Source organism: Mustela lutreola, chromosome 4, assembly GCF_030435805.1.
Source record: "Mustela lutreola isolate mMusLut2 chromosome 4, mMusLut2.pri, whole genome shotgun sequence".
NCBI lineage: Eukaryota > Metazoa > Chordata > Mammalia > Carnivora > Mustelidae > Mustela > Mustela lutreola.
The window spans coordinates 150,251,066-150,539,423 of record NC_081293.1 but is presented as its reverse complement, the minus strand read 5'-3'; the positions used below and the strand labels follow the sequence as shown (position 1 = coordinate 150,539,423).

General features: G+C 41.0%; 4 protein-coding genes, 1 long non-coding RNA gene, 1 other non-coding gene and 3 pseudogenes across 7 annotated transcripts; 3 read left to right on the top strand and 6 right to left on the bottom strand.

Annotated features, from left to right (window-relative positions):
- Positions 1-2,944: 2,944 nt before the first annotated feature.
- LOC131829509 (large ribosomal subunit protein eL6-like) lies at positions 2,945-5,992 on the bottom strand (annotated as a pseudogene).
- Positions 5,993-31,554: 25,562 nt separating this feature from the next.
- TRA2A (transformer 2 alpha homolog) lies at positions 31,555-56,028 on the top strand. The gene is made up of 8 exons (XM_059171358.1): positions 31,555-31,774; positions 42,681-42,814; positions 46,152-46,317; positions 47,414-47,602; positions 51,874-51,989; positions 54,334-54,459; positions 54,782-54,849; positions 55,006-56,028. The coding sequence occupies exons 1-8, from the start codon at positions 31,739-31,741 to the stop codon at positions 55,014-55,016; spliced, it is 846 nt and encodes a 281-aa protein (XP_059027341.1). The 5' UTR covers positions 31,555-31,738; the 3' UTR covers positions 55,017-56,028.
- Positions 56,029-58,987: 2,959 nt separating this feature from the next.
- LOC131829506 (small ribosomal subunit protein uS13-like) lies at positions 58,988-65,245 on the top strand (annotated as a pseudogene).
- A 28,266-nt stretch (positions 65,246-93,511) lies between these two features.
- IGF2BP3 (insulin like growth factor 2 mRNA binding protein 3) lies at positions 93,512-240,776 on the top strand. Of its 2 annotated transcripts, XM_059171356.1 has the most exons (15): positions 93,514-94,019; positions 95,407-95,467; positions 139,061-139,109; positions 195,988-196,039; positions 196,133-196,196; positions 206,482-206,763; positions 211,109-211,243; positions 212,514-212,636; positions 214,752-214,887; positions 216,409-216,534; positions 232,715-232,831; positions 235,738-235,812; positions 238,190-238,321; positions 238,980-239,093; positions 239,371-240,776. In XM_059171356.1, exons 1-15 carry the CDS (start codon positions 93,845-93,847, stop codon positions 239,467-239,469), a joined length of 1,740 nt encoding a protein of 579 aa, XP_059027339.1. In that variant the 5' UTR covers positions 93,514-93,844; the 3' UTR covers positions 239,470-240,776. The 2 variants fall into 2 exon arrangements, with proteins under 2 accessions (XP_059027338.1, XP_059027339.1); XM_059171355.1 differs by having other exon boundaries at positions 93,512-94,019; positions 238,980-239,481.
- On the bottom strand, positions 135,886-135,993 carry LOC131830976 (U6 spliceosomal RNA). The gene has a single exon (XR_009353501.1). It is a non-coding gene; the product is annotated as a U6 spliceosomal RNA (small nuclear RNA).
- Positions 197,205-197,522, bottom strand: LOC131829504 (ribosomal biogenesis factor-like; annotated as a pseudogene).
- Positions 240,777-241,912: 1,136 nt separating the features above from the next.
- Positions 241,913-251,028, bottom strand: MALSU1 (mitochondrial assembly of ribosomal large subunit 1). Its single transcript, XM_059171357.1, has 4 exons — positions 250,720-251,028; positions 249,420-249,598; positions 243,025-243,106; positions 241,913-242,450 (listed from the first exon to the last, which is right to left on the bottom strand). The coding sequence occupies exons 1-4, from the start codon at positions 250,973-250,975 to the stop codon at positions 242,269-242,271; spliced, it is 699 nt and encodes a 232-aa protein (XP_059027340.1). The 5' UTR covers positions 250,976-251,028; the 3' UTR covers positions 241,913-242,268.
- A 14,732-nt stretch (positions 251,029-265,760) lies between these two features.
- On the bottom strand, positions 265,761-287,880 carry GPNMB (glycoprotein nmb). The gene is made up of 11 exons (XM_059171354.1): positions 287,689-287,880; positions 281,857-282,009; positions 280,898-281,041; positions 278,477-278,641; positions 276,112-276,270; positions 275,232-275,543; positions 272,605-272,703; positions 271,663-271,765; positions 269,627-269,841; positions 267,271-267,364; positions 265,761-266,817 (listed from the first exon to the last, which is right to left on the bottom strand). The coding sequence occupies exons 1-11, from the start codon at positions 287,756-287,758 to the stop codon at positions 266,664-266,666; spliced, it is 1,668 nt and encodes a 555-aa protein (XP_059027337.1). The 5' UTR covers positions 287,759-287,880; the 3' UTR covers positions 265,761-266,663.
- LOC131829501 (uncharacterized) lies at positions 284,851-287,660 on the bottom strand. The gene is made up of 2 exons (XR_009352876.1): positions 285,729-287,660; positions 284,851-285,205 (listed from the first exon to the last, which is right to left on the bottom strand). It is a non-coding gene; the product is annotated as an uncharacterized LOC131829501 (long non-coding RNA).
- Positions 287,881-288,358: the final 478 nt, after the last annotated feature.

The window sequence follows — 288,358 nt, the reverse complement described above, 5'->3', positions numbered from 1 at the left end:
CAAAGCCTTTAAACTCAAAATATAAAATGCAAATTCTATGGTTTTGTATTCCATTTGAAAGCATTTTGGTGTAAAGGAAATTACTAAATTTTCCTGAATGAAAATAAAAATTAAAATTATAATCATTCAGTTGAAACAGAAGAATGTGATGGTCATCGTCCAGGATTATTGCTCAACAAACCATTGAAAACCTCAGGATTTCTCTTCCTCATTCACCTGCTGATTTCATGTATAATTCTCAATTAATTCTAATTGCTTCAGCCAGTTGCTAAACCTTTTAGTAAAGAATGTGAAATTACAGAGATTTCATTTTACCCAGTCAAGTTATGTATTTGAAGAGAATAATTTTCTTCCTGCTTTCATTGTATTGATCAATTATTAAATCTATATTAAATAAACAATCTGTAATCTACTCAAGAATCTTAAGTGAATCATTCTCAACAGAAGCCTGCTTGCCATCATTGTCTCCAACTTCTAAAAATGTAAGCAGATTGCTTCTTATAAAGACTTCCTATTTTAGTGAACCTGTCTGGCTCTGTGAGCAGAGCATGCTACTCTCAATCTCAGGGGGTCACGGGTTCAAACCCCACAATGGGCATAGAACTTACTTTAAAAAAAAAAAAAAAAGACTTTCTATTTCTTTTTTTTTTCAGCTTTTTTTTCTTTTTGAGCTCCACTTTTGTATTTTCTATATCTGTGATGATGTTGACTTGTATTTATTCTCAACAATCCAAATTAAAAAACAATCTGTAATATATTCAGATTTTACACAACTTAAATATATTTTCATTTTATTTTATTTATTTTTTTTTTAAGATTTTATTTATTTATTTGACAGAGAGAAATCACAAGTAGATGGAGAGGCAGGCAGAGAGAGAGAGAGGAGGAAGCAGGCTCCCTGCCGAGCAGAGAGCCCGATGCGGGACTCGATCCCAGGATCCTGAGATCATGACCTGAGCCGAAGGCAGCGGCTTAACCCACTGAGCCACCCAGGCGCCCCAAATATATTTTCATTTTAAAAGTTAAAATACAGGAGCACTTGGGTGGCTCAGTTAGTTAAATGTCTGACTTCAGCTCAGGTTATGATCTTAGGGTCCTGGGACAGAGCCCCAAACTCTAAGTCGCCCTTGAGCCCAGCCATTGGCTCCTTGTTCAGGGAGGAGTCAGATTCTCCCGTGCCCTCTCCCTTAGCCCCTCCCCCGCAATTTGTGCACTCTCTCTCTCAAAAAAAAATAAATAAAATCTTTTTTTCAAAAAGTTAAAATACATGTACAAGTAAAAATTAAAATGAAATCTCATACACTATTTTCAAAAAATGTTTCTTCTATAGTACCCAAAATTATTTATTACATTAAAATGCAACATAATTTATAATAGATATTAGAGTATTCAGCCAAAATTATTTAAATAAAGCTGAATTTTAAATTCAGTTTTCTGAAAATTTAACTAAATTTTTTACAGATTTTCATGAAAGTAAAACTGTTCATAATTCTATATTTCCATGTCCAATTTAAAGCATCAGCTTCTGTCTTAACCATGTTATGTCTAAACCACACATACACATTTAGTAATATGAATTGTTCGTTATTGCAAAAGTTCCTCAGCTGCTGTATTTATCTGTCATGAACCTCTTACTCAGGTCTAAGCTACCGCGCCTATGTTGCTTCCTGTCCTTTGCTACAAACAAAATTTTAAAAATTAGAATAAACATTCTCATTTCTGTTTCTTAAGGTCCTGTGAAGAGTATCTCTGATATCTACTCAGGAGACAAATTTTTAATTTCAATGAATATTGACTGCTAACTAGAACAGCCATACTAAGTAGACAGACACTCCCTTCTGAAATACATAAAGGTTTTCTCTATTATTCCACACAAATGTATCATTTTCAAAACCAAGTTTGTATTGTGCTTTACCTATCATTTCACACTTTGAACTTCTCTTTTGTCTAGTTTGATACCTATCCATTGGCTGGATCTTTCAGGCAAGATTGCTCTATTGTACCAGCATCTGACCCATATTTCTGTATGCTTTATTCATTTAATATACTTATTTATCTAGCAAACTATTAAGAACTCTTTCAGGCATTGGAGACCCAAAGACAAATGGAGCATAATCCCTTGTGCTCAAGGACCTTGGAGTCTGAAAGATGTAATAAGAAAATTATTCTAGAGGCACCTGGGTGGCTCAGTGGGTTCTGCCTTCGGCTCAGGTCATGATCCCAGGATTCTGGGATCGAGCTCTGCATCAGGCTCTCTGCTCTGTGGGGAGCCTGCTTCCCCTCTCTCTCTGCCTGCCTCTCTACCTACTTGTGATCTCTGTCAGATGAATAAATAAAATCCTTAAAAAAAAAAAGAAAGAAAAGAAAACTATTCTAAAACCTTGTAGAAGCCTGGATTTACTATCATTTTTCACTTTTTCACAAATTCATTAATCCTATCAAAATAAAGAAAGGTGAATCTGAAAATACATGTCCCTAGCAAACTCTCACTTCTAATAATGTGTATACTTGGTGAAAGGCCCTAAATGATACTTCAAATAATCCCCTCCTGAATCTTGCTCAGGAGCAAAATTGGGTTTGAGCACTCCACCTTCTTCTTTTTCTTTTCTTTTATTTTTTATTTTTTTTTAAAGATTTTATTTATTTATTTGTCATAGAGAGAGAAGCAAGAGCAAGCACAGGCATACAGAGTGGCAGGCAGAGGCAGAGAGAGAAGCAGGCTCCCTGCCAAGCAAGGAGCCCCATGTGGGACTCGATCCCAGGATGCTGGGATTATGACCTGAGCCGAAGGCAGCCGCTTAACCAACTGAGCCACCCAGGCGTCCCTTCTTCTTTTCTTTTAATGGATCAGTTATTTAATTAGGTTCTTTGTAAGATATTTTATTTATTTATTTTTAATTTTATTTATTTATTTTAGAGAGAGGGAGAGGGAGAAGCAGACTCCCCCCTGTGTACAGAGCCTGGAAGGGAGCTCCGTCCCAGGACCCCAAGCTCATGACCTGAGCCAAAGTCAGACACTTAATATACTGAGCCATCCAGGCACCCCTCTTTCTAAGAAATTTGGAACATCAGTTTATGAGGGTAAACTCCATTTGTGGGAAAAAGCACAGAGAGGAGGTAGCCCTGAAGCTGAGAACAGCTTTGATTTTTGGCAGAATTTGTGAGTTCACATCTTTCTGATCAACCTCACACTACCCTGTAATCTCACATTTTTCTTTCTCCATGTTGAAGATCTCCCCTTCCTGGTGTCTAGGGTTATACAGCTTCTTCATCCTGAGTAAGCATCAGTGAGGTGTTTGGGGATTTTCACACTACTGATAGCAATTTTGGTGGAGGTAGCAATGACAAATTTCTGTTGTTCTATGCAGAGGAACCTGACTGAAGGCCAGAGGTCTCTTCACAGCTAGCAAGACAGTGCTCAGTTGCTTCTGTAGCGCTGTAGCGTCTGTAGCGCTCAGTAAGAATGATCAAAATGGTGCTAGGAGTGATGCTAGTTCAGTTTTCTCAAATGCTGACTGGAAAGTTTCTGCCGTGGCTCAGTAGCTTTTGAGACACATCTTCAGTAGGATAATACTTAGATACTTTGCAGAGTTTAACCACTCGGGTACTACCATTCTTGTCACCAATAATAGGTTTTGTGACAGTAGCAAGAACCTTCTTTTTCTTTTTTTTAAAGATTTTATTTATTTATTTATTTAATTTTTTTGACGATTTTATTTATTTATTTGACAGAGAAAGCTAGAGAGTACAAGCAGGCAGAGCATCAGTGGGAGAGGGAGAAGCAGGCTCCCCACTGAGCAGGGAGACCGATGCAGGGCTTGATCCCAGGAATCTGAGATCATGACCTGAGCCAAAGACAGACACTTAATGACTGAGCCACCCAGTCACCTCTTTATTTATTTATTTGATAGAGATCACAAGTAGGCAGAGAGGCAGCCAGAGAGAGAGAAGGAAGCAGGCTCCCCGCTGAGCAGAGAGCCCAACGCGGGGCTCAATCCCAGGACTCTGGGACCATGACCCGAGCTGAAGGCAGAGGCTTTAACCCACTGAGCCACCCAGGCACCCCAAGAACCTTCTTTTTCTTGTCAATCCTGGATTTAGCTGCTGAATACTTCCTCTTGTACATGGCCTTCCTGGACTACATAGCCAATCAGGAACATCCACCAATTCCTCTGACAAGGACAGGGTTTCGGCTGCAATGGAGCTTCGCCTGCTTTGGCATTTTAGCCTCGAGGTTACCCTTCTTTTTTTTTTTTTTAAGATTTTATTTATTTATTTGTCAGAGAGAGAGAGAGAGCAAGAGCAAGCACAGGCAGAGTGGCAGGCAGAGTCAGAGGGGGAAGCAGGGTCCCTGTGGAGCAAGGAGCCCGCTGTGGGACTCGATCCCAGGACGCTGGGATCATGACCTGAGTCGAAGGCAGCTGCTTAACCAACTGAGCCACCCAGGCGTCCCTCAAGGTTAACCTTCTTGACCTTGCCACCAGCATCAGCCTTCTTGGCTCCAGGTTACTTCTCCTTAGTATCGGGCTTCTAGGCGTTTTCGCCTGCCATCTTGCAAGACAGGAAAGCAATCCATCTTCTTCTTTTAGAAAGTTGCCACTGTATTTGCTGATATCTGATCTTGGTGTCATTCTCCTTGATTTTCAAAATCACAAATGTTCAACTATTCATTCTGGACTGAGTTTGCAGGACACGGGTCATGCAGTCTAGTTGACTGAAATTATTTGGACCTCTATACTTCATTTCTCATCCATCTTAGGCTCCAGTTCCTTCCAGGCCACTTTTTACCTTTTTAAGTATAAAAACATTCTCCTGGAGGGGCGCCTGGGTGGCTCAGTGGGTTGAGCCGCTGCCTTCGGCTCAGGTCGTGATCTCAGGTTCCTGGGATCGAGTCCCGCATCGAGCTCTCTGCTCGGCAGGGAGCCTGCTTCCCTCTCTCTCTCTCTGCCTGCCTCTCTGTCTACTGGTGATTTCTCTCTGTCAAATAAATAAATAAAATCTTTAAAAAAAAAAAAATTCTCCTTGACATAAAAGAGAGACTCAAAAGAATTCTGTTTACTCTGCTACTTGTTCACATTACAGAGCTAGCCTCAGGCATCAGACCTAATTCTCATGTTATCTTTTTGCTCTAAATATGATTTATAAACTTTTTATTTGTCCTCAGCAGATCTGCAATTCTCAACTCATTTGGGGCCTTAGCGTTTTTACAGATTTATGACATTCTCCCTATTCATACTTGGTTATATTTCCTTACTTCCACCATTTACAAATTTTGTATTAGAATCTGAGCTAATCAGAAAATATCTCATAATAGCATACTGCCTTCTTCAGACAACCCCTTCTTTCCTTCTTCATTGTGGTCATTTAAAATTATGTAATCAGAATTGAATATTTAAGGGCAACCCAATCCTCTTGATCATAATACATCTATCACAGTACACAGAAAATACATACGTAATAAATGATATTAAATGAATGAAAATCTCTTCCATGGATTTATGCTTGTCTCGTTTTGTTTTGTTCTGGGTTTTTTTAAATGATTTTTATTTATTTATTTATTTGCCAGAGAGAGAGAGAGAAAGCACAAGCAGGGGGAGCAGAGAGCAAAGGGAGAAGAAGCAGGGTCCCCATTGAGCAAAGAGCCCAATATAGCACTTGATCCTAGGACCCTGGGATCATAACCTGAGCCAAAGGCAGATGCTTAACTGACTGAGTCACCCAGGTGTCCCCCATGCTTGCCTTTTGTTTGCACTTTATATAATCAGAATTTTTTTGTAGTTTTCAAGATACGGTTGGATTTCCCTATTATAACAATTTATGACTTAGGTGGAGTCACTTTCTCCCTACATTAAAGTCATTTTTACTTCTATTAATTCCAATTTTTAAAGCACACACGTCTTAGATTCTGTGTTTTAACTAGTGAAGATGTTAACTCAACACTCCAGAAGCTGCACAGAAAAACCTTCCTGGGCCTGACACCCCTTCCACCTACTAGTAATGATTTTCTTTTTCATGGTCAACAGAAGAACTAACAGCTAGTTTAAAGAAAGATCTGTGCCCTTCACTAACAGAGAAGGTGATATTCCATTTAGGATAGAATTTGAAGCATCTTTAAGTACCGGGCTTATGTCCCCTGAGGTCAGAAATATAATTTGCTTTTCTTTTTGATATAGTTAGCTATAAAAACACTTCAAGTTGATCCCAGGGTCCTGGGATAGAGTCCCGTATCAGGCTCCTTGCTCAGCAGGGAGTCTGCCTCTCTCTCTGCCTCTGCCTGCCTCTCTGTCTGCTTGTGTGCTTTCTGACAAATAAATAAATAAATAAAATCTTTTAAAACCACTTGAAGAGAATCTATTTTCTATGTATCCCAAATAAGATGAAAAAAGATGGGATTAAGCATTGCTGTTAACTCACAATTTCTACCATTGGGAAGATTATGAAAGGAGGCCAAACCCCTCTCCCTGCTTCCCTCAACTGTTGCTGATAAACGCTCAGCTCTCCCCATAAGTGTCAGTGCTGTGAGCCATGGGCAAAACCTATCAGGGACCAGTTGTCAACAGTCTGGGCTCAACACTGTGAAGACTACAGAAAGAATCCTGCCTTTAACAGGAGCTTGAATAAATGATGGGTCATGTCTGGATACTGCTTTTCTTTTTTCTTTTTTTAAAGATTTTATTTATCTGAGGGGTGCCTCGGTGGCTCAGATGGTTAAACATCTGCCTTCAGCTCAGGTCATGATCACGAGGTCCTGGAATCGAGCCCCATGTCGGGCTCCTGGCTCGGTGGGGAGCCTCCTTTCCCTCTGCCTTTCCCTCTGCTCATTCTCTCTCCCATGTGCATCTCTCTCTCTCAAATGATTTAAATGAGATCATTTTCTTTAAGAAATGATTTTATTTATTTGAAACAGAGATAGAGATAGGGAGCATGAGCTAGGAGAGGGGCAGAGGGAGAGAGAGAAGCAGACTCCCCACTGAGAAGGGAGCCCAACACAGGATTTGATCCCAGGACCCTGAGATCATGACCTTAGATGCTTAATCAACTGAGCCATCCAGGGGCCCCTACTTTGCTTTTTATTTGCTAAGGAATTAAGGGGACATGAACCGCATTCGTCAGTCTTTGTTGCTTCTATCCTTTAGTCTCTATCTCATTGCAATGAAAAGAATTAAGGTGTGTTCCTGTTCGAGAAGTCAGGGAAACCCCATTTGGGTAGTCCCTAAAACTCTGTTATAAAATATTAAGGCAAGTTAGAGTTACTAATTATTTCAAAACTGTACGTTTTTCCCATCCTGTATAAACTCAGATATTTTAGATGGAACATGGCTTTATTTCGGCACCATAGAAAAATCTTGCCATTAAAAACATGTGCTGGAGGGGCGCCTGGGTGGCTCAGTGGGTTAAGCCGCTGCCTTCGGCTCAGGTCATGATCTCAGGGTCCTGGGATGGAGTCCCGCATCGGGCTCTCTGCTCAGCAAGGAGCCTGCTTCCCCCCCCCTCTCTCTCTGCCTGCCTCTATGCCTACTTGTGATCTCTCTCTGTCAAATAATAAATAAATAAAATCTTTAAATAAATAAATAAATAAATAAATAAAAACATGTGCTGGAGTGCCTGGGTGGCTCAGTGGGTTAAAGCCTCTGCCTTCGGCTCAGGTCATGATCCCAGAGTCCTGAGATGGAGCCCCGCATTCCGGCTCTCTGCTCAGCAGGGAGCCTGCTTCCTCCTCTCTCTCTCTGCCTGCCTCTCTGCCTACTTGTGATCTCTGTCTGTCAAATAAATAAATAAATATCTTAAAAAAAAAAAATGTGCTGCAGGGGCACCTGGGTGGCTCAGTTGTTAGGTGTCTGCCTTTAGCTCAGGTCATGATCCCGGGGTTCAGGATCAGTCAGCAGAGCATGCAACCCTTGATCTCAGGTTGTGAGCTCAAGCCCCATGTTGACCATGGAGCCCACTTAATTAAAAAAAAAAAAAATGTTGCATATTGTATAATTCCATTTATATGAAGTGCACGGCATAGGCAAATGCAGAGAGACAAAAAGTAGATTAATGGTTGTTAGAGGATGGAGGGAAGGGAGTATAGGGAGTGACTACATAACTGGTACAGGGTTTCCTTTTGGAGTAATACAAATATCCTGGAAATAACAATAATAATGATTGTAGAACATTGTAAATACACTAAAACTTACTCAACCATGCAGTTTAAAATAGTTTAAATTTTTTTATTTTTAATTTTAATTTAATTTTAATTTTTAGGGTATGTGAATTTTATCTCAATAAAAAAAATTTTAGAGGGGGCACCTGGCTGGTTCAGTCAGACAAGCTGAACTCTTGATCTTGGGGTCATGAGTTCAAGTTCCATGTTGGGTTCAGAGATTACTTAAAAAAATGAATAAATTAATTAAAACTTAAAAATATTTTTTTGAATCTGGTTTCTTCTGCTCCAATATTTTATATTTAGGGTTGTCGAATATAAGGGGCCATATAAAGCAAGAACTTATATAAAGCTGCAAAAGATTAACGTTAATATAAGATGAGTTGGCCAAGGGAGGGAAAAAAAAAAAAAAAAAAAACGATGGAAGTGTATACCTTTGATTCACCTACCTGCATTCAGGTACCCATGTAGCCCGAAGCCCTGACCTTGGCTTTCCAGCATGCTCATACTGCCACCTGGTGGCATTGACTCACCAAAACAGTCTACTGTCCTACCACCCCGAATGCTGCTGATCTCATCTGAATCCCCAAACCAGGCAGGGTCCCCCACAGTTAGGACTGGCCATCTTTATCTATTCTTCCCCTCAAGCTCGTCCTCCTCTGGTTGTAAAGGACATGCAACATGAATTCCTTGATGAGGTTTGAAAACCCAAGGAGGTCAGCATATTAAGATCTACTGAACTCCAGGACACCTGACTGGCCCAGTCCATATATAGCATGAGTAGGAAATGGGGCATCTGGGTGGCTTAGTGGGTTAAGCCTCTGCCTTCGGCTTGGGTCATGATCTCTGGGTCCTGGGATTGAGCCCCACATCAGGCTCTGGGGGAGTCTGCTTCCCCCCTCTCTCTCTGCCTGCTGTTCTGCCTACTTGTGATCTCTCTGTCAAATAAATACAATCTTTTTTTAAAAATGAGTAGGAAAGACTTAGATACACTCTCACCATAAACTTCCTCCCAGGCATGGTGTCATGCAATCAGGAGGGAATCCCCAACTCCATTTCATCAAGATCGGTCCTCATTGAGGAGAGCCAGCTTCTCTCTGAAGATTAGAGGATTTGGATCACACATCTGATAATCAATGGGGTTTGCATTTACAGCAAAGAAGTAGTTTTTAAAATAGGCTCTGAAGAAGTCCACCTGCCCCCACCCCTTGAGCCCTACATCTGGGCTCAGTACAGAGGGAACAGATAAAAATGCTCATCTCCCAGTTTCTCTCCAAAAGGGTTTTAATTCCAAACTTTCATACTACCACCTGAGATTAAAGCTTCTAATAAGCCTGCATCTAGTTGCTAACTGTCATCCTTCCCTTTGGGATACTATCAGGTCTTGGCACACCTTCAGTTACTAGGAGCCACTAAGAACAAAAATGGTAGTTTGGGCAACCACAAAATTTTGAGAGGCAACGAGGAGCTCAGGCCAGGCTGACTGGCAAGGTTTATCTCTTGCACAAGACCAGTCTCTCTGGTGGGAGATGTGTCTGTCTTATGCAATGCATAAAAACCAACACAGAGGGGCGCCTGGGTGGCTCAGTGGTTTGGGCTGCTGCCTTCGGCTCGGGTCATGATCTCAGGGTCCTGGGATCGAGCTCCGCATCGGGCTCCCTGCTCCGCAGGAAGCCTGCCCTCTCTCTCTCTCTCTCTCTCTCTCTGCCTGCCTCTCTGCCTACTTGTGATCTCTGTATGTCAAATAAATAAATAAAAATCTTTAAAAAAAAAAAAAAACACACAGAGAGTCAAGGAAAATGAAGAAAGAGTGAAATATATTCCAAAGGGGAAAAAAAAAAAAATCCTGGATATAAATTGAACTGAAATGGAGATAAGTGATCTACCCAATAAAGAGTTCAAAATAACAGTCGTAGTGGGGTGCCTGGGTGGATCAGTCAATTAAGCGTCCAACTCTTGATTTCAGCTCAGGTCATGATCTCAAGCCCCATGTTGGGCTCTGCACTGAGTGTGGACCCAACTTGAGATTCTCTCTCTCTCCCTCTGCCCCACCCTCACACTCTCTCTCTCTAAAATAAATAAGTAAATCTTTTAAAAAAAATAAGTCATAGGTCAGAACAATGCATAAACAAACTGAGAATTTCAACAAAGAGGTAGAACATATAAAAAAGTACCAAACAGGGGTGCCTGAGTGGCTCAGTCTATTAAGTGTACAACTCCTGGTTTTGGCTAGGGTTATGGTCTCGGTGTTATGAGCTCAACCCTGTGTTGGACTCCACACTCACAGTGGAGTCTCTTGTCCCTCTCCATCCCCCTCTGCTCCCTTCCTCGTGTTCTCTCTCTCAAATGAATAAAATTTTAAAAGCTTTTTTTTAAAGAAAAGTGTCAAATGGAAATCACAGAGCTGAATAATATAATAACTGCACTGAAAAATGTAATGGAAAAATCACCAATCACAGAGGAAGAGAGGAACAAAGTAACTATAAAACAGCTGGAAAATAATTAACAAAATGGCAGTAGTTCAGTTTGCAAGTGCATACTACCAGTAATTACTTTAAATGTAAATGGAATAAATTCTTCAATCAAAAGACATGGAGTGGCTGAATGGACAAAAAAATAAAATTCAGCTATATGCTACCTACAAGATACTCACTTCAGCTTAAAGGACACACATAGACTGAAAGAAAAGCAATGGAAAAATATTCCATGCAAATGGAAAGTAAAAGAAAGCAGCAGTAGTTACAGCGACATTAGACAAAATGGACTGTAAGCCAAAATCTGCAACAAGAACCAAAGATCATTGTATAACATAGGGGTGAATCCTTCAAAAGGATATGTTGGAATGTTAAAATGTTTGGGGCACCTGGGTGGCTCAGATGGTTGAGCATCTGCCTTCAGCTGGAGTCATGATCTCCAGGACCTGGGATCAAGCCCCAGATTCGACTTCCAACTCAGCAGGGAGTCTGCCTCTCCCTCTGCCTCTCCCCCTGCTTGTGCTCTCTCTGTCACTCTCTCAAATGAATAAATAAAATCTTTTTTTAAAAAATGTTTATGGGGTGCCTGGGTGGCTCAGTGGGTTAAAGCCTCTGCCTTCAGCTCAGGTCATGATTCCAGGGTCCTGGGATCGAGTCTCGAATTGGGCTCTCTGCTCAGCAGGGAGCCTGTTTCTCCCCCCACCACCTCTGCCTCCTTCTCTGCCTACTTGTGATTTCTGTCTGTCAAATAAATAAAATCTTTTTTTTTAAATGTTTATGTACCCAACATCAGAACATATAAATAAAGCAAACATCAACAGACCTGAAGAGAGAAATAGACATCAACACAATAATAGCAGGGACTTTCAATACTGCACTTTCAACAAAGGATAGATCATTCAAACACAAAAAACAATAAGGCAACAATGTACATTGGTCGTGGAAAGGAACATCAGCAAAGAATTAACACTTCCCAGATAGAACTGCTCACCTGAGAGAGCCAATCAGTCAACCACTGCAGCTAAAATACATCACCTGTGATCAATTGCAAGCATAGCTCTACCATCCTGTTTGTGATACCAATTGTTATGACTTTGTTAAATCAATATTTGCTAAGAAAATCTCTGGTGAGCCACAGTTCAACAAAAGATCATAAGAAAATTGAGATACAGAAGTTGATTACTCACAGGTCCTAGAGAATGTACAAGATCATCTTGGACCACACATTTTCTGCCACTCTCCACTTCACTGCAGCATATTGCCTATTCAGAATGCTACTGAGGCTTCCCATCCCAAAGTGCAAACTCCAAAAGAAACAACCAGAACCTCAGAGCATTGCTCATTAAAGGTAGTTTGAGGTGCCTCCGATGTTGTTTGTGGCTATTAATTGCCCCACAGAGGATAAATTCCCCCAGTGGGTATTAGACAAGGTGTTTCCTGATCCTAAGCACAGGCCCAGTTACTGACTATTAGGACAATTGGCTGAGATTTTCATAAGTCCATTCATTATTGGTAACTCTCACCTAGTGTGGGCTCCCAAGGTACCAGGCACTGCCTTTAGAAGAAGGAGCCTCTGTTTCTCTGACCCCTGTATTTGTGGATGGGCACCAGAACTCAGAGTCCTAATCAGGATGGTAGGGGCACCTTTACTCAGGAAGTCATGGCTTCCTGCAAAGGCAAGTATGACTGGGACCATGTCCTTCTGTCACTGTATACCTTGCTGCTGTCACACTGCATTCCCTGACCTTATGGGATATCACAAGTCTCATGGCACAAGTTCTAATGGTCTGACATAAATACTCTTGGCTCTATTAGACACAGGAGTCCAAGTTACAGTAATTCCAGGTAACCCTTCTAAACTCCCCAAGGGAAACTCATACAGCCTATAAGGCATAGCAGGTAAAACTGTAAAGAGTACAAACTAAGCTACATGTGTCTGTTAGCACCATATTTCTAAGACAATTACCAATGATGATGGCTCCCTAGCTCTCTTCTCCTAATGTAGATATGGATTTCCTCACTCATCCACAAATCTGGTGGGGTAAACCTAAATTTCTGGGCTTTCTTATGGGAGCTGCCAGATGGGAACCTATTTAAATGCTTCTTCCAGTGAAAATAGTAAATACACCACAATACTGGCTGAAGCAAGATACAGAGGGCTTTTGGCTCAACATTAAAGTTATGCTTACACCAGGGTCATTAGGCTCACCATCTCCCCCCTTTAATAACTCGATCTGGCCAGTTTTAAATCTGGCCATCAATGAATGAAGATTAACAACCAACTATTAAAAATTGATTTGTGCCAGGGGCGCCTGGGTGGCTCAGTGGGCTAAAGCCCCTGCCTTCGGCTCAGGTCATGATTCCAGAGTCCTGGGATCGAGCCCCGCATCGGGCTCTCTGCTGGGCGGAGAGCCTGCTTCCTCCTCTCTGCCTGCCTCTCTGCCTACTTGTGTCTGTCAAATAAATAAATAAAATCTTAAAAAAAAAAAAATTGACTCGTGCCAGACAGCCTCTCTTTTGCTGTTCTGCACACTACTCCCTTGCAGCATATTCAGTAAGCTTCTATCTCCTTAAAAAAATTTTACTATTAACAATTTAGTATTAAAAGCACAGGTTCTAGCCACTGTAGCTCTCATTCCCAATATTTTAAACATGACAGATGACATCCAAAGGACTCAGAGCCCCTACTTTGCTGTCCAAGATTTAGCCAACATGTTTTACCTGATCTCAATAACTGAAGACCCACACCTAGATTTGCTTTCAGTTTTGAGGGCACCCAGTATAATTTTAATGAGCTCCCTAGGGATTATCTAAACAGCCTCTCCATCACATACACCCTAAGCAGACAATTTCGAATTTCACTCAAACTAACACGCTGCTGCCTTTAACATCATATAGATGACATTCTATCGTGGAGGTCCTCTGAGGACATCATCCAGGAAGACTTACACCTCGTACCACAACACTTAACAGCAGAGAGGATGGACAGAGAGGATTGCCCCACATAAGACCCAAGGACTGGCCACTTCTATTAAGTTTCTTGACATGGTGCTCAGCTGAGACTGCAAAATTCCTCTTGCTATAAAACATCAACTCCTTGGGGCACGCGGGTGGCTTGGTTGGTTAAGCGTCTGCCTTTGGCTCAGGTCATGATCCTTGGGTCCTAGGATGGAGTCCTGTATCGCATCAGGCTCCCTGAGGACCCTCTTCTCCCTTTCCCTCTGCTGCTCCCCCATTTGTGCTCACTCACTCTCTGTCAAATAAATTAATAAGTCTTAAAAAAAAAAATCAAATTCTCACAACGAAGCCTCCCATGACACTATGGCAGGCACAGCACATAGGAGGTCTTTTCACCTTTGGACAACATGTTCTACACTCATCCATATTACACAGGCCTCTAACACCATTACGTGCCAATCAGCTTCTTTCTTTTTTTTCTTTCTCTTTCTTTTTTTTGGTTAAAGATTTTATGTATTTGAGAGAGAGAGCCCACACACACAAGCACATGCAGGGGTAGGGTGAGGGATGGGAGAGAACAAGAGCGAGGAGCAGGGGGAAGAGAGAGGGACCAGCAGACTCTCCGCTGAGCACAGAACACAACACAGGGCTCAATCCCAGGACTCCAAGATCTCGATCTGAGGCGAAGGCAGACACTTAACCAACTGAGCCACCCAGCTGCCCCTAAATCAGCGTTCTCTACTGGGGAGTATCTCAACAAACTGCATCATGGCTGGGCCAACAAGACATACGGCAGGCTCTGCCTTAGTCCCTGGAGGCTCACACTTCTGAACTGAATCACTGGTGATGCTTCATTACACCTCACAGGGTCTCTGGACTAAGTGTGGCTCTACCTGGCTGCCCATGGGATTCTGTCCCAAATAGCAGTCAGGTACATGGCACTTAAGCACCAAGTTTTGGTAACCTACTGGATCCTTTTAGAGAAAAAGATATTAACAGGCTCCCAGATTCACACACCAAGTTCCCATCTTGCCTTGGTTTAGGGTTTCAGCTCAAGAGACTTAGCCTGACCACCGACGCCTCGCTGTTAAATGGGAATTCGTAACTTTAGGAAAGTGCTAAACCTGCTATCAAGGGTTTTTCCAAATTACAGGACGATGTGGCTCCTCCCATGCTTAGCCCTTTGTCCACTGACATCGAGGTGCTGCTAGAGGCACCTTCACTGCCGACCCCTCGAATAGTTTGGGGAGCACTTTGGGAGCAACTGCCTAACATGGAAAGGGGATGGGCAGCAACACCATTGTCCACAATGCCACCTGCTGAGAGACTGATGCATATCATCTTGCTAGCTGCATATCCCTAGTGCAGGGGAGCTCTCCTAGTTCAGCCCAACTGGAAGACTGGTGACAGCATGCCTAACTCTAAAACAGGCCATTAAAATGAGACTGTCAGGAGCACGCATTTTTACTGACCCCTGGATGGTAGCCAATAGGCCCACAGGCTGGTCTGGACAATAACAAAAGGGATAATTTCATGATTCAGGGAAAGCCTATCTGGATTATCTCTACTTGGAAATATAGAGCCAACTCTCATATGCCAGTGATGGTCTCTGCACACATGCCAACAAACACCAGGAACACATTATAATAACACTGTAGACTTCTTACCCAAATTACACATGTTCCAAGGCCCTGCATGAGCCACCTCCCAAATTATCAGTTCTGGACACAACTATTCCTCCAGAGATGCCATACCCACTAGCAGAGTGGGCCCATGTTCCAACAAACCATAGGGGAGTTATACTACTCACTGACTGGGCCTATTGTCATTGCATCCCCCTCACAATGACAATAGACCCAATCAGTGAGTGTCCCTCTCTGCTCCCAAAGAAAATTCTGGAAGTTTCTGGAAGACATGTATCTCCTGGGGTAACAGACCCTATTCACAACGGCAAATTGATTTTTTTTCTGGCCACTGTCACCCTCTGCTAAAGCTGGTAAGTACATAACCACCATTACTGATAACTTTACTAGACTCCACTGACTACTTCCCAGCATGTCCTCTCCTTCTTAACCAGGTATATGATCATCTCCTTTGGTTCACCAGATATCATAGATTTAGATCAAGGAGCCCATTTTTTCTCCCAAGTTGTTTTGTCACGGGCTTTAGAACATGAAATCATATGGAATTTCAACCTAGCTTACCAGCCCCAAGAGGCTAGACTTACAAAAGACAGGCATAGTGACCTACTTGTTTCTTAAGCTTTTAAACAATAAGTGGTCCCCAAATGGAGAGAAATTTTATCCCAGGCTATAATACTGCTTAATTCCCAGATCTTGTATCTCCAAATTTCCCATATCAACTATCAGTCTCCTCCAAGGACTCCCCAGATAGCATTTCCAGGCAACCTCCATATCAGAGAGGACACCACTCATCTGCTCACCAGAACAATGCTCTCTTTACCATGTTGACTTTTCTACCATCTCACCATCTTGCACATGTTGGCAACCTGATCAAGGGCAGATTGTGCAATATGACCCTCTTATAATATAGAGCCTGAGGAGACAAACCTCTACCAAATTGCTTAGCAATCACAATTATATAAATATTATTGGCCCAATCTGGTTGGCTCAATCAGTAGAGTGTGCAACTCTCAATCCCAAGATCATGAGTTCAAGCCCCATGTTTGGCATAGAGCCTACTCTATAAACAAACAAACAGGCAAATAAGCAAACAAATGTCATTGGCCCAGACAATGGCCCAGTCCCGCCAGTGTAATTAAGGCCACCAGCTTTGCCTTACTATTTGGGTTATAAAGGTTGCCTAACTAAAGTAAATATATCAAAAATTTTGCAGAAGGGGCACCTGGGTGGCTCAGTGGGTTAAGCCGCTGCCTTCGGCTCAGGTCATGATCTCAGGGTCCTGGGATCGAGTCCCGCATCGGGCTCTCTGCTCAGCGGGGAGCCTGCTTCCCTCTCTCTTTCCCTCTCTCTCTCTCTGCCTGCCTCTCTGCCTACTTGTGATCTTTCTCTGCCAAATAAATAAATAAAATCTTAAAAAAAAAATTTTGCAGAAGATTGAAATTACAGCTCCAGAACCCACTAGCAGATCTGTGTAGATCTCAAAGAAAGGAGAAGAGGCCTGCCTAGTGGATGCCCATCATGTTGGAAAGAAATGCCAAACAGAAATCCTGGGATCTATAGCTGCTCTCAGTAAACTGAGACAAGGCCCCTACCCTACCTTAGAGGAAGACGTAAATGACCTCTTGTTCCAGAGCAAGTACACTCATCCTTTGGTCAGTATCCAGATTGCTCAACAGAAGGAAACCCCACACTAGTCAAAGGCAGTATTCTTTGTCGTGGCTGTGACTGTTCTTGTGCACAGCCTAGATAATAGTGTTACTAGTAGACCCCTGCGCCCTAATCTTGTTTCAGACGTGCTGGAACAAAATCAGTCAAGTGTACAGTTGCATGCCAGATGCTGGTGGATCCTGTTAGAACAGCTTTACTCAGCATGTCATGGAATATGGACCCTGATCCAAAGCTCACCTCCATCCACATTAACTGGTGCCAGTGAAAATGATACTTAAATGAGTTACTCTTTCCTTACACTATGTCTCAAATTATCTCCCAGACAGAACGGCCTTCCCAATGTAGCCAAATCAGACTCATCACAAATCACAGGTTTGTGCCCTGATGAATTTCTTATAATTGTAATGGGCTAATCTCTAGATTATAAAGCTGCTATCCACAAAATGTCCCTACAATTAATGTATCAATATACCCAATATATCTAAATTGTGGATGGATTCTCCAAAAATCTGGGTCATGGACATTGCATGCTCCTTGCAACGTGCCCCCTTAATGATCTAATGGAGTTCACTGAGATCCACTCACTGAACAGAAGAACCAGTACTTGTAGTTCTGTCCTGAGTCAGGCCTCCAGTATATACACTCAGAACTTTTTAAAAACATTTTTAAGCTTATTTATTTAAACGATTTCTATACCCAACATGGGACTTGAATTCAGGATCCAGAGATCAAGGGCTGCATGTTCTACTGAGTGAATTTTAGGTATCCCTAAAATTTTTATTTCTAACTAATCTCTACACCCAACTTAGGTTTGAACTTATAGCCCCAAGATCAAGAGTCACATGCTCTTCTGACTGAGCCAGCCAGGCGCCCCAAAATAAAAGTCCTTTTTAAAAATATATATACGCTTGGGACGCCTGGGATTTAATACCAGCCAGCCATTCCCATCATTCATGGACCTCCACCTGGGAAGGCCATCCTTCCCCAGGGTTGGCCTCCGCCACCCCCAAGCACAACAACACCTCAGACAATATGGTCCAGGACCAAGTGAGAGCTCACTCTTGGAGACAACTGTAGCTCAGATGGCAATGCCACAAACCAAGAGACAGATGAGGAAGATAAAGCGTTCCAGCCTTGCTGGACATGGGGACTTTCCCATCCCAGATTGCCTCCATACCAGGAGAGAAGTGACTGTAATGACTATTAGCTTCAAGACCAAGTTGCAAAAATACCTTGGCTAATCAACCCTGAGAATCCCACAGAGTTCTATTTTTTCAGGAATAGCTAAATACTTATCTCTTGAATTTTGGATCTATCAAAATGCTTGCAAAACAGTAAGTGTCCCTGGCTGCACCAGCCATCGCTTCATCCTTATGGTAGGCCAGACTGTCTAAACAGCACTAGCCAAAATAAGGCACTTGGTTGCAACATCTTTAACTTGATTTGCTTAGATCCTATGGTTTGGGACCTCCTGCTGCTGTGTTCACTGCTCAGTGTACTAGATTACATTATTTCCGCCACAACCACCAGCACCTTCTCAATGCCTGAAATTGCTACCTACACTCCTCTGCACATCTTCTCCATAAGCCCTTCCCCAATGTATGCCACAGCCCTGCCCCAGACCACAACCCAGTGAGCCAGATCTGACATGATTGTATACTAAGTTCCAACATAACAACCCAGGCCTTGCAAGTAAAATGATATTGGTTCTGGGGGTGCCTGGGGGGCTTAGTTGCTTGAGTATCTGACTCCTGGTTTCGGCTCAGATCATCATCTCAGGGTTATGAGATCAAGCCCTGCACTGGGCTCTAAGCTCAGCAGAGTTTGCTGGGGATTCTTTCCCTCTTCCTTCCCCTTGGCCTACTCCCCCACCCCCACCCATGTGCACACATGTGCACACACTCTCCCTTTAAAACAAAATAAGTATATAAAATCTTTTTTAAAAATGATATTGAGGGTGCCTGGGTGGCTCAGTGGGTTAAGCCGCTGCCTTCGGCTCAGGTCATGATCTCAAGGTCCTGGGATCGAGTCCCGCATCGGGCTCTCTGCTCAGCAGGGAGCCTGCTTCCCTCTCTCTCTCTGCCTGCCTCTCTGTTTACTTGTGATCTCTCTCTGTAAAATAAATAAATAAAATCTTTTTTAAAAAATGATATTGAATCTGTTACCGTTCAGGGTCAGACCTACAATCCTATTTCACTAGCTATCCCGCAATTCTTCCTAGTGATCACTTCCTTATCCTAAACCCCACCCTCCCAAACACCACGAACCTCATTTTGGCTAAACCAAACCCCTAATCTGGACTCCAAACAGGGCACCCTGTGGGTAAGTATCTAAATAACTCCCCACAGTGGTACTTTCTAAAGGTTCCCAACTATACTGAAACACAAAAGGGTAGATCTCACCCTGTATCCTCAGAGCCACTTAATAATAAATAATATCCCATTCAAATTCAAATTCTACTGTGTATCTACTTCAAGGGATCAGGAGCAAGTCCACTTGGCCCTTCCCAGGCCACAAGCAGTCCACAGAGATGACCTTTATTACTGCAACATTATTACCTCCAATAGTCCAGCTACCCTTTATTTTTCTGGCACCTCTCCATTATAGATGCCCTGCTGGTTGTACCAAGAAAACCATTCTTGGGGCATCTGGGTGGCTCAGTCATTAAGCGTCTGCCTTCTGCTCAGGTCATGATCTCTGGGTCCTGGGATCAAGCCCCACATCAGGCTCCCTGCTCAGTGGGAAGCCTGCTTCTTCCTCTCCCATTCCCCCTGCTTATGTTCCCTCTCTCACTATGCCTCTCTCTGTCAAACAAATAAAATCTTTAAAAAGAAAAAAAATCCATTCTTATCCCTATCCTGTTGGGACTAGATGACAGACATAGGAACAGCTTGGCCAAACAAGATCAAGTAATAAAAATCACTCGGTAATTGTCAGCTACCCAAACAACTGCACACAGACACTACCTCATAGTCTGAGTCTGATGCAGCAGTAACGCTCACTAGTACAAAGTAATGGATGATCAACTGTCATTAGATTTCCTATGGGCTGAATGGTGTGGAATCTGTTCTTTACAGGGAACTTCTTGCTGCATGAACTTTAACAAGTCAGGATCGGTACAGGCCAACCTCCAGAAGATGTGTCAAGATTTAATATCACTTGTCATGTATCCATAATATTTCAACAAATTCCCACACTCCTTAAGTTCCCTGGTTTGTTCTCATGGCTTTCACCATCCACCTGGGAGAATAACTAAGAACAGGATTTCAAACAGTAACAAATGTATTAATCATAGGTTTCATCATCCTTACCTTTGTTAAATGTGCTTTATGATGGCTTCAGAAAACAATATCTATTCTTTGAATGTATCTGCCACACACATGATTGTTATTCCTGATGTTAAGGTATCACAGGATGGATTACTGAGATTTCAGCTAAGCTACTCCACGGCATTTCTGTCTTGGCACCCATTCTGTTTGGCCAACTGCCCTCTGGGAACTTTAAATTGATGCTACCCATTGTACAGGTGGGTCTCCTGGATAACAAACAACCCTGAAGAACACAAGCAAATGTCAATTCCTGATGTCACTCTTCCAGTAGTCTTTGGAATAAACAGTTCCCCCAACCTCCCAGAGCCTTCTCCTTGTACACACCTTAGAGAAGACCTCCCTCCCCCACAGTTTACAAAAACTACAGTCTTTTTTGTTTGAATTGACCATCCAGCCTCAGCCCAGGAAGCACTCCACCCTCAGACTATAATAAGGGCATGAGCCCCAGGTCCTGTCACTCTGCCTGTACCCTGCCTTGTCCTCCCCATGTGGCCCTGTGAGGCATCATTCAATGTATTCTCTCCAGGATTGTGAGTAATAAGCTTCTGTATCTCAATTTCTCCTGTGGTCTTTTATTGAACCATTGGCACCCCAGGGCTCTCCTTAACAAATGTTGATTTAACAAAAGCATAGCAAAGTTCTCCAGAGCAAAGAAAACCATCAGCAAAATGAAAAGGCACCCTATGGAATTGGAGGAAAATTGCAAACCATGTTGTATCTAGTAAGAGGTTAATATCTCCTATATACATATAGGATTTCATGCAAAAAAAAAAAAAAAAACAAATTTACCAAATTAAAAATGAACAATGATCCAAAGGGGCATGTGCACCCAAATGTTTATAGCAGCAATATTCACAACAGCCAAACTATGGAAAGAGCTTAGATGTCCATCAACAGATGAATGGATAAAGAAGTAGTGTGTGTGTGTGTGTGTGTGTGTGTGTGTGTAATAGAATACTATACAGCCATCAAAAAAAATCTTGCCGGGGCGCCTGGGTGGCTCAGTGGGTTAAAGCCTCTGCCTTCGGCTCAGGTCATGATCCCAGAGTCCTGGGATCGAGCCCCTCATCGGGCTCCCTGCTCAGCAGGGAACCTGCTTCCTCCTCTCTCTCTGCCTGCCTCTCTGCCTACTTGTAAATAAATAAATTAAAAAAAAAAATCTTGCCATTTGCAATGACGTGGATAGAACTAGAGGGAATTATGCTAAGCAAGATAAGTCAGTCAGAGAAAGACAATTATTGTATGATTTCACTGATATGAGGAGTTTGAGAGGCAGGGTAGGAAGTTATGGGGGAAGGGAGGGGAAAAATGAAACAAAATGGGACCAGGGAGGGAGACAAACATTAAGAGACTCTTAATCTTGGGAAACAAACTGAGGGCTGCTGGAGGGGAGGGGGGAGGGAGGGAGAGGTAGGTGGCTGATGGACATTGGGAAGGGTATGTGCTATGGTGAGTGTTGTGAATTGTGTAAGACTGATGAATCACAGAACTGTACCCCTGAAACAAATAATATACTATATATTAATATAAAGCCCAGCAGGAATGAGATTAATCAATTAATTAATTAATTAAAATAATAAATAAAAATGGGCAAAGAACCTGAAAAGACATCTTTGCAAAGAAGAAATACGAATGGCCAACAGGTAATGAAAAGATGCTCAACATTACTAATCATCAAGGATGCATAATTTATGCAAATCAAAACCACAATGAGATGTTACCTCATATATGTTAGGATGTCTATTATTGAAAAGATAAGAGATAACAAATGTTGGCAAGGATGTGGAAAAATAGAAACCCTTGTTGTGGGCGCCTGGGTGGCTCAGTGGGTTAAGCCGCTGCCTTCGGCTCAGGTCATGATCTCAGGGTCCTGGGTTTGAGTCCCGCATCGGGCTCTCTGCTCAGCGGGGAGTCTGCTTCCTCCTCTCTCTCTCTGCCTGCCTCTCTGCCTACTTGTGATCTCTCTCTGTCAAATGAATAAATAAAATCTTTAAAAAAAAAAAAAAAGAAAGAAAGAAACCCTTGTTGTACACTGTTGGTGGGAATATAAACTGGTGGAGCCACTATAGAAAACAGTAGGGTGGTTTCTCAAAAAGTTAAAATTAGAACTACTATATGATCTAGCAACTACACTTTCAGGAATATATTCCATGTTCATTGTAGAACCATTCACAGGAGTTCAGGTAGGGAAACAACCTAAGTCTCCATTGACAGATGAACAGATAAAGAAAATGTGACATATTTACATAATAGAATATTATTTGGCCTTCCAAAAAATGGAAATCTTGCCATTTGTGACAACATGGATGAAATTCGAGAGTATCATGCTAAATGAAATAAGCCAGGCAAAGAAAGACATATACTACACAGTATTACATTTTAGGAAACTTAAAAAAAAAAAAAGTCGAACTCTGAGGAAACAGGGTAGAATGATGGTTGGTAGGGCTGAGGGGTGGGGAAAATAGGGAGAGGCTAGTAAAAGTTACAAATTTCCAGTTATGAGTAAGATCTGAGGATCTAATATACAACATGATAACTATCATTGATAACACTGTATAGTATAATTGAAATTTGCTGGGGCACCTGGGTGGCTCAGTGGTTAAGCCGCTGCCTTCGGCTCAGGTCATGATCTCAGGGTCCTGGGATCGAGTCCCGCATCGGGCTCTCTGCTCGGCAGGGAGCCTGCTTCCTCCTCTCTCTCTCTGCCTGCCTCTCTGCCTACTTGTGATTTCTCTCTGTCAAATAAATAAATAAAATCTTTTTTTAAAAAAATAAATAAATAATTGAAATTTGCTGAGAGAACTTCAGTGCTCTCACCAAAAATCAATCAATCAGACTTCTTAAATTGGACTTCTTTTTTTTTTTTTTAAAGATTTTATTTATTTATTTGACAGAGAGAGATCACAAGCAGGCAGAGAGGCAGGCAGAGAGAGAGAGAAAGAAGCAGGCTCCCCGCTGAGCAGAGAGCACGATGCAGGGCTCGATCCCAGGACCCTGGGATCATGACCTGAGCCGAAGGCAGCGGCTTAACCCACTGAGCCACCCAGGAGCCCCTTAAATTGGACTTTTTTTTTTTTTTTAAGATTTTATTTATTTATTTGACAGAGATCACAAGTAGGCAGAGAGGCAGGCAGAGAGAGAGAGGAGGAAGCAGGCTCCCCGCCAAGCAGAGAGCCCGATGCGGGGCTCGATCCCAGGACCCTGGGATCATGACCTGAGCCAAAGGCAGCGGCTTAACCCACTGAGCCACCCAGGCGCCCCATTAAATTGGACTTCTTAAATTGAGATGATGGAGGGGTTGCAATTAGATACTAAATAGACTTTTTTAGTGTGTTATATATTTTTTAATTATTTATTTATTTGACACAGAGAGAGAGAGAGAGAGAGATCACAAGTAGGCAGAGAGGCAGGCAGAGAGAGAGGTGGGAAGCAGGCTCCCTGCTGAGCAGAGAGCCAGATGCAGGACTCGATCGCAGGACCCCGAGATCATGACCTGAGCTGAAGGCAGAGGCTTAACCCACTGAGCCACCCAGGCACCCTAGTGTGTTATATTCTTAGACAAGACCACACTATTATATTCAATTGTAAGTGATACTCTTACCTATTGCATACGTGAAACTTCTTATACTTTACCCGAAACTAACATCACATATCACTTATACTTAAACAATATAAATTAAAAATCAAAATTACAACCTTACATTTTATATAACTGCATTATCAGTTTGTATAATCAATTAAATATAATTTAATGCATCATACAGCATCATAACTTTTCTATAGGGTCCTTCTATTTCTTGATCATAACATCTGACTCTTTTTTACTGCCACAATAAATTAGAAAGGAAAAAACATCATCATCACCACGGATTTACTGTTGCTTCATTGGGGCAATTTTGTCTGGAATCTTTTGGAATCATTTAAAGCAATTAAGAGACAACATAAAGGTTTTATATTCCAGGTAGATTATTTAGATGCTTTTTTCCTCTTTGCTGATTTTTCCCTTTTTACTTATAGCATTCTAAAATTTGAGATACACTTTATAGAACATAAAATTCACGATTTTAAGGTGTACATTTCAGTGGGTTTGGGAATATTCATTGTGTTATGCAACAACCATGACTGCTATCTGATTTCAGACCATTCCCTTCACCCCTCAAAAGAAATCCTGCACCTATTAGCAGTTAGTCCCTATCCCTCCCCTCCTCCCCTCCTAGATAATCAATAACCTCCTTTCTGTCTCCATTGATTTGCCTAAATGTCACATTTTACATGAATAAAATCATACAATATGTGGCCTTTTGTGTCTGGGTTCTTTCACTCATCACGTTTTCAAGTTTAGTCCACATTGTCGCATTTACTGGTATTTCTTTTCTTTTCTTTTCTTTTTATAAGTAGGCTCCACACCCAGTGTGGAGCGCAACACCGGGCTTGAGCTTGTAATCCTGAGATCAAGACCTGAGCTGAGTATAAGCGTTGGACCCCTGGGGCACCTGGGTGGCTCAGTGGGTTAAGCCTCTGCCTTCAGCTCAGGTCATGATCCCAGGGTCCTGGGACCAAGCTGCATCAGGCTCTACTCAGTAGGGAGCCTGCTTCCCTCCCCCCCCCCCCACCTACCTCTCTGCCTACTTGTGATCTCTATCAAATAAATAAGTAAAATCTTTTAAAAAAAAGAAAGAAAGAGTTGGATCCTTAACCAACTGAGGCACCCAGTACTTCTTTTGTGCGTGTATGTGGATAAGTAATATTCTATTGGAGGTATATACCACATTTTATCTACTTATTAGCTATTTGGGTTGTTAAATATTAGGAACAGTGCTGCTATAAATGTACGTGTACAAGTTTTTATGCAAACATGCTTTCAGTTGTCTTGTGTATACACCTAGAAGTGTAATTGCTGAGTCATATAGAAACTTTAACTTTTTGAACTGCCAAACTGTTTTCCACGTTAGCTGCATTATTTTACATTCCCATTGGCAATGTATGAGAGTTTCAATATCCTATTTTCTACACTCTTGTCAACAATTATTATTGTCTGGGTTCTTTTTTTAAGATTTTATTTATTTATTTTCAGAGAGGAGAGACATAGCAAGAGAGAGAGCACAAGCAGGGGCCACAGCAGGCAGAGGGAGAAGGAGAAGCAGACTCCCTGCTGAACAGGGAGCCCATCCTGGGGCTTAATCCCAGGACCCGAGCAAAAGGCAGATGTTTAACCAACTGAGTCCCCCAGTATCCCCTAATATTGTCTAGTTTCAAAAAATTATTATTATCACCATCCCAATAGGTGTGCAGTGGTATCTCACTGTGGTTTTGATTTGCATTTCCCTTGTGACTCATGATGTTGGACATCTCTTCACGCGCATATCGGTCATTTGTATATTTTCTCTGGAGAAATATCTATTCAAGTCCTTTGCCCATTTTCAAATAGAGTTAGTTGTTTGGGTTTTTCTGTTAAAATATAAGAGTTATTTATATATTATAGACATCAGACTCTTATCAAATATGTAATCTGCGTATATTTTCTCCTATTATGTGTTTTTTCACTGTTGGTAGTGTCCTTTGATGCACAAAAGTTTTAAATTTTGATGAAGTCTAATTTATCTATTTTTTTCTTTGATTGATATCCATCCCTCTTTTAATTGTCAGTGTTGGAAGTTACAGGTTACAAGTGAATTTGGCAGTGACCTGCTATGGGTGCTCTACGTGATACAATGTAGCTAAGGGGAAAAGCACTATTTTTTTAAAGATCTTATTTATTTATTTGACAGAGAGAGCACAAGTGGGCAGAGCAGCAGAGAGAAGGAGAGGGAGCAGCAGGCTCTCCGCTGAGCAGGGAGCCCAGTGCAGAGTTGGATCCCAGGACCCTGAGATCATGACTGGAGTAGAAATCAAGAGTCAAATACCCAAATGACTGAACCACCCAGGCTCCCCAATAAACAAATCTTTAAAAATACACACACACACAATATACAGAAGGGGGATTTGTCCTATCAGACCTTAAAACGGAAAAGCCTTTATAATTAAGACAGGACAGAGGTACCTGGGTGGCACAGTTTGTTACGTGTCTAACTTGATTTAGGCTCAGGTGGTGATCTCAAAATCACCACTTAAGATCACTGGAGCCTGGAGCGCCTCACCCAGATTCTCTCTCTCCCTCTCCTTCTGCCCCTCCCATTTGTGATCTCTTTCCCCCTCTCTCTCTGCCTCTCTGTCTCTCTCTCTCTAAAATAAGTAAATAAACCTTAAAACAAAACAAAACAAAAACAGTACAGTACCGGCATATGAACAAACAGACTAGGAGAATACAATTAAAAGAAAAAAAAAACCAGAAACAGATTCAAGTGGATAAGGAAATTTGGAATATGATAAAGGTGGCATCTTGCCTTACTGGGACAAAGATGGATTTTTTAAATAAATGGTACTGTGACAAATGGGTAGCCACTTAGTAAAAGATAAAATTAGGTCCGTAGTCCACAACATGCATAAAAATAAACTCCAAATGGATTAACAATCTAAATGGAAAATACAAAGCTATACAATGACTGGAAGAAAACATGAATGAATGCCTTGTAACTGCACTATAGAGAAAGGTTATCTAACTATGACTCAAAATCCAAAGGCAATAAAATAATAAATTTGACTACATTTTTATAAATATGCAAAAATAACAGAAATGAAATAAAAAAGACAACTGACAGATCAGGAGAAAATATCTGCAACATACAGCAGAAATAAAATTCTAATATTCCGGGATGCCTGGGTGGCTCAGTAGTAGATCATGTGACTCTTGATCTCAGGGTTGTAAGTTCAAGCCTCACATTGGGTGCACAGATTACTTAAAAATACAATATTAAAGGGGCACTTGGGTGGCTCAGTGGGTTAAAGCCTCTGCCTTCGGCTCAGGTCATGATCTCGGGGTCCTGGGATCGAGCCCCACATCCGGCTCTCTGCTCAGTGGGGAGCCTGCTTCCCCCTCCCTCTGCTTGCCTCTCTGCCTACTTGTGATATCTGTCAAATAAATAAATAAAATATTTTAAAAAATACAATATTAAAAAAAAAAAACAGATTCAAACTGACTCATGAAGAGATCACTAAGAGGCTCTTCACAGCCAAATCTGAGACAATCTGAGCAACAAAATAATAATAGCAATAGATTCTAACCAATAAAATAAAACAAATATCCATGAACCCACACTAATAGAAATAAATAACTGAATAAATAAATGGAATGAATGAAAGAATGGGAGAAGAGAGAGCTTTTCCTTAGAGTAGAATACCAATTAATAAATGCCAAAGGAATGATGGAAATAGAAAACCACTACTTGACAAATACTGTGGTAATAATTGTTGCAAGCAAGAAAGCATTATGAGAAGCAGGATTTTTACATAGTCTCAAAGAATCACCCCACAAAATACTCGTTCACTGCAAAGGCAAAAAAAGTAATTTTACACTGGAGAAATACTGTCGCGCTCTCCCTGCCTGCAGAGATGATGCAACACACACACAGGTCGATGCACAAGCTCTTCTTTATTCACTGGTCGATCTTTGTCCTCCCCTTGCGGGGAAGTTCCCTTGCCTTATATAGGGCATAACAGCCAATCACAGGGGTGTTCACGTGAACAGGGAGTATACAGCCAATCACAGTGGTGTTCACGTGAACAGGAGGTATCTGGGGCTCGTAGGCAGTGGTGGCATATGGTGCTCATGTGACGAGCACGAAGTCACGTGTGGCCAGGGCGGATATTTTTTAGGCTGTCTGTACTGCTCCGGCGCCATCTTAGGGGCGCGACCGGCGCCATCTTGGGGGTGTGACCCCACAAAATACCACTTGATAAATAACGATTGAGGTTAATGTCACCCATAATAAAACATGGAGATCATGCACTTTCAGATATCATGCTTCGAGAAGACTACAACATCACTTCTGTGATACTCTTGCCAAAACACACAACCTGAATTTAATCAGGAGAAACATCAGACAAACCCAAATGGAAGTAGGTCTACAAAAAGCTGGCCAGTACTCTTCAAAAGTTTCAAGGTCATAAAAGACAAAGACTGAAGATGAAAGACAAAGACTAAGCAACTCTTCAGATGAAAGGGAGAGGACAATTAAATGCAGTGTGTAATCCTGGATTATATCCTAGCCCAGAAAGGGGATATTAGTGGAACAATTGATGAAACTGAATAAAGTCCACAGATTAGTCAATACTATGTCAATTTCCTGGTTTTGACAATTGTACTGAGGTTTTGTAAGACATTAACACTTGAGGAAGCTGAATGAAGAGAATTCTTTGAACTACTTTTATAATTTTTTTAAATGAGCTCAAAATTATTTCAAAATGAGAAAAAAAAAATAGAACCTGTACATTCAAATAATTATTGTCCTTCAAAATACTGTCTCTGAGATGTTATTTATTGAAAGTTGTGATAAAGTTTTTGACCTTTTAAAAGTGTTCTCATTAGCCATTTAATACAACACAAGAAAAGTAGTTTCTTGCAATATATATATTTTAAAGATTTTATTTATTTATTTATTTGACAGAGGGAGAGAGATAGATCACAAGTAGGCAGAGAGGCAGGCAGAGAGAGGGGGAAGCGGGCTCCCTGCTGAGCAGAGAGCCTGACTCGGGGCTCTATTCCAGGACCCTAGAATCACGACCTGAGCCAAAGGCAGAGGCTTTAACCCACCGAGCCACCCAGGAGCCCCTCTTGCAATATATTAAAAAAAAAAAAAAAAAAAAAAAAAAACTTCTGGGAGATGCCTGGATGGCTCAGTTGCTTAAGTGTCTGCCTTCCGCACAGGTCATGATCCCAGGGTCCTGCCAGGCATGCCCCCCCATTACCTAATTTTAACAAATAATTTCTTCCCCATAGGTACAGTATTTATTAATTTGGAGGTTTTTTTCTGGAATAATCTAAAGCAAATCCCAGGGGCACCTGGGTGCCTCAGCTGGTTAAGTATCTGACTCTTGATTTCAGTTTGGATCATAATCTCAGGGTCCTGAGATAAGCCCTGAGTCAGGTTCTGCATTGTGTATGGAGCCTGCTTAGGTTCTCTCTCTCTTCCTCTCCCTCTGCCCTTTCCTACCTCCCTTTCTAAAAACAACAACAAAACAGCAAATCCCCAGATGGAGGTGCTTGGGTGTTTTAGTCAGTAGGGTATGTGATTCTTGATCACAGAGTTGTAAATTTGAGCCCCACATTGGGTGTAGAGATTACTAAAAATAAAGTCTTTTAAACCTAAAAATAGGGGCACCTGGGTGGCTAAGTCTGTTGGGCAACAGACTTGGTTTTGGCTCAGGTGTTGATCTTGGGGTCATGGGATCCAGCCCCGTGTTGGCTCCAGGCACAGCATGGAGTTTCCTTGGGTTTCTCTTTCTCCCCCTCCCTCTGCCCACCCCAACTCCCTCTTCAAGGGCACATGCACAGGTGCACACAGGCACTTTCTCTCTCTCAAATAAATCTCAAAAAAATAAAAATAATAAAAATTAAAGCAAATCCCAGATATGTCATTTCATGGTAAAAACTTTTTTCTTTAAATATATCTACCATACCCAGGCCTGGGTGGCTCAGTGTGTTAAAGTCTCTGCCTTCAGCTCAGGTCATGATCCCAGGGTGCTGGGATTGAGCCCCACATCGGGCTTTCTCCTCAGCAGGGAACCTGTTTCCTCCTCTCTCTCTGCCTGCCTCTCTGCCTACTTGTGATCTCTGTCTGTCAAATAAATAAATAAAATCTTTTTAAAAAATATATTCACCATACCATTATCACACCTGATAAAATTAATTCCTCAATATCATCAAATTTCTAGTCCTTATTCAAATCTTGCTGTCTCAAAAGTCTTTTTTTTTTTAACCAAAATCATGAGGTACTTATTTATGTCTCTTAAAACTCTTTTAGTCTTTAATAGTCCACCTCTCCTCATACCCATGTTTTTCAATTTATTTACTCTGCTGGGGAAATTAAGTTATTTGCTCTGTGGAATCAGACTACTTCCTTCCTACTGATTTTTTTTAACTTATTTTTCTATTCCTTGTATTTCCTGTAAATTATTGGTCAGAACTAAGGCTTAATTAGATTTGAGTTCAATTTGAAGGAATCACAGATACTTTATGGAAGGCTCTGTGTACTCACTATTGCATCACATCAAGAGGTACATGATGGGGCACCTGGGTGGCTCAGTGGGTTAAGCCGCTGCCTTCGGCTCAGGTCATGATCCCAGGGTCCTGGGATCGAGTCCCGCATCGGGCTCTCTGCTCAGCAGGGAGCCTGCTTCCCTAAAGGAAAAAAAAAAAAAAAAAAAGAGGTACATGAAAGTCTGGTTCTTTCTTTTAATGATGCTAAGATGGATTGGGAAATTCAATTTGTTATCAGACTGATTCCCTCATTACAAAGTTCAACACCTTAAAAAAAAATTTTTTTTTAAGATTTTTATTTGTCTGTCAGAGAGAGTGCACAAGCAGGGGGAGCAGCAGAGGGAAAGGGAGAAGCAGGCTTCCCACTGAGCAGGGAGCCAGATGTGGGGCTCCATCCTAGGACCCCCAGACCATGACCTGAGCCAAAGGCAGCCACTTAACGGGCTGAGCCACCCCGGCCTCCCATCAACACCTCTTTTAAAGGCAGGTTTTATATATGTTTAGTTTTATCAATAATAGAATTATCCTGAAACCTTGCCCAGGAATATTAATCTCCCTCCATACGTTCAGTTAACTTTCCTAACAGAACTGTGGTTGAAGGAACATGTCAATTCTTTTATCACAAAATATTACGAGGGAAAATTTTTTATGAGGAAACTAATTTTTAAAATTGTGGAATTTTAAAAGTTCAAAATCACCTCACACATTATTACTACGACTGAGAACCAAATGGGTAGATTTGAGAAGTCTTGGCTACAACGCTGTAAGGAAATGTCTCAAAGAGTATTAGGGAGCTAAGTGAACTCTGACTTATTACAAGCCAAACTGTGCGTGTATTATGTTGATAGCGTTACAAAGGGCAAAGGTTGAAGAAAAGTAATAGAGTGCTGAAAATACGCCCAAATAGGAACATTTTATACTGTATATGCCTCCAGTTCTGTTCCATCAGAATCCATTCGGAAAATATTTAAAGGGGCCAACGTCAATAAAAGCTCATCTGGCTAATGAAAAAGAACTGACGTGTTAGAAAGGGGTCCTAAGTTGGGAGGTCACTCTGCTGGGAAGTCTGTTCCAACCCAACAAGACTCCCAACACAGGTTACCCTCCCCTTGCTAGGCCGGGACCGCCACAAATCCTCGCGGGAGGCGGGGCTAGTGACGCCACAGAGACGTCCCGCCCCCTTACGTCGCGCACTGGGAGGCCAGAAGGTTTCTGGCGGGGCCGGCGCCATCTTGCCGGAGCCTGCGACCGAGTGGGAGTGGAGTGGAGCGGCCGTTGTTGCCGACTCTTTCCTCCTCCCCACGGTCCAGTCAGCGGTTGATTAGGCCATCGGCCCTCAAGCCGAGACTTGTCTCTTATTTAGTTCTGGGGAGCACCTGGCCGACATGAGTGATGTAGAGGAGAACAACTTCGAGGGCAGAGTGAGTACAAAGCCGCGGGAGCCGTCTTCGGCGGCGGCCCGATGCTCGGGGTTTCACGGGGGCGAGCGCGGTCGGGCGGGGTTGCGGGGAGTCCTGCGGGGGCCCGCGGGGAGCAGCCTCTGGAGCCATCGCGGTTGTTTCCTTACATACCAAGATGGCTTCTGGGTTCCACTCTTTCCCCAAACACCGCGGATAACCCCTCTCCCCCCTTTTTTGGAGACTGACTGATACCTGGACTCCTGGGTCCGATCCCCACCCCCCACCCCGCAGTGCGCCCTCCCTTCTCCCCACCCCTGAGGTTTCCTTATCTCTGTTCCGAGGAGTGGGTCCCAGTCGCGGTGGGGCGGGAGGAGACGGCAGGGAGTTCCCCTCCGGCCGGATAGTGGTAGGTGCTTCCTGCGGTGTTCTGGCGACCCCGAGCATCGTAGAGGGTCTCGGGGTCGAAACTGCGGCGGGCTGTTGTCCGGGCGGGGAGAAGCTGGCGTGGGACTAGCTGGGGCCTGTGTCTCCTTGGCTCTCTATTGCAGTGAGCGGCCGCGTCTCTGTTGGAACCGGCGGCGTTGCGTCTATAAAGGCGAAAGCCTTGAGGTTGAAGGTGGGACGAGCCTAATGAAGTGGTTAGTCAACGACCGCACCGACCCTTAAGCGTTCTTAAGACGAGAGCTGTGAGGGGAAAACTACGCAAGGAGCCCTTTTCCCTTAATGTCCCTTCTGCTTTCTTTTCACTTCAAAATGAATGTGGAAATGCTATAACGCCTGATTTTTTTCTAATTCCATGATGTTGGGTTTTTTTCTCTCTCCTTTATATCTCAACTTCGAATGCTTTTCTTCCTATGATCTTTCATCTAAAAACCACTTCTTTACAGGTTTTTACGGTAAACAACTCTTAATCTTACATAACTGAACAAATTTTGTGGCCCAGTATTTTAAAAATAGCTAGTCAGTTTTACACTGTTCTGTAATTGAAAATTACAGACCTCCTTCCATTTTTCTTCTCACCCCATCCACCTACAAAGGGAGCTCAAGGATTTCCATTATTCGGGGTCAGTAAATACAAGGATCACAAAGATATGTTCTCCTCAGCCTAGATGTAGTAGAACATTGATAGTTGGAGTTCTACTTCTGAAGTTACCCTCCTGTAGTGGTAATTGGTGGAAGTGGGTTAGTATGAAATCCTGGAAAGAAAATCCCCAGGCAGCATGTTCTTGCTGTTGTGTTGGTATTCTAGTCACTAGGGGAAACGCATAAAAACACTTAAGGTGTGTGCTCGGATGGAATGAATTTTGTCTTTTTTAGAAGCTCATAATATAAATACTTGGAACCAGACAGTTAAATCAGAAGGTGGATTTAGGCTTTTGTTCTTTTTGAGAAAAAAGGTTTAAATGGGTTAGAAACGAAACTACTTTTTGATGCCTTTAAGATTGGATTTTTAAAATAAAATCTAAATCACAGATACAAGTGAGTAGTTGAACCTGCTTTTTTCTTAGAATGAGGTGTTGATTGAGCAAAACTTTTTAAAAATCTTGTAATAAAAGTATTTGGTGATTGCAAGCTGCTTGTTCTTGATCATGTGAGGAAGTTACGGAAAGAAATTTTTCTATCCATTAATATTTCCTTCCATTGACTTTAAAATTTTTTTTTTTTTTTTTAAAGATTTTTTATTTATTTATTTGACAGAGAGAAATCACAAGTAGATGGAGAGGCAGGCAGAGAGAGAGAGAGGGAAGCAGGCTCCCCGCTAAGCAGAGAGCCCGATGCGGGACTCGATCCCAGGACCCTGAGATCATGACCTGAGCCGAAGGCAGCGGCCCAACCCACTGAGCCACCCAGGCGCCCCTCCTTCCATTGACTTTAATACAGAAATTTATTTTTTTTGTAATGTTTGTTTTTATTTCGTTTGTGGGAAAGTGAAGAGTACTGCTATTTGGGACATTGTTTTCCTTTTAAGTTTTTACGTCTTAATTAGTTGTCAAGGAATGGAACAAGTTCTAGATAACTGTCACATTAACCACTTGAGAAAGCAATATATGTAAGATTCCTACCCAGTTTATGCTAAAATGCATGTAGGCATTAATATTCTGTTAGTTTAAAAAGGAGTTCTCAATCCCCCCTCTTGCAGTGTTTATGGTCATGACAATATTTTTTGACAGGTGATACCTAAGTGTATTTTAATGTAAATGAACTCAGCAGATTGAATAGGCCTGTCCTTACCTGTCACATTTTTTTTTTTTTCTTTTGTAGGTTGGGGTAATTGTCTTTATTTGTAATTGGTTAAAGAATTAGAAGAATGCCAGAAGCTTTTTGAAGTGTACTTTTTCTTTTTTTTTTAAATTGTTTCTTAATTTAATACTCACTAGTGCTTTTGGGTTTTTTTTTGTTGTTGTTTTGTTTATTTTTAGTGCTTTTGGTTTTTAAACTACTGTGATTTCTTATCTGCTAACCACAAACCAGTTTTTTAAAAAAAAGTTTTATAGAATACGTTGTGTTATCTTTATATCTAAGTGTAATGACCATTTAGAGAGGCTCAAAACAGGATTCTTCCAATGATGTTCTGGAAGTTTTGTTTTTTTAAGTAGTTACACTTCAAATTTTTTAAACTAAAAGTAGAGGAAACATTGACAGGTTAGATTTCATTTGCTTTATTTATGGAATAAATAGTACATATTAACCCCATCTTACTGAAAAGATACCTAGAATTAGAGGGTAATTTTCTAGAGACTGCAGAACACATTGAAGAAACAAGACTAGGGACGCCTGGGTGGCTCAGTTGGTTAAGCAGCTGCCTTCGGCTCAGGTCATGATCCCAGCGTCCTGGGATCGAGTCCCGCATCGGGCTCCTTGCTCAGCAGGGAGCCTGCTTCTCCCTCTGCCTACCATTCTGTCCGCCTGTACTCGCTCTCTCTCCCTCTCTCTCTCTGACAAATAAATAAATAAAATCTTTAAAAAAAAAAAAAAAAATCATTTTAAAAAAAGAAGAAACAAGACTAATACTAATAGTTCTTATTTTTATAGCAATTTTTAATCTTACTACCCCACCATCAGTTCATTGACATATTTTCAAATGTACTACTTAGAATCATTTTACAAGGGTTGGAGTACTCATACCTTTTTAGAAATTAAAAACTGAGGCCTATAAGAACATGTAGCCAGGAGTCAGGTTTACAGGTCAGAGTCCATTGCTCACTGCATATATACACTTTGCTGTATATGTTTTGACTTCCTTTTTAAAAAGCAGCACACTGTACTTCAGCATCTCAGACACATTAAGAGTGTTTGTTAACTATAGATTATCTCTTCCATTGTAGAGGACTGGAGTAAAAGAACTTTAGGATAGAAAATTATAATTGGTTGAATTTTGTGATAAGTAATCCCAATAGCTAACCAATCAAAATTCCCTTCTGCCTGAAGTAAAACTGTTTGAGCATCTGCCTTTTTAGTAAAAGTCAGGTGTTCTTGAGGGAAAAAACTTAAAGTCCAATTTGAAATGGCTGACAGCTCATATCTGGGTAAAAGTAAGTATATAATCAAGTGATAGAATTAATAGGGAATTTAGGAAATGGAGTTGAGTAGTTTTGTGAGCTAGGAAAAGGGAATGCTTTACTTAATATGTAAAACTCCCGTTGGATTTTATGGTTAGGGAACAGATTGATTGGATGGATAGGACAGTGAAGAATTTGTCGGGGTAGTGAGAGGATAGATTTGCTAGATAGGCAGTCAGATAATGGAGGGTCTTTATTTCTAGATACAGGGATTTGGACTTAATCCGATATGCTGTAAAAAGGCATATATGGATTCTTAATTCTGGGAGTGGCATAATGAAAGGACTTTAGTAAAGAACAGAAGAACTGGTACTAGAGAAGCAGCAAAGCATACTTGAACTATTTAAGGAAAGAAATTATGAAAACTCTAAACAGGACAGCAGTGGGATATGAAGAATGAATGAGACATTTTCAAGGGATCCAGAAGAAGAGGGGTGCCTTTAAAATAAATAGGTTCATTAAAGCAATTTATTGGGGACATGTGTATCAACTTAACAGAAATATTTTAAGTGGAAATGTCTTTTGGAGCTGAAAGTGTGGCTGGCACTTGAGCTATAAATTTGCTTGTCGTCATCATTAAAAAGAGTTGTTTGCTTCACACAACTTCAACTAAAATAGGATTTAGGTCTCAAAAAAATTGTAGTCTCCTTCATAGAAATTAAGGGAAATGGTGTTAAGCTTTCCTTGCCATTTTATTTACCCTCTATCCCTAATTTGTTTTTATAACCAATTTTAGAAAAATGTTAAGCCCAATTTTTTTCTCATACAGTGACCCATTGTTTTTAAGATTTTATTTATTTATTTGACAGAGAGAGATACCACAAGCAGGCAGAGACAGAGAGGGAAGCAGGCTCCCCGCTGAGCAGAGAGCCTCCCAGGACACGAAGGCAGAGGCCCAACCCACTGAACCACCCAGGCGCCCCGTGGCCCACTGTTTTTAATAGAGGTTTATGATTCTCATATAGGGATCCATCTTACAACTCCATAATTGTTATTGAAGAGGAAAAATAATACTTGCCTCCTATTCAGAGTTCTGGCATCCTGTAGCTAGAATATTTTTAAGCAACCCCTAGTGTTCCCCCTTCGTAATACATTAGATGGTTTGACTGGATGACAGAAGTGTAAAGCGAAATACAGATTCCTCTGTACTCATTGGGAATTAAAATGTATGTAAAGATATTTTGTTAAAGAATAGCAGAAATATGGGAAGCTTTTTTTCTTTCTGAAATCTGATTTGTAATAATGGGTGTGATGACTGTGCCATTCAAAACCCATCTTGGTTACTGACAAACAAAAAAAACCTTAAACTAGGCTTTTAATTTTTCTGTTGATGAAATGTTAATAAATGTGAGGGCACAAATGAGGTTTACCTTCTCCCTTCCTTTAAAAAGAAATACAAATAGAATCTCTGTTTTACAGATAAGAATGTCAGGTCAGCAGTTTAGCTTTTAAAAATACTTAGTTTTTTCAGTTTAATTTCATCTATCTCATCAACCTATTACAAAAGGGTAAGACTTCCTTTCTCATGAGACTGACAGTATTAAACCCAAGACAACACGGTCTTGGATTTAATTTATTAAAGTTAAGTCCTATCATTTATGCAATTTTAATGCTTTTTTATTGTCATTTTTTTAAGCAAAGAATTTGTAAACTTAAACATTTTAATGCTCAGACTTTAATATTTGAGACTCTTTCACTGAAGGGTGCTAATTTGCTTAATTTAAGTAGAAGGGATTTTTAAAAGAAGTTGTGTTAACTAAATGTGCCTGCAGTGCACAGATTTGTCATGGATGCTTAATGGTTTGTGCCATTCATAAAATGAAAATAAAAAGTCCTGATAGCTGAAGGAATTTGAAGGGATTTAAATATTTAGGAATGAGAGTTGTAAAAAAATACAGATGGTCTTTGTTTATGGATTTATTTTTGTAAGTGAACTGAAATTATTAACCTATGGCATATGTAGTATAACAAGTGTGAAATGGCCATCAATAATCAACATAATAACTTCCTAGAATCTTCCTAACAGTGAAATGTATCAAACCTTTTCTTTGATACTGTCAGTGGGTACTCAGGCGTCAAATTACTAACCCTGGGACCTTTGTAAAAGGTATACATTTGCATGCTAAATGAGTTAATATCGATTGTTATTTGTTGACCTTTGTAATAAATATAGGACAGAAGTGCTGGTGAGAAAATGGCAATGATCAGATGGGGAAACGAATCAGTAAACATTGTTTTAAAAAAAAAAAATTGAGAGGGGAATAATGAAAGGAAATGTGGTTTTTCCCCCTCTCACCTTTAGGTTAATGTCATTATGTAGTTGTGTATAATCCTTGTTGTCTAATCATTTTTCACCAAAAGTATAAGTGACTACAGCTGCCTGACCAATCTGAGGTAGAAGAAGTTAACTTTCTTTAAATTAAGGCCCTGTAGTCTTTCTTACTCAAGATTCATAAATATTCCCATGATATTAGAAGATGAGAACCCAAGTAGAAAGTTCTGTAATTGGTTCTTAGTAAAGTTTGCTTTTAGTTGTTACTCTTTGGCTTTTAATATAACTAAACTTTTTGGACATTACAGTTGATCATGATGTATAAGATAGCTGGTTTATAAATCATTTAAAATTTGTATGAAAGATGATATAAATTTTACAGGTAATTTCACAGTTGAGAATAATTTGAATTTGGTAATGTATGCATCAGTGCCGATTCCTACGTAATTTCTTTAAGCATTTCCAAAATTATTTTAAACTTTAGAGAATGTAAAGACTGTTAGAATATCTGTGAGTCTTTGCAGAAGAAAAGACTGCTTTAATCTCACTTAGAATGCAGCATATAGATATTTTCTTTTTAAGGAATTGCTTTAATAGCAGTAATGGGTTAAGAAGAGAGTGGAAGTATTTCTTTTATAAGCTTAAGAGTCCGTCATACTCAAGAACTGCTATTTATGCAGACTGAAATTAAAGAATTGGATAAGCAGAAGTTTCCCCTAAACCCCCCAAAATGAAGTTCTTAGTACAGTAAATATTACAAGCTATTGGAGTAATTTAAGTACCTCTCCCCCATTGGGACATAAAATTTACCCAAATGCACTAATGTATTTCTATGGAAATAGATCTCCAATTTCATAAAATAGTGGGAAAAAAATACATTTTGAGAAAGTTTGTTTTAAAAGTTTATGCTATTACAGACGTGAATTTGTATAAACATGGCACTGTGACTTGGCATAGAATTCGCGTTGCCATAATAATAGAGTGGGTTACAATTTAACATTTATGTGTTATGTGTTTATTTTAATGGGGTTTAAGTACTAAGCATATATATTGTTGGAATTTTTTTCTTCCACCTATTATATGATATTAGCTGTATTAAAAGATAAGTCTTCAATTGTTTACTGTAGGAATTGTTCATGTTCTGCAACAATGTGTGCATATATTTAATAACCTTTGCCTTGATTGAAGGAATAGTGCACGGTTGTGGTTATTTACAGTGTGTAAAATGCAGCTGTATTTTAACACAGATTGCTTGAATTGGATACGCTGTGGTACTTAGTATTCATGGTTAACGTTTTGGTTTTGTTTTGTTTATTGTTTTGGGGGGGGTTGGCTGTGTCCTTCAGCTACCACATGAGGTACCTTGATAATAAAGAATAGTTAAGAGAACAAACATAACACCGTTTAAGCAGGGTGTACTGTGGGAACTTTCTGCCTGGCTTCTGGTTTATAATAGGTAAGGTAGACTGGAAGCCTGTTTGTTGTTAAAAATGTGGATATGATTTGATTGAGTCAGTCTGCCCATTTCAACTAGACAGCATATTTTTAAATGGGTGCTGGATCCACTTAAGAATTTGCAGAATTGGGGCGCCTGGGTGGCTCAGTGGATTAAGCCGCTGCCCTCAGCTGGGGTCATGATCTCAGGGTCCTGGGATCGAGTCCCGCATCGGGCTCTCTGCTCAGCAGGGAGCCTGCTTCCTCCTCTCTCTGCCTGCCTCTCTGCCTACTTGTGATCTCTCTCTCTGTCAAATAAAATAAAATCTTAAAAAAAAAAAAAAAAAAAAAAAGAATTTGCAGAATTTCTTGATGGGACAGCTTTAAGAGTAGGTTAAGTAGAGGGTATTGAAACAGGTAACATCCCTTCTTAGTATTTTATTTTTCTGTTTGGAATTTCAATTCAGTTTCCAAATTCTGAATAGTTTAATGCATTTCTTTGGAAAAAGTTGAAGTTATCATTTCATAATGAAGACGAGGCAAAGGTAGAAAAGAATAATCTAGCATTTGTCCATAAAGGACTTGTTGTACCTTGGTTTCTAATGCACAGCACAGTTTGGTGAAAATGGTACTCCCTTGGTACTAGGTTTTAAAAAACAAAGTTACTTAAAAATGGCAAATATTCGTGTGACCATTTTTGTGTGCATGAAGACTTAACTACCAGTTCTTAGAATGATGGGGGGGGGTGTTTGTTTTGTTTTTTGTATTGCAGTAAAAATAATTCTGAAGAATTAGAAGTTTATTTTATGCTTTGTAGTTTATTCTTTGAGTTAAACTTACTGACAGGTATTGATTTATCTTTTTAGATAAGTTTCTAAATTGTTTTTGGAAGTTAGAATGATAGTGACAAATTAGGGGTTACAAGGGAGTTAAGACTGTTTCTTAACCTTGAATGATTTCATGAAGAAATTTATGCAGATTCAGGTTTCCCTGGTATAAAAACTGAAGGATGACCACAAAAGAAGGTATTAGGAATTTGTGACATCTTAATTATAAAAAGCAAGACTTTTTTTTTTTAAGTATCCTAATGTCTTTTGAAAAGATACTCTGTTTTTTTTTTTTTTGAAAAGATACTCTTTGAAAAGATACTCTTAATGTTTTATTAACCAAAAGGAAATTTTCATTTTTTCCAATGAGTTCCTATGCCAGAATTGAAAATTAAACTTTATAATTTAAGATGTTATTAAGTAGCCTTGTTTACATTAATTCCTAAGAAATGGCAATTTTCAACTGTTAAATTTGAGGGAAGACTGGGACATTGAATGTACACACATTTGGACCATAACATTTTTATCATATACTAGAAAGCCTCATGAAAGCATTTAAGAATAAATCTTGAGTTTTAATATAAGACTTTGATTTATATATTTGTAAAATTCAAGGTGTTACAGTGTCATAGAATGCAAAGCATTCTGAAATATATGTATAACATGAGCTGTGGTGATGTTCATAGATACTGTTCTATCAACTGCTGTTCAACAGTATCATAAATGTTATACCACAGGATCAACTTTATAGAAGGGAAAGCTGAGAGAGGGGAAGATACTCTTCTCAGCTTAATGAACTATCCTGTGTGATTCTTCAGTTACAAGCAAATTAGCCATTACTTTATTTTTTAAGTACTGAATATGCTGCTTTTACAGTTTCCAGTTTTACAGTTTCAGTGAATGAAGAAGCCTGAATTGCTGTGCCTGCTCCAGGCATTTGTCGAGAAATTTAGGAGAATATCAGAGATGTGGTGAAAGACTTATTGTAGGTAGCTAAATGGGAAAGGTTGATATTAAACAGAAAGGTAGCTATATATTTCAGTTTTGTCTGCATCTGAAAAATAAGTAGGCCTAACAGCGTTAGTACAGTTCTTGGTAAATAAGTCTTTCGACATTAAACTCAAAGTAGCAGGAAAGTCTTAAGAAAGCTGTGTGATAGGTAGTCTTGTGGCATAAATGAAAAATGGTGTGAAGTTGGGGTGATTGTTTACACTAATAATCAAGGCTCAAATGGACTGTCCTACTTTGGTTATAAATGCCTCATATACCTATCAAATTTATAAAGTCTCTTAATCAGTTTTAAGTCCTTTGATTTTGGAGAGTTTTCATTTATATCCAACTTTTTCAGAAGCCAGTCAATTTTCTGATATAGGATACAGTCATTGAAGGGAGTATGTATATATGCATAACTGCATAAAATACACAAAACTATGAATGGAATTGGTGGGATCAAGAAGTAAAGACCATGATAACTAATTTTGTATTTTTGTATGTTATGATACTTCATGAATAATACAGAATATTAAAATGGCACAGTTGCAAAATTACATGTATTAGTAACTTACAAACCAAAGGGGAAATTTTAAGAATTTCATGCCCTCTTTTCCCCTTAGTTTTTTCTTTATGCTTCTTTTACATCAGAACATAGGTTTCTGATTAGGGTGGAGTATGCAAAGATAGTGGTCAAACATACTTGGAAAAAGATGTTAGTAATTTCACTAATTTAATTTTTTTACTTCTTTGAACCTCAGCATGTGTCCTGTAATGTATGAGTTTAGGTAGGTGTGTTCAAATTTCAGCCTAGAATGCTTCGCTTTAACTGTACCTTGGTATCTTAGCATGGCTTAGTGAAAGCTTATTTTAAGATGACTAAGAATCTTCAAGTTATAAGCTAAAACCTTAAGATATAGGTGGTGGGTGATTACAGTTAATGTTAGATTTATGCTTGAGTTAAGTATTTATATTAAAAATGTTCACATTTTAGAAACTAGGATGAAACATGAAAGGGGAGGAGGAGGGTGAAGAATATGGTAAAAACATTTAGAGAAATTCAGTAAATTCTCTTTAATTGTTAGAAACTAGACTTTGGACAATTTTAAAGATTATAAAATTGTTTTTTAATAAGCTAGTTATTTGCACTTTACCTGCTGGCTTTTCCATTTGATAGATAACATTCTGAACTCCAGCAGAGTTTTATAATCCCCACGTGCTTAAATATACTAAATGTTCTTTTTCCATTAAGGTTAATGTTCGTGAAGAAATTGAAGAGTTTTTTCCAAGAATGTGGAAGATAAATCAAGATAAAAGAAGGCTAATGAAAAGTATTAAAGATCAGAAAATTAAAATTGAATGGGGGAAAAAATTGAACAGAAGATTGGTCAGATAGAAGCACTTGAATATTTTTTTTAAGGCTATTTTGAATTGTTTGAATTGGGGAAGAATACACGAAGTATGAAAAATGAAAAACTCAATGAAGAATGAAGAGAAGTAGAAAGCAAGAGTGAAGTAGAATTAAAAGAATCTGGAAGAATGAATGGGTCCTAGGTTAAGTAAATGTATGGTTTATGTTCCAGTGTCTGTATGATCAAGTTGTAGATGAATTTGCATGATTTCTTAGTTAATAGAGAATTGGTGATCTGGTTCAAGTAGGGAATTACTGAGGACAGTTAGCAGTATTAACAATGGGTTATTAATGAGCTGAAATTTTTTCTGGAGGGTGTTGCCTAACCATTTGTTTTTCAGGAGCAATCAATATAATAATTACGGTACTTAAAATGTTAGGTGTTAGGCATCTACGTGACCAGTGCCATTTGTAATACTGTCTTCTTTGTTAGGAGTCTCGCTCTCAGTCAAAATCTCCAACGGGAACGCCTGCTCGTGTAAAATCGGAGAGCAGGTCAGGATCTCGTAGTCCATCAAGGGTTTCCAAACAATCAGAATCCCATTCTCGATCAAGATCAAAATCCAGGTAAGTGTCCTTAAAATAATACTTAAGATGCTTTCCTTGGATTTTTCAGGGCCATGTAGTTTTTACCAAGTTCCTTATTTTTGCTGTGTTTTACATAGATAATTCACAAAATCATGAAGTAATTTTTCTTAAACCCTAGAGTTTAGAAATGAATGTCCTGGGGGCACCTGGGCAACTGTCAGTTTAGCACCAACTCTTGGTTTCAACATGGGATTATGATCTCAGAGTCTTGAGATTGGGCCCTGGATCAGACTCCACCTCAGCAGGGAGTCTGCTACTCTCTCCCTCTCCCACTCATACACTTTCTCTCTCCCTTCCACCCCCAAATGAATAAATACATTTTTTAAAAAGGTGAACATTCCTGATAAAGATTTTTTTTATTTTTTAAAGATTTTATTTATTTATTTGATGGAGATCACAAGTAGACAGAGAGGCAGGCAGAGAGAGAGGGGGAAGCAGGCTACCTGCTGAGCAGAAAGCCCGATGCAGGGCTTGATCCCAGGACCTCGAGACCATGACCTGAGGTGAAGGAAGTGGCTTAACCCAGTGAGCCATCCAGGCACCCCCAGATAAAGATTTAGATAAGGCAGAGTCCGGTCATCTTTTAGCCTGGTTAACCTATCAGTTACTAGCTATTAACATAAATTAAATGTTTTGATTGATTTAATGTATTGGCACTGAGGATTGGAGTTTGATTTTATTTCAACAATATTTGTGCAACGGAAATGTAATTTTCTCCATCAGAGACTTAGCTTGTAATTCAGTACAGAGAGCATTGATGTATCTATGTTGTATTAATTATCGAAATGATTTGAAAAGATTTCTCAAGATTCATATTCTAGCTATATCCTTTACCTGAAGATTGTGACTAAGTGTGTTCAGGGTGGAGCTGGCCAGATACAGCTGGGTGTATCTGGAGCCCCAATCTCTGGGTGATTCAGGAGCCCCTCCACTATCATTTCCACTGACAATAAAACTCCAGTGAACCACTGCAGAGTTCACTGTATCAGATGTTCCAGGTATACAGGGGTGGGTGAAAGACAGTTTTAAAAACAACCTGGACAGTTATTCAGTAAATCATAATTTCGTGATTAGGGACATAATTTGTCTTTGTATGGAGTTTGCTTGCCAATGGAGCATGAGACCAAAGGATTGAAGGACTGTACTTGAGTCCACAGCTGTCTTTATCATATCCAGGATCCAACTTGATTTACTAACCACTCTAATTAAATCTACATGTGTAGAGTAACGCTGTGTTGTATTTGGGTATGCAAACAGAAATTAGCATATTTTCATTTGAGTACCTTTGCATTGCTGCTCCCAGCCTAGATAGAATTTTCTTCCCTCATATATTCAGTAACTTGATTTATTCTCTGCCGAAGCGTCACCTGAGAACATTAAAGAGCATGCATGCTCTTTTAAGTCTTTTTTTCATAATGCTTACCACTATCTGATTTAGAGGAAAGTTAGCTACTCTTAAATGGTATTTAATGTCTCATTTTTCATTACTAAATTATAATAATTGATGGGGCACTTGGTGGCTCAGTTAAGCATCTACCTTTGGCTCAGGTTATAATCTCAGGGTCCTGGGATCAAGCCCTTTATCAGGGAAGCCTGCTTCTCCATCTGCCTCTGCCCCTCTCCTTGCTTGTGTGCTCTCTCTCTCTCTCAAATAAATAAATCTTGTAAAAAAAATTAAAATAACAATTGATATGTTAAATGAGAGGTTTTCTTATTAATGTTTATCTTTTACATTGAGGCTATAAATTAGTGCTAAGGAAAATGGAAAGTATCTAAAAGTATACTAAATCTGCTAGGAACCAGATCTCCATGTCTTGCCAAGGGACCTTTGCTCTTGCCATTCCTAAAACACTTTGCCCTTATCTATCTAGTAAAATTTGTCTCCCAGCATTATTATTAGCCTTCTTTGTTTTGAATAATCTTCCCTTACTACTTTTATTCCCTTCACCTGTGTGTTGTCTTTTTTAACTTTCTGGCCCTTAGCATGTATAACATTTATTGAACATCTTAAACAAGTTATTTTGTAAGACTGTGAATACCAGTAGGGCTCCTAGATGGCTCAGTTTGGTTAAGCATCCAACTCTTGATCTCAGCTCAGGTCTTAATCTCAGGGTTGTGAGTTCAAGCCCCACATTAAAAACAAAACAAAACAAAAAACTGATCGCTTCTGGTCAAGATGTTTATTAAGGATGGCTTACATGAACAGTAAATAAATTGTTGCAGTAAGGGGTGCATAGGTGGCTCAGTTGGTTAGGCATCTGCCTTCAGCTCAGGTCATGATCTCAGACTACTGGAATTGAGCTCAGCATTGGGTTCCTCGCTCAGAGAGCCCACTTCTCCCTCTGCCTCTCCACTCTCCTTGTGCTCTCTGTCCCTCTCAAATCTTTAAAAACAAAAAAGGAAAGAAATTGTTGCATTAAGAGGCAAAGAAAATTAGTGACTGAAGTAGAGATAGGAGATGAACTAGGGAAGCAGCAGTGGAGGGTGGGTGAGGTCCTCTGGAAAGCTAGAAGAAATGAAAACTATTACATGGGCATTTAGGTTGTTGAATTAACTTAGCAGAAGCTAGATTGCAGTGGGCTAAAGAAAGATTAGAAAGGAAATGGTATTCATTTCCAGTGAAATGAATAGTGAAGGGAAGAAACAGTGAAGGGAATATAGAACTATATTGAGAAGATATGATGGTAAGAATCAAAGGATTTTACTGTGTTAGTAACAGTAGTTGGTGGTTTGTGTTGTCTTTGTTGTGGTAAGATACACATAAAATTTACAATCTCAGTCATTTTTAAGTGTACAGTTCAGTGATAGTAAATACATTCACATTGTGCAGGCATCACCACCATCTGTCCCCAGAGCTGTTTTCAGCTTGTAAAACTGAAATTCTATACCCACTAAACAGTGGCTCCTTGTTTTCCCTCCTCCCAGCCCCTGGCAACCACCATTTTACTCTGTCTGTACGATTTTGCCTACCCTAAGAACTTTATGTATATAGTGTAATCACAGTATTTGTCTTTTGGTGACTTACTTGTCTCACTTAACATAATGTCCTCTGGTTTCATCCATGTCACAGAATACTGCAGGATTTCCTTAGGGCTAGTTTATATTTTACTTTTTAAAGAAGGTAGAGTTACAACATGCTTGTAATGTAAAGTGAAGAAAGTGTAGAAAGAATAGACTAACAACATGATGATTGTAGTGATTAAGATAACAAAAGGAAGAATATTCTTTCCTCTGAAGGGAACTGGGTTACATGTGTAGATCCTTGTCATTAGCCATCTTGTTTCAGTATTTTTACCTAAATGTATTTCTCTCAAAGGTCGAGGTCAAGGAGGCATTCTCATAGACGTTACACTCGATCCAGATCCCATTCTCACTCTCATAGGAGACGATCTCGAAGTAGGTCATACACACCAGAATACCGGCGTCGAAGAAGCCGAAGTCATTCTCCAATGTCTAACCGGAGAAGACATACAGGCAGCAGGGTTTGTGGTTTATGAAAATTACTGAAAACTTTGTGTGTTTAGTCATAGCATAATATCTTACTTTCATGAGATTAGACCATTATTTTAAAGTGCTACTCCAAGGGTACCTGGCTGGCTCAGTCAGTGGAGCATGTGGCTCTTGATCTCAAGGTTATGTGTCTGAGACCCTCACTGGGTATAGAGATTACTTGGGAAATAAAAAATAAATAAAGTGGTACTCCAGAAACATCATTAATTGTATGAATATTGTTTGTATACATTTAAATATATTATCTTAACTTTTGAGTAGTTAAAAGAAATTTGGGGGGAATACATGTTCTGAGAATTAAGATCAAAAGCATAAACTGAGTTGAGAATATTGAGATGAAAAAGTTTTGGTGGGGATTAAGGGAAGCTGACAAGAAATAGATGTAGTAATAACAGCTAACACATACTGAGCACTATGCAGTTGTTCAGTACATTTAATGGATAAGAGTTTAGGAGATGTGACACTGAGGTTTGGTTTTTGGCCAACTGGCAGAGCCCAGGTTTCAGCCAGCCTGCTTGGCTCTTAAAGTTCCTGTGCTTAACTGCTGTAGTGTGCTTTTCCACCATATGATGCTGAATTACTTAACTCTGATGGAGTCTGCTATTTCATGATGTTTTGAAATATGTACATAGATTTTTCAAATCTGTTTAGTGGGAAGTTTGAAGGAATACCCTTGGTAAGAATGAAAATGGAGGAAAGTCTTAATCAGCAATTATAAAGTCCTATTAAGTACAAATCTGTAAGCTAGAAAACATTTGAATAAACCATAAATGTGGCTTTAAACTACGGTAGATTTTTAGGATACATTCTGAAAATTGCTGGGCTAGAAAGGTGGGGATGTTTTTATTCAGGCTCCAATGGCAGTATACTCCAAAGAGGGCCTGAGTGTACTGTGAACTGTAAAAATATAGCTCGTCTGGTTTTTTTCCTCTTAAATTTTTCTTTCCCAAGGGACTTGAAATAGTATAGTCTTTGTGTATTAGAGGGGTGTTCTAAGCAAAGTATTTCATGTTAATTAATTTCTATTTCAATTTGGCGCTTGAAATTAAATCACATCTTTTTCACCAGGCAAATCCAGATCCCAACACTTGTCTTGGAGTGTTTGGCCTCAGTTTATACACAACAGAGAGAGATCTTCGTGAAGTATTTTCTCGATATGGACCATTGAGTGGTGTCAATGTGGTTTATGATCAGCGAACTGGTCGGTCACGAGGATTTGCTTTTGTTTATTTTGAAAGAATAGATGACTCAAAGGAGGTAATTTTGTTTTTAGAATTTTAGAATTTTAGAATTTTTCAATTTGAAATTTTTCTGATGTGCATGATTATATTGTTAAAAGTTGACTAATAGTCTCCCCGTTTTATAACCTGTTCTCTTTCATTCCCTAACCTGAGTTTGGTTCAAACTCTTCCTTTTAGCACCATCTGGGTGGCTTAGTGTAGGTTAAGCATCTGCCTTCAGTTCAGATCATTATCCCAGGTGGGATCGAGCCTCTCCTTAGGCTCCTTGCTCAGTGGGGAGCCTGCTTCTCTCTCTCTCCCTGTCACTCCCCCTGCTTATGCACGTGCGCACACACTCTATCAAATAAATAAAATCTTTAATTTTTTTTTTAAAGATTTTATTTATGTGAAAGAAATAGAGAAAGCAGAAGCAGGGAGGAGAGGGCGCAATCCCAAGACGCTGAGATCACGACCTGAGCTGAGCTGAAGGGAGACACTTAACCAACTGAGCCCCCAAGCATCCCTAAATAAAATCTTAAAAAAAAAATGGGTCCCTGGGTGGCTTAGTGGGTTGAGCCTCTGCATTCGGCTCAGGTCCTGGTCTCAGGGTCCTGGGATTGAGCCCAGAGTCAGGGTCCCTGCTCAGCGGGAAGCCTGCTTCCACCTCTCTGCCTGCCTGAGGGCCTACTTTTGATCTCACTGCCAAATCAGTCGATCAATCTTAAAAAACAAAAACAGAAAAAATTTCCTTTCATTGTTAAATTGGAAATTGCCAGTTTCACTTTCCAACTAATATTTTCTGGTATAGGCATATCCTGATTGAAATCTGGCTTTGTAAACAGAAGTGTATATGTGTTTGAGTTAATGGAAAAAGTAAAGTATATAAATGTCCTCTTTTGGGACGCCTGGGTGGCTCAGTGGTTTGGGCCTCTGCCTTCAGCTCGTCATGATCTCAGGATCCTGGAATCGAGCCCCGCATCAGGCTCTCTGCTCAGTGGGGAGCCTGCTTGCCCGTCCCTCTCTGCCTACTTGTGATCTCTCTCTCTCTCAAATAAGTAAAATCTTAAAAAAAAAAAAAAAAAAAGGTCCTCTTTTGACTAAACATTTCTCCTATTCCAAGCAGATGATTAAGCTAACTTTTTAGAAATTATATGAGATTTTGGAGTGCCTAACTGGCTCGGTGGAGTGTGTGACTTAATCTCAGGATTGTTAGTTCAACCCCTATGCTGGGTGTAGAAATTATTTAAAATATTTTTTAAATTAAAAAAAAATTATTTGTTTGATCTGTTTAATTTTGTATAGAATTAGCTCCCCATGTATAGACAAAGAGCTTTGTTTTTCTGTTTTCATATTCATCTGTCATTTTGTTCTTTAAAATATACATAGAATTGTTTCGGGTTGTTTTAAGATTTGATTTGAGAGAGAGCATAGTGGGTGATAAAGGGAGAAGGAGAGAATCTCGAGAAGACTCTGTGCTGAGCCCCAAGCGGGGTTCCTTATCACAACACTGAGATCATGACCTGAGCCAAAATCAACAGTCAGACACTTAACCAGCCGAGTCACCCAATCGCCCCTGAAGCTGTGCTGCTTTAATGTATAGATACTGGATAAAGAGAGCAGTAAGGCTTGCTTTCGCTATACTAAAGTTCATAGTGATTGGGTTAGAAAATTCCATTTTAAGGAATTTGAAGCTCGTTATTAAAGTTTTATCAAACCCTTTTTGGGGCACTTGGGTGGCTCAGTTGATTAAATATCCCAGTCTTTGATCTCAGCTCATGTGTTGATCTCAGGGTCATGAATTCAGGCCCCATATTGGGCTCCATTACTTTAAAAAAGTAAGTGATTGTTGTTGTTTCAATCAAATTTTAATAAATGGCAGGGCACCTGGCTGGCCCAGTTGATAGAGCATGCAACTTTTGATTTCAGGGTAGTGAATTTGAGCCCCACATTGGGCATAGAGCTTACTTTTAAAAAAACAAACAGACAAAAAACCTAGTAAATGGCAAATGTACTATTTTACATGTGATAGTAGTTGGTAATTGATCTGTGCATCAAGAGCATTTGATTGCAACACAATCAGTCATTATAAAAGCATATCTGGGTTGCCTGGGTGGTTCAGTGTAAAGCTTCTGCTTTTGGCTCAGGTCATTATCCCAGGGTCCTGAGATTGAGCCCCAAGTCAGGCTCCCTGCTCAGCAGGGAGTCTGCTGCTCCCTCTGCGCCTCGTATGCTCTCTTTTTTTTTTATTTTAAAGATTTTATTTATTTATTTGACAGAGAGAGAGATCACAAGTAGGCAGAGAAGCAGGCAGAGAAAGAGGAGGAAGCAAGCTCCCTGCTGAGCAGGGAGCCCAATACAGGCCTCGATCCCAGGACCCTGAAACCATGACCTGAGCCGAAGGCAGAGGCATAACCCACTGAGCCACCCAGGCGCCCTGCTCTCTCTCTCTCTTTTGTTTGCTTTCTCTCTCAAATAAAATCTTAAAAAAAAAAAAAAAAATGAATAGATAGTGAAAGTTATCATATTTTTCAAAAATAGTAGATGCTAATGGATGGAGGCCAGGAATGATGCCAAAAATCAAAATGTACAGGATTGGGACGCCTGGGTGGCTCAGTTGGTTAAGCAGCTGCCTTCGGCTCAGGTCATGATCCCAGCGTCCTGGGATCGAGTCCCACATCGGGCTCCTTGCTCAGCGGGGAGCCTGCTTCTCCCTCTGCCTCTGCCTGCCATTCTGTCTGCCTGTGTTCGCTCTCTCCCCCTCTCTCTCTCTGATAAATAAATAAAATCTTTAAAAAAAAAAAAATAAAAAAAAAAAAATGTACAGGATAGCCACCCAGAATAAAGAATTAGCAGTCCAAAAATATCAATAATGTTGGAGGTTGAAAAACCCCAGATAATTGTGACAAAATAACACTCCAGGTTGTAAGTCATTTATGTAATAGACATTCTAATTAGCATTCTCTAATTTTACTTTTTTATTTGAGAGAGACCATGTATATGCATGAGCTGGGAGCTGGGAGAAAATCCTAAGCAGGCTCCTTGCCCAGTGCAGAGCCCAGTGTGGGGCTTGATCTCACAACCCTGGGATCATAACTTGAGCCAAAATCAAGAGCTGGGACACACCAGCCCACTAAGCTATCCACTTCCCCCATCAAATATTATGACTTACTTTGATTACATATTTGTCATTTATTTCTCTTCTCAATTAAGAGATACAGGTTTCAATTTTTAAAATAGTAAGATATCTGATGTGAAGTATAAAACAATATCACAATTAGATTTTTTTTTTAAAGATTTTATTTATTTATTTGAGAAAGAGAGACACCACAAGCAGGGGGTAGGGGTTGGCAGGGAGGGGAGCAGCCTCCCTGCTCTTGATCCCAGGACCCTGGGATTGTGACCTGAACCAAAGGCAGATGCCTAACCAACTGAACCACTTAGGCACCCCAAGAGGTTTTTTTTTTTGTTTTTTTTTTAAGCTTTTATTTATTTATTTGACAGACACAGCAAGAGAGAGAACACAAGCAGAGGGGGTGGGAGAGGGAGAAGCAGGCTTCCTGCCAAGCAATGGAGCCCAATGCAGGGCTTGATCACAGGACCCTGGGATTATGACCCAAACCAAAGGTAGATGCCTAATGACTGAGCCACCCAGGCACCCCAAGATTTTTTTTAATACAAAATTTGTTAAGAAATTTGTCCTAGCTCTTGAGTCCTCCCGTAACCACCCTGTCAGATTTGTTTCTTTATAAAATAAAATGAAAATGGCAATTTTACCTTAATTCCAAGGAACTTGCAAATGTGGTAGAGCAGTTGGGAGTTACTATCCCATTTATTGGTATTCGTGCTGAAGGACAGAGTGATAGGGGATGTGAGTGCAGATTTAAAGACAGGAGCACTTACTGGTAGGTTTAGAAGTTCTTTTATATTTGGAGTTCACTAGATGGCAGTGTGTTACCTAAGAAATGGTTTTTTGCTAACCTAGACTTGGTCCCCTGAATTGCAGTTTCTGCTTGGAGTTGCCTAGACTTGATTTGCCCAACTTGTATGTTTCTCAGTAGCTGCCCCCAGTCTTTCAGCAGAGGCATGTTTAAATAAGTGTGTGTGTGTGCACATAAGAAAATTCAATGCTGTTGACATGCGTAAGCAAGGATTTCCATGTAAAATCCTGGCCCTTCTTGTTTGGGAAAGAAGTTTAGAGAATTTTAATTTTTAAAATTTCAGGTGGAAAATGTGTTAAATTTGTTGCAGTTTTTGTAGTTTCCCATTAGTGAATTATGCATGACTTTCTGTGCCTATTCTCCTTTAAAGGCTATGGAAAGGGCAAATGGAATGGAGTTGGACGGTAGAAGAATTCGAGTGGATTATTCTATTACCAAGAGAGCGCACACACCTACACCTGGCATCTACATGGGCAGACCAACTCAGTAAGATTTCAGATTTTTTAAGCTAAACTAAAAGCCAGAAATTCACCAGAAATGTATGCAAACTTTTGATTAATCAAAAGATAAAATTATTTTTTTCCTATAATAAGAATCAAAAGTTAAAGTCATTCCTGGCTCTTTCCTTGGTGCTATACAAATAGAAAAATTATTAAATACTAGAAAAATGGTGTATGCTTTTAAGTATTCTCTTTCTGTTCTTAATGTGACTTTGGAAGCCTTGTGGATAGGGAAGAGTTTTACTCTTCAGGGTGTGTGTGTGTGTATGTATGTATGTATTTTTTGACAGATCACAAGTAGGCAGAGGGGCAAGGCGGGGCGGAGCAGGCTCCCTGCAGAGCAGAGAGCCCAATGTGGGCCTCAATCCCAGAACCCTGTGATCTTTTTTTTTTTTTTTTTAAGATTTTATTTATTTATTTGACAGAGATTACAAGTAGGCAGAGAGGCAGTCAGAGAGAGGAGGAAGCAGGCTCCCCGCTGAGCAGAGAGCCCGACCTGGGGCTTGATCCCAGGACCCTGGGATCATGACCTGAGCAGAAGGCAGAGGCTTTAACCCACTGAGCCACCCAGGCGTCGTGTCTTTTTTTTTTTTTTTTTTTTTTTTTTTTTTAAGCCAGTTTACACATCATGCAGAAAATAGAGGCTTTTATAAAATTTTTTCATATATAAAATAACTGAAGAAAGTTGTTTTGTTTTGTTTTTAATTTATTTAACAGAGATCACAAGTAGGCAGAAATGCAGAGAGAGGGGGACGCAGGCTCACCAGTGAGCAGAGAGCCTGATGCGTGGCTCGATCCCGGGATCCTGAGATCATGACCTGAGCTGAAGGCAGAGGCTCAACCTACTGAACCACCCAGGCGCCCCTAAAGAAAGTATTTCTTAAAAGTGAAAGAGGGTGGGCGCCTGGGTGGCTCAGTGGGTTAAGCCGCTGCCTTCGGCTCGGGTCATGATTTCAGTGTCCTGGGATCGAGCCCCGAATCGGGCTCTCTGCTCGGCAGGGAGCCTGCTTCCCTCTCTCTCTCTCTGCCTGCCTCTCCATCTACTTGTGATTTCTCTCTGTCAAATAAATAAATAAAATCTTTAAAAAAAAAAAAAAAAAGTGAAAGAGGGAGAGGGGAACCTGGGTGGCTCAGTTGGTTAAGCCTCTGCCTTTCAGCTCAGGTCATGATCTCAGAAACCCAGGATCGAGCCCCGTTTCAGGCTCTCTGCTCAGCTGGAGCCTGCATCCCCCTATTTCTCTGCCTGCCTCTCTGCCTACTTGTGATCTCTCTCTATCAAATAAAGAAAGAAAATTTTTTTAAAAAGGGCGCTTGGGTGGCTCAGTGGGTTAAAGCCTCTGCCTTCAGCTCAGGTCATGATCCCAGGGTCCTGGGATCAAGCCCCGCATCGGCCTCTCTGCTCAGCAGGGAGCCTGCTTCCCTTCCTCTCTCTCTGCCTGCCTCTCTGCCTATTTGTGTCTACTACTACTGTCTGTCCAATGGATGAATGAAATCTTTTATAAAAAGGGGGGGGGGCGCCTGGGTGGCTTAGTCGTTAAGCGTGTGCCTTCAGCTCGGGACATGATCCCAGGGTCCTGGGATGGAGGCCCACATCCGGCTCCTTGCTCAGCGAGAAGCCTGCTTCTCCCTCTCCCACTCCCTGCTTGTGTTCCCTCTCTCTCTATCTTTCTGTCAAATAAATAAAATCTTTGAAAGAAAGAAAGAAGGAGTATAGGTGTTCAGTTACTTTGAAACCTTCTTGGGGAAAATGTAAGATGTGGTCAGAAGAGCCTACAAAAACTAAAGTGAAAATACTGTCCCTGTGATTAGGAGTTGGGAAAAATTACAGGATAAAGTGCTTAAGGGTTTAAATTTGCTGCGGAAGATTTAAAACCAGAGCTTGAAATTGTTTTAGGGCTGGGCCTCAGTGTAAGGTAGTTAATTCTGCTGTTCAGGGTCGTTAACCTTTTTAAGTGCTTGATGTTTATTGTTTTTGAATTAGTCATCACTCACATCTTAGCATTTTGGTACTATTTCCCAGCACCGTATTTCATTTCTGCTTCTTGAAAAGAAAAGGTCCTCCTGATTTGGGTAGTGCATTAATAAAAGAATAGTTTATAGTTTGAGAGTTTTCTGAAATCATTCCTGGTTTTTTATGTAATGAATAGGAAACCAAAGCAGAGTAATACCCTGGAGTCAGCAAAGCGAGACATGGGGGTCACTGACTTGAAAAGAGTGGTTCTTTCTCCCTTATCTTCCTACCTCCTCAATTTTGGTTAAGTACCAGTTGTTATTAAATGAAACTGGAAAATAATCACATTGATGTAAAAAATTTTTACATTTTTCTGTAGTAGTGGCGGTGGCGGTGGTGGAGGTGGTGGTGGAGGTGGAGGAGGTGGCAGGCGTCGAGATTCTTACTATGATAGAGGATATGATCGTGGATATGACAGATATGAAGACTACGATTACCGGTACAGGTAATGTTTTAATTTGTAGTTTCTGTTCTAAATTAGATAGTAGTTGTATTATTTGGCACTTTTGTGTTTCATACATATTAATAAAAATATTTAAAAATAGATTATGCTTTCTTGAGAAAGTAGAGGAAGATGATTTTCTCAAGATTGAGGAAGGTTAATTGTCTGTATTTGCCCAGTATTTTGCTGTATGATATGCTTGCTGTTATAGTATTAACTGGCACAAAGAGAATGTAATAGTATTTGAATGATGGGGAATCTTTATTTCCACCTGCCTCAATGGAGTGATTTTGTGGTATGCTAAATAATCTTTTATTTCCTGCAGAAGAAGATCACCTTCTCCTTACTATAGTCGGTACAGATCACGATCAAGATCTCGTTCCTACAGCCCAAGTACGTATACTTTTATTTTGTAGCATTAAGAGGCATTTGTAATTAATGGTTTATTTTAGAAAATTAGGGTAAATGGAGATTATTGATAGTTGGACAAAAAATAGACAAGTGAAACTGTAATTGTCATTTTGACTTTTGTTTTTTGCTCTCTTTCAGGACGCTATTGATACACAGAATGGTTGCAGATGAGGACATCTTTTTCTTTCTGTGTGTGTGTGTGTGTATGTGTGTGTGTGTGTGTGTGTGTTGGTTTGGTTTGCTTTTGGGCTTTTGGTTTTGGTTTGGTTTGGTTTTGGGTCTTGAGTTTGTTTTTTGTTTAATTCTGGATTTCCCCAAGCTTCTAATCCTTTTTACTTCTTAAAAAGAACCCTTAAAAAAAAATCTTCGGTTTATTCACCATCTACACTTTGTCAGTTGTATTGCTGTTTCCACCCCTTAAAGATGTAATTGTTGTCATTTTGAGTAGTTACACATCTTAAGTAAAAAAAAGGAACCCCCAGTGTTACGCTTTGTAAACGATTTTTTTCCTTTTTTTCTTTTTCTTTCTTTTTTTCCTTTTCTTCTTTTTTTTTTTGCTTTCCTTTGCTTTTACAGAAAATTAACTCCTGGCTAATCAAATGAGGAAAGAAATGATCTTTTTAAAGCTTCTTTTGTGTTAGGTATTGTATTAGACATTATACTAGAGACCTCCATTTACGACGAACTCCTTTTTTAACTTTCTTTTGGGGAAGGTAGTAACACATAAAGTAGTTCAGTCATGTCAAGTTTGTCTGGGGTGGCATGGAGCAGTCAAATAGTTGAGTGTAGAAAGTTTGAAGCTATATAAGAAAACACTTGTTCATTTCTTTGGAAGAACAAAATTTTTGAACCCTAAAAATTATGTCATTTTTTTAAGAGATGAAAGCTTGTGGACTCCTACAAAACATGTTGTATTTAAAATACATCTGTTAAGACTTAAAGTGTGATGTTTGTGTTGAATTTATTGAAATTTAAGTATTCCCTTAATCAGTGAAGGACAACTATTATTTATTACTTAGAGCAATTGTATACTTTGCTGTTAGAAATTTTTGTATGGGGACAATGGTTAAGCAGGCTATTATTGTATAGTATAGAGTTCTTTAGAGGATACGTGTGAGGAAAAGTAGTCTCCTTTCAAATAAAGGTTAATTTCTTTGAAAATGGGACTGTTTCTTTATCGTGGTAGAATGAGAAAAATATATATATAACTTATATAACTGGATTGATTTGAGAACCAGTCCTTTTCCTGATATTTTTGCTTATACCCAATGTAATTCTTTCTCTTAGTCTTTAAAAATCCTTGTTTTGGGGGCACCTGGGTGGCTCAGTGGGTTAAGCCACTGCCTTTGGCTCGGGTCATGATCTCAGGGTCCTGGGATCGAGTCCCGCATCAGGCTGTCTGCTCAGCAGGGGGCCTGCTTCACTTCCTCTCTGCCTCTCTCTCTGTCAAATAAAATCTTGAAAAAAAAATCCTTGTTTTGGGGCACCAGGGTGGTTCATTTGGTTAAGAATCCACATTTGGCTCAGGTCCTTATCCCAGGGTGCCTGCCTGGATTGAGCCCCACCCGCGTGGGGTTCCCTGCTCATCAGGGAGTCGTCTTCTGCCTCTCCCTCTGCCCTTCTCCCTGCTCAGGTGTGCATGCGCACTCTCAACTAAAATCTTTGGAAAAATATTAAAAATCCTTGTTTTTCTTTCCTCCCCCCCACCTTTTTTTTAAGATTTTATTTATTTGAGGCGCCTGGGTGGCTCAGTGGGTTAAAGCCTCTGCCTTCAGCACAGTTCATGATCCCAGGTCCTGGGATCGAGCCCCACATCAGGCTCTGCTCAGCAGGGAGCCTGCTTCCCTTCTTCGCTCTCTGCCTGCCTCTCTGTGATCTCTGTTAAATAAATAAATAAAATCTTTAAAAAAAAAAAAAGATTTTATTTATTTGAGAGAGAGAGCACAGGCAGGGAGAGGAAGAAGAAGGCTCCCCATGGAGCAGAGAGCCTGTCATAGGGCTTGAACCCAGGGTCCTGGAATCATGACCCGGGTTAAAGACAGACGCTCAGTTGACTAAGCTCCGAGGCACCCCTACCCCTCCCTTCTTCTGTCAGCCTTGTTGTCAATACTGAGAATGTGCAGTACCAGGCATCATGGTGAACTAAAGATAAATACAGTTTATGTCTTTAAGAAGCCCCCACTCTGGGTGACTGGGTGGCTCAGTTGGTAGAGCGTCTGCCTTTGGCTCCGGTCATGATCCCAGGGTCCTAGGATCGGGGACCATGTTGGGCTCCCTGCTTAGTGGGGAGCCTGCTTCTCCCTCCCTTACTCCCCCGTGCTCATGAGTGCTCTCTCTCTGTCAAATGAATAAATCCTTTAAAAGAGCCCACAGTGTAATAGAAAACATACTGTGACAACTCTAATGTAATGTAAAGTGAGGGTGTTTTAGTAAAGAGGTGGGTTGTTTCAGGTGACTTTTATAAAAGAGTGTAGGAGCTCCTTTGTTTTCTCCCTCAACGCAATGGGGAAAGAATTAAATTATTATCTATGTAATAGACTGATGGGATTATTATATTATTATTATTATTGTGAAATTAAAGTGCCTCAGGTGTCTGTCTTTTTATTTATTTACTTATTTTTATTTAGAGAGCAGGGTGAGGGGCAAAGGTTGAGGGAGGGAGAATATCAAACAGACTCCTCACTGAGCTCAGAGCCTGGCACTTGGCTCAATTTCATGACCCAAAGATCATGACTTGAGCCAAAATCAAGAGTCAGATGCTTAACCAACACAGCTATCCAGGCGCACATGTGCCCCCCCACACACTTCTTTTTAAGATTCTCTTTTTAGGGCACTTGGGTGACTCAGCCAGTTAAGTGTCTGCCTTTTCTTTTTTTTCTTTTTTTTTTTTTTTAAGATTTTTATTTATTTATTTGACAGAGAGAAATCACAAGTAGGCAGAGAGGCAGGCAGAGAGAGAGAAGAGGAAGCAGGCTCCCTGCCGAGCAGAGAGCCCGATGCGGAACTCGATCCCAGGACTCTGAGATCATGACCTGAGCCGAAGGCAGCGGCTTAACCACTGAGCCACCCAGGCGCCCAAGTGTCTGCCTTTGACTCAGGTCCTGATCCCCAGGGTTAGGGTCAGGGCTTGGGTTCCTTGTTCAGTGGAACCTCTTCTCCCTCTGCCTGTCACTCCCTGCTTGTGCACTCACTCACTCTGTCAAATAAATCTTTAAAAAAATAAAAATAAAAACCTTAATGATACAAGTAGAAAAATAGGGAACAAATTAAGATCATCTGAATCCTAATTTTAGCAAAGGAGGGGGGAGCCTTACCGATATCTGGAGGAACATGTTAAATATAGGGAACAGCAAATATAATGGCCTTAAAGCACTAGAATACCTGAAATGTTGGAGAGAAGGGAGGCCTGAGAAGACAAAGCTAATAACCAAGGGCTGGATTTTGCTGGGGAAAGAGGAAGAGGTTGGGAAGTGTGGCTTCAGCAGTCAAGAGGTAAATGCCTTTATAGAAAGGGGAGCTGCTATCAGAAGTCGTATATTTGTAATGTTATGTATTAGATACATGTTATGTATTAGATAGATGTTAGGCTTAAGAACTTTAAAGACTAGATGTGTTAAATTGTGTGAATGTCCACACTAGGTGAGCCTATTTTAAAAAAAAGTTGTCTTTCGGCGTATGAATTTTCTATTTCCCACACAAGTAATTCAAAATTAATTGGATTAAATAGTCAAAAACAGTGCATTTTTGTATTATGAAATACACATTGAAAGAAATATACCATAGATGGGAGTCATGAATACAGAAAACAAGGAAACTAACTTCCAAGAAAGCAAACATGGGCAAGTGGAATAACAAGTTTTGCCAATTTAACCTCCCACCAACAGTATAGGAGAGGGAGGTCTTTTCCTGAAACAAAAAGTGTTGCGATCTTAGTAAAGAAAAATAAGATATACTCTTCATTAGTTACAGCACACAATTGTTTCAAGATGAAATTAAGGTAACACAAAAACTGTATGACAAGATAAAAAGAACTAATGGAAGAACTTCTGGCTGACTCAGAATATGTGATTCTAGATCTCAGGGCTGTGAGTTCGACCCCTGCGTTGGGTGTAGAGTTTACTTTTAAAAAGCTAATGGAACTAAGGGGTAAAGTAAGACTATAAGATGTTAGTACAAAGATAGATACTGTGGAATCCTGTATACTTGAGATGATGCCCTAATTCTTGTGTACACTTGTAATTGATCCCTAAAAACTTATCCACTTAAGAAATCCACACATGGTCATAAAAAGCTGTTGCTCAACAGTTATGAGTCCCCATCGTATACTGTGCTGTGGAATCCAACTTAATTCAGGAATAATTTTTCATGGCATAATTTTCAGACGCCTACAAATACTGTTTCTTTGTAAATTTGAGAGGATACTCCCTTGATGCAGGAAGTGTAACTGGCATTTTAATGAGTTGGGAATAAAATTGACAGATTTGGGGAAAATGAGACTATCCAAAAGAGGATCTAGGGGCACCTGATTGCTCAGTTGGTGGCGCCTGTTGACTCTTGATTGGCAGGATTGTGAGTTCAAGCCTCATATTTTGGCATGGAGCCTACTTTTTAGATTTTGAGAGGGTGCAGGCAGGTGGCAGGAGCGGGGGCAGAGAAAGACTCTTGAGCCAGGAACTCCCCACACAGCTCCATCCCAGAACCCCAGAGATGGTGACTAGCCAAAGGCAGATGTTTAACTAATGGAGACATCCACACGCCCCTCTGACCACTCAATTTGAGAAAATTCAAAGTATGTATAGAGGAGAGAATGGGGTGTTTGTTGGGAGATGGATGGTAGTGAAGTTTGCACAGTGTGAATACTTAATGCCACAGATCCGTGCACTGTTAAAATGGTAAATATGTGTAATTCACCACACACAAAGACATAATAAAAAAATCAAACTCCCTAAAATAATATAGATCCACACATCTAATTTGGTATTATTTCTCTCTAGTGTATCCTGTCATTTGATGGTTGCCAAATGATTAGGTAACCAGTGAGGTAACTTGCTTCATGACTTGCTGTACCGTTGGTGCCTAGAACAGTGCCTGACATGGAGTAAATGGCCCAATACATGTTTGTACAAATGAATGAATGGGGATAGTAAAAGGAAAAAGATTGGTAGGGTCCATAACTAAATTCCCAATCAGAAAGTTACATCAAGTTAAACCAAAGAGCTAAAGTATTAAAGTATACAAAAGGTAAGGTATAAGCTGAAGTATGTTCAATCATGATGATCCTATAAAAGAATTAAGCATCACTTTTGTTACAAAACCCTCTAATAAAGGAAGAGAAGTGACTATAACAATTATGAAAGGATTGGGTCTTAACTCACCTTGAAAGTTCATTTATATGGAACACTGAGATCCCTGATGTCAGATAAGTGAAGCATTCTGATATTTACAAAATCAAGTGCAGAGAAGTCACAGTGGAAAATGTTCTTTTTTTGAAAGACATGAATTTTGTTTTCTGAGTACTGTACATTAAAAATTATTTTTGAGGGTGCCTGGGTGGCTCAGTGGGTAAGCCGCTGCCTTCGGCTCAGGTCATGATCTCAGGGTCCTGCGATCGAGGCCCACATCGAGCTCTCTGCTCAGCAGGGAGCCTGCTTCCCTCTCTCTCTGCCTGCCTGCCTCTCTGTCTACTTGTGATCTCTCTCTTTCAAATAAAGAAATAAAATCTTATAAAAAAAAACAAAAATTTTAAAATTATTTTTGAGGGGGCACATGGCTGGCTCAGTTGATAGAACATGCAATTCTTGATCTCTGTGAGTTTGAAACCCAGGTTGTGTGTAGAAATGTGTCTTTGAAAAAATTATTTTCAGGGTCCCCTGGCTGGCCCGGTCGATAGACCATAGGATTCTCTTTTTTTGTTTTTAATTTTATTTACAGGGGCGCCGGGGTGGCTCATTTGGTTAAGCAACTGCATTCTGCTCAGGTCATGATTCTGGAGTCCCGGGATCAAGTCCCACATCAGGCTCCCTGCCCAGCAGGGAGTCTGCTGCTCCCTCTGACCTCTCCCCTCATTCTTCTGCTCAATCTCTCATCTCTCAAATTAAAAAAAAAAAAAAATTTTTTTTAAGATTTTATTTATTTGAGGGAGAGCATGAGCATGGGGCCAAGGGGGCAGGACTGACAGAGGGAGTGGGACATGCAGACTTACTGCTGAGCAGGGCCTGATGAAGCACTGTTCCAGGATCCTGAGATCATGACCAAGCTGAAAGCAGACAAATAAGCCACCCAGCTGCCCCAGTAGAGCATGGGATTCTTGATTGTGGGGTTGTTAGTTTTAATCCCACATTGGGTATAGAGATTACTTACATAAAAATCTTTTGGGGGTAGGGAGGGGGGGGAATCTTCTGGGGGTGCCTGCATGGCTCAGTGCTGAGCGTCTACCTTCAGCTCGGGTCGTGGTCCCAGGGTCCTGGGTTCAAGCCCATCATCGGGCTCTCTGCTTGGCAGGAGTCCTGCTTCTCCCTCTCCCACTCCCCCTGCTTGCATTCCCTCTCTTGTGTGTGTCTCTGTCAAATCTTAAAAAAAAAAAAAAAAAAAAAGAATGGTTAAAACATTTAAAAAATAAATACATCTTTTAAAAGTTATTTTCAGCTCTTCCACAGGAGGCGTACACGCTGCCACTGGGGCCGCTGCCATGTCTCTAGTGATCCCTGAGAAGTTCAGCACATTTTGCGAGTACTCAACACTAGTATCGATGGGTGGTGGGAAATAGCCTCTGCCATCACTGCAATTAAGGGTGTGGGGCAAAGATAAGCTCATGTAGTGTTAAGGAAAGCAGACCTTAATCTCACTAAGAGGGCCGGCGAGCTCACTGAGGATGAGGTGGAAAGTGTGATCACCATTATGCAGAATCCTCGCCAGTATAAGATCCCAGACTGGTTTTTGAACAGAAGGATGTGAAGGATGGAAAGTACAGCCAGGTCCTGGCCAATGGCCTGGACAGCAAACTTCGTGAAGACCTGGAGAGACTGAAGATCAGGGCCCAGAGAGGGCTGCACCACTTTGGGGGACTTCTTGTATGAGGCCAGCACACCATAGGGTTCTGGGGCCACACTGTGGGTGTGTCCAAGAAGAAATAAATCTGTAGACCTTGTCTGTTAATAAAATAGATTATACACCTAAAAAAAAAAAATTATTTTCACTAATCTCTTTGTAAAGGTTCAAGTGTAATTAAATTTTTTTTTTTTTAAGACTACTTATTTGACAGAGAATACATGCAGGGGTAATGGGAGGGAGAAGCAGGCTTCCTGCTGAGCAGGGAGCCCAATGTGGGACTCAATCTAGGACCTGAGATCATGACCTGAGCCAAAGGCAGATGCCTAATGACGGAGGCACCCATACAAATGTAATTAAACTTTTAATATAATTTTTAAATTTTAAATTATTGTTTCTATGTTCTGATTCCTCAAGATTATGGCTGTTTACACTTATTTTTTTTTTTTTAAAGATTTTATTTGACAGATTACACGTAAGCCAAGAGGCAGGCAAAGAGGAAGCAGGCTTCCCACTGAGGAGAGAGCCCAATGTGGGGCTCAACCTCAGGACCCTGGGATCATGACCTGAGGCAAAGGCTTTGGCTCACCCAGGCGCCCCATGTTGTTTGTTTTTAAGTAATCTCCGTGCCCAATGTGGGGCTCAAACTCAGGACCATGAAATCAAGAGTTGAATTCAGAATGAGCCAGCCAGGCATCAATAATTAAGTACAAGACTCGAAGAAAATAAATACTTATCTTGTATACATGGATCCTGAATCCATTTGTACACCTCTGAATGGGAAGCCTAATATAAATATTCCAATCCATACCCTAACTTTGAAACTCAGTGGAGTTTGGGAATGCTCTACTACAACGATTAAGGTGTCTTCTTAAGTTCCAGCAAACAGGAGCACCTGGGTGGCTCAGTCAGTTAAGTGTTAGACTCAATTTTGTCTCAGGTTATGATCTCAGGGTCCTGGGATTGAGCCCCACATTGGGTTCTGTGCCCAGTGGAAAGTCTGCTATTCTCTCTGTTCCACCTATCCCCACTCATCCTCTCTCTCAAATCTTTTTTAAAAATTCCAACAACATTCAGGGATGCCTAGGTGGTGCATTCAGTGAAGCTCAGCTCATGATCTTTTGGGTGGTAGGATCAAGCCCCGCATCAGGCTGCCAGAAGTCGGCTTGAGATTCTCCTCTCCCTAAGGCCCTCCCGTGTGCTCTCTCTCTCAACTCTTTTTCTTTTCTTTTTTTTTTTTTTAATTCTAGCAAACATTCAGACATAGAAAATTATATTAGGGGGTGCCTGGGTGGCTCAGTCAGTTAGGCGTCTGACTTTAGCTCAGGTCGTGATCTCCGAGTCATGGGATCGAGCGCCGTGTGGGGCTCTGTGCTCAGCAGGGAGTTTAGAGATACTCCCTCCCTCTCCCTCTGCTCTTGCCCTGGCTTGTGCTCTCTCTCCAAAATAAAATTTTTTTAAAGATTTTATTTATTTATTTGATAGAGATTACAAGTAGAGAGGCAGGCAAAGAGAGAGGAGGAAGCAGGCTCCCTGCTGAGCAGAGAGCCCGAAGTGGGGGCTCTATCCCAGTACCCTGAGATCATGACCTGAGCCGAAGGCAGAGGCTTTAACCCACTGAGCCACCCAGTTGCCCCATCTCTGAAATAAAATCTTTTTTTTTTTTTTAAGATTTGTATTTATTTGACAGAAATCACAAGTAGGCAGAGAGAAGAGGAAGCAGGCTCCCTGTGAAGCAGAGAGCCCGATGTGGGGCTCGATCCCAGGACTCTGGGATCATGACCTGAGCCGAAGGCAGAGGCTTTAACCCACTGAACCACCCAGGCGTCCCTCTGAAATAAAATCTTAAAAAATAGTTCACATCTAGCATATTCACTTAGGAAAATATAGGGTGGGAAGCAACATGCAGTAGGGCAAGTTCAGGCATTCCACAAGTTTGTGTAGTAGTCCTCACCGCAGTACAACGTGTACAAAAATGATGAAATCTGCAGTGTGCAAGTGCAGGACTCTCCTGGAAGTTTTATGTTTCAGCACCCAGTATCTCTTGTAACAACTCTGTAGTATAGCTTCCAAAGTTCCTGGAAGAGCTACCCAGTTATGTTACTGCATTTGGAAGCTTCCAAGTATAGTGTCCCCACCAGATACAGTTTCTTCTGGTTCAGATGCATTTTACAAATCAGGTCACTTTTACCATATGCAAATGTAACAGAGATGACACCATAGTTATCAGGGTGCCAGAGAAACCAGTGTAATAAAAGGTCAAATTCTCATGCAGAAAGGGGCAGGGTTTTGTTAAAGGAATAGAGTCCAGAATGGAGCACCTGGGTGGCTCAGTGGATAAGCATCGGCTTGGGGCACAATCCCTGGATACCAGGGTCAGGCCCAGTATGGGGCTCCCTGCTCGGCAGGAAGCTTGCTTCTCCCTCTCCCACTCCCCCTGCTTGTGTTCCTTCTCTCGCTGGGTCTCTCTCTGTCAAATAAATAAAATCTTTAAAAAAATTTATTTCAGAGAGAGCACGAGAGGAGAGAGGGTCAGAACGAGAAGTAGACTCCCTGCTGAGCAGGGAGCCCAATAGCTCGCTCTCTCACTGTCTCTCTCCCCAACAAATGAATTAAATCTTTAAAAAATCTCCCCCAAGATATACTGGTAAAGTGAAAAAACATCAAGGTGTATAGTAGTATGTGTTCTATGCTGCCATTCAAATATTTATGTGTGGTGTGTACATGTACTTGCATAAAATGAAGATATGTTTATACTTCTGTAAATACTTCAGAAATACATGTGAGGGGCGCCTGGGTGGCTCAGTCGGTTAAGTAACCCACTCTTGGTTTTGGCTCAGGTCATGATCTTAGGGTTGTGGTATTGAGCCCCATATAGGGCTCCATTCTCTGTGGGAGCCTCTCCCATACTCTGATGGATTTTTTCCCTTTCTCTCTGCCCCTCCACCAACTCATGCTCTCTCTCCCCCTCAAAATAAGTAAATCTTTAAAAAAAAATAAAATACGGGCAACTGGGTTGCTCATTGGGTTAAATCCTCTGCCTTCAGCTCAGGTCATGGTCCCAGGGTCCTGGGATCAAGCCCCTCATCACGCTCTCTACTCAGCAGGGAGCCTGCTTCCCCCTCTCTCTCTGCCTGCCTCTCTGCCAACTTGTGATCTCTGTCTGTCAAATAAATAAAGGTCTTAAATAAATAAATAAAATACATGTGAAGTGGATATGATAGTTTCCTCTGGGGAGGGAAATTAGTTTACTGGAGGTTGTATATTGAAGGGAGACTTAATTTTCACAGTCCATTTTTTTTTAAAAGATTTTATTTATTTGACAGAGATCACAAGCAGGCAGACAGCAGACAGAGGGTGGGGGTGGGGGTGGGGGGGAGCAGGCTACCTGCTGAGCAGAAAGCCTGATGAAGGGCTCCATCCTAGGACCCTGAGATCATGATCTGAGCCGAAGTCAGAGGTTTAACCCACTGAGCCCCTTCACAGTCCATTTTTTTAAACATATAATGTATTATTATTTTTTTTAACATAATGTAGTATTATTTGTTTCAGGGGTACAGGTCTGTGAATCATCAGGCTTACACCTTTCACAGCACTCACTATAGCACATACCCTCCCCAATGTCCATAACCCAGCCACCCTATCCCTCCCCCACCACCTCCCAATAACCTTCAGTTTGTTTCCTGAGATTAAGAGTCTCTTATGGTTTGGGGCACCTGGGTGGCTCAGTGGGTTAAAGCCTCTGCCTTCGGGTCGGGTCATGATCCCAGGGTCCTGGGACGGAGCCCCGCATCGGGCTCTCTGCTCAACAGGGAGCCTGCTTCCTCCTCTCTCTCTCTCCTCCTTTCTCTCTCTCTCTACTTGTGATCTCTGTCAAATAAATAAAATCTTTAAAAAAAAAAAAAAAAGAGTCTCTTATGGTTTGTCTTTCTCCCATCTTGTTTCAATATTTTCCCTACCTCCCCCCGTGATTCCCCTCCCTGCCTCTCAAATTCCTCATATCAAAGAGATCATATAATTGTCTTTATCTGATAGACTAATTTCACTTAGCATAATACCCTCTAGTTCCATCCACTTTGTTGCAAATGGCAAGATTTTACAGTCCATTCTTTAGCACTGTTCAAATTTTTTAAAAATCATATGTGTTTATTGTCTATTTAAAATAATTTAGGGGCGGGGCACCTAAGTGGCTCAGTGGGTTAAAATCTCTGCCTTTGGCTCAGATCATGATCCCAGGGTGCTGGGATTGAGCCCCGCATCGGGCGCTCTGCTCAGCAGGGAGCCCACTTCCTCCTCTCTCTCTCTGCCTGTCTCTCGGCCTACTTGTGATCTGTCAAATAAATAAATAAAAATATTTTTAAAAAAATAATAATTTAGGGGCGCCTGGGTGGCTCAGTGGGTTAAAGTCTCTGTCTTCAGCTCAGGTCGTGATCCCAGAGTTCTGGGATTGAACCCCACATCGGGCTCTCTGCTCGGCGGGGAGCCTGCTTCTCTCTCTCTCTCTGCCTGCCTCTCTGCCTACTTGTGATCTCTGTCAAAATAAATAAATAAATAAATAAATAAATAAAATAATTTAGGAGCACCTGGGTGGCACAGTTGAATGAGCATTCAACTCTTGGTTTCAGTTCAGGTCATGATCTTGGGGTTCTAGGAAAGAGCCCCACATCCGGCTCTTTGCTATGTACAGAGTCTGGGTGAGACTCTGGGTGACCCCCCACCCTCCTCAAATAAATAAATCCTTAAGAAGAGATTTAATAAAATAAAATAGTCAAATTGTGATTTTCTTTTTAATTTCCAAAGATAAAATGTATAATTTTAAAACATGGAGTGATATTTGTCACCTAGTTTATTTTTTTTTTTTTATTTTTTTAAAGATTTTATTTATTTATTTGATAGAGAGAAATCACAAGTAGATGGAGAGGCAGGCAGAGAGAGAGAGAGAGAAGCAGGCTCCCTGCTGAGCAGAGAGCCCGATGCGGGACTCGATCCCAGGACCCTGAGATCATGACCTGAGCCGAAGGCAGCGGCTTAACCCACTGAGCCACCCAGGCGCCCTGTCACCTAGTTTACTGGAAAATTATTCTCAGTGTATGAAAAATTATTCTCAGTGTATGAAAAACCACTGGGGTGCCTGGGTGGCTCAGTGGGTTAAGCCGCTGCCTTCGGCTCGGGTCGTGATCTCAGGGTCCAAGGATCGAGTCCCGAATCGGGCCCTCTGCTCAACAGGGAGCCTGCTTCCTCATCTCTCTCTCTGCCTGCCTCTGCATACTTGAGATCTCTCTCTGTCAAATAAATAAATAAAATCTAAAAAAAAAAAAAAAAAACTGTAATTCTTAGAAATAATAATTTTTAAAAGTACTTTATTTATTTTTTTGGCAGCCAGAGATCACAAGTAGGCAGAGAGGCAGGCAGAGAGAGAGAGGAGGAAGCAGGCTCCCTGCTGAGCAGAGCCTGATGCGGGGCTCAATCCCAGGACCCTGGGATCATGACCGGAGCTGAAGGCAGAGGCTTTAACCCACTGAGCCACCCAGGCGCCCCTAGAAATAATTATTTTAACAAAATAATTAAGTGTCTGCCTTCAGCTCAGTCCCAGGACCTGGGAAGAGAGCCCCACATCAGGCTTCCTGCTCAGCAGGGAACCTGCTTCTCCCTCTCTGTGCCACTCCCCCAGCTTGTGCTCTCCCTCTGTTGAATGAATAAATAAAATCTTTTTTTTTTTTTCTGAAGATTTTATTTATTTATTTGACAGAGAGAGAGATCACAAGTAGGCAGAGAGGCTGACAGAGAGGGGGAAGCAGGCTCCCTGCAGAGCAGAGAGCCTGATGCAATGCGGGGCTGGATCCTCGGACTCTGAGATCCTGACCTGAGTCGAAAGCAGAGGCTTAACCCACTGAGCCACCCAGGTGTCTCAAATCTTTTTTTTTTTTTTTTTATGATTTTATTTATTTACTTATTTGTTGGGGGGGGGGGCACAAGCAGGCAGAGTGGCAGGCAGAGGCAGAGAGAGAAGCAGGCTCCCCACTAAGCAAGGAGCCCAATGGGGGGACTCGATCCCAAGACCCTGGAATCATGACTTGAGCCAAAGGCAGCAACCTAACCAACTAAGCCACCCAAGTGTCCCCAAATACATAAAATCTTAAAAGCAATAACAACGAGAAACTCTTACCTGGAAGAACCTCCTAGTTACCATTCTTGAATTCATCTAGCCCTTTTAAAATGGACTACTTGGATATGTGTACATACATGCTTGGTCAATCTTTTATGCCCATTATTTTTTTTTCTTCTCCTCCTCCTCCTGATTTTTATTCTTTTTGTTTTTTAAATATTTTATTTATTTGACACACAGAGACACAATGAGAGAAGGAACACAAGCAGGGGGAGTGGGAGAGGGAGAAGCAGGCTCCCCATCAAATGGGAAGCCCAATGTGGGACTCGATCCCAAGACCCCAGGATCATGACCTGAGCCAAAGGTGACTGAGCCACCCAGGCGCCCCTGATTCTTATTCTTATTCTTCTCCTTATTCTTCTCCTTTTCCCTCTTCTTCCTCTTCCCCTTCCCCTCCTTCTCCTTCTTCTTCTTCCTCCTCTTCTTCCTCTTCTTCTTCCTATGCTGCTGCTGCTTCCTGCTTTTGCTTCTTCTCCTGCTGCTTCTTCTGCTGCTTCTCCTTCTGCTCTTTCTTCTGCTGCTTCTCCTTCTCCTGCTGCTGCTTCTCCTTCTGCTGCTGCTTCTGCTTCTTCTCCTGCTGCTGCTTCTTCTGCTTCTTCTCCTTCTGCTTCTTCTTTTGCTGCTGCTTCTGCTGCTTCTCCTTTTGCTTCTTCTGCTGCTGCTGCTTCTGCTCCTTCTGCTGCTTCTTCTGCTGCTGCTTCTGCTTCTTCTCCTGCTGCCTCCTCTGCTGCTGCTTCTTCTGCTTCTTCTCCTTCTGCTTCTTCTTTTGCTGCTGCTTCTGCTGCTTCTCCTTTTGCTTCTTCTGCTTCTGCTTCTTCTGCTGCTGCTGCTTCTGCTCCTTCTGCTGCTTCTTCTGCTGCTGCTTCTGCTTCTTCTCCTGCTGCCTCCTCTGCTGCTTCTCCTTCTGCTTCTTCTTCTTCTGATGCTTCTTCTGCTTCTTCTTTTGCTGCTGCTTCTGCTGCTTCTCCTTTTGCTTCTTCTTCTGCTGCTGCTGCTTCTGCTTCTTCTCCTTCTGCTGCTTCTTCTGCTGCTGCTTCTGCTTCTTCTCCTGCTGCTTCCTCTGCTGCTTCTCCTTCTGCTGCTTCTTCTTCTGATGCTTCTTCTGCTTCTGCTTCTTCTGCTTCCGCTTCTTTTGCTTCCCTTCTGCTTCCCTTTCTCCTCCTCCTCCTTCCTTCCTCTACCCCCTCCCCCTTCCCTGCACACCCCCTCCTCCTCTGCTCTTCCTCTTCCCCCTCCTCCCCCTCTTCTTCTTTCTCCCCTCCTCCTCCTCCTTCTTCTATGGTTTTATTTATTTGAGAAAGAGAGAGAAAAAGAAAACATGAGCAGGGAGTGGAACAGAGGGAGAGGGAAAAGCAGGAAGCCCAATGCAGGACTCAATCCCAGGACCCCAGGGTCATGACCTGCTCAAGGCACACACTTAACCAACTGAGCCAACCAGGAGCCCCATTCTTCCTCTTCTTTTTAAGATTGTGTTTATTTATTTGAGAGAGAGAGATCAGGGGGATGAGCAGAAGGAAATGGACAAGCAGACCCCTTGCTGAGTGTTGGAGCCCGACATGGGGCTTGATCCCACAACTCTGAGATCATGACCTAAACCAAAACCAAGAGTTGGATGCTTAACCAACTGAGCCACCTATGTGTCCCTTCTTATTCTTTTTTAACCATTTAGCTAAATATTCTAGTTTGAAATCTCAGAATTAAGTAAAGCTTTAGAATTATTTAATGCAGCTCTCTGTCTAATGATGGAATCCCCTCTAGAACAAGTTACTCCTTAGATTAGGTAGTTTAAGGAAATGAGTCTTTTTTTAAGATTTTTTTCTTTTGAGATTTTTTTTTTTTAATTTGACAAAGAGAGAGATCACAAGTAGGCAGAGAGATAGGCAGAGAGAGAGGGAGAAGCAGGCTCCCCGCCGAGCAGAGAGCTTGATGCGGGGCTTAATCCCAGGACTCTGAGATCATGAACCGAGCTGAAGGCAGAGGCTTAACTCACTGAGCCACTCAGGTGCCCCAGGAAATGAGTCTTAAACTAGGGTCCATGGTTAGGAGTAATGGATGAACTTTAAAGAGACCCTGAACCTTTGAATATATATTCAGAACTAGATGTGTTTGTATTTGTGTTTATTTTCTCTAAATACCTTAATACTCCTATCAGATTCTAAAAAGTGTTCCAAACACTCCCCAAATAAAAAATCTTGGTCTTTTTAGGTTAACAGAATTGAAGCTATGTTTTGATTTGAAAATCATGAGTGGAAATATGAACGTTGGGAACCCACATTTTTCACTATGAGAAAAGAAAATGGACTAAGAGAAGGTGAAGAAGATCTCTGTCAAGTAGGGTTTGAACTGTAGGTATTAGCTTGCACTTACTCATATTAAAATGTTTCCTTTTTGGGGCGTCTCAGTGGCTGAGTTGTTAAGTGTCTCCCTTCAGCTCAGGTCATGATCCCGGGGTCCTGGGGTCGAGCCCCGCATCAGGCTCCCTGCTTGGCAGGGAACCTGCTTCTCCCTCTGCCTCCTCCTCTGCTTCTGTTCCCTCTCGCTGTGTCTTTCTCTGTCAAATAAATAAAAATAAAATAATGAATAAATGTTTCCTTTTATCAGTATTACACTCCCTCCATAGAGACAGAAAGCTTAAACAGACCAATATCTGGAAAAAGTAGATAAATTTACTAAAGAACTATCCCAGGAGAATACATTTATTCCTTTTTATATTCTTTAAAATCATCTGTAAGTAAAAATTTATTTATTTATTTATTTATTTTAAAAGATTTTATTTATTTATTTGACAGAGAGAAATCACAAGTAGATGGAGAGGCAGGCAGAGAGAGAGAGAGGGAAGCAGGCTCCCTGCTGAGCAGAGAGCCCGATGCGGGCCTCGATCCCAGGACCCTGAGATCATGACCTGAGCCGAAGGCAGCGGCCCAACCCACTGAGCCACCCAGGCGCCCAGTAAAAATTTATTTAAACAAAAACTGAAATGGGGGCACCTAGCTGGCTCAGTTGGCAGAGCATATGACTTTTTTTTTTTTAAAGATTTTATTTATTTATTTGAAAGACAGAGATCACAAGCAGGCAGAGAGAGAGGGGGAAGCAGGTTCTCCGCTGAGCAGAGAGCCCGATGCGGAGCTCGATCCCAGGACCTTGAGACCATGACCCGAGCCGAAGGCAGAGGCTTAACCCACTGAGCCATCCAGGTGCCCCAAGATGAAACCATTTTGAATTTAGGGTGGGCCGAAGTCCAGTGAGCCATGTCCTCAAAAGATGAAAGGTGCAAAGACTCGTGGAAAAGCCACGTGACTGACCACAGAGGGGCTGACTGGAGGGATGTGACAGAAGCCCAGGATGTCTGGAGCCACCAGAATTGGAAGAGGCAGGAAGGACCCTGCGCATATCTTGATTTTTGACTAGTGGCTTCTAGAGCTGAGAGAATAAATTTTGTTGTGTCTGAAGTCACTGTTTATGATAATGTTGATGGCCCGAAGAGAGGGACGCGCCTGCATGTACGGATCAGCTCTGTGTTCATGAGTTTGACCCCGGGGTGTGGATCTGTTCTTGATGAGGGCCATGTCCTGTGGGGTCTGCGGTGCTGAGGAGCACCGTCGGCTCGGGTGGGGAAGTCACCTGTCAAACAGAACTCCGGCAGCTGGGCCCGGGCCACCAGCTGCCAGCCACCTGCAGGTCTGTTTTGAAAATGTTTCATCCTGTAATATTCCAGGAGAGCATATGACTCTTGATCTTAGGGTCATGAGTTTTAGTCCCGCGTTGGGGTTGAGTTTACTTGAAGGAAGGAAGGAAAGGAAAGGAAGAAAAGGAGAAGAGAGGGAAGAAAGGAAGGGAAGGGGAAGGAAAGGAAGAAGGGCAAGGAAGACAGACTAAAATGTTTAAATGTTTCAAAACTACCATTTGAAAGAGGAGACAGACCACTGTGGTTAAAGTATATTCAATTATGATAAACAAAAAACTGGAAAAAAAATCTTAACCTTTAAGATAAGAATCATCCTGGGTTTCGACACCAAAAATCTCGTGGAGGCACATGTGTTATTTCCACTATTGGTAATGCTAGATTTGATGACGTTGTTAAAGTGGTGACTACCCCAAGCAGAGAAAAACAACTATCATATGATCTCCCTGATATGAGGAAGTGGAGATGCAACATGGGGGCTTAAGTGGATACAAGAAGAATCAATGAAACAAGATGGGATTGGGAGGGAGACAAACCATAAGTGACTCTTAATCTCACAAAACAAACTGAGGGTTGCCGGGGGGAGGGGGTTTGGGAGAAGGGGGTGGGATTATGGACATTGGGGAGGGTATGTGATTTGGTGAGTGCTGTGAAGTGTGTAAACCTGGTGATTCACAGACCTGTACCCCTGGGGATAAAAATATATGTTTATAAAAAATAAAAAATTAAAAAAAAAAAAGTGGTGACTACCAGACCTCTCCAATGTAAAAGAAAATTTCTGTTTTCTTTTATTTTTTTTTTATTTTATTTTATTTTTTTTTTTTAAAGATTTATTTATTTGTCAGAGAGAGAGCTAGCGAGAGCGAGCACAGGCAGACACAGTGGAAGGCAGAGTCAGAGGGAGAAGCAGGCTCCCTGCGGAGCAAGGAGCCCGATGTGGGACTCGATCCCAGGACGCTGGGATCATGACCTGAGCCGAAGGCAGCTGCTTAACCAACTGAGCCACTCAGGCATCCCTCTGTTTTCTTTTAAAGAAAGAAATGAATGTCCCAATCTCCAAAAACATTTTTTTTTTTTTTAAACTGGGCATGGAGCATAATGCCTATTTGAACTCACAACCCTGAGGTCAAGCCCTGGGCTGAGATCAAGAGTTGGAAGCTTAAACAAACAAACAAAAGTATTGGATGTTTAACGGATTGAGCCCCTAGGTGCCCCTCAGAAACAGTTCTTAAATGGGGTGGGCTGGCTGGCTCAGTCGATAAAGCATTTGACTCTTGATCTTGGGGTTGTGAGTTTAAGCCCCACCTTGGGTGTGGAGCCTACTTAAAACAAACAAACAAAAAGCATTTCTATAAATTACTACTCCTGGGCTTGTTGGCACATGGAATTTCACTTTTCTAACTATAATACAAGTAGGCTTAGAATATTTTTCAGCAGATTAATCCTTTGGAAAACAAATCCTCGCCTCATACTATGAGAAAAATGCAACTAGTAGAATATTGTGTGGTTTATAAACAGAAAAGTTAAAAAGATTTTGAGGGGCACTGGGTGCTGCCGTTGGTTAAGCCTCTGATACTTTTTTTTTTTTTTTTTAGATTTTATTTACTTATTTGATACAGAGAGAGAGACAGCAAGAGAGGGAACACAAGCAGGGGCAGTGGGAGAGGAAGAAGGAGACTCCCCGCCTAGCAGGGAGGCTGATGTAGTGCTCAAACCCAGGACCCTGGGATCATGACCTGAGCAGAAGGCAGAGGCTTAACACCCTGAGCCACCCACGCAACCCTTAAAAAAATTTTTTTTAAAGATTTTATTTATTTATCAGAGTGGGGGGGGAGAGAGCGAGCATAGGCAGACAGAATGGCAGGCAGAGGCAGAGGGAGAAGCAGGCTGAGCAAGGAGCCCGATGTGGGACTCGATCCCAGGATGCTGGGATCATGGCCTGAGCCGAAGGCAGCTGCTTAACCAACTGGTTAAGCCACCCAGGGCATTAAGGGAGTTAAGCCACCCAGGCGTCCCACCCTTAAAATTTTTATTTTTAAATAATTTCTATACCCAGTGTGGGGCTCAAACTCACAACCCTGAGATCAAGAGTTTCATGCTCTACTGGCTAAGCCTGCCAGGTGTCCCTAATATGTACATTTTAGTATCACTAAAATGGTGAATTAAAAAAAAAAAAAAAAAGATTTTATTTATTTATTTGAAAGGAGAGAGAGCATGAGTAGAGGGGCGAGATAGTGGGAGAGGCAGAAGCAGGCTCCCCGCTGAGCAGGAAGTCCAATGATGCGGGGCTCGATCCCAGGACCCTGGGATCATGACCTGAGCCAAAGGCAGACCCTCAACCACCCAGATGCCCCCACCACATGATGAATATTTGAGAAGAAATTCTTCTAAATAATATCTAAAGACTGGTGCCTAGAAACAAAAACCCACTCATTCCTTTTCTCACCCTTATTTGTAAGGGTTTTTTTTTCTTTTAAAGATTTTATTTCAGAGAGAGATCACAAGTAGGCAGAGGCAAGCAGAGGAGGAGGGGGAAGCAGGCTCCCCGCTGAGCAGAGAGCCTGATGTGGGGCTCAATTCCAGGCCCTGAGATCATGACCTGAGTCGAAGACAGAGGCTTAACACCCTAAGCCACCCAGGTGCCCCGGGGATTTTGTTTTGTTTTGTTTTGTTTTTTAAGGAATTCTGCCACATTTATAATTCTTTTTTTTTTTTTTTTAAGATTTTATTTATTTATTTGAGAGAGAGTGAGAGAGAGCATGAGCGAGTCAGAGAGTGAAGCAGACTCCCCATGGAGCTGGGAGCCTGATGTGGGACTCGATCCCGGGACTCCGGGACCATGACCTGAGCAAAGGCAGTCGTCCAACCAACTGAGCCACCCAGGCGTCCCCACATTTATAATTCTAAATGGAAATGCATTACCCTCTTCCATACTCTGCATTTCTTCCTAGCAGAATTACCCAATTATGATCTATATCCCCATGTTAGCTGTAACATATGTTTCTTCAAACAATATTTAAATAGTAGATGACAGGAGTGCCTGGGTGGCTCAGTGGGTTAAAACCTCTGCCTTCGGGGCGCCTGGGTGGCTCAGTGGGTTAGGCCACTGCCTTCGGCTCAGGTCATGATCCCAGGGTCCTGGGATAGAGCCCCACAGCGGGCTCTCTGCTCGGCAAGGAGCCTGCTTCCTCCTCTCTCTCTCTCTGCCTGCCTCTCCGTCTACTTGTGATTTCTCTCTGTCAAATAAATAAATAAAATCTTAAAAAAAAAAAAAAAAAAAAAACCTCTGCCTTCAGTTCTGGTCATGATTCCAGGGTCCTGGGACCGAGCCCTGCAATGGGCTCTCTGCTCAGTAGAGAGCCTGCTCCCCCCGCCCCCACCTGCCTCTCTGCCTACTTGTAAGCTCTGCCTGTCAAATATATAAATAAAATCTTTAATGACAAAAACTAAGTGTAAAGAAAATCATCCTGGGGTAGCAGTTTCCTGTTTCAGGAGAATCAGTAAAATTTCACAGCTGGAAAGGGCTTTAAAGATGTTTTAGTCCAGGGCACCTGGGTGGCTCAGTCAGTGAAGCATCTGCCTTCAGCTCAGGTCGAGATCTCGAGGTCCTGGGACCAAGCCCCACATCAGATTCCCTGCTTAGAAGGGAGTCATCTTCTCTCTCTGCCCCTACCTCTACTCATGCTCTCTTGCTCTCTGTGTCTCAAATAGATAAATACAATATTAAAAAACAAAAAACAAAACAAAACAAAACAAAAAAACAGGGGTGCCTGGGTGGCTCAGTGGGTTAAAGCCTCTGCCTTTGGCTCAGGTCATGATCTCAGGGTCCTGGGATCAAGCCCTGCGTCAGGCTCTCTGCTCAGCAGAGAGCCTGCTTCCCTTCCTCTCTCTCTCTGCCTGCCTCTCTGCCTACTTGGGATCTCTGTCTGTCAAATGAATAAATAAAATCTTTAAAAACAAAAAAACAGATCACTTGGTCCAGCCCGTTCATTTTCAAACTAGGAAACAGCCAGATAAAATGTAAAAGGCTAAAAATGTCATTTAGGTGAATCTAATTTGTTTAATCATTAGTAGGCAGGAGTAGCCTACATCTGGCAATGTGACAGTGGGTTGATGTAACTTCTGCTTATTGTTTGAGCACACTGGTCAACAATTACCTGTTTTTTTTTTTTTTTTCCCTCCATCCATTTGCTTAAGAACATGAAGAGTGCAAAATAAGCTTCAGCCTAGGTAAGAGTGAAGAGGAAAAATTAGGGGCTCTGCTCTGAGCCAAAAACCGATACCCTGGAAAGACATGGAGGAGTCATCATGTATAATTGCACTTAAATGGCAGCCAGAAATGCAGTTTCAAGAAGCCTGAAATTTACCATCCTGGGTGATACTCACAAATTACTGAAAAACTTTTAGAAACAGAGCTTTACGTGCACAAAATTATAGTGAATCCATGCCTGGACGTTGAATATTGCCCCCAAAACAATGAAAGGATAGGAGTCTGGAAGAAGGCAATAAATGATCAATGGCATCTATCAGTGAATATTTTAAGACACAAGACTACGAGAAACAGGATACTGTAATCTAAGAAAGTCAGAATAAAAGGATATATGATTGAGTTTCAAAAATTGGCTGAAAGGGACGCCTGGCTAGCTTGGTTGGTAGAACATGGAACTCAGTCTCAGGGTGGTGAGTTTGAGCCCCACACTGGGTATAGAGAGTACTTAACAAAACTTTGTTTATTTTTTTTTTTTAAAGATTTTATTTATTTATTCGACAGAGAGAAATCACAAGTAGATAGAGAAGCAGGCAGAGAGAGAGAGGGGGAAGCAGGCTCCCTGCTGAGCAGAGAGCCCGATGCGGGACTCGATCCCAGGACCCTGAGATCATGACCCGAGCCGAAGGCAGCGGCTTAACCCACTGAGCCACCCAGGCGCCCCTGTTTAAAAGATTTTATTTCTTTATTTGACAGAGAAAAGTGAGAGAGGGAACACAAACTGGAGGAGTGGGAGAGGGAGAAGCAGGCTTCCCATGGAGCAGGGAGCCTGATGTGGGGCTCAGTCCCAGGACTCTGGGATCTTGACATGAGCTGAAGTCAGACATTTAACAACTGAGTCAGTCAGGTGCCCCTTAAATAAACTAAAAAAAAAAAAAAAAAAAAAAAAAAAAAATTGCTGAAAGGAACTGGTAGGATGAATGTGAACTTGTTAACCAAATCCTGGTATTTAGAATGAGAAAGCATGCTTTCCATCTTGAGAGATGCTTGCAGGGGATGGTTCTTTGAACAACAGATAGTGAGCTTCTTGTGGCCCCTTCCCCCCAATTTCTGTTAGGACAAGAAAAACCAAGAAACCTCTGGGTGACAACAAAAAAATGTTTTATTTGATACAAGTGTTGTTGTACGGGATACCTGCCTGACTCACCTCATGCAGCATGCAACTCTTGATCATGAGTTCTTGGTCATGAGTTCAAGTCCCACATTGGGCATAGAGTTTACTTAAAAAAAAAAAAAAAGTGTTTTATGAGGCACTTTTATTTTATTTTTTTTTTAAAGATTTTATTTATTTGACATATCACGAGTAGGCAGAGAGGCAGGCAGAGGGAGAGGAGGAAGCAGGCTCCCAGCTGAGCAGAGAGCCCGATGTGGGGCTCGATCCCAGGACCCTGGGATCATGACCTGAGCCGAAGGCAGAGGCTTTAACCCACTGAGCCAACCAGGCGCCCCAAGGCACTTTCATTTTTATAAAGGCACTTGAATATTTTCATATCATTTAGATATGTCCAAGAAGGGTTTATACAAATTCCCAAATAAAGGCTTTAAAATGGGCCATAAAGGGGCTACCTGGGTGACTCAGTGGGTTGAGTCCCACATCAGGCTCTCTGCTCAGTGGGGAGCCTTCTTCCCCCTCCCCCTCTGCCTGCTGCTCTGGCTACTTGTGATCTCTCCCTCTCTCTGTCAAATCTATTAATTAATTAAATAAAAATAAACAAATAAATAAATAAAATGGGCCATTAAGGAAAATTAAGGACATTTTGGATAAATCACTGATATTTTTAAGGATCACATGATTGGTGTTTATATGCTGCCTCTTAAAGCGTGGCAGGCAAGGACCATGCTGTATGAATCAATCTCTATCCTCCACAGTGCCCTAAACCTTTTAGAGTCCAAATAGTTATTGAAAAAAATAAGTAAGCACTACTTCACCAAGCTTTTTATTTTTTGAGATTTTGTTGATTTTTTTAAATTATCATTTTTAAAGATTTTATTTATTTATTTGACAGAGAGAGATGACAAGCAGGCAGAAAGGCAGGCAGAGAGAGAGGAGGAAGCAAGCTCCCTGCTGAGCAGAGAGCCTGATGCCGCCTCAATCCCAGGACCCTGAGATCATGACCTGAGCGGAAGGCAGCGGCTTAACCCACTGAGCCACCCAGGCGCCCCCAGAGATTTTTCTTATTTTAGAGAGAGAGAGAGCATGCAGGCGCCAGAGAAGAGGGTCAGAGGGAGAGGGAAGAATCTCAGGTAGATTCCTTGCTGAGCGTGGAGCCTGACTTGCAAGGCTCTATCCCAAGACCCTGAGATCATGACCTGAGCCGAAATCAGGAGTCAGACACTTAACCGACTGAGTCACCCAGACACCCTCTACACCCAACGTGGGGCTCAAATTCAAAACCCCGAAATCAAGACCTGACTGCTCCACTGACTGGGCCAGCCAGGTGCCCTACCCCATGCATTTTAGAGAGTGAGGTAGCATATGCATTTGCACAAACATCCTAGCATTTGTGTGTTCAACAACTTTAATTGAGGACTTGCTTCATAGAAGACTGAAAGTTATATAGTATCATGCATTCACTCACAAATATTTATTGAGTATATATTACATGTCAGACAAAATTTCAAGTATTGGGAAATTAGCAGTAAGCAACATAGACCCTAAAAAAAAAAATCTCTGACCTTGTGGAGTTTACTTACATACAAAGATAAAGCAGACCTTGCCAATTGGTTGACACTCTTAATAGAGGAGATAAGTCAAAATTTTTTCTGATGTCTTATTTTTTTCAAGGATTTTTATTTCTTAATTTATTTAAAAAATTATTTTTATTTTAAGAGAGAGCATGAGCAGGGCAAGGGCAGAGGAGAGGGGGAGAGAGAAACTTTAGAGTCCCCAGTGAATGTGGAGCCTGATGTGGATCTCCATCCCAGGACCCTGAGCTTACGATCTGAGCTGAAACCAAGAATTAGCCACTCAATCAGCTGAGCCACCGAGAAGCTCCAGGTTTTGTTCTGTTTTTGCTTGTTTTGTTTTAAAGTAATCACTACACCCAACCTGGGGCTTGAACTTACATCCCCAAGATCAAGAGTTGCATTCTCCATTGACAGAGCCAGCCAGGTGTCCCTAAAATTTTTTTTAAATGATAAATGTCTCGCAATATATAGACAAAGTGCTATGTCAAATTCAGACTTTATTCTTATTTTTGCTTATGAAGCTATGAATAACTGAATCACAATTATTTTAAGTTCACTATATTACAAAATAAAAAGAACAAAGAAAAAGTTTCAAACATAAAGTGAACAATGGGTCTACTTTTGATTGTGTCATGGACATAAAACATTTTTAACCTGAAAAAAAACTAGCTTAGGAATTGAAAGGAAAAATCAACCCAAATTTGATTGTCTTGTTTTTCAAAGAACTATTAGTTCTGATTTAGACCATGGTGACTTTTCTCATTAAAAATATATTAAAATTTTGCAGTGGAATAAAAGTTTTACCAAATAAAAATCTCTTATCTCATATTGTATTATTAATAACTCCAAAGGAGCAGAACCAGATTAAAAGCTCTTATTTATTTTTTTAAAGGCTTTTATTTTTATAAGACGTGGGAGCTATAAACTAAATAAATAATCTTTTCTACTAAGTTATCATTGGAAGTCTTCATTTATTTTCACATTATAAAATTTGTGTTAACGAAATATCCTTTCAATTTGCCTAGATTATGAAAATTTTAGTCTCTGCAAAAATTTGCAATATCATAGGTGAAAGCACCACTCAAATCTGTTTCAATAAATTCCAATGAACTGCTTTTTTTTGGCATTAAATTTTATTATTTTAAGTAAGTGAGAAATAAGAAATGTCTTCTGAATCACTAAGTTTGCTTCATCAAACTTCTCTCGCCTTCATTTTACAAGAACAAATTAAACACATAAAATGCACAGGGATATTGACATCACAGAGTATTAAAGTCTGAGTCCTATAACTGTGCTTATTTTTAATATTTAAAATAAAGATTCATTGGCAGGATTTTTTTTTTCTTAGAGCGCTGCTATTGCCATTATTTTTGCTAGTTTTTCAAGTGCATCACTGCTAAAGCTATTTTGCAAGGAACAACTATGCTGAAGTTCTTTAATTCTATTTCTATGGAAAAGTTCCTTCTGAATGTTGCTCAAATGAATGTTTCAACTCTAGAGGGGAAAACCTCAAGTCAGAGATAGTCACTGCAGCTGAAAAGAGAGTTTTATGCCTTTTTAAAATAATCCTTACAGATTTTTCCAGAAACCACCTAGAATCGAAGTAGAATAGAAGTAAATATAAATATTTACCTAGAAGTAAATATAAATATTTAAACTGAGCCCTTTAAATTCTTTAAATTCAGTACATATGTTTTAAATCTAACGATATTTTGTTTCCCTTTAGTTTGAGCTAGAGTAACTTCCAATTGGTCTCAAGAAGCTCCAGGTTTTGTTTTTTTTTTTAAGTTTTAATTTTTTTTTCTTTTTTGTAATCTCTACATACAACATGGAGCTTGAACTCATGGTCCTGAGATCAAGAGTCACATGAAGAGGCTTCAGTTTTTGTTCTAATTATCCTTAATTTGTTTTTATAAAATTAAGGTATCTAAATTGATATATTCTTCAGAAATCTAAGGGAAACAGTTAGAAAATTAATTTAGAGACAATTATTAATAAACATTCATATTGATTGATCATCTAATTTGACATTTAACTCATCAGTTTTTAAATTCTTGACATTTTTGTTTTCCTTTTATATGTTCTTTACCCCATAAATTCTGTATAATGGTAATAATTTCTTACCTAATTTCATACGAAGCATGAGGATCCAATTCTAAAAGAAGGAAACCCTTTGATGAAAACAAATTGTGGGAGCACCTGGCTAGCTCAGCTAGCTGAGTCATCCAATGTGGGGCTCGAATTCACAACCCTAAAATCAAGAGTCACAGGCTCCACTGAGGCAGCTGGCTACCACAAATCAAAATTTTAAAAAAAATGATGTATATATTACATGCCGGACAAAATTTTAGGTATTGGGAAATTAGCTGTAAGGTTTTTTTTTTTTTTAATTTGTATATCTTTTGGTCAGGACATTGGCTCATGTTAAGTGGTTGGACTCAATAAAGGATTCCTTTATAGGGAAGATTTTTGTTTTTATTCTATAAAACAAAGATATTTGTTTTATTCTCCTCTCACTGTTACTGATCTGTGGTATTTAAATAAGCTTTCTTATTTAAAGAATATCCTTCCTTGGGGCACCTGGGTGGCTCAGTGGGTTAAAGCCTCTGCCTTCAGCTCAGGTCATGATCCCAGAGCCCTGCATTGGGCTCTCTGCTCGGGGAGCCTACTTCCTTCTCTCTCTCTCTGCCTGCCTCTCTGCCTACTTGTGATCTCTGTCTGTCAAATAAATAAAATCTTTAGGAAAAAATAAAAGAATATCTTTCTTTGCATCATTTTCCAGTTCCAAGCAGTAATCTCTTCCCCTCGTGCATTTTTTTTTTTTAAGATTTTATTTATCTATTTGACAGACAGAGATCACAGTAGGCAGAGAGGCAGGCAGAGAGAGAGAGAGAGAGAGAGAGAGAGAGGAGGAGGAAGCAGGCTCCCTGCAGAGCAGAGAGCCAGATGTGGGGCTCGATCCCAGGACCCTGGATCATGACCCGAGCCGAAGGCAGAGGCTTTAACCCACTGAGCCACCCAGGTGCCCCCCCGCCCCATGCATTTTATAGAACTTTCTGAAGTTGTCCAATCATTTCAATGATATTCCTAGTCCTCCTCCTTTTTCTGAAACGAAATTCCACTAATATTTGTAGAAAGTCTACTCAGTACTCTGTTGTGAAAAAGGTAAAGAATGGTGTAAGTAGTTTAAACTCTCTTTACAGTTGTGGAAACAAAGGCCAAGGAGGTTAAAAACAACAACAACCGACTGACTCAGGGTCACAGGAGGGTCAGCGGCATACATAGGAAACAGGTGTCTGCCGTTGTAGCATCCACAGTTTATGAAGACCAAAAGATCTCCAGGTAAACAAAATGATGTAAGGGCAGCTTTTAATTCAAAGGTGCAGCCAAGGACTTTGAGCTCTTAGGTTCATGTATCTAGTTAGGGGTGGGAAGCCAGGATTTATGGCCAGTGACCACCACTCCACACTGGCATGAGCAAACAAACGCTGGTGGCATGTGAGCCTCTGCCAAATGTTTAACAATCCAATAGGTGGGAGAGGAGGGAAAGAGTCTGAATTACTCCACTGGGAGATATGTGTGTGTGTTTGTGTGTGTGTGTGTGGTAATACACAGCTCTTCCCACCCCTAAAATCTCATTAAAGCATAAAGAAAAGAAAACCCAAGCCCACTGTTAAACTGCTGTTATATGGAGTAAATTTGAACATCCCATTTTTGAAATTTGATACAAGGAGGAATTTCTTAGGGGACCACTAAGAGTGTGTCAGGTGCTTATTAATGCAGATTTCATGGCCTCTAGAGGTCCTGATGTAGCTGGGCCTTGACTCTTCAAGATTTTGAGAGACAAAAACCAGAAATCCTGGGTGAAAGAAATAATGGGCTCTTCTTCCATACCAGCCTTTTACATTGAATTGCTTTTATCATTTTGGGATAGTTTAAATGAGATTCTGAGCAGAGTTAATGAAATGAACCCCTTCTTTCCTCCCCAAGGTCTCTTCTACCTCAAGGCTTTTGCCTTTAGCTTTCAAGGACTCACAGAACCATGCATTAGCATAATTGTAGGTGTGTGTGTGTGTGTGTGTTTTTTTTTTTAAATAATGGTATTAAGTCTAGGCAAACATCACCTTGGGTCTGTTTCCTTATTACCAAAAATAGGGAAAAAAGTATTTGTTGTATCTCCCGCTGAAGACGGGCACATGGTTTCCTTCAGTGATAAGCAATTCTCAGCCTTCCCACTGAACCTGCACTGTACCTTCCCTGACCTCAATTTCCTCAACTGTAAAATGGGAAACTACCAGATCCCTAATAATCCTTCCAGTCTGCAAATTATAGAACTGTTTCATTATGAAACAGGTTCTTCTGCAAATCATATGAAAGAGAAGATACTCTGTACAATTCCCTGAACATATTTATAAAGGTATCCAAGAATTTAGAATATATATACAAAGGGGGAGATGTTTTCCCACATGGAGTCTTTTAGACCGCGTCTCTAACATACTTTGCCTCAATCTATTTCTCTTTCCATTAAACAAAAAGTGCTAACAGTATATGCTTCCAAACACAAAATATTCACTACCAAAACCACATTTTAGAGAAATTTTAACTATTTACTGTAGTGAATCTAGATATCTTCCGGTTCACACAGCCTTTTCCTGTCACAAGTGCTTTAAACACTTTGACTTCCCTTTACACCAGACTCTGCTTTCTTGACTTTATCCACTCAAGTCTGGATTTTTGAAAATAATAATTTATTTGCATATTTATATTGGTATATCCACGCTGAATTCAAAATTCAGAGCCCTATAACTTCGTATTACATTGCATAATCACTTGGATAATGCCACTCTGAGGCAATCTGCCTGAATTGTATTGCTTTCAAAATGAATTTATTTGAATATTCAACCTAATCAGTTTTATACACATAAAATCAAATTCTCTGATATACCTAATTTACTTGTAAGATTATTTTTAAAAAATTAGCAAAACCTGTTTCATGGACTTATAAATGCCATTAAGTCTGTTGGCTTTTAATAGGTTATGTTTCAAGCTTTCATGCAAAAATTAAAAGGAAAAGAACAATATTTTAGTCCATAGATAACAGATATTTAACTAAATAATAGTCTTTAGCTTAACTTTTGGGCTTTTTAATTTTCTGCAAGGAAACATGAAAAAAACCTTTAAAAAACAAAGTAATTGTTTTTATATCACATATAAAGTTACATTAAACCAAACTACAAACTGTTCAAGAGATTCTTCCCAAGTTCTTTAGTAAGTAATGTCTGCATACTATCCATACATTCAAATTTTAACTATTAATAATAAAAACTAGAAACCTGATCACTAGATTTGGTTGTGGGAAGATACTTTCAGTTTTGGCTTAATCAAGAGTTCCACAAGAAACAAAAACAAAAACAAAAACAAGTTCCACATGATTTTAATATTTTTTCCTTGCTTAACCATCTTCTCTGTGCTTGGCTATATGTTGCCATTAGCTGCCACATCTGAGAGTAATTCAGCTTATTATTAGCAAAACAATGGTATAGATAAGAAAATATATGCAATACTTATTGTAGACTAAATCATAATAAACTGATTTATTTATCTGTTTAAAAGCTCAGGATCTTAAAACATATGGATATTCTAATACAACATGACCCCATCCCACCTCCTTGGTAATGAAATAATTTAGGGATATTTAAAATTCAAGGAAAAAGAATATTTTGCACAAATAGTAATAGGAGGGGCTATCATTGGTTGAAACAACATTCTTCATTTATAGCGCCTAAAAGCTTTACTTGTGATCAGTTCTGAAACAGCATTGCAGTTTAATCCATTTCTCCATCCCTCAATAAATATGAAAAAGGCAGTAAATAACATGACCCAGCTTTCACTTAAAATCTGTTTCCTTTCCACATTTAGGTTTCAAAACAGCAACAGACCATATCTTTGGCTCTTTTTATTGTAGAGACATTTTCTCAAACAATGCTACTTACTTTGACTAAAACAAATTATCAACGTACAGATCATGTGCACAAACAAGTGGTAGAACAATCCAACAGAAAGGATTTGTGATAATTTCGTATTTTGTAAATAAATTCAACACTATTTTAAAAAAAATAGGTGATCATGTTATTGTGACTTTTTACATTGATCCCATGTATGTTTTAATAATGCTACTGGAGGGCGCCTGGGTGGCTCAGTGGGTTAAGCCGCTGCCTTCGGCTCAGGTCATGATCTCAGGGTCCTGGGATCGAGTCCCGCATCGGGCTCTCTGCTCCGCAGGGAGCCTGCTTCCCTCTCTCTCTCTCTGTCTGCCTCTCCATCTACTTGTGATTTCTCTGTCAAATAAATAAATAAAATCTTTAAAAAAAAAAAAAAATTTAACAAAAAAAAAAAATAATGCTACTGGATATTTTATGGGTATAATAAGTCTTTTACAAACAGAACACAAGGCACAGAAAGAGAAAAATTAAAACATTTTGAATTACTTAAATTTTAATGTTGATGTACTAATAGCATCCTAATTCCAGTTCAGTCTGTATTGTTTGTTTGGTGAAGAAACAAACTTTAAAAATTGTGCTTACATTACCTGTTTTACCCTGCAACCTCAGAATTTGAATACAAGTTCTGTCTTGCTTTATTCCTTTGCAAATCTCCACAAGACTTCTCAACAGGAATATGTGTATATATTCTCCTGTCCAATTGCACACATTGACTGCATTCCATACCCAACAAAACTGCCCTCAACCGGATCTGTTGCTCTTGAGGGGAAAGACTAATGTTACCTATAATTCTGTTACCTCTTTCACTAGATGAACACACTCAATATTTTGTTGTTTATTAATATTTCAAACAAAATTCAATGTAATGTTTTGTAAAGTTTACAATACTGGCTCCAAATTAAAATAAAATTTGAATAGAACTATGGTTGCCAGGGGGAAGCACCAATAATGCATTACACCAAAATTTCAGATTTCTTAGTTTTTCTATTTGGCTTTGTAGAGATGGCCATTCACTTAAATCAAAACTAAAAATGTCATTTTGTTCTTGGTAGTAAAGAAATATAAGATGAAAGAAATAACCGTTAAGAGATACGGTAATAAAATTAAGGAGCAAAATCCCAGCAGTTTTCAACAAACGAAAACAAAACATGGAGACATCATTATGTATTTAATTGTCCCAGAATGAAATGTCATCAACATAACAGAGACTATACCTATTTCTGATGCAACAGAATTGGTATTTTTTCTTTTTTTTATGTCCTTTGTTAGTGTCATTTTATGAATTAGATTTTTAGTAGCTAGATTAGAATTAGGAAGAAGGAAAATAGAGTTATGTTAGCTTAATGGAAAATATTCAATATGTTTCCTACTTGTTTGTAGGAAACTATACACATTTTAAAAAGTCTTTACTAGTATTTTGGGCGGTAGATATAGTTACGTCAAAATTATTCCCCAAGTCTTGGAAAGTGCAAGGAAAAAACATTTTCAGATTACAACAAATACAATATAAATAGTTAACAAAGAAAAATAACTTAAAAAAAGAAAACTTACTTTAATGATTGGCACAGGACACCCTCCCTGCCAAAATTAAATAAGGGGAAACTACCAAATAGGTTTAATTGATATTAAACCAGTTCAAATAAAACTTTGCCTTAGAGAAGGCACTAGCACTGTCATTTTAAAAATAATTGATCAGTAAATTTGTCACTTGAGAAAAGCAACAAAAATACCACCAACTTTTACATTTTTGAGCAATCTACCACAAAAAAAGAGGTAAATGTTTCAAAAGAACCATTAGGCACAAATTCTAAGACAGTACTTTATAGTGTCAATTTTGATAAAGATTTCAGATTAGTTTTGTTTTCTTTCCTGCTATGTCTTATGTTCTCGGATTCTTATGAACTTCAGCTGAGATGTTTTGAAATAATAATGCTCACCTAGCCTGCTGCTCCCGTCTTTAACATTGGTATCATCATACTAAGAGAAGTTCAGGACCCAAATGTAAACTGAACTTAAGGAGAAATGAATCTTAATGAGCCAAAGTGGAAATGGTAATGGTCTACTATTACTCCTGCAAGTAAGGAATTTACAAATATATTCTGCCTTATTAAAATCAAAAAATATATTACTTACAGACAGCATGTGAAATTCCTCAGTTTATCACTAAAATCACCTAGGAGCTGATTTGTATCTACATGTCACAGAATCTATTTCATGAAGGGGACTTATTTCCTGAGTGTTTTGGAATGGGATTCTGGAAGAGAAATGGTCAGGAAAAGAAAGGATCCCAACAAGAAAATAGGACCTTAAAACGTGTCTTTTAAATGTACTTGTTAGCAAATGCTAAAAACTAGCTATGACCTCAGCCTGTGCTTTACTTTCCGATCATTTGAGTGAGGACAGTATGTTCTTATTGCTCTTTCCAGTGGGATTTCATGCCTGGATTACTGTCCCATTTTACTCCATTAGGTAATACATTCTCTCTACCACCTTCCCTCCACCTTTAGCAAGGAAACCTGAAGGATAAAAGAGTTACAACCAAGAAACAAGTTCAAATGCCCACCTCTTCTCAGCCTCTCCACACCCCTCCCCCCACAGACAAATGCCTATCTTCTTTGATTTCTGTGGTCCCTCAGCAAATAGTTATGTACACACACCAATTACCAAAGACTCTTTCCACTAAAGGTCTCATTCCTCCCTCCTCCCAGAAGAATGGTAAAAATAAAGGAATATTTTTAGTTTCACTCAAGTGAAGCAATAATATAAAGGATATAACTGCAATAAGAGGAATCATGTTTATCTACTACTTTAACAATCATGTATAAAGTTTACCAGATAGATTAAGATTCTTAATCCTGACTTACTTGAAAATTTAATGAATCAATTTCTCCCAAACAGAACAAAGTTTTTTTTTTTTTTAAGAAAAATATTGGTTCTATAAATCTCAGATTTTCAGAAAACATTTGAAAATATCTCAGGTTTTAGAGTTTTTGCTCATTCAGATTAATTTTGGAACTTTTTTATTCAATTGAAATCTACTCTAAAAATTCTTTATTTTTTCTACTATATCATTTTCAAAAAATACAAGTTAAAGATCATGTAAATCCCAACCTAGAATCACTCTACAAATATCATCTTTGCATTTTAAATTTTTTAAGGTGTTTAAGGGTTAGCTAAATTATTAACTCTATAATCTTCAGCATTACACTATAAATTTAGTTTCTAAGATTTAATTTGTTCAACTCAAATCATTTGTAAGTTACTCTGATGTTTCTGAGAAATAATTTTACACGAAAATTTCAAAAACACCTATTAACCACATTACTAAAATATACTTGAAATATATATACAAAACCAAAATCTGTCTGTATTTAAAAATTTTTTCCTTACTAATGTAGTCAGTTTTAAAAATTTGTTTTAAAGAGCTGCTCAAATAGCTTGTAGTATTATGATAGGTGGTAATTTATCTTACTTCAATTAGTTGGCTTTTGTAGATTAAAACGAAAAAACTAAATAGCTTTTTCAAAAGGCTTAGGAGGGTGATGTAACATCATTACTACCTAAGAGTTAACAATATAGAAAAAAATTTGAACTCACAGATTTAAGCCGACTTTCTTAAAGTTTTTAATACGTACTAGGCAATTTTTGTTTTACTGTTTTTTAACTAAACGAGGTATTTTGTCAAGACTTAAGAGAATGAACAATTATATTATCTGGGAACAATTTATTAAGTTGTATTTCTAACTGGCACATTTCATTTTCTTCAGATAATGAAAAAAATTTGAGTCTGTTATGAAATTAGATATACCAAACAAATTTACACTTCCCTCTTTTCTGTTATGGCTATAGTTCTGATCTTTATTTTTGAGAAGAACAATAGCAACGTATGTATATAAATACAAACCCACCAAAGACACCACTGCTTAGAATACAGCACTATAGCTGTTAGCTTTTTCAGTTAACCAAATTAAATATGATTATTCGTTTGTTTTGTTCTTTTCTAAGCCAAACTCTTATTTATTTTTTCTCACCGTCTCCACCAAACGTCAGTAAAATTTGAACATTTCTGTTAACAGAAATCGCTAATCCTTCAAGGTCGGTCTCGGCTTCTTTTGGTCTTAGGGCAGCTTCAACGAAAACGTGGTCTCGGCATAGTTGATTTTACCCGGAATTTTTCGTTTGCTTTTTTTGAAGGGGTTGTTTAGTTTTGCTTAAAACAACCCTGTGGACCACAAAAGGGGGTTAGAAAGGGAGGGGGCAGAATGAGTCGCTTTCTCTAGAAGCCCAGGAAAAATCAGGCATCTGAAAACCTCTTCTGTGGTTTTAACTAAAAAAGAAGTATAAATTCTAAGATGTTGGAAACGAGCAGGGAAAGATGTGACTCCGGCTGCTGAGCATGGCGCAAACCGAGGACCTCCGGGTGCTGGACGTTGGGGGAAGGGAGGGGACTCTGCGGGCACCACGCGGTCAGCCCAAGGGGCGGGCTCCACACGCACTCCAACTATTTTTTACTCTTCCTCTCTCTTTCCTCCTTGGGGGTTGGGGCTGGGGGCTCGCAGTTAAAGGGCAGGAAAAATGAGAAGACGAGAACTCAATCCCACCCTCAACAACAAAACCAATGAGAGGGAGCAAAGGGTTATTTTCGCGCCACAAAAGATGGAAATCCAGGGGCGGCTCAGGGTCCAATGAATGGAAACCAGCAAACGGCTCTGGCGGCGGCAGCCGACGGTGATAGGCTCCCTCCGTCCACCAATCGGGTGAGAGAAGAAGCCCCCCCCGCCCCCTCCCCAGCCAGGGGCGGTGTCTCACTCCACGCCTCAACTTGGTCTCGGCGAGTCGGCCCCGCGGAGCGCGAAACCCCGCCCCGAGGCCGCGTTTGCGCGCCGTGTGCGCCCGTCTCGCGGCCCCGCCCCGCCCCGGACCCGCGCTCCTTGCGGTCTTTCTCCGTGGGTACCAAACATCCCCCAGCGCCATGTAGCCCCTTGCACCGTCGACAAAGGCCTGAAGTGCGGGAGGGTCGCCAAACACACGCTGCCCGGTTCGTCTCCGCCGCCCGCGGGCGGACGCGCGCTGGAGAAGAACCTCAGGTGGTGTCGTGTGGCGAGGGGAACCGTAGAGGGTCTCCCGACCCCTACATCTAACTCGTGCACAGCTCCGCGCGGAGGGACAGAATCCGCGGCGGAGCCAGAAAGCGCCTGTCCAGCGGCAGGGCCAGGACGGTTCAGTGGTCGAGAGCCTCCGAGGCGAGGAACGAAGGATCTTCCCCAGTGGGAGCTGCAAGAATCCCGCCCTCTTTTTCCGGGCAGAGCCAGGGGAAAAAGGAAACAACCCCATCTTCTCGTCTCCTAGGGTACTATTTTTGATTTTAAACAAAAATTACTGAAGGCAGATTCCAGAGTGGGCAGAGTCAAGTTACCACTTATCACGCATCGGGTTTAAACACAGGAGTCCGGGAGAGCTGTTTGAAGGAGCAAGAGTATGATAAAAAATACCTCCTATGGGGCCCAGACGACGCGGCGGGCATTGCGTGCCCACCCGCGGTAAGGACTTCGGCTCTCCGGTGCTCTCAGGAGTGGCCGGGGGTTAGGGGTAGCATCAAGAACGCCCTTTCCTTCGCTTCTACCTGCTCAGCCTTCGCTCAGAACCTGTGGATACAGCAACGGTAACCGACCTTCCAAACATAGTTTTTCCTCTTTAAATAGTACACTGAACCATAAGAAACATTTTTATTTTCCTCAGGAGATACGGAGTAGGTGCAGCTGTCCAAAGCGTAAACAGACTGCAGTTGGGTGACACTCAGCCGCATCAGAGCACACACAATGGGTGGGATTCTTTCGTGGGGTTAACATTAATTAGGAGCTGCAACTGCTTCGGGAAGAACTCGGAAGTAGCCCATATGCAGGGTTAATTTCTGTGAGACTCCCTGAAAGGCTGGAAGTTAGGGTGACCTTATATTCATTTTTTGAAAATCCACCAAAGATGTTTTTGCATTTGAAATGCCAGTAAAAAGACAATTACCCGTGCTCTTTTTACTCAGCCAGTGAGTATAAACTTATCCCTCAAGTGGTTGGATGACTGGAAGTGGAGTGGACTCTACCTACCACCCTTCTATGTCTCAGTTTATTTAACTCCTGTATGTTTTTAAGGTCCTAGACGGAGTATCCAGTTTGTTACAATAATACACAGATTAAGTTCTCAAGTCCCAGAAACATATTTCATCAAAACAGCACACACTTGTCTTAAATTCCAGGTGTTAGATGTGTTTGATAGTGGCAGACAAGCATGGTCTAGTATTTATGGAAAATAAACAATTTATCCCATGCTTTAGAAAGAGATACTAACTTAGGTCTCAGTTTTAATACGAGCAAATACACTGAACAATCCAGAAGGTACCATTAAGTGACTCTGGAAGCAAGCTGAATATATATAAATTGTTCTTAATGAAAAATTACTAAAAGTTAAATGATGAAAAGACTAGTTTTTATAAAGACATACTTAGAAAAGCAAATACTGCTAAATGAATGAAAAGCACATTTCTCCAAGTAGCTTTTGATCATATGCAACAGGTACATGGAAAATAGTTCATAATTTTTGATATTTACATTTTAAATACCACAGAAGTTAAAGAATACATATTTTTTTAGAACCATGATTTCATTTTTAAAAACATGAAAAGTAAAAATAAGTAAGCTCTCTTAAAAAGTTAAACCTAACTATAAACTTAAAACCTCACCCCGAAATGTTCTTTAAAGATAGAGCTCCTAATATGGTTCTGAACATTATTACACAAGAGTACATTTGTGTCCTCGACCTCATAAAGTACAACATTTCACTAAGTAAAATGTCAATGAAAATATTGTGAAAGTGAGTTTACATTTAAAAAGTTGGATTTGCTTAGCAGAAAAAGAAAAACCTGTTAGAACAGTTGCATTTAAAATGGATGATCTGACACCTTCCGGTTCAACACAAAACTATAAAATAAGTTCCTTTTAAAAGAAAAAAATGCAAATACTCTATATCGTGCAATAGTTCCTACATGTAGAAAAAGTAATTTGTCATTCATCTTTTAATTGTAAAATATACACTTTTAAATGCCATATATGGATTTGACAAAGAGAAACGAACTCTATCAATTTTAATTACTAAATGTTTCAATGTAAATCACAATATTTTCTCTGTCGCACAATACATTTTCTACTACTAGCAGTACCAGATCATTAAAGATTCCTGTTTATATTTCCATGCTACATAGAATTTCATTGACTTTAAAAATAAACATTTTTCATCTTTTCCACGGAATACCTGTTAAAAAATGTCACAAGTAACTGGTGCAAATGAAGCTTTCGAGTGGAGTACACAATCAATAAACACTTGCAGACTTCCACAAGAAACTCAGCACTATGTTCATTTCCGTATTCCTCTTCTCCAGTTTACATTTTGTTGGCCCAGTAAAGGCTTCACCGGGCCCAGACCCTCCCCCACACACCCACCATTGTACTTCTTACATACAGGGGAAATTATGAATGGCTCTCATGGCCAAATGCGGGCAGAAAAGAGGCAGAAAGGGACTCGGACAATTTTCAAGTGCGAATATCACCTTGGGGTAACGCAGAACGGTCTTCCTGTTTTAAGAGTCCCAAGTTCTCCAACTAAAATTCTTTAAATAAAAGTACCAGCCTACCCCACTCCTTCTCCTCTGGAAACTACAGGAAGAAATGGTTTCTGTTTAGATACCGACTTTTCCCACTCTGACTTCTCTTCTCCAGCCTCCGAGGTTGCGGACGCCCCCATCCCCACGCCAAATACCTCTGCCTCGACGCTCCCCTCCCCCACCGGTGGCCAAGCCCGCCCCCGGCCTCATTTATCTCTGAGCCTTTTCTGAATCGCTCAACCAATCGCAAACGCGAAGCCGAGAGCCTACGCGAGCGCAGGCGGAGGAGGTGTCGCCCAGACACCCGCCCAGGACGCCGCGGGCTCCCATCCCCCACCGCCCCCGGCTCCGGCCGCCCCACTTCCCCCGTGCCCAGGCCCGTGGAGGGTGCACCGGGTGGGGTGCGTCTGCCCGCCTCTCCCGCTCCCTCCCACCCCACCCGCTCGCTGCGTTTCCGCCCCTGCCAGTTCTGGAAACGTGCTTGCGGCTTTGCCGGGGTTACACTTCAAATGTCATCAAAGCCACAAGGCGGGTTCGAAATTGGGACTCTTTGGTTTTGTTAATTACCTATTTTAAAAAATCGAATATTTGAAACTCCGGTAACTAAAGCTGAGAAATTGCCTAGTTAGCACCTCCACCCATATCTCATTTAAAAAAAAAAAAAAAAACCTCCCTTTTTTCCTCCCCTCCCCCTCAGGATCCGCCCCGACCAGATAACCCTTTCTAAACTCTGTTGTGACAATCAGGGCCGCCAGCCGCGCTCCCCTCCGCACCCCGGCTGAGGCTCCTTTAGCATTTTTCGCCTTCTGCCTCCTCCCCCTCTCAGGGTCCCTCGCTCAGGCTCATTTCCCCTCCCCCTCTTCCTCCTCTCGCTTTTTTTCCCCCGAAACCCACTCTAATTGAGGCGCTGGGATTCCTCACGTGAGACGTTGATTTGTAGTTTGAACACGTGGCTCATTCAAAAAGCCGGACACTCGGAGCGGATTTTTTCCGCCTCCTGCGCCTTCCTCCCTCCACCCCTTCCCCCCTCCCTCCTGCCAGTCACCCTTCTGGGTTTTTTTTATGGGGAGGCGGCGCCTGTCTTCACGTAGTGTGATATTTTCACAGTCCGCTGGCCGATGCCAAAGGGGTTGGGGAGGAAGAGACAAAAAGTAGTTCTTCCCCCCTCCTCCTCCTCTCCTTTTTCTCGCTAATCCCGCCTCCTCCTCAGAGTTAGGAAGACTCGTTGATACGTTTGGGTTGCTGCAAGGCTTTTCTTTTCTTTCTTTCTTTTTTTTAATACCCAGAAAAGGAAAAACAAGAACCTTCGGATTTGATTTTTCGCTCCTCGTTCTTGTCCTTGGTTCTGACTGTGTTTGTGTGTTTTCACGGCGAGAAGACGAGGGGAACAAAACCCGCCGAAGCCCTCCATCACTGTGGGTGGTTTTAATTTTTCGTTTTTCTCCGAATTTTTAAAAAACAACCACTCTTCACAATGAACAAACTGTATATCGGAAACCTAAGCGAGAATGCCGTCCCTACGGACCTGGAAAGTATCTTCAAGGACGCCAAGATCCCAGTGTCGGGACCCTTCCTAGTGAAGACGGGCTACGCGTTCGTGGACTGTCCGGACGAGAGCTGGGCCCTCAAGGCCATCGAGGCGCTTTCAGGTGGGCCCGCCCCAGCCCCGCCGGCGCGCCTGCCCCAGCCCTGCGCCGCCGGCCCGGGCCTGCCGGGGTTGGGGACCCGGAGCCAGGCCCGCGGCTGCCGCCGGGGGCGTCCACGCAGGGCCCCAGGCCCGGGGGAGGGCGGCGGGGAGGTGGGGCGAGGCCCGGGCGCCCACACCCGTGAGGTCTGGGGTGCTCTCTTCAGCTTGGGCTCCAACCCGGCCCCCCGCGGCTCCCCTCCTCCCGCCGGAGCTTTGCAGGCGGACGGCGGACGCGCTGTCAGAAAGCCGCCGCCGCGCGGGCTCCGAGGGGAGCGGGGCAGGGGGAGGCGCGACCGCGAGCGCCGGACCTTCCCCGCTCGCCCCGCCCGGGCCGGGCCCAGGCGCGGGCTCCAGTCCCTGGCACGCCGGGCCTTGGGGGCCGAGCGGGTTCTCCCGCTTCTCTCCCCGCCTCCTTTCTCTTTCTGCACATTATTATTTATAGTGTTGGTTTCTCAGTCTCCCCCGGTTCGCTTTAGACCCCAGGCGTGGGAGAATGCAAAGTGGCCTCGACCCTGCTGCGGAGTGAGGACGCGGGCTGGTTGGTGCCTAGCACCGGCGGCCCGGCGCTTCCTCTGGATCCTGAGGGACGCAGGCCAGTGCGACCCGGGTTCCACGCTCACCGTCCCCGCGTCCTACAAGCCAGGGGGCAGGTGGGCGAGAGCGGCCAGTGGTCGCCGGCAAGGGAGCCCCAGCCGCCGCGCCCGGTCCCCCGTTGCTCTCTTCGTCCTGGCCGTGGCTCCGAGGTTGGCGGGGCAAGCTCGGCGCGGCGGGGAACCGTGAGTGGCGAGGCATGCTCGAGTCCCCCTAACCCCCCGCACCCCCGGCAGCCCGTGTGGCAGGCGTCGCGCACTCCTTCGCGCCTTGTTCGTTCTGTGCTGAGATGCGTCTGGCCGTGCACTCTTGTCTGCGCCAACCCTGCGGTCCTCCAGCCTCTCCACCCTGTTCCTGGAGGGCCTGGGCTAGAAGCCGGGAGAAGGGTTCGGGGTCCCCTCCCGAAAAAAAAGCCAGTGTAGCCCCCTCCCCAGAGTTTGTCTTACGGGAGTGCGGGGGGGAGGTGGGCGGAAGGGCCGCGTCAGTCCTGCGGCTGTCGTAGAGTTGGGTGAACCCTGAGCTGGGCCTGGGGCTAGAATGTTACCCAAGTGGTAGGCCAGCCAATGGACCCTACTCCTCACCCACCTGTAAGCTATACACAGCTCTGAGGGGTCAGCTTCCCTCCCGCGCGTGGCCGGGCTGCCCTCCCTGCCTGAGACGCGGGCGGGGGCGGGGGGCGGTATCAGGAAATCACTTGGGTCCTTCGGGAAGAGCCGCTACACCCGGCCAACTGTCTTGCACCTCTTGTGTATCTGCAGGTAAAGTGGAACTGCACGGGAAATTAATGGAAGTTGAGCACTCTGTCCCAAAAAGACAAAGGTGAGCTTATTTATCGCATTTTCATTAATTCTGTTCTCCCTTATTGGGAAGAGAGATTTCAACACAGCTGAAAACAACTTCTTTTCCTCTGACGCTTTTTGGATTACTGTATGTTGAACGGCTTGGCTTTTCTGTCGTTTATTCCTTGCATTGAAGTTTATGGCAGGTGTGTGTGCGTGCGCTGGTAGGGAATAAAGGTCTCATCCGTGGCTCCTGCCACCGGGTTATTGGTATAGAAGCTCTCACATCTATACGTTCTCTAAGTGGCTACAATAGGAAATCAAAGTCTTGAAGAGCAGTTTTGGGAATCTGTAGGAATTAGGAAGTAGTGGGTGACCCTAGCCCACTCCCCACCTGTAAGTTCATGGTAGAGGAAAGCAGCTGCAGACACGCGTGGGTGTGGAGTGTCTTTTCTTCGCTGTCCTGAGTTGGCGGCGATGAGTCTGAGAAGCCTGGGAGGCCGTCTGTATATCTGAGAAGAGGAATTTGCTGATTGGAACACGTGAGTAAACGACTGGGCTTCTCCTGCCCAGAAGCGCCTTTCAGTCACTCCAGAGTTACACAGGTTGCTGCAAACCAGCCTTTGTCTTACATCCCCTTCAGCTTCTGCTTCCAGCCCCCCATATACTTGCTTACAAATAACCACCAAGATATCGTCAGGACTAAAGACTTGTACTACTTAAGCAAGGGAATTGCACTTTTTGGAGTGCAAGTGTAGTGTGTCACTTTACAGAATGTTTGCAGACTGTTTTAACCGCTGGTGTATTTTGAAGAAATGGCTCCTCTTCTCTTCAAGAGCAGGCCGGATCCCTTCTCTGTAACTAACTGGAGAGGCACGGTTTCCTTACAGTTGGGCTGGGTTTAGTTTGTGCTTTTCTGAGTTGTGCAAGGTGGGGTTAGGGTTTCTGCCTTTCTCTCCCTTCTCCCTCCTCCTAACTCGGGCTAAGTAGTAAGCTGAAAGTTAATCTTAAGTAGGGCTGCCTGTGTCTGTATCTGGTTAGGTGTTTGGTGAGTGGTGTGCTAGAGGGCGGGAGAGGTGTGCTGTGCATTTCCCTGGTGCTCTGCAGAGAGGTGGCTACACAAAATGTCATCCTGGGCCTATTTCTATATTGAGCTCTGTTTCAGGTAAAGCGTTTTCACAAACCTTGTTTTTGTGAAGAGAGATGGATTTTTGAGGATTTCTCTTGTTCATGTGCTTAGTTTTTATTAGGATAGTTGAGAAAGGATTTGTGTGATGAGACAGATTTAGTTCTAGTTGGGAATTTTGGTAGGTCAAGTTATTTCACATAGTAGAAGGGAATTATTTTTTAAGAGCTTTTAAAATAATAGAACATGTCCTAAAAAGTATCTAAACTGGTCTCCATTTAATAGGAAGTGGAAGATTGAGGAAAAAGGCACATCTCCTTAAAAATTTAAAGGCATAGTCTGAGTTGTATATCTAGGGTGGGAAAAATGTAGGTACATTCTGCAAATTCTAATTGGTTTCATGTTTAGCCCCTGTGTCCTAATTTTCTTCAAATGTTGAATAAAAAAGAGGCACATGGTTGCGTCGAAGGACTGGCATTTTAACATTTGAGAGTTTCTTCTAAATTTAAACATTTTTTTTTTTTTTTTAAGATTTTATTTATTTATTTGACAGAGAGAGATTACAAGCAGGCAGAGAGGAAGGTAGAGAGAGAGAGAGGAGGAAGCAGGCTCCCCGCTGAGAAGAGAGCCCGATGCGGGACTCGATCCCAGGACCCTGAGATCATGACCTGAGCCGAAGGCAGCGGCTTAACCCACTGAGCCACCCAGGCGCCCTAAATTTAAACATTTAATGTCTGGCATTTTTCAAATACAGTTTATGGACCTGCATGAAAATGTAGATTGCTTTGCTTTGCTCTCCTGATTTTCTTTTCCAGCCTGGTGTGAATTTCCCCCCACCTGGAGGGAATGAAATTAAAAACATCTGGTAACCTCTTGTTTTACTCTTAATGTCTTTTGCCCAACCTAAAAACATACTTACTTGTTACTTTATAATGAATAGGAGTTTGTTTTAGGAAAGCATATAAGGTACCATGCCACCAGGGGCAGCAAGTATTTATCAATGGGAGTTTTTTTGTTTTAACAATGTAAATTAAAATTTCAGGCTGATTTTGCTTACATTGAAACACTTAGGATTTTAAATGAGATGTTACTAACAAATAGAAATGAGGACATAGGAGACAACTTTCTACTGATAGGGAGAACAAGTAAGTCCTTTTCTAGGATTGAATTGGCAAAAAAGGAAAGTAGAGGTTTCTTTTCCCTGCCCAGGGAAATCTAATTATATTACAACTTTGTTTTAACTGAAACTTGAAACTGGGATGCAGTTCCCTTATCTGGACTGTTGAACTGTGTGAATAGGCTTTGGGAGCGGGCTGAGAAGATCACTTTGGTGAGCCATGCCTAGCTCCTATAGAAAGGTCAAGAAGTGATATATTGGTGACAGTGAAGCTGAATGCTGTAGACCAATCTTTGCCAAGTGAGCCTGCTGGACTTCTGGGTGGAGTTCTTTTGTGCTTAACAGTCACTGCATTCCATCCCATCATCATATGGGCATCTGAGACAGTCACACCCACATGTGCAGCAGTGACCTTTATACCTGCTGTGCAAGGCATGTTGGGAGCCTGGTGCTGAAGAATGCTTATGGCAGCACTCTGAGATGGATGAATGGGCTTGCAGCAACTAAATAGGGGAGCAGGCCCACGAGGCGATTTGATGCTTGGTATGCTGGCCCAACTGTGACTGGGAGCTGAGCTGGGCTCAGAACCTTTCAGGAAGGGGCACTGTGGAGCTTGGTTCTGACCAAGCTTAGCTCCTGAATACTGAAGTCTCACGGGAATGTGGAAGGAATGTTGCTTTTCTGCATTCAGATACCCCTCAGTTGGGGGAAGATTATAGCATTATTTTACCCAGCTTGAGATCCCCTGTGTCCAGAATGAAGAGAAGATTGAGGTGAATATCTGTGATAGTCTTGCACTCTGTTGCTAAGGTAAAGAATACAGCACATGAGTACTTGGCGTCACTCTGAAGTATAACTTTTTTTTTTTTTTTTTTTTTCCGAAGGCAGACATTTAATGACCGAGCCATCCAGGCACCCCATGAAGTATAATCTTAAATACTCACCCCACTCCCCACCCTGCCTTGGGGGCAAGGGTGACTGTGAAAATTGTGATTTTTGAAGAATACAGCGCAGTTTGGTTGGAAGAGCCACTGGTATCTTGTGGGACTGCATATGTGCCCCTATGCGATTATGTAAATAGCACCGATTTCCTTTTTTGTTATGTTGTGGGCTGTTGGGCATGGGAGAGAGAATGGGAAAGTCGCTGACACTGGGGAACTGACAGGATGGTGGTTTTAGTTTGTTTTCCATTACTTTTTTAAGTTATGAAAAATTTTCACATTTTTTGTTTTTTATGGTTTAAACTTGCTCATGATTTAGCTTTCAGCATTGAGTAAGATTATATGAATCCAAAACATATTTCAATGAAGGATAAACAAAAAGGTAGGATATCGTTGTTAATATTTTTCCAAGAAGGCTCCATTAAAAACAGACTGGTTTCTAAGCTCACATGATTTTGTTCTTTGTTTCCTCAAAAAAGAAAATAAAGCCAACAACTTATTTCAGTATTAGAATAATGTTGTGTTTTTTTTTTTTTTTTTTAAAAGATTCTATTTATTTATTTGACAGAGATCACAAGTAGGCAGAGAGGCAGGCAGAGAGAGAGAGAGAGAGGAGGAAGCAGGCTCCCTGCTGAGCAGAGAGCCCGACGCGGGGCTCGATCCCAGGACCCTGGGATCATGACCTGAGCTGAAGGCAGAGGCTTTAACCCACTGAGCCACCCAGGCGCCCCAGTATTAGAATAATGTTTTAACAGTTAAATTAGATAGACATAGCATGTATAAAAGTTACTAGGATTTTAAATGTATCTTAATTTAAATGTCTATTTAAAAGTGCTGCCCTTTTTTTTTTTTTTTAATTTATTTATTTGACAGAGCGAGAGAGGGAACACAAGCAGGGGGAGTGGGAGAGGGAGAACAGGCTTCCCACGGAGCAGGGAGACAGGATCATGAGCTGAGCAGAGGGCAGATGCCTAACTACCAGGCGCCCTAAAAGGGCTACATTTTAACAGCTGCTGTATATGGAGTAGGAAGATGGTGCCACAATCAGCAATGTGTCCATTAGCCAGGCACATGATCCTGTTGGCTCAGTCCAATAAAAGCTGTTTTTTGTTTTGTTTTGTTTTTTAAGATTTTATTTATTTATTTGACAGAGATCACAAGTAGGCAGAGAGAGAGGAGGAAGCAGGCTCCCTGCTGAGCAGAGAGCCCGATGCTGGACTCCATCCCAGGACCCTGAGATCATGACCCGAGCCAAAGGCAGCGGCTTAACCCACTGAGCCTCCCAGTCGCCCATAAAAGCTGTTTTTAATGCTGAACATTTAAACATAGGCACGAATAGCTGTGCTGCTTCTTGCTTATCAGTTTGGGACTGGTGAATCTTGTGAATTAGAGCAGTTTCTCACACATACAGAGAATTGAGGTTCTGACTGTTAGGATTCTTTACCAGCCATGAAAGTTTCCTAAGCAGTGTCGTTGGAACGCTCAGTTTAAGGTCAGTAATGCATGACTGCTTAAGTAATAGTAGCCAACAAGATTTTTCTTGATTTCATGTTCTTTTAGTACAGCTTGAGAGAGAGTAGATTTCTTAACTTTGGCATTATTTGAATTAAGAAAATATATATGTATAAATGAATGTTGATAAGTCGCTTCTGTGGGACTGTCCACAGTAACAAGGAAGACATTATGGAAACATGACATGTGCCTGGAGCCAGTGGGAATTGAGAATCTTGGCTTCTGTTTCTGGCTTCTCTTGATTTGTGTGATCACTTGCATTCTCTGTTCATGCCAAATGCCACTATAATAAACTAACAGGGGGCATATTTTGTTCTGAGTTTTGCCATTCTGCTTGAAATGAGTTACCAGCTGGGGCTTAAAAATACCTTTTGGAATTAGAGAGATGTGGGGTCTTCCCTGTATGGAACTTGTATTTTCTGTAGCATGGCAGTTCAGTTGCTTGTGCACATGTACTTCTTTCTGGCAGTCAACAAGAGCGAAATGATCTTTGTCATACTTTGAAATCCTTTAATGAGCCATACCATTGCAGTTAATGTATTGTTATATAGGTCTTGGATTTTCTATTAAAGTGAAGCTGTTGAGCTTCCTGGATATTTATTTAAATAAACAGTTCTATTGTAATTGTCTTTAGCAGTCACTTTCCCTAGAAATAACTAATTTTTGAATTGTATGATTTATCCATTTATTATGGTATGATTTATTTATCCACCAGCTTTGGTGGTGGGTTTGTTCTGGGAGGATGGAGAACGGCTGTGCTATTCTTAGCCAAGTTTCCTTTATTGACTCTTTCCTCTGATTCAAGCTTCTAGAGTCACAAGACAGGAGGTGGCAGTGTGGTAGCGGTGACCAAGGGATGGGATTGGCGTTTTTAGTTAGGAACTCTGCCCCATAAATCTGATGTTTTAAAAACTGGCTTGGTCTTGCAGGGTTTTGCTTGAAAGCTGGTGGCAAATATAGTTTCCAGTGCTCCATTAAAACTGAGGGTGTAATTTATCATGGTCTGAAATTGCTGTTTGGCAAGTATTGGTAAATAAACAGTTATAAATATTAATATAGTATGTGGACTTTGTTGCCCTGAAAGGGAATACATAGTACATAAATTATGCATTTTAGAGAATTATCATGAGACCATTTAACCTGACTAGGAAGTAGTTTGATATTATTATAGATGTATTCTTTGAGGAATCTAATGAAACAATGGTTTGTTTTGTGTTGTTTTTATTTTTAAGTGACCTCAGGGCAGGGCTCAAACTCACAACCTTGAGATCGGTAGTTTCATGCTCCACTAGCTGAGCTTACCAGGCACTCCAAGTGGAGCTATAAATTGAGAGTGGTCTTAAGTCTTTAGCTGGCATTATCAGTTAGTTGTTTAGAAGTTGAGTCCATTGCTATCATGGTGTTTCAGTAATTTCTTGCTTCATAGTAAACTACCCCAAAACCTAGTGACTCAAAACAACTTATTCTTCCTCATGATTCTGTGGGTCTGCTTGGTGGTTCTGTTCTACATGGTGTCATGTTCGGTCCTTGGCAGAGCTGGTCTAAAAGGTCCAAGAAGGCTTCATTCACATGGCTGGCCTCTTCGTGCTGATGCACATGACTTCTCCCACATGGTATCTCAGTGCTCTGTAGTAGCCCTTGGCTACCAAGTGAGAGTAGGTAGAAGCTGTTAGACTTCTTAAAGGCTAGGCCCAGAATTGGCACATTATCCTATCCATTTTGTCAATCAGGGCAAGTCACAAGGCCAGCATGGATTCAAGGAAGTATGGAGATAGTCTCCATCTCTTGATGGTAGAGTGGCATGAATGTACGGAGAGGAAGGAATTGATGGTGACCATCTTTGTAAATTCTCTTACATAAATGGAAGGAGAGCAGGACTAGTTTCCTCAAAGTGATTGGAACCTAAAATATCTGCAAAATACATTTAGCACTAGAAATGGGGAGGCAGTTCTCATTGTAATATCCTGGCAGGAGATCATATTAATTAGCTTTGGAGGTGATGAATAGTGGTCAGTGTCTGTATATTTCTAAGAAAGAACTAAGAGGATTTGCTGATGGATTAGATGAGAATTAGGAGAAGAGTAAAGCAGGACAAGAAGATTTTTTTTGGTGAGAAAAACTAGATGGAATGGAAGGTGGTGCCATTTACCAGAATGGAGAGTATTGGGGAAGAAACAAATTCTTGGGTAGAAATCAGGAGCTTCACTTTTGGCATATTATGTCTCTAATTCTTGTTGGGTTTTTTTCTTTTTGTTTTTCTGTTTAAGATTTTACTTATTTTACAGAGAGAGAGAGGGAACACAAGCAGGGGGAGTGGGAAAGGGAGAAGCAGGCTTCCCACTGAGCAGATAGCCTGATGTGGGGCTCGATCCCAGAACCCTGGGATCATGACCTGAGCCAAAGGCAGATGCTTAACCGACTGAACCACCTAGGCACCCCCACTTGTTAGAAAGTTGAGTGAAGAAATCAATAGGTAGTTGGAAATACCAATTTGGAGGGTAGGAATTGGAGGTGAAAATTGGAGATGTCACTAGTTTGTGATGTTTAAAATCATGGGATCAGACAAGATTACAAAGGGACTGAGTATGGGGCTTTAGGAGGAAGGAAAGGCCAGCAAAAGAGAGTGAGAGAGGCCATTAAGGTAAAGGAAAGCAAGCAGAGTGAACGGTTTCTGGGAGATTCGTGGGAAAAAAAAAGAAAGAAAAAGCCTGTGGATAAGGAAGGTGTCATCAGCTATATAGAATACCACTGAAAGTGTGTGATTTAGATGGGTTCATGTGAATGGGGTTGGTAAGTTGCAGCCTTCGGGTTTGGCATTAGATAGATGGAGAGTGATTTATGAATTTTGGAGCAACCTGGAATATAGCCTTTCTTTCAGGATTCATTTATTAGTATCTCATTTTTTTTTTTTTTAACTTTCTAGAAATATCTGTGAGCATGTTCTATTTATAACCTGCTAGAGATGGAAGAGTCCTAAGTTTAGTAGATCCTCTTGCCAGTGGACAAGACTTGTTTCAGTTGACCTGCTTTCTGGCATCTGTTTCAACATTTCTGGTGACTGAGCTTACTTTCTAGGTTACCTATTCTACTTTTTATTAAATATACATTTGGAAACTCTTTTGAGGCTGTCTTAGGTTTCAAGGCAGTGTAGATCAGGTGCAGTGCTTTTCTGTGGTTATCTAAAGACTTGTTTTTAGGGGTGCCTGGTTGGCTCAGTTGGTTAAACGTCTGCCTTTGGCTCTGGTCATGATCCAGGGTCCTGGGATCCAGTCCTGAGTCAGGCTTTCTGCTCAGTGGAGAACATGCTTCTCCCTCTTTCTCTGCTGCTTCCTCTACTTGAGCACACTCTCTCTCTCTGTCAGAAAAAAAAAAAAAAAGGTGGGGGGTGCCTGGGTGGCTCAGTGGGTTGAGTCTCTGCCTTTGGCTCGGGTCATGATGCCAGGGTCCTGGGATTGAGCCCCATTGGGCTCTCTGCTCAGTGGGGAACCTGCTTCCCCCTCTCTGCCTGCCTCTCTGCCTACTTGTGATCACTCTCTCTGTCAGATAAATAAATAAAATCTTAAAAAAAAAAAAAAGACCTGATTTGAGTATTTTAACTAACTGAAATTAAAAAGTTAAAGACTTGATTTGACAAACAAGGTTGAATCTATTGGCCAGTACATTTATGGATATCCTGGGCTAAGTTTAAAATACTTCAATCACTTTGTTATTTTAGGATGCTGGAATAAGTAAAGCATTCCTTCCATTTTATTCATAAAAATTTAGCTATAAGAAATGCAAGAAACCTTTTGTAAGTACCCTAAATTCCCTCATTTTTGCATATTGAAAAACCTGGTCTTTGGTAAAGCAGCTTTCTCCTCAAATTATGAATCCTGGTTTTGGCCTCAGTGGTCACCAAAACTAGGTGATCTGTTATAATCAGTTGATTTGAAACCAGTGACTGGATCTCAGTAACTCTTTTTAGGATTTGGTTTATGCAAGTCCTTTGATTAGTCAAATACTACTTTCAAAATGTGTTAAATATTTGCTATTTTAAGAAAGGAATACCAATAAAAATGAGACACTGTAACATTTTTTTAGTGCTGTTAGTTCTACCAAAGGATTCTCCATAAAGGCCTGAGAGAAGTGACTTGCCCAGGGCACTGCAGGTAATTAGTGGAACCCATTTTCCCCTTCCTTTGACTCTGCCCTGCCTTCATTCCTCTCATTTAAGTTGTCAAATCCTGAAAGTAGCTTACACAGCAGCCTGATCATGTTTGCAGTGTGGCAAGTTGGAGCAGAGATGTCCTGTTTCTTGCTTTCTCTGAAGAAAAAAAGAAGTCTTGTTTGACTTCTTTGAAGGTTGATTTATTGTCTTCCTGTAGGAAAGAGACAAGTTCAGGTAGTCTGGAATCTGGGGCTTACTATAGAACAAAAGTATCTGGACATCCTATCGTAAGATGGAAAGGCAAACCACTTCTTCCTTGAAGGTATATATATATTTAGCAGCATAATCTTAATACAAATGAATTGCAGAGAAGCTGGAGGGGGCCTTAAGGAGGTATGAGAGTAGAACAGAGGGCACGAGGAAGTAGATGCCAGGGCTTTATCTCAGGCATGTGATTGTGACTCACGGGGTATGTTTAAGATTGCAAAAGAGGTGGAAGTGTCTGGAGTGGAGTCCACTGTGCCTGGTTGTCCCCACCTCCTTAACAATTTTAGTAAGATCCTGGCTTGCAGAAGTCTTTTAAATTTGGAATATTGTTAAGGATTGAGAGAGAAGAAGAGGGAGAAATTGGTGCTGGAACTTTTTGATGAGGAGCTCTGGTGCTTGTGCCATGGGCCTTTGTTGAACTGAAAGGTATTGCCAGAGAATGTGGGATGTGAGGTCTGAGATCTGGGTTGAATCCCAACTCCATTTTCTAAATACATGATGTTGATTAATGCTGAGGAAATTGAGGTCTGGGGAGGTTTGAATGGTGAATACTGCCTGATAGCATCCTGGGGACAACGTGTATAAAGCATCAATGCGGTATTATTCCATAGTAACTTCAGTGACAGCTGTTGTATTTTTGCCCTTGGGATTTAAGTATGAAGGCTGGATGTAGATGATATTTGGTGATAACAGAAATACAGAAAACTTTTGTTCTGGTTTTGGTTATGGACTCATGTAAGTAGAAATCTGTGGTGGTGTGTTTGTTTTTATTTCACTGGGTGTGTAATACCTTTTTTTTTTTTTTTTTTAATTTATTTGACAGAGATCACAAGTAGGCAGAGAGAGAGAGGAGGATCAGGCTCCCCGCTGAGGAGAGATCCCTATGTGGGGCTCTATCCCGGAAGCCTGGATCGTGACCTGAGCTGAAGGCAGAGGCTTTAACCCACTGAGCCACCCAGGTGCCCCTGTAATACCTTTTTTGAAATTACTGTATAACCTAGCTACAGTAATATATATCTTAAGTAAACAACTTGAATTTTTATATATATATTCCATTCAAATGAATTCAAAACACAAGAAAATCATCTCCATGTATTTCCTTGGTCTTAGAGCTGGTAGTTTCATATATTCCAGAAATTCTTTTATGCATGTATCAACAAACTTTTTTTTTTTTTTTAAGATTTTATTCATTTGACAGCACAGGCAGGGGGAGCGGCAGACAGAGGTGAGGGAGAAGCAGGCTCCGTACTGAGCAGGGAGCCCGATGTGGGGCCTGTATCCCAGGACCCTGAGATTGTGACCTGAGCTGAAGGCAGAGGCTTTAACCCATTGAGCCACCCAGGCGCCCCGGTATGCAACAGTTTAACTGTTCTTTTCATAGTAGTCTCAGTTGAGTGTTTTTATGTCATAGGACTCTTGGTTAGATATATATTTTTTTAATTTTTTAAAAATTTGACAGACAGAGATCACAAGTAGGCAGATAGGCAGGCAGAGAGAGAGGAGGAAGCAGGCTCCCCGCTGAGCAGAGAGCCCGATGCGGGGTTACATCCCAGGACTCTGGGATCATGCTGCATCGGGCTCTCTGCTCGGCAGGGAGCCTGCTTCCTCCTCTCTCTCTGCCTGTCTCTCTGCCTACTTGTGATTTCTGTCAAATAAATGAATAAAATCTTTAAAAAAAAAAAAAAAAAAAAAAGAACCTGTGTGGCGTCCAGTTAGGGAATAAGTCATGGGGATGCAAGGAGGCCATAGGGAATGTAGTCCATGGTACTATAGTAGCCTTGTGTGGTGGGAGATGATGGCTAGACTTGTGGTGAGCAGAGCACAGCCTACAGACTAGTTGAATTACGGGAAGCTAATGTAACGTTGCACATCAACGTTTAAAACATCGTTTAAAACAAAAGGAATCTATGATGGTAAAGCTGTTTGAAAAGTGATTGTGTTCTCCCCCGTGACTCCCAAATGTCTGTTTTAAGGGCACCTGGATGGCTCAGTCAGTTAAACATCGGGCTCTTCATTTCAGCTCCAGTCTGGATCTCAGGGTGGCGAGTTCAAGCGCAGCATTGGGTTCCATGCTGGATGTGGAGCCTGCTTTAAAAAAAAAAAAGTGATTACCAAATGTTTGTTTTAAAAGTTAGCTGCTCTTGGAAGAATGTTGAAGCTCTTGTATTTTGTTTTTTGAGAGAGAAAAGTGTGGTTGAAATTTTTAATTTAATTTTTTATAGATTTTATTTATTTATTTGGCAGAGAGAGGTCACAAGTTGGCAGAGAGGCAGGCAGAGAGAGGGGGGGAAGCAGGCTCCCCCCTGAGCAAAGAGCAGATGTGGGGCTTGATCCCAGGACCCCGAGATCATGACCTGAGCTGAAGGCAGAGGGTAACATACTGAGCCACCCAGGTGCCCTGAAAATTTTAATTTTAAAATAATCTTAGAATTTTGGGGGTGCTAATTTACCAACTTCTGCATTTTTGGGTTTCAGAAATGAATTTATTTCCCATGGCAGATGTAAATTTTTAGTTTAACAAGCATAATTTGAGCACTTATACTCTAGGTCAGTTGAATGCTAGATTTCAGAAGCTAGAAAGAAGAACAAGATACTTGTTCTGAAAAAAAGTACATGGAGTATAGTGGCTCTCACTTTGTTCTCCTTCAATGCCTGGGTGATATTTTTATCTTGAACACCAGCAGTGGCTCACTGTGGCATTGATCTAGATGGTGGATGAATATCTCTGCAGGGAAAGAGAAGGTGTAAATATGTCATGAGTATGTATGGTATGCCCCAGAAACACAGGTTGGGGGGCACTAGGCTTAGGTGGGTATTGGTACAGTCAGCCATGCATAGGTTCAGAAGAGGGATGTGAAGGTAGATGGAGGCTCTGTGCAGTGGGAATGGAAAAGGCAGGAGGGACAGCAGGAGCCAAGGCTTGTGAGTGTGAAATATCCTGGTGTGTGCGGGGGAACTACAAGCTGTTTGGGATTAGAGACACTCAATGGTGAGGCTAGATAGTGGTTGAGGCTGAGCCTAGAAGGGGGGTGAGAACAGCCTGGGTGCTTGAGGAGTGACTATTACTTTAATTCTTGATGTGTTTAACTTTCAGAGGTCAGTCAGTTTAGTTAATGCCATTTAGCAGATGGTTATTTGGGATCATCATGCAAGACTTGATACCTACATTACTTTGGGGTTCTGCTCCCCAGAGATCATCTTGAAATGTTTTTACCTTTGAAGTACTCCATGAGAATTACTGTGCCCCAATAAACTGTGGGATTTAAGGCTGTTCTTAGGACACCCTCTGACAGGGTAATTAACGGTAAATCGTGATATAAGGAACCCTGTAGTAAGACTGACTGAGCCTTTGTTATATTACCTTTTTTAGGTTGTGTATGACAAGACAGTCATCAGTAGTGATGATTAAAACACCTGGCATTCTGATATTTATTTGTTAAGGCATTTCAAATGATAGAATGAACCGTTGGAGAAAAATGAGACACTTCTGTGTGCACACACGATTAACTGAGCAAAATTAGGGGCCGCAGGAAAGCACAGCAGGAGGGAGGGCCAGTGACATTTTGCTTCGAATTACCTAGACCTCAGTTAGAATCCTTGTTCAGCTCTGTGATCCTGGGCACACGGATTAAACTTGCCACACCTCTCAGTTTATCTAGAAATGGGGGCAATAAAACTTAATACACAAGGTTGCCAGGAATTAAATTATGTTTGTAAAGGATTCCTTGGAGTATCTGACACCTAAGTGGTATTGTCTCCTATTAATAAGCTTGTGTATTTACATGTGGCAATTGAAAATAAAATATAATTATACCGGCGTTGCTGGGTGGCTCAGTCAGTTAAGTGGCTGCCTTTGGCTCAGGTCATGATCTCAGGGTCCGGGGATTGAGCTCTGCATCGGGCTCCTTGCTCAGCTGGGAGCCTACTTCTCCCTCTGCTGCTCCCCCTGCTTGTGCATGTTCTCTCTCTCTCTCTCTGTCAAATAAATAAATCTTTTTTTTTTTTTTTTTTTTTTTTTTTAATTTATCAGAGAGAGAGAGGGGGAGAGAGTGAGCACAGGCAGACAGAATGGCAGGCAGAGGCAGAGGGAGAAGCAGGCTCCCTGCTGAACAAGGAGCCCGATGTGGGACTCGATCCCAGGACGCTGGGATCATGACCTGAGCCGAAGGCAGCTGCTTAACCAACTGAGCTACCCAGGCGTCCCTAAATAAATCTTTTTTAAAAAGGTAATTATTCCTGCATAAACCTGTGGTTTGTGTCTCATATGCACATAAAAAGTTTCACATTTCTTCTTAGAATATGAGTGTGTTGTGAATACTTTGTATTTTGGGTCTAGATAGGTAGCTTTTAGGATCCCTAAAATCTATCTAGTTGTGAAATTGACTTGGGCTTCTGTTTTTAAAAAAAATAGATTAGGGAGGGCCACCTGGGTCAGTCAGTTAAGCATCTGCCTTCAGCTCAGGTCATGATCCCAGGGTCCTGGGATCAAGCTCCGCATCACATGGTGCTCCCTACTGTGGGGAGCCTGCTTCTCCCTCTGACCGCCCCTCCCACCTCATGTGCGTATGCGCTCCCACTCACAAAAATAAGTAAAATCTTAAGAAAAATAGGAGATAAATAACTATTAATTTCAAAGAGGGAGAAAACACAATACAAAAAGGTACAGAAAATAAATGTAAAATATTCAAAAAAAGTGGGAGTTCAGAAGGAAATATCTGAAAGGCCAATGTACTTAGGAAAAGATGCTTAGTTTTATTAGTTAATAGATAAATGACAATTGTAATGGCAGTTTTTGCCAATTATGTTGGGAAAAATGAGTAAGATTGATAATATCTGGCGTTGGCAAGAGTGTGAAGGAATGGGCACTCATAAGCTAGAGAGTAAATTGGCAGACTTCTGACCTTGGTAGGTCAGTATCTGGTAGAACTTAACATGTAACTGACTACCACTCAAACAAGTGTATGAAGTGTAAAGAAAATCCAGCCTCCCACAGATGTATAGATGGAAAAGGAAAGGGATATTTTAAACATCTTTTTAGATAATTGTGGGTATTCTTTGCTCCCACATCAAGACTCAACAAGTGGTAGTTTTTTAAAGGCTAGTTGAAATGTGGGATATGGTATCAGTGTGAAATCCTATCAGTGAATTCTATACTAATAGGTTAGAGTCCACTCTACTCTCTTGCACTCTGTATGGCTCCTTTATCCTTAAATATTGGGAAACTGTCAAAGCTTACAGTTGGCCAAAATTTTGATTTTTTTACTTAAAATCCCCATCTTAGTCACTGGCAACAAATACTGTCAGTTTTTCTTGAAGTGACTGTTTGACCTTACTCTCTTTTGAGAAAAGGTCCGCCGGATATGCAAGCTTAAATAAACATAGTTTGTCTGTAGCTCTTTCAAGCAAAAATGGTGCTCCATGAAGAAAAGAGGCCAATTCAGTCTTGCATCTCAAACCACACTGCAAGGTGCTTTTTCTCCAGGAAACGCTGTGAGAGATAGCAGGAGCACTTTATGCATACTGTCCTTTTCTTCACATAGTTGTTGACAAGATGTGTACCTAAGGGTTACTGAAGAAAATCAATAGTTTTTACTGCTTCATCAAGGACATTTAAAAATGAAACTTGGATGGTATTTTACTGTGAATGCTTGTGAAGAATGTAATGATGACTACAGCTGAGTGCCGCTGCCTTGATTCTTGCCAAGCCGCCAGCAGTTTACCAACCGTTGTTTTTGCCCCGTTTGCTTCAGTGCAAATGTCAACAGTGAAAAGGGCAAATAACATCTTAGTGTTATAAAAATAGTTTTGACGGGATGCCTGGGTGGCTCAGTCAGTTAAGCATCTGCCTTCAGCTCAGGTCATGGTCCCAGGGTCCTGGGATGGAGCCCTGCATCTGGCTTCTTGCTCAGAGGGGCGTCTACTTCTTCCTCTGCCTGCTGCCCCCACTGCTTGTGCTCTCTCTCTCTCTCTCTGACAAATAAAATCTTGGAAAAAAAAATGCTTTTGATTCCTTCCCTCTTGACAGTCTCAGGGGCCCCCAGGAGTCCACATAATATATAATGAGAATTGCTGCTCTACACTAATGTGATATTTGAAATTATTTGGATTAGGTTCTCCTGTGGATATGTATTTACATCATCACACAACAGATGGCAAGAACAAGTGAGGATTTTCTGCAATTCCATGGCATATTAGTCTCCATAGGGAGTTTTATACAAGTCGGTTTGTGAAAAACAGGTGGGGGGAGAGAAAACAAAACAAAAAAAAAGAAAATAAGCACAAAGGAAAAATCTAGGTGTTTGTAGGATAAAATAATTAGAATAAATAGTTGGGGAGTACTTAAAACAAATGCACATGAGTGAAATGAAATGAGTTTGGAGATTTAGGGACCCACAGTCATGCTTGAAGTTGCTTAAACCAAAGCGAACCTCACATGCTGTTGGCTACATGTCTTGCCTCAGGAAATGAAAAGTCTTCAGTACCTTTGTTATTCATAGGACTTTGAAATCTAATCAGAATCCCCATGCATCATCAGTTTCTTTTGACAGTTGAGGTGTTTTGAGGCTGGTAGTTGGTGACTCACTGTGTTTATAATGATGACCAAGTGAAGAGTCCTACCTCTGACCTATGTCAGCCAGCCTTCCTTGCCCTAAGTAACTGTTGGTTAAATATAGAAAATAACTGGGGCTCCTGGGTGGTTCAGTGGGTTAAGCCTCTGCCTTCGGCTGAGGTCATGATCCCAGGGTCCTGAGATTGAGTCCCGCATCGGGCTCTCTGCTCAGCAGGGAGCCTGCTCCCTCGCCCCCCAGCCTCTGCCTGTCTCTCTGCCTGCTTGTGATCTCTCTGTCAAATAAATAAATAAAATCTTAAAAAAAGAAAAAAGAAAAGAAAAGAACTACCTTTGTTCATATCACAGGAGGGATACTTTTCTTGTCTTAGATAATTTTTTTTCTTTAAGGATTATAATACAATGAATGACCTTTCATGTTATTTCACCAAGTCTTTTCCGTTCTGTATATTTTTCTGGTTTGAGAAAGCTTGGTAACTTGCCATTATGTTATCTTTTTTGCAAATGGTTCTGTTTTGCTGATCTTAGATCTTAGCAGTTTTTATTTTTTATTTTTTTAAGATTTATTTTGAGAGAGAGCCTAGCCTGTGTGTGTGTGTTTGAGTGTGCCTGACTTAGGGGAAGGGCAGAAGGAGAGATTCTCAAGCAGACTCCCTGCTGAGTGTGGGCCTGTGGTGAGCCTCCATCTCACAACTAGATCATGACTTGAACCAAAAATCAGGAGCTGAACACTTAATCAAATGGGCCACCAGCTACCCCTGATCTTGGCAGTTTTTAAATGACTGATTTAACAGATTTTTAAATGTTTACTACTAAGGAGTGCTTTAGGTTCTTAGAGAATTAAATGGAAGGTAGGAACTTAGTCCTGAAGCATAGGCTGTAGAGTGACACTGCCCATTAGAGCAGCCACTGTCCACAAAGTGCCTCTCTGAGCAATTGAAATGTGGCTAGTCCAAGGTCAGTTGTTGGGTATGTATAAAATATACACTGGATCTTGAAGACTCTTGAAAAAGAATATAAAATAGCTCATGGATAATTTTTATGTTGATTTCACCTATTTCTTTTTACTTTAAGTTGCTACAGGAAAATATTATATATGTAGCTTGTATTTGTATCTTGTGTTATTTCTGTTGGACAACACAGATACAGAGAGGAGATATGGACAATTGAGGCATATTGAAGACTACGGAGAAAGATAGGGTGAGGAAGAATGAGACAACTGGCAGAGGGTTGGTTTTGATTTTTTTCACATTGGATGATTGGGAAAGTCCTCACTTATATGGTGCTGCATGAGCAGAGGCTTACAGGAGGTAAGGGAATGAGATGACCAGGCAAGTAGGTGCCAAGTGGGGATGAGTGACCCAAGCAGAGGGGGACAGCCAAAGTCCATGCATGCTCACTGCCTTTCTAGTCAATAGGGAGGCCATCATGGCTGGAATAGAGCAGGAGGAGAGCCACAAAAGTTGTAGGTTGGAACAGAATGAGAGAAAGCCATGGATAGTTTTTTTTGTTTTGTTTTGTTTTTTAAGATTTTATTTTATTTATTTGACAGATCACAAGCAGGCAGAGAGGGGGGGGGGAACCCAGGCTCCCCGCTGAGCAGATCGGGACCTGAGCCAAGGCAGAGGCTTTAAATCACTGAGCCACCCAGGCACCCCCACGGATAGGCTTTTCTTTCCTTCTTCCTTTCTTTCTTTCTTCCTTCCTTAAAGATTTTACTTACTTATTTGGGAGCGAGCACGTACACACGCAGTAGCCAGGGAGGAGCAGAAGGAGAGGGACAACCAGACTCTGCTGAGAGCAGAGAACCATGCAGAGCTCATACTCATGACCCTGAGATCATGACCTAAGCTGTAATCAAGAGTTGGACCCTCAACCAACTGATCCACCCAGGTCTCCTGGAAGGGTTTTTAGAAGGGACAGTTGTGATGAGATTTATCTTTGAAAGGGAAATCTCTCAGATTAGACCATGGTGAGCTGGTGAGATGGGATCAGGGAGACTAGTTAGGAGAAGATTATAACTGTAGGTAGAGATGGCAATAGGGGACCAGAGCTATTGTGGTGTTTGTGGTAGTGGTGATGAATGGTTAGAATCTATTTCTTTTTCTTTCTTTTCTTTTCTTTTTTTTTTTTTTTAAAGATTTACTTATTTATTAATCTGAGAGAGGGGCAGCGATAGCATGAGTGGGGAGGAGCAGAGGGAGAGAATCTTTCAAGCAGACTTCACGTTGAATGTGGAGCCCAGTATGGGGCCAGAGCCCAGTGTGGGGCTCGATCCCATGACCCATGAAATCGTGATCTGAACTGAAACCAAGAGTCAGAGGGTTAACTGAACCACCCAGCCAGCCCTAGACTCTTCTATTTTGAGCAAAGATGGAAGAACTGGGTGTAGGAAGTGATGAAGGAACCAAGGATACCTTCACAGTTTATACATCTGTAGCAACTGGAAAAATGAAGTTTCCACTGATTGTGATGAACAAGATTATGGAGTGCTATGACGAGGGATAGGGGAGACCATGAGTTCAGTTTGGCCAGGTTAAGTTTGAGATCCCTATTAGACGTGTAGAGATAGTGGACAGTGAATGGATAGTAAATGGAGGAGGGGGAACCAGTGATGGATGGAGCCCAAGGACAGGTCCAAGAGGTAGGAGGAGAATCTTGAAAAAGTACCTGGAGGTCAGATACTTGTTGACTATGTTTAGTAGAAAGAGTCATCAGCTGTGACAATTAATGTAGAATAGGGTGAGAATGGAGTTGGCAACATTATCTTATTGGTGTTTTGATAGGTGAGCAGTAGGACTGAAACCCTGAATTGTGTGGGTTGGTGAGCAGACAGAAGGAGAAGAGGTAGAGACTGTGAGCCTGGATAGGCTTTCAAGTAGATTGCTGTAAAGACATGAGAGAAATGGGATGGTAGTTGGAGGGGTTGTGGTCTAAAGGGAGAGCTTTAAAAGCTTTTTACTTTAATGTATAGTACAGTTGTAAATACAGTACAGATGATCCATACTCCCTCTATCTACCTGTCCCACCTTAGTTTGGGCTACTGGGTTTTTTCTGGAAATTTTGAGGGTGAGTTGCAGAACTGCCATTCACCTCTAAATACTTCAATACGTTTCCTAAAAACAAGAACATTCTATTACATGACTATAGTAAAATTACCAAAACTAAAAGGTTAACACTGATAGGATAGATTTTAATCTACAGATGTTTAGATTTTGCCTATTGTCCCACTGTCTTTTTTTTTTTTTTAATCCAAGATTATATATTGCATTTAGTTGTGATGTTTCTTTGGTTTTATTTATTTGACAGAGAGTAAGAGGGAACACAAGCAAGGAGGAGTAGGAAAGGGAGAAGCAGGGTTCTGGCTGAGCAGGGAGCCCGATGCAGAGTTTGATCCCAAGACCCTATAGTCATGACTTGACCGTTAACTGACTGAGCCACCCAGACACACCTCAAATAAAATCTTATATTAAAAAAAAAAAGTGTCTTGGACGTTGGGAGGGAGGAAATTGTGGTAATATAGTATGTTCAATATTATTAAGAATAGTGGAGTCTTTCTTTTTTTTTGTAAGTAAACTGTGTCCAGTGTGGGGCTTGAACTGATAACCCGGGATCCAAGAGTCACATGATTCAAGGACTGAGCCCCCAGGTGCCTCCAAAATAGTGAAGTCTTGATTGAGGAGTAAAGTATGTTTTCCCATATCTGGGCTGATAATACATTAAAACTTGTTTATTTTAAATTTTAATTAATGTATTTATTATTATTATTTTTTAAAGATTTATTTGAGCAAGAATGTACATGGCAGACGGCATGAGCAGAGGACGGGCAAAGGGAGAGGGAGAAGCAGGCTCCCTGGTGAGCAGGGAGCCTGACCCTGGGGTTTGATCTCAGGACCCCAGGATCACAAATGTCTTTGTTATTAATAAGATATTAACACTGTTTCATTTCCTTATTAGTGCTTGTTACAGATTAACATAATTTTCTGCAAATTCCAGCATGTGCTTTATTCCCATCATTAATTATGGGAACAAGAAATGTGTTGTGCAGTATTGACCCAAAATAAAAAAACTAAACCCCCAAACCTGGGGTGCCTGGGTTGCTCAGTTGGCTAAGCATCTATCTTTGTCTCTAGTCATGATCCCAGGGTCCTGGGATTGAGCCCTGCTCAATGGTGCTCCTGGCTCGGCAGGGAGCCTGCTTCTCCCTCTTCCTTTCCCCCTGCTCATGGCGTCCCTCTCTTTCTCAAATAAATCTTAAAAAAAAAACAAAAAAACAAAAAAACAACCCAATCCTATGAAAATTTTAGATCAATCCATTTAAAGGGCATGCACATAATTACATTAACTGGAATTAGTTCAGTGCTCTAAATTTAATTCTTAGTGTTCTTTTTCCCCCAGCTTCTTTGTTTTTAAGATACTACTTTTTTTTTTTTTTTAAGATTTTTTTTTTTTTTTAATTTATTAATTTGACAGAGAGAAATCACAAGTAGACGGAGAGGCAGCCAGAGAGAGAGAGGGAAGCAGGCTCTCTGCTGAGCAGAGAGCCCGATGCGGGACTCGATCCCAGAACTCTGAGATCATGACCTGAGCCGAAGGCAGCGGCTTAACCCACTGAGCCACCCAGGCGCCCAAGATACTACTTTTTAAAAAAAATAATTTATTTATTTGACAGACAGAGACCACAAGCAGGCAGAGAGGCAGGCAGAGAGAGAGAGGGAAGCAGGCTCCTTGTTGAGCAGAGAGCCCAATGTGGAACTTGATCCCAGGACCCTGAGATCATGACCTGAGCCGAAGGCAGTGGTTTAACCCACTGAGCCCCCCAGGTGCCCCTAAGATATTACTTTTAAGCAAATCTGTACACCCAATTTGGGACTTGAACTCAGAACCCCAAGATCAAGAGATGCATGCTGTAATGACTGAGCCAGCTGGGTGCCCCTCAACTTTTTTTTTTTAAGATTTATTTTTTTATTTATTTGAGAGAGAGAGAGAGACCCCAAGTAGGCAGAGAGGCAGGCAGAGAGAGAGAGGTGGGAAGCAGGCTCCCCGCTGAGCAGAGAACCCGATGTGGGGCTCCATCCCAGGACCCTGAGTGAGATCATGACCTGAGCTGAAGGCAGAGGCTTACCCAACTGAGCCACCCAGGCGCCCCTCAATTTGTTTAAAAAAAAAAAAAAATTAAGTTAAGTACACTCTATACCCAACATGCAGCCCAACACAGGGATTGAATTCATGATCCTGAGATTAAGACTTCAGCTCAGATTATGATCTGGGTGCCCAACTGACTGAGCCATCCAGACACCCCTTTAAAAAAAATTTCTTTGAAAATGGGGTGCCTGGGTGGCTCAGTCAGTTAAGCAGCTGCCATTAGCTCACATTCCTGGGATTGAGCCCCGTGTGGAGCTCCCTCCCTGCTCAGCAGAGAGCCTGCTTCTCTCTCTCTCATGCCTGCGCCCTCTTTCTCTTTTTCTGTCAAATAAAGAAATAAAATATTAAAAAAAATAGGGACACCAGGATGGCTTAGCGGTTGAGCGTCAGCCTGCAGCTCAGGTCATGATCTCAGGGCCCTAGGATGGAGCCCCACATCTGCCTCCCTGCTCAACAGGGAGCCTGCTTCTCCCTTCCCTTCCCCAGCCTTGAGCTCCCATGCATGCTCTCTCAAATGAATAGATAAAAATCTTAAAAAATAATAATAAAAATTTCTTTAAAAATATATATACTTTTGGGGCACCTGGGTGGCACAGTGGGTTAAGCCTCTGCCTTCAGCTTGGGTCATGATCTCAGGGTCCTGGGATCGAGCCCCGCATGGGGCTCTCTGCTCAGCAGGGAGCCTGCTTCCCCCCTCTTTCTGCCTGCCTCTCTGCTACTTGTGATCTCTCTCTCTCTCTGTCTGTCAAATGAATAAATAAAATATTAATACACACACACACACACACATACACACACACACTTTTCTTGGGTACCTGGGTGACTTGGTTGAGCTCTGCCTTCAGCTCAGGTCATGATTCCAGGATCCTGGGCTTGAGCCCTGGTCGTGTTCCCTGCTCAGAAACTGCTGCTTCCAATCCCACTCCCCCTGCTTGTGTTCCCTCTCTTCCTGTCTCTCTGTCAAATAAATAAATAAAATTAATATTTTAGAAAATTTTAAAAAGAGTTGTTTTAGAAAATTTTAGAAAGAGTTGGAGGCTTAGCCAGCTAAGCCATGCAGATACCCCTAACAGTATTTAAAATATCTTATTTTAATGTTTATTTTTCTAATGGTGTTCTTAAAATTGCTTTTTTGGGTTCCCAACCTGCTGTTCTGTTTTTAAAATTAGAATTTTTGTTGAAAAATCTTTCTAAAATAGTCGAGAAAAGACTGAAATTTGATTTGTAAACTTTAAAGAAATAGTTCAGGATTTTAAAGAAAAAAATTTTTTTAAAGGTTTTATTTATTTATTTGACAGACAGAGATCATAAGTAGGCAGAGAAGCAGGCAGAGAGAAGGAAGCAGACTCCCCGCTGAGCAGAGAACCCTACACGGGGCTCGATCCCAGGACCCTGAGATCATAACCTGAGCTGAAGGCAGAGGCTTTAACCCACCGAGCCACCAAGTCACCCTAGAAATTTTTTTTAATAGATTTTATTTAATTGAGAGTGCTTGAGCATGAGCGGGGTAGAGGGGAAGAGGGAGAAGCAGACTTCCCACTGAGCAGGGAGCCTAAGGTGGGGATCATCCCAGAACCTGGAGATCATGACCCAAGCCAAAGGCAGATGCTTAACCAACTGAGCCACCCAGGTGCCACTTTTTTCTTTCTTTCTTTCTTTTTTTTTTTTTTTAAAGATTTTAAGTGATCTCTACACTTAACATGGAACTTGAACTCAGCCCCGAGAGATCAAGGGTCAACGCTGAGCCAGCTAGGCACCTCTATTTTTAGCTTTTAAGCTGTTAACAGAAATGATATAAAGTGAAATTTACATTAATTAATTTTTAAGAAATGAAATCTAGTGTGTTTTCGTTCCAGGTGGAAATTTAAAACATTTAGTTTACATCGGTCTGGCTGATTCTGAATTTATAGACTTGTTTCAAGTGGTAACTTTTATATAAACTACATAATTAAATGTTATTAAATGTAATGAAATTACAGCTAGTAATTTGATGCTGTGTAATATATCTGATTAGTTATGTGTCTTCAACTTAAACAAGTTTATTTTATTTATTTATTATTTTTTAAAGATTTTATTTATTTATTTGTCAGAGAGACAGCGAGCGAGAGCAAGCACAGGCAGACAGGGAGGCAGGCAGAGTCAGAGGGAGAAGCAGGCTCCCTGCGGAGCAAGGAGCCCCATGTGGGACTCCATCCCAGGACGCTGGGATCATGACCTGAGCCGAAGGCAGCCGCTTAACCAACTGAGCCACCCAGGCGTCCCAAACAAGTTTATTTTAAAAATAACACTGTTTATACTGTTAAAATACATAGATCTGACATTTGAGGTTCGGTTGTGTTTGATTTATTTGTGTGAATGTTTAACTTTTTCAGAGTAAGTTCTAAATTTTATAATAGTGCAGGGCTCCTGGCTGGGTCATTGAGTAGAGTGTGCAACTCTTGATCCTCAGGGTCATGAGTTGGAGCCCCACAGGGGTAGAGATTATATTTAAAAAAATTTTTTTGGTGGCTCAGACCTCTGGCTCCTTATTGCCTCTCATGATCTCAGAGTTGAGGAATCCAGCCCTGCACTGGCCTTGGACTCAATGGGGAGTCTACTTTGGGATTCTTTCTCTTCCACTCCCTCTACTGCCCCTCAATAATAAATTAATCTTAAAAAAATTTTTTTATAACAGTGCAATCTTAAAAATGTTAAATTTTACTAAAATGTTAAAATTTTACTAAAATGCTTTCTAATGGCTTGGTTCATCATAAAATTTTGGTAACTAGTTTTAATTTGATTTAAATAGTGCTATCCTTCATCTAAATTTCTCAGTAGGCTAAGGTGGATGTTTTTATAAAATAACCTCAAAATACCTAAAACCTAAAATAGATACTTAAATTTTTAAAGAAGATTTTGTTCTTTTATAGTAATCTCTATACCAAACATGGAGCTCAAACTTAGAATCCCAAGATTGAGAGTCCCATGCTCTTCTGACTGAACCAGCCAGATACTGCAGGACTGAAACTTTTTTTTTTTTTAAAGATTTTATTTATTTATTTGACAGAGAGAGAGATCACAAGTCGGCGGAAAGTCAGGCAGAGAGAGAGAGAGAGAAGCAGGCTCCTGCTGAGCAAAGAGCCCCATGCGGGGCTCGATCCCAGGACACTGAGATCATGACCTGAGCCGAAGGCAGCGGCTTAATCCACTGAGCCACCCAGGCACCCCAGGACTGAAACTTTTGATTGACTTTGAAACCTTATATAACTTCTTGAAATCTGGGGTTGGTCTCAGCAAAGTTTGAGTATATATTAATTTTTGTTACTCCAGTAATGAAGCAAACACAAAAATGGCGAATTAATAATTTCAAAAATAATAGTTCTTCATTATTAGAACAAAACTTTAAAATTCCCAAGATGCCATGAATCTATAGCCAACTGATAATAAATCTGTTTCAAGAGACTGTTTTAAAGCTATTGGTATTTGCAGTTTGACCTCTTGGCTTATTTGCAGTTCGATTTTTCTTTCATCTTAACTATTGAGCCAGTGATAACCCATATGCCCAGGTGGTAGGAAGACAGAAAAGCATTATTTTCTCTTTTGAAGGACAAAGACTAACATTTTATGGTAATTTTATTCAGTTAAAACAGATTTATACAAAACGTGCATTAGCTTCTTTTTAGCGGTTGTCTTAATTGGTAGTAACTTTAAATGCAGTGCTGCACTTAATCTTTCAGACTGATCATTTACAGTTTCTGGAGGAGGTGGGAGCTGTTAAGATTCTGTAGTCTTTTCTGTCCGTAGAATTTTAAAATGCCTGTGTGTTATAAGTAAATTAGATTTGGTTGTTTGGTTGTTTTGATCCTATTTGTTTGGTCTCCTAACTGCCAAGACTCTGAATTTACAGGCTTTTAAAGAGATAAACCAAATTACAAGATAGCATTTTTTTCTGTTGCTTTCTCTTCTTGTATCAAAGTGAAAATAGAATTGTGATAGTTTCTAGTTTCCCACTTTCTATATTTAAAGCCTTCCCAGGTCCTGAAATACTTAAGTTCTAAACATAGGAGTAAATAAATACTTAAAGGCTGTCCCAACAGATAAATCTGTATGGAAAGGAATCTGAGTCCTATATATTTATAAATGACATCGTAGTCTCAAATTTAAGATGAGTTCTGGTTTTAATCATTAATATAGTATGCTAAATGTAAGTGTATGTAAGACCTCTTTGAAACTCTTTTTAACTCCGAAAAAAAAGTTAAAACTTTGACTTAGGTCCTTTCCCAGCCCTTCAGAAGCCTGGGTGAGAATTAAAATGACCTGGTAAAGTAGACAAATGGTGATTAAGGGTGTGTTTGTGTGCTGCCCCCTGGTGGACGGCCTGTTCTGATTTACATTTTGCATTTGTCTCTACCAGTCTGTCTTAAGGCAATTAATTAAAGTGCTTTACCACTTAACACGTTCTTAAGTGTTTTGAAAATGCATAAGCTTTTTTTCCCCCCTAAGATTTTATTCATTTATTTGACAGAGACCGAGAGAGAGGGAACACAAGCAGGGGGAGTGGGAGAGGGAGAAGCAGGCTTCCTGCTGAGCAGGGAGCCCGATACCCAGCTTAGGGCTCCATCCCAGGACCCTGGGATCATGACCTGACCCAAAGGCAGACGCTTGATTACTGAACCACCCAGGTGCCCCGAAAATGTATAAGCTTTTATTCCAACATCTTTATAAGGTGTTAAAGTTTAAAGCCCAGCCCACTAAAATTTTAATGCCCTGTACAGATTGTTAATGACAGATTTAGTTTGTGATAGTTTTTCTAACAGTAAAGCTAAGGATTAGAACAAATATTTAGGAAAGGGCTGGACGGCAGGATAGAAAGGACCATTTTAAACTCTTGGTGTCATTATTATAGAGAATGCCTGAGGGCAGGGAGATGTGCTGTGGGTACACTTGAGGCTATGTACTGTATGTACTGTGCAAAGGTGAGAGCCTTGTATAGTTGTATACCTTTGGTGCTCAGTGCCCCACCTCATTTTGGCTTATGCTAAACTTTTTGGCTAGTTACATTAACATGGTAAAGAAGACTGAGAGTTTCTTCCTTTGAGAGCCTGTCTTTGAGAGCCTGTCGTTCATGGTTTTAGAGATGTAAGTCATAGATAGTGTGTGTTTGGGTATAATTTTACTGATTATTATTATTATTATTTTTTAGATTTTATTTATTTATTTGACAGAGAGATCACAAATAGGCAGAGAGGCAGGCAGAGAGAGAGAGGAGGAAGCAGGCTCTCTGCTGATCAGAGAGCCTGATGCGGGACTCGATCCCAGCACCCTGAGATCATGACCTGAGCCGAAGGCAGTGGCTTAACCCACTGAGCCACCCAGGCGCCCCTGATCATTTTTTAAATTATTATTATTTTAAGTAATCTCTGTGCCTGACTTGAGGCTTGAACTCAGGACCTCGGGATCAAGAATTGTGTGCTCCACCAACTGAGCCAACCCAGGTGCCCCAATCAAACGGATTATAAGCATGATACTATCTTTTTTTTTTTTTTTTTGTAAAGATTTTATTTATTTATTTGACAGACAGAGATCACAAGTAGGCAGAGAGGCAGGCAGAGAGAGAGGAGGAAGCAGGCTCCTTGCCGAGCAGAGAGCCCACCGTGGGGCTCTATCCCAGGACCCTGGGATCATGACCTGAGCTGAAGGCAGAGGCTTTAACCCACTGAGCCACCCAGGTGCCCCATGATACTACCTTTTAGATTGTGTTGACTGAGCCAGCCAGGCACCCATGATAGGCAGTTTTTTTTTTTTAAAGATTTTATTTATTTATTTGCCAGAGAGAGAGAGAGAGAAAGGGAGAGAGAGAGCACGAGCAGGCGAGCACACAGGCAGAGAGAGTGGCAGCAGAGGCAGAGAGAGAAGCAGGCTCCCTGCTGAGCAAGGAGCCCGATGTGGGACTCGATCCCAGGACGCTGAGATCATGACCTGAGCCGAAGGCAGCTGCTTAACCCACTGAGCCACCCAGGTGTCCCTGATAGGCAGTTTTAACATGTCCCCTTCTAAACACTGCAGAAAGTGGAGCTGTTGCATTTTCTAGCATCTGGATTCTTTAAGTTTATTTAGATTTTACCATCGCTGCTTGGAAATTTGTCACCTTCCCCCCCCCCACCCCCAGATTGTAATTGGATGTAAGAGTATAATTTGGAAATGTGAAATATAGTTACTGAAGTCCTAAAGAAAAAACACAGATTATCATAAAGCTTTTTTTTTTTAAAGTTTTATTTAAGTAATCTCTGCACCTAAAGTGGGGTTCAAAGAGTTGTGTGCTCTTCCAACTGAGCCAGCCAGTGCCCCTTTTATAAAGCTTTCTTAATTAAAAGGCTAATGCCTAATACTTCTGAGATTATTTTACTAAACAGCTGTTACATCTAAGCATATTTGGCTCTTGAAAGGACTTCCTAGTAGAAGAGAACTTCATGAAATATATGCATTGGGTATTTTATTGTCAGAGTTATTTGTCTTATTCATGTCTCATAAGCTCCTGGGTGAAGCTGGATATTTTGGTTACTTTGAAATGATCCACTCTGTTTTGATGTGACTTCTTTGATGATCCTTTATGAGATATGGATATAAACTAGCTAATTTCAGGGGTGCCTGGGTGGCTCAGTGGGTTAAGCCTCTGCCTTCGGCTCAGGTCATGATCTCGGGGTCCTGGGATGGAGACCCCTGTTAGGCTCTTTGCTCAGCAGGGAGCCTGCTTCCCCCCTCTCTCTGCCTGCCTTTCTGTCTTCTTGTGATCTCTCTCTGTGTCAAATAAATAAATAAATAAATAAATAACAATATTAAAAAAACAAAACTAAATAATTTCTAGAATTTTCTCCAGGAGATTGGGATTGATACTATAATTATATTGGACTGTTTTCTTGAACATCTGAGTAAATGGGGTTTTTTTCTTACATAAAAGTCAAATAATAGGCACCTACAATTAAGATAGAAATAGCGTGGAAATTGGAATGAGAAGTTTGAATTTGGCTTTTCATTTACCTGCTTTTGACTTTGGTTAAAAGAATCTCATGAGGGCGCCTGGGTGGCTCAGTGGGTTAAGCCGATGCCTTCGGCTCAGGTCATGATCTCAGGGTCCTGGGATCGAGGCCCGCATTGGGCTCTCTGCTCAGCGGGGAGCCTGCTTCCCTCTCTCTCTCTCTCTTTGCCTGCCTCTCTGTCTACTTGTGATCTCTCTCTGTCAAATAAATAAATAAAAAATCTTTAAAAAAAAAAGAATCTCATGAGACTGTTTCCTTAATCTATGTAGTGGGAATATTAATGCCTACTTGGCCTGGTTGTTGGTGAAAGGCCACAGCGAAAATACATTTCAAGTGCCTGGCATGATCTTTTGCCCTTTAGAAGTCACTGAATAAATGATAACTCTTATTTTAATTCTCAGGATCACTGAAATTTAAAAACTGATTAAATTGTAATTGTGGCAGAAATAATCTGAAAATGATTACTCTCCCTGGATGTTGCTGACTTTAATATTAATACCAGTAGAAAATGCAACTTTTCATCTGCAGCATCTTTTGTTGTATAAATGCAAGTTGTATAGAATTGTTGGACCATGTAACAAAGAATTCTTTTTGTTTATTTTTTAAAAATTTTATTTGAGAGAGCATGTACACTGTGTACATGAACAGGGGAAGGGGCAGAGGGAGAAGCAGGCTCCTAGGCACCCCCAAAGAATTCTTTTTAAATAAATGATACAAATAATTTCATTAATATACATTGTTACAAGAAAGTTTTTTGTGAATATTCCATATTTGAAGTTACATTGTAGTTATTATAGCAAAAGGAATCTTGTGCTATCTACCCCAGGCAAGAGACTGTTGTCTAAAGCAATCTGAAGGGGCGCCTGGGTGGCTCAGTCAGGTAAGCATCTGCCTTTGACTCAGGTCATGATCCTGGAGTTCTGGGATATGAGATCCACATCAGGGAGTCTGCCTCTCCCTCTGCCCTTCACCCTGCTCTTCACCCTGCTCCTGCTCACTCTCTTTCTCTCAAATAAATGGGTAGAATCTTTAAAAATAAATAAAGCAATCTTAGGACCTTTTAGTGTTTCTGCAGTAGAGGAAATGCGGATGTGATTGAAGGTTATGTGAGTGAAAAGTACTTAGGCTTCTTCACTATCAGACAATTTAGATAAACTTAAATCATATTTTTCTTCTGAAACTTCCTTTCTCATGTGATAAGTCCTAACAACCCCAGGGCTGGATTTTGATGGAATTTGTCATTTGTGAAGATGGTGACCTCTAAATACTAGAGAGCAAAAAAATGGGGAAATTTCAAAAGTACTAGAGTACAGATGATAATGTAATTAATCCAATTTTAACGTTTTATATAAACAAGCAAATAAAATAAGCAAACAACTGTTAATTGCTCACAAGACAATCAGTATGAAAATTCTCAGTTTCACATAAGTCAAGAATTCCTGGGGTGCCTGGGTTGACTGAGTCAATTAACTGTCTGACTTGACTTCAGTTCAAATCATGATCAGCCAGGAATCTGCTTCTATTCCTCTCCCTCTCCCACTGACTCTCCTCCAAGTCACACCCTCTGTCTCTCTCCCTCTCAAATAAATTTTAAAAAGTAGTAATTATGTCTTTAAGAATTCTTATGTATCAAGAAAACAAAGAAGGTAGATAAGTTTGGTCCAAACATCTTGGTCTAACATACCTTGTACCTAGGCAACCCAACTCTTGCTTTTCCCTAAGATAGAACCATAAATCATATACAACCCACGTGGATTGTATAACTCTACTTCTTAGAAACAAGGCATCTATACTTTTCTTTCTTCAGACTTTCAGTGGGATAATTGTAGTTTCTAGAGTTCATGAGTAGTGATAGAACTTAATGGTAAATATCAACCTTTCCACTTAAAAAATAAAAATAAAACAACCCCCTCCCCCCAACAACAAAACCAAACTCCATGAATTTTGGATTGTCTTTAGGTAAGAACCACATCCAGTTAGTAGTAGCTTAAAAAGCATTAATGTGGGGCACCTGGGTGGCTCAGTGGGTTAAGCTCCTGCCTTTGGCTCGGGTCCTGATCCCAGGATTGAGCCCCGAATCGGGTTCTCTGCTCAGTGGGGAGCCTACTTCCCTTCATCTCTCTCTGCCTGCTTCTCTGCCTACTTGTGATCTTTGTCTGTCAAATAAATAAAAATCTTAAAAAAAAAAAAAGCATTAATGTAGGGGCGCCTGGGTGGCTCAGTGGGTTAAGCCTCTGCCTTTGGCTCAGGTCATGATCCCAGGGTCCTGGGATTGAGCCCCGCATCGGACTCTCTGCTCAGCAGGGAGCCTGCTTCCCTTCCTCTCTCTGCCTGCCTCTCTGCCTACTTGTGGTCTCTCTCTCTGTCAAATAAATCTTTAAAAAAAAATTAATGTAGAGATACCCCTATATTCAAAACAGAGCACTTCTAAAAATTTAGTCACCTTGGCTTAGTCAGTGGATCCATGTGGCTTCTTTATCTGGGGTCTTGATTTTGTGTCCCACATTGAGGATACAGTGTACTTAAAAAAGTAGTTTAGTCACCTTAAAATACTTCTTCTTGGAGGTACAATTATAATTTTCTTAGTGATGGTGAATTTTAAGGGAGAATAATTATTTCCTACGAAGCTTTTTTCCTTGATTTTAAAATTCCATTGAAAGCAAATAAAATTTGATTAGTTAGTTTTGTCTTTGAATGTCAGGTTTTAAACAGCTCTCTCTGACCAGCTGGAAGATGTGACCTGTATATGTATGCAATGTTAACTTTTCTAGTAGCCACAGTAGGAAATAAAAAGTAACAGATAAAAGTAATAGTATTACTTTATACAATTCAATATATCTAAAATTTTAATCTTTTAACTTGTGATCAGTATTAAAAGTTGTTGAGAAATCTTTTTTTTTAAGATTGTGTTTATTTTAGAGTGAACACAAGAAGGGGGAGGAGCAGAGGGAAAGTGACAGACTCCGCCCTGAGCACAGACCCTGATATAGGGCTTGATCCCATGACTCCAGGATCATGACCTGAGCTGAAATCAAGTGGACATTTAACTAACTGAGCCATCCCGGCACCCCATTTGAGAGATTTTATACTTTTTTGGCATGAAGTCTTCAAAATCTGTTAAATTTTATACTCACAGAACAAATCAATTCAGACTGGACTGGCCACATTTCCAGCCTCATGCAGCTAGTGGTTATTCCATTGGACAGAATTGTTTTAATTCAGACAGCTTTTAAAATCACTTTTTAGGGGCGCCTGGGTGGCTCAGTGGGTTAAGCCGCTGCCTTCGGCTCAGGTCATGATCTCAGCGTCCTGGGATCGAGCCCCGCATCGGGCTCTCTGCTCCGCAGGGAGCCTGCTTCCCTTTCTCTCTCTCTCTGCCTGCCTCTCTGCCTACTTGTGATCTCTGTCTGTCGAATAAATAAATAAAATCTTTAAAAAAAAAAAAAAAAAAAAAAAAAAATAAAATCACTTTTTAAAAATGAGTCTTGCTGGAAAAAATGTATCGGTATTTATAAAATTAACTGGAAAAGTATGGGAATGAGTAATTTGCTTTTTGTTGGGGGGAATGTTTAATTTTCAGTGTGACTCAAACATATTAGACATTTTGTATCTGAGTATTTCCTTATGATCTCCTTAATTTTCAAGGAAGATATGTGTAATTTGGTATATTGTGTTAATGCTGTACTTTTGAGTTTTCCAGGTAGTGAGCTTTTTATTTAAATAGTAACTCCCTAATGTTCAACTGCGTGTGTTTCTGTGGCTGGTTGAAATACTGGCGGTGACTTTTTTGTTTAAAGTTAAGTTTCAGATTCAGATTGAAGACTACAGAAATCTTTACTCAGGAATTTGTGCCCTATTAAGTCAACCATTTTAGAACACTGTTCTGGGGGCTCCATCGTTAAGCATCTGCCTTCAGCACAAGTCATGATCTCAGGGTCCTGGGATCGAGTTCTGCATCTGGCCCCCTGTTTGGCGGGAAGCCTCCTTCTCCCTCTCCCTCTTCTCCTGCTTGTGTTGTCTCTCTCTGTGTGTCTCTCTGTCCAGGAAATAAATAAAATCTTAAGAAAACAACAACAGCAAACACTGTTCTGTTGTATTGCCTTGCACTTTATCCTAAGGAAGTGTAAGGATTTTGACTATATTCCTTCATTGATGGGACATTGTCTCCTACAAGAGAGGTAGGAGTGTGTCTAGCAAACATTAGTAATAGGAACAGCACACAGAAAAACATTTAGCCTTTCTTGGACTCTACCAGCCTATACCCTTGGCTTTTGGTCAAGTTTTAATCCATACAGTTATGGCTGTGAGACTATAATACATAGATGAAGATAGGGTGTGCAACTTTAAAACATAAGTACACTTGTTTTATTTAAGGGGACTGCAACACGATGTGGTTCCCATGGGAATCTGGGAGTTAGGAGATGACGAAAGAAAACGCTTAAGATTTTCACTTGTGACTTTTATTCATTTATTCCTTATTTAAACAATATAGCTTAAATTGCTCATTATGAGCCAAGCAATTTGCTAAGCACTTGTTTATGCAATAGTGAATAAGATAGAAATAATTTAGCCCTCACCGGACTTGACCTGTAAAATAGACATTAGTGGTCCCCAGACTTAAGTGTGTGTGAAACCATATTTCTCCAGCCCACCTCAGAGAGATTCTGATTTAGGAGGTCTGCACTGGGACTCCGAAATTCTCATTTTATTTTATTTTTATTTATTTATTTATTTATTTTTAAAAGTTTTTATTTATTTATTTGACAGACAGAGATCACAAGTAGGCAGAGAGGCAGGCAGAGAGAGAGGGGGAAGCAGGCTCCCTGCTGAGCAGAGAGCCCGATGTGGGGCTCGAGCTCAGGACCCTGAGACCATGACCTGAGCCTAAGTTCCATCTCAGGACCCTGAGACCATGACCTGAGCCTAAAGCAGAGGCATAACTCACTGAGCCACCCAGGCGCCCGTTGTTTTTGTTTTGTTTTGTTTTGTTTTTAAAAGATTTTATTTATTTATTTGACAGAGATCACAAGTAGGCAGAGAGAGAGGAGGAAGCAGGCTCCCTGCAGAGCAGAGAGCCCGATGGGGGACTCGATCCCAGGACCCTGAGATCATGACCTGAGCCGAAGGCAGCGGCTTAACCCACTGAGCTACCCAGGCGCCCTGTTTTTTTTTTTTTTTTCTTTTTAAACAGTACTTGTGGGGCGCCTGGGTGGCTCAGTGGGTTAGAGCCTCTGCCTTCGGCTCAGGTCATGATCTCAGGGTCCTGGGATCGAGCCCCACATCGGGCTCTCTGCTCTGCAGGGAGCCTGCTTCCTCCTCTCTCTCTCTCTCTGCCTGCCTCTCTGCCTACTTGTGATCTCTGTCAAATAAATAAAACCTTTAAAAAAAAACAAAAACAAAAACAGTACTTGTGACCCTTGTTAATCCAAAAAATGGGATTCAGTTTTTAAGTTGTTTTTAAAGATTTCATTAATTAAAAAAAATTTTTGTTTTCATTAAATTTTTTTTTTTTAAAGATACTTATTTATTTATTTGACAGAGAGAGACATAGCAAGAGAGAGGGAACACAAGCAGTGGGAGTGGGAGAGGGAGAAGCAGGTTTCCTGCTGAGCAGAGGGCCCGATGCGGGGCTCCATCCCAGGATCCTGGGATCATGACCTGAACTGAAGGCAGATGTTTAATGACTCAGCCACCCAGGTGCCCCATTAAGATTTCATCAATTTATCTGACAGAGCAAATGAGAGTACAATTAGGGGGAAGCAAAATAGGGAGATGCAGACTCCCTGCTAAGCAGAGAGCCCTGTGCAGGACTTGATCCCAGGATCAAAGTCAGACTTTTTTAACTGAGTCATGCAGGCACCCCTTTAACGGATTCTTAGTTCTACTTGATTTACTCCTAAATTTTCATGTTGCTCCCTCCTTTCTGTTTTTACTGACACTTCTTTTTTTTTTTTTTTTTTTTTTAAAGATTTTATTTATTTATTCGACAGAGAGAGATCACAAGTAGGCAGAGAGGCAGGCAGAGAGAGAGAGGAGGAAGCAGGCTCTCTGCTCAGCAGGGAGCCCGATGCGGGACTCGATCCCAGGACCCTGAGATCATGACCTGAGCCGAAGGCAGCAGCTTAACCCACTGAGCCACCCAGGCGCCCTTACTGACACTTCTTTAAGACTGCCCTAAAATGTCTGTTTCTTCTGCTAGACTGTAAAATCTGGCGGAGAGAGCACTGATGTTACAGAGTTAGTTAGAACTGTTGAAATTTAGAACTGGTTTCTCTTGCTTTATCTTGGGTTCTATACTTCAGGTTGGAAATAAGGCTGATTTCCCCCTCAACAATAAGGAAGTTTTATTTTATTTGTAAAACAAAACCAACAAATCAAAAGCCACCTGTGATTCTTCCAGCCAGAGTGTGTAATGGTCCCTTTTACTTGGGTTTCTGGGTGCTTCGTAGTTTTCTCTATTTACAAATTTAAGGCTAGGTCTTTGAGCATGCTACAGCTTTATATGAGGAAACATAAGAGAATCCTTCATAGACCTGTATCTCTGGGGCATATAATACATTATATGTTAATAAAAACAAATAAAAAGAATCCTTGAGTTAGAGGCTTTGGTAAGAGACTGTCAAGTCAGTGATGAGGCAAGGTTAATGCTGGTTGCTACTTTTAACCTGCGATGTGTATTAAACTCTTTAAAACTTGAGATAGACCTTTAAAAAGTCTACTTCTTTAAAAAAAAATCTTAATTCATAACTGTATAAAATCAAATTATATATATATATATCACATTGAATGCTATTATTATTTTTTTAAAGATTTTATTTATTTATTTGACAGACAGAGATCACAAGTAGGCAGAGAAGCAGGCAGAGGGAGAGGAGGAAGCAGGCTCCCTGCTGAGCAGAGAGCCTGATGCGGGCTGGATCCCCGCCAGGATCCTGGGATCATGACCTGAGCCGAAGGCAGAGGCCCTAACCCACTGAGCCACCCAGGCGCCCCTGAATGCTATTATTAATATAAGTAATTAGCAATATTAAATTTGGCCAGGTTGAACAAATTCCTTTTAGGGTATAGGTTGAATTGGTTGGCCCAGCTGGAGTGATAGTCTGCCGTTGGTACAGAGTGCCTCCAAGTGGTGGGTCAAAGAGGCCACACTGTACTGCTCTAAACCTACAGGCTTGGCTTCTTTTTGGAAAATGACTGGTCCAAACGTGGACCGTGTAACCCACTTCCTTGCCTAAAGAAACAAGGTGGAGGGAAACCTGTTACAAGGTACACTTGGTTTTTCTCTTCCCGCCTTCTGCTGGTGTTAGCCTGTTAGATTGTCATAGTCTTACTATGAAGTGAGAAATCAGTGAATTCCTTAATTTGTATAAGTGTTGGTAGAAAGAAGGGAGTGCAACAGAGCCTTTTGGGGGAAGTAAGATGAACAAAATGTACATTCAGGATTTGTAGGTCATTTGGACAGAATGTTGCAAGTTTAATACATTTTTATTTCTTGCATTAGGACTTACCTGTGAAATGTCTGGCTTCCTAAATGCCTGGGTGCCTGTGTATGCAGTTGTCCTGCTATCTTGAGGCAGTTGAGTTAGTTATGTTTTTAGCACTGCTATCTTCCTTGTTATAATATGTAACTTTGTCCATTTAATGTCAGTATTGAGTCTTGATATGTAATGATCATTGTTTGGTTAAAGCAGTGGGATAAAGTGAAGATTTTGCATAGGGTTAGCCTATATTTGACCTTGAGAATGTAATAAAAATTACATCCTTTTAATCTTTCTGAAATCATTCGATATGGTTACATTGTTGGTTGGATTATAAGTGAAATCAGTGATTGAATATAGTGTAGTTAAGAGAGTAGTCTCCGGAGCCAGAAAGTGTGGGGATTGGTACTGATCCTGCTACACTTGAGCGGTTAGTATTTGGGCAGGTTAAACTTAGGCTTTGTTTCCTAATCGATAAAGTGCTGACTGTGAAGATTGAGTGAGATAGACACTGTCTTAGGCAGTGTGGCTGCTATCGCAAAGTACCACAGACAGGGTGGTTTAAACAGCAGACATTTATTTCTTAAGCACCTTTCTGGAGGCTGCGAAGTCCAAGATCAAAGTGCAGTCAGATGCTTCGGTTCTTGGTGTAAGAGCCCTTTCTTCGTGGCCTGTGGAGAAATGCCTTCTTGCCTTGGTGCCGTGGCTCACATGGCTTCACCTCAGCATGTACCAGTGAAAGAGCCGTGGTCTGTCTTCTCACAAAGATAGTGATCCTGGGGTGCCTGGCTGGCTTAGTAGAGTATGCACCTCTTGATCTTGGGGCTGTGAGTTGGAGTCCCATGTTCAGCGTAGAGATTGCTCTAAAAAAACTCTTCAAGAAAAAAAAAAAAAGATAGTAATCCTCTGGGGACTTCATCCTCATGACATCATCTAACTAAGCCTGAGTATTTTCCCAAAGGCCCAGCTTTGTAATACTGTCATGTTGGAGGTTAGGGCTGTAATGTAGGAATTTGGGGAGGCTTGGGGGACACAAGCATTCCATCTGTAACAGCATTTCCTTGTTTATATTCTTAGCTGCTATCAAACTTTACAGTGAAGTAAAGACGCAAATAAGAAAGACACTTGGCAACAACCTAGTAATCTGAAATTTGAATTGGAAATAATCTGCGAGAATACATGGTTTATTTCTCTTGGAAACAAAATGTCTGTTTTCCAGCTGTGGCCTAAGAGCAATGAGCAACTTAATGAGCACTCTAGTGACTAGATTGTGTCTCTGTGTATTATTTCTGACTAATAATAAGGACTAGCCGTTTATGTAGAAAAAGCTGATTGTAGAGGGACTAGGAGATGTACCAGTTGAACCCGGATTATCATGCCATAACAGAAAGCAGAGGCGCAGTCAGAGATGACTGGAGTCTTGTCACAAGGTGCCGGAGTGAGTATGACTAGCCAAAGATGGGGCAGTTTGAGCATCAGGAGGAATTAATGCAATGGATTGATACACTCCAAATACCCAGGACTCTGTGAAATTATGATGATACAGAAAAGAAATAAACATTTGGTTATCTTAGGACAATGCCAGAGCACCAACTCATTATTCTGAAAAGTTTGAAATAGCCATGTCTTTGAACTCCTGGGAGAAGAGATGGAGATGAAGATTTGCATGAAACTGATTTATTTTGGACAGGATTCCAGGAAGCAAGAGTGAGGGAATGGGGAGAGTGTAATGGAAAGTCAAGAAAAACCAACGAAAGGTGCTTTACTGAGATTGTCATAAGGAAGGCAGACCTTAGAGGAATGTATAGAATCCCTCCTAGCTGAAGATGGGCATTTATCTGCTGCTTAGTTCCCTTCCCTTGTAAACTGGATTGTCTTGAGGGTTTCCAGACTCCTCCTGTACTCTTCTGAGGCTTTGGAGAAAGCCCTGAGGTAAAACAGAGATGTATAAGATGTGTGCCTCGGGGTGGAGGGAGGCAGGGCAGCCTCATGGTACATGGGTCTGTCCACTACAGCTGTGGATGCAATCAGAGGTGAGTGAGGGGATGTGATAAAGAGCGCAAAACCATCTGCAGAAGGGCAAGAATCGAGGATTTATCCTGTCTTCACTGTACTGACTCTGTTCAGAGTATCCAGGTATTCAACAAGGGAAAGTTGTTCTTCATGGAAGAACTCAAGCTGAATAAAGTCACAGAAGACATAAATGAGAAAACCACTTTCAATCCTGAATGAAATAATGGATTTTGGCAGTGATCGTTGGTGATTGCAACATCACAGGAGGATAGCTAGAGACAGATATCTCTTCCTAGAAGTACAAGTCACTTTCTCTTTCTTTCCTTTTTTTTTTTTTTTAAATTTTATTTATTTATTTGACAGAGAGTGAGAGAGAGCACAAGCAGGCAGAGGGAGAGGGAGAAGCAGGCACCTTGCCAAGCAAGGAGCCCGACATGGGGTTTGATCCTAGGACCCTGGGATCATGACCTGAGCCGAAGGCAGTTGCCTAACCAACTGAGCCACCCAGGCACCCCCCCTTTTTTTTTTTTTAAAGTTTCATTTATTTAATCTTTACTCCCAACATGGGGCTTGAACTCAGGACCCCAAGTTCAAGAGTTGGATGTTCCTCTGACTGAGCCAGCCACGTACCCCCAGTATAAGACACCTCTTGTGGTATATTATTGTCTCTCCCCCAAACAAGCAGCAATAAAAAAAACAAATGGAGGGGTGCCTGGGTGGCTCAGTGGATTAAGCCTTCGGCTCAGGTCATGATCTCAGGGTCCTGGGATCGAGTCCCGCATTGGGCTCTCTGCTCAGCAGGGAGTCTGCTTCTCTCTCTCTCTCTCTCTGCCTGTCTCTCTGTCTACTTGCGATCTCTCTCTCTGTCAAATAAATAAATAAAATCTTAAAGAAAAAACCACACACACAAATGGAATCTTCAGCTCTAATTACAGAGGGGATGGAGGAGAATATGAAACACCATCATAGGGCTATAATTAGCAAAATCCAGGCAGTGAGGAACTATAGGACAAATGACAGGTTTGCACCCCCCACCCCGTAAGTTGCAAGGGGGAAAAAAAAAAAGGAAACCATGTGGATTATGAGACTAGAATCATAATCAACCAAATGCAGTATATGGCTGTCTTGGGTTACTGATGGACTTCCCTACTGAGCAGGGAGCCCAGCGTGGGGCCTGATCCCAGGACCCTGGTACCATGACCTGAAAGCAGCCGCTTAACTCAACCAACTGAGCCACCCAGAGTCTCTTTAAAATTCATTTTGAAAGAGCTACGAATATTGATGTACATTCCAGGAGGCAGGCATTTGGGGTGGGAGAGAAGCATGGGTAGCTTTGATTGTCTTGCTCTAATTATTTGGGTAGGTAGATTCGTAGATGTGTAATATTTTTATATTACAAAAGATAAAATGTATATCAAATTCAATATAGTACATAGTTTATTGAAAATGACACAAAAAGGATACTATGGATAAAATCCACAATGAGTAATGATGCAGGATTTGTGACCTTTCCACCAAATAAATGGCAAAAAGAGTGAAGACCTAAGAGAGATCAAGTCCACACATGTCTATCTTTTGGGGGTGTTTTTTGGTTATTTTTAATTTTATTTTTAAAAAAGTTTATTGGACAGAGAAAGACACAGCTAGAGAGGGAACACAAGCAGGGGGAATGGGAGAGGGAGAAGCAGGGAGCCTGATCTGTGGCTCTATCCTAGGACTTTGGGATCCTGACCTCAGCTGAAGGCAGATGCTTAAGGACTGAGCCACCCAGGTCCTCCTTGTTTTGTTTTTAAATGTAAGCTCTATGTCCAGGGTGGGGCCTGAACTCCCAAAGCCAAGATCACAAGAAGGAAGCTCTACTGACTGAGCCACCCAGGCTCTCCTTCTTAGTACCTTGATGGGAATAAACCAGTTGTACAAGGATATTTATTGAGAAGTTGGAAATAGAATAGATATCTGATACCAAGGAATTTCTGTAAATCTCTCTGAGGAGCAATGATGGTTTTATACTTTCTTTTCCTGTTTAGAGAGAACATGTGCTGGTGCTGTTCTCAGTCTTAAGAGCCGTAGGAAAATCATTGGAAATGCTAGTAGTTTCTGATTGGCAGATCTGTGAGTCTTGTGTTTTTCTCCCCCAAGTATAGATTGTAACAAATTTTAATGTAACTCTCAGTGGCGTGCTTCTTAGGTGCCAAGCACTGTTCAGGTTCTGAGCACAACAGAGAATGAGGTGGCCTAATTAATTAGTTTCTGTGCTACGGTGTGTAATCCTGATGTTACTTAGGTGTACTTTAGGTGGAATAGAACACCAGCTCACTTTGCTGAGAGTTAAACTGAATTTGAGTAATTATTATAATCATGCAGTAGAAATATGTTTGTATTGATTTTCTCGATTCTTAACTATTTAGAATCAAAGCTAAATATAACCTAATTTTAAAAGCTGGGATGGGAGATCAGTAAAGCAGGTAATAGTCTTTTTTTCTTTTTTTAAATATGAATGAACTTGATTTACTTCTATCATTTTTTTTTAATAGAATTTAAACTTGTTTTATTTATTTGTTTAAAGTAATCTCTAGGGACCTCTGGGTGGCTGAGTGGGTTAAGCCTCTGCTTTCAGCTCAGGTCATGATCTCAGGGTCCTGGCATCTTGCTTTCAGCTAGGAAGGGGCCTGCCCCCCCATTTGTGATCTCTCTGTCAAATAAATAAATAAAATCTTTAAAAAAAAAAAGATTAAAGTAATCTCTACACAATGTGGGGCTCAAACTCATGACCTTGGGATGCAGAGTCACACAGTCTGTCACCTGAGCCAGCCAGGCACCCCTGGATTTAATTGTATTATTAGGGAAAATCTAAAAACATAATACTGAGCACGAAAAACAAAAAAACCAAGGAAAATTTATATACAATAAACTTATAAAAGTATGGAATACAGGGTGCCTGGGTTCTTGATTTCTGCTCAGGTCATGAATTCAGGGTGGTGAGGCTGAGCCCCACATCATCCTCGCTCTCAGTGGGGAGTCTGCTGGAGGTGCTTGTGCACTCTCTCTCTTCCTCTGCCCCCCTTCCCACTCCTAGGCACACGTGAGCACACAAGCTCTCTCTCTCTCTCTCTCTCTCTCAAATTCTTAAAAATATGGAATGCTTCGTGAATTTTGTGTGTCATCCTTGCTCAGGATCTAGGCTGATCTTTTCTGTACTGCTTCAATTTCAGTGGATATACTGTGGAAGGGAGCATGCAGGTAATATAGTGCTTTAGTTGTGCATGGCTAACTCGGTGAGTGCAGCAGAGGGATGGATATTCTCAAGGACTTCCCAGGTCAAAAGTTTGTGTTTATGTGCTGGATGGTCAGAATTCATGCCTTTGCTTGGTTTCTTTTAATGTTGAGCCTTTTGGCTTTTGGACTGTTGAGGAAGGAGCATGGGGTTAGGAGCAGGGGAGAAACTGCAGAGGTTAAGATAACTTTACTGTACGTGGGAAAGAACAACTCTAGATGTGAAAACACTATATGAAAATAATCCCAATGTTTGTCTAAAATGAAACTTGAGAGAATCAGATAATGGAAATTGGATAGCCATTCAAGGGAAATAATTATTTTGGAGTAACTTCCAATAAGTAAATGGGCATTGGATGTACATTTTGAAGAATGTGTTGGGAGAACATGGGTAATGGATTACTTCCAATGTACAAAAGATGGTATTGTATTTAAAGAATTTCTTGGGAGCCCTGTAAAGTGGTATTTATTTTTGTGATATGAATAATCACCTGCTAGTTGACCTAAACTCTGTATATTCTCTTAAATGTCTAGTTTTGGGGGAAATTTCTATAATAGATATATATGCCCAGGAAAGAGTCAGTGGGCATGAATACTTAGTTTCTTAATACTGTGCTGCTGATTCTTACTGACGGGTGTTTGAATAAAACTTAGTACTTGCAGGGATGCCTGAGTGGTTCAGTCAGTTAATGGTCTGCCTTTGGCTCAGGTCCTGGGATCTTGTCCTTGATTTCAGGGTCCTGGGATTGAGCCCCGCATGAGCTTCCCGCTCATTGGGGAGCCTGCTTCTCCCTCTCCCTTTGCGGGGCAGGGGGTGCCCCCCCCGCCCCACTTCTGCTCTCTTTCTTGCTCTGCTCTTTGGCTCTGCCTTTTGGACTTGCGCTCTCGCTCTCACTCTGCCCTCTCGCTGTCGCTCTGCTCTCTCTTGGTCTCTCAAATAAAATCTTAAAAAAAAAAAAAAGACTTAGTACTTGCGTATGTGTATTTTACATGTATGTAGTAAATCTTACTTCCTTGGTTACGCAGGGTAAATATTACACAATGTTGAGCAACTTTTCTGCTAGCTAAAGCAATATACAGCAATTGTGTAACTTGTGTATTAGACCTCTTAGAGGAGAGAGAGAGTGTTTAAATTTGGGTGTGGAGCTCAACTCCTGGCCCAAATTCATGACCCCAATATCAAGACCTGAGCTGATGTCTAGAGTCTGATGCCTTACTGAGCCACCCAGGTGCCCCAGTAGAGTATATTTTTAAAGGCTTTTATGGGAAATTGAGCATTATATAATGACTGTAGAAACTATCAGTTTAGGTGTACTCAGTAAGTAATACCGAGCTAAATACATTCATTAAAGATCTTTCATATAACTACTAATTAGAAAATTCAAACTATCTGTTTTAAATTTTTATCTTAATTTGAGTTAGTTAAGATACAATGTTAGTAAGGTTAGTCAGGGATTTTTAATGTTTTCTGTACTTGGTATCCTGAAACTTACGGACCTCATAGGATGTTTTTCAATGCATAACGTCAAGTACATAGGATTATGAAGGAAATCACTTATTTTGAAATACAGTTAACAAAATGTTAAAACTTGTAGTAAATATGTACTGCTTTACATAATAAGTTCTGGCAACACATCTGAACTTCAGCGATGGGTGTAGATGATAAACATCTGCAGCAAGTTAATGTGATATGAAACTATCTGATGTATATTAATGTCAAAATTACAAGTAGTATGATTCTACTGTGGTTTAATGCAACATTCACAATTAAAGGAGGTACTAAATTTCAGTTAAGGGGTGCCTGGGTGGCTCAGTCATTGGGCTTCTGCCTTGGGCACAGGTCATTGTCCCAGGGTCCTGGGATTGAGCACCACATGGGGCTCCCCACTCAGTGTGAAGCCTTCTTCTCTCTCTCTCTCTGTCTTTCTCTCTCCCCCTGCTTGTGTTCTCTCTCTGGCTGTCTCTCTCTGTCAAATAAATAAAATCTTGGAAAAAAAAATTTTTTTTTCAGTTAGGGGATAGTGGAAAATAAATAGGTGATCTTTATTGCCCCATCTAGGTTCCCTGTATCTATCTATGGACTCATTGGCTGTGATCTCAGATTAAGAACAAGTATTGTATGGATTTGTTTGTGTCCTGGTATGCTTAATTTGAGGCTTGAGGGTTTGAATTTAGAATATAGTCACCAGGTGAAGTGTTTATCAAATATTATAATTTTTGAAAAGATTTTATTTATTTATTTGACAGACAGAGATTACAAATAGGCAGAGAGGCAGTCAGAGAGAGGAGGAAGCAGGCTCCCTGCTGAGTAGAGAGCCTGATGTGGGCCTCGATCTCAAGACTCTGGGATCATGACCTGAGCTGAAGGCAGAGGCTTTAACCCAGTGAGCCATCCAGGCGCCCCTCAAATATTATAATTTTAAAAAGCCAATTTTAGGGACACTGGCTGGCTCAGTAGAGCATGCAGCTCTTGAGCTTGGGGTTTTAAGTTTGAGCCCCACATTGGTTGTGGAGATTACTTTAAAAAAAAATAACCTTAAAAACTAATCTTAGTGGCTTTTAATTATTCTTTTTTAAAGATTTTATTTAGTTATTTATTTATTTATTTATTTATTTATTTATTTGAGTGAGAGAGGGAGAGCACAAGTAGGGGGAAAGGCAGAGTGAGAGAAGCAGGCTCCCTGCTGAGCAAGGGAGACTGATATGGGACTTGAGCCCAGGACCCTGGGATCATGACCTGAGCCAAAGGCAGATGTTTAACTCACTGAGCCACCCAGGTGTCCCTTAATAGCTTTTAAAATAAACTGTAATAATCCAATGATGCTGGATCTCCAAATAGTCTTAATGTGATCCTGTGACCAGCTTGGTCTCCTTTTTCCTCCTTGGGCTGCGTTTTCTTATTATACATTGGTTTGTATGTAGTTAATAAAAAGATTATATGTTAAGTAACTTCAAAAAATCTTTGTTGGCTATTAATGTCTTTTGCTTTCATATTTTTTTCTTTTACAAAACATTTTAATTCTTCTGCAGGATCCGGAAACTTCAGATACGGAATATCCCACCTCATTTACAGTGGGAGGTAAGAATTTACATATTTAAAGTTAAGATTTCTGTATTTAAGCTTACTGTTGTTAGTTTTTCCAAGCATTTCTCTCCTTTCCCCAACTCTGAGTTGTGCTGGAACACAAAATTCTTATGTATTGTCTGTCTTTCTATGGTCTTTTTTTGCAGGGTCATATAGTATCTTTGTTAAAAAATCTGCTCTTTGATGTACTTTAGGTAATTTCCCTCATTTGGTTCCATCCTAACAAAATCTTGTTTGAGATTCTTCTGATAAGTTCACCAGTTATATTTAAATATAAAGTTTCCTCCTTAGCAGCATTTTGAAAGACACATACTTGCTACTTATGCTTTATTTTACAGTGTGAACTCTGCTTTCTTTTGCTCAGATGGTGGCACTGTAGCAACTGTGTATAAACAAACCGTTTAGCACAATTGAATAGCCATTGTCAGTAACTTCCAAAGCATAATAATGATGTCATGGTGAGAATTTGAGACACCAGTGGTTGAGAGATTTAAAAAAAAAAAAAAAAGTTGAATCTTCCTGATGATGGAAACTGAAAATTCTTTTTTTTTTTTTTTTTTTTAAAGATTTTATTTATTTATTTGACAGAGAGAAATCACAAGTAGGCAGAGAGGCAGGCAGAGAGAGAGAGAGGAGGAAGCAGGTTCCCTGCTGAGCAGAGAGCCCGATGCGGGACTCGATCCCAGGACCCTGAGATCATGACCTGAGCCGAAGGCAGCGGCTTAACCACTGAGCCACCCAGGCGCCCCGGAAACTGAAAATTCTTAAAACCTACCCTGGAGAGGTGGTACAGGGAAAACTGCTCAGCTTTTATATATTTTCTAATATAAAAATCAAGAGTAGCTAGCTTGGTGTGTTTCACATTAGTCTTCCGAAATGACATTTGATGAGACAGTCACTAAGCCCAAAACCTTCACCAAAATGCGAAGTATGGTTGAAGGTTTCTTTGGTGGTAAATTAAGGTAGGTTGGTCTGAGGTGTGATTCTCCCAAGGTCCCAGTTGGTAACAAATCATTTATGCTCATAATATTCTAGAGAACATTTATTTTCAGAACAATGTAAGAGTTTAATCTTTGCTGGAGTAGTTGTTTCTTTGGTTTATGCTAAATATTTTCCAAGTTATAGGATGTATAAAAAGTATATTTTTGGGGCGCCTGGGTGGCTCAGTGGGTTAAGCCGCTGCCTTCGGCTCAGGTCATGATCTCAGAGTCCTGGGATCGAGTCCCGCATCGGGCTCTCTGCTCGGCAGAGAGCCTGCTTCCCTCTCTCTCTCTCTGGCTGCCTCTCTGTCTACTTGTGATTTCTCTCTGTCAAATTAATAAATAAAATCTTTAAAAAAAAAAAAAAAAAAAAAAAAGTATATTTTTGTAGATGAAAGACAGTGACTTTTTTTTTTTTTTTAAGATTTTATTTATTTATTTGACAGAGAGAGATCACAAGTAGGCAGAGAGGCAGGCAGAGAGAGAGAGAGAGAGGAGGAAGCAGGCTCCCTGCTGAGCAGAGAGCCCGATGCGGGACTCGATCCCAGGACCCTGAGATCATGACCTGAGCCGAAAGCAGTGGCTTAACCCACTGAGCCACCCAGGCGCCCCAAGACAGTGACTTTTAAGATTAAATGTAAGGCATTTTCCTGTTTCAGTTTAGGAAATTCACCAGCTTGGAGGATGGGTGCTGAAATCAAGTTCTGTGCTAGTCAAGGTTACTGATTTGGTTCCCCTATTGTATTTTTATTGATTGATTTATTTCTTTGATCCCCCTATTTTAACATGGGCCATGTTAAACATGATTTTTGTTTGAGAATTAAATCTTGTGTAATGTAACTTTCAGTAAAATAGTTAAATGGTAGCAGCCAGTTTTCAGTAAGTGAATTACGGGAGTGCTAGCATTGATATGCTGATGCTTCAGGAAGCTGCGGTTCTCTAGTAATTCATAGCATCTTTTCAAGTTTGGATTGCACTAGCTTCTGAAGCATTTACTTTATTGTTTTTCAGTGGCTTCACAAGCTTTTTTAAGTTTTTTTTTTTTTTTTTTTTTTTTTTTTTTTTTTTTTTTTTTTTTGTCAGAGAGAGGGGTAGAGAGAGTGAGCACAGGCAGACAGAATGGCAGGCAGAGGGAGAAGCAGGCTCCCTGCTGAGCAAGGAGCCAGATGCGGGACTCAATCCCAGGATGCTGGGATCATGACCTGAGCCGAAGGCAGCCACTTAACCAACTGAGCTACCCAGGCGTCCCGGCTTCACAAGCTTTTAATTTACTTTATTCTTTCTCATTCTGGATAAAATTTAATTCATGAGAATAAATATTTGCTGTGTCCAACTTTTTCTTAACTTTCGTATTTCATTTTACCCTCCTCCCAAATCGTTTGAAGTGGAATTGGGGACGTTATCTCTGTTTTCAGATGGGCAGGTATGCGCAGGATTCAAAAAAATAACTAATACTGAACTATAAGATGCTTAAGATTGGACTCTGAAACTCTTGACCTTTGATCTTAAATTTCTTCATTTTTTTAGTCTTTTTTTTTTTTTTTTTAAGATTTTATTTATTTATTTGACAGAGATCACAAGTAGGCAGAGAGGCAGGCAGAGAGAGGGGGGAAGCCGACTCCCCGCTGAGCAGAGAGCCCGATGTGTGGGGCTCTATCCCAGGACCCTGGGACCGTGACCTGAGCCGAAGGCAATGGTTTTAACCCACTGAGCACCCAGGCGCCCCTTACATTTCTTTAAATGTTTGAAATACTGAATAAAAAATGACTGAGGGCTTGTCAGGAGCAGAATGAGCTATTGAGATGTTTTCTTTTACTTGAAGACTTGAATAAACTCCATCTGTCATTTTCTATTTGAGATGAGTCAGTTTGTATAACATTGTATTTGTACACACTGAGTATGTTGGCGGTGTTGTGCCAAAGCCTTATAGACAGTGATGATTTTGGATTTAAAGGTCCAAATTCCCTGTGTAATGGAGGAATTAAACTTTGAATCCACTCGTTAATCTTAGATTCACTGACAGTGGAGTGGCCAAGCATTTGTGCCTCTGTTTGGATGCAGTAAGGAAATAAACAGAAACACGGATGAAATATTCTTACCTTAAAATAAAATTAAAAAATGACAGAGATTTGGCTGCTTTCAATTTCAGTATAACTTTGAATCACCGAAAGTATAGACAGTGGAGGCACAACTTTAAATGATGCCATGAAGAAACCGCTAGTCAAATCCAGAATATGAGACATTCTCCAGGACATGTGATACTGTTCTAGTCAAACAAGGGCATGTTAAAAGGGAAAATAACTGTCAGGAACTAAGACCTAAAAGGGTAACAAACAAGCATATGCTTACAGTAAGTTATTTGTGAATCATGTCAATAATCCTTCAAAGCAGCATGAAGTATTTTAAAAAGCCTTAATTTTTTGCAGGTGGGCTTTTGGGGTTGGACCTGGAATGGTTTCCCAGCTCCACTACTTTCTAGTTGTGTGGTCTCTGAGCAGGTTTTAAAGCTTTTCTGAGCCTCATTGTCTTTATTTCTAACATGCAGATGATGATCGCAGCTACCTCATTGGGTTTCTGTGAACATTAATATGATGATGTATGCTAAAGCCTGTGAAAATGCGTACATGTAAGGTCACACTACATTTTAGCTGGGACATGAGCAACAACTCACCTCCTCTTTTTTTTTTTTTAATCAAAAAAATTTTGGGGGACCCCTGGGTGGCTCAGTCCGTTAAGCCACTGCCTTCGGCTCAAGTCATGATCCCAGGGTCCTGGAATTGAGTCCCACATTGGGCTCCTTGCTTGGTGAGGAGCCTGCTTCTCTCTCCACCTCTGCCTGCTTGTGTGCTTGCTTTCTCTCTTCCCCCCCGACCCCGACAAATACATAAAGAAATAAAATTTAAAAGATTTTATTTGACAAAGAGAAAGAGAGATAGCACAAGCAGGGGGAGAGGGAGAAACAGGCTCACCACTGAGCAGGAAGCCTGATGTGGGCCTCAATCCCAGAACCATGGGTTGTGACGTGAGCTGAAGACAGTCGCTTAACTGACTGAGCCACCCAGGTGCCCTCAAATTCATGTCCTCTTAACCCTATGTTCTGGGGTTTTTCTTAGTCAGGTCCCTCCTGGAGCTCAGAAAACACTAGGGTTTTCACCAGGGGAAATTGAGTATAAAGGATTACCTAGGTGCTAGGGCACTGAAAGGGCAAAAAGGGAATCCACAGGTGGTGACTGCAGGGAGTGTGGCTACTACTCTGAAGGCTAAGGGGTCAAATGGAAAGGCTGAGATTCCGATCTTCGAAACTTGGAGGGAGAGTCCTGAGTAGTTGAGACTCTGAGCAAGGGTTATGGCTGGTGCCTTCAATGGGGGAGAAGGGAGGTGATAAAGCTGGTTCTAGGAGTGCCCTTGGTAGCTGGAGACTGAAATGCACTGCTGATAGGAACAGCTAGTAAATGGGAAGGAGCCGGTCCTGTCTTCTCATTCCTGTTTTCCAGTCTCTGAAAGTAAAAGGGAACTGTGGCTAAAGGAGTGATAGAGGGTGTAGAGTTCTAGCACTGAAAAAGTTGAAAGGTAGATCTGGAACCAAGAGCTTAATATTCACTCACAGTTGTTTATTTTTGGAGTGTGTGTGTGTGTGTGTGTGTGTGTATGTTTTAATTCATTTGAGAGAGAGGAAGAGAGAAAGCATGAGCTTGGGGGGGGGCGGCGGCAAGGGAGAAGGAAAAGCAGACTCCCTGTTCAGTAGTGAGCTTGGCTTGGGGCTTGATCCCAGAACCCCAAGGTTATGACCTGAGCTGAAGGCAGATGCTTAACTGACTGAGCCACCCAGGTACCCTTCAGTGAGAGTTCTAACCCAGAAGTGAAAATTCCTCCCCTGTTCTGCCAGTCAAGCCATTTTCTGTGAGGTCACTGAAGGGGTGACAAAATCTGGGACCAGGACAGAAACACGGAATGTGATGCTCTGTGGCATTTTATCAGATTTGTATCTGGATTGTTAATTATTCATTCCACTATGATATTTTTATTTTTTCCTTGTATTCATGTATTGTTTATATTTTCATTATGCCACCATATTTTGAACGATCAGAAGGGGATTCCATTCCGGTTCTCTGTAGTGTATCTTCCATGCTGCTTGTGCCAAGCAGGGATTGAAACGGTTTCTAGGGCGCCTGGGTGGCTCAGTGGGTTAAGCCGCTGCCTTCGGCTCAGGTCATGATCTCAGGGTCCTGGGATTGAGTCCCACATCGGGCTCTCTGCTCAGCAGGGTGCCTGCTTCCTCCTCTCTCTCTGCCTGCCTCTCTGCCTACTTGTGATCTCTCTCTGTCAAATAAATAAAATCTTAAAAAAAAAAAAAAAAGAAAAAGAAACGGTTTCTAACCATGTTGTTTTGGACGGTGATAAAGCATGTAGGGGTACTGGATTGGCCAACTGTTTCACCGAGGTGTTTGTTTTTGGCCAATAAAAATACAAGGACACTAACTTTTTGAAGGACCTGCTGCTGGAGAATCAGGTAGTTTTTTCTCCAAGTATGTGGAATGTAGAAGGGAAATAGGAGAAATTGTTGCTTTTTTACCTTTCATTCCCTTGCCTGAGATACTTGGAGAGCAGACTTTTGGTGTGACCAGAAAGATAGAATGGCTACATCTGTACTCCTGATGTCTAGCAGACCTGTGTCCTCAGATGCCCTGAAGGAGGTGAACATGGGTGCTAAGGATTTGCAGAGGCACCTTCTTAGACAGATAACACAGGAGTGAGGGAGTAACAGAGTCCCAGCAGTATACTTCACTTTCAGCACCTTTAAGAACATGGTTTCTTCTTACTTAGTAGCTCAGATGGGCCACATTTCCTAAATTTAAGGACTGTCTTTCTGCATTTAACAAATAAATTGCCAACCCTTTAGGAAGGACTTGTTGAAGAGAGTTTTTCCTAATCTCATTGTCTACTACTCTCCAGTCTAAATAATCAGAATTCCTAAAAAGTATTTACAGACACTGAAAGGAGTACCTTCTCTGAAAGAAACAGAAGACTCATTAGTTATGTAAATGAAATGTTGCAAAGGACATGTTAGGTTCTCATTTTGGGGTTGGGCAATAAAAGTAGAGTGATGTTTCCCCAGAGTTCACTGTCTGGGAGAATAATCTGAGCTAGTTATCTTCATCTGAGGGGTTGTACATGATGAGGCCCTGACATTGCCCAAGACTGAAGCCACCATTCCTTCCTTCCACCCACCCACCCACCCACCCATCCATCCATCCATCCAGATTTTATTTATTTGAGAGTGAGAGAGCGTGAGAAAGAGCATGAGCTGGGGGGAGGGACAAAGGGAGAGCAAAAGCAGGTTTCTTCTGAGCACGCGGCCTGTCCTGGAGTTCTGTTTCAGCACTCTGAGATCATGACCTGAGCCGAAGACAGATGCTTAACTAACTGAGCCACTCAGATGCCCTACTACTATGTTTTCAAAGGCAAAGATTTGAATATACTTAGGAGGATTGCATACTTAGATATCACAGTCTCGGTGGAAAGTCCAGAATATATTTTGGCTTTACCTCAAGGATTGAATATCCAGTTTTTCCTGGACTTAACTGAGCTAGGAAGACAGGTATCTGGGAAGAAACTCTGAAGAGATTTCCACAGTGTAAGATCTGTTTCTGCCATGTGTGTAGTCTGGTGTGATAGAGTAGAGGAAGCAGAAGTGCTGTCATGGGCTAAATATAAGGGAGGGGTAAAGGGAGGGTTTTGTTTGTTTGTTTGTTTTTAAGATTTTGTTTATTTGACACAGAGAGAGATCACAAGTAGGCAGAGAGGCAGGCAGAGAGAGATGAGGAAGCAGGCTCCCTGCTGAGCAGAGAGCCCTATGTGGGGCTCAATCCCAGGACCCTGAGATCATGACCTGAGCCGGAAGGCAGAGGCTTAACCCACTGAGCCACCCAGGCGCCCTAAATAAAATCTTTAAAAAAAAAAAAAAGAATTTGGGGTGCCTGGGTAGCTCAGTGGGTTAAAGCCTTTGCTTTCAGCTCCGATTATGATCCCAGGACAGCATCGGGCTCTCTCTGCTCAACCTCTCTCTCTCTGCCTGCCTCTCTGCCTACTTGTGATCTCTGTCAAATAAATAAACAAATAAATAAATAAAATCTTAAAAAAGAATTAAAAATTTATCCATTTTAGAGAGAGAATGAGAGTGCAAGTAAGCGCATGAGTTGGGGGAGGGGCAGAGGGTGAGACTCTTCAAGCAGACTCTTTGCTGAGCTTGAAGCCTGACCTGTAGCTCTGTCCCGTAACCTGTGAGATCACAGCCTGATCCAAAACCAGGAGTCAGACACTCAACAGACTGAGCCACCCAGGTGCCTCTTACTAGTCTTTTGGTGTTTTTGGTGCTTCCGTATGTGTTTGAAGGAATTTTTGGAAGTATGTCTTGTAGAAAGTTTTAGGAGACTCTTTAGAAAGAAACAGGGAAGTAAGCAAGAGAGTAGTGATTACCTAGTCTGGAAGGAGGAGAACAAAACTATAGCATAGTCACCTAAAGTAGTTCATAGAGAGCCTTCCTACTAAGCCTTGCATGAATGTGTGCTGAGAATTACGAGGCTGTGTTGGAGACTGGCGAAGTGGCAGGACTTCCCAGTAGAAAGATAGGCCAGGGCCATGGGGTCAGTTAGGTGAAGTCCCTGGTGGATGTGCAAAGTGGCAGAAACTCCTTTGTCTGTCCAAGTGCTGATTACTGTTTGGTGCTCTGGTCAGATGCTGTCTGGCCTATAGTGAATACATGAATTAATGATGAACAGAAGTTGGGCGTGACCAAACCATTTAAGTACAATTGGCAATGAAAAGCTATCAAGATGAGGTACTTAATAAAACAGAGGAAGACCTCTTTAGACGCAGTGGGGTTGACATTAACTGTGAACTGAATGAGAAATCACAGGAGGCGTTGATGTTGAGTATTAAAAATAACCCATTTAAAGGTTGGCTTTTGGAGGAGGTATCTTCGAGTTGTAAATAAAGTAGTAGCAGATAAACAGTGTTCTTGGTAGGTGATTTTCTGACTTTTCAAGGGACATGGTATGGCAGAAGCCTGGTAGGTGAATATAAATGCAGAGCTGTTTGACATAGGACCTTGTCTGCTGGTGCCCTCTTTGGCCCCTGGGGAAGTTTTGTGGGAGTCTTTGAAAATCACTATAACATCAGTTGTTAGAGCTACTTGATCTCTGACAGATCAATCTGAAGGACCATAACAGGCAAGTTGAGGAGACCATTGACACAGATGGGTGATCTTTCTTCACCATGACCTGACTCTGAGCACTGGCCCATAAATTGCTGACACTTAATGAGCAGTTGTATGGTAGGCCCCGAATGAACTCCTTTTATTTTCACAACAGTCCCATGTCCTCACTTTACAGATGAGGCAGCTGGGTTACAGAGAGGTGAAGTAACTTGCCCAGGGTCACACAACTGGAAAGTGGTAGTTTCTGCTCTTAATCAGGTAACTCAAACAAAACTTCCCCCAAAGGTACGTTTCTCTTTCTTAAAATTGTCATTTATTTGCTTTCAACATACCCCTAAAGTTTTGACGGTGAACCCAGTAGAAAAAGGATTCTACCCAGGTTTGGAGGAAATACATGCTTATGAGTGATGAATGGGGTTGAACAGATTATTTGGCTAAGTCAAGTCACTGGTAGACCCTTCCTTTTAGAGAACGGGACAGTAGTGTTCTTTGTGCACCATTGCTCTGGGATGGGTTACATGTGGTCTCATTAGAAATGGTTTGGTGAAAGATATGCAGGGGAATGAATACCAGAGTTATTCTTTGACCTGTATGGAAACAGTATATGTGAAGTATTTTTGGTCCCAAGCTGCTACCTCCATGTGTTTAAAATGCCCTTGCATGGCGCCTGGGTGGCTCAGTGGGTTAAAGCCTCTGCCTTTGGCGCAGGTAATGATCCCAGGGTCCTGGGATCGAGCCCCACGTTGGACTCTCTGCTCAGTGGGGAGCCTGCTTCTCCCTCTCTCCGTCTGCCTGCCTCTCTGCCTACTTGTGTTCTCTGTCTGTCAAATAAATAAATAAATAAAATCTTAAAAAAAAAAATAAAATAAAATGGCCTTGCACCATTATCCTGGACTTACATCCTGTGTTTCTGTCGTTCTTCTGAGATGGTTATCTCCAAGGTCTCCAGGCCCTTCATTTAAACCTTTTATTACAAAAAATATCAAACATAGAAATAGGTTAATATAATGTTAATATAATATCCACTTCCAACTGTTTTAAATACATGGTGAGCCAGTCTTGTTTTGTTTATAGTTCACCCTCTTACCCTTTTCCACATTATTTTGAAGCAGATCCTAGACATCCTATTCATTTTGTTTAGTAAATAACGACAATATATATCTCTAAAAAATGGTATCTCTGAATTACTTTGCCAGGGCTGCTGTAACAAAATACTGCAAGGTGGGTGGCTTAAACAACAGGAACTTTTTAATCTCCTAGCTTTGGAGGCTAGTATGATAACAAGCTGTTACTACATTTGTATTCTCCTGAAGGCTATGAGGGAAGCATCTGTTCTAGACTTCTCTCTTCTGGTAGTTCCCTGGCTTGTGGCAGTGAAACTCCAATCTTTGTGTGCTGTTCTTGCCGTGTGTATGTGTGTGTCCAAATTTCTCCTTTTTATATGGACATCCGTTCTATTGCATCAGGATCCACCCTAATGCCTTTCACCCTAATTGTCTTTTCCTTCTTTTTCTCTTTTTTGAGGGTGGTGGTGGTGGTAAGCTCTACATGCAACATGGGGCTGGAACTCCTAACCCGGGAGATCAAGAGTCACATGCTCTATTGACTGAGCCAGCCAGGCGCCCCCTAGTGAACTCATTTTAACTATTTCTGTAAAAACCTGATCACCAAATACGGTTGCAGTCTTAGGTACTGGGAGTTAACACTTCATCATACAAATTTTGAGGATACACGTTTCAATCCATAACTGTCTCTTTTAAAAATTCACCACTGGGTGGCTCAGTTGGTTAAGCGTCTGACTCTTGAACTCAGCTCTGGCCTCCATCTCAGGGACATGAGTTCAAGCCCTGCACTGGGCTCCATGCTGGTTGTGGAACCTACTTAAAAAAATTCACATTATTAAATTGATAGTAACTCAGATACCTAATCATTTGTATTTCCTTGATTATCTCAACATATGAATTTTGTTTGAATCAGGATCTAATTTTTCTTTTTCTTTTTCTTTTTCTTTTTTTTTTTTTTTTTTAAGATTTTATCTACCTATCTGACAGAGATCACAAGTAGGCAGAGAGGCAGATAGACAGAGAGAGAGGAGGAAGCAGGCTCCCCGCTGAGCAGAGAGCCTGACATGGGGCTCGATCCCAGGACCCTGGGATCATGACCTGAGCCGAGGCAGAGTCTTTAACCCACTGAGCCACCCAGGCGCCCCTTGAATCAGGATCTAAACGAGATCTTTTTTAAGACATTTAATCAGTAGGGAACCCCCCTGCCCCCCACCAGCATGCCCATCTACTGTTTTGGTGCTGTGTGTTTGAAGTTGGTTTATTCTGTAGAATGTTCTGCATTATTATTTTGCTGAACTACATTCATGTATGATCCCTTAACATGTTCCTCTGACCCTTGTGGACTTGGATGATATGTAAATTCAGTTTTTGTTTGGACAAAACAAAGTAATACATTGTTCTAGGAGGAGGTTTATAATGTCTGTATGAGGTGAAGTGCCATTGATTGTTGCTTAGATTCTTGTGCAGTTATAGGATGGTAATTTGGGGGGGTAATATTTTAATTCTACAGTTTTTCATTCAGTAATTGGGATGCATTTGTAGACTTGTTCTCATCACTCATTTGATAACCCTGAGGTAAAGTCTGTGTAAGAGAGAAAGGAAAATTGCTGAATCGCTCATTTTCTATCTTTTATAAATAGGGGAGTCTTGGCATCCTACCAATGAGTTTTTGTGTATGTAATTATAAGCTCATGGATTTAAACAACTTTGGGTTTCAAAGTTATTGGAATCATTCATATTTTTTTTTTAAGATTTTATTTATTTATTTGATAGAGATGACAAGTAGGCAGAGAGGCAGGCAGAGAGACAGGCAGAGAGACAGGAGGAAGCAGGCTCTCCAATGAGCAGAGAGCCCGATGCGGGGCTCGATCCCAGGACCCTGGGATCATGACCTGAGCCGAAGGCAGAGGCTTTAACCCACTGAGCCACCCAGGCGCCCCTGGAATCATTCATATTAATGCTCAAATAATTCTAATCCTGAGAGACTTGTGAAAACTTAAAAGACCATGCCCGTGTCCTTTTCATGCTATCTCAGTAGTTGAGATCTTCCTTGGTTTGGGATTCAAGAAGTCCCAGGTTCATCTTGTATGTTTTTTGCTCCAAGGATCAGGATCAGCCCTTTCTCTCAGGAGCCTAGCCCCTTGTGAAATGGGGTAGAGAGATCACAGAGTGATCATGCCTCTCTTGGGACCAAATCCATCGGCCTTCTCTTGGTTGTTCATTTTGCTTGCAACAGTTTCGTCCTCAGTTTCTCTGCCTAATGGTTTTAGTCTTGGCCACTCTTCTGTGCCCTTACATGTGCTTTGCCATTCCTAAATGTGAACGTTTCTGTTACTCACTCCTTTGTTTTTTCTCTTAGAAATTCCACTTTTGCTATCTGTTTTTTGCTTCTTGCTTGGGAACAAATGTTCTGTGAACTATTCTTTGAATTTAAGGTGTCCAAAACAGAGTTTCTTTCCCTCTCAAATCATTTCTTTGCTTTCCCTGTGAATTTAAATAATGCTTACATCATATGGGCTTGGCCTTGAGGTCACCCTTCACTCTCTCTCCTATTTGCTTTTTGGCCACAGGATACTAGGTGTCCTGTCCACCCACACCCCACTGCCTCCCACCATGCTTCCTTTGGTGTGTTTTTCTATACCTGTGGCCACCACCCTGTAGAAGATTCAGTCGTAAGTCAGCTATTATAAACATCTTATCATGTGTAAATGGAGAAAACAGAATGTGAGCACAGTCATCATCTGAGGGCTGACCATGAGAGCTCTTGCTTTGTGGTCTCAAGCTTTAAAACTAACTTTAGAAAGGCCTGAGCACTAATTTTAGGATTCTGTGTTAGTGCCAAGTTGTGAAATAGCTCTTTGAGTTTTATAATCTGCAAACGAATCGTATAACTCTTCAGATGAAAACAATTGGTCTTTTCTGTTCAAGTTATATGAAACTACCAACAACCACAAACAGATCGCTCACGGTTGTAAACAGGAATGTTGTAAAGAGAGTCTTTGGTTTCAGGTCTGTTCACTCGCAGTCCTGGCAGATCCATGAAGAAATAATTACTAAATAAATCTCTTTCATTTGTATTTCAGGCAGAGCTTTCTGGAGGATTCCCATACTGCTTCCCAGTTCAGATTGGTGGTTTAGGAATAAGTGTGATCCTATGAATAAAGACTGAGAGGAAAGGAAGTTAACTAACTACTTGGGGTGGGAAACAAGGCAATAGTGACTTTAATGCTTCATGACCAAACAGCCAAATAAGCAAAGTAACTTTTACAAAGCCTATTTAAAAACTGTAATCTTTTTTTCTGCAGTGGGGTTGATAGATCTTCATGTTCTAAAGTCTCAGGAGCCCTCAAAACACCCTTATCCTTGCTGGTTTTTTGTGCCAGATGGTACCCTAAGCATGAGGGAAGAGTTTTGTCAGCTTGATTGAGAATGTTGAGAGGGGGTGATCTGTGTCGTTATTACTTAGAACACTTCTTACACCAAGTACATGGTATCTCTTCCAGCACCATTCTCCCAGCTCTTTCACACAGAGTGTCTTAGAACTTAATTCAGTTTGGACACTAACTGTTGGATTTAGTATCAGACTCCAGGTTAAGGGCTCCATCTCACAAGACTGTCTGGACCTCAGATGCCACGTGCAGTGGGATGCCCAGGTTACTCATTTGGAGGGTCGCCCAGTGGCATGTTCCTCCCTTCTCCCCTTGGACCAGTAAATCACTAAAATGGCTCACAGTTACCAATTTATGATAAAGGACATAACTCGGGAACAGCCAGATGGAGGAAGTGCACAGGGCAAGGTGAGGGGAGAGGGCTGCAGAGCTCCCACATCCTCTCCAGGGGCAGTAGTGCTCTGGAGAAGATGTTAGTCTTACTGACTTTCTTTATGACTCTGTTGTTCTTGATGTCTTCATGCCCATTCACTTGTTAATAATAAAATATAGGACTAAATTTGTTTGAAATTAACATACATTAAAACTAACCCTTTTGTGGCATTACAGTTCTTTAAATTGTAACATGTATGTATGTGTGTGATATAGTTGCCATCAGGATTTAGGATCTCTCATGCCAAAAAGACAGCCTAATGATACTCTTGTGTAGTCTTGTTCCCCTCACCTACATCTAACAACTAGTGATTTTTGTGTCATATGGTAAATATGTTTGTAAGAAACCGACAAACCGATCTCCAAAGTGTCTATGTCATTTTGACTTTCCCGCCCGTAATTTTTTTTTTTTTAAGATATTACTTACTTATTTGACAGAGATCACAAGTAGGCAGAGAGACAGGCTGAGAGAGGGGGGAAGCAGGCTCCCTGCTCAGCAAAACGCCCGATGTGGGGCTCGATCCCAGGGATCATGACCTGAGCTGAAGGCAGAGGCTTTAACCCACTGAGCCACCCAGGTGCCCCTCCTACCCGTAATTTTTGAGTGATCCAGTTGGTCACCGTCCTCACTAGCATTTGGTTTTGTCAATAGTTTTTATTTTAGCTACTCTAATATATATGTAGTGGTATCTCATTTGTGCTTTATTTACATTTCTCTGTTGGGTAATGATGTTGAGCATCTTTTCGTGTACCTAATTACCTTCTGCATATTCTCTTTGAAGTGTCTGGTTAGTCTTCTGCTATTTAATTGGGTGGTTTTCTTACCATTGGGTTTTCCGAGTTCTTCATGTATTATGGATACAAATCCTTAGTCAAATATGTGATGTGCAGATATTTTCTCCTAGTGAGTAACCGTCTTTCCATTCTTTCACAATTGTTTTACCAATAAAAGTTTAAAATTTTAGCGAAGTCTAATTTATTTCACTCCCCCTTTTATGGATAGTACTTTTGGTGTCTTATCTAAAGACTCATCATCTAAATCCAGGTTATGAAAGTTTTCTCCTGTGGTAAAGTGTTATAGTCTTTTAAGTTTTACATTTAGATCTGTGATGCATTTTGAGTTAACTTTTTAAAAAAAGATTTTATTTATTTATTTGAGGGAGAGAGAGTGAGAGATAGCATGAGAGGGGAGACGGTCAGAGGAAGAAGCAGACTCACCGCCAAGCAGGGACCCTAATAGGGGACTCGATCCTGGGACTCTAGGATCATGACCTGAACCAAAGGCAGTGGCTTAACCAATTGAATCATCCAAGCACTCTTGAGTTAACTTTTGTATAATGTGTAAGGCTTAGGCAAAGGCTTATTTTTTTTTAACTTTGTAACAAATTAAGGTTTTTACTTATTTTTATTTTTTTTTAAGATTTTATTTATTTATTTGACAGAGAAACAGTGAGAGAGTGAACACAAGCAGGGGAGTAGGAGAGGGAGAAGCAGGCTTCCTTCTGAGCAGGGAGCTGGATGTGGGACCGATCCCAGGGATCATGACCTGAGCCAAAGGCAGTCGCTTAACCAACTGAGCCACCCAGGCGCCCAAGCTAAGCTTTTTAAATTTTGAGAATATGTGCACATGCACAGGTGGCAGGGCAGAAGGAAAAGGAGAAGCAGGCTCTCCGCTGAGCACAAAGCCCCACTCCTGTTGATCCCAGGACCCTGAGATCATGACGTAAACCAAAGGCAGACCTTTAACCTACTGAGGCTTAATTTTTTTGGTGTATAGATGTCCAGTTAATCCAACATGATGTGTTGAAAAGACTGTTATTTCTCCATTAAATTGCCTTTTCATTTTGTCACAAATTGGCCATATTTGTGTGGGTCAGTTTCTGGATTATATTCTATTCCATTGATATGTCTATCGCTTTGCCAATACTGTACTTTCTTGGCAACTGTGACTTATATAGTAAGTCTTAAAATTGGGTAGTGTGGTTTCTTTGATGTAATTCTTTTTCAGAGGAGTTGTAGCTGTGCTAGTTACTTTGCCTTTAGATATGTATTTTTATTTTTTAATTTAGATTTTATTTATTTGAATGAGAGAGTGGGGGCATGTAGGGAGAGGAACAGAGAGTGAGGGACAGGCAGATGCTGCTTGAAGAGTGGAGCCTAGTGAGCCCAGTGCAGGGTTTGATCTCACGACCCAGAGATCATGACCCCAGCCAAAACCAAGAGTCGGACCCTTAACCACTAAGCCTACAGGCACCCTTACATAAATATTTTAGAACCAGAATGGATGTTTATCTATACAACATCCTGCTGGGAGCAAATAGGTCCTATGTATTTTGTGAGAGTCCTAAATATTTCAACTTTGAGGGGAGGGGTTATGCTATTGTAAATGGATTTAATTTTTAATTGTAGTAGAATACACAAATTTATATTAACCATTTTTAAGTAGATAGTTAAGTAGATAGTTGTATATTTACATTGTGGTGCAACCAAGCTCCAGAGCTTTTTCATCTTGGGAAACTGGAACTCATACCCATTAAACAACAACTCCCAGTTTTCCCCCTTCCTTATTAGCCCCTGGCGATCACCTTTCTTTCTCTTTCTGTGAATTTGACTATTTTAGATATGTGAGTGGAACCATACAGTATTTATCCTCTTGTGACTGGCTTCATTTTACTTAGCATACTTTCAGGTTTCATGCAGGTTGTAGAATGTGTCAGACTTTCCTTTTGAAGTCCAAGAGAAAGACAAAGACCATGTGATTTCACTCATATGTGGAATTTAAGAAATAAAGCAGATGAACACAGGAGAAGGGAAGGAAAAATAAAATAAAAACAGGGAGGCAAACCATAGACAGTTAATCGTAGGAAACAAACTGAAGGTTACTAGAGGGGAGTTGGGGGGGTGGAGTAACTGGGTGATGGGCATTAAGGATGGCACTTGATGTAATGAGCACTGGGTGTTATATGCAAGTGGGGAATCCCTAAATGCTACCCCCAAAACTAATAATACCCTGTATGTTAACTAACTAGAATTTAACTTAAAAATTTTTTAAAGATTTTATGTATTTATTTGACAGAGGATGAGCAGGGAGGGGCGGAGGAAGAAACAGACTCCCTGTTGAGTAGGGAGCCCATCCTGGGTCTTAATCCCAGGACCCCGGGATCATGATCTGAGCTGTAAGACAGACACTTAACTGACTGAGCCGTGCAGGCGCCCCTTAAATAAAATTTTGAAAGAAAAAAAAAAAAAGAATTCCCTTTTGAAGTCTAAATAACATTCTGTTTTATAGTATATACCACATTTTATTTATTCCTTCATCTGTTGATGGATACTTGGGTTGCTTCCACTTTTTGTCTATTTTGAATCCTGCTATGAACATGGGTGTACAAATAATCTCTTTGAGACTGTGCTTTCGTGTGTGTGTGTGTGCGCGCGCGCGCGCGCCCTTAAGTAGACTTGCTGGATGATAAAGCAATTCTATTTTTAATTTTTTGAGGAGCTGCCATACTGTATTCCGTAGCAGCTGTACCATTTTACATTTCTACCAGCATTGCTCAAGTGTTGTACATCCTTGCCAACACTTGTTATTTATTGATTTATTTAAAAAAAAAAAAAAAGGTTCCCTCTACAGTGGGATTTCTATTTTATTTATGCAATCTCCACATCCAGTGCAGGGCTTGAACTCACAACCCCAAGATCAAGAGTTGCATGCTCGGGACGCCTGGGTGGCTCAGTTGGTTAAGCAGCTGCCTTCGGCTCAGGTCATGATCCCAGCGTCCTGGGGTCGAGTCCCATATCGGGCTCCTTGCTCCGCAGGGAGCCTGCTTCTCCGTCTGACTCTGCCTTCCACTCTGTCTGCCTGTGCTCGCTCTCTCGCTCGCTCTCTCTGACAAATAAATAAAAATCTTTAAAAAAAAAAAAAAAAAAAAAAGAGTTGCATGCTCTACCAACTGAGCCAGCCAGACGTGCCTAAATTTTACTGTTTTTGCTTTTTTTTAAAAGCATTGGTTTCTATTTAGTTGTTTTTATTTTTTTATTTATTTATTTTTTTTTTTTTAAGATTTTATTTATTCGACAGACAGAGATCACAAGCAGACAGAGAGGCAGGCAGAGAAAGAGGAGGAAGCAGGCTCCCTGAGAAGCAGAGAGACCAATGCGGGGCTCGATCCCAGAACCCTGGGATCATGACCTGAGCCGAAGGCAGAGGCTTTAACCCACTGAGCCACCCAGGCGCCCCTATTTAGTTGTTTTTAATATGTAAAAATGTGTTTAAATATTGGGTGTTGACCTTATATCTTGTAACACTGCTAAATGACGAGTTCTAAAAGTTTGGTTTTTTAAATTTTTTTAATAGATTGCTTGGGATTTACTACCTAACCAATCATGTCATTGCAAAATGCAGAGTTATACTTATTTTCCAATTTATGCCTATTACTTCCTTTTCATGCCTGTTCCATTGCTTAGGACTTTGAATGAAAGTAGATATACTTTGCTTTTTCTCAGTGTTTGTGAGAAAATACTAACATTTTGACCATTAAGTTAAATGTTAGCTGTAGGTGTTTTGTAGATGGTCTTTGTCAGGTTGAGGACTTTTTTTTTTTCTTTCAAAGTTAGTTATTTAGGTAATTTCTACAACCAACATGGGGCTTGAGCTTGTGACCCCAAGATCACAATTTGCTTGCTCTTCTGATGGACCCAGCCAGGTGTCTTGAATATGTTTTCTTCTATTCCTAATTTGTTAACAGTCTCTTCACTTGTATGAATGTTGGATTGTGTCAGATGCTTTTTCTGTATAAATAAGATCATTTTTTTTAAGGTTTTATTTATTTGACAGAGAGAGATCACAAGTAGGTAGAGAGGCAGGCAGAGGGGGAGGGGGAAGCAGGCTCCCCACCAAGCAGAGAGCCCGAAGCGGGGCTTGATTCCAGGTCCCTGAGATCATGACCTGAGCTGAAGGCAGAGGCTTAACCCACTGAGCCACCCAGGTACCCCAGTTTATCCATTTTGTTGTCCCCTCTCCCCAGAGAATCAGCATTTGGTTTCATTGACGGCTTTTTCAGTTTTACTGATTTTGCTTTTTGTTATTTCTTTAATTCTGCTTGTTGTGGGTTTATTTTGTGCTTCCTTTTCTAGTTTTTGAAAGGTGGAAGTATGGATCATTAATCTGAGAGCCTTCTCCTTTTCTTTCTTTCTTTCCCCCCTGCCCAAAGATGTTATTTATTTGACAGAGAGAGACAGTGAGAGAGGGAACACAAGCAGGGAAAGTGGGGGAGGGAGAGAAGCAGGCTTCCTGCTGAGCAGGAATCCTGATGCGGGGGTTGATCCTAGGACCCTGGGATTATGACCTGAGCCAAAGGCAGCACTTAACTGACTGAGCCACCCAGGGCCCTCCTTTTTTTTTTTTTTTAAGTTTTTTTTAATTTTAGAAAGAAATAAAAAAGGGATGGCTGGTCAGGGAGGGGCTGAAGGAGGGAGAGAATCTCAAGCAGACTTCCTGCTGATTGTGAAGCCTGGTGCCAGACTTGATCCCAGGTTCCTGAGGTCATGATCGGAGCTGAAATCAAGAGTTGGATGCTAAGCTGACTGAGCCATCCAGTTGCCTCCTTTATCCTTTTCTTTTAAAAAAAATTTTTATTTAAAAATGAACTATTGGGATTTCATCAAGATCAAAAGCTTTTGCACAGCAAAGGAAACAGTTAAGAAAATCAAAAGACAACTGACAGAATGGGAGAAGATATTTGCAAACGACATACCAGATAAAGGACTAGTGTCCAAAATCTATAAAGAACTTAGCAAACTCAACACCCAAAGAACAAATAATCCAATCAAGAAATAGGCAGAGGACATGAACAGACATTTCTGCAAAGAAGACATCCAGATGGCGAACAGACACATGAAAAAGTGCTCCATATCACTCGGCATCAGGGAAATACAAATCAAAACCACAATGAGATATCACCTCACACCAGTCAGAATGGCTAAAATCAACAAGTCAGGAAAAGACAGATGCTGGCGAGGATGCGGAGAAAGGGGAACCCTCCTACACTGTTGGTGGGAATGCAAGCTGGTGCAGCCACTCTGGAAAACAGCATGGAGGTTCCTCAAAATGTTGAAAATAGAACTGCCCTATGACCCAGCAATTGCAGTACTGGGTATTTACCCTAAAGATACAAACGTAGTGATCCAAAGGGGCACGTGCACCCGAATATTTATAGCAGCAATGTCCACAATAGCCAAACTATGGAAAGAACCTAGATGTCCATCAACAGATGAATGGATCAAGAAGATGTGGTATATATACACAATGGAATACTATGCAGCCATCAAAAGAAATGAAATCTTGCCATTTGCGACAACATGGATGGAACTAGAGCGTATCATGCTTAGCGAAATAAGTCAAGCAGAGAAAGACAACTATCATATGATCTCCCTGATATGAGGAAGTGGTGATGCAGCATGGGGGCTTAAGTGGGTAGGAGAAGAATCAATGAAACAAGATGGGATTGGGAGGGAGGCAAACCATAAGTGACTTTTTTTTTTTTTTTTAAGATTTTTATTTATTTATTTGTCAGAGAGTGAGCGAGTGAGAGCGAGCACAGGCAGACAGAGTGGAAGGCAGAGTCAGAGGGAGAAGCAGGCTCCCTGCGGAGCAAGGAGCCTGATGTGGGACTCGATCCCAGGACGCCGGGATCATGACCTGAGCCGAAGGCAGCTGCTTAACCAACTGAGCCACCCAGGCGTCCCCATAAGTGACTCTTAATCTTACAAAACAAACTGAGGGTTGCTGGGGGGAGGGGGGTTGGGAGAAGTGGGGGTGGGGTTATGGACATTGGGGAGGGTATGTTCTTTGGTGAGTGCTGTGAAGTGTGTAAACCTGGCGATTCACAGGCCTGTACCCCTGGGGATAAAAATACATGTTTATAAAAAAAAGAAAAAAGAAAAAATTTTTTATTTAAATTCAGTTAATTAATATATAATTTATTATTGGTTTCAGAGTTAGAGGTCAGTGATTCATGAGTTTTATATAATACCCAGTACTCATTACATCACATGCCCTCCTTCATATATATCACTCAGTTACCCTATCCTACTTGCCTCCCCTCTGCAACCCTCAGTTTGTTTTCTATGATTAAGCGTCTCTTATAATAAGTGCCTGGGTGGCTGAGTTGGTTAAGTGTCTGCCTTGAGCTCAGGTTATGATCCCAAGGTCCTCGGATCCAAGCCTGTGTCCAGCTCCCTGTTCAGTGGGGAGACTGCTTCTCCCTCTCCCTCTGCCTGCTGCTCGCCCTGCTTGTGCTCTTTCTCTAAGAAATGAATAAAATTTTAAAGCCTCTTATGGTTTGTCTCCCTCTCTGGTTTTTGTCTTAATTGTCCTCCCTTCCCTTATGATTCTCTGTTTTGTTTCTTCAGTTCTACATATGAGTGAAGTCATGTAGTATTTGTCTTTCTCTGACTGACCTATTTCACTTAGCATAATACCCTCTAGTTCCATATACGTTATTTGCAAATGGTAAGGTTTTTTGTTATTGTTTGTGGCTGAGTAATATTCCATTGTGTATATATACCACATCATCTTTATCCATTCATCTGGCGATGGACATCTGGGCTCTTTTCATATTTTGGTTATTATGGGCATTGCTGCTATAAACACTGAGTTGCTTGTGCTCCTTTGGACCACATTTGTATCTTTGGCCTTAATCTCTAGTAGTACAATTGCTGGGTCGTGGGGTAGCTCTGTTTTCAACTTTTTGAGGACCCTCCGTACTGTTTTCCAGAGTGGCTGGAAAAGTTGGGAGTTGCATTCCCATCAACAGTGGAGGAGGGTTCCCCTTTCTCCACATCCTCATCAACATTTGTTGTTCCCTGACTTGTTCATTTTAGCCATTCTGACTGGTGTGTGATGGTATCTCATTATGATTGTGGTTTGTATTTCCCTGATGCCAAGTGATGTTGAGCGTTTTTTCATGTGTCTGTTGGACATTTGTATGTGTGTCATCTTTGCCTTTTCTCCTTTTCTAATACAAGCATGTGATGCTGTGAATTTCCTTATAAACACTGAATCCCCTAAATCTTGGTATGTTTAAAATTTTTCATTCAGTTCAAAATATTTTCTTATTTCTCTCGAGACTTTTCCTCTTTGACCCATGGTTTTTGTTGTTGTTATTTTTGTTGTTTTTATTTAGTTATGGTATGTAGTTTAAATTTCCAAATGATTGGAGGTTTACCTGTTACCTTTTCGTTACAGACTTCTAGTTTCATTCCGTTATGGCTAGTGAATATACCTTGTATGTGTATACTTCTTTAAAATCTGTTCCTTTTTATTTTATGTCTGAGTTTCAGGACAGATACAGTGTATCTTGGCAAGTGTTTCATGCTGTTGTTGGGTGGAATGTTTTATAAATGTCATATAGTTCTGGTTGGTTAATGCAAAGCAGTTTTGTATATGAAGTTATTTTTGTGTGTCTTTATTCCATCCATTCCTAAGAGTGAAGTATTGAAATCTCTCAGTATAATGATGGATTTTTCTATTTCTCTTACAGTTGTGTCACCTTTTCATGTGTTTTGATGCTCTGTTGTTAGGACTTTATATATTTAGGATTGCTTTGTCTTCAAAGTGAATTGACTCTTATCCTGATGTTATGTTTTTTTTTTTTAATCCCTGATGGCTTTCTTTGCTCTGAAGTCAGCTTCAAGATTAAATACCACCCCAGCTTTCTTTCAAGTACCTTTGCGTGATAGATGTTATTGTATCCTTTTGTGGCTACCTGTAACATTAGAGTTTTGAATTTCTTACAGATGGGTTTTGTAGGCTCATTAGTAGCACCCCATCTCTGTTAGATGTCAGCAGCCTCCCTGCCTTCCTACGTTGCGATCATCAGAAATGTCAACAGAGGATTAAATAGGTTGTTAAGGAGGGCATTTGTGATGAGCACTGGGTGTTGTATGGAGTGTTGAATCACTATATTGTACACCTGAAACTCATATTACACTGTATGTTAACTGGGAGTTAAAACTGAAACCAATAATACATATTATTTAACTGAATTCAAATAAAATTTTTAAAAAAAGATAAGGATAGGGGCGCCTGGGTGGCTCAGTGGGTTAAAGCCTCTGCCTTCCGGCTCAGGTCATGATCCCGGGTCCTGGGATCGAGCCCCACATCAGGCTCTCTGCTCAGCGGGGAGCCTGCTTCCTCCTCTCTCTCTGCCTGCCTCTCTGCCTACGTGTGATCTCTCTGTGTCAAATAAATAAAATTCTTAAAAAAAAAAAAAAGGATAAGGGAGGCAACTGGGTGGCTCAGTCAGTTAAGCATCCAACTCTTGATTTCAGCTCAGATCATGACCTCAGGATCCTGGGATCAAGCCAGTAGACATCGGCAGATCCCCCCTTAGGGACAGCATAATCCCCGGCTGAGAACCACTACTCTAGAAGTAATGTATTTTTCTCTGGCTGCTTTCAGGGTTTTTCTTTGTCTTTCATTGTCAATAATTAGTTTATGATGTATCTGGAGATAAATTTCTTTGGGTTCACTGTTTGAGGTTGTGGAAGGAAAACAGCCCAATTTTCTCCCTGTGTAGTGAAAAACCCAATTCTTCCCTCCTGTGTGTTTTTCTTTTCTGTATGTTCATTTTATTACATAGACTTCACTTCTGACATTACTCATCACCAGATGTGTAGCGTTTTGTCCCCACACACAGCTAGCAGTTCTCTGTGACACCAGCTGGGTATCCTATAATTTTAACTTAGTTCTAACACTGTCTACCTGGAGGTAGTATCAGATCTCACAGGTTAAGGCTACCTCTCTTAAAGGTAAGGCTAAGACTGCTCTCCTGATCCTATCAGATGCCAGTTAGAAGCCCAGGTTATCACTGTGTTGTTTCTTCTTATTCTCTCTCTCTCTTTTTAAAGACTTATTTATTAATTTGGGGGGAGAGAGAATCTCAGGCCGACTCCCCACTGAGTGTGGAGCCTGATGCAGCTTGATCCCATGACCCTGAGATCATGACCTGAGCTGAAATCAAGAGTGCAATGCTTAGCTGACCAAGTCACCCAGGTGCCCTATCACCTGTGCTTCTGAGCAACTGTCTATAGGTAGGAGATTGAAGAGTCCCTCTTTGGATTCAATTAATTTGCTAGAGTGGCTCACAGGCCTCAGGGAAAGAAGCACTTAAGTGTTTACTAATTTCTTAAAGCATATGGTAAAGATTATGGATGAGCAGCCAGATAAAGAGATCCATATAGGGTGAAGTCTGGGAGGGTCCAAAGTACGGGATCTTCTGTCCCTGTGGAGTTGGGGTGTGTCACCCTCTTAGTGTGGGTTTGTTTACCAACTTGGAGGTTCTCTGAATCCCTAACACTTGGGATTTTATAGAGGATTCCTCATGTAGGTATGATCAATTATTAACCCCATTTTCAGGTTTACTCTCTGTGGAGGATGGGAGGTGGGGCTAAAAATTCCAAACTTCCAATCTTAGCATAGTCTGTCATGATCAGCCCCCATCTAGGAGCTCATCCACAGATGCCTTAGTAGAACAAAAGGTACTCCTAGTCCTCTAATCACTTAGAAATTTACAAGGGCTTTAGAAGCTTGCGTCAAGGATCGCATCAAAGAACAAATATTAAAATAAGAGCTGCTCCTAGTGTTTTTATCACTGAGGAAACGGTAAGGGTTTTAGGGCTCCGTACCAGGGAGTAGAAGGCAGAGACCAATATATATTTTCCACTGTCTCACAGGGGTTCACTGCACTTTTCAGATAGGTTTATATCTTTTGCCAAATTTGGAAAATCTTCAGCCATCATTTATTCAAATATATTGTCAGCAAACACTTTTCTTGTCTTTCTAGGATACCAATAATGTGAAAGTGGGGCCTTTTGGTATTTTCCCACAGGTCTTTGAGCCTCTTGATTGTATTGAAGCTTTTTTCTCTCATTTTTTTCTGATTGACTAATTACTATTCACTGGTCTTCATGAGCAGCGACAGTTTCCTGTTTCCAATTGTCTGTTGAATATATCCAGTGAGTTGATTTTGGTGATTGTATTTAGGTTCTAAATTCTTATTTGTATTTCCTAGTTTTTGGACATTCTCTCTCTCTGTCTCTCTCTTAAAGTATTTATTTGAGACAGAGAGTGTGCAAGTGTAGAAGCAGGGGGAGCAGGGAGGGAGGAGAAGCAGGCTCCCCACTGAGCAGAGAGCCCGATGCGGGGCTCCATCCCAGGACCCTGGGATCATGACCTGAGCTGAAGACAGATCCTTAACCGACTGAGCCACCCAGGTGCCCCTTTTGGCCATTTTCTGTCCTTCTTTTACAAGAGTGCTCACACTTTGTGGAACACTTTTATAAATGTTTCTTTAAAGTCGGATAATTTCTGTGCCTGTGGATTTTTGGCATTTACATTTAATTGTCCTTTCCCATATGAGTTAAGGTTTTTGTATTTTCATATGCTAAGCAGTTCTGGATTATATTTTGGACATTTTGATTATAGCATTTATGAGACTCTGGGTCTCGTTCAGATCCTATGGAGAATGTTAATAATTTCATTTTAGGATGTAGTTGACCCAGTTGGCTTCAGGCTGAAAGTTGCAGCCAGCCTTTTGTGGATTATGGATCCAATTTCACTTCTATTTGTGAAGTCTTTAAAGTCCTCTTTGGATCAGTCTCATGTGTGCACCACCCAGTGGTAGCTAGTTTGGGACCTGCGTGGTGATCTTTTCTGGGTCTCCGCTCTCAAAGTCTGTTGAGGTTCAGAGGCAAGCATGCATGTATTGAGACTAAACCCAGGACTTCCTGAACAGCTTCATGCTGTTGCTTTCCTGAGCTCTTCCCTTTCCATGGTCTAATTAGTACTTTCTTACTTCCAAGGGCTTCTTCCCTTTTTGGTTCTTCAGCCAGAAAAGCTGGGGCCTTTGTTGTGCACTTGTCTCTGCACCCATGTCTGGGGCTAAGTGGCTGGCAGATAGAAGAAAGAAGCAGTGGGATTCAGCCCATCCCCTTGGAACCCTAGCTCCTTCTCTCCAGAGTTTTGGGCACTGCCTTCCTGTTCCTTGAGCCAGAGCTACGGGGCTTCTCTTAGAGTTCTGTCTTTGCGTTCGGAAACAGTGTCCAGGTTTTGAACTGTCCTGAGTCCAGGCTGTAGCCCACCGAGGGAAGCAGGAGGAGTGATAAATTACCTCAGGTGCACTGTTATTTCACATCGCCTTATCCATCTGCTGTCATTTACTTTTCAGTTTTAGGCAGTTGCTTCATACATTCTGTCCAGCTGTTTCACTGCATTTCATGAGAGAAGCAGGGTAGGATATGCCCACTCAATTTTTTCCGGATCTACTCAAGTTTGAATCGTTCCTTTGACTATAGTGTTTTGTTCCTTTTGAATTTCAAAAGCGGTGAGTTGAATCACTTATTTCTCAAGAGTAGAATAACTACTCACATACTTAGGACCAGGGTTGCCCTTGAATTGAATTAAAGCTGAACAAAACCTTTGCTGTCATTTAAAAAAAGAAATGTATTTAAACTGTCCATGCAGTTCAGCATTAAAGATGGGCTTGTAATGCTCAAAGAGAAAATTTCAGAATTATGTGTGTAAAAACCTCCTGTTGTTGCTCTTTTCCTGTTGCTTCCTACCTCTGATGTGAATGAACAAAACATTCAGGGTTAACACGGGGGAGGGAGAGGGGCCCAGGCACGGGTTTAGAACAGTAAACCAATTGGGAATGGCAGGGCACTCTTTTTTTTTTTTTTAAAGATTTTATTTATTTATTTAACAGAGAGCGATCACAAGTAGGCAGAGAAGCAGGCAGAGAGGGGGAAGCAGACTCCCCACCGAGCAGAGAGCCTGATGCAGGGCTCCATCCCAGGACCCCTGCTCAGCGGGGAGCCTGGTTTCCGCCCCCAACCCCTGCCTGCCTCTCTGCCTACTTGTGATCTCTGTCAAATAAGTAAATAAAATCTTTAAAAAAAGAATATAAAAACTGAGCAGTAAATACTTAATTAGGTTATACGCTCAGGTAAATAGGCTTTTTTCATATGTGAATGTCAAGAATTCTTCCAAAGCAGGGCTTGGGGTATATCTGCAGGTGTGAGACTGTCCTGCACACTTCAGAATGTTTGACATCTCTGGTCTCTGACATTCAAGAGTCCATGAAACTCCCTTCCCCACCCCAGTGGACTCAAAGATTTCTAAAACCACTCCCTAAGTAGTGAAGTTTTCTCCAGTGAGAATTACTGCTCTAGATCATTGCTTCCACAGTTGTGTGGAAGGACTGTTTTTCTCCCCCCAGTCAGTCACTGACTTTGTAAAATATGACAGTTATTGGAGAAACAAAATTTTAAAGTCCATCAAAAAGACAAGCCCTGATTTTTATTAATAGAGCAGTCTGGCAGTCTCTAAAAATTTCTAAATGCTTAATCTCCATTTCTGAACTTACCTTGTCACTGTGTGGTCTCTTCATTTTCCTCTCTATCTCCTCAGAAGAATTCTTCCTCTTGGAAGATTTTAGTCTCATTCTCCTAGCCAAATGCTCTATTCCCAACACCTCCTTTGTTGTCCATAAATATTACTTTAAAAAAATGTTTATTTTTTAAACAGATTTTTATTTTGCTATTTCAGAGAGAAAAAAAATGAAGTTTTTCTTTTTTAAGATCTTAAAAATTTATTTATTTGGGGCACCTGGGTGGCTCAGTGGGTTAAGGCCTCTGCTTTAGGCTCAGGTCATGATCCCAGGATCCTGGGATCGAGCCTGGCATCGGGCTCTCTGCTCAGCAGGAAGCCTGCTTCCCTTCCTCTCTCTCTGCCTGCCTCTCTGCCTACTTGTGATCTCTGTCAAATAAATAAATAAATAAATCTTTTAAAAAATTCATTTATTTGACAGACACAGTGAGAGACGGAACACAGGAAAGGGGAGTGGCAGAGGGGGAAGCAGGCTCCCCTCTGAGCAGGGAGCCCAGTGCAGGGCATGATCCCAGGACCCTGGGATCATGACCTGAGCTGAAGGCAGACGCTTAATGAATGAGCCACCCAGGTGCCCCGGGTTTTGTTTTTGTTTTTTAGGATTTTTTTTATTTATTTTAGAGCACGTGAGCATGAGTGAAGAGGGGAGGGGCAGAGGGAGAGAGTCCTTCAAACAGACTCATCGCTTTGCAGGGGTGGATCCCACTACCCATGAGATCAAGATTTGAGCCGAAACAAGAGTTAGATGCCCAACTGACTGAGCCATCGAGGCACCCCCATAAATACTACATTTTACCAAACTGTTGTAGTGTGAAATCATGGAAATGAGTTTAACTGCCTTTGCTACTATGCTTTTTTTTATTCTGTGATACGAATTTGCGGTGTAGTTTAGCAGGCATAACTCAAACTGTTTTTGATTTCACTTTAGTTTTATATACTGAAAATCCACTGTTTTCTCCGTGCAAACCCAGAGGGGAGCAGTGACTTTTCTAACCTTAATTTCAGAAGACTTCCTGCTCTGTTTGTTCACACTGTGAGTGTCATAGTGATTGAAGATCATTCCCATTACAAGTCAGGAATGGTCCAGGATCATAAAGTGCTTCAGCAGCTCATGTTGGTGGCACCGATGGCAGAACCCCTCAACGGCGGCCCGCAGCTGCTCCTCCTGCAGGGAGAAGGCGAGCACTGCTGGGGAGGTGAGCCAGTTTTGCCAAAGTGACTCCGTATTCTCCATGACCATCTTTGTTTTCTTAACCTTCTGGGTTCCTCTTGAATAGCAGAGCAATGATCTGGTTTTCATAGGGACCTTTCTTTCAAAGGTGGGTTACAAATCTGAGTTTGGTTTTAGTGTTTTGAATACCTCCCCTCTTCCAGCCGACTCCGTTCTGTGCCATCCTTCTGTGATGCATCGGGTTGGCTCTGGCGTGTTCATGGAAGTATTTTTGCAGTGAATCTAGGCAGAGTCCCAAGGTGGCTTTTACAGTTGTTCTTTTTTTTTTTTTTAAAGATTTTATTTATCTATTTGACAGAGAGAGATCACAAGCAGGCAGAGAGGCAGGCAGAGAGAGAGAGAGAGGAGGAAGCAGGCTCCCCGCTGAGCAGAGAGCCCGACGCGGGACTCGATCCCAGGACCCTGAGATCACGACCCGAGCCGAAGGCAGCGGCTTAACCCACTGAGCCACCCAGGCGCCCCTACAGTTGTTCTTAAGTGAAATGGAGATGCTGGTGCATTTAGGTGGTGCATAGAACAAACACAAAAACACAATTCAGTTGAAGGATGTGATTTTATTACCTGCCCCCCCGCCTTGCTGGAATGGCTTCCTTTGGTTGTGCTATGTGTGTGACAGAGGTGATGGTGGTCTTTGAAGAAGCCCTGTTGCTCTCAGGATGTGGGCCCGGGAGGAGCAGGACAAAGCCAGTGATGGTTCTGAGGCCAAAACTTGGTTCAGATAGAGTGCAGAGGCTGTTTTGTTGTTCAGCTTCTATGGAGTTGAGCTGTGTTAGAAATGTGTTCATTTTAGTTGGATTTATGTATATGTGATGAGCAAAAAAAAAAAAAATTTGGGTGGAGAATTCTTGTACATCGTTTTGTTCCATGATTCTCCATCCTAGAGAAATGCGTTATGGGAAGGAGGACTGTTTCTTCAGTTACTCAGCCTCTCTGTGCCTCTCATACATGTTTAAGGGTGTGTGCTTTTTAAATCGCGTGTATCCAGTGTGTGTTAAATACAGAAATAACCTCTTGATCCAGTGTTGGATGAACAGTTGGCTCATCTGGCCTTCGTGGGTGCTATGGACCGAATGTTTGGGTCTCCCCAGAATTCCTGTTGAATCCCCAATCCCTGTGAGGGTATTTGGAGGTGGAACCTTTGGGAGATGATGAGGTCATGAGAGTAGAGCCCTGGGAAGGGAATTAGTGCCCTTATGAGAAGAGACATAGCGGTGGTTGCTCTCTGCCACGTGAGGATGGAGCAAGAAGGGGACTGTCTGTAAACCAGGAGCAGGGTCCTCACCAAGGCCCCCACCATGCCGGGGTCTAGTCTTGGACTTCCAGCCTGTAGAACTGTGAAAAATAAATTTCGGTTGTTTAAGTCATGCAGGCTGTGGTCTTGATTAGAGCACCCCAGGATGTTGGGGAAGTTGTAAAATGTGGTACCTTCCTTAGGAATTTAAAAATGGCTTCTAAAATTCTGTATTTGGGGAGTTTTGAAATATACACACCTAGAGAAAATAACATAATGAACCTTCATGTATCTAGCTTTAAAGATGATCAGCGTCCTCATTCTAGTTTTATCTGTATTCCTTAACTTTGTTGTTATTATATTTTCTGGATTATTTTTAAGCAATTTGAGGTGACTGATGGCACAGAAAATTTCGTTTGACCTGCTACACATGAACATAGGTGTATTAGTTTCCTCTTGCTACTGTAATAAGTTACCACAAACTTGGTGGCTTAAAACAGCAGTCATTTATTTACTTACAGCTTTAGAAGCCAGGAGTCTGGAGTGAGCCTCACTGGGCTAAAGTCACGGTGTTGGCAGGGCTGATTCCTTCCGGAGACTCCAGAGGAGAATACATCTCCTTGCCTTTTGTAGCTTCTAGAGGCCACCTGTGCTCCCTGGCTTGCGGCCTCTTGCTCCGTCTTCAGACGGCATCGCTCCGGTCTCTGCATCCTTTGTTACCTGACCTTCTCTCTGACTTTGGACTCCTCTTGTGCCCCTTTGATAATGATCCATGTGATCACTTGGATGTTCTCCTTGTCTCAAGACTTGTTAATTACGTCTGCGAAGTCTCCTCTGCTATACGAGATAACATTCACAGGTTTCAGGGACTAGGAGGGATACACATTTCGGACCATTAATTCAGACTGCCACAGTAGGGCCTCCATGTGGTCAGCACTTGAGGTCAGGTAAGGGGTTGGGCTGCGATCCCAAGCATGGGGACTCTAATCACAGGGAAACACATCAAGACTAAGTTCTTCAAAACTAGAGGGACCTCTGATCAGAGCATAGCTTGTCATTTTGTGTAGAGGATGTGGCATTCCCTCAGATAACAAGGGAGAAGGAGACACATGTTTGTATCAGGCCAGTTAATAACTTGGTGCCTTTTGACGTCTAAGAGAAAAGACTACAGCAGTCCAATGTGAGGTTCAAGGTGATGCTTACATGTGCCTCATCTCTGGTTTTGCCTTGGCCAGTTGACCAAACGGTGCTCTCCTGGGCCTAGTGCCATTTTGATCTCACTTCCCAGAGCTGCTGAGCCTTGCCTCTCCCATTCCTGGCTCCTCTGTGTTTTGTTTGTTTGTTTAAGATTTTATTTATTTATTTGATAAAGAGAGACACAGTAAGAGAGGGAACACAAGCAGGGGGAGTAGGAGAGGGAGAAGCAGGCTCCCCATTGAGCAAGGAGCCCAATGAGGGTCTCCATCCAAAGATCCTGGGGTTATGACCTGAGTTGAAGGCAGATGCTTAAGGACTGAGCCACTCAGGCACCCCATGTTTTTTTGTTTTTTAAAGATTTTATTTATTTGAGAGCACAAGTGGAAGGAGAGGCAGAGGGATAGGGAGAGGGTAGAGCTGGAAGCCTGACATGGGACCGATCCCAGAACCCTGAGATCATGACCTAAGCCGAAATCAGACACTTAAATGACTGAGCCACCCAAGTTCCCCAAGTCTGTAATAGATTTTAAAAAAATGATAATAATCCCACTGGATTTGGGGAAGCGGTAGAGAAGGTAGATATAAAAAAAAATGTTATAAGGTAGGGGTGCCTGACAAGCTCATTCAGAGGAGAGTGTGGTCATAAGTTCAAGCCCCACATTGGGTGTAGACTTCAATAAACTTAAGAAAAAAAAGAAGAATGTGAATTTTTTGTCCCAGGTCATTGAGTTTTATTGAAGTACAGATCAGCTCACTGAAGTTTTGTTTTTGTTTCTTCTTTTTAATGATGTATTTGTGTATTTTGTGGGAATAAATTGAAATCTTGTTTCAATTTATTGAAGCTATGTTGGGCTCTTCACAAGCAGGTTGTGTTTGAGAGAGAAACCTTGCAGGTATTTTATCTTGCTTTGGCTACTTGTTTTCAGTAGTTGATGTTTTTGGCTAAACTTTCTGATAGAATTTACTTAAAATTTAACTTAATGTTTTGGAGGAAGCTTGTTTTTTTTTTTTTTCCTCTCTTTTAAAGAAAAGCTTCAAACTTTAGTGTTGAAGAAATGAGTCACAATGAACTGAGAAGCATCACCCAGTGATGCTCACTATGACTGTTACCGATTGGGCTGTGCCCCCAGATGCCGGCCTCATTAGGGTAGATTAATGCTAAGCCCTCCTGAATTAACACCCGTCATTACCTCTGTGCTCTCCTTTCTCAGCAAATCTGGTGCCCGTCAGCCCTGAACATGTTCTGCACACTTCCAGTATTCCAGTGTTGTTGAACAGGGCCTGAAGTTGCCCAGCTGAACAAGTATTTCTGATTTCAAGTAATCTTCATGATTTCTTTTCCATGAAAGACATGACTTAATCGTGTTGGTTTCTTGCCTAACTAAACACGGGCGAGTATTTCATCAGACACAGCTTTGTTTCTGTATGCTAGGAATTTTACTCTGACTTGCTGTTAGATTAATGTTTGTTTAATAAGAGGACCTATGCTCATATTCTTCCCTCTGCTGCAAGAGACAAAGCTTGGTAGTACATGATAGAGGCTTTCTGCTTGCAAGAGCTATTTTCTGCTGAGTGCGTTCTCAGCTTGCTGTGTTGTTTCTTCCTGCGTCTAAGGGTCACCTCTACCTTACAGTATAGAATTTTAACTTTACCACTGACTTCATACTAATCCTTTTTAACCCTGAATTTCCCCTGGCTTTATTTTTCCTTCACTGAAATTTAAAAAAAAAAAAAAAAATCTTGTGTTAATTGTCTTTTGTAAATTGCTTTATCCTTTTGGTAAGTAGTTGTTAGTTGGGGCGCCTGGGTGGCGCAGTCATTAAGCATCCTCCTTCGGCTCAGGTCCTGATCCCAGATCAAGTCCCACATTGGGCTCCCTGCTCTGCGGCAAGCCTGCTTCTCCTTTTCCCACTCCCCCGCTTGTGGTCCCTCTCTCACTGTCTCTCATTCTGTTAAATAAATAAATAAAATTTTGGGGGGGGAAAAACGTAGTTGTTAGTCATGCAAGTTTTGGTATCTAAAAGATCTTGGTGTGTGAACTGGATTGACGGTTTCCTCCTTTCAGAAAATGAGACTCTCAGTAAGCCTAATTAGTTCCTAAAATCAGATACACCCCCAAAATTGTGGTATACACATGTGTAAGATTCATTGTTGTTCCGTTTATACCAAAAATTTATAAAAGTGTGTGTAGGTTTGTGTACCTGTTGCATGCAGTTACTGTGTGGCCTCTCTAGGATCCAGTCCACTGATAAGGATCAATGGTGGGAAGTCCAAGGTTGCCATGCCTCCTTCCTTCCATAGCGGGGGGACTCTAGCAGAAACTCTTTTCCCACTGAGCCTCGTTTAAGCCTCAGAATCCTCATTGTATGTTTTAATCTGAGAGCGCTATGTTTTTTTCTTTTTCTTTCTTTCTTTCTTTTTTTTTTTTTTTTAAATATTTATTTGTTTGAGAGAGGGTGTGTGGTGGGGAGGGCCGAGGAAGAGGCACAGAGAGAATCCAAAGCACACTCCCTGCTGAGGGCTTAGCCCTATTTGGGGATTAATCCCAAAACTCCAAGATCATGACCTGAGCTGAAACCAAGAATCAGAGGCTCAGTCGACTGAACCATCCAGGTGCCCCGGAGAGTATTGTATTTTATGCTGTAAAATCCTAGGATGCCTATTTTTAATTTTTTTTTGATTTATTTATTTATTTATTTATTTGACAGAGAACACAAGTAGGCAGAGAGGCAGGCAGAGAGAGAGAGAGAGAGAGAAGCAGGCTCTGCACTGAGCAGAGAGCCCGATGCGGGGCTCGATCCCAGGACCCTGAGATCATGACCTGAGCCGAAGGCAGCGGCTTAACCCACTGAGCCACCCAGGCGCCCCCCTAGGATGCCTATTAATGAGACTTACTGGGTTGTTCAATTTTTAGCTTTGTTTTCAGATGCTTAGCAATGAATGTACTTGCTTCTTGAACTAAATGCATTTACGAGTAAGGGCTAGAAGTGGTGGTCAGTGAACAGTCACATAAAAATAGTAATGTTGGGGCGCCTGGGTGGCTCAGCGGATTAAAGCCTCTGCCTTCGGCCCAGGTCATGATCCCAGGGTCCTGGGATCGAGCCCCGCATCGGGCTCTCTGCTCAGTGCAGAGCCTGCTTCTCTCTCTCTCTCTCTGCCTGCCTCTCTGCCTACTTGTGTTCTCTGTCAAATAAATAAATAAATAAATAAAAATCTTAAAAAAAAAAAAAGTAAAAAAGTAACGTTACTTTGTTCCTTCGTCCTTTACAGGTCCTTACTCCTCTTGATTTTATTCTACCTTGTGTGTGTTACAGTTTATCCAACAAGAGTATGTACTGGGCTTGTCTACAGACAACTGTTAGCTTTTATTTTATTTCTATGCACAGTGTGTATGTTGAAAATCATTTGGATGAAATATTCCTGTTATTTTGCCTTGGTTTGATGATACTTGATACTTCATTTCCTGAGTGTGTGTGTGTTGGGGGGAGGGGTGGGAGCTGGACAGAGGTAGAGAGAGAATCATAAGGGGCTTGATCTTACAACCCTGAGATTGTGACCTGAGCTGAAATCAAGAGTTGGAAGCTTAACCAACTGAGCCACCCAGGTGTCCCTCATGGTATCAGCTTCTAAGGAAGTAGTTCCTTGGTCACTGTTAACACAGTTCTCAGTTTTGTTTTTTGTTTGGGGCTCTACGAAGAAGGTAAAAAACAGATCCGCATGGGCTCCCAGTTATCCATCAGAATGTCTGAGTATCTTTAAAAGCCCATCACAGCCTTTGCATGCCCTGACAAGCTGAGAGTGTTATGAAGGGAGTAAAGCTATTTCAGTAGCCACAAAATTGAGATTAAAGAAAGGCAAAGACCAAACCAAGGTGATTAGTTTTCTTTACAGAAGTGTGAGTGTTGTGTGCTATATTATTGTGACTCTGGGATCTGTGTGCCCACAAGGGAGGGAAAGGGATAAGGATGGTAGTGTACTTAAAGACTCTGTGTTTAGTTCTAGCTGACATATGAGAGATTTCATTTGTGTGCAAGAATGGGGATGTCATGGAGGGGTTGCCTGCCACCCAGATCTTCCAAGCAGCTCTGCCTGGTAGAGGTGTAGTAATTTACCGCAACCTAGTCGTATTCTTTGCTTGCCTTCGGCTCAGTTGCTTCATCTGTATCCTTTATGTGTTGGTCAGTCGAAGGGCAGGTCAGCTCTTAATCAGTTGGTATATTGGTTTTGAACAGCTTTCAGCTTTTTTCCAGAGCTCTGATAAAAGGAATGACCTAAAATGTCCTCCCCCTCTTGTAAGGAATATAGATTCATTGGATAAAATTTGAGAAGTCAGTGATAAAAAAGGCTTGGTATATTCTCATTTTTATGCAGGTATACCATAATTGAAATAACATATTGGAGTGTGAACTTTTAGAATGTTTGCAGTTACAAAACTTTTGTATAAGTTGTATACTTTCTTAAAAAAGATTTTTAAAATTTGTTTATTAGAGAGAGTGTGAGAGAGAGCATAAGCAGGGGGAACAGCAGAGGGAGAGGGAGAAGCAGGCTCCCTGCTGAGCATGGAACCTGACTCTGACTTGTCTCAGGGCTCAATCCCAGGACCCTGGACCGTGACCTGAACTAAGGCAGACACTCAACTAGCTGAGCCACCAAGGCATCCCTAAATTCTGTACTTTTTTATACTTAAAGTCTTAGCCAATTTTATCTGCAAAAATCGGTAGTAGTATTTCATTTGACATGTTTACCTAACTTTGACCAGTAGTGAAACTTTCTAAATGCATACTGACCGTTTGTCTTGGGCTGTAATTTCTCTTTCTGGCCTCTACTCCAACAGTGTATGTCTGACAATACTTTCATACTAACTGGATAAACCGTATTTATAATGCAGATAGTAAAGATAGATCATCTAATTTCTTTTTCCACCTGTGTGAATTAACAATTTCATGAAACAGCACTGATCCAATTGCATGTGATTTCCTACATTTATTTTTCTCTCTTAAACCTTAGAGCCTTTTCTCATGTCAAACATTGGTAGCAATTCTCATTTTCTTAATGATTTGTAACAACTTAAACTATACTAGATCTTTTCTTAATAGTTTTATTGAGGTATGTTTGACAGACTAAATTACCCATTTTTAAAGCATACGACTTAAGTTTTGTTTTTGTTTTTTTGTTGTTGTTTTTTTAAAGATTTTATTTATTTGGAAGAGAGAAGGGATCATGAGCACAGGGCAAGGGAGAAGCAGGCTCTCTGCTGAGCAGGGAGTCGATTTGGTGCTGGATCCTAGGACTCTGGGATCACGACTAAGGCAGACACTTAACCAACTGAGCCACCCAGGTGTGCTCCTTAAAACATACAATTTAAATTTTGGTGTATTTACCTGTGAAACCACCATCATAAATGATAATGAACATAGTTATTGCCCAAAGCTTCCTTGTGCCCTTTTGTATAGCATCCTTCCTCTCAAGCACCTACTATTCTACTTTCTATCGCTATAAGTTAGTTTGCTGGTTGTCTAGAGTTTTAGTAAGAGTCTTATGTACTCTTTAGGTCTGGCTTCTTTCAGTCAGCATAATTGGAAATCTGCCCATACTGTATGAATCAGTAGCGGATTCTTCTTCTTCTTCTTTTTTAATTTAAAGATTTTATTTATTTGACAGAGATCACAAGTAGGCAGAGAGGCAGGCAGAGAGAGAGGGGGGAAGCAGGCTCCCCACTGAGCAGAGCCCAATGCAGGACTCAATCTCAGAATCCTGGGATCATGACCCAAGCCGAAGACAGAGGTCTTAACCCACTGAGCCACCCAGGCGCCCCGGAGCGCATTCCTTTTTATAGCTAAGTTAGGATTCCATTGTGTGGATATACTATAATTTGTCCATCTGTCCATTGATGGACATTTGGGTTGTTTTCTACTATTACAAATGTGGTGTGACAATTTATGTATAGGTCTGTGTATGGATGTTTACTTTTCTGGGGACATAGTTGCACTTTGAAAGTTGGTATGAAGATTATTTTAAGCTTTAAGACATTTGAGATTCAGCAGATTTCAAAAGAAGCCTATTGAAAGCCTTATCTGACTAAGGGCAGAGACTTCTGGAGACTAACATAAATCCGTTTCCAGGGGAGTCTTACTGGCATGAAAAAAGATGGAAAAGACCATTTGCCTCTTTAAAAATGGACATTGTCACAAACCTTAGCTCCCATTGGTTCTAATATGAAGCCTTTTCTCTTCCCCCTCGCTTACTCTTCATCACATTGGGCGTACCAGTGCCAATTTTTTAGCTAGTTAGAGAAACACTCCTTTTGTTTCATATACCACATGGGTATATGAATAAACTTTGTAATTTTTTTTCTTGTTAAATCTGTCTGTTGTCAGTTAAATTCACAGGCTCCCCAATCATGGCACTTAAATTGGTAGAGGAAAAATGTTTTTTCTCCCAACACTTGTTATTTCTCTTGGGTGAATTTTGGGCTGGAGTTACTAGGTCATAAGACAGGTATATGTTAATATTTAAGAAACTGCCAAACTATTTTCTGAAGTTACTATTCCATTTTATGTTCCCATCATTAAGTTCTGAGAGCTTTAGTCCTGAAGTGTAGAGCGTAGAGGGTTTTAATGTATTCTTTGAGTTATGGAACATCACCACTATGTAATTTTAGGCATTTTCATCACCCCCAAATCAACCCTGTACCCTTAAGATTCAGTTCCCTTTCACACCTCTCGCCAGTCCCTGGCAACCGCTAATCTATTTTGTGTCTTTGGATTTGCTTATTCTTGACATTTCAAATACACAGAATCATACAGTATGCAGCCTTTTGTGACTGTCTTCTTCCACCTAATAAAATTATTCAATGTTCATGTTATTGTGGGATGTATCAGTGCCGTGTGTGTGTGTGTGTGTGTGTTTAGGCTCCATGTGGGTCCAATGTGGGGTTAAACTCATGACCCTGAGTTGTGTGCTCTATCGAATGAGCCAGCCAGATGCCTACTTCTTCTTCTTCTTTTTTTTTTTTTTTTTAAAGCAAACTTGTAATTTTAGAATAGTTGGTAGGTTTATAGAAAAATTACAAAGGTAGTACAGAAAGTTCCCATATATATGTCCCACAGCCAGTCCTCCCCTGTTACTAACATCTTTCATTAGCATGGTACATTTGTCACAATTAATGAACCAACCTTTTTGGGGCCTAGTTTATAATAAACTGAAGTTCATACTTCATTCAGATGTTACTCATCTGTTCCTGGGTCCTGTCCAGGATACCACATTACATTTAGTTGTCATGTCTTCTTAGTCTCCTCTTGGCTGTGATAGTTTCTGGGTTTTTCTTATTTTTGATGACCTTGACAATTTTGAGGAGTACTGGTGGGTATTCTGCAAAATGTCTCTAGGGGACTTACCTGAAGCTTTTCTCATGATTAGACTAGATTGGTTCTGGGAGGGGGGGAGGCCACAGAGGTAAAATGCCACATATACTTGATAGTATATGTCAAGAGTATATACTATCAACATGACTTATCACTGTTGATGCTAAGCTTGATCACCTGGATAAAATAGTGTATGTCAGATTGTTTTACCGTAAAGCTGCTCCTCCACCTGTCCCCAGTCCCAGTCCCCTTTCCATACTATACTCAATGGAAGGAAGCCACTGTGTATAACCCACACTCCAGGAATGGGGAGTTATGCTTTACCTCCTTGAGGGCAGAATACCTAACATAAATTATTTGGAATTTTTCTCAATGGACATTTGTTTATTCTCCCTCATTGATTTATTCCATCATTTAGATTTATGGATATTTATTTTGTATCTTGAGTTATAACCCAATATTTATTTTGTTGATACTGTTCCAGCTTTGGCTGCCAGGAGCTTTCAGTTGGTACCTGTCTCCCTTTGGTACTCTAACCGGTGTGTGTGTGTGTGTGTGTGTGTGTGTGTGTGTGTGTTTGAGAACTTTTTTTTTTTTTTTTACTGTCTGATAGCACACAGTATTCACAATCACCTTGTATAATTCTTGCTCTAGTCCTAGAATCTGCCATTTCTTTAGGGAGCTGTGGCTCTTTATATTGGAGAATGGAATTAGAAACCAAGAAACCTGGGCAGTGGGAATGACCATTACCACTGGGGTGTCATGGATTCTGGGTTCTCCCAGCTGACAGCAAGGAAATATATTTGTATATACTACCCGGTGTATATACACATCTATAAATATATTTCTGTGTAATTATATCAAATTAAATATTACTGGTACTTCATTCTTTCTTATTGCTGAATAGTATTCCATTACATAGCTACAGCATTTTGTTCATTCATCAGTTGATGGACATTTGGATGGTTTCCACTTTTCAAATATTGTGAATAATGCTACTGTGAACATTTGTATATGGGTTTTTATGTGGGCATATGCTGTTTCTTTGATAAAGACCTGTGGTTACCCTATGCTTAATGTTTTGAGCCTGCCAAACTGTTTTCCAAAGTGATTGCATCATTTTATATTCCCACTGGCTATTAATAATGATTCCAACTTCTTTACATTTTTACCATCCTTATTTTAGCCACCTTAAAGGGTATGAAGTGTTATCTCATTGTGGGTTTTTAAAAACTTTTACTTTTTAAAAATTCTAAACTTATTAGAGAGTGCTTGTGTGAGGGGGGAGGGGCAGAGGGATAGGGAGAAGCAGACTCCCTGCTGAGCAAGTCCCAGGACCTTGGGATCACTACCGGAGCCCAAGGGAGATACTTAACTGACTGAGCCACCCAGGTGTCCTTCTCATTGTGGTTTTAATTTGCATTTCCCTCATTACTAAAAAACCCATTTTTTTTCATGTAGCTGCTATTCATAGATTTTTTTGGAGTGTTCTATTTCAGTCTTTTGAACATTTGGGACACCTGAGTATGTCAGTCGGTTGAGCTCCAACTCTTGATTTTGGCTCAGGTCATGTTCTCAGGGTGATGGGTTCGAGCCTTGCATTGGGCTCTGCACTCAGTGGGGAGTCTACTTGAGATTCTCTCCCTCTCCTGCCCCTCCCCCCACGTGCATGCACACCTACACGCACTCTCTCTCGCTCTCTCTGAAATAAATATTTAAATCTTTTGGACATTTAAAAATTAGTTTTCTTACTGAGTTTTGAGATTTGTGAGATTCGCACACACACACCGAGATACAAGCTTTTTAGCAGAGGTGTGCTTTGCAATTAATTGCTTCCAGTCATCTCATTTGTTGGTTTTCTCATTTTCTTAAAAGTGTCTTTTAAAAAATATTGGAAGCAATTTTCATTTTCTTACTGATTTGTATGAACTATATGCTTATTCTTCAGCCATATTAGATCTTCAAAAAATGTTTCAGATTCTTAAAGCTTTCTAAAGTGGATAGTTTCAAGCAGATACAAATATACAGAGTATGTGATGTGATAGGCCCACGAGCCTATCACCGCACTTCAACAATGATCAGTTTATGGCCAATCTCATTTCCTCTGTATATCACCCCTCCAACATTATATCCAAGTAAGGTCCATATTTCACAGTTGGTTGATTTCTCTTAAGCCTTTTTTTTTTTTTTTTTCCTTTTTTAAAAAGTAATCTCTACACTCACTGTGGGGGTCAGACTCACATTACCAAAGTCAAGAGTTGCATTTTCTACAGACTGAGCCAGGTACCCCCCCCCCCTTTTTTAAAGATTTACTTTTTTTTTAATTTTACAAAGCACAGACTGGGAACGTGGCAGACAGACGGAAAGGGAGAGGTGGACTCCCTGCTCGGGTCACTTGATCCAAGGATCCTGGGATCGTGACCTGAGCCAAGGGCAGATGCTTAACTGAGCCACCAGGGGTCCCCAAGTGCCCCTGCCCCACTCTTAAATCTCTCTCTCTCTCTCTTTTTTTTTTTTTTTAAGATTTTATTTATTTATTTGATAGAGAGAGATCACAAGTAGAGAGGCAGACAGAGAGAGAGAGAAGGAAGCAGGCTCCCTGCTGAGCAGAGAGCCCGATGCGGGGCTCGATCCCAGGACCCTGAGATCATGACCTGAGCCGAAGGCAGTGGCTTAACCCACTGAGCCACCCAGGCGCCCCACTCTTAAATCTCTTAATCTTTGGGTTCTAACTCCATTTTCTTAACTTAGTTATATGTTGAATAAACTGGTTTCTTTAGGGCGCCTGGGTGGCTCAGTGGGTTAAGCCGCTGCCTTCGGCTCGGGTCATGATCTCAGGGTCCTGGGATTGAGTCCCGCATCGGGCTCTCTGCTCAGCAGGGAGCCCGCTTCCCTCTCTCTCTCTCTCTGCCTGCCTCTCCATCTACTTGTGATTTCTCTCTGTCAAATAAATAAATAAAATCTTTAAAAAAAAAAACTGGATTCTTTATTGTTCTGTCATAATAGATTAGTTGATTCTACCCTCATAGTTTGTAGTTTTGTTTCTTAGTTCTTTATATACCAGTGAATTGGTGGTTAAGTCTAGAGCAGGGATCTTCGCCATTGCTGCTTCTTAGAACCACCTGGGGAGTTTCATAAAAAATTTTAATGTCCAGGCTGTATTTTTGACTAATTAAATCATAACTCTAGGGTTAGGGCCCAGGCTTTCGTATTATAAGCTCTTCATGTGATGCAGCTGTGTTGCCAAGGTTGAGACCACAAAAGGCTTGGCCGTATTCAGATTTTCTACCCATCCCCCACCTCTCCAACTTCTCTTTAAGCGAGAATACTTCATAGGTACAGACGTCTGTCAGGAGGCATGCATTTGATTTCCTTTTGTAGTTTAACATCCATAGTTTTTAAGAAATCTGTTTTATGAAGGGAAGCAAAAAGGGTGACTTTTCAGTTCTTTTCTTCTCATTTATTAATTGCAACACTTTTATAAAGAAAAACTTCTGCAGATATACTATTTGGTTACTCTGAGATTAATTATCTATAAGAAAAGTAGCGTTTGATTTTTCTTATTTACCAGACTTGGTTTTCCAGCAGTAACAGATAGTTTTAAATATTTGAGTTTATATACTCGATACTTGAGTTTATAATACTAATTTGTGTCTCAAGTCTATTTTTGTTTTACTCATAGTCAGTTTGTCCCATTTTTAGCTGGTAGGAACTCTTTCTTGTTGGCTTCTGAGTCCTTCTGCCGGTACAGCTGTGTGAAGAAAGCAAAGAAGCTAGCTAGCATGTAAAAGTGTGAACTGAAAGTTCTCATTTCTGTAAACCAAAACACATGCTGCTTATGTAAAAAGCCAGACAAAGTCAAAGTGAAAATTTCCATTGACGAGGACATTTAAAATGTTAAAAACTTTCCATCAGTTAAAAACTTTCTGAACATGCTTTATTTTTTGGCTTTATACATGTGGTTATTGACATACGTGGAATGATACCATGAGTGCTGTTTTGCAGGCCTAGGTTTTAGTATTTAGCAGCTGTGTTGTACGGATCTGTTCATGGCCTTTTTTTTTTTTTTTTTTTTTTAAAGATTTTATTTATTTATTTGAGAGAGAGAATGAGAGAGAGCACAAGTAGGGTCAGAGGGAGAAGCAGACTTCTCACAGAGCAGAGAGCTTGTTGCGGGACTTTTTTTTTTTTCTTTTTTTGAAGATTTTATTTATTTATTTGACAGAAATCACAAGTAGGCAGAGAGAGAGAGAAAGAGAGGAGGAAGCAGGCTCCCTGCTGAGCAGAGAACCTGATGTGGGGCTTGATCCTAGGACCCTGGGATCATGACCCGAGCTGAAGGTAGGCTTTAACCCACTGAGCCACCCAGGCGCCCCTCAGCTAACCCTTCTTATCCCCCACCTTCCCCTTAGCCCTAACCAACCACTAATCTTTTAGTCTGTATAGATTTGCCTATTCTGGGCATTTCATAGAAATACAAATCATTATGGTCTTTGTGTCTGGCTTTTTTTCGCTTAGCAAAATGTTTTCTCTGTGTTGTTGCATGTATCAGTATGTTTTCCCGTCTGTGGCCAAATTACAGTCCGTTATATGGATATGTCACCTTTTGTTTCCCTCTTATTCTGTTGAAGGACATGTTGGTTGTTTCCACTGGTTTTGGCTGTTGTGAATAACGCTGCTGTGAGCATTCATGTACAGTTTTTTGGTGTGAATATGTTTTTATTGTTTTGGGGAGTGTACGTAAATTGTTGAGTCCTAAAGTAGCTATTTAAGGTTTTGAGGAACTGCCATGGTTTTCTAGAGTGGCTGTACCACTCTGAAATTGATGCTCTTTTTTTTTTTTTAAAGATTTTATTTATTTATTTGACAGAGAGAAATCACAAGTAGACGGAGAGGCAGGCAGAGAGAGAGAGAGGGAAGCAGGCTCCCTGCTGAGCAGAGAGCCCAATGCAGGACTCGATCCCAGGACCCTGAGATCATGACCCGAGCCAAAGGCAGCAGCTTAACCCACTGAGCCACTCCGGTGCCCCTGAAATTGATGCTCTTAGCAGTAGTATATGAGAGCTCTGCTTCCTCCACATGCTTTGTCCATTATCTTTGTGATTATCTAACCTTAGATTTTTTTTTTAAAGATTTTATTTATTTTATTATTTTACAGAGAGAAATCACAAGTAGGCAGAGAGCCAGGCAGAGAGAGAAAGAGGAGGAAGCAGGCTCCCTGCTGAGCAGAGAGCCGGATGTGGGACTCGATCCCAGGACCCTGAGATCATGACCTGAGCCGAAGGCAGCGGCTTAACCCACTGAGCCACCCAGGGGCCCCATAACCTTAGATTTTTTAAAAAAGATTTTATTATTTATTTGACAGACAGAGATCACAAGTAGGCAGAGCAGCAGGCAGAGAGAGAGGGGGATGCAGGCTCCCTGCTGAACAGAGAGCTGGATGCGGGGCTCGATCCGAGGACCCTGGGGTCAGGACCTGAGCGGAAGGCAAAGACAACCCACTGAGCCACCCAGGTGCCCCCGACCTTGTGATTATCTGACCTGGTAGTTATAGCCATTCTAGTAGATTTATTTTTTTTATTATTTTTTTTAAGACTTTATTTATTTATTTGCAGAGAGAGATCACAAGTAGGCAGAGAGGCAGTCAGAGAGAGAGAGGGAAGCAGGCTCCCCACTGAGCAGAGAGCCCGATGCGGGGCTCGATCCCAGGACCCTAAGATCATGACCTGTGCCGAATGCAGAGGCTTAACCCACGGAGCCACCCAGGCGCCCCTATTCTAGTGGATTTAAAGTGACAGATCATCATGGTTTTCGTTTGCACTTTACCTGATGAGTAATGTGGATGCCAAGCATCCTTTCATGTGCTTTTGGTAATTTGTATATCTTCTTTGGGGGACATGTCTTTTCAAGTCCTCTGCCCAGTTTTATTTTTTAAGTTTTTATTCTCGTTAATATATAATGTAATGTTAATTTCAGGTGCACAATATAGTGGTTCCACAGCTCTATACGTCCAGTGCTCATTGCAACAAGCACACTTCTTAATCCCCATCACCTCTGTCACCTACCCCACCACCCTCTAACCCATTTTCTTTTTTAAAGATTTATTTATTTTAAATAAATACACATACAAACACGAGGCGCAGGGGGCGGAAGGAGGAGAGAGAAACTTAAGCAGACTATGTGCTGAGCAGGTAGTCTGACTTGGGGTTCAGTCTCGCCACCCTGAGATCATGACCTTCGCCGAAACCAAGCGTCGCATGCTTAACTGACTGCACTATTACCCAGGTGCTCTTCTACCTGCTTTTAAATCGGGTTGTCTTTATTATTGATTTGTAAATGTTCTTTATATATTCTAGATATAAGGCACCAGATATGATTTGCACATTACCCTGAATGTAAGCATATAAATCTTTCCACTTACCTTTCCTGATTTTCGTCTTATACCTCCATCAGTGTTCGTTGTATGTGTGAATAATTAGTGCTAAAGATCTGTTGATCAGAACGACCTGTGTACCTAATGTTTCCACACATGGCTTTGGTCAGGGAAAATGAGTCCGTTTATTATGCGGTTCTGAATTTTGATTTTTATACTTGTTTGAGGTGTCATTAATGAGCAGGGCCATTAATGAGCAGAGATAATAATACAACAAGGACATAAACGGCGGTGGGAGGATAATTACTGGGGTGGCAGATGATGCACTCGTGAAATAAGTGAGTTTGTGTTTAGCTTAACTTTTGATTATAAATGAAATTCTGACAGATACATTGCTTGAGTTTAATTTCAGAGAAACTGCTAAAAAATAAAAACTTGGTTTTTGTTTCTAAAATATAAGAACATTTTTAGGGCGCCTGGGTGGCTCAGTGGGTTAAGCCGCTGCCTTTGGCTCAGGTCATGATCTCAGGGTCCTGGGATCGAGTCCTGCGTCGGGCTCTCTGCTCAGCGGGGAGCCTGCTTCCTCCTCTCTCTCTGCCTGCCTCTCTGCCTACTTGTGATCTCTCTCTGTCAAATAAATAAATAAAATCTTAAAAAAAAAATAAATAAAATATAAGAACATTTTTAAAGAAAGATTTGAGAGAGTGTGTGTGAGCACACACAAGAGCACAGGCGGGAGGGGTAGGAGGGACAGATGGAGAAGGAGAGAAGCAAGCTCTCTGCTGAGCATGGAGCCCTGTGCAGGGCTCCATCCCAGGACCCCAGGATTGTGACCCGAGCTAAAGGCAGAAGTTTAACCAACTGAGCCACCCAGGCACCCTAAAAGCTTTAAAATTACTTGAGCATTCCCACTTCTGGTCCCAATTCTTCAGTAATAGGTGCTATACAAGTTGGAAATCAAATATTTTCTAAATGGCACATAGCAGGATTATGTTACAGTCTGAGGGGTGAAAAGCTTGTGCAATAGAATTTTGGAGCAAAAGCAGTGCTCTGGAGCTAATGGGTGGCTTTTAAGTATAGCACATACATGGCTGGGCTCCAGGTTAGGCCTTGATCTTGAATAATACACTGCCGGTGACAGAACGGTGGGTGGGTGTGAGGGAAACCCTGGTTTGCCCTGTGGACACTCCTGCCCCACTGGACCCGAGAATTGCAGAATGAGGAAATTCCAGGAGCATTTGTAGGGGCACCTTGTATCATCAGTAGCTTGGCAGTATTGCCATGATTTGTCCACCCCACTGTTGAGAAGTGCTAAGGAAATGCAGGTCTGTCACAGGAAACAAATAGCAATGGAGAGAAGTATTCCACTTGACTTTTCTCCCGCCTTCTTGTCCCTTCCAGCACTGTGTCTTAGCAGGGTTCAGGTCTGTTATAGTGGGTTGGTATGGTGAGCATCTTTCCTCTGCCCCCAAAATTCATGCATTTGGCTCTGCCCTTTGTTCGTTTCTTTCTCTAGAACTTTCTCCAAGTGAGAGCCCTAAGAATAGGAAAGGGAGACACACTATTTTCTTGGCATCTTTTTTTTTTTTTTTTTTTTTTAACAATTTAAAGGTTAGTATAATCCAGTTTGATGTTCTCATTTTTTTCTTTCTTTCTTTTCTTTTTTTTTTTTTAAAGATTTTATTTATTTATTAGACAGAGATCACAAGTAGGCAGAGAGGCAGGCAGAGAGAGAGGGAGAAGCAGGCTCCCTGCTGAGCAAAGAGCCCAGTGCGGGGCTCGATCCCAGGACCCTGAGATCATGACCTGAGCCAAAGGCAGAGGCTTAACCCACTGAGCCATCAGGCGCCCCTCATTTTTTTCTTGATTGTAAAATTACATATTCATTGTACAAAATTTGGAAGGAGAAAAGAAAGAAGAAAAAGTCTTTCTCCCCAGTGGCAATGTGGTTGAATTACTCATAGTTCACTTTGGTATGATACTCATTTTTCAACATGGTTGGATTGTGGGGTGTGTGTGTAAGCTGATATCCTGTTATGTTTTAAATGTGCTTTTTAAGAAAATTGAGCTGTAATTCATGTACCATAAAATTCATATTTTAAGCGTATAATTCAGCATTCTTTTTTTTTTTTTTTTTAAAGATTTTATTTATTTATTTGTCAGAAAGAGAGCGAGCGAGAGCGAGTACAGGCAGACAGAGTGGAAGGCAGAGTCAGAGGGAGAAGCAGGCTCCCTGCGGAGCAAGGACCCCGATGTGGGACTCGATCCCAGGACGCCGGGATCATGACCTGTGCCGAAGGCAGCTGCTTAACCAACTGAGCCACCCAGGCGTCCCTAATTCAGCATTCTTTAGCATATTCACAAGGTGTAAGGAACAATCACTGCTATTTAATTCTTGAACATTTTTCATTATCTCAAAAAGTAACCCCATAGCCAGTAATAGTCCCCGCCTTTCCTCCGTGGTGGCCTCTTGCAGCTCCTGGCAACCAGGTCCTGCTTTGTCTCTATAGATATGCTTGTTCCGGACACTTCATATAAACGGTACTATACAATATATGGTCTCTTCCTCTTAACATTTTGAAGGTACATCCATATTGTACTATGTACTTCATTCCTTTTCGTGCCCAGACAATACTCCAGGGTATGATTATATACCATCCATTGTTACCCACTCATCACTTTCAGTATTTTATTATGAAGGCCCCATAAAGCCCAGGAGAATAACTAATGCACATCTGAAGGTCTAATTCTTAAGGGAGATACTCTCATCAATACTGACTTTGGAATCAAACTCTCTTCTGCAGCTGTTTTTATTTTTTCATTTTTAAATAAACTTCAGATAGGGGTAATGGATAAAATGTCAGCCTCTGGGATTGTCTGTTAACACTTTGGGAGGCCACTGTGATCTTGGGTATTTTTCACTTCAGTAGATGAGTCACTTTCTGGTTCGTGCCTTCATCCATAATAGTGTTGGAATTGTAATTAGGCTTTTGAACTGCTCTCTTTTCCTTTAGTCATTTGTAGCTCTTTGGCTAGATAATCCCTACCTTTCTGCTAAAGGAGTAAGTAAGTGAGTAACCGAGCCTTGTGTTTAGTTCTAGGATTCCCTAGCTTTCCATGTTTGGTTGGGGAGTGGGGGGCCGAGGCCTGGGAGGAAGGCTGGGCAGTCACTGCTCTCAGTTTTCTGCTGGGCTCTCCCCAGACCCTGTGACATGTTGGGGTAGGTCACAGACAGCTTACGGTTCGAGGTTTGGAGGATGCTGTGATTGCAACTGAAGAAAAGACAGCAGCTTCATAGTTCGTACTGTGGAAATCCATCTTTAAAAAGAATAATGTAATTTTGTGTTTACCCGCATAGACTGGTCACCAAGATGACAGATTGGAGGGGGGAAAGGCAAGACAAGTAATATCCTACTTTAAATTACTTAGTCTGCCTCAGTTTATTCATCTTCAAAATGGGGAAAGTAGCCACATTGAGGAATAATTGAGAAAGTATATATGAGCTGTTTTAGAACTGTAATCAACAGTCTTTTTTTTTTTTTTTAAGATTTTTATTTATTTATTTGATAAAGAGAGATCACAAGTAGGTAGAGAGGCAGGCAGAGAGAGAGAGAGGGAAGCAGGCTCCCTGCTGAGCAGAGAGCCCAATATGGGATTCGATCCCAGGACCCTGGGATCATGACCTGAGCTGAAGGCAGCAGCTTAACCCACTGAGCTACCCAGGCGCCCTGTAATTGATAGTCTTTATGAAAATTAACTCAACAAAATCATCCTCTCTATGGGTGGATATGTGAATACATAAACATCTACACATACTTAAAAAAAAAACCAACTTGAGCCAAAATTCATATAATTGTGAAAGTAACTATGTTGGAATGTACAGCTCAATGGGTTTCAGTATATTGACAAGATATACAACCCTCACTACAAATTCCAGAACATTTTTATCACTCCATAAAGAGTACCTCTGTCAGTAAGCTGTCACTCCCTATTTCTCCATCCTCCAGTCCCCGGCAACCACTAGTCTACTTTCTGTCTGTACAGATTGACCAATTCTGATAAATGGAGTTGTGTAATATGTGACTTTGTACGTCTGGCTTATTTTCCACTTCACGTAATGTTTCAAGGGTTTATCCACATTATAGCACATATCAGTACTCCAATTCCCTCTTTGGCTGAGTAGTAAATAGTCCATTTGTATGTATACAACACATTACCTTTCAGCAATGGTGAATGATGCTGTTAGGAACATAGGTGTACAAATATCTCTTTGGGTACCTGCTATCCGTTCTTTTGGGTATATATCCAGAAGTGCAATTGTTGGACCGTGTGGCAATTCTACTTTTAATTTTTTTGAGGAACTGCCATATTACTTTCCATAGAGACTGCTCTGTTTTACCTTTCTCCCAGCCAAGTATGAGAGTTTTAATTTTTTCACATCCTTGCCAAGACTTCTATTATTTTCTTTAAAAAAAAAAAAAATTATAGCCCTCTAGTGGGTGTGAAGCTATCTCAGTGTGGCTGTCATTTACGTTTCCTCAAATACTGATGATAATGAACATCTCTTCATGGGACACATACTTCAAAAAACATTTCGGGGCACCATCACACTGACAGTGGCTTCTTTGAGAGTTTGGGGTCTGAAAGCAGGAAGTCAGAGGGCTCCTAACTGTATATTGTTTGGTGTGTTTTACAAGTGTTGCAGTTAGTAAAATGTAGAGTAAGTTAATCTGTTTGAGGTAATGGAAATACACAGTATTTAGTGCTTGGGACAAGGGCTAGGGAAGCTTGTTGACCTTAGAGTTGATACCAAGTTCTTCACCTACCAAAGGCTGCTTTTGGTCTTCCAGCAAAGAAAGGACTGACTGACTTCAGTCTGTATCATTATATTTTATTTTAATTGTGTGGGAAAATGAGGCAGCTTAGTTAGTTGACCAAGTGGTTAAAAGTGTGGGCACTGGAATCTGATAGCTGTGGTTTTAAATAATTTGTCATTTAACTATCCAAGTTAAAACAGTGTTAACTTCCCCATGCCATAATTTATGCATCTATAAAATGGGATATTCCTTTATGGGATTGTGTGGAATTAAATAAGTTAAAAACAGGTAAAATATTTAAGACAGCGCTTCTACTGGAAAGCACCCAAATGTTATCACCCATAATTCATGGGTAATGTAGTTGGAGAGGAGAGCTTGGCTTTAGATGATGAGCAGGTCACATGGGGCCTTTGGGGCACTTGTTAGGGATCTTGGATCCTTTCCCAAATACAAAGGGAAGCTCTTAGAGTTTGTCATAGGGTGTAAGTTGATTAGCTCAGCTTTTAAAAATCAGTCTAGGTTAGCATGGTCCAGTTGAAAGAAAACGCAGGCCACTTATACAATTAAGAATTTTCTAGTAGCTATGTTAAAGTGAAAAAGAAAACATGTGGGACACCTGGGTGGCTCAGTTGCTTAAGTGGCTGCCTTCAGCTCAGGTCATGATCCCAGGGTCCTGGGATCGAGTCCCACATCAGACTCCTTGCTCAGCGGGGAGCCTGCTTCTCCTTCTGCCTGCGCTCGCTCATTCTCTCTCTGTCTCTGACAAATAAATAAATAAAATCTTTAAAAAAGAAAAAGAAAATACGTGAAAATGAATTTTAATAGTACCCCTTTGCTTAACCTAATATATCCAAAATATTATAATTTTAACATGTAATCAGTATTTTAAAAATAGAATTTTATATATTTTGTACTAAGCCTTGAAAATCTGGTGTTTATTAACTGTTAAAGTAGGTTCCACACCCTCTGTGGAGCCCAGTGCAGGGCTTGACCTCACCACCCTGAGATCAAGACCTGAGCTAAGATCAAGAGTCACACACTTAACTCCTTGAGCCACCCAGGCACCCCTGGTGTTTGTTTTACACTGAAGGACATTGCACATGTGGATTGGCCACATTTCGGGTGCCCAGTAGCCACATGTAGCCTGTGGCCAGCACACTGACAGCGTGAGTCTCGCTGTTTGAGAGTGAATAATTGGAAGCAGAAATGAATACGGGGAGACAGTTTAGGAGTATGTTGTGGTAGTGCGGAGCGAGATGTTGGAGGCTGGTTCTACCATGGCAGATGAGAGAGCAGGGGGTAAGCCCAGAGCAATGTGGAGGTGGACTTTCATTAATGAGCTTCAGGGGGCTGAAGGTAAAATTTTCCAGGCTTGAATGAGCAAGGCTTCTTGCATTTGTGACTCTAGAAAGTATCACCACTGACTATAAAAAGCCATAAAGGGAGAAAAGAACACAGCGTTGGGTCTGGGCATGGATGTTGATCATAAGGTTTCTCCCAACAGGAGCTCCTGAGGCTTAGCTTCTGTGCCTTTTTTTTTTTTTTTTAACCCCCCAAACATTTTATTTATTTATTCGACAGAGATCACAAGTAGGCAGAGAAGCAGGCTCCCGCCGAGCAGAGAGCCTGATGCGGGGCTCAATCCCAAGACTCTGGGATCATGACCTGAGCCTAAGGCAGAGGCCTTAACCTGCTGAGCCACCCAGGCGCCCTGCCTTCTGTGACTTTTTGAGGTCTGTTTGTACTTGGTAACCTGGACCATTACGTATAGTTGCTCGATCACGTGATGTTGTAGAATCCTAAGTTATTCTCCTTCCCATGTTAGAGGATCTAATTTGTGGAAGTTGAGGGTGGCAAGAAAGTTGTGAGGCTTTGCTCTCTGTACCTCTGATGCTGAAACATTCATGGGGGGTGATGAAGGCTGAGATGCCCTCTGGGTGTTATCAGTGATAAAGACATGGGCCCTGTCTGTGCCTTATCAAAGATCTGATATGTGTATGTTGGCTTTCTTGAGTTGAAATTGTTTACAGAGTTTGATGTGAGAAAATGGTTTGTTACTCAAATAATTATGGTAGTAACACTTTAAGGAAATCCTCGTTAAGGTGAATATTTCTTTAAATTTTTTTCTGAGTTTTTTTAACCAGTATTACAAATGCTTATTGGGGCCTGCAATGTAGAGTTGTTCTTGGTTAATGTAGCTAGTCCTCTCATAGATGATGTAAAAGAATTGAAACTTCTGGGGCGCCTGGGTGGCTCAGTGGGTAAAGCCCCTGCCTTCGGCTCAGGTCATGATCTCAGAGTCCTGGGATCGAGTCCCGCATCGGGCTCTCTGCTCAGCGGAGAGCCTGCTTCCCCCTCTCTCTCTCTCTGCCTGCCTCTATGCCTACTTGTGATCTCTGTCTGTCAAATAAATAAATAAAATCTTTAAAAAAAAAAAAAAGAATTGAAAGTTCTGGAATGATTTTTATCCATAAATATCAACAAGTGGGTTCTGTTTCTATGAAATGTGTTGAGCTGTATTTGAAGGATGTTTCTCACATACCTGACTCTCCAAAGTTGATTCTGTGGAGGTTTTTCTCCATGTTCTTGTTGACATGGGGATTAGTAAAAAATAGCTTCTTTCTTGGAGGGGTGCGGAGACGGGGTAATTGGGTGATGGACATTAGGAGGGAAAGTGATGTAATGAGCGCTGGATGTTATATACAACTGATGGATCTCTGAACTCTACTTCTGAAACCAATTACACATTATATGTTAATTAATTGGATTTAAATTAACACCCTCCCCCTCAAAAAAGAGAAAGGAAATTAGGTCTTTTTAGATGTAATCAAGTTAAGAGGTGTCCTATGGGATTAGGGTGGGCTCTGGGTCCAATGGCTGATGTCTTTATGTGAGAAAGGAGAGGCAGATTCAGCTGCAGAGACACAGAGGCCCAGACTTGGGGGAGAAGGGCCCTGTGCTGATAGGGGCAGAGAGTGGGAGAGTGGGGCTGTGCAGCTGCAGGCTCGCAAACAGCAGGGATTGCCAGCAGCGACCAGAAGCTGTTAGAGGCAGGGAAGGATTCTTCTTGGGACCTAGAGAGGGAGCAGGGCCCTGCTGACGCCTTGATTTTGGACTTCCGGCCTCCAGAACTATGAGAGGAACACATTTCTGTTGTTAAACCTCCCGGTTTGTGGTATTTTGTAATGGCATTCCTGGGAAAGTCGTGAGTGCTCTTGACAGATACCGGAATAAAAGCGCTGAGAGAGTCAGTAACTTGCTTCCAAAGAAAAACCAGCTTCTTTCTGGGAATCTCTCTCCAGGGTCTGCGTGTGGTTTTGGTGTTTGGAATATTTATTATTGTGTGGGTGTGTTTGCATGTGTGTGTATTTTGGTGAAGTGTGTATGGGGCAAGAGAGCATTAAATATCCTGATTTGAATTTTAATTTAACTGGTTTTTATATAATGCTTGTGACTGTAAACTTACATATCTTTTTGAATGAATTCATGATTAATACCTGTTCACTTATAACACTTTGGACTTGTAAAGGAGCCTGAAATTAGTTTCCTTTGCTTGTAGGACAAAAACTATTTGGTGGCTTCCTTTTAGCCCTTTTATTTTTGTTGTTGTTCCTCATTGAGCTAAGTGTATGGTTCTCAGGTAACAAAGCTATGGTCTCTTTCCTTACAAGTTTAGAGACAAGCGGAGCTCTGTGGGGTGGAGGCTGATAAAGGTGGTGGGGCATTTCCAGAGGCATTTTAAGAAAAGAGTAACACACAAGATAGTAATATCCAGCATTGCCCTGTCATCTTCTGAAACACATGCATGTAAGAAGGACTTGGATTCTATTATTGTAGATGTACTATGAGTTTTCTTAAGTGTGGAAGCCAGTATAACCATTAGGAATAGATTATTTGTGGCACACCTGACAATTACATTGCTGTGATTAATAATGGCTAGTCTAGTGGGAGAATAAAGATCAGTGAAGAGAGGATAAAATAACTTTGCTTTCATTTCTAGGATTAGGTGAGCTCAGGTGCTATGGAAACGAGGGTGCTTTACCAAGTCTTGAGGGTGTGACTGGATGGGGCACTAGGTATGTGGGAAGTATATTGAAGAGGATGGAAGAGGAAGGCAGTACCAAATCATTGATGATCTCTTCCACCATGCTGAACTTGTGACAATTTCTGTCATAAATTTGAAGCCACCGAGGAGTAGTAACTTTAAGCAGAAGAGTGACAGGATATGGTGGTGGACTGGAGGCAAGATGTCAGTCGGACCCTCAGTTCAGCTAGTTCAGAGGTGATGGGACCTCATGAGCTATGGGTGTAAAGAATCAGCAGTTAGCAGAAGGTTTATCTGCAGGGCATGCATTGCCCGTGAATGCCCACAGGGGAGCTGCTGAACTCCAGCTCGTCTGTTCAGGGGCAGGGGTGGTGGTGTTGAGGTGGTCTGCTGTGGCAGAGGAAGTCTGCTCTTGTCTGAGGCACAAAGATAGTTTTCCAGTTGTCTTTATCTCCGTGTTCTGTGTATGAATAAACCAGCCTACTGGGTTGAAGAGGGGCATGAAGAAACTTAGCTTGATAAGGGTGGGGGTCTCAGGAGAGTGTACATAATGGCAGAACTGATAAAATTTTGTGCAGTTCATTGCATTTCAGTAGCTCTTCAAGGCTAAAACATCCTAGACCATATATATATATATTTTTTTTATATATAAAAAAGCAGGAGGAGGGAGAGGGAGAAGCAGGCTCCCTGCTGAGCAAAGAGCCCCATGTGGGACTCAATCCCAGGACTCTGGGATCATGACCTGAGCTGAAGGCTGATGCTTCATCGACTGAGCCACCCAGGCGCCATGATTTTAGTTACTCTTGACAGCTTTATTGACATTCAATTCACATAAAATTCACCCATTTACAGTTATGATTCATTGTTTTTTGGTGCAACAGATGCATGTACCCATCACAGCCAATGCTTATCAGCTTTCTTATCATCTCAGAAAGAAGCCTCTTCAGCTTCTACAGGTGAAGCCTCTTCACCCTCTACATTCCCACTCACCAGCCCTATGCAACCACTAATTTATTGTCAGTTTTTATAGATTTCCATTCTCTGGACATTGCCTACTAGCAGAATCACTTAACATGTTGTTTTTGGTTTTTGGTGATTGGCTTCTTTGACCTAACATTTTCAACATTGATTCATGTGGCGTATGTTAGTAGTGAATTCTTTTTAATGGCCAAATAATATTCAGTTGTATGGTTGTACCACATTTGTCTCTCCATTCCTCACCTTATATTGTTTGCACCCTGTACAGTTATGAATGACCTTAGTTCTCCACAGCTATGTGAAGGACACCGATAATCTTTGCATTTATTGTGAGATGCTATTTGTATATGTGGATGAACTTTTTTGAAAGGCCAAATATTTGAGATTTTTAAGTCCTGAATATATAAAAAAGGGACATTCCACAAAGACATTTCCTCGGAGGCTTTAATTTGCTTCGATGCCTTCTTTCCCCTCCGGTTGGAATTTAAAACTTAGTGACGCATAGAGACATGTTTCCTTTGTGGCTCGAGTAAAATAAATTCATTTAGGATTGAGAATTGAAGAGATTTATGGAAATGTTAGAAATGTGCAATGGAAGTTTTTATTTTACTTTTTACCTTCAAACAAAGCTGTTAAATTTAAAGCATGGGTGGTGGAAATAGATGGGATAGGTAGAAACTACAAGATGTTCTAGCAGCTGAAAAGAAACAAGAACCTAGGGCATGGTGGTTAAGTGACAGGTAACAGTAATGTTTGTCTTCCTAGTGAATGCAGGATGAATCAAAATGTCCAGACTTTCTTAGGGTTAAGTTATTTTTAGTCTTTGGAGGGTTGAAGGTTTGGAGTGGTGTGAAACAGTCTGGTAGTCCTGTTTGACATAGCATATTGAGACAAATGCTTGCCTGGTGCACTTAAAAGGAAAATTGGTTAGTATAGCACCATTTAATCATTTGGGGGTTGGAAGCTCTTCCAGGATTTGGGAATCAGATTGGGCTATTAGAAGTCCTTCTTCTGTCTCTCAGTTGTGATGACCCCCAAAATTTGTGCATAAAATTTTGAATTAAGACATCAAAGACCCATTGAAATTCATCTTTGGAGTCTAGATAAAACCCCTCTGGTTTTGGTGTTAACTTGTTTCTTAACTAGGTACCAAGACTGATGCTGGACCTGTTTTTTGTTTGTTTTTAGGATTATAGTGTTCTGTTGTTTTGTTTAGAATCAGGTTTATTTAAATACAATTTACATACAGTAAAATTCACCTTTTTAGTGTATAGAATTGTAGTTTCTAATTACCTTTCTAGAGATTTTACACACAGGATCATTGACAACTAATAGCATTTATTATTAGCGATAAATGATAAAACTATCAGCAGTTTTTTTTGTTGTGTGTGTTTCTTTCGTGAACTCTGTAGCCAACATGGGGCTCCAACTTAGGACCCTGAGATCAAGAGTTGCATTCTACCAGCTGAGCCATCCAGGTACCCCCAAGCAATTTTGTTACAAAAACACTAAGCTTTCTATAATATATGCAGTGCAAATTACATTTCCTTGATTTTTTAAGTTAAAAAATTATATCATTTATTTAATGCCTGTGTGTATGTATATATTATATATTTCCATATAAATGTGTGCATGTATATATATGTATAGTAGTACAAGTTAAGGTAGTGTAAGCTAAACTGTATGGAGACTAATGTACTACTGAACAAATTGCTTTTAGGAAAAATTAAGAATGATGTTTATTTAACATTAAATTGGCATTTATCCCAACTCCTTAAACCCCTTCTCTACCATTACTACATCAAAACTGCGGTCTAAAAATAGGTAACTAGGGGCGTCTGAGTGACTCAGTGGGTTAAGTCTCTGTCTTCGGCACAGGTCATGATATCAGGGTCCTGGGATCGAGCCTCCGCATCGGGCTCTCTGCTCAGGAAGGACCCTGCTTCTTCCTCTCTTTGCCTGCTGCTCTGCCTACTTGTGATTTCTCTCTGTCAAATAAAATCTTAAAAAAAAAGAAAATAGGCAACTATTCCGTTCACAAATAGGTATTAGCCCTATTTAAAATGGGGGAGAATATTAAAGTGCATCCCCAGACAAACCTTACTATAAATTTCAAACTTAAATCAGTAAACAAAATAAACCCCTGAAAGATACCACATGAGAGAAGTGTTTGTTATGAAGAAATTACGTAAAAGTTTAGTAGGGAATTAACAACAAAAAAAAGTTAGTGTTTCTTAATGGTTTACTGTGTTCTTGGGGGTAGAAAACATTCTCGAGGCATTGTCCTTTAATTTTGCAATTAAATTGTTGAGTAAGTGGTTCACTATAAATTAATAAAAACTTGTTTTACTTTTCAAGAAAAGCTTTACAATTCTTGGAAGCTAAGGACAGTTGAATTTGGTTTATACTGATGAGACCATGAGATGTACATCTGCAGTTTATACTATAAAAGAATTTAGTTACTGTTACTGTTTTAACAGCTTCTCTTTAGAAAAAACATGCACAGTGTAATAATAATGCAGCTGCAGGAAAGATGGTAAAAACAGTTTCAAGCTATACATTTTCCAACAGTTTTAAATTAATTTCAGTTCTGTTAGGTTAATCTTTAACTTAAGACTCTGGTAGAAAATCAACTATTCTTTTTATTTTGCCAGTCTGCCTTGAGAGTAGTCTGTTCTGATTTGCTCGTAATAGCTGTGAAAGGAAGTTCTTTGAAAAGGAACATCTCAAAGATAAAACTTGACTTGGGACCTTATCTCCTAGGACGATGTGTTGATATATATGTATGAGAAATACGTAGCTCTTTCTCCTCCAGCTTTAGGAATCAGGCGGCTATGGTTTTGAATCCTTGGCTGAGCCACTTAACTTCTTGGTTAGCCGTAGGAAGTGAGTTAAAAACCAGGCATTTGGGAATAGGCAGGGGAGAGAAGCCCACTCTACCCCTCTATGGTACCCTTCCCTGCTTCTGTAGTCCCAGAACCCCAGTTAATTTTTTATTTTTCTGCTCATTTCCATCACAATTACTTTGTGATTTTAAAAGGTATTTCTGCCCTTGTTAGTAACTTTGGGAAATTGAAAATCTGTAATTTTTTCTCGCCCTCCTGATAGGTGTTGGATAGTTTACTAGTCCAGTATGGAGTGGTGGAAAGCTGTGAGCAAGGTACATGTCTTCTCAATTGCTTTCAAATTTGTAAAAGGAAGAAAATAGAAAGAAAACTAACATTTTTTTCTCTTCACTTTTCTCTTCCTCTAGTGAACACTGACTCGGAAACTGCAGTCGTAAATGTAACCTATTCCAGTAAGGACCAAGCTAGACAGTAAGCAGTTTGGAACTTTTAATCTATATATAATAACTAGGTTAAGTACAGTGCTTGTATTTTGGGCTGTTGGGTAGCGGAAATAAGTTTTATTTTGCGAAGTTTGACCCTGCATTTTTTTTTTTAAGTTTGAATGTCTAATAAGAATCAGCATTGGTAAAGATTTATTACATTTTTAATATGTCTTTAATGCCAGTAACAGAGTGACATAGTGTGAAGCTGAACTACATCCTGTTTGCAAAAAGCTCAGGGCCTGGGTATCCTTGCCAAATTATATAAAGACTTTTTTTTTCTTATCGGTATGTTACACACAGTATTGCTATTTTATGTAAAGCTGGTAAGTTGAGCACATGTTAAACTAACACCCTGTTAAATACTAAGTTTTCTTGGTAACTGATTTTTCTAATGATTACTATTAAATTTAGGAGTGTGCAGACATTGCATCAGTGTAATTTGTCTTTAGATTCAAAAAATAGATTCTAGTGCAACTGACAGGCAGAACTTCACAGATGAAAAAAACTCCTCTAGGAAAAGAGAATTCTGTAGGCTTTGGAGTGATCTAATGAACTGACTGAGCACTAGACTAGATGAGGATGTCACAAAGACTGGCTTGAACAGAGCTACTCAGAACACAAACACAGAGGAATGGCTTGCTAGGTGCCTATAGCCCAGTGCTGAGGGTCTGGAGACCATGGAAGTCTTACCCACCTCTAGATACACTACAGGCAGGAGCAGACTGCCTGTCCTCTGCGTGGGAAAAGGTGAGAGGAAAGACCATACCATGCTCCCTGACCCTGAGCCCTGAAAGAGAGAAGGTTTGCCGCAGGGGTGGGAATAGAGCTAGGTTAACCAAAGGCAGTACCCACTCAAGGAGGGACTATGAAAGGAAGATAGGACTGGGAAAGAGATGGAAATTCACATAACACAAATGGAGCTGCTGCTGCTGCTGCTTCTTCTTCTTCTTTTGGTATTAAACATGTAATTTATTGGTCTTTTGGGGGCATTTGATGTATCTCCAGTGTATTACAACCGAACCATTAATCTTGTCGCTTCATCAAAATTAAGTGGTTTGTTTTCGTGACACTGCTGAGGAATCAGTTGTTTCTGCAGAGGTTCAAGAGAAGGGCCTTTTGAGAAATGTGCAAGTTCCTTTGTGTATCTACAAAAGCTTTATTCACTTTGTTAACGTTTTCATTATTCACAGTGTTTATCTCCTTAAGGTTAGTGGTAACTGGTTTTGCTTTGTTTTTAGACTTAAAAGTTTTTTTGTCTGGCTATATGAAATACATTCCTGGACTTCTACCATGTTAGTTTGTTCTTAGCCATTGTCTTCAGTATCCTCATGCTGCAACTCACGCTCCAGGTGACGCCATCTACACACAGGAACTTATTTTTTTTAATTGATAGTACTAACATGGTTCAAAATTTTAAAGGTGCAGACGTAAATCTTCCTCCCAGTACTGTCCCCAGTTACTTTGTTCCCTTTCTTGGAGGTAACTACACAGAAGACAAACAAGTATATATTTCCCCCTCTTCATGCACACGATACTCTAACATTTGACTGTTTCGTACATGTAAATATATTTCTTAGAGTTGCATAGAATTTAACTGTTGGGATATGGAATGACTTAGTGCCAGGTTGGGTATTAAGTTGTTTTAAGATTCTAACAGTTATGAACAATGCTATAGTGAATTCCTTTTTGCGTGTCATTTTGTATGTGTATGAGCACAGCTATAGGTTAAATTCCTGGAATTAAATTTGCTAAGTCTAGATGTATTTGCTTTCTTTTTTTGTTGTTGCATACTGACAAATTATCCTTCATAGAGTTTGAAATATTTCAAATTCCCATCAGCACTGTGAGAATCTGTTTCTCTTCATTCTCCCTGTCATGGGGCTTCATCAAACTTTGCTGATCTAGTGGATAAAAAGTAGTAAATAATTATATTAATTTCATATTTTTTCTCCTAAATGAGAATTTTTTCTCCTAAAAGTGAATGGGATTCACTTTTAATGTTTTAACATGAAACTTTGAATATGTTTAAAAGCACACATTTGAAAAAAGTTATTAAGAGGTGTTTGGATATTACAGAAATTATAGTGTAAGTTGTAAAACTGGCTTTAAATAAAAAAACAGGAAAAACAGGAAAGTAGATTGGGGCATCCAAGTGAGGGCAGTAAGACTACAGGGTTCCATTTTGTATTCTGTATTTCAGTTTTTACAAAGATCTGTATTGAAGACTCTGTAGAGTCAACTCTGTGTTAGATGGAAAATATGAGATAACATGTTAAACCGAAGGATATTTGGAGGTAGAGGTCTGTCCTAGTTGTCTCTTTGAAAACTTATGTGAGGCCAGGTAAAGGAGGAAGTACTTAATTTAACAGTTACTTAGTTGTAAGGAGATGTAACTTACATAGCTTTGAAGACCCCTAGAAGGAACTTAAGTAGGAACAGGTTGACATTTAGCACTTCCCTCCCTCTTCAAAAAAATACTCAACTTGTTAAGAAGAGTACGAATACAGGAAGTATAGACTGGCTAGTCAAGGCACAGTTACTGTGGACTAACATGACAGAAATGCGAATGCAGGGACAGTTTAATCTAAAGGTACTTGGTTAGTGGTTGTTGGAAATTGGCAGGGTCCTTTGGTACCAAAGAGGGAGTAAAAGACTAGGAATTTGTAATTTAATGAATTAGGTAACCTGAGCAAATAAATTGGGCATTTCAGTGAGGGAAATTGTCATCATATCCCTTATTCTAATCGTTAATCAATTAACAATTACTGATTACAACTTTGACCAAAAGATCCCAGCAAATAAAGGCAAAGTCACTGTCCTCCAGGATGAGCCTCCCTATGGTGAAAGAGATTAACCAAGGGGGAGGGGCATCACTTGATTTCAATTCCTCTCCAAGTTGTTTCCTTATAAACGTATTGGGGCTTCTCCCCCTCAAGAATTCCTGAGATCTAAAAGAGTTAGAAAATAATGGCATCTTCAGAGAAAGTTAATAGATTAAAAAAACGGAAAAAAGTTTTTTGAAACAATGTTGTGAAAATTGTCCATTAAAAATCTCTAGAAAGTTTTTTTTAAAGATGTGGAGTATATTCTTACTCTGTGAGGAGAAATGATTTTGAGAGGCTTTGCATGTAATGAAGAAAGTATGGACTCAGTTTGGCTATCTCGGACATTGCTGCTGTGAACACTGAGGTGCATATGGCCCTTAAAAAAAAAAAAAAGCAAGCAAGCAAGCAAACAAGCATGGACTCTGGAGTCACACAGCTCTGAGTGTAACCTTGACCTCTCTGATTCTCCATTTTTTTCATGAGAGTTGACAAGAAACAAGTAGATTCATGCATATACACATATACTTAGAAAAAGCAGTCTTATCAAATGGCCTGGCACAGAGATACCCAGTAAAGAGGGCCTCACCTTCAACCTTCTGTTTCTGGATTGTTTCTAGAGCAGCTTCCAGTAGACTGAGCTGGGGAAGGTTGGTCCCTTTGGTACTTGCTCCCCTCAACCCTGGTTGCCTGCTCTCTGGGCTCCAGAATGACTGCTGCCTACAGTGGCCTGATAGGATTTCACCAAACCCTTTCCTTGGCAGCCATCCAAAGCTCATGCCTTCAGGTAATGAGAGCTAAATTGATAATCTCATTTGACTTCTTTTTTAGCATCTGTTTCCAGAGAGTGCATGTAACTGAGATGTGCTTACCCAGGTGGGAGGAGAGGGTGGGGACTATATTCCAGAGTCCAGTTCCATGGAATGGACTCTGCACCACCACTTTTCTCTCTGTGACTCTGGCCACATTAATCTATTTTAGTTCACTCCCATCTTGTAAAGCGGGAGTCATTATAGTCCTTAGCTCATGAGAATGTTCAGAGAAACTAAAATAATGCCTCTAAAACACTTGTGATCATACCCAGAAGGTAGTAAGAGCTCTAAAGGTAGCCACTATTATGCATTTTCCTAACATTTTCATTGCTATTGGTAATACCCTATTATTTATTGTATAGTATACTTCATTTTGGATAATGACTGGCCACCGATACTCAGGAGATTGGGCCCTAATTTAGAAACATTTGTGGCTTCTCTTTGTTACTTAAAGCTCTATGAATGCCACTTTTAAGAGGATTCTTGAGTAAGACTGTGTCTCTAGAATTTAACATAGAACTTCCTGCCATCTTCTGGCTAAGAAAAATCAAAGGTTAATAATACATACATTAGGGATGCCTGGGTGGCTCAGTTGGTTGAGCTGCTGCCTTCAGCTCAGGTCATGATCCTAGGGTTCTGGGATCGAGTCTACATTGGGCTCCTTGCTAGTGGGGAGCCTGCTTCTCTCTCTGCCTCTGCCTGCTTGTGCACTCTCTCTCTCTTCTCTCTCTTTCTCTCTGACAAATAAAAGAAAAGTGCATACATTGCTAGGAAATACATACATTATTTTTATTTTTATTTTTTTTTAAAGATTTTATTTATTTGACAGAGAGAAATCACAAGTGGCAGGCAGAGAGAGACAGAGGAGGAAGCAGGCTCCCCGAGGAGCAGAGAGCCCGACGTGGGGCTCGATCCCAGGACCCTGGGATCTGACCCGAGCCGAAGGCAGAGGCTTTAACCCACTGAGCCACCCAGGCGCCCCCATACATTAGTTTTAATCTTAAGTCTTGAATTACTAATTTATTAAAATAATAAAATGGGTAGCAAAAATGAAAACTTAAAAAGAAAGTCATTAGAAATAGAAGCACATAGCACATATTTAAGTATTTCTTGCGTCTCGGAGCAAGAGAGGCATGGTTCTCTGGATCCCATTTCCTCTATCCAGACGTTACTCGTTGGAAGGTTTGTAATGTGTGACAGAAATGACCCATCAGAATTTGTAGGCATTTATTTAGTTCTTCTACTTCCTTTTCTGCAGGGTTCTTATTGTGATGTTGATGTTTTTGTTAGGGTATAGGAATATGGTCTGTTCATGGTTTGAAGCTTAGCATTGTAGATTCTCTTCTACCTGTTTGAAGAAGTGTTTGAAGCAATGTGGCTGATGGCTAAGGAAGAGGAGAGTTACCCTTCAAGTTTGAAAATGATATAAATAGAAGATTTATTCTGGAAAAAGAAATGAGTGAAAAAGCAGGAAAACAATGGGAATTCTTGCCATTTTGGCATCCAAGAGAATATTTGCCATGAAGTTTAGTAGACACTGTCCCATGTCATAACTTACAAAGTGATGAAAGGTGATTTTGTGGAGCTTTACAGATTATGTTGCCATTAACTACTTTATACCATTTGTAATCCTGTAATATTTTGCTTCTACCACAGTCTGTTCGCAGCCCTCTGCTGCATAGCCAGGTTGTTGGAGGTTTCCTTTTTTGTTTTTAGAACCAGTTTAGTAATAAATCCTTCGTAGGTAAATATTTGGGCTTTGTCCGTAATATCTGCCTTAAGCTGCATCTCTGCAGTGGTATATTACCAGATGTTTACTAATCATGGCAGAATTGTGTGTCTCAACCTCTTATTTATTTTTTCGACCTCTTATTCTTCCTACAAAGGAGAAAACAGAATGGTTTGACTTTCCAATAATGGCTTAACATCCTTTTGTTCAGAGTTATGTGATACACACTAGGGAGGTCTAGAGTTTTAGAGTCTGAAGGGACTATGAGTCTGATCTTTTAGTTTTGTCCATGAGGAGGCTAATGCCAAACAAGAAAATGACATTTCCAAGGTTACTTGGCTACTTATTGTTCAAGTTAGATTAGAATTCTGATCCCTGGTCCATCATCTTTTGTACTACTCAGAGCTGTATGTGTTTACTCTTGGATAAGTTTAACTTCTCTGGGCCTCAATTCTTCTTTATCTCCCTCTTCTTCATCCTTGAGTTAAACTACTAATTCTCTATGTCAAGGCCCTTTCACCTCTACACTGTGACTTACCCTGAAAAACTTCTTATCTATATAATTAAGTGCTACCAGCTAGCAAAACTACTTACTACCTTCTGATGACTCTTAAAATCGCATCAGAGCAGAGTCTTGTAATGATGGGAAACAGGATCCTGAGATTGCCCTTGCTTGATAAACATCCTTGAGTTCTCTTGAACTGAAACACGTGTTTTGAGTAATTATGATAATTGTTTTTCATACATCTTGCATGAACAGTAGGTCTGGTGAAAATATTATAATGTTAGCAGACCCCCTGATGACATAGCTGAATTTTAAACTTTGGACATAAAAAGGCTACAGTTAATTGACCTTAAATTTTAAAAACTTACCATCTCTAATCATGATGAAGCCGTTGTTTGCAGTTAGGTTGCTCTTGTACCTTCTGAGCTATATCCAAGTTTGGAGCACTGTGGTTGGAGGGGTCTAGACTCTTGTTTGGCAGTTAGATAGGGGGATACACAGAGTATGTGCTGAGTGCCCTCTGATAGGAGCAGTCTGAGTTTGGAGCATTGGGGACCCAGCTATGGACTGGCTTCTGGAGCACCATGCTGTCTGACCTTCTGAGGGAGTTTTTTCTTTTCCCCCTAAACATCTTTTTTTAAAGCAAAGCAATGAAGTTTGGAAGTGAGTTTATGCCAGGTTGAGAGAGCTGTTTCTTGGGGACACGTCTGACTTTATTTAGATAATCACCAGGCGCTTCTAAGTGTTCTGGGGTTAACGTGTATGTCTGTTTATCCCTACAGAGGAGGAGGTCCGTGTCTGTCTATGGATGGTCCTCTCTCTCTCAAGAAAGAAGTTATTTACCTTTTTTGGGTAACATTACTGACTTATCTCCACCAATTTTACTTGTTTCCTTCTGAAGTTAACAATACTCAATTGTATAGTGGGAAGGAATATTATTGCAAACTATACTGCCTTTATGCCCACAGATACAGTTGATCCCCTCATTACTGCATTCAGCTTTCCTTTTTTTTTTTTTTTAAAGATGTATTTGTTAGAGAGCATGGTGCATATGTGCGCAGGAGTTTTCTGAGAAAGGGCAGAGGGAGAGAGGCAGACTCCCCACTGAGCACAGAGCCTGACACGGGAATGCAGGGCTTGACCTCACCACCCTGAGATCATGGCCTGAGCCGAAATCAAGAGTTGGATGCTTAACTCACTGAGCCACCCAGCTGCCCCTTTCCTTATGGTTTTGAAAGAACTGTCAGTGATCTGTTTAACCATGGCCTTTGAAATAGTTAAAACTTGCTTTGAATGAATATCTAATTGGTTGAAACTCGTGTGCAATTCTAGCCTTTTTTTTTTTAAGATTTTTAAATTTTTATTCATTTGATAGAGATCACAAGTAGGCAGAGAGAGAGAGAGGGGAGGAAGCAGGCTCCCTGCTGAGCAGAGAGCCCAATGCAGGGCTTGATCCCAGGACCCTGGGATCATGACCTGAGCCAAAGGCAGAGGCTTTAACCCACTGAGCCACCCAGGTGCCCCCAATCCCAGTTTTCTATAATAAGTATACCTCATAAATGTTAATAAAATTTCTCAGCTGTTGTTATCTTTTAGAATAACCAAAATATTTTTTTGGTCCTTAATCCACATTTTCCTCTGAGTAAAAAGAGGAGAGGGAGAAAGGAACAATGTGTTAACCTAAGGTTCTGTTATCAGAGCATTGGTGAAAGTTGTGCTATATGTGCTGGTATTGCCCTATGAAACTTAGGATAAGAATGTCCTCTGGGGGCCCTGGGTGGCTCATTCAGTTAAGTGTCTGCCTTTGGCTCTGGGTGCTGCTCAGCGGGGAGTCTGCATCCCCCCCTCTGCCTCTCCCTGCGGCTGGTGTGCACCCCCCAGTCTTTCCCTCTCTCAAATAAAAAAATAAAATAAAATCATTTAAAAAAAAAAAAAAAAAAGGAAAACAATGTTCTCTGAAAAAGAGATCATTGAGAAATATCCCAAGATGTATTTGGTGGGGAGGGAGCAAAACCAAAAACTATATTAAGATCTCAATTATGCTTTTATGTTTTTAGGTATCTTTTTTTTTTTTTTTTTTAAGAATTTATTTATTTATTTGAAAGAGAGAGCATGAGGTGGGTGGAGGGTCAGAGGGAGAAGCCGACTGTCCGCTGAGCAGGGAGCCCAATGTAGGACTCCATCCTGGAACTCCCAAGATCAAAACCTAAGCTGAAGGCAGTCGCTTAACCAACTGAGCCACCCAAATGCCCTTTTTTTAAGGTATCTTAAAGCAATTTTTAATTAAAAAATTACTGAAATATTGTTAATTTAGAAGCCACACACTGTTTTTACTATATTTGTGTTCAAATTATGTATGTGTGCATTTGTCGGTATAATTTATAATTTTTCTTACCAGTTTTACTGAGAAGTAATTAACATAGGACTATATAAGTTTAAGATGTACATCGTGACTTAACATATATGATGAAATGATTATCTACTAGGCAAACTAGTTAACATCTGCCATCTCAGATAGAAAAAAAAAAAACCATTTTTCCTCCTGATGAGAATGTTCAGAATCTTCTAACAACTTTCAGATACACCACACAGCAGAATTAACTGTTATTATGTTGTACATTATATCCACAGTACAGAAAGCTAAAATTTGTACCTCTTAAATTTTCTTTTTTTTAAATTTGAGTATAGTTGACCCACAATGTTACGTTAGTTTCATGTTCAATTACGCTTTTAAAGGGGGTACTGAAAATATACACACGTGTGTACATGTGTGGAAAGTACTGGTCCGTTTGCAGACATTTTCACAGTTAACATTGATTGTGGGAAGGGTCTTGGGGGAGTTGATGCAGACAGAGAAATTTCTTGTTATTTGTATATTTCTGTTTGATACCAGCTTCATAATCTGGGTTCATTCTGTGCTCTAGGCACTGTGGGACAGTGATGCAGCAGAGGATTCAAGGAAGAAGAGAGGGCAGAATTAGGGGTCCTGAGAACATCTGCATGCCCTGGCTGCCAATTGCATGCTTACGGTGCCCTTTTTGATGTTAGAACTACTGCTTTTTTCCATCTTTGCATCCGAGTCAGAAACTGAATCTGCAAATAAGGAAAACAGTGTGTGAACTAGAAATGACCACTCTGAGCAACTAGAGAGAAACAGCTTCATACCTGTTTTTCTTTCCCTGCCTGGGCTAAAGTCAGTGCCCGTTGGAACACAGTCTGAGCAAAGACTGTGTAACCCTACAGAAAAAGTGTGGGATCTTTACATGTTTTTAATTTTGTTATGCACTGGGGAGTGTATGTTCTTAGAAGTGTGCTTTTGAAATCTTGGCTATATCTTGTCTATCAATTTTTTGTTGAGTTGTCCACTTATAAAACATGTAGGTAAGTTAAAACACAATAATGTAGATGAATCTTGTAAGTAAAAGATGCCAGGCACGATAGTACTCATATATGTATACTCATATATACTTCTTAATATGAAGTTTGAAATAGGCAAAGTTAATCTGTTGGGTTAGAAATCTGGGGGAGGACTAATTACTGAAAAGAGGTCTTAGTGGGGCTTCTGGGGCATTGGTATCTCCTAGTTCTGGATCTGGGTATGCACGTTCAACTTAAGAAAATTCATTGTGCTGTATGCTAAAGATTGGGTACTTTTCCATGATAAGGTTTAAAAATGAAGAAAAAAGTGGAACTCCTCTGAAAATATAGAGATGGGTGGATGCATGGATGCATGGATAGATAAAGAAGAAAATAGCTTCATTTGCTCTTTTTGGTTCACCAGCACCCCTGCCTCTCTGCCCCAAATCAGATCATAAACTCCACAAGGTCAGGCAATGCTGTTTTCTGAGGGACTTGCTCATGATGGGCGCTTAGAATTTATTGACTAATTGATTATCCTGAGAAATAATTTCTGTGACTCTCCTGTAAATGGTCTAGAGAGATTTGTCCTTAAATTCTTACAGTGTTTTAATACTGGCGTTTTTTTAGGAGGGTGAGGTGAGAGAAAGTACATATTTGTAACGTCTTTTCTGTTCTGATTTGGAAAAACAGGACAAGACAAAGACTGCCCACTCACTTCTCTTGCTATTTGGGTACTCATAAGCTGTTACTAACCTTACGGTAGTAACATTTTGTTAAACTCTTTCGATTAAGCTTTTTTATTTTCTGCTTTTCATTGTAGATGGTAAATATGTTCTCCTTGGAAGCTTGGTCTTTTGCGCGTTGCGAGTGTGTGTGTATTTGGGGGTTGGATTACGTGTGTTAAGGGGTTGCTGCTTATTCAGTGGCTTTATACAGAAGTTTTAGAACTAGTAACCCCGAGTGGAAGAGATGGGTATTGCTTTGCTGAAAGTTTTATAGAGCTCGATTTCTCTTCCCATACTCCGCTCTTTGTCACCTTCCAGAGCATTAGACAAGCTAAATGGATTCCAGTTGGAGAGCTTCACATTGAAAGTGGCCTACATCCCTGATGAAATTGCTGCCCAGCAGAACCCCTCGCAGCAGCCCCGAGGTCGCCGTGGGTTTGGGCAGAGGGGCTCATCGAGACAGGGGTCTCCAGGATCAGTCTCCAAGCAGAAACCATGTGACTTGCCACTACGCCTGCTCGTCCCCACCCAGTTTGTTGGAGCCATAATAGGAAAAGAAGGCGCCACTATTCGGAACATTACCAAACAGACTCAGTCTAAGTGAGTACTGGTGAGGCCGCAGCAGGTGTTGATGTTCTCCCCTTTGAATCTTAATAACAGAGTAAGTTCTTGTACTTGGTGTCCTTCTCCGTGTGGCTATGATCCTTCCTTGCACAGTAGTTGGGAATCCGGAAAAAACCTGTGATTTAATACCTTAGTGTTCACTTTATATAAATCTGAGGCTTAATCTCAAAGAAAAGTTCAAATTTGCACACATGAATGGAAAACAAATGATCCCTAATCCACTTCTGATGGGGGAGGCACTGATGAATAAAAGGGCCACTTCTTGGTTGTTTTCTGCTCCCCTATCCACACCCCCATCCCCAGGAATACCTGCCTGCAGTGTTTTTGGAAATAATTTTCTGGGTCCAGTACAGAGATGTTTTTTCAGTCTGGCTTTACTTAGTAAAAAAATCATCCAGCTTATGTTCCAAACTTATTCCATGTTTAAGCCTTGCAGTTAGATTGACTTTCTTTTTTTTTTTTTTTTTTAAAGGATGTTTGATAGCTTTAATAGGCCGATTTTAAGGGATTGGAAGATTCTCCATTAAACATTAGTGTTCACTTTGCAGGAGTAGAAAGCCATATAAACAGACAGTAGCCCCAGTGCTGGCACATGGTTTGGTATGTCATATTTGTCTGAATGAAATGACTGGTTGTAAATTATGTTCAGTGCCCTTAAAATATGGCTAAGATACTCTATCAATTTAAAAGCTTCAATGAATTATATATTAGTTGTTCTGCTTTATTAACCATCCTGTTCGGCTGTGTGTGGAGATTTTGACACAAAGAAGCTTAGGATGAACTGTCTTCAACCCTATTCTGTAAAGTGCACTAGGCACATCTCTGGGCAGCAGCTGCCGTATTTCCTGAAGAACACTGAGTGCACTGGGGAGAAGTGGCCATGTTACTCTATGCAAAAGAGTATGGAAATGGCCTTGGCCCAGCTACAGAGAGCTTTTTAAATTTAAAGTAAGGAAAATTATTTCATGTGGTCCAAGCAATTAAGCAGTCTTTTCCTGAAAGTACGGCTATGGTGCTGTGAGTATCTTGCTTATGTATGTTTGTTCCAATAGGCTTACGAGGATATCCATGTTTATCATAGGCACCATGACTTTGTTGAGCTAGCTGGCTCATTTCTCATGCAGAACCCAAACGAACTGTGCTTACTGGTGTTGTTGCACACCCACTCTACCTGCAGACTGATGTCTGACCCTGCTTTCCCCAACCTTCCCCCGCTTTGAAGCCGGAGATGTTAGATATGGATTACCTTTGTGCTAAATCAGTGGTCTTTGACTTCATAATATTGGGAGTGGGGAAGACAGGTGAACCAGAGTTGGGATCAGTTTTAATCTTATTTGCCTGGTTTTAATATTAAAATTCGAGGGATCCTTGCTTTCTTGATCCACTGTTAACTGCAGAAACTAATTATTAAATGGTTTCCCTTCCTTGTCGTGTGGCAGATTAGAGTTTTCCTTTTAAAGCTACTCATTTCCTTGTCAGAGGAAAGGGCTTCTGTTATTTAAATTGAACTGTTTGTTTTATTTAAAGCAGGAAGATGGAGGATGGAGAGGGAAGGGAAGCAATTTTAGTTATATCCGATGATTCATTTGCAGAGTTCTGCTGGTGGATTTAATTAACTCTTGCCATTGAACCTGGTCATTATTAGATCCTCTGTTTCTGGAATGGTCTCAGAGGGCTACCCTGATCTATAAAGCGGTATTTCTTCTCTCAGAGGATCAGAGTTTTGTAATCCTTAACACAGTGAATGGGTGGAAATAAACTAGAAGGAGGGAGATTAATATGTTACCTACTAGAAGATAAGCAGTACTTACAGTGGCGGGGGATTGAAACAGTGGTTGGAAAGATGATTCCTGAGATTGGGACTGTTCCCTGAAGCACTTTTTAATTATTTCTAAATGTCCCTATTTGTTTCATTTTTATATTGCCTTTTTCTTTTTTTCTAAGGGTTTGGAAATTTTTAAAAATTGAAGCATAATTACCATACAGCATTACATTGTTTTCATTACATTGTACAATATAATGATTCAACAACTGCATACATACTCAGTGCTTACCATGTTAAGTATCCTCTTAATCCCATTTATCCTACCCATCCCCTCACCTACTTGTTGCCCTTATTTTTTAGTCTAGGTTTTTTTTTTTTTTTTTTTTTTTTTTTTAAGATTTTATTTATGACAGAGAGATACAACGAAAGAGGGACCGCAAGCACAGGGGAGCTGGAGAGGGAGAAGCAGGCGCCTCGCCGAGCAGGGAGCCCGATGAGGGGCTTGATCCCAGGACCCCACAATCATGACCTGAGCCAAAGACAGAGGCTTTAACCCATTGAGCCACCCAGGCGCCCCTTCGTCTAGGTTTTAATTCTGAGATAAATCACCAGATTTCAAACATTTAAGATCGTGAAATCCAAACTTAACTTTATTGGTGTGATGAAGTGGTCATTCTTCTTATCTTTTAAACTAGAGTACATTTCATTTCATTTTTAAAAATTTCTTTTGGGGGTGAGTGAAAAGAGAATCGCAAGCAAAGACCTTGCTGAGCAAGCTTGGAACCTTGAGCCAAAATTAAAGAGTCGGAAGTTTAATCCACTGAGCCAGCCAGGCACCCTTGAAGTGGTCATTCTTAACGGCCAGGAGTTCTATAGGTTTTCTAATGTTCAAGTGGTTTAGAGGGACTTACCAGTACTTGATTTTCCCCAGACACACTTTTCCAGATAGCTGATTTTCTTTCTTGTACGTTGTAAATAACAGAAGACTTATTTTTTTATTTAATTCAACATTTACAAGCATGAAAAATTTTTTAAAAAGGAGGGTTACCTTTTATCTTATTCCTGGAGGTAGTCATTGTTAAGGTGAGAATGTAACTTTGTAGGCCGTGTTCCTTATACCCACTAACATGTATAGCTTTAAAAGAGAAATTCTATCATGTTAAGTTTTGTGTTGTTTCTCATGGAAGATGAAGGACCTCTTTGTTAGTTCCTGTAATTTGACAACATGTTTTTACACTGCTAGATGACATGTTACTTAACAACCTCTTCCTGATGGGCATTTAATTTTTTTTTAATTTTTAAATTATTTTTTATTAACATATAATGTATTATTTGTTTCAGGGGTACAGGTCTGTGATTCATCAGTCTTACACAATTCACAGCACTCACCATAGTACCCTGATGAGCATTTTAAAGATAATTCCAATTTTCTTTCTGTGTAAATAGTGCCACAGTGAATATTCTTAGGCCAGCGGTGTTCAGGCAGTGGTGATCTAGCAGACATCATTAGGTCATGTCTGGAGACAGTGTGGTTGTCCCAACTGGATGAGGAGGTGCTACCAGCATCTAGTGGGCTGAGGCCAGGGATACTGCTGAGCCTTCTTCAGTGCACAGAACGACTCCCCCAACAAGGAATAATTGGGCCCAAAATGTCAGTAATGCTGAGGATGAGAAATACTACTTACAGGCCCACATATGAGAATGTATCTGTAGGAGATGTTACAAAAAGTAGTGTATTCTTAGGTCAAGAGATAATAACTTCTGCTTTGGCAGGTCCTGCTTGTTTGGTCTACACTCCCACCAAAGTGTGAGTGCGCCCATTTCCATCCTCTTGCCAACACTTAATTTTATCTAAACTATTCGAAGCTCTGGAACCCTGTGACATCTTGTTTTGATGGATACGTATGTAATTATTAGGAAGGTTGAACATCATTTCGTTTTGATTAGCCATTTGGTTTTCTCGGAAGTAGAATTGCCATCTTCTGGAGTTCCATTGCTATCACTTCTTCTTCTTCTTCTTCTTCTTCTTCTTCTTCTTCTTTTTTTTTTTTTTTTTTTTTTTTTTTTGTGGACTTTCCTCTATCAAGGAGGCAAAATGTGGAAAGAACCTTGCAAGAAGAAACAGATGAGCAAAGTCTCTTAGGATGGATAGTGGATATTCTGTGTGGCATAATGAGTTCAGCCTGGCTTGTGGGATTCCAACTCTGGCCCTCTTGGTTAGAGCAGAAGAAGCCCTTTTGTCTGAACCAAGGTTCCCTGACATGTCCCTGTCTGTGACACCAAGATGAAAAATTAGGCACATACAGCTTGGGAGGATGAAAAGATGTGCCTACTTGAGGAAAGGGGATGGGGGGGTGGATATTCCTGGAATTCAAATTTTGTCTTTAAGACATCAAAAGTTGACAGCTTATCAAGAGTTTATACTCTTGAGGGAAGTGAGTCATCCACTCTTTCCCCGGAAGTCCTATGACTTTGAAGTTGGTACTTAATAGACTCTGCAATTGTGAATATGTGCTTACAGCTCTCCTTTCCTTCTTCCATTGCGCTCACCGTAAGAATTGATGTCCATCGTAAAGAGAATGCAGGCGCTGCTGAGAAGTCCATTACTATCCTCTCTACCCCTGAAGGTACCTCTGCGGCTTGTAAGTCTATTCTGGAGATTATGCATAAGGAAGCTCAAGATATAAAATTGTGAGTAAAGAGGATTAACCTGTGAAGATTTGATGTTCATGCTGTTTGATTTGGAATTCTAGGACACAGTTCTTAGGAACTGCCAACAAACACAAGGAAATGCTGTCCTGAAGAATTACGGTGGTTGGCACTATTGATTTGGTTGGAAAGCATGTCTTTTAAATGTTTCATTTTCTGTCATGTTTGGATATGGAGTGACTGCTGTGAGTGTTGGAAAGTCTAGCTGGAGAAGAAGGCACTTATGGGATAGGAAGCCCACCTAAGGACCAAGAAGTGTCCTTGGGATTTACCCAAAATATACCTCAAATCCTGACTCCTTTACTCTGAACCCATTGGAGCTCTGTTCTTCTTGTGTGCCCAGCCATACTCTGCAGCAGCAGGGAGGCTAGAAGCAGAGAAATACGTCATCCTGTGCTAAGGCAAACTGAAGATTTTTTTGGTTGTTCTGGGTTGAAACTCTAAATGCCTGTCCCATAGGAACTTGGAGTGAGCGGAGTTTGGATTCTTTGCCACTTGAGCTTATAGCACAGTGTTACCCTAAAAGGAGGGTCCAAAATTAGGTACTGGCATTAGCCTGGGAACCTAATCAACAGCACTCAAGTTGTAGGGACCTTTAATATGTAGTAAATATATTTTAGTTATAAGATGTGATATGTTGCTATAAGATTATAATTCTTTTCAAAATAGAGAAAAAATTTAAAGAGCTCACCATCCAGATAATACCTGTGACATTTTAAAGTGATAGGTATCAATTAGAAATTCAAAAAGGTACTCATTGAAAAGTGAAAGCCCCCCTTCTTGTTCTTACACTCTTCTCCTAAAGAGTAATCACTGTTGAGTTTCTTCTGTTTCCTTCTATACATTTTGCATGTATTTCTAGGAATGCATTTAAAAATTTATGGCAAAATCATACTGTTTTGTGTTTATACATTGTGTTCTGGTATTGGGGATTTAGGGATATGGATTTGAGTAGATGGTGTTTTCAGTGAGCTAAGAGAATCTATCCTTCGAAGATATTCCCTAAGATGCATAAAAGAAAATGGTTTTAAAAATTAACTTCACATGCTTGTTAATGGTTTTGTGTGTGTGTGTGCTCCCTCTAATCACGCATTGCTAGAATGTAGGTCAGCAGACTTTAAACTACCTGGCATTATGTTTCCTGTATGGTAGGTAGAAAGTAAATGTTTAATGAATGGATATTATCTTTTTATCTAGGAGAAGGTTTACTTACTTACCCTGATTCTATGACCTTTTTCTTTTTTATTTACAGCACAGAAGAGATTCCCTTGAAGATATTAGCCCATAATAACTTTGTAGGCCGTCTTATTGGTAAGGAGGGAAGAAACCTTAAAAAAATTGAGCAAGACACTGACACTAAAATCACAATATCTCCGTAAGTGCCTCCTTGCTTTCTTTGAATTAGGAAATTCTCAAGCACTGCTGTTAAGCTAGAGGTTATAGATCCAGCAGAGCTTCTCCCATCTTGGAGGTGTGTGGGCCAGCCTGGACCACCATACTTACATTTTGTTTCTCAAACTTAATCTGTTTTCGGCGTCTAACCCACATTGAAAGCATTATCTATTCCTACTAAAGACGCAGAAATCGCTAAATACTTTATATTCGTATTTTCTAGCTGAAGTCTTAGGTTTTTGACATATAATCCCAAAGTTGAAATATATAACCCAGATTATTATCCGTCACTGTGTGACAAATTATCCCAATATTTGGCAGCTTGAGACCATAGTAAATATGTATTGCTCACCTGAATTCTGTGAGGAATTCGGGAGCAGCCTAACTGGATGGTTCTGGCTCGGGGTCTCTTGATGTTGCTGACGAGTCCATGCTGGCTGCCGGTGTGAGGCTACATCACAGGGTGCTTGGGTGTCTTTAAGAATTGGTGGTTGTCTTCCCCCACAGAGTGATTTATCCAAGAAAGAGCAAGATGGAAGTGGCAATGTCTTTTATGACACAGCCTCAAAATCACATGCTGTTATTTTTCTAATATGATTTACACAAGTCAGCTCTACTCAGCAAGGGAGGGGATTACACTCTGGAGAACAGGTCATCTTAGAAGCTGGAAGCTGTTGTAAAGAAAAAAACACGTATAATAAACAATCCTACCCTTCTTGAATTTTACACCTAGAAAGGGGAGGGCTTTAAGAGAAAAAAAAAATTTAAAGCTCTTCTAAACAACTATTTTAAGAAAACCAATATGAAATCCTTAAGGGAGAGGTGAGTTGAGACCAGAGATGAAAAATACGCCTTTTTAGATCTATGAAATAGTCTTCCCTGTGTAGATGTTTACCTTTTTAGCAGATTAGAGAAAAACTTAAGGAGCACTAACCCATTCATCTGGCTCAAGTTTAACTTAAGACATTCTGCTGCTAAGTAGTGAAAGTGAGAATTTAATTTTATTTATTTACTTTTTAAAAAATTATAAAATTATAAAAAAAATTTTATATATTTATTTGACAGAGAGACCGTGAGAGAGGGAATACAAGCAGGAGCATTGGAGAGAGAGAAGCAGGCTTCCCATTGAGCAAGGAGCCCAGTGGGGCTCAATCCCAGGACTCTGGGATCATGACCTGAGCTAAAGGCAGATGCTTAATGATGGAGCCACACAGGCACCCCAAACATGAGATTTTTAACTATAGTTATGGAGAGCTACACCGGTTTTCTGTATCGTTTCAATCTATTTAGTCTTTTTTCCATGGCTAAGAGTCTCCCATTGCTTCCTCTCAAGGCTGTTAACTAGCTCCTGCTCAGGCAGCCTCAGATGTCATCTGAATGGATTTTGAAGCTTCAGAGGGACCTAGGTCAAGGAGAGAGTTGCTGCATATTGCTAATGCCTTCTAACTTTTTAGTGGTCTTAATTGTCATCAAAGGATCATATTTTTTAGTCAAGACAGATTGATTTATGTTATTTTCTCCAGCTTACTTTGATCCAAACTCTAAAATTATTGGCAAAAAGTAAGTTTGGACACGTGAATTCTAGTTTGCTTTTTGGGAATATTACCATGATTATTTCTTGCTTGGTGACCCAGAAGATGCAATTGCATGAGAATGCCAGTGATGTGTAGAATTGGTCAGTGCAGACTAGGAACATCTTTTTTAAAGGTTATGTACATCTGGTTCTTGGTTTCCACTAAAACTGTACATCACTCTGATCATTTTCTTTATTTCACTGTTGAAGTGTGAAAAAGGTTCACCTTGAAAGTGGACAAGAAATAAGTACACTGTGTTGCAAGCATGGACTTCATTGAGCTGTTTACACTTAGTATTTTTTACTGAGAAGGTAGGAGGGGAGAAGGATTCTGTCTGCAGCTTTGTGGTTCTTGGACTCATGTCTTCTGGGGCTTACTCAGTGTGCCTTGTGTCTGACCATCCGCTCTTACATAGCGCCAGCCACCATGGTTGGGTTTAGTTGCCATCTGTGGCTGAACTGTTATGAGCTGTCCTCCTCCCGTAATTTCCATTCTTTTTCTTTCTCCTCTTTTTCATTCCACAGATTGCAGGAATTGACGCTGTATAATCCAGAGCGCACCATTACAGTTAAAGGCAACGTTGAAACATGTGCCAAAGCTGAGGAAGAGATAATGAAGAAAATCAGGGAGTCTTATGAAAATGATATTGCTTCTATGAATGTTAGTTTTGATATTGGAAGACATGCCTTTATTTTGATGAACAGTTAAAAGATGTTTCAGTTGCATTAATATTGATGTCCTAAATGGTGCAAGCATTAGATGTAGCCTCTTGTTGATTTTTAATACCATAGTCCGTGTCCCCTGGGGTAGTTGGGAGGAAGGCTTTGTTTGACATCAGGCTTGGCTATCTGTGATTTTAGCAAATTTTTTAGTCTTTGAGCTTTACCTTCCTTATCTATTACGTAAGGCTAATACCTACCTAAAATGGCTAATATGTTAATTTGAAGAAGATTAGTATAGTAGGAATGTAGGCTTAAGGAGTAGGTATGTGAACTGGGTTTGAATCCCAGCTCTGTCACTTATTAGCTGCAAGTCTGTTCTCTTGGTTTGTCTCCAAGCATTGGTTTCCTCTTCTGTAAAATGGGGCTACTGTGCCTACGTTGATGCCATGATTAGGACTGGGATTACAATGGATAACATGCATAGAAAAGCAACTATAAAGAATTCAAATTTAAAACTCACTTGGTTAGTCACAAACCCTGGAGACAAAAGAATTAAAAATGACAAAATCATTTGTCTAGCACAATGAAGGCAATTAAAGTGAATGGCTGACATTTCTTAATGGATGGAATGGTGCAGAAAATATGACATTTCAAAAGTCGTTTTGATTTTTCAAGTAAATGATTGAAAAAGAAAAAAAACACTCCTCAATTGGGTCTATACATAAAGAAGGAAAATAGAGAAATGATACTACCTTTTGTGAGAGGAGCCTAGAAGAATGCTGATTGTTTTAGCCCACATGACTGGCTTCATGGCCTACCTTACCATCATCGCTGCTCATCTGATGTTTCAGAGTCCCTTGCAAGCAAATCCAACTCCATAAACCTTTTAAAGAGCTTCTCAAGTATGCTCACATTTCAACTCTCTAATCTCCACCTTACTTCCACAACCTTTATAAAATTGAACCAAAACAAAATTCCCTTTTTGGCTCCTGGATCTACTCCAAAGATAGGTTTAGTTGCCATAGTTACATGGAATGGGACCTGATTTCCAAAGATTTTGACTTTGTGGCATTTAGACCCACGGCCGCCAAATTTTATCTCCGCTTGTTCTATATATCTAATTTGCTTTTTAATGCATAAATCTTGTTTGATTACTTCTTCACCTAATGCATGTTTTTTAGTCTGTATTTACCGTGTGCCCATAGCATACAAAGTACATATTTGTTTAAGCACTCTTGAGCTGATCATTAAGGAAAGGAAGGGTGTTTCCTGCTTTAAGAAAGGTGGTGTAGCTTCACATCAAGGAGGGGGCAAATGAGCACCCGGATTTTAAAATACTAAGAAATATAAACAGATATCTATACTCAAGTATAATTACATGGAACATCTGCTTTGTTCTAAAGTTTGAGTCATAAAATGATTTTTTTCTTTACTAGACAAGAGATTACAATCTGAATATTATCACTTATAAATACTCGATTTTTTAATTGTAAAATGAGAGACATTTTTACTATTGCAGCTTCAAGCACATTTAATTCCTGGATTAAATCTGAATGCCTTGGGTCTGTTCCCACCCACTTCAGGGATGCCACCTCCCACCTCAGGGCCCCCTTCAACTATGACTCCTCCTTACCCACAGTTTGAGGTAAGATAATGTACCTTGGCTTTCTGTATGGTTGAGTGGGATGCAGTCAGAGGGACACAATCAGACTTTGTTGCCCTCAAGCAGTGTGACATTAAATGCTAATCATGACAAATTCTAATGTAAAACCTGGTCCCCATATGGTAGGTTCAGAGTCAGCACTTGCTTTCCATTTCCTATCAATAGAGCCTTTTTACCTCCCTCTTTGTAGAGTGGACTTGTAAATTATCCTTTTGAGCTTTTGGGGTGGTAGGGTTGTCAACATTGGTTTTTAAATATCGAAAGAAAAGTTTGAGACTTTGGGTGGGGGGAGGAAGTTATTTCTAAAAGGTGAAGGAAAGAACTTTTAAAAGGCTTCCTTCATCTTTAACTTCACTTGGAAGTTAACTGCTTTGAAAGGTCAATAAAGGAGCGCTTGGGTGGCTCAGTCTTTGAAGCATCCGCCTTTGGACCAGGTCTTGATCTCAGGGTCCTGGATTTGAGCCCCATGTTGGGCTCCCCGCTCACCGGGAGAGTCTGCATCCCGCCCCCGCTGCCGTCTTCCCCACGCCTCCCTCGCCCGCCCTCTCTACATAAGTGCTCTTTCTCTCAAATTTAAAAAAAAAAAAAAAAGTCACTAATAAAGACGTTTTCCATTTTGAGTGTGCTTTTTAAACAGTGAACTCAAGCTAGTTTTGTTCACAGGTTTGTTGTGTATATGTGTGTGCAACCATTAAACAGTTTTCATTCATTTGTAAAGGTGTAGACTGTTAAGAAAGAAACCTTACTTTTATATTTGCTTTTTAAGAAGAACATTTTTCTGAGGTTTCAAAAATGGGAGACCAGTGATAGTATAAAAATAATTGCAGCATAACAGATACTTTACCTAGTAATTTTTTTTTGGAAAGTAGTCAAAAGTTCTGTTGTATAATTGGTGATAATTGGACGTAGACAGTCATGTGAAATAAATTTAGCAACATTCTAGGATCTTCTGTCATAGATTGTGTTTACATCTCTTCCTTCCTGTTTGACTCTTCCTTAATAGATGCTTTGAGTAGTACCTCCTCTACCAATTTACGAAAATGTCCAGCTGGAAATCATTCAGCGTTCCATCATAACATTGCCTAGACTACATGTAGAGTGAAATGCTTCTAGAATTGTATAGAGAACACAGATTGCTAAGATTGTTCACATTTTATAAAAAGATTTTATTTATTTATTGGACAGAGAGATCACAAGCAGAGGCAGAAGAGAGAGGTGAGGAAGAAGGCTCCCCTCTGAGTAGAGAGCCTGATGCGGGGCTCGATCCTAGGACCCTGAGATCATGACCAGAGCCAAAGGCAGAGGCTTAACCCACAGAGCCACCCAGGTGCCCCAGATTGTTCATATTTTATCAAGGAAGAATTTCCTTGGCCTGTCCTTAACCACCAGACTGTGTTAAGTGTTTTTCACATTTGACCTCTTGCAATATTTCTGCCTTTATGATCAGCAACTTCTGCATCTTCCCCTGCAACTCATCTGCCACTCTGAACATGTTTCGTCCTGGAAGCCATATGACCAGCCCATTAATCTATGGATAGGCATCAAAATTTCAGCCCCACACCAGTGTGAATAGATCCACCAGGCAGTGTCTGAAGCTTTCCAGCACAGCTGAAGGTGCTGTGAAGTAGCTGACTTGTGTGTACCTTGATGCTTAAAGGGGCTGGGGGGAAGGATCCCTGGGGTGAGAGTGCAGGTCCAGCCCAGCTCTGCCTGCGCTTTGTATCGCCATAGGTCACTCTCCTCTTCCCTCTGTGTTTGTTTTCAAACCTGCACAATGAAGAAACTGAACTAGATGAATTATCTTTTAAGGACTCTTCTCTCGAGTCAGACTTTTCTAGTTTTTACAGAATTCAAATATAAAACATTTAATAGGAGAGTCAAAGTGAGCCTAAAATAGGAATTGGAGAGAATATGGACTTAACATCTAATATGGCTGCTAGTTTTCTTTATTATAAATAGATGGTATTTGTCATGTTACTGAGTTTAGGGCACATGTATCCATGACACTTTTGTGTAAAATAGCATTGATTACAAGTGACAAGGAACTGATTATTTAAAGTTACTCTGTGCTGAAAAAGTTCTGTAAGCTGCATCTCTGCTAGGTGCCTTAAACTAGCTTTCTCTTTGGGCACGCCCCTTAATCTGTCTGTTCCTCATTTTGCCAATTTGTAAATTGAGGTGTCATTTAAATTCATCTCTCTACTGGTTACATACCATGGTCAGTAAAGCTTCTCACATTGCAAGTGGTAGGATTATAGAACATTCTGTCCTTTACACTTAAGTGGCTGTTTCAGTGCGGAAATTCCTAAAGTGATTGTTAGGTAGCTATTTTTAAGATTCATAAGTAATAGGAATGTTATGTAGATTTGCTCAGTTTTGTAATTTAGTGATACAGTTCTGTGTAATGGGTTCTTGTGTTCTAAGAAAAAATTAAGATTGTTTTAAGACAAGTGAGAGTATATTAAAAACATTATTTCCAAAGGACTTTTATGATTTTAAATGTCTGAGTGACTTAAAGCAAGTAGAGATTTTGTTTCATTTTAAGAATGGGGAAGAGAGTCAGTGACCTTTAATAAAAGCGAATCAAAAGTAAATGTAAGGAAGATCCCACCTGGAATAGGTGGTCTTTGCTTTTCCTGAGATTTTAAAAATAAATTAGCTAGGTGTAGAAGCAGTCAGTGAGATCAGAAGATGGAGAAGCTGCCAGTAGTAATGGTAGAAATAGTGCCAAGGGGAAGGAGTTCAGAACCCCTGAGGGCCTGGTGGTTTCATGGGCAGGAAAAGGAAATTCTCTACTTAAATAGAATGTGGATAATCTTAGCAATCCAAGTTCTTTGCGGAATTCAAGTGGACATTTTATTCTACATGTATGTAGGCAGTGAAATAACAGAATCCCCAACTTTACACATGGACATTTATCTAAATGGGTTTAGGAGGTAGCACTCAAAACACTAAGTGCTGGGGCGCCTGGGTGGCTCTGTGGGTTGATACCTCTGCCTTCGGCTCGGGTCATGGTCCCAGGGTCCTGGGATCGAGCCCCACGTTGGGCTCTCTCTTCAGCAGGGAGCCTGCTTCCCTTCCTCTCTCTCTGCCTGCCCCTCTGCCTACTTGTGATCTCTGTCTGTCAAATAAATAAATAAAATCTTTAAAACACACACACACAAAGTGCTAAGAAAGACAAATCTATCTATCTAGTTGGAGTCGTTGAAATTATGGTTATATTGCATGGGTTTGTGCAGATGAATGTGTTCTTACAATTTTTTGTAGATTTCAACTTAGCTTTATCTCTGCTTGCTAGTCTTAAACCTCAAAGAATGTGTCAGAAATTATGGGGAGAACTATTCCTGTAATCTATCTACCCTTTTCTCCGGAATGGAAAAAAATCTTTGTTTTTGTGGATTTCAGAAATACGGGCTCACTATTATCTTTCTCTTTAGAAATACATAGGTATATAATCCTATCTTGGAAATTTGGTAATATTTTTACAGACGTTGTAATTAAAAGTAATTAATGGGAGCATTGTACTATTTTTAACTTAGTCTCCTCAAGGAATTCACCTTGATGTTCACCACAATATCATGATCACTCTTAAGAAACTTGGCAGAAGGGCTCCTGGGTGCCTCAGGCTTTAATCATCTGCCTTTGCCTCAGGCCATGATCCCAGAGTCCTGGGATCCAGCCCCGCATTGGGCTCCCTGCTGGCCTGGAAGCCTACTTCTCCCTTTCCCACTCCCCCTGCTGTGTTCCCTCTCTCGCGGTCTCTCTAAATAAGTAAAATCTTTAAAAAACAGAGATAGGGCTGTGCCTGGGTGGCTCAGTGGGTTAAAGCCTCTGTCTTCAGCTAAGGTCATGATCCCAGGGTCCTGAGATGGAGCCTGCCATCAGGCTCTCTGCTCAGCAGGGAGACTGCTTCCCTTCCTCTCTCTCTGCCTACTTGTGATCTCTGTCAAATAAATAAATAAAATCTTTATAAATAAATAAATAAATGAATGAGAGATAAAGAACAAACTTGGTGCACGGGCCCCTGGTGGCTCAGTCAGGTTAAGTGCTTTTGGCTCTGATCCCAGATGGGATGGAGCTCCCTGCTCAGCAGGGAGCCTGCTTAGCCCTGTGCCTCTGCTTGCCGCTCCCCCTGCTGTGTGCGCTTGCTCGAGCTTTCTCCGTCAAATAAAATCTTAAAAACAAAGCCAAAAATTTGGGACAATACTATTATTTGATATGCAGTCTGTACTTAAATTTCATACTTACCCCATAATGTTCTATTATATACCTGTGTTTTCATTAAAGAATCCAACTAAGGATTCTACATTGCAGTTGTCATGTCTCTCTAGTCCCTGCTTTTTGTTTCTAGCAGGAGTCCATTCCACGTGGTATCACCTACTGCCTACCCACCCTTGTTTTTTAATTCATGGAATGAAAAATTCAGCCTAATGGTTGGAATGCCACCTCATTTGGGTTTGACTGACTGCTTGGACATGATTAGACTCAGGGTTGTACCTTTTTTGAAGGCAGGAATACCTTCTCTGTGTCCCATTGGGAAGCAGATGATGTCATGTTGTTTCATTGTTCGTCATGTTGTTTGATCATAAAATAAAGGTAGTGTCTGAGTTCTGCATTGTAATGGTACCTTTCCCATCTATGATGAAGATGTAATCAGTAGTACTTTGAGAATATGTGTCTTGCTCCCCAACATTCTTTCCCCCCGTGGGTTTTGTATCCATTACAGACATTTGCCTAATCATATATTACTCTTTTTATGTCTGTCATCTTCTACATTTCTTAGTTTGCAATGTTCTGTAAAGAGTAGGTTTCTCTACTATCTGCTTTACAAGGAAGAATTTTTGTTGTTATTGTTCTTTATGTTAGAATTACCCCAGACCTTTTGTGTTAGAGTCCATCCCCCAGGGCAGGAACTGGGGGTAATACTTTGTATTCCAAAGTAATACTTTGGAAAGCACTCTGGCTGACTCCAGTGTGGAGGTAGCCAAGGTTAACAACTGCTGCTCTGTTTGTTAACTGGTTAAGAACCTGTGTTTCTCCTTGGACTCACATGAATCAGAATCTCTGTGGGAGCAGATGGAAGCTCAGAAATTGGTGACTTTTGTAAAGGTCAGCAGGAGTCCCTTGTTACCCATTCATTGTCAAATTACTGTTCTGCAAGGAGTGCTTACTATTCTGTGGAAGGTGGACTTAAATGTTGGGAAAATATCAAGGGTAATGCACAGTAGACAATACTTGGGATAAGCATAAATATATACCACTCAGGTATGTCACTCTTTCTAGCTTGTTTGTGCTTTATTTTAAAGTGTGGGCAGGGGTTGCCTGAGTGGATTGGTCAGTTAAATGTCCAACTCTTGACTTGGGCTCAGATCATCATCATAGGGTCAGGAGATCAAGCCCCGCCTCGGGCTCCAGGCTGGTTGTAGAGCCCACTTAAGATTCTCTCCCTAGGCTCGCCCACCCCACCCCACCCCACCCCACCCCACCCCACTTGCAGGCTTTCTCTGATTCTTTAAAAACAACAACAACAACAAAAACCAGACAAACAAAAACCTGGTCAAAAACTTCCCTCCTTTCCTCTGGATCACCTATGATTACAATCCACAAATACCAGGCCAGAAACGTCTGTGGGATGCTGCCATATGTCTGTTTTCATGCCTTTAAATATACGTTGGCATGCTGTGTCTATCAGGATTAGCTTTGGCTGGGTGTTACAGGGAAAAAAAATTGGTTTAAATGAGTTTTCCTTCTTCATCAAGAGAGGTGAAGGGTAGACAATCCAAGGCTGGGGGTGGTGGTGCTGCATTATCTAGGACAGGTGCTCCTGTTGGCTTAGTTAGCATGCTGCCTCCCAGACCAGGATGACTGCTCAAGCTCCAGCCATTGAGTCTGATTCCAGCCAGCAAGGATGAAGGATAAAAAATCAGCACCCACCTCCTATATGGACACTACCTGACCATAGCTTTTTACACTTCCACGGGTTAGTCATGTTTGCCAGAACATAACATCAGGTACATCTGCTACAAGAGAAGCTGGGAAGCAGTGTCTGTAACCGTAGAGATGAGTAACCCTGCCCCACTGGATTTTGTGATATTACCTGCAAATACAGCCTGCGAGGGTGCAGGTGAGCTTTTAAGTCCTCTCAAAAACGAAACAAACAAAAAAAAACCCCGTCTCTCCTGCCCCCCACCTCACCCCCCGCGCTGCCCAAAAAAACAGCCCAGAATAATCTAAGTCGATTCTGGAGGAGAAAATGGGATCTTTCAGATTCTATCCTGCAGATTATTTTCATATCGAAACAAAGGGGAAAACACCATTTTCACAGAATGTATTATGTTTCTGGATACTAGTTAGAATGAATTCTACTTCCAAATAGCTATGAGGTAATTTCCTGATTTATTGTTTTAGGGGAACAATTCTATGACAAGTTTTGTTTTAGTATAGAACTCTTTGGGGAAATACTAGGTTGGAATGGCTTTGCCTTCACTCTGTATTATTAGACTTGGTTCTTTGTCTAAACTCAGATCACTAATACTAGTAAGTCTATCTACTGGTCACCACTTTTTGAAACACAAACTTGTTTTTAAAGGCAATAATTAAATTTGTCAAAGCTTGATCCATTTTCTTTCTTACCATTTCTTTTTATGTTGCTTTTTCCCCCCCCTGGCTTCACTTTTCTTCTTGCTGAAGAACCTAGTATTGTAGGTCTTTGAGGGTCTGTGATGCCATTTATTGAAAAACTGGGTTAGAGGAGTAAAGGTTGGCTGGTACCTGCCCTCAGCACGCGAGGTCGCTCCTCCGCCACGGCCTGGCGTCTACAGCTGCTGAGGAGAAGCTTGCTGGTCCTTAGAAGCTCTCACAGGGAAGTCGGTTACTCATTAAGGTTGACTCTTTAATCTTTGATGCCCTGTGGGTTAGCAGTGGATCTCTTTTACTTTAAGTGTATATTGCCTGGTAAGAAGTAGGTTTTGATGACTCAATGTTTCAAAGACTCGACTCTCTTTTTATGTATTGCTTCCTCTTTCTTTTAGAGTTGTTTCATTTTTTTACTCCTGTTTTCTCACTGCTGTTTTGTAACATGAAAGGGGAATTGATGCACCTTGACTTTGGATAAATCCTTTGCTTCTGTTCTATTCCAGAACTTGCTCACCCTCCCACCACACCCCCTCAATGTATTCTAACTGGAACCTGCCAGGTGGATTTTTTTTCTGATAGAGCCAGAGTCGGTTCTTCTAGCAGACAAAAAGTCTCTAGTTCCTTCCTAGCAGCTGGCTCATGCAGTACTTAATTGGCAAACTTTGAGTTTAGAAATGACAAGAAACGCTCCTTTCAAAAATGCTCGAACAGTAGGGAAGAGGCCATTGGCAGTTCCTGAACAGAGCAAGAGCTGAAGTTGGCATGGCCCAGGACAGCATCCATAGCTGAATGTTATTTCCTGGCGTTGGGGTTGGCAGGAGTTAGCTCAAGTGCTGTTGTCTTCATAATTTTGATAGCATCTTTGGAATCTTCCCAGAAGTCTCCAGAACAATAGTGTGGTCTGAAAATTGCAAAGTTTCTGTTTATCGAAGAGGCAAGAAAGATGAACGTTTTCTTTGGTTTTTAGCTAGTTGAGGGTGCTCTTTAAGAAACAATATTTTATGAGTTGAAAGGGATTTTTGAATCTATTCTCTTAGCCTTACTACTTAGGATTTCTTATTATAGGTACAGCTCTTTTGTCAGAAAAAAAAATCAAAGTAAATAACTTACTGTATACACTAGTACCTCTAGGAGGCCTTGGTTACTTAGCTATGGGGAGAAATTTTCAGTGCCGCCTTTTTTTTTTTTTTTTTTTTTTTTGAAGACTTCAGTATTCTGTTCAGGTCATGAAGTTGAGTAAACTTAATTTCAGTTCCAGACCAAAATCCAAAATCCATTAAAACAAAACAAACAAAACAAAGCAAAAATCCCCAATGCTATCTGTTGTACAAACCAAAGGGAAACACTGGCGTCCTTCCAGGTTCCTGAAGGCTGGTCTTACTAGCTGGCAGGCTTGCCTCCATGCCTTTGTGATGTCTTAGGTTCTGTTCCCCACAAAGGAAATACACTTAACCTTACTGTTTGCTCATTCTTGTATCTCCTCATGATAGATGATTAGGAATTACTCGTTGGCAGACTTCACCAGTTATGCAAACTTTCAGTTGAGCAGCTTTGTTCTTATGTTATTTCAAGCTATAACATAGAGTCTGCCAAGAAGTCCAAAGGGGGTTTTGCCAATAGGCATCTGGCAGAAATCCACTGGGAAGCTGCTTGGGTCATGTGACTATCCTTCACCTGAAGGTTTAGGAAGAAAGGTTCAGGATAATGAAGCTGAACATTAACTTAAACGCAGAGAATGTGTAACAAGGAAGGGTAATGCTGATGAGTTTTTTTTTTCAAGCTTGATCTCTGAGACTTGAAGTCACAGGTGCAAGAGGCTTATCATAACCCATTGTTCTGGCTTCTTAGTTTTATAAGTAAGAATTATCTACATATCCACATCCTGGAAACAGGGCTTACTATGCAGAACTCTATACAACAGTAATTTGTACCACAGCGCCAGTTTAATGACTGTCAAATAGGCAGGATAATAATGTGAGGTGCCTTATATTCCCAGAGGAAAGGTTCCTTTAAAAGGAACTTACAGTCAGGGGGCACCTGGGTGGCTCAGTGGGTTAAGCCTCTGCCTTTGGCTCAGGTCATGATCCCAGGGTCCTGGGATCAAGCCCCACATGGGGCTCTCTGCTCAGCAGGGAGCCTGCTTACCCCCATCTCTCTGCCTACTTGTGATCTCTGTCAAAAAAAAAAAAGTAACGGTCAGGGAGGTGCTCGGTAGATGTGGAATTGGCGTGAAGGGAATTGGGTGGTGTTCAGAAATATCTTCATCAAGCCTCAGACATCTGATGAGTCAACTTTTTATTAAGGTGCTGTTGCCAGGGGCACGCCTCACTGCCCATCAGCGCGGTACCTCCTCTTGGTACGTTTAGTTTGCTTCTTTCTGACACTGCTTTTTCTGTCGGATGGGCTCGGTTGGTCCTGTTTTTATCCCAGCACAGAAGAGTTTTCTGTCTGTATACGGATTTTTTATGTCTTCACCCCTTTTTTCTGTTAAAACTTGGTCCTTTTGGTCCTCTTCTACTGACCACCCCTACTTTTTCAAAACCTCACACAACTTTTAAGTTTGTTTTTAGTCTTCGTATTGGATGTGTTGACTCCGGCTTGAGTCCCACCCTCAAAACGCAACAAAAAAAAGCACTGATGGGGGACGCCTGGGTGGCTCAGTTGGTTAAGCAGCTGCCTTCGGCTCAGGTCATGATCCCAGCGTCCTGGGATCGAGTCCCACATCGGGCTACTTGCTCCGCAGGGAGCCTGCTTCTCCCTCTGACTCTGCCTTCCACTCTGTCTGCCTGTGCTCGCTCTCACTCTCTCTCTCTCTTACAAATAAATAAATAAAATCTTAAAAAAAAAAAAGCACTGATGGCCTTTCGTCACTGTGTCAGAAAGATTATTTGGCTTTTGATCAGCTTTTGTGGCAGGAGCCTAGGTTTGAGCTTTTCTCCTGGGAGAGTTGTCTTCAGCATCTTCTAGGCCAGGACACATGCCCACACTGTGCCTGCGAGTCTCTGCAGCTTTTGCTCCAAGGATGCCTGTTAACATTACTCCTCTGAAGACAGAAGTTGCTCTCTGGGATCAGTCCCGGGAAAAGTGTTTTTTACTAAGCAAATGGATAGTTTTTCTCTTCCAGGCATACTCAATTATGCGGCTGATTTTCTTTTTTTAAATCAGCTGCTAGGAAGCTTAGAGCCAAGTGTGTACAAGAACAGCATTCCTGGCTTCATCTTTTATATTCAGGTCCCTATGCTCTTATTTCTTCACCTCCTTTGTTTTACTTCTAGATTATGTGTATTTTCTAAGCAGCCTAAAATTTTTCTGGTGCAGGGCCCAGAAAACAAATAATTACACAATCGTGGCAAAATACAACGGGCACATCTGAGCGAATTATACACTGGGTTTCGTCTGATCATTAAAAAGGTCTTTATCATGTCAGGCCAAAAACAAAAGTATATTACTCAGAAGAACATGGTATAGATGTTCTCAGTGAGATAAAATACTTAGATCCTATCTTTACTTTTAAAAAGTTAATATTAATGTATCAATTTTACCATAAGGACCAGAATGACAAATTTTTATTGAGCACAATTTATGGTCAATGTCTGAATTAATTCAGTTATTAAAATAGGAAAGGTCCCCTGGAATAAGTGGTACATGGTCATTGCAGAACACACTGGCAGGCTGTGAGATATGGTGCTTTGCATACAGAGGCACTATTCTTAGCACTGGGAAATACTAAAGAACGAGTAACTAATGTTACTCGTTTAGTGTTTTAGTGAATAGCAGCAGAAGTGACTTGGCCAAGTGGTGCAGGGCAGGGCCCTATCACAGCTCTCATAGCAGAGAGTTCAGTGGCAAGTCAAACCCTCTTTTGGAGTATTTGTTCTCAGAGGGCTGGTATAGAGAGGCAGGGGGGCTTCATGTATTTGACGGCTGTATTGAGACCTGTGGTGTCGTACTATGTCCTGGGAAACGTCAGAAATACCAAGTTGTCAAGAAAGTAGTACAGCTCTGTGTACATATGTTGAAGAAACAATCCAATGATTTTCCTCGGTAATATTTCCTGGAGTTGAATTTGAGGTTCACTCTTAACAGGAAATAGGATGTACCTCCTGGGGGTTACAGGTTAGTGAAGAGACTTGGAAAGAAGAGCACAGTTCAGATGATTTTCATTTGTAGAAAACTTGGCATGGGGGTCTCGAATCCTCTGTTGCTTTCTGTTTTGTAAGTGTGAAAGGCGTGGTTCAAAATAGGATTTCCCCCTTTAATATATTCGTTGGCCATAAAACACATGTATTAGTGTGAGAATTTGGAAATAACTGTCAACGGTAAATGTTAATTCTCTGATCTGGCATTTGTGTTACATAAGATCTTGGAAATATTTATATAGGAGCCTAAGATTTATGTTTAGAGATTTGACTGCAGTGTTACAGAAATCAGTAAAAAAATAGGGAAACCAAACTTTCTGCAGATCTTGAAAATAGTTCCTTCAGATACAACAAAATAATTGTCAGGTAAAGATGAAGGACTTGTGTGAAGGTTTTTTTTGACAACTTTTGCATGACATGGTTATTTTATTCTCACAGCAGAAACAAACATTGAGAATCTAAGTTATAAAGTACCTTAAATATGCCTAAGACAGGTGTGTGCAAATGAGACAACAAACCTGTTGCTGTCGGATCCCTGTTCTGTTGGAGCATCATCTTGGTTTTGGTGTCATTCAATTGAACTGTTCTTTTTTTTTTTTTTTTTTTTTTTTAATTTACTTATTTGACAGAGATCCACAAGTAGGCAGAGAGGGGCGCCTGGGTGGCTCAGTGGGTTGGGGCCTCTGCCTTCGGCTCGGGTCATGGTCCCAGGGTCCTGGAATCCAGCCCCACGTTGGGCTCTCTCTTCAGCAGGGAGCCTGCTTCCCTTCCTCTCTCTCTGCTTGCCCCTCTGCCTACTTGTGATCTCCGTCTGTCAAATAAATAAATAAAATCTTTAAAACACACACACACACACACACACACACACACACACACACTAAGTGCTAAGAAAGACAAATCTATCTATCTAGTTGGAGTTGTTGAAATTATGGTTATATTGCATGGGTTTGTGCAGATGAATGTGTTCTTACATTTTGGCTCTCTGCTCAGCGGGGAGCCTGATTCCTCCTCTCTCTCTGCCTGCTTGTGATCTCTGTCAAGTAAATAAATAAAAAAATCTAAAAAAAAAAAAAATTCTTTAAAAAACAAGTAGGCAGAGAGGCAGGCAGAGAGAGAGGAAGGGAAGCAGCCTGCTGAACAGAGAGCACAATGCAGGGCTCGAACCCAGGACCCTGAGATCATGACCGAGCCAAAGGCAGAGGCTTAACCCACTGAGCCACCCAGGCGCCCCAATTAAACTATTCTTAAAGTTTCTTTAAGGTTTTTTGAGGCATAATTGACATACAACATTGGTTTCAGGAGTACAACGTAATCATTTGGTATTTGTTGCGATTGCAAAATGATCACCCCAAGAAGTCAACATCCATTACCATAGTGATTTTTTTCCTTGTGATAAGAGCTTGTAAGATATTAAAAAAAAAAAAAAAAAAGCTTGTAAGATCTCTCCTAAACTTCAGATATGCAGTATAGTATTAACTATAGTCATCAAGCTATATATTATATTCCTGTGACTTATTATATAGCTGGAAGTTTGTGCCATTTGACCCCCATTACATCATTCTTAATCTTTAGTTATCCCTTTTCTTCAAAATAAGGCATTTTTCTTTTAAAGATTATTTATTTATTTATTTGACAGGCAGGGATCACAAGTAGGCAGAGAGGCAGGCAGAGAGAGAGGGGGAAGCAGGCTCCCCGCTGAGCAGAGAAGCCCCATGTGGGGCTCAATTCCAGGACCCTGGGATCATGACCTGAGCCGAAGGTATAGTCTTTAACCCACTGAACCACCAGGTGCCCCAAGGCATTTTTTTTTTTTTAAGTTGGCTCTACACCTAATGTGGGACTTGCACTCACACCTGAGATCAAGACCTGAGATTGAGTTGGATGCTGTGCCACCTGAGCCCTCCGGTGCCCCCAAATAAATAAATTTTAATGGACTACCTCTGATGCCATTTTTTGCACATTGATGATCAAAGGCTTAAGCTTTTGCCAACAATATGTGGGGAATTTCTTTTGCCTGAGGAAGTCCTACCAAGGTAGATAGAAGACTGATAGCGCCAGGGAAGGCAGCACTCCTCATGTGGGAGTTCTGTTGGGCTGTTACGTGGGTTCTGTTTTTGGTTTTGTTTTGGGATTTTTTGGTTTTTGTGGTTTTTTGATCTGTTTGTTTTGAGAGCCAGCAAGCTCCAGGGGGTAAGGGGAGAGGAAGAAAGACAAGCAGACTGCCTGCTGAGCAGAGAACCCTATGTGGGCCTGGATCCCAAGACCCTGAGTTTATATCCTGAGCTGAAGTCACTTGCTTAACTGATTGAGCCATCCAGGTGCCCCTGGGCTGTTCTTAGGAATCACTTCTGCATCTCTGTATTATAAAGCACATACATACCTATTGGAAGCAGGGTATGTCCTTTTTTTTTTTTGTTTTAAGTAAACATGGTTTAAGAGAGAGAGATGTCCAGTTCTGAATGCTCGCTGCACCACTAGTCAGTATATGACCATGTACAAGTCCCTTACTCTGTTTCTTCCAGTTTTCTCTTTATAAGATGGAAATGTTGTTTCTCTTGTTTGTATGGACTGTGAGATCTAGATGAGGTGATGCACCTCACAGAGAAAACACAAACTCTCACCACACAGGACTCCTGTATACCACTGCTCCCCGATCATAGGTACCTCCTCCTTAAACCTGAATTTTGACCTCAGCATGCTTTTTACCCATCTCCCACTATGCTAAACACAAAGGTAACACCCACACATTCCATGAATGTCTCAACTGGGATTCCACCATTCTGTGTGAACAGAGTGGGAAACTTTTTGTATAACTTGATGATTATTAATTTTAAACGTCCAGAATCTTTGACTCAAGCAGTTTTACTAAGAATTTATATAGTAGAGGTACTTGTACAAGGGCACAATTTTTTGTATAAAGATTTGATGGCAGCATTACATGAATTGGTTGAAAACTGTTAAACACACATGCTCCTGCATGGAGAGGAGACAGCACTGGTGAGTCTAGCTGGAGGAATGCCCTGTTTGATGGGATGAGGCAGGGCCATATGAATGACATTGGGAAGAGATCTAAGCTGTATCCTTACAGTAAAAAAAGAAAAAATGTTATTTGTAACATGTTACCATTAATTTACTATTTTGGTTTATTAAATCCATTTCCCCCCATGAAATAGGTCTGCCTGTCCTTACCTAGTTTCTTTTCTACTGGGTTTGGTAATTCTTCTTGAGCATTTTGCCTGGAAGAATTTATACTTATTTGGGCCTGGTGCTTTATTTAGGTGATTAGTTGATTATAGAGGTAACAGTTGCTTAGGTCAACGTAAATTTCTCTGATTGATTTTTGGTAACTCCTACTAGACAGATTTTTGACACTTTCAGATTTATTGACGTATGTTTTTACATTTCCCTTTTCTCATTTCAATTTCTTATCTGTTACATAGACAAAAAGGTTTTCCTTTAAAGAACCAGCCCAGCGCTCTTGTTACTTCTTTTTGTTACTTCTAGAATATTTACTAATTCATTCTTTAAAAAAAATCTTTGCTTCAGAGGAAAGAAACTATAGACCATTAAGAAAAATTCCTACCAGATAGTGTGAGTAAACAGTGTTCTGTGGTGCAACGGCCTTCTGGTGTGTGTTGAGGGGCAAGTGGAATGGCTGATTCATCCAGACGTGAGTTTCTGCTGTTGAGCAGCATGTTCCCCATAGATCCGTGGTACCGAGTCCTCTGTGCTCTCTGCTTGTACTCTGGGCTTAATGGGGAGAAGATGGAGCTGCTAATGCCCCTGGAAATTGGTGTGTTGTGAGAGTGGTGGTCATTTGGTGGACCAACATTAGGTAGCACATAGTTTGTTTTCATATCCAGTAAAAATGAATGGGCCCAGTGCTGCTGTTTCTTTTTATTAAGGTTTTCAGAAACTGCTTAAAATGATCATTTTCTCAAGATTTTCCTAGTTCCTGGGATGCTTGAAAGCAAAATTGTTGACATGTTTGAGACTTTACAAATTTGTAGATTGGTAAATGAGAAATTAGACTGAAGCTGTTTCATGGCTCTGTGTGAACAGACTACTTGAGGGACCAACTTGAGTACTTGGAATTTACAGTATCCTCCGTAACAGGAATGTAAGAAGTAATGTAATGTAAGAAGGCTCGAGAGTGTTTCTTACCAAGTAGTTAATGTGTACATTTCTGACTGCAATAGATTTTCTATCTCTATAAATCTTAATTGGTAGGTGTACTTTAAAAAAAAACAACAAAACAAACTACTGCATATTAAGTTAGTGTATTCAATGTAGTTCACCTTAAAATAGCTCTTTAAAAAAGTCTTAGAAAATAAAAAATATTTCTTGGAATAAATTTCTTAGAATTGACTTCTCCTTGGATACATGTTTAAATGTTGTTAGAAATTAAGCAAGTATTGGAGTGCCTAGGTAGCTCAGTCAGTTAAGCATCTGATTTCAGCTTGGGTTTGATCTCAGGGTTGTAAGTATGGGCCCCACATGGGGCTCCACAGTAGACAAGGAGCCTACTTAAAAAGTAAGCAAGTATTAATGTATGAACATGTGAACTGCTTCTGCATTTTAGAAACTATAGCTCACCAGTAAGATCACTAAATCTTGGTTTAGCCTTTTTCTTTTTTTTTTTTTTTTTAAGCCCAGTGTTCTTTGGTGTGTGTTTGTTCACTCTACAGGAGTGACCACTTAAAGGGAGATGACTCAGGAAGGACATAGTTGGCTTGAAGTGGGAAGTTGAGAAGTATACAGATAAAATCCATTTTTGAAAAATCTTTGAGTTAGTCTTCAAAATGTTTTCCAATTTTTCCATGTGTTAAGTGGCAAAGGAAGGGCAGAGATGGGAGGAATAATAACTATATGGGAAAGAATCCTAGGGCTTTTTGCCACTAAAGTGATATATCAACCTGTCCTTTGCTTGGGTGTGGTTGTGTACTTAACAGTGACAGTAAGGTTTTACACGATTCAGTCCTATATAATGAGAGACTCGGGAATTCTTCCTTTTGAGAAGAGTTCATCAGGTGTTTACAAAGCAAAACCTACATGGCTATGGTGTAGACTTGGGTCCTTGGATACATTGTTGATGTGTGGCCCACAACTTCATTTGTTTGTCAGGAATCTAAACTTTGTGACTTTGACTTACCTTTTAAATCTGTAGATCAGGGACATCCTAAGGTCGAAGAAAATTGGTGTAAAGTAACCTTTTAAATAAAGTCAGATGTCTTCAGAAGGAACAGATGTTCTCAACTTCAGGTTAACTCTTACAAACGAACTCTTGTCAGCTTCCTAATATTTCTACTGTATGAGTGCCCCCATCCCTCTGCCAATGGTAACAGCCTACTTTTACCAAATACACGTATGTCCTGTCTTTCCAACAGCAATCAGAAACGGAGACTGTCCATCTGTTTATCCCAGCCCTATCTGTTGGCGCCATTATCGGCAAGCAGGGACAGCACATCAAGCAGCTCTCTCGCTTTGCAGGAGCTTCTATTAAGGTACTGTTCTGCCGACTGTGGCTCTTAGTGCTTTACTGACAGTAAGTTATAGGAACATGAGTCATCCTGCCACTTCATAATCGAACTGAATATGGCACTCTATCCTGGGGCTACATAGGGTGTGGCTATGATGGAAAGCCCCCAACTACAGCTTCAACAAAGTTGACTTTCAGAAAAACGTATTCTGGAGGTAAGCAGTCCAGTGCTGGTGTGGTAGTTTTGGTCGACTAAGTCCCTGGACCTATGTTCTAGCTCATTTTCCCCAGGCTTTGGTCCCTCCTGGTCCCACGTGACAGTGTTCTGTGCTCTCACGAGTCTGTGGTCCAGCCAGCTGGAGGACACTAAGAATCTTCCTCTTAGAGAGTTTTCTTATTAGCTGCCATAGAATATTTTTATCTCTATTTCACTGCTCAGAAACCACATCACAATGCCAGACATAGTTGAAAGAGCCAAGAGGGGAATGTTAGAGCTAAATACTTTATTATTATGGAAAGTGGGATAACAAATATCAGAGGCCACGAACTGGATAACTGTACTCTGAAGATTCTGTATTTTCATACGCTGAAAAGCAATTTAGTAAGAGTGCATTGTGTTTTAAGCTATGTACAAATTGATAATGGCTTAATACAGTGACAGTTTTCTTTAGGAAAGCATCAGTCCAGTGGGGTGGTTTTTTGGTTGTTGTTAATATTTTATAAAATTTTTTATTTAAAGGAATACAGTATGGGGCCCCTGTGTGGCTCAGTCCATTGAGCTTCTGACTCTTGATTTCAGCTCAGGTCATGTTCTCAGGATCCTGGGATGGAGCCCCGTGTAGGGCTCCATGTTCAGTGGGGAGTCTGGTTCTCTCCTCTGCATGTGCACTTTAATAAATAAATGAATCTCTAAATAAAATCTTTTAAAAAATAGTACATAAAAAAGTTGCACGCAAATCTTTATAGTATCTTTATTTCCAGCTGTCCCCCAATGGGAAGCAGCACATATGGGCAATGGGCAAGTTGATAAAACTGTGGTCCCTCTATACAGAAGATATTAAGAACAAACTATTGATAGGTACAGGTTGGTCGGATCTCGTGTTGCATGCTAAGGGAAAGAAATAAGACCCAAAGGCTATATACTCTCTGATCCATTTATATTTAAAATATGAAGGCAGAAATACAGGGATAGAAAAAACATTCAGTAATTGCTAGGAATTGGAAGTGGAGAGGCTTGAATACAGAGACATAGCAGGAAGAATTGTGGACAGTGACTGAGCTACTGTTATTTTGATTGTGGTAGTGGTTATCTGCCAATGCATTTGTTACCAAAGAGTGAATGCTACTGTATGTAAATTAGTTAATAAAGATGCAAAACACAGAAATAGGTTTCATATGGTCTCTTGTAGCAAAAGATAACAAAACACATGAACAGGAAATACAGCCAAGATAAATAGGTAACGGAAAAAGAGATAGTATAAGATAGAAGCATGAACCAACTTTACGGTCCTGCAAGTTTCCTGATTGGGTTAAAAATAAAGTCTTTGACACATGCATAAAGAACCTAGTAGTCTGGCTTTGGAAAAACTGCAATGAACATTTCATGAATGAGAACTATTTGGGTATTCAGTTCTCTTGTTTTCAGGCTTCACGGAGGTTTTATAATGAGGGTAAAACGTTTTGTTTCCAAGAGAGTCTGAAACACGCATAATCTGAGAGATGCACCACCACTCTTGAAACTTGACTGGATTTACATATCCATAAATTTCCTATATGTACTTAATGGGCATATATTTGGTATTCGCTAATTATTTGTGTTCACTTATTGGACATTTAGACTGGTCCTAACTTATTCTGCACAAACAATGCAGTGATGGACAGAGTTCTTCTAGCCAAATTTTTATATACAGCCTTATTCTTTAAGGTAAGTCCATCAACGTAGATTTGGTGAGTTGTGTGTTTTCAGGCTTTTCAGAGACTAGAGCAATTTTTACTCTTAAACTCCATATATGAGTGCCCTTAGCCCCAGCCCTCCCTCACCAGTATTGACAAATCTAGTCAGAAAGATAAAAAAGTAGACTATATTAGTAACTGACAGGGATTATAATGAATGGTAGAATTTGGGGAAGTTTTTATATTTTTTGCTTCCCATTCTTACATAATAAATTTGGTAAATAATAAGAATTTGCTTCTTACACAGCATCTGTCTTAGCAGATTTTTTTCTTTTAAAACAACTACCAGCTGGGTCCCCAAGTCCTGTGACTATGGAAGACTGCTGGGTTCTTCTCCCTTCAATAGCCTCTGGAACATTTCCCCCGGCCCAGGCTTTTTGTGTGATTTCATATACTCTGCAAAAATAGGAAAGCCGTTTACTTTCCTTCTGCCACGTTGTTAGTTTACTTCACGTTACTCTACTGAGCATACTTCAGTGGAATTTACCAGTAGTCTTAGATCTGTGAACATAGCAGTTTCTTGCACATACAGACCTGGGGGTTCTGATGCATATGGGCCAAAGACCACACTTTGAGCACCACTGGTGTAGTGATGAGGAACATGGGTAGTGGAGACAGACCCAGTTCTCCCTCCCGTTGGATTAGCTGTGTGATCATGGACGGGCCACATAACTCAGCTTCTTCAGCCTTCGGTTTGCCCCCTGTAAAGAACACGCACCACTTCATTGGAACCCAGCGAGGATTCGCTGAGATCACATGTGGACCTTCACATCAGGGCCTGGCACAGTGTAAGCACACAGTTCATGGCAGGAGCCAGGACTGATGAACCCATGCTAGTCACTGCTGCTCTGTAACTTCCTTCCAAAGGCTTCCACTCTACATTTCCTTAAGTCGTGCACAAATGTCAGGCTGGTGTGTGGAAGGTTTCTATCAGTGGCACCTGAAAGTGTCATCCCCCCCTTGATGTGCCTGTTACAGATTGCTCCAGCTGAAGCCCCAGATGCTAAAGTGAGGATGGTGATTATCACTGGGCCACCAGAGGCTCAGTTCAAGGTATGTGTTCTGGAGTGTGAGCACAGGTAACCGATGAATGGACTCAAAGATTATGTTAATGCCTTCTCTTCAGGAACTCCGTAACCTGGCTTCTCCCTTAAATACATCTAAAACCCGGTAAAAAAGATCTCCAACAGAAAATCATAAAACTAAAAACAGAGTAGAAACATAACCAAAGTTACATTTCCAAAAATAAAGCTAACTTTGTTTTCAACTTTGAGAGTTTTGTAGTGGTTGTTGGGTTTACCTATTCCCAAAGAAGAATCTGCTCAGTGCCTTGTTACTATGCGAAGGGGAGACCTTTAAGACAAATTTACAATGGAAAACTTGTTCCCTAATTTTTCCTCTTGTCCTTGAGAGGCCTTAACCTTGAATTAAAATGTCCCCCTTTCCTCTTACCCTTGTAATTAACTAACTCTGAGCCCTTGTCCATAGACTGACAACAAATCACTCTAATCCTTCCAATTTTAGAAGTAGAAATGGTAGGAACTCTTCTGGCATTTGTCCTGGTGTGAACCATTGTTAGGGACCTTTGCAGCTGAAATACCCTTCCCAGTATACTGAGAGTTGATGAAGAGTAGAGACTGAGCATCTGTGTTGCTGGTTTAAATCCTAGTTCTGTCATTTATCTTCTTAACCTTTTTCTGGCTACTCAGCTATGAAATGCTGAGAATATTGCTTGCCACATAGGAAGCACAATATAAATAAGCTGGTGGTGGTTTTCAGCAGACTTGGGGTGAATCAGCAGGGCTCTGCCAAATTCTCAAACACATACTTTCAAGTACCTGATTTCTCCCATAAAATGTAGTACAAGTGATGTAAAACTAACTACTGCATTAGAATGTAACTAATTCATCCCAAACCCATCTAATTCTTGCCACCTGTGTAAATGGACAACTCTTGAACCTTAAGTTCCTTAGCCTTAAAATGTAGCTAGTAACGGTGCTTACTTCTCCCCAATTCCCTCCCTTTAAAATACCACTTAGATCTCTCTTTTCTGTGGCACATTTTTCAGTAAAAATCCAAAGCTTTTTTCACTTCATTTACAGGAAGAACAGGAAACAAAAGGAGATGCTTTGAGAGGTGGGTGCAGTTTGGCTAGGCTGACTCAGGTGAATAATTTAGTCTCTCACACCAGCCTTCTGGGCCAGGCAGTTGAAGTCCTAACTCAGAAATGTTGTGAATTGATTCCTATCCCAAACCTCTGGGGTCAGTCCCTTTTAGTTTGAAACCTTAATAGATGAACATGGACATCAATTATTTTATGTTTCTTCTTGGTGCTGAGCTACATTTTTATGAATGGAACTACTATCTTATAATTCCTATAATTGTATGTTGGGAAATTCAGTTTGTTTCCCTGTGTTCTTCAGTGCCCCTGTGGGATGGTATGGTCCTCTTAAATGGAATTAGTTAAGAAAAGCTATAATGCTTAAATATTTATGTGATCAGTAACAGTTACAAGTGAATTATTTTAGAGATCCAAGGAGTGGCAAACCTCCTAACCCATATTTTTTCTGATGAATCTGAAAGCTTTTTTTTTTTTTTTCTGAAGAGAGATGTATATCTCTATGTCCTTTGTGTTAATACCTAGATCTGCGGCTTTAGACTTTGAGAATGAATGGAATATAGGGTACCAAGATGGATTTTGTTTTTCCTGTAACCCCTATAATGAACTTACCATTTCTGCACCAGTGAAAATTTAAAATGTTTTGGGTACTTTTGTTTTTAGGATTCACCCTCATAGTTTGTCAGATTAAACCAACTCTGACTTCTTTATCCTTTGGTATATACTAGAGTAAATTAATGGTTGTATATAATAAGAGAAGTTTCTTAAGTATAATCTCTAGTTGTATGCAGTAGGTATCAAGATGTGTTGACTGTTAATATCTTAAGTATGTGTTAACCTGATTTTGTCACCTCTTTATTCAGAGTAGAAGCCACTTGGCTAAGATGAAGAAACCTGTTTGAACCCAAAATGTCCTTTCAGGTGTGAGCCTGCCATCTCTTATCCTCCAGAAAAAACACAATTACTTTCTTACTGAAAGCAGGAAAGGTTTTACCTTTTAGGATCAGGGAGCAAATGGCTATTTGCTCACAACAATGGTTTATTTTTAGTTAAGCTGAGTACTGATTGCCTTTAGCTCTTTTTGTTCAAAGAATAAATCGTATTCTTCATTCATTCAGCTGCCACCTCTGTGGTGCCTGGTTGTTACTGTGAACCTTCCTAACTTTGCCTCTTAGGCCATCTGCACCAGTCTATCAACCTGCAGATGTGTCCCTGCCAAGGGCCATTCCAGTGGACTGGGGCCATCTCTGAAGTTAATGGACCGTCTTTCCCTTCATTAATGACACTGATAGGATATGTTCTCATCTGTAGGCTCAGGGAAGAATTTATGGAAAAATTAAAGAAGAAAACTTTGTTAGTCCTAAAGAAGAGGTGAAACTTGAAGCTCATATCAGAGTGCCATCCTTTGCTGCTGGCAGAGTTATTGGAAAAGGAGGCAAAACGGCAAGTACATCAGCAAAACCTGTGCAGTGGTATGAAAGGGAAAGCGTTGAAAGGTACTTAGGAGTTCCAAGTCCCTGAATTTGGGCTAATTTATAAAAAGCAGGATCATCTGGGCCAAGGTTTGGAGATCACTGCCTTTTGTCCTTCCTGAGTGTTGGTGTCAGCCACCAGTGAAAGTAATGTCTCGCTTTCAGACCACTTTATGTGAGAGGAGCGTCTCATGTACAAGGGGTATTTAGCATTTTTGGTTGCTGTAACTTCAGCTTTTTACTTTGACACAGCTGATGGAAAGAAAACTTTTAAATGTCCTCTACCTTTATAACCTACCTCTTTAACAAAAAAGCAAGTGGTTTCCAGTTTCTCTTTAGCACATGTAACTTCTTTCAAAGCTATTTACAATTTTGAATTGAGAACATCTACTTTGGAATCAGACTTTCAGGGATTCAGTCTGGTTCTGCCATTCACTTCTGTAATTGGTCAAATCGGTTTTTTGGGGTAAGTCTTAATTTACTATCATCTTGTAATGGGCACAGAACTGATAACCTGATACAATTATCAGTGGATTAGATGAAATTTATAAAGCCACAAAGTAAGTGCTCAGCAAACAGTAATTTTTTTAAAACCTCAATTTAACATGATCTCTGCTTATCTTGTTCAGGTGAATGAGCTCCAGAATTTGTCAAGTGCAGAAGTAGTTGTCCCTCGTGATCAGACACCTGATGAGAATGACCAAGTGGTTGTGAAAATAACTGGTCACTTCTATGCTTGCCAGGCAAGTGGGATCTCATGTCCTAAGCAAGCTCTTTTGCTTCTTTCCCAAATGGAAGCAATTCTCCTATGGGTGTGCTCCCACCCCACACAGAGATTGATTGTTGTTTGGTGCTTAACAGGATAAATCCCTTTTTAGCAGATAATTTCAGACTCTACTAGCAAACTTAAACTAGCATGTATCTTTAACCTTCAAATCTGAAGTTGCTGAAATGGAAGAGTAAAATAACTTTTAGTAACCTCTGATTAGATAGAAATTTTAAATCTCTCTCCTTTTGCAGGTTGCCCAGAGAAAAATTCAGGAAATTTTGACTCAGGTAAAACAGCACCAACAGCAGAAAGCTCTGCAAAGTGGACCACCTCAGTCAAGACGGAAGTAAAGGCTCAGGAACCAGCCCACCACAGAGGCAGATGCCAAACCAAAGACAGATTGCTTAACCAACAGACGGGCACTGAACCCCTAATATCCAGAGTTACGTGCACAAGTTTTTACCTAGCCAGTTGTTTCTGAGGACCAGGCAACTTTTGAACTCCTGTCTCTGTGAGAATGTATACTTTATGCTCTCTAAAATGTATGACACCCAGCTTTAAAAAAAAAAAAAAAAAAAAAAAAGGAGGGGGGAGGGAGGGAAAAAGAGGAACTCTGCACTTCCCTTTTGTTGTATTCTCAGTGTAACAAATATTCTAATTTTTCTTACTATACCCTCCTAATGCCAGAAATTGGTGTAATGATGCAGTACTAAATTAATAAAATGTAGACTGCTCCCAAATCCAATTGTTAAAATTGGATCAGAATAGAATGATTATAGGAACTTAAATGTTAAGCTATTAGCATAGAAAAACTGTTGTCAGTTTTATTTTTAATGTAACACTAACATGAATAACCTAAGGGAAGTGCTGAATGGTGTTGGCAGGGGTATTAAACGTGCATTTTTACTCAACTACCTCAGGTATTCAGTAATGCAATGAAAGCAAAATTGTTTTTGTTTTTGTTCTGAAATTTTATATACTTTATAAAGATAAAAGTCCAACAGTTTTTAAAAAAACTTTAATTAGCTAACAGGAGAATAACAGAAAATTTTTACTTCTGGTTAGTGACCGTAAAGCTGGAAAATTAATTTCAGGTTTTTTGAGGCTTTTGACACCATTAGTTGGAAAATCTAATAAATGTTCAGTGATATGGAGCAGTGCCTATATTTGGAGAGCAGCAATACCATTTAATTTTTTGTTTATGGTAGGGAACTTTTTTGATGGTACTAACAGAGCAAAGTGGTTGCAGGAGGTTTTGGAACGGCTAGTTGAAATGGCTTCAGAAGACTTCAGTTTTTTTGTTCGGCTGTGTGATTAAATGCATTAAAATGCTTTGTGCTTTAGACTATCACTACCTAATGAAGAGATGCAGCCCCTGTGGACTTGAAACTGGCCAAAAAGCAAGCTTTCAGCTTGTCTTATAGGATGCTTAGTTTGCCAACACGCTTCAGACCAGTTGGTCTACATGTTGAGCAGACCCAACAGAACTGCTTTGTGAAGACCAGTGGGGTACTCAGAGGGTGGGGCAGTGTTCAAAGGCAATATCAAGGCTACATCTCCATGTGCCAGGCACTGTCATGAGCCTCGCTAAGCTATTTTGAAGATTTTTAAATAATGATAAATCAAGAAAAATGTAAAGCCACCTAAAATATTACATAAAATACAGCAGGATTTCTCTGTTCTCTGCAACCAATTATTTGAAAATAAGTCAAAAAGCAGAGGATACCAGAAAATAATTTCGGGGATATAATATGAATGACTATGAGAAACATTTGACCTTTGATACAGGATACTGAATTCATATGCCCATTCCTTAACTTGATGGCAAAGCCCGGTATGTACAATTATGTGGGTGTGGGTGGTCTCCAAGGCCACACTGCTCTCAGAATTGTTTTTTGCTTTTGTTCATTGAATGATCAGTCATCTTACTACACTGATCTGAAGGGCGTATATAATAAGCCTTTGAAAAATATGGCCTCCTTTGTATTTCAGGATGAATTTCTACAGACTAGATAAGTTTTTCTGAAGATCACTGTTATCAATTAGACATTTTGAAATGACTTGAAATGTTTTCCTAAATGTTTTCAGAAAACCAGTTTATTTTGTAGTTTTAGCCAAAAAGTGCCCTTTGTCATACAATTAATTCACTTGGCATTCATAATTTTTTCATATGATGAATTGCAAAAATAAAATCATAGACTGGCTTTCTGGTTGGATTTCAGGTGAGATGTGCTTAGGCCAGAGCTCTTCCTCAGTGTTTGATTTTTCCCATATTTGTTGTTGTTGTTTGTGTATATACACATATATACACACACACACAGATAGGTGCTGCATTTATATATGCTGGTTTAAAATTCTGTCATATTTCACTTCTAGCCTTTTAGTGTGTCGAATCATGTTTTACTTTTAATTAAGCAATGGTAATGGAGTATCTAATTCTGTAATTGAGTTTTGTACTCACCGCACATGGATCATTCCTCATCTGTAATGTGCCCCAAATGCAGCTTCATTTTCCAGATACCTTGATGCAGAATAAAGTTTTTCATCATTAGGTGCAGCCTAGCATATGGCATGTTTTATTTCTGGTTTTTCAAATAAATGTGAATGTTTAAATTTAATTGAACTATAAACTTAAATATATTTTTAGTAATACTATGTCAATCTTAACTTACCACTTGATATTGGTGCTTACCTTATTTTCTCCATTCTGTAGCACTTACTGTGGATCCTGCTACTATTGGTGCCGCTTTTGAAGTAGGAACTGTATGTTTTAAGTAATAAGGACCAGTGGGGTAGTGATGTGCTGTTTGCTTTATTTTTTAAAAAATGGCTATTCCATCTAAAGAATAAGATTTACACTGAGGCAAAATTAAACTGAGCAGAGCACAGGGGCCACTACTAACTCTGTGAAATCCTGCTGAGATATCAGGAATAAAAACAATGTACTAAAATTTTAGTTTAAATATACTGACTTTTGGTGTTAGAATCAGCTCACTTACCCACAATTTCCACACTCATTTAGCATGCATGCCCACAGATAAGGCTTTGGATAACAACCTGACCAATGAAGTGGGGTTTCAGAGCTGTATTTTTAAGAAGTAACTCAACCCAAATCTGATAATGACAAAATAGTTCATATTATTTTATTCTTATTTGAACTCCACTGGAGTCAGGGATGAAGTATCATCTTCTATTCCAAGAATGAAGTCTTCAGGTAATGTCTCAGGTGCTATCTGTGCTAACTGGTCATCATAAGAACGTAGGGTCCATAATTTCTCTAATTCATAGGTTTCTCTGGTTTCTGGAAGCATCAAATGAATCACCATGCTGCCTATCAATCAAGGACAGATAAGAGTTAAAGAAGCAGTTCATTAGCTTTTATTCTTGTGCTCTCACAAATCTCTGTGATAGAACAGTGATTGCCAAAGAATGGATCCATATCCAAATTAGGATTACCTGGCGATTTACTAGAAATGCAAATTATGGATACCTTTCCTACAGAAATGTCATAGAATTTGTTAGGTCTTTTCAAAATTCCAGTCCTCTGCTCTTGTCCTTCTCAGTACCTGAAACGCCCTTGACCTTCACCTCATCTGAGTCATTCTGGGCCAACGTTATGTATACCCAAGCCTTCTACCACCACTAAGACATCTCTCCCACCTCTACTACGTTATCCACTCTGTTCTCCACCATCTTTCTGACCTGCGTGGCTAGTTATATACTTACACATTAGGTGAGGTTTTCTCATGTTAATAAGACCTCCTGGGTTATAATTAAAACTTTAAACAAGTATCAAAAATATCACATAAAAAAAGCAATCTGATCTCAATCCTTTTACAACTGAAAATAGTTCAAGATTAGGACAAAATATATACTTACCTGTAAAATATGTCAAAATAACTTACCAAAGTCCACACAGAGCCAGTCATCAGTGTCCTTCCCTTCAATCTTCACATGAGGCTCACTTTTACATTTCAGGTATTTATACTGAAAAAAACCAAATTATATATTAGGAGAGAGGTGGAGGAAGTCTCTTCTCACTGAGGATGGTCTGTGGGGCTATTTTTCTTGATCACAAGAGGAATGAGTAGGCTCGTTCCTAAGTTAACTATACTCCATAGTAAGTTGAGGAAACTATTCCTCCCCCACCACCCAAATCCTACCTACCCTCCTATACCTCCTCTCTACTGAATACCTACTGCCCAAACCCTTCTGAAAGGGCCATTCTACTCATATCCACCAAGGTGTGTCTGAGGCAAAGAGGACCAAGCTCACTCAACATCTGGTTCTCACCTACATCATCTTCAGGACAATATTCATGGGATTTTACCATCCCATGGCTCTATTCTCAATAGGTCTTATGAATGGTCCAAAACAACTGATACACTAGTATCAGGCAAACAGACTTTAAATCAAAAACTATTACAAGAGAAAAGGATACTAATACAGTGATAAAAGGGTTCAGTACTCCAGATGATTTAACAATTATAAACATGCACCAAAAATCAAAACTCCTGAACATACGGAAACAAACATTGACAGAACTGAAGAGAAACTGAGAAACAATAATATGGAAGACTTAATGCTCCACTTTAAAAAAAAAGATTTTACTCATTTATTTGACAGAGACAGAGAGGGAACACAAGAAAGGGGAGTGGGAGAGGGAGAAGCAGGCTTCCCACTGAGCAGGGAGCCGAATGTGGGGTTTGATCCCAGGACCCTGGGATCATGACCTGAGCTGAAGGCAGATGCTTAACGATTCAGCCACCCAGGTGCCCCAATACTCCATTTTCAATAATGGATTTAAAAAAAAAAAGGACAAGATCAGTAAGGAAATAGATGACTTGGACAACACTACAGCTAATGGGACCTAACAGACATTAACAGAACATTCCATCCAAAATAGAACACACATTTTTCTAAACTGCACATATAACATTCTCCAGGATAGATATGTTAAGCTACAAAACAACTCAATGAATTTAAAAAGCCTGAAATCACAAAGTATATTTTCTCATCACAATGAAATGAAACCAGAAAGCAACAAAAGGAAAAACAGAAAAGCCATAAAAACAGTAAGTCAAAGAAGGTATCACAAGGGAAATTAGAAAATATCTTGAGACAAATGAGATTAAAATACAACATACCAAAACTTAATGGGATACAGTAAAAGTAATGTGAAGAGGGAAATTTATTTATAGTTATAAATGCTTCTATGAAAAAAAAAGAAAGTTCCCAACTCAACAACCTAAATTTACACCTTAAAGAACTAGGGAGTAAAGAAATTAAACTTAAAGCTAGCAGAAGGAAGGAAAAATGATTAGAGAAAACCAAAACTGACAAATACCATGAAACCAAAATTTGGGCCTTGAAAAAGAGAAAACTGACAAATCTTTAATTAGACTTACTAAGAGAAAACAGAAGATCCAAATAACTAAAACCCAAGGGGACATTACTTCTTTAAAAAGGCATGATGAGGGGCGCCTGGGTGGCTCAGTGGGTTAAGCCGCTGCCTTCGGCTCAGGTCATGATCTCAGGGTCCTGGGATCGAGTCCCGCATCGGGCTCTCTGCTCAGCAGGGAGCCTGCTTCCCTTCCTCTCTCTCTGCCTGCCTCTCCATCTACTTGTGATTTCTCTCTGTCAAATAAATAAATAAAATCTTAAAAAAAAAATAGTTAAGAGCCCCATCCTTATTAGCATTCGGTTTATGTCTTAAAAAAAAAAAAAAAAAAAAAAAAAAAAAAAAAAGGCATGATGAATAATATGAACAACTATATATCAGCAAATTGGACAATTTAGACAAAAATAATACATTATATGTTAATTCAAAAAAAAAAGAAAGAAAGAAAACCTCCAAACACTATTATACCTCAGGAAACAAACAGGGTTTCTGGGGGTGAGGTGTAGGGATGGGGTGGCTGAGTTATAGACATTGGGGAGGGTATGTGCTATGGTTAGTGCTATGAATTGTGTAAGCCTGATGATTCAGAGACCTGTACCCCTGGGGCAAATAATACATTATATGTTAATTCAAAAAAAAAAAAAAGAAAGAAAACCTCCAAACACTATTATATCTCAGTTAAAAGAATGAAAGAACAAACCAACCAACAAGACAAGACCGAACAGCCAACCTCCCAACAAAGTAAAGCCCTGACCAAATGATTTCACAGATGAATTCTACCATTTAAACAAAAGCTGAAAACAAATAAATGAATGAATGAAAGAATGAATAAACAAAAGCTAACACAAATTCTTCTCAAACTCTTCTAAAAAACTGAAAAAGGAATCCTTTGTAACTCATTCTATGCAACTACCATAATTACCCTGAAACCAAGGCCAAAGACACTACAAAAAAACAAAACTACAGACCAGTATTCTTGATGAACACTGATGCAAAAATCCTCAATAAATTATGTGCAAGCCCAATTCAACAGTATATTAAAAGGATATACAACAGGACTGAGTGAAATTTATTCTCAGAATGGAAGGATAGTTCCATAATCAATCAATATAATAAACCACATTAACAAAATGAAAAACAAAAACGACAGGATCATCTCAAATTTATGCAGAAAGCATTTCACAAAATTCAACACCCTTTCATGACAAAATTGCTCAAAGACAAAAATACTAAAAGATAATAAAGATCATACATGAAAAGCCCACAGCTATTGTCCTACTCAATGGTGAAACACTAAGTTTTTCTTCAAAGGTCAGGAACAAGACAAGAATGCCCATTTTTGCCACTTACATTCAACATAGTGCTAGAAGTTCTGGCCAGAGAAACTACAGCAAGGGAGGAAAAAAAAAAGGTAATCCAATTGGAAATGAAATAATGAAATTATCATGGTTTACAGACAACATGACTTAAATACATAAAACCCTAAAGATTCCACAAAATCACATGTTAAAATAAATGACTGCAGCAAAGTTGTAGGATACAAAATTAACATACCCAATCAGCTGTGTTTCTATACGTTACCTAATCAATAACCTGAAAAGGAAACTAAGAATTCCATTCACAATGGAATCATAAATAAAATACTTACCAATAAATTTAACCATGGAGACAAAAGACTTGTACACTGAAAACTGTAAGATGTTACTAAGGAAATTAAATAAGACATCAATAAACAGACACTGTGTCCATGAACTAGAAAACTTAAATTGTTTAGATGTCAGTACCAGGCAAAGCTATCTACAAATTCAATGCAATCCCTGCCAAAATCCCAGTGAATTTTTTTTTTGGGCAGAAATAGAAAATTCCATCCTAAAATTTATATGTAATTTAAAAGGACCCCAAATAGCCAAAAACAGTCTTGTGAAGGAAGAACACAGTTGGAGCTCTCAACTTACTGTTATCAGAACTAACTACAAAGCTACAGTAATCAAAATAGTGAGCAAGCAGGGCATCTGGGTGACTCAAGCCAGTTAAGCATCTAACTCTTAGTTTCAGCTCAGGTCATGATCACAGAGTTTTGAGATTGTGCCGTGGGACAGGCTATGCACTTAGCGCAGTCAGCTTGAGATTCCCTCTGCCCACCCACCCGTGTACTGTCTAATAAATAAAAATCTTTAAAAAGGGTGGGGCACCTAGGTGGCTCAGTCGCTTAAGCACCTGCTTTAGGCTCAAATCATGATCCTGGGGTCCTGGTATCAAGCCCCACCTTAGGCTCCCTATTCAGTGAGGAGCCTATTTCTTCCTCTGCCCCACCCCCAACCCTGCTTGTGCTCTAATAAATAGATAAAATCTTGAAAACAGTGAGCAAGGGAGACCAATGCAATAAAAGAAAGAGCCCACACAATCAAGCGATTTTCAACAGGGGTACCAAGTTCATTCAGTGGGAAATGGGCAGTCTTTAACAAACAGAGCAGGGAAAACTACACATCCACGTGCAGGAGAACAAAGCTGGACCCTTACTTTACCCCATCTACAAAAACTAAAAACCGATCAAAGACCTAAACATAGTACCTAATACTTTTAGAAGAAAACACAGTGGAAAGGCTTCCTGATACATGACACTGAATTTGGCAATGACTGCTTGGATAGGACACCAAAGGCACAGGCACAACAAAAGATAAACTGGACTTTATAAAAATTAAAAGCTTTTGTGCATCAAAGGACACGATCAACAGTAAGACAACCTAAAGAACAAAAAAAATATTTACAAATCACATATTCGTTTTAGGATTAATATCCAGAATATATACAGAACTACAACTTAACAACAATGACAACAAAAAAACCAACCTGATTAAAACACAAACAAAAGACTTCATTAGGCCTTTTCCCAAAGCCATACAAATGGCCAGTAACATGTAGGTGGATGCTTGACATCACTAATCATTAAGGAAGTGCAAATGAAAACCACAATGAGCTGCCACTTCACACCCATTAGGATTACTATGATCCAAAACCCAGAAAATAGGAAGTGTTGGCAAAGATATAAAGAAACTGGAACTGCTGGTGGGAATGTAAAGTGATGTAGCCACTAAAGAAAAGAACATGGTGGCTCCTCAAAAAACTGAAAGCAGAATTACCATGATCCAGCAATTCCGCTCCTGAAATTAAAATCAGGGACATGAATAGACATTTCTACACTCACGTTTATGGCAGCAATATTCATAATCTCCATAAGGTGGAAGCAAACCAAATGAAAATTAACAGATGAATAGATAAAATGTGATCTATACATACAGTAACATAACAGTCTTAAAAAGATGAAATTCCAACACAAGCCACCACATGGATGAACCCTGAAAACATTTTGCTAAGTGAACTAAGCCAGTCATAAGTGGACAAACAGGGTATGATTTCACTCACATGAAGTACTTCGTTGAATTCAGAAAGAAAGAATGGTGGTTGCCAGGGTCCAGAGGGAGAATGGGAAATTACTACTTAATGTAGAGAGTTTGTTTTGCAAGATGAAAAACATTCTGGGGATGGATGGTGGTAAATGACTGCACACTGATGTGAATGTAACCACTGCCACTTAACTGCACATCTTAAAAAATGGTAAAATGCTTAAAACGTAAAACCTCTCATTCCTTTTATATCTCCAAGTACAGTGGTCACTTCTAAGTCTTCATCTTCCTCTGTCCCACCAGAACATCTAACAGATCTCTAACAGAGATCCTGGGACCCTGTCTTGTAACTCTTCTCTATGCCCTCTTGGTTCTCTTTCTTATCTCTCCAACTACTTCTTTGGCATCTCCCTTTGCTTTGCCATATTGCAGCAAGGTTCTGTTTTCAGTCCCCTTTTTATTTTACCACCCTTCTAGGCAAACCTAACTTTTGTTTTGGTCTTAACCATCCCTTTTATGACCAATTTTCAACAAGCTGAGAGAGGTTATGTTCCCCTGTGGAGTATTATGAGAATCAACTAAAGGTCTCCAAGTATATTCCTCACTCTGATTCCTGTTCAGTCTAATTAGAAAATGAACTGCCTTCCCTTTCCTCAATTAGAGGAATGAATTCAGAGGGTGAGGACTAGATTTTTTCATCTTTCCAATACCCACCACAGTGCTTGGAAACACTGGACACATTCAAACATTTGAATTAAACCACAGGCCAACATGGTCCAAAGAACTTTTTGCAACTATGGAAACATTTTATAGTTGTGCTGTACAATATGGTAGCCATTAGCCACATGTGGCTATCAAGTACCTGAAATATGGCTAGTACAGCTGAAGAACTGAAATTTTGATTTATAATTAGTTACATGTGGCTAGTGGCTACCATAATGAACAGTGCTACTCTAGAAATTCCTCTGGGTCTTCTAGCCTGCCTCAAATTGTTTTATACTTTTTATATTTTTTTATTCATTCATTCACCCATTCATTCAATGACCACAAGAGACAAGAATTGAAGGGCATCTGGGTGGCTCAGTGGGTTAAAGCCTCTGCCTTCGGCTCAGGTCATGATCCCGGGGTCCTGGGATCAAGCCCTATATCAGTCTCTTTGCTCAGCAGGGAGCCCGATTCCCTTCCTCTTTCTGCCTGCCTCTCTGCCTCCTTGTGATCTCTCTCTCTCTCTCTCTGTCAAATAAATAAATAAATAATCTTAAAAAAAAAAAAGAGAGAGAGAGAGACAAGAATTAGAAATATCCTGACTCATTTGTCCCCTTGTCAATATCCTTGTCATTATCAAGGAATATCAAACACTCAGGCAAATACTGAGAATCTGGACTTCTTATATCATTTCATGATGGATGTACTTTGTAAGTGTTGCTCATCAGCATGATGCCCTGACACTCTTCCATTAAGTTAATGATTCCAAAGAGAAAAGAAAGCATCGTACCATTTTGACAATGTAGTAGGCCATCGCATGCAAGTGTCGGGTGGAAGTTCCACTACCAATCACAAAGTAATCTGTGTATTTCAATTCTGGAGGAACCTTGATCACACAAATGTCTCTTGCATTTTCTTGCCTCAGAAGCGAAACCAGCATATCGATGTCAAACTTGGGACCAGTATGATCTGAAATGCACAAAGATTCACTTGTGTCAGGTGGCCAAACAGAAGATTCTGTATGCATCCAGATGCAGCAGCTAACAATGAAACTGTTCCTCCATGACGGTGTTGAGATCTAAAATGTTTTGTAAGACAGAAACGTCCAGGCCTCCTGGAAGCTAAACCTGGGCAGTGGTTTCATACAGCATTGCTCAACTTTTATGGTAAGAGTGAATGTTCAGGTTACACAGAGCCACCACACATTCTTCGATATTACCACATGCTAAGTAAACCTGAACATCCACAACAAATGGCTTTCTGTTCACTAATACTTGAGGAAACGAGGAACACACCTCAAACATACACAGCTGAGCTGAAAAGCCTCTTAGGTAGTAGCATCTGGTCCACAATCTTAACACATGAGAGATGAAGAAAATGAGGCCCAGAAGAATAAGCGAACGCGCCCCACGCCAACCAATGAGAGCTAAAAATTTAACACTGATCTTCATTTTGAAGCCTCAACTGTTAGCTGTGAAAACTTAACTTTCTCTTTTCTGTAGAGATTTGCATATTCTGTTCTTTACCTCGGAGTATCAGAACCTGTACATTTAAAGCTCTCACGTTCTAAAGCTGACTCCCAAGAACCTGGTGGCTGAGTCCACCAAGACCTCTCCCTCTCACCCACCCCAACCTCTCACAGATAAGATCTGTTTACAGTCTCTCAAATTTCTAAAAACTTGAAATAATTAGAGGAACTTCAATTGGCGCCGTCCCCTGTTAGCGCTTCTTATGCACCTCTCAGGCCCCAGACCCAGCCCTTCCTCAGAATCCTCACGCCCCAACACTTTCGGCAAGTCCGCTCCTCGGGACTCTAGGAAGAGTGAAGGCAGCTGAGGACAGTGAGGTTGTGATGCAAAGGTCCGGTGCGGCCACTCGGACGTCTGGGGGTTTGGAGACGTCAGTTTCTCTCTCGCCGCGTTAAACGCAAAGCTGGTGCCAACATCTCTGGACATCTTTCCAGCTCTGGAAAAAAAATCTTTCCCTTCTCCAAGGGAAAGGCATAAACAGGAGAACTCAGAGGCTCCTGGGCCGAGACCCAGCTCCCGGCTGCCGGCAGGGGCCCCCGCCGCCCTCCTCCAGGCCAGTACCTGCTGTGCCTGTCTCCGGGCGCTTCTGGCCAGCTGCCCCCTCCGCCCGCTCCTCTAAGCCCGGTCCGCCGTGCAGGCCGCGCGCGCGGTCGGGGCTCAGGCAGGTCAGGCCCAACGCCGGCCCCGCCTTAAGCCGCCCCGCGGCCAGCAGACGAAGCCGTGGCCCCCAGCCCGCCGAGAGCCCGGCTCCCGGGGATAGGGCCCTGCGCCACAGCAGCGACCCGAATCGCCGCGCCACACAGCTTACGGAGCCCATCCGCTTTCCCCAGCTACGACTCACCCGGCGGGCCTTAATGGAGCCCGAGCAGGTCGGCTTTTCATTGGCTAGGCCAACGCGTCAAGGCCTCGAAAATTGACGTAAGGGGCGTGGGCGGGGCCACATCCCGGAAGTGGGCGGAGTCCGAATGCCAGTGGGCCCGGCGGTGACCCGGAAGGGCTGATATGGGGGTTAGGTTTTGCGGGAGTGGAAGGGCTAGTTGTTTGACTGCCTACCCTTGCTTTCCCTACGTTGTAGTGCAGTGCGGTATGGTGTCCGCTGTCTCTTTTTTTAAAATGTGTTCCTCCACAGGAATGTAAGCCGCACGAAAGCAGAAATGTTTGTTTTGACGTGGTCTCCGCCAAACCTAAAACAGCTGGTACTGAATGTGGGGAAGTTGCTGCTGTTGACTATGGTGAGGGAGAGAAGCAAAGAATGTTTCCCTTTAGCCCAAAAGGCTGGCCTATATATAGCCTTCATAGTTCCGATAAGGATCAAATACTACTAGTTGCTACTTTCTTCAAGTGTCTCATCACTGCCTATACTTCTCACCAGTAGTTAGTGTCTAGTTGAATGATAAGCAACAAAGAAATCTTATGAAAGTAGTGTTTATAAGCAAAAGTTTGAAGAAGACATTTATGATCAATGAGTCCTTGCACATCCCCTTCCGCACCGCACCTCCCCCTTGAGCATGATGCATAGAAGGACCAGCTTCATACAGCAAAAGTGCGGCTCTTTCTGCCCACCAGTCCTGTCCCCATGCTACTTAAATAAATTTAGTAAGTTGCACTGTAAAATGTCTCGAGAATTCTTTCTTGACCATTATGCTTATAAATCCTGCAATAATTACTGGCATTAAGACATAAAATTTCCTACTCATTGCCCATTACCAAGAAAATTATCAAGGTTCCCTTGCAAATTTGAAATCCCATGAAGAAAATCTGTTATTCTGGGCTGGGGTGAGGTGGGAGGCAGAAGTGTAAAGGACCATTTGGAAAACTTCCTTATCAGATCAGTCCTTCCTGTACATTCTCTGTGGTGCTGTTTAGGCCAAGAGCAAATACAGTTTTCCAGATAGAAGTTAAGTCGTATCCTCTTCACCACCACTTCCCAGAACATATGCTTGGATTTGGTGATCCCCCTAGCTTTTGCCATCAGCTCTATGTTACTACCCTTTTCTCTGAACATCCCAAACCTGATTTGCCATCTTATTTAATGGATTATCATTCCTATATCCTAAACTCTGGGTTACATTCACTCAGCCTTTTCTAGTTTAACCCCTGGACTCTGCTCTGTCCCAGCCTGCTCTGTTCTTCACCCCTGCGCCCCCCTCGCCCACCGCCCATGTATTTTCTTTGAAGCAGATTCCTGAGGCCCCTCTGGTATTATCTCCCCCAGTAACACCATTATCCTTTTCCCAGTCACTGGAGCTAGCTGCCGAGGACATCTCTATGACTGCAGCTTCCTACCTGCTTAGCTTCCCATGAAGCCCGGGGAAACAAGTGTGGGAGCCTTCTGACTGCTACAAACAGGAGGCTCCTGAATGAACACACCAGGGATGTTATTAGGGTTCATAATCTTAGGAAGTCTTTTTAGTCATGGACCCTGGTTAACTCGTAATTCCCAAAGCCTTCAGTAAGTTGCTTCAAACCCTCCGTTCTCAGCACCCAAAGGTAGAGATTATCAAACAGTCATCCCCTTCTGATTCTACCTTTTAAAAAGCAACCATGGGGACGCCTGGGTGACTCAGTGGGTTAAGGCCTCTGCCTTCAGCTTGTGTTGTGATCTCAGGGTCCTGGGATGGAGCCCCACATCAGGCTCTCTGCTCAGTGGGGAGCCTGCTTCCTCCTCTCTCTCTGCCTGCCTCTCTGCCTATTTGTGATCTTTGTCTGTCAAAAAAATAAATAAAAATCTTAAAAAATAAAAAAATAAAAAAAATAAAATGCAACCACGGACAGAAAACAAAATCCAAGCCTAAGAGCAGATGGCTCCATTCTCAAATGGGGGACATTTTGGTTTTCTGTGGACCCTGATAATGGGTAACATCCCCACCACCACCAAGTCTTTACCTCAGGCAGGAGGGAAAATCTGTAAAAACAAAAACAAACAAAACCGAAGAACTTCTGTTAATTACCATGAAGGACACAGTGCTGATAAACCTTGTCTCTGAAATCATGGATTATGAGAAACTGCTGCTGGGAATTATTTTGATGAGAATGGAACATCTCACTCTTGCCTGAAGTGTCAGAGGCACACAGTCATTTCACCCTGAGAAGCAGTTTGGATAATGCTCCCCCCTACCCGCAAGCCCCGTACACTTCAGAGAAAGGGGCTTCAGATACAACTCTCCACATTTATCTCAACTTTGTCTTTCTGAGGCACAAGGCCCCTGAGTCTGCATTTTAGCTCGACCTTGTCAGACGCGCATCCCTAATGGCACCTACAACAATGGTACTAACGGGACATGTTTCTCCCCAGGCCCACACCCCTTCTGACTAGTTGGAAGCACAGCTCCATGAGCTTTCTCCTGTGGCATTACAAAATGACTGTGAAGCTCCATGGCCCTCCTGACCCAAAAGGCAAACCAGAGCTCCACTCCCCAACGATACCGTGGGCCGTTTTCTTTCCATCACAGCCTGATTTCTGACTAGCCTCCGATTTCTTCTGTTCTGATCTGTTGATGATAAAGGTTCTGTTTGCTTTTTCTTTTTTATAAGCCCAGGTTTATGAATTTCCTCTATTTCCAAATTACGATGAGCCGAGTAATTCTGAAGAGCCCACGGGTGTAAGCCCTGATGGCCGAACTCCAGCAGGCTGCTTCAGGGCAAACCCAGGGCCTCCTCAGCAGCAGGTCCGACCCCTTTTAGGTCCCACTGTGGCTCATTTCCAGCCCGGTGTCAGGTCACCACCTCAGGAGGGTGCCCTGAGGTGGTGAGTGGCCAAGTTTGAACCTGGGATCTCCTCTTTACAATGGCACAGTTTGGGGCCACCCTTAAGGAAAGCAAGTAGACAACAGACATTCAGGCCCACAGTGGTGGCACATCCATTCTCCTGTTTTCCTGGGGGTGTCCCAAATCCACGCCAAATAGAAATTCTGAGAAATATTATATATAAAACTATTAGGAGCAACACAGGCTGGTCTGTTCAAGCTTCTTAAAGTAGAGAGAGGCTTTCTTAGCTCCCTGGGGAAAGATCCGAGGCCCAGGCTAGCCATGATTATGAGCGGCTTCTGGGGACATGGCGTTTCCTCCAGGCTCTCTTGGCTATTTCCTGCTTCTGATTCACGAAGCTGCTGTCTGGAAAAAGGTGATAACATCAAAGGCACAGCTACTTTCAGCATCAATAACGTTGGTAGCATTTGGTGCCTTTATTATAAAGGCAAACCTCATGGTATTGTGCTTCTCTTGGCTTCACTTCACAGGTCCTGCCTTTTTTACAGATTCAGGGTTTGTGGCAACCCTGAGTTGAGTAAGTCTGTCAGCACCATTTTCCCAATGGTGTTTGTTCGCTTCACATCTCTGGGTCACATTTTGGTATCCTCAAGATGTGTCAGACTTTTTCATTATTATTATACTTGTTATGGTGATCTGGATCAGCAATCTTTGATGCTACTATTGTACTGTTTTTTCGGTGCCACAGGAAGCACCCATACACGACGGCAAATTTACTAAATGTGTGTTCTGAGGGCTCCACTGACTGGGGGTGCCCCACCCCCACTCCCCACCCCGCATCTCTCTCCCTCTCCTTGGGCCTCCCTACACCCTGACAAACAGCAACATGGAAATTAGGCCAGTTAGTAAGCCTACAATGGCCTCCAAGTGTTCAAGTGAAAGGAAGAGTTACACGTCTCTCACTGTAAATGAGAGACTAGAAATGATTATGCTGAGGCATGCGAAAAGCTGGGTTTGGCTGGAAGCTACGTCCCTTGGGCTCGTTAGCCAAGTTGTGAATGCAACAGAAGAGTTCCCAGAAGGAATTAAAGGTGCTATTCCAATGAACACAAGAATGATAAGAAAGCAAAATAGCTTTATCGCTAATGTGGAGAAAGTTGTAGTTAGATGTAGTTAGAAAGATCACACCAGCCACAACATTCCCTTACACCAAAGCCTCACCCAGAGAAAGGTCCGAAGTCTCCTCAATTCTGTGAAGGCTGAGAGAGAGGAGGAAGCGTCACAAGAAGAGTCTGAAGCTGGCAGAGGTTGGCTCCAGAGAGAAGACTGCCTGGCTTCAAAGCGTCAGAGGACAGACTGACTGACTCGTTGGGGGCTAAAGCAGCGGGTGACTTGAAAGAAGTTGAAGCCAGTGCTCATCTACCACTCTGAAGACGCTCAGGCCCTTCAGTGTTATGCTGGATCTACTCTGCCTGTGCTCTCTCAATGGAAAAACAAAGCCTGGCTGGGAGCACAACTATTCACAACATGGTTTCCTGAATATATATTTTTTAAAGATTATTTATTTATTTATTTGACAGACAGAGATCACAAGTAGGCAGAGAGGCAGGCAGAGAGAGGGGAGGAAGCAGGCTCCCCGATGAGCAGAGAGCCCGATGCGGGGCTCGATCCCAGGACCCTGAGATCCTGACCTGAGCTGAAGGCAGAGGCCTTAACCCACTGAGCCACCCAAGCGCCCCGGTTTCCTGAATATTTTAAGCCCGCTGCTGTGACCAACTGCTCAGGAAAAGAGATTCCTTGTTTTAAAGTTTTTATTTAAATCCCAGTTAGTTAACACAGTGTAGTAGTAGTTTCAGGTGTACAAAATAGTGATTCAGCACTTCCACGCAACACCTGGTGCTCATGATAACGAGTTCCCTCCTTATCCCCCATCACCCATGTCTCCCACCCCGGCCCCCAGCGTCCCGTCTGGTAACCATCAGTTTTCTCGCTATCGCTAAGAGTCTGATTCTTGATTTCTCTCTCTCTTTTTTCCCCCTCTGCTCATTCGTTTCTTAAATTCTACCTATGAGTGAAATCATATGGGATGTCGTTCTTTGACTAACTTATTCTATTTAGCATAATACTCTTTAGCTCCACGCATTTCATTGCAAATGGCAAGAATTCATTCTTTTAAATGGCTGAATATATATTTATATATGGCACATCTTCTTTATGCATTCATCAATCGATGGACAATTGGGCTGTTTTCATAATGTGCTACTGTAGACAATGCTGCTATAAACGATGGGGTACAGGTATCCCTTTGAATTAGTATTTTTTGTAGTAAAAGATTCAAGATATTACTGCTCACTGCTAATACACACAGTCACCCAAGAGCTCTGATGTGGATAGACACTGAGGTTAATGTTTCATGACTACTCATACAACGTCCATTTTTCAGCTTATGGATCGAGGAGTAATTTTGACTTCCAAATATTATTATTGAAAAAATATATTTTGGGGGCACCTGGGTGGCTCAGTCAGTTAAGTGTCTGCCTTCAATTCAGATCATGATCCTGGGGTCCTGGGATCAACTCCCACATCCTGCTCTCTGCTCAGCAGGGAGTCTGCTTCTCCCTCTCCCTCTCTATTCTCTCCTCTCTCTCTAATAAATCAATAAAATCTTAAAAATATATTTTGTAAGGTTGCAGCTGCCGTAGATAGTGATTCCTCCGATGGATCTGAGCAAAGCAAATGGAAAACCTTCTGGAAAGGATTCACCATTCTAGATGCCGTTGAAACATTTGTAGTTCATTGAAAGTGGACAAAATTATTAACATGAACAGGAATTTGGAAGAAGTTGATTCCAGCCCTCATGGAGGACTTAGAGTTCAAGACTTCAGGGGAGGAAGTAACCGCAGATGTGGTAGAAATAGCAAGAGAACTAGAACTAAATTGTAGTTGGAACTGAATTGCTGCAACCTCATGATCAGACTTTAATGGATGAGGAACTGCTCCTTAGGGACAAGCAAAGAAAGTGGTTTCTCAAGATGGAATGTATGTACTCTCGCTGAAGATGCTGTGAAGATTGTTGAAATGACAAGAAAGGATTTAGAATATTCCATAAACTTAATTGATAAAGCAGCAGCAGGGTTTGAGGGGACTGACTCCAATTCTGAAAGAAGTTCTGTGGGTAAAATGCTGTCACAGTCTGGCATTTCATGGAAGGAAGAGTTCATCTGGGAGGCACACTTCATTGCTGTCTTTTTTTTTTTTTTAAGATTTTATTTATTTATTTGACAGACAGAGATCACAAGTAGGCAGAAAGGCAGGCAGAGAGAGAGGGGGAAGCAGGCTCCCTGCTGAGCAGAGAGCCCGATGCGGGGGCTCAATCCCAGGACTCTGAGATCATGACCTGAGCTGAAGGCAGAGGCTTTAACCCACTGAGCCACCCAGGCGCCCCTGGTGTCTTATTTTAATAAAGCGCCACATCTACTCCACTTTCAGCAACCACCACCCTGACCAGTCTGCAGCCATCAACATCCGGGCAGGACCCTCCACCAGGAAAAGGTTCCTCAAAAAATCGCTGAAAGCTTGGATGATGGTTGGCACTTTTTTAGAAGCAGAGTACTTTTAATTAAGGTATGCACATAGACATGAGACTTTTGCACACTTAATAGACTATACTATTGTGTAAACACAGCTCTTAGATGTGCTGGGAAACCCAAACATTCATTTGATTCACTTTATTGCCATCATCTGGAACCGAACCTGCGGTATCTCTGAGGTATGCCTGTGTGAGGGCAAGGTGAGGTAATTTTTTGGAGTAGCCACCCAAAAATGTGGACCCAATAAGAAATAACGTATTTAAGTTGGAGGGTAGATTTTGTAGGAAAAAGCAAAGAAGGCAGGGTTTTGAGTTTCAAACTCTAGACAATTTTGAATAGAAATGGCTTAAATTTCATTTCTATAAGGTTGTCCAGACCACACATGTGGAATGAAAAGATTGTTAATAATTCATTCTTTTTTAAAAGCTGTAATGCTGTATTTCAAACCTTTAGAAGAGTGGAGAGAAAAACAAATGAGCTACCAAGGTTTACCAGGTCTTCATTTTGCTGTTTCAGATCTTCCCTCTCCTCCTTTTTTAAAAAAAATATATTATTTATTTGTCAGAAAAAGGAGAGAGAGAGAGACAGAGCACAAGCTGGGGGGCGGGGGAGCGGCAGGCGGAGAGAGAAACAGGCTCTCCACTGAGTAGGGAGCCCCATGCAGGACTTGATCCCAAGACTCCAGGATCATGACCTGAGCTGAAGGCAGACACTTAACTGAATGAGCTACCAAGGTGCCCCTCATTTCCCTTTTAGACACGTTACAAGAATCTTCATGTAGATTTACATGAATCTACATGATTCATGTAGAGCATGAAGGAGCTCAAGCCCCTTCACACCCTCCCTAATCCCATGTCTCCCTCCCCTCATTAGAGACAACTGCCACTCTGAACTTTTTTTTTTTTAAAGATTTATTTATTTGACACAGAGAGATCACAAGTAGGCAGAGAGGCAGGCAGAGAGAGAGGAGGAAGCAGTTTTCCTGCTGAGCAGAGAGCCTGATGCGGGACTCAATCCCAGGACCCTGAGATCATGACCTGAGCCGAAGGCAGAGGCTTAACCCTCTGAGCCACCCTGAAATTTTAAAAAGATTTTTATTTTTTTATTTGACAGAGAGCACAAGCAGGGTAAGCGGCAGGCAGAAGCAGAGGGTGAAGCAGACTCCCCACTGAGCAGGGCGCCCAATCAAGAGGGGCTTGATCCCAGGACCCTGGGATCATGAAGCAAGCCAAAGGCAGCTGCTTAACTGACTGAGCCACCCAGGCATCCGGCTCCTGACTTTGCTGTGTGCCTTTCCCATGCATCCTTCTGTTCTTTATCTCTGTATGTATCCATACAGAATTTACAGTATTGTTTCGAATATTTTTAAATTTTACCCGAGTGTTATCATACCCTACTAATGGTTTGTTGTTTTTCTACTTTTCTTCTTTTCAGTGGCATTTCCCCCATCTCTGCTGTGGCTGAACATCTTTCCATGTGTGTATTGGCATTTGGATTTCTTCTTGTGGACTGCCTGCTCATGAGCCAATTTTTTTCTACTAAGTTGTCTTTATCTTCATATTACTTTTAGAAATTATTTTATTCCACTTGAAAACATTTGCAAACTACTAAAGAATACACAGGACATGCAGAGAAAATATAACAGATAATAGTAAAACAAACCTGTTGTCAGCCCAACTACTAAAGCACAGCTAGCACTACTGAAGCACTACTGAAGCTCTGAGTACTGCTCCAATAGCACCTTCTTCCTCCTCCCCAGGGACAGTCACGGGACTCAGTTTCATAGAATAATGATTTTGCTTTTTTCCTATAGGTTTAGGACATATTTTTATGCTTTAGTTTTATAGTTTAGTTTTCCTTGCTCTTGGAAACTTTAAGGACACGGTGTCATGTTGCATGTATTCTTTTGCAATTTGCTCTTTTCTGTCACGATTTTGTTGGTAAGTTTTTCTTCTTGGTGTTTATAGCTGTAGCTTCGTTCATCTCTACTGGTGATTAATCTTTGTTGCATATCACAACTGCTGGATGCATTGAGGAGCATTTGGGTTGTTCCTCATGCTGCTCTGAATGTCCTTGTCTGGTCCCCAGGAACACATGGGCAAGAGTTTCTCTGGAACATTCTATACCTAGGAGTGAGGGGGCTGGGTCACAGATATGTGCATCTTCAACTTCACCAGATAATGCCAGATGGTTTCCAGAGATCAGTGTTTCCTGTTTAATCTCCCAGCAGCAAAGCCTAAGTGTTTTGGTGTTCGCTCTTGCCAACACTTGGCTTCGTCAGATTTTTTCATCTTTGCCAATCTATTGGGTGTGAAAGGATGTCTCACTGGTGTGATGCCTAGTGGGTGTGAAATGATGATTTGCATTTCCCTAACAGTTCTTTATGTAAACCCTGGGTACTAATCTTTTATCGGTTTACATGTATTGCAAACATACTCTTCTAGTCTGTATCTTTCCATTTTTTATCAACTTCACTGCAGTACAGTTATATAAAACACACATAACCAAGCCTACAATTTGATATTTGAGAAATGTATACAGTTATGTAATTACTACTGTTTTGGTTTAAAAAGTGTCTCTTGTCCCAAAAGTTCCTTTGTGCCCCTGGTTAATCTCCTTGTTCCCCCCAGTCCCAGGCAAGCATGACCTGCTCTCGGTCACAATAGTGTTGCCTTTTCCTCAAAATCGTATCAAGTCTCATTCAGTATGTCTGGCTTCTTTTCTTTAGCATAATGCTTTGAGATTTATCCATGTTATTCCATCTATCAATAGTTTACTCATTAAAAAAAAATTATTTATTTGGGGCGCCTGGGTGGCTCAGTGGGTTAAAGCCTCTGCCTTCGGCTCAGGTCATGATCCCAGGGTCCTGGGATCGAGCCCCGCATCGGGCTCTCTGCTCAGCAGGGAGCCTGCTTCCTCCTCTCTCTCTCTCTGCCTGCCTCTCAGCCTACTTGTAATCTCTGCCTGTCAAATAAATAAATAAAATCTTTAAAAAAAATTATTTATTTGACAGAGGAGAGACAGCGAGAGGGGAAACACAAGCAGGGGGGTGGGAGAGGGAAAGCAGGCTCCCTGCTGAGCAGAGAGCCAGATGAGGGGCTCCATCCAGGACCCTGGGATCATGACCTGAGCCAAAGGCAGACACTTAATGACTGAGCCACCCAAGCACACCCCAGTTTACTCATTTTTAAGTAGTATTTTGTGGTATGGCCATAACATATCTGCTTATCTATTTCACCAACTGATGGAAATGCAGGCTGTTATAAATAACATTATTATGAGCATTTCAGTACAAGTTGTAGTGCGAACGTGTCTTAATTTCTCTTGGGTAAATACCTAGAGGAAAAGGGCTAAGTCATATGGTACGTGTATATTTAACTTCATAAGAAACTGCCAAACTGCTTTTTCCAAACAGCTGAATTCTTTTCCATCTGGCACTTTGACCAGCAATGTAGGAGAATTCTGTGTGTGTGTGTGTGTGTGTTTTAAGCAAGAAGTTTATGATGTCTTTTTCATATAGAATTTAAAATTAGAACAACTTCCAATACAGCGATCTTTTTCTTTATGGCTGGTACTTCTGGGGATTTATGGAATCCTTCTTCACTTCGTTCTTTATGTTGTGATTTTCCTATTTGAAATTTCTCCTGAGAGGATTATTAGGAATTTTTTTCCAGAAAGATCTATTCTGACATCTCCCCACCATGGCTCATAGACAAGGTACACTTAACTTACTGTGTCTGATAATACAGCATTTGTTGTCATTACAGAATAATGTGACATGAAATTGAAAGTAAGAATTCAAAGTCTTCAGTTAAGAAAATTACATTTCATGTAACTGAAATTCTCTGAAGAATTTTTGTTTTTCAGTTGAGTTCATAAGGGAGTTGAACAATGCTTTAAAAACAAAAATCAGTAAACTTTTTTTCTATAATGGACTAAGGAGTAAATATTTTAGGCTGTGCAGACCATAGATCTCTGTCCCAGCTACTCAGCTCTGTTGTTTTCATGCAAGAGCAGTTGCTGACAGTATATACATGAACGAGTGTGGCTGTGTTCCAATAAAACTTTATTTATAGACAGACATTTGAACTTCATGTAATTCTTTTTTTTTTTTTTTCTAAAGATTTCATTTATTTATTTGACAGACAGAAATCACAAGTAGGCAGAGAGGCAGGCAGAGAGAGAGGGGGAAGCAGGCTCCCCACTGAGCAGAGAGCCCGACATGGGGCTCGATCCCAGGACCCTGGGATCGTGACCCGAGCCAAAGGCAGGGGCCTTAACCCACTGAGCCACCCAGGCGCCCCGAACTTCATGTAATTCTTAAGTGGCACCAAATAATATTACTTTTTGACCTTTCCTGAACATTAAAAAATATAAAAACCAAGTTTTGCCAATGGGCCACAGAAGAACAGACAGACAGCCAGATTTGATCCATTAGCCGTGTGTGCTAATGCTTGATTTAGAATACAATCCTCCTGCCACCAGTGTTAAGGAAATTGGGTAATATCATCCTCCCCTTTTGCCCAGCAGAACGTTAGAGACCCAAAGACTTCAGAGTTCACCCAGTTTAGTTTCCCTCCCTTACCTTTTATAGTTGAGGAGGTTCTGGTGCAGAGAGAAAATCACTGGCCTCAGGGCACGTAGTCAGTGAGTGACAAGGCCAGGCTGAAGCTCAGGTGTGTCCACTGAAGCCCTACCTACCTTCCTCAACTCCAAAAGGTACAACCTAAAACTAGATCCACAGCCACAAAATCCTTCTGCCACTTCTCAACAGCCACTTCTCAAAAAACTTCAAAATAGTTAAGTTTTTTCTTTTTTATCCCAAAGGAATTTATTCTAATAAACACCTTAAAATTAAGGACTTCCCAAACTCCAGCCCTGGTACTTAATTTACACCATTTAAACCTATACAGTGCAAGTAACAGTGACAACTGAATTAGAAATTTTGATTAGGGAGATGACATGATGTTATCTGCGGGAAAATTATACAGAGAATTAAAAGCGGTTAAATTCTAAAGTACCACTAAGACACCCAAATTCTGAAGGGCCCGTGGAAGTTGTCCAAAGTAAATTTTATTCCAGAATTTCAAAAAGGAATGGAAGTTCAGCTCTAAGTCACAGAGGACTAGCCTCTGCAGATTAGACTGAAGCCAATGAGGGACTGGCCAGGCTGTGGGAGGGGGATCCAGGCCAGAGATTAGGGCTCTCATTTCAGTGAACATTTGGAACCCAAACTCTAAGACAGCAGAGTCCTTGTCTCTGGTTCATAGCAGTGTCCCCTCCAGACCAGAGCCTGGGACATACTGAGGATCAGTAAATAATGGTTGAGGGATCAAAATCAGTCTGCCAAGAAGGATTCCTGGGAACTGACCCCTGACTTTTAAGGGTATATAATCTAGCAGCTTTGGGATGCTTCTTTGTAAAAAACCTTAAAGGATTCCTCCCCACCAGGAGCCCCATGGGATGCCCCATGGTCACCTTCATCCCCTGGAGGACTGTCTTCTCATCTGCTCTTTGTCTGTCACTTAGGTCTGGAGCTATCCATTCAGGATGTAATGAAGGCATTGAAAGTACTGCCCTCTAAACTTTAAACAATTGGAAATTCAAAGTGGCAACCAGTGTTTATGAATGAATGGGAAGTGTTCAAAGGGCAGACATTTATAAAAAGTCCTAGAAATAAGAAATTCCCAGAATAATTTATTACCTACATACTTCAATTTTCTTTGGAAGTTGTAATTCTCAGCAAACATTAATCAAGTCATCCCACTATCTTTCAGGTTGTTTCCCCATTTCACAGAGAGCGATTCAGCCAAAGTTAAATGACTTGTTACCAAGGTCACATGGAGTATATACATCTAAGTAATTCATGATTTTGGCTCTCTCTCCTGCCATTTGTTAGACTAGAATAGAGGGAAGTTGGATGGGGATTTCCACTGGCTTCCGAGGTGACCGTGGATTTGCTGCTCTCTGCTACCCCCTATTGATAGGATAAGGGAAGAGCGGATCTCAAGACCAGTATTTCTCAGGTCCTGGACCAGCAGTATCCACATCACCTGGGAACTGGTGAAAAATCCAGACTATAGGTCCCCACCCTGGAACCCTGGATTAGAAGATCTAGGGGTGGGGTTCAGCCGACCTGTAACAACCTACAAGTGATATTGTACAACCTACAACTTGATATTATATTTTTGCTTTAGGAACTAACATCCTGGCCTCCCCATCATCACAAAAATGACTAAGCCCCTTCACCTTGCTCCTGTCCTTGGGCCTCAGACAGAGAATATACCACTATTGCCATATACAAAGTGCAGTCAAGTCCATTCGTTCTTTCAGGTGGACTGGTAGCAGCCCGGTGAAGTACGCCAGGGAAGGACTGCATACCCACTTTACAGATGAGGAGACTAGGGCTCAGGAAAGGCCAGGAAACTTGCCTGGGGGCTACTCGGCTTCAAAAGGGAGGGCATGGGGCACCTGGGTGGCTCAGTCGCTGGGTGGCTTCCTTCAGCTCAGGTCATGATCCCCAAGGTCCTGGGATCAAGCCCTGCATCGGGCTTCCTGATAGGTGGGAAGCCTGTTTCTCCCCCTCCCACTCCCTCTGCTTGTGTTCCCTCTCTTTCTGTGTCTCTGTCAAATAAATAAAACCTTTTTAAAAAATGACAGGGCAGGGCACCTGGGTGGCTCAGTGGGTTGGGCTTCTGCCTTCAGCTCAGGTCATGATCTCAGGGTCCTGGGATCGAGTCCTGCATTGGGCTCTCCGCTCATCAGGGAGCCTGTTCCTTCTCTCTCTCTGCCTGCCTCTCTGCCTACTTGTGATCTCTCTCTGTCCAGTAAATAAATAAAATCTTTAAAAAAAAATGACACGGCAGGAGTCAAATCCACATCTTCTTTCTTTATATGCATGTCCTGGACCTTTTCATTTAGTCCACAACAGGGTTTCTGAGTTTTGGGGTCACATAACATGGGGTGCTTTGTTGTGGGGTGCTGTTCTGTAGACTGTAGGCCATTTAGCAGCACCCCGGTCTCTGCCTGCTAGACCAGCAGCACTCACACCCTAATGATGGCAATCAAAAATGTCTCCTAATATTGCCAATGCACCCAAGGGGCAAGTGACCTGTGCTGAGAACCACCTACAGCCAGCACATAATTAGAAAGAAATTTCAACTATTTGTGTTCTGCAAATTTTGTACTCTTTGGAGACGATTTCAGAAAAAAAAAAAAGCTTATTTTTGGCCTCCAGGACATCTGTGAAGTAAAGGAACTAGGTTAAACATGGGTGTCCACCCACTGCGTAAGAAAATCTTGACTACTCCTTAAGAAAATTCACAATTCTCTCATATCATCTAGTATTCAGTGTTTTCAAATTTCCCTCAGCTGTCACAAGAATACCTTTCACAGCAGCTTTTGTTTTTTTAATGCTAACAGGCAAGCTTGCTTATTTATTTATGTTTTGAAGATTTTATTTATTTATGATAGAGAGAGTAAGAGAGGAAAGCATGGAGGGGTGGGAGAGGGACAAGCAGGTTCCCAGCCCATCAGGGAGCCCGATGCGGGGTATAACCAGAGCCAAAGGCAAATGCTTAACTGACTGAGCCACCCTCTTTGGCCTTTTTTAGTTTCAAACACTAGTCAACAAACTGTGGCCCATGGGCCCAATCTGGCCTACTACCTTTCTTTGTAAATATGCTTTTGCCGGAACATAGCACGCTCTTTCATTTATATATATGGTTGCTTTCGTGCTACAATAGCAGAGGTGAGTAGTTACAACAGAAACTGTATGGCCCATGAAGCCTAAAATATTGACTCCCGGGGTGCCTGGGTGGCTCAGTGGGTTAAAGCCTCTGCCTTCAGCTCAGGTCACTATCCCCAGGTCCTAGGATAGAGTCCCACATCGGGCTCTCTGCTCAGCAGGGAGCCTGCTTCCCTTCCTCTCTCTCTGCCTGCCTCTCTGCCTACTTGTGATTTCTGTCAAATAAATAAATAAAATCTAAAAAAAAAAAAAAAAAAGACTCCCTAGCCCATGACAGAAAAAAGCTTGCTGATCTCTGACCCAGAACGCTCCTCTTGCCTTTGTTTTTAATACAATACTAACAGTCCAGAACATTTGCTCACAGAAACTTTTTTTTTAGATTGATCTGATTAATATACATTTATTGAAACTGAACATACTATACTTTAAAATACAAAATCCTTGTGAAATTATCAGTGCTCCACAGGGCAGCATTAAACAACTCTTTATGTGTCCAAACTATAAACACAATAGAAAGGCAAACAGTAAATTGGAAAAATAATTACAATTCCAAGATCTTATCTCTTTTCATACTTTATTTTTCAGGAAGGAGGAAAAAAAAGCATGTCCTGTCTGACATCTGGTAGAGAGTTTCAACGACAAATGGAGGCTTTAACTGATCAAGTCCCTGTATCATTTAAATAGAGAAACCAGTAGGAAAAGCAGGAGTCTCCTTCTTCAAAAAAATCGTAACATATAATTTCAAACACATGCCCCCAAGTGTACAGAAATTGAGATATATACACAAGACTGTCAGCACCCTGAGTGTAGGGCTGGGTCCCTAGCATGCCTGATACACAGAAAGTAGTCAATGAAGGTCCACGGAATAAAGAAATGAGTAGCATTCTTTTACACATCTGGGCAGGGTAGGTTGTCATGAAAATATTCACACCCATGTATTAGACTAGTCGATACATATTTTTTTTAGCATAAGAAGCATGCACATCACACTAAATGTCTGGCCTGTTACTGTTTTGCTAGGAGCTCACACGTGTTCACCTGAAGTAGCATTCAATTAGCTCAGAACACAGAGAGCCAGAAAGCATCTGGCCTCCCCTTCCAGTGAACTGAGGCCAAACTCTAATGAATAGTACCTTCTCCCCTTACTCTTTGGATACAGTGTGTCTATCCCACTGACCACCTAAGACATTATAAGTGAAACATAAATCATAATGAAAGAAAGCTCTGCTAACTGGTTTTATCAGTTCAATAACGAGGCTGAGGTCACGCACGGTGTAATTCCTCCCCACTTCTCTGAGATGTCATTTAGCCTATATAAAAAACCCTTTGGACCTCCCTAAACCACAGTATATATTTTAACAGTAATCTTTAGGAATAGAAGTTAATAGCCATCAACTTTGGCACAGCTCACATAAATGGCCCTGAAGAGTGAGCTGTTGATCACAAATAAAGCTGAAGATTTAAACAGTTCCTGGTTGATGCTTGAGCAAAGGATCTCTTTCCTGGTTCCCAAGGCGGAATATGGCCTTTGCATGGTTGAGGAGGGCATTCAGGCCCTGGCCTTTGAGCACAATCCTAGCACTGCGGCCGACCAGTTTGTACTCCTTGTGTTTTCTGAAAACAACGTGTTAGACAGATTAACAAAAGATGTCCACCTGGACTATGTTACTTTCTATGATCTCTTACATGCCAAATACAAGAGGATTATTCCATTTAACCCAATCCACAGCTTCTAAGACATTGATGTTTTATGAAAGTATAGTTTTTTCCCTTCTTCATGGAAGAAATGTGCTTGCCTATTCTAATTTGTGATTACATGGTAAATAAACTGACACAATTTTGTAAAGGTACTGGTATCTAGTAGCATTTTTAGGACTAAAAAAAAAAAAAAACCACACAGCAAAATTAATAGTCTAGTTTGGTATTCATCATTCACTAGAAGATTTTTCTCCCCTACCCAAACTGTTTAAAAGCAAAAGAGGGAAAATGGCCCATTTATGCAGAAATATGCAACTTATTTTTGACAATATACTATAGCAATTTAAAGTGTTAAAAGTAGCAACTTACTTGTATACCAAAAGGGTGATCACAGTGACAAATATGGCTAAGCAGCCCACGGAGACCAGGGCACCATTTGCCATTCTTGAAGGGGAAGCTGGGTCTTAAACAGAAGCAAGACAATATTAGTGACATCCTCCGCCTAAGGGACAGGCTACTTGTAATGCAATTAAATAAATGAGGAAGGGAGCTATCCAAAGATATATGGCTCCCTCTGGGTTTTCAGTAATCTTTTCCATTAAATAATACATAGTCTTTGGGTCAGCTTATCTTCCATTTAGAGAATGAGTTAGCATGTCTGGAACACTGTGTTAAGGGCTCAGAAGAGAGATGTCATGTCCTGGAGACACCTGCTCAGGTCTCAGCTGACCCCGCAGCGCCCACATGGTGAAGGGCTCCATGACCCTCCCCACCGCTCCTCTGGCCGCATCTCCCACTACCTACCTTCCAGCTGTGCTAAAAATCCTAGAGTGGCCTACGCTTCCCCTGCTCTTTCAAATCTCCAGGCCCTCTACCAGGAACGTCCTTCCCCTGGGCTCATTTCAAGCGTTCACCCCTGTGGGGTGACTTCCGGACATTCATGAGGGCTGAGGGTTCTGGGTCAGGACACCTGCCTGTGTCACTCCTCTACTTGCCTCTCTTCCTCTGCCTCGATCACACTCTGTGGCAATTACTGCTTTATACACACGCTTCTTTCCTTCTCCCAGACTGTGGGATTGTGTCTTCTCTGTATTCCCAGAAACCAGCAAATTAACTCGTCTTGTCCCTACTGTCAAAGAGGAACTGGAGTTCATCTTTCTTTCTCCATTCCTTCCACCACTGTGCAGTTCCAGCCACCAGCCTCCCCCCACCCACCCCCACAAAAGGACACCTTGTCTACCTGCTTCCACTCTCACCTTCCCATGATCTTCGCTTCCCTTAGTAGTTCAAATGATCTTTTTTTTTTAATTTTTAAAAAAGATTTTGCTTATTTATTTGACAGACAGATTACATGTAAGCAGAGAGGCAGGCAGAGAGAGAGGAGGAAGCAGGCTCCCTGCTGAGCAGAGAGCCTCATGTGGGGCTCGATCCCAGGACCCTGAGATCATGACCTGAGCCAAAGGCAGAGGCTTAACCCACTGAGCCACCCAGGCACCCCGTTCAACTGATCTTTAAAGGCATCTATCAGAGCATTGCTTCAAGCCTGCCAGAGGCTCCTTATACACAGAATAAAGCTCAAGCCCTACCCGTGGTCTACAACCATCTAAATGGACTGCTCATTCCTGAAAGTCAGGCTTCAGTTCAGAGGACACTTTTCATAAGCAGATGCTGCTGGGTAGGCAGGACTGTCACTGACCTCCCCAACCTGGAGAGCCAACCTCTGTTCCCTCTCTCCCCCATAAGCATGGGAGGACATGCCGGGACATTCTTCACAATGTCATCTTATGTGTGATCTCTTTCAGCCCACAAAAGCAGGGCTCACAAAAGCCTTCTTCCTCTTGTTCCCCACTCTGTCTGGAACTGTGTATCTCAGGCCTACAGCTCTGCTGGGCACGGAGGAGATGCTCAATGAATATTTGTTTAAAGAATTGCAGGTGCTTCATGAACATTCATGGAATCAATGAGTAAAAGTCATTCCTCCTAAAAGTCTCTTGGTTTGCTTTTGATCAAAGATCTGTTTCTGAAATTCTGATTTTGAAGCCCAAGCCATCAGGTTACAATCCCCCCTGGGTTGAAAGCTCTCTTTTGGAGCTTCCTTTATTTGGATTTTGAAAATGGCTCAGGTCACCTAAAGTTCTCACTCACTGTAAGAAGAAGGAAAGGAAAGGCAATATCTAAATGTCTAATCTGGTAAGAGAGCAGTGGTTTGCCAGCTCCTAGGAGGTTTCGTAGAATAGGGTATAACCCTGAAAGGCTGTTCTAAGAACTCCCCACAGCTGCCCAAGAGTAACCCCAGCAGCTTCTGGGGTTCATGTCTTTGCCTAGGTGGATTCTTAGGACAATAGGGTACCAGTCTCCCTGTTTTATAATTTAATTGGAGAACACTGTTATTTTTTGATGTTTGGCTTCATACTTTTCCCTTGACATATAAATCTCTTCGAGCACACAGTGATCATATCCCATTATTACTGGTCCATGATCACAGCTGATTTTTTTTCATCAAAAGACTTATCTTTGGTCATTTCACTGGGTCTCTCTCTCTCATCCCTCCTCTAAGTAGATTTGCTGTGGGACTTTCATGCCAGTTGTCAAATCCACATTAACGACAGTTCAGTGATTTTTGCAATGAAATAAAATTAAACACTGACAGTGAAGCCTTGAAGGGCTTTAGGACACACGGTACCTGTGATATGAAATGTTCGTACAACCACAAAACAACACTTACCTCTTGCAGAGACAGAGACGAGGGTGCTCGTGAGGGCCAGACTTGTATTATCACTGAGGGTCAGGTTCATACAGTATGTCCCTGACCCACTGAAGGCTCTTCTCACAGTCAGCAAGCAAGTGTCATCTGTGTCTACATCTACAGGGTCACAGACTGTGTTGTAGGTGATCTGGCAGGTAGGGTCAGAAACTATGGTACAGACCTCTGTGGGCATGCTGAGGGGACAGACGGCACCAGGGGAGGGAGATATAATATTAGTTTAAAAGGAACAATCATAATCATTACCTGGCCATAAAATTGACTAGAATTCTATTTGAATTCCACTAGAATTAATTTGGAACCTTATTCTTTGATTCTTGCATACGATGTAAGAATATCAAACCATTTGATGTCAAACTGTCACATATAATTTACTCCTAAACAAGCCTGGGTATGAGCTACTATTTCCCCTGTATCCTCAGTAAGATGTGGCTCTGGGGGTAGAGGAGGAAGAAATTATGACCGCCCCCTTTCCAAAGGCAAGGGGCTGTTGGAAACTGTGTGAAGCCCAAGTCATTCCTCTCTAGAATGCCTGCAGTTGTGGTCCGCTGAGGTGTCGGGCAAGTATACTATTAAATGCCAGAGTTGGCCCACCTGGGTCCCCACAGAGGTTAAACAGTGACAGCAACAGTGGTGGTTGAGTCACGATTTACTACATGCAAGACACAAAGGGGCAGATGTGTGACACGGCCTTGATTATCCCTCTCATAGGAAGATGAGGAAAGTAAAATAAGCCTAGTATAGCAGGCGACAAACCAGCTCAGCGAGTGGGAGGCAATTGGGAGACTAACATGAGCCATTAGGGGTGGAGCTGGGACTTGAATAAGTGAGGCTGGATGACCACGCGGCGACGCGGCCGCGTATTACTGTCATCAGCTCTGTTTCCCTTGTGGGTGGACCTCCTGGATAGAGACCTGCACAGAGGACACCTGCTCTTCTCAGCTGGGCTTGTTCCTCCATCAGCTTTTCCTCAATTTTTCTGTCATCGTCACCCCTCACCTCTCCCTAAGATGGAGAGCTTGTTAGCTATCCCTTTTTATCAAATAAGGCCACATTTTCATACCATCTCATTCCCTTCATTAATTTATACATTTACATACATACATGTTAATTACTTAATTTATCTATTACACAAATATTTGTGATGCTTTTGCTTACTCAGTTAATTATATTAACTTATATTTAGTCTATTAACTTCTAGTAGTCTATTATGTAGTTCTAACCAAACCATAGGAGGTCACATTATATAATGCATTAGAAAAAGCTTTGTCGGGGCGCTGGGTGGCTCAGCTGGTGTCTGCCTTGGCTCAGGTCATGATCCCAGAGTCCTGGGATTGCACTGGGCTCCCTGCTGGGTGGAGAGTCAGCTCCTCCCTCTCCCTCTGCCTGCCTTGTACTTGCTCTCTCTCGGGCTCAGGATCTCTCTCTCAAATAAATAAAATCTTTTAAAAAAGACTAAAATATAAACCTTGAAAAAAAAAAAAAGAAAAAGCTTTGTAAAGTTTAGAGATACAGGATTATTGGGCAATGCTGTTAATTCATGCTAGGACATGGTCATTCCACACTGGCTTCCCACCACTTGGAGGGACCTCAAGAAGCCTAGGATCTGGGCTCTGAGACAGACCACAGCCTGTGAACCATGCTCTGTGGGTACCCACCATCTATGGGGCAAGTTCTGTAATCACTGTTTGCTTCAGTGGACTCATCTGTAAAACGACGAGACTCCGGATTGGGTAAGGATTCAATAGGAGAACCGATGTAAAATATTAAGAACATAGTAAGTGTTCAATTAATAATTACTCTTCAATTTCATCAGCGATTTAAAGGTAGTGAGCATTGCCCAATCTAGCAAAACTGAGGGCTTCTGAGCCCCTCCTGGGCCCTTTCCTGGTTGTGGCTGACTGATGAGCTGGGAATCTAGATCAGCTTCAAAGGGGAGCTGGTGTGACGGCCTCTGCTCAGGCCTTGGCCTGATCCTCTGACTGAGATGTACTCACATCCCTTGACAGGTCACAACAAAATCCATCAGCGACTTGTCAGGCTGTGGCACGGGCGTCACAACGTCTGTCATCTGGATGATGTTGACCTCCAGGATTCCATCTAACAAAACGCCCACCCAGAAAAACACATCAAAGTACAGCAAAAACCAGACCGAATTATTCCTTCACAAACCAGAAAGCCACACAAACAGAGACACGGCATTCCTGCACTGCTCTGGGAGTCTACCCCACAGTGTGGATAGGTGTCTATGCAGCACGTTCAAAGTGAAACCGAATTGCTCCTCATTCCAACCTGGCCCTTGGTTTCTGGAGCTTGTGAATGTGTTAGAAGGCTGCACTCCTTCCGGGCAGGAATTCCAGAGAAAGGTAACCCCCGGGGAAGACGCAGGCCTCAGGCTCCGGCCCAGCCAGCTTCCCTCAGCCTTAGGGTGCAGAGTCGGGGATTTACCCCCATCTCCAGAACTGGGGTGCCTCGGCTGGGCTTCGGCCCCCATCTGTCTTCTCTGTGGGGTGCCTGAGGGCAGTGCCCACGATACATAGCCATCTGTGGTAGCTCCGCTCATCCCTGTTCCTTACACACTAGGCAGGCGACTTTGTGAAATCAGAGAGAGGAAGGAAGTGGCAGTTGTGGGAACTTGCTACTGGCCTTTCTTCAAAGGCAAGTTCCTTCAGATTTCTGGAATGCGCGGGGTGGGGGATGTAGGGCTGGAGCAGACTCATTAGTAGGTGGGCCTCACACTGGGCTCGTTTCCACCAGAATGTCTAAGGAAGGCTGGCGTAGGCCAGTCGGAATCTAGAAACTGGTGACATCCTGGCTTTGTGCCCACGTGGCATCACCTTGAACAGAGAGCAAGGGCCCCTGCTCCCACCCCTCCAGAGTCAAGAGGGTGAGAAGGTGGCCCGGGGTAGATCCCAGCATCCTGCCCCTGCTGCTCTTACCGACAATCGTGATGGTGGCTTTGAAGTAACCGTATCTGTTAATATGGCAGGTTTCCTCAGGAGTTGCCCTCAGCTCCAGGGAGGGGTCACCCACTGATGCTGGAAAGTTGGATTAATAAGATTTTAGATGAGTTGCTGAGAATGTAAAAGATTTACATAATAGATAATAACCCCAAATCTAAACAGGTACTTGATAATCAACAATCTAAACATCTACCTGCCCTTTAGAAAAACATCAAGATTTCTGAACTATTAAATTATTGCAGAAATTTGAAGTGAATATGAATGATTCACAGAGATGTGAGAACTAGCAGGAGTTATAATTGTTAAATTATGTAAGTGAACACAATCCTGTATCTTCTTTAAACACGGCAATCAAATGAAAGGTAGAAGCCATATTAAAATGTATGATACAACAATCATGACAAAATCAAGCAGGGTGTGACAGATAAAATCGTATGTTGGGACGTCTGGGTAGCTCAGACGGTTAAGTGTCTGCCTTTGGCTCAGGTCATCATCCCTGGAGTCCTAGGGTCAAGTCCCTCATCTGCTTGTGCTCTCTCTCTCTCTCACGCTCTCTCTCTCTCAAATAAAATCTTTAAAAAAAAAAATAGACTAATGTTAAATAAACTAACATTAACCTTTACCATTTAGGAATTTTTAGACAGTTCTAGATATTACAGGAATCTACAGTTTATTTTGAATTTTACACCTGGTCTCCTTATTTGTAAAGAAGACCATGGATACTTATAGAAAAAGAAATTCTCCTACAGCTGGGGCACCTGGGTGGCTCAGTGGGTTAAGCCTCTGCCTTCAGCTCAGGTCATGATCTCGGTCCTGGGATCGAGCCCCACATTGGGCTCTCTGCTCAGCGGGGAGCCTGCTAACCCCTCTCTCTCTGCCTGCCTTTCTGCCTACTTGTGATCTCTCTCTCCCTGTCAAATAAATACATAAAAATCTTAAAAAAAAAAAAATTTCCTACAGAAATATCAGAATGAAGCTATATGATTAAGTTGTTCAGTGCAGTTATATTTGTAACTGGAATTAGGATTAATTTAATCAACCATCAATAAGAGAATGGTTAAATAAATTATACATTTATACATACAATATTACTTATATTCTAAGTTTATACATACTATAAAATACTATGTAGCCATTTAATAATGTGAGTTAAATTTTATGTGCTTACAGATGTCCATGATATTTGTTAAGTGAAGAAAAACAAATTATAGAACCATATGGATAGCACAAGACCATTTCCTTAAAAAGCAAAACAACACCTATGTATCTGTATAAAATATGTTTGTAAAGGCGTAGAAATAGATCGGAAAAGAAACGCTTCCAGCTGTTACTAAGGTTTAACTCTTGGGAGGAGAATGTGAGTAGGGATTTTTCACTTTTATTCTAGGCTTCTCTATTGTTAGAAATTTTATTAAGGAACATGCATTAATTTTGTAATTTAAAACATTTCAAAAAATAATGGATCAACATCAGTAATAACTTAGTGTCTTGATTAGATATTCCAGATTTAATGAGATCTCCTTTTATTAATAACACACTGTTACAACAATTTATTATTTATAATAGGTTTTGGAAAAAACAAGTGCAGCAAGTCTGGACATCAGGTTGGATTATTTACTCTGGGTTTGGTGATGGCGCCCTCTTGTGACCAGTGGGAGGATGGCAGTATGTTACCATCCCCTTCAAATTGGGGTGCTGAGTACTCATGGCACAGTGGGGTGGGAGGGGGCATTAGGTGGAAGCTAACACTTTCCAAAGTAGACTCTTAGGAACTTTTTAAATGGCCTCATATACTATATATTACATATACTATTAGTAGAGAATGGGATTTAATTTATTATGCCTTATATCCAGAACAATCTTAATGTCTGGAGTCTTTACTCTCAAGGTATATTCTTTCTTGGGCCATTTGGAAACCACTTCCAAGTACAGCTGTGTTTTGATGGGACACTGGATGGATGTGGGCAGGGAAGGGAGGAGAATGGAAGTAGGGAGAAATGTGGGAGGAGGAAGAAAGACAGTGGGGATGGCCTGAATGTTTATGAAGGGCGAGATGTATTCTCATAATGAGAAAAAATGGGAGAGAATCAGAGACGTGATGGGGGACACTTGGGTGTCTCAGTCAGTCAAGCATCTGCTTTCAGCTCAAGTCAAGATCCCAGGGTCCTGGGATCGAGTCCCGAATCGAGCTCCTTGCTCAGCGGGGAGCCTGATTCTCCCTCTGCCTGCTTCTCCCCTGCTTGTGCTCTCTCCCTCCCAAATAAATAAATCAAATCTTAAAGAAATGTGACAGGCCAGACAAGGAAAGCATTTGTACACATAACAAGGACCAGTACAAATTAGAAAGGTCAAAGAATGGCACTTAAGTCATGAAATTCTACTTGCAAAGTGGAATTTAAACATACTCTCCTTTCTTCCATATTCTAACAGCTTAAAATGGTGATAAAGTGGCTCAAGAATGACATGTACAGAATTGAATCACAGCAGACTCAGCACATGGTTCTTTAAGCAAGGGATCTAATTATGTAACCTATATTATTAGATTTTTTTAAAAAAATAGCTGTTAAGGAACCCCCCTCAAAGATGACCTGGAAAACACTTACATAAAGGAGAGGTGGGTTTTGGAGGTCTGGGTGAAGGTGAAGGACAAGGTCCAGGCACTGCAGCTTGCACGGTGAGGTTAAGGCTGAAGGTTCCATTGAGCACATACGTGTGATTCAAAGTTGGGTTGTTGGAAACAAACAGACCAGTATTATCCCCGAAGTTCCACTTGTAGTTGACGGCCGACTCATTGAGGAAGTGACTAGGGTCGTGAATCAGGACACTGAACATAATGGGGAGGTCCCTGAGGAAGGTTTCATCAGATAAATTGCGATCATTCTTCTGGTACATAGTCACAAATACAGGAACGTGATCTAAAAGATACACCCCAAAATAGAAAGAACACACAATTGCTTGATTTTAAGTAGAGGACTTCGATAATGCTTTTAGGTTCAAAAATTAAAAGTAAAATGAAGGCCGCCTGAAGGGTGGCTCAGTTGTTAAAACATTTGCCTTCAGCTCAGGTCATGATCCCGGGGTCCTGGGATCCAGCCCTGCTTCAGGCTCCCTGCTCAGCGGGAAGCCTGCTTCTTTCCTCCTACTCCCCCTGCTTGTGTTCCCTCTCTCACTGGCTCACTCTTTGTCAAATAAATAAATAAAATCTTTAAAAAAAAACAAAAAACAATAGAAACTAAAACTAAAACTAGAGATAATTTAGCATTATTTCTCCTCTTCCTATGCAAGTTTGCTAGGGTTTTTTCCAAGTTATTCTGGAAACACAGATGGAGTAAAATATATTTAAATATATAAGCGAGGGAAGGAACCCATACAGATTGTAAGCCAGCCCAGAACACTTAGCTCTAACTCTTACTTAATCCACTAACATCACCAGAATGAAATGCCTCACTACCAGTTAACTTCAAGTTCACACCACTCACTCACCTGTTACCATGTACATGTCTTTCACTTTTGCGATGGGGACATATACGTGGTGGTGTCTTCTATAAACAATTACTTCCATGAGTTGGGGGCCAAGTGTCACATTGGCTGTGTTTATAGAAACTCTTGCTGAACCCCGTCCTAACTTCTGCAAATACTGACCTTTGAGAGGATGGAAATTTTTAGTTATTGGCCACATTACATGATCATTATAGAAAGTTGTTGTTTCTTTACGACTAATCACTGACACTTAGAGAACGCTCTTGGAAAAGGAAAAACAGGATGAGGATGTAGGTCCTGGCTGCTTCAGAAAGGGAGATGGTGCTCATTTTATATAAAACCTTATAACCTAAACTCACTGTTCCATAAATATAATTTGTATATAGTTGGTTAAAATGGGAAGAGAAGTTTAGTGGGAAAATGCTGTTTAGTTCTTAGTTTACAGATAAAAAATGTTTGTAAGTAAGACGTCTGGCACTTGAAATACATGTGTTTCCCGGAGAATACCCATTCAATGCAATAGTGAGGTGTCTAAGGGAGCTAAAAAAATTTATCCAATATTGTTGTAGCAACATTACCATTTCAGCTATATCAAGCAGTTTCTTTCTTTTTTAGGGGACTAGATTCCTCCATTTTCTAATAGAATTTGTATATAATAAAACAAAATAAATGGTGAAAAAAGAGGTAGGGTATGGTAGACATAAAAAGTAATGTAGTGGTTCTATAAACACATTTCTAGGACATTCTTGACTCACTCTTTCTCTTTCTCCAGCCCGAACCTGAATCTGATTGCCACCAGCTAGTGAGTAAAAATGATTCCTATCCCTCAGGGTCCAAGGATTTTTCTAATGCTATTGAGGCACCCAACACAGATGTGTGACTGAACAACAGGGATGCTGAGACGGATTGCTTGTGGGCGTGTTTAAAGACCATGTTTAACACATGGTCAAAGATATCAGAAAAATACACTAATCTCAGGGATATGTGATTTGGAATCCCCTTTACCTGGAGCCGCAGAGGCAGTTCTTTTGCAGGTTGTAGGGGAAAGAGGTGTCTCACAGGGGGCTAGTTACACATGAGGAAAATGTTAGTCCTGGCATAGGGAGACCACAGAAGCAAGTGTTAGTTGAAGGACAATATCAGTTAACTTCAGATAAGGAAATCCAAAACAGTCTTGTTAGAAAAACAGCAATTTCTGGGCTAAAAACTGTTTTTAATAGATATCTTAACTAAAAAGAGGGGTAACGAGAGACCGGAGTGCTAGTGAGCATATATGACTCCCTGCAGATGGTCTGGTCAAAAAAATCGTGACATCTGGGGAGTTGATTGGGCCATGAAGGCACTGAAACAAGGTCAGCCTTCAACCCCTATTTAACTAGATGGGCATAATATTTGATATATATTTTGTACTTTGTTAAGCTGATGGATATTGCTAATGTGTTGTTCTGATTTATAAATGAGTTAACTGGACAAAGAAACTTTCTCTAATTCATGAAAAAGGACAAAACATTTAGAAGTTTGGAGCCTGCATGGTTGGTGGCAGTTTTCAAACTGTCAGAGCCAGATGGCACCTGCTGACATATTTAAGAACTTAGCAGCTTTGCTAATCATAACCTAAATTTGCTCCTCCTAAAAATAATCACTTCACCAATAATAAAACAAGAGTGGATACCATTTGTGGTTAAAAAAAAAAAAAAAAAAAGGGTAAGCTTTGTCAAAGAAGAACAGGGGTTAGATTATGTTATTTCTACACAGTGGAATATTATGCAGTCATTAAAATAATGTACATAAGGAATTTTAATGACACGATCAAGTACTCATGATAACAAGATTGGGTATACATTCTAGTCTTAATCAAGGAATACTAGCAAAAAAAATACTATTGTGTTAACAGTGATAATCTCTGGTGTCAATTACAGGTGATTTATTTTTCATCTGTACTCTTACTGCATTTTCCAAATTTCCTACAAAGAGCGTAAGTTTCTTTCTTAAAAAATCTTTTGATAATAAAAAAATTAAAAAATAATCAAATGCCCATCCGTGTGCCATTTGAACAAATATTCCTATTTTTTGTATTACTGTTTTAGACAGAAAGAAACTGAATAGTTTTCTTTTAAGAAAGAAAAATGAATTATTGTTTTTCCCCTTCTTCTAATTCCTTGGTGTTCTGAAGATTTGCCAAAGCTAAATAAGATTTTCATTTTTATCCCTCATGCTCCACCCCAGCTAAGGAAAGTTCACAGAGTAACTGTTGTTAAACTCTTAAGTGTTAGCATTCTTGCTTATAGAATAAGAAAAGTGGAAAAAAATGTTAAAATTTGAAGGGCAGGTGAAGAAGCAGCTAAGGGGGTTTTGTAAAAAGTCCAACCAAGTGTGTGAAAGACGTAGACAAAACTGCATCTCCTCCATCCAGGGTGGTGAGGGAAAGGCTTTCCATCAGGGAACATGTGGTGATGGTGTTGGCTGTGGTCATTTCCCCAACCGCCTTCCTCGGTCCAGTTGTAAACGTACAGGTCAGGAGATGGATCAGTATCTAAACAGAGAAAGAAACAAGCCAGGCTTGTCATCTGGGCTCAGAATGCCCAATGCTCATCACTGAATTAAACACCTTTTCATATTTTCATAAATATAAACATAGTTGGACAACGAAAACCCTAATTTTGAGAATTCATCTAGTGGTGTGTATTTATGACCTGTTTTCTGCCTATAGGCTGTATTTCAGTAAAATTTCACATAAAGCAATTATTCAGGAAGAGCCAATCTAGAAATACTAGAATATATTTATTTTTAATACTGGACCTCACACAACTGTACTCAAATCAAAATGAGGGCTCCCTGGGGATAAAAATATATGTATATAAAAAATATATGTTTATAAAAAATAAAAAAAAAAAAAAAAAAAATAAAAAAAAAAAAAAAAAAAAAATGAGGGCTGCTTTATCTTTTTATGTTGATACTGCTATCTGTAGTTGTTTTTTTTTTTTTTTTTTTTTTTAAACCCTGAGTCATTTAGCATCAAACAACTCTCAACTCCTGGAGATTTGGCACACTCCTAAAAATAAGGACATTAACCTACATAACCACAGTATCATTACCACTCTTCCTATAGTCTGATCAAGGGTCACATACAGTATTTGACTATTTTGTCTCCTCAAACGATTTGGAAAAAAAGATAGATAGAAGTAAATATGGCAAAATGTTAAAATTGTTGAGTCTAGGTAGGAGGTTTTGGTAGACTCCGTGTACCCTGATTTCAACTTTTTTGTATGTATGACAATTTCTTTTTAAGCAATCTCTACACCCAATGTGGGGCTCGAACTCACAACCCCAAGATCGAGAGCTGCACGCTTTCCTGACCAAGCCAGCCAGGCACCCCAACATATTTCATTGTGAACTAGTCATGACCAGTATCTTTTCATCTAGACCAGTTCTCTCACCCTCTTGGTTTTTTTATATCATTGACATTTTTGAAGAATCTTTTTATTTATCAATATATTAGAGCCATTTTAATTTTTTTATTCTTAAATTGTCCCAAATAGCCAGGAGGAGTCCCTGCAAGCTGGCTTCTGTGTCCTTGTGATGCGTCTCTGTTAGTCCGTATTTACTTACTTGGGGACACTAAAATATGCCAGACTCACCTGGTACTTTCCCTGCCCTAGACCTGCAGTCAGTATTTAACTCAAAGGTCCCTGGTTCCTTTTTGTGATGACAGGTATTACATAAAAATTTTCCTTAGACACAGGGATTCCTTCATATAAAAATGCTCAGAGGACTAAAATGCCATTTTAGGGGCGCCTGGGTGGCTCAGTGGGTTAAAGCCTCTGCCTTCAGCTCAGGTCATGGTCTCAGGGTCCTGGGATCGAGCCCCACATCGGGCTCTCTGCTCAGCAGGGAGCCTGCTTCCTCCTCTCTCTCTGCCTGCATCTCTGCCTACTTGTGATCTCTTGTCTGTAAAATGAATAAATAAAATCTTAAAAAAAATAAAATGCCATTTTAAACATTCATAAGAATTAGCATTTTTAGAAAGAGAAAAATTACTACAAATTTTAGACACTTGACACTTAAGAAATATCAAACCCTTTTTATATAGGATCTAATGTTTTCCTAATAGAACAATGATAAATTAATAAGGAATGAATGCAGACAGTTTAATAGAAGTTCTAAGTCAGAAAATCAGATCGTAAGTGTATTTAACAATCTTGTCACTGATCGAAGAATCTCAGTTATTAGCTCCGAGTTTTGGGGAATGTGCAGTTCTTGAGACAATTTCCTTTGAAGCATCTGTGTTCCTTTGTGCTCTTTAACATGTACAAAGAGCTTACCTGCCTTAAGGGCAAAGCGAAACTACAACATACACATCTTAGCATTTGTACCAGCCACAAAAACACTGGGTTAAGCAATAATTGTAAGCAGAAATCAGTCTGATCAGAAAATGTTTGACAGATCAGCTATTCGTCAAGTATCCAGAAGAAGTTCAAGTAACCAAACCAAAATCCGAGAATCAACAAGGTATTCTCTGGATAATCAACTAGACCCTAAGAAAGAGCTGAGCACGACGACGTCCCTCTTGAAGAAGGTTCCAAGTGGCAGAAAGCCACCAGTTTGCTCAAGTGGGTTTGGCTAATGTTGATACAGGAACTGGACGGAGCAACATGTCCCTGTCATCCAATTTGAGGAGAGGATGACATGGGGTGACAGCAAAGCACCTGTGAGTGTTTAGGTTTATGAGATGGGTCTCCAGTAGTTAGGAAAACTAGCCTATTCCTGTGGCGTGGGTAATATTCCTTACCATTTCTGCAGTTATTCTCATAAACTATGTTGCCATTGACATCTTCCTTCTGGCATCTGGGGAACACCAGGTCTACCACAAACGTGATGGTTGAGCCCACAAGTGCTGGTGAGTCACTGGTCAGCATCGCCTGCACGTGGCCTCCTAGCACATAGAAAAGTGCAGTTTAGTAATCAAGCATCTTTTTCCTTTCGTTGACAAATAAAGTAGAGTTGAATCCACCAATAAGGACCAGAGCATCCCAATGTCTCTCTCTCTCTCTCTCTTTTTTTTTTTTTTTAAAGTGAACACTATGCCCAGCGTGGGGCTTGAACTCATGATCCAGACATCAAGAGTCACATGCTCTACTGACAGCACTCCCATCCTTATACCTCTTAGCAATAAATTATTTTCTGGATTCCTAACTTTTGCTTTCAGAGTACATTCTACAAGGGGGGAAAAAGGAGGTCAGACCAATTAAAGAGGTCTTTGATCATAGAACATTTACTTAAGACAAAAAAGAATCTGCTCAACTGGATTGAAGAAACAAGTTTTAAAGGTTTGTATTTTTTAGACTCAAAACCGATGACTAAAGGACTCACTCTTTCATGCAAATGGGAAGATACTCACTTTCTGATAAACCACATTTCTGATATGGTCAAAACTGCTTGAGTGTCTCAGCTCTTCTGAAGAGGACCATTCCCAGATTATGTAGAGGTTCAGGGCGAAATCTGTTTGCTATCCAAAATCTTCCAAGAATTACGAACTTGTCAATTTCTAAGTGGATTAATGTTGAGTGTGTGTGACTTAGAAAGTGACAATGTTGAGATAAAAAAAGATTGCCAAATCCAGGTGCCTCCCACTTGGTAACTACAGTACAGTCTTAGAAGCAACGTAAGCCATGTGATCTTCAAGTCTACAATGTAAGAGACTAAGTCAAATAGGAAATGACAGTTGTTTATCTTGAATATGTGATTTACCTCTCCAGGAGTTTTTCCACCTTGGGTCTTCCTTCTTCCATACTGGGTAGAGTTTTTCATTCCATTCATTCTCATCTGATGACCAACCAGTTAGTTGGCTGTGCTCCCTCGTATAACCAGAAGTTCTTTCATTGCTCAGCACGTCATGAAATCCTAGATCAGTATTTAAATGATCAGTATTTAAAAGCAAATAATTTTGCTTACTCCTTTCCTCATTTAGTACTTAACAATACCTAAGTAGTCAAAGCAACTTCTCATTTCATAAGTTTGGAAAATCCTACTTAATATTTCCAGTAAGTCAAACAAATAGGTTTTTATTTGAATGTCTCCTGAAATAGTTTAAATACAACTATTTAAATAGTTAAATAGTTTAAGTACAACTATTCAGACACTCTTTATGTACTTTATTTTTTTTTTTAAAGATTTTATTTATTTGACAGACAGACATCACCAAGTAGGCAGAGAGGCAGGCAGAGAGAGGGAAGCAGGCTCCCTGTGGAGCAGAGCACCTGATGTGGGGCTCAATCCCAGGACTCTGAGATCACAACCTGAGCTGAAGGCAGAGGCTTAACCCACTGAGCCACCCAGGCGCCCTCTTTCTATACTTTAAATAGTCAAGGAGGGGCACCTGGGTGGCACAGGGGGTTAAGCATCGGACACTTGGCTTCTGCTCAGATCCTAATCTCGAGTCATGAGATGGAGCCCCATCTTGGCTCTGCGCTCAGTGCAGTCTGCCTAATACTGTCCCTCCCTTTCCCTCAGCCTCCCCCTCCCCCATGCTTGCTTTCTCTAAAATAAATCTTTTTAAAAAAATAATTTACTTATTTGACAGAGAGAGAGAGCACCCAAGCACAAGCTGGGGGAACAGCAGGCAGAGGGAGAAGCAACTCCCCAAGGAGCAGGGAGCCTGACACCGGACTTGATCCCAGGACCCCAGGATCATGACCTGAGCCTAAGGCAGATGCTTTTATTGACTGAGCCACCCAGGCATCCCGTAAATAAATATTTTTAAAAAATTAAATGAGTCAAGGAAAATTTCTGAAAGTTGGTATTTCTGAGCTGTTATTTAACTTCTCAATACATCTTCTCTGATTATTTGAATCTGATATGCTAGAATTAGGAAAACACTGGTGCCAATGATATTCAGATCAGTTTTGGCATCTTTTCCCATTCTTACCTGTTCTCTTGGCTAAAAGAATGTCAGGCTCAGGAATGCCTCCAGGTTTCCAAGAGATGCAAACCAGTATTGGAGAGCTCACTGTTGAACAATCTAACTTTTTTATGGCCCAGTATATGTTCTGAATTGGTGAATGTCCCATATGTACTATGTAATTTACAGTGCTTTTAAAAATATTATGTTAAGAGCTGGTTGGTAATGTTTTGAGACGTCTATGTTCCTGCTGATTTTCTATTTGCTATTTCAATTACTGAGAGAGGACTGTTGAAATCTTCAATTATAATTATGGATTTGCCAATTTGCCAATTTCTTCTTACAGTTCTGCCAGTTAATGTATTTTGAAACTCTGGAATTGCCAACTCTTCTTCATGAATTGATCCTCTTGCCATTAGGAACTGACTTTTAACTTTATTAATAGTCCTTGTTCTTAGGGATACTTTGATAGTAATGTTTAGTGGTTAACAGGTAGGTCTTTTTCTATCTTATTTTTAATGGATATACATTTTTAGATTTGAAGTGGGTTTCTTATAGACAGTATATTGATTTTTTTAATGTAGTCTAACAATCTCTACCTTTCATTCAGAGTGTTTAGGTAATTTATATTTACTGTATTTATTAATACTGGGGGATTTAAGTCTACCATATTATTTTTCTATCTGTCCCATTTGTTCTCTATTCCTTTTTCTTCTTTTCCTGTACTTCTTGGGGTTATTTCTGGAGTCTATATTGGCTCCACTTCTGGCTTATTAGCTGTATCTTTGTGTTTTGTGTGGTTGCTCCAGGGTTTATAAATTTCTAGTTCTTCTGAAATTCTTTCTAATCTCAAGTTGATGTCTTTTTACTTTGCCTGACAACTCCAGTGGTCACATGGTCTCTCCTCTCTTTGAGGATTGTACAGACGGCTGGCTGCCTACCTAACATTTCCAGGCTGCACTCCTACTCTTTTTTATGCTTGTCGCAGAGCTTCTACTATCACTGCACAAAATTCCAACAGCTGACTTTCCTAGATTTCCTTACAGTATGGGCAGAAGCAGCTGATTAGAACCTGGTCGGTCAGAACTGAAAGGAAGTCTTCTGCGGGCTTCTGTGAAGTTTCCCTCTCTGTCATCTGTCTATCCATATACACACACATACACACACGTATATAACAAACTCCATTTTGTTCACATCAGAAGTGATTTTGGGGACAGTAATGTAGGGACGTGACGCTCAGAGCTGGGACAGCCATACTTAACCAGGAGGGCCCAAATCTGAAGAGGCAAGCCAACACACTGAGGAGGTCAGAGTGGATGGAAGAGAAGAAAGAGTTCTCAATGTTGTCGAGTTCTTGCTCTTTTTCTGCCTCTGGACTGGTTACATAAAAAAGTGTCTTGCTCAACCTATTTGAGTATTGTTACAGCCAAGAAGTCAATTGTCTAGAACCCACAGCTAATCCCTAACCGTTCATTATGATAAACTGTCCTCTCATGTGGCCTTGTGTTGTCTCCTGAATACTGGAGGAGGATTGCCACAAGGTGTGGTATTTGGCAGGTGCTCAGAGAAGCCATTTTGAATGGATACCACCAACCTCTATCTTCTATTTATCCTTTTTGGTAGAAGGAAGCAAAAGCCTGTCGTTTCCTTCTTATAAGGGAGACAGATGGAATGGGAAAGAATATTGAAATGAATATTGAACAATGTAGATGTCTCACGCTGGGTGAATGTTACAAGACTTGGTTTCTTGATTTTGTTGCTAAACAGTCTGTGTTGACCTCAGATCATGTTTTCTCTGGGTCTCCAAATCAGACAAAAATCAAGTAAGACAAAACCAAAATGTCTTATGATTCTGTAAGATTATTTTTATTTGGAAACAGATACTAAGTGAGGGTAGGAAATGTAGCTTTATCAATCGATGTTTATAACTGGATATTCATTCGAATTGAGTCATGGAGTGGTAGAATATTCAATTTGGAAAATACAGTTCAAATCACTTCATTTTACAGACGAAGAAATTCAGGCCTAAAGAAATGACAGAATTTACTCGGGGTCACTTTTAATGGAGTGGAAATGAAGATTCACATCTTTGGATTCCCAGGACTAATTTTTTCCCACTGTTCCGAAGAGTCTTCCTCTTCCACAGATCCTGAGAGAAAGTGAGTGGTTCCAGGAACAATCAAAACACGGGTGTCTCCTCTGATAATAGATGGCAGAAGTCAAGGAAAGTCCAGGAAAAACATCTACTTAAAAGAGGGACAAGCAATAGATACCTGGGTCCAGGGAACAGAATGGAGAATGTCGAAATGGACCCACACAAACAGGCCTTACCGATTTTTGACAGAGATGCAAGAGCAACCCAATGGAATTTCAAAAGATAGCCTTTTCAATAAATGGTGCCATCGGAAAATAGAAAGCATAGGAGAAATTTTCAGGCTCTAGGCTAGGCAAGAATTCTTTGACTTGACACCAAAGACACGATCCATAAAAGGAAAAAAATGATAAATTAGACCTCATTAAGATGAAAAACATTTGTTCTGTGAAATAGCACGTGAAGAAGATGAAAAGGCAAATTAAGAACCGGGACAGAACATTTGCAAACCACATTTCCAGTAAAGGACCGCTATCTAGAATATATAAAGAATTTTTAAAACTCATTAAAAAAATCCAATTAAAAAAAATGGATAAAAGACCTGAATAAGCATTACACTGAAGAGGATACACAGATGGCAAAGAGACACATGAGAGGATGTCCAGTTTCATTAACCAGTAGAGAAATGCACATTAAAACCACAGTGGGGCATCACTTTACACCTATCAGAATGACTAAAAAATAAAAATAAAAAAATAACAGGGATATATCAAAAGTAGGCAAGAATGTGTGAAGACACTGGATTGCTCGTACACTGCTGGTGGGAACAAAACACCGTACAGCCACCCCGGAAAACAGTTTGACAGTTTCCTGAGAAACTAAACATGCAACCAAAACATTGTACTCTTGGGCATTTGTCCCAAAGAAATGAAAACGTATGGTCACCCAAAAACCTACACACAAATGTTCGTAGCAACTTTATTCACAGTAGTGCAAACTGGAACAATCCAGAGGTCTCAAAATGGGTGAATGTTTAAACAAACCGTGATATATACATATTGTGGAATCTACCCAGCAATAAAGAACTATTCAGACATGCAACACTTCAATAAATTATGTTGCATAAAAAAAGCCAATGCCCCTAAATTACCTATTGTAATAATTCTATGGATAACATTCCTGAAGTAACAAAATTATAAAATTATGAAAACGGGAGAATGGATCAGTGGTTGCCAGGGCAGGGGGGTGTGGTGGGAAGGGGAAGTTGTTGTGATGGAACGGTTTGGTATTCTGACTGTAACAGTGTCAATATCCTGGCTATGATACTGTGCAATAATTGTTTAAGAGGTTACCATTGGGAGAAACTGGGTAAGGTATACAGAGGAATCAATTTGCATTTTTTCTTAAGTTGCATGTGAATCTACAATGACCTCAAAAAGCTAAGTTAAAAAAATAGAACAAAAGACTCCCAAGAGTAAGCAGGTTTTAAAAGAAAAAAGGTGTGGGGGAGGGGGAGTTAGACGTGAAGGGAAATGGAGTCACAGCTGGCACCGATATGGCTTTTCTCTCTCTATTCTAGAATCTCACCCCAGCAAAGGGGAAGTGGCCAGGTTGCTTTTGAACTGCTCCGTCAACACCTGCAGGTCTGCTCTCGCTCTGACCACACCCCTTCATGCTCTCTCTCTCTCAAATAAGTAAATAAATTTTTAAAAAAGAGTTGGATGCTTAACCCACTAAACCACCCAGGTGACCCACAAGAGGAGCTTTTGAAACAAGGAGGCTCCAACCTGACCTCCCCAAGGGTCTGCTTTCATCAGTCTGGGCATGGGTAGTTAGAAAGCCCCCAACCTCAAATGTGAGACTAGAACAGAGCCTTGGGGCCTCGGCTCTTCTCTCAGTAACCTCACCCGAGTGGCAGCAAACTCTGTGGGTCTGTGAAAAAGGTCCCAACAGGCCTAGGCACAGCTTCCAGGTGGGGGGGGGGGGATGATCTGTGAACTTGGTTCTAGATTCGGGGCCCTGTTTCATTTGAGCCCTCTACACTGCTGGATAGAAACTAGACGAAGTTTAGTGGGTGGCACTGCTTTGTTTCAGGCCAGAAAGACTGTTCCTCACACCAGCAACCCTCCCCTTGTCTGGTGAGAGACAAGGTGGCAACTAAAATGTGGGCAGGGGGGAGCCCCCCAGAGGGGCACCTGGGTGGCTCAGTGGATTAAGCCTCTGATCCGGTGATGATCTCAGGGTCCTGGGATCAAGTCCCGCACTGGGCTCTCTGTTCAGCAGGGAGCCTGCTTCCCCCTCTCTCAGCCTGCTGCTCTGCCTACTTGTGATCTGACAAATATATATAATCTTAAAAAAAAAAAAATTCCCCCCCGAGAGAGGGGCCGGCATGGTTGTTGCTTTCCCAGCGCCTGAAGCCAAGAACGAGCGGGAGGCATTCTGCTGTAGGGTGAATGTTCCCAAAGGTTTCGAGCACGAAAGCTTCCTGAGAACCTTCATGAAGCCCACCTACTGGCATGGACAGCGATACCTCAGACAACCCATCACTTCCGCCGACAGAGAATGGGTCAAAACACCCTCGTGTACTCACGTCTGGCAGCATCAAGCGGCAATCTTGCAGCCAGAAGCAGAAACCCCAGGAAACAGTGGAGACATGCCATGCTGCGAATTCTCAAAGACCAAGGCAATCAAGGTATAACTTTTAACTCCCCGGGCTCCATCCACTAAGAACGGCAGCGGCTCCTCTGGCCTCTCCCTGCCCTGCTCCTTGTTTTAATTAAATACAGGGTGCCTCGGGGCAGATCATGTGATGGTATTAAGCAGTCTTGCCTGATCTGGTCTCCCAAGTTCAAGCTCTTAAAAACTCATGTGCTTCTGACTCACTCACTCTTAGCCTCCGTTTTCTCTTTTTACCAGTACACTGTTTGCGTTATGATTCCACATTTCCAGTGAGAGAGACTTCCTTTCCTATGGACCCATTTTCATATCCTTCACCAAATAATATTTCGAACTCCAACCTCATCAATTCAACTTGCTGCAGTTCCTTTACTGATCCATTCACCCAGCTCATTTAGAGGGCCAGTTCTTCCCAGAGCTAACTAAGGCTCGTACATTCCCTTCTCCCCGGAGGAGACACAACTGGGGCAGGGGGGTGGTTGTGGAGTTACAGCTTCGATCACTTGAAATTCGGGGTTACAGATGAGTAATAGTATATGTGGTGCCAGAGGGTGCTTGAAACACATGCCCAGGCCACCGGTTGC

What these genes read in the sequence shown, in the direction of transcription:
- TRA2A (XM_059171358.1), top strand. Translation starts at nt 31,739, where the DNA reads ATGAGTGATGTAGAGGAGAACAACTTCGAGGGCAGA. An exon ending in GAAGACATACAGGCAGCAGG is followed by an intron (nt 46,318 to 47,413) that starts GTTTGTGGTTTA and finishes CTTTTTCACCAG; the next exon opens with GCAAATCCAGATCCCAACAC. An exon ending in GACTACGATTACCGGTACAG is followed by an intron (nt 54,460 to 54,781) that starts GTAATGTTTTAA and finishes TATTTCCTGCAG; the next exon opens with AAGAAGATCACCTTCTCCTT.
- IGF2BP3 (XM_059171355.1), top strand. Translation starts at nt 93,845, where the DNA reads ATGAACAAACTGTATATCGGAAACCTAAGCGAGAATGCCGTCCCTACG. An exon ending in AGTAAGGACCAAGCTAGACA is followed by an intron (nt 196,197 to 206,481) that starts GTAAGCAGTTTG and finishes GTCACCTTCCAG; the next exon opens with AGCATTAGACAAGCTAAATG. An exon ending in CACCAGAGGCTCAGTTCAAG is followed by an intron (nt 235,813 to 238,189) that starts GTATGTGTTCTG and finishes TCTCATCTGTAG; the next exon opens with GCTCAGGGAAGAATTTATGG.
- MALSU1 (XM_059171357.1), bottom strand. Translation starts at nt 250,975, where the DNA reads ATGGGCTCCGTAAGCTGTGTGGCGCGGCGATTCGGGTCGCTGCTGTGG. An exon ending in CCCGGAGACAGGCACAGCAG is followed by an intron (nt 249,599 to 250,719) that starts GTACTGGCCTGG and finishes TGTGCATTTCAG; the next exon opens with ATCATACTGGTCCCAAGTTT. An exon ending in CCTACTACATTGTCAAAATG is followed by an intron (nt 243,107 to 249,419) that starts GTACGATGCTTT and finishes GGTTTTTTTCAG; the next exon opens with TATAAATACCTGAAATGTAA.
- GPNMB (XM_059171354.1), bottom strand. Translation starts at nt 287,758, where the DNA reads ATGGCATGTCTCCACTGTTTCCTGGGGTTTCTGCTTCTGGCTGCAAGA. An exon ending in AGACATGTACATGGTAACAG is followed by an intron (nt 275,544 to 276,111) that starts GTGAGTGAGTGG and finishes TGTATCTTTTAG; the next exon opens with ATCACGTTCCTGTATTTGTG. An exon ending in CGTCTCTGTCTCTGCAAGAG is followed by an intron (nt 267,365 to 269,626) that starts GTAAGTGTTGTT and finishes CTTCTGTTTAAG; the next exon opens with ACCCAGCTTCCCCTTCAAGA.